Raw genomic sequence first — 288,358 nt, forward strand, 5'->3', positions numbered from 1 at the left:
TGTTCTTTGTCTGTCTTGACTCAAGCCCATGGTGGCATAAACAGACCAGTAGCGTATTTTTCAGCTACTTTGGATCCGGTCGCAGCAGCACTTCCAGGGTGTTTGCGCGCCGTAGCAGCAGTTGGTATCAGCCTCACTCAGAGTGAAGGAATAGTGATGGGACACCCAGTAACAGTCATGGTCCCTCACTCAGTTGAGATACTTTTGACCCGCTCCCGAACGCAACACATGACTGGAGCAAGACTCACAAGGTATGAAACGATAATTCTGGGCTCACCGAATGTGCAGCTGAAAAGGTGCACTACGTTGAATCCAGCAACCTTGCTTCCTGGAGAAAATGCTGAAATTGAGAATGCTGAAGACGTCGAGCATGACTGCCTTCAGGTGACTGAATTTTGCACAAAACCTCGACCTGACATTAAGGATACTAAGCTTGATGAAAATGACCAAATTGTTTTTGTTGATGGTTCATGTCTAAGAGATGGGATGGGAATTTTGAAAGCAGGATATGCTGTATGTACTGTAACAGGTGTCTTGGAAGCATCCTGGCTCCAAGGAGTCTATTCTGCACAAGTAGCAGAACTTGTAGCCCTTACAAGAGCATGTCAACTGTCTGCATTGATGAAAGTCACCATTTACACTGATAGTCAGTACGGGTTTGGAATTGTGCATGACTTTGGCCAACTATGGTCACAGAGAGGTTTCCTGACTTCTTCAGGATCCCCAGTGAAAAACGGGGAGAGAATAAGGGAATTGTTACACGCCATTCAAATGCCAGCCGAAGTTGCAGTGGTAAAGTGTAGTGCTCATACAAAAGGACAGGACTATGTCTCTCTGGGAAATGCATATGCGGATCAAGTCGCAAGATTTTGTGCCTTGAACTGTATATTACTCAGGGATGAATGGAATTCGATAAGTGAGCGAGAACTCGAACCAGCTGAAGCATTTGCCTTGAAGGTCGTAGATACAATAGATGAATTAAAAGCATTACAGAATAACGTCAGGGAGGATGAAAGAGATTCCTGGATTAAATCACAATGTATAAAGAGACCAGATGAGTTATGGGTTTCAAATGAGGGAAAATTTGTTTTGCCAAATAGTCTCTTATCACAGCTTGCGCGGTTCTATCATGGGCAGGCTCACCTAGGGAGAGATGCCATGATAAGATTGTTCAAAACTGATTGGTTTAACCCCAGATTTCGTCAAGCTGCAGAAGCAGTTTGCCATCGATGTGTCACTTGCCAGCAGATGAACCCAGGAAAGGGAACAGTTGTGAACGCGAGCCACATTGGCAGGGCCAGTGGCCCGTTTAGTCGAATGCAGATAGACTTCATTGAGATGCCTGTGCATGGAGGTCTAAAGTATGTGTTGGTGATTGTGTGCATTTTTAGTCACTGGATAGAGGCATACCCCACACGTAGAAATGACAGCCTTACAGTTGCAAAGCTATTGTTGAGAGAGTTGATACCACGTTTCGGATTCCCGATCTCTTTAGAATCAGATAGAGGAAGTCACTTCAATAATGAGGTGATAAAGTTACTTTGCGAAGCGCTGAATATTGAGCAAAAGCTGCATTGTAGCTATCGCCCTGAAGCATCAGGACTGGTGGAGCAGATGAATGGTACACTGAAATCAAGAATGGCGAAAATATGTGCATCGACAAATTTGAAATGGCCTGACGCATTGCCCTTGGTGCTAATGTCAATGAGAAACACCCCTGATAGAAAGACTGGATTGTCTCCGCACGAAATTCTCATGGGCAGGGCTATGAGACTTCCTGCAGTTCCCGCCAAATGCGCTTTTGAATATTACAGATGATATGGTGTTAGACTACTGCAAGGGTCTGGCTGACGTGGTTCGCTCTTTCTCTCACCAGGTGGAAGCAACCACCTTGCCTCCGATCCAAGGTCCAGGACACGCACTGAAAGCAGGTGACTGGGTCGTGGTAAAGAAGCACGTGAGGAAGTCGTGTCTGGAACCCCGTTGGAAAGGCCCTTTCCAAGTGATCCTAACGACAACTACCGCTGTGAAGTGTGCGGGAGTTCCCAACTGGATTCACGCCAGTCACACAAAGAAAGTGTTGTGTCCCACAGATGAGGAAGTTGAAGCGCTAAAACAGCCAGTGCCTGATAAAACAGTGCTGAGTGCTGAGACAGAGCAAAACCGAACTGAAAGTGAACAGGCAGGAACGGAAGAGAGAGAGATATTCTCTGAGGACGAAGAGACCAACTCACTTGGGGAAGACCAAGGAGAAAGTTCAGACAGCGACGAAGCAGCTGAAGGTGACAAAGAACCTGAAGCAGCTGAGGGTAGCAAAGAGCCTGAAGCAGCTGAAGGTGACAAAGAACCTGAAGAAGCTGAGGGTAGCAAAGAGCCTGAAGCAGCTGAAGGTGACAAAGAACCTGAAGCAGCTGAAAGTGATAAAGAGCCTGAAGAAAGTAACGGTGACGAAGGGCTCGAAAAAGGTGAAAAAGCAGGAGAGCCTGATCAGAGGAGGGCTTTCCCAGAAGCAGACGATACAGAAAAAGAAAAGGAGAACGTGATTGATTCCCCAGAAGGAGGGGACAAGGCAGAACAGAACGAAAGGGTTCAAGCTTCCTCAGAAAAGATCGCAGGTCCATCAAATGGACATGGTGCAAAGAGGAGACTAAGTATATCACCAATAAAACAAAGGACTGAAGAAAGTTTGAACGACGGAGAAAGGCCAAAAGTGAAAGAGAAAAGAAAAGAAGTAACTGTCGTGGTACCATCCCCGAGTGAAGAAAAAGACTTGACAAAAGTGGAAAGTACCAGCGAAGCAGAATCGAAAAGAGAAGCAAAATTGAAAAGGAAAAGGATACCGAACAGAAGATATTCCGGTCCTGAATGGGCATATGTAGTTCATGACGATTGGACTGACGAGTTTGTATCTCTTAGCCTCGAGAACGAAGAAGAAGAGATACCAATAGAAAAGAAAAGTTTTATGGACTCTGTCGATTGAAAGGGTAATAAATGATATTGCTTGCTACAATCCAACGTGATACAAACAACCAGCTGAGACATTGCTAAACCGGATGAGACTTTTGCTGAACTGATAAAAGACTGAGTTATTGCCGAATTGAGACAAATGCTGCTAACCGATAAGTGACTTGGCCTCTTGAAGAAAACTGTGTGAACATTGCGCTCGTTCAGCTTTGTAACTGAATTGCTAAATAGTTTCTTTACAGGTGCTTCTAGCTCTCTGATTCTATACAGATCATGGCTACGCAAAACAGTAGAGTGAAATGTTGTAAATATGCGTGTATAGGCTTGATAATTGCATGTGTACTAATAATAATGGCAATAGTGCTTGCAATGCGTGGAAAGGGTGAGAATGAGAAAATAGATGCTTCTACTTTTGCTCCTGTTACTGTCACTGAACTAACCGCATTGAAAAGACTAGAATTAGATGAGAGACACTTGCATGATAAGAAGGAGCTTTCGTATAACGTTTTCTATCGCTTGCTAACAGAATATGTTGAGACTATGGTTGCGAAAGATTGTTATGTGTGTACACAGATACCGACATCAGTAAAGGAAGGGGTGAATTATCACCACATGCCTCTTACATACGGGATTACATGTAGTATAGTAATGTCTAGATTTTATGGTCAAACTAACATACAGTATTTTTACTCAAATTATGATGTTACCTTTGCATATGTTCCTATAATAGCGCAGCTAAGCCAGATTGCTAAAGATTGGGATGCTAAAATAATGAGGGAATTTTTCGAGCCAATGCAACCTTTTGAAACGGCTCACGCTCATAGGGAAAACCTTACCTGCTCGCTCTCTGCAGTAGAAATAAGCTTTTTAGATCGCACAGATGATAGAAGGGCACAAATGAAGGCGAAATTAGAAAAAGAGCTACATAAGAGGACTTCAGTAGACAATTATGATTTTGCCGCAATAAAGACACAAGGGAGAATAGCTTTAGATGCTTGGCATGTAGGGAAATTTTGTATATATCGAGGTGAATCTTATTATGACAACATTTTTGTAGGAGCGAGTGAGTGTAAACATACGTTTATCTTTAAGGCCAAATGGACATTCATGATGAACGGACTTGACCCTGTCATACCAGGTGTATATTACATTTGTGGGTATAATGCCTATTATCGTCTTCCAAAGGGATGGTGGGGGAGATGTTATTTGGGTATAGTGTTCCCAAATGTTTATCAACTGGATGACCTATCGATGATTCAAAAGACATCTGGATCCCATCGTATCCAGAAAAGAGAGACCGCAGCTGCTGTGGTAGGAGATATATTTGGAGCCATGATTCCTTCATTGGGAGTTGTGCTGAATTCCATCAAAATAAGAAAGTTGTCTACTATAGTGGATAACATGTTGACAAAGTTTTCAGGTGCTATAATCCTGATAGATGCTGAACTTGCAGCGGAAAGAGCTATGACTCTTCAAAATAGGCTTGCTTTAGACATTCTTTTAGCAAAGGATGGCGGCGTTTGCAAAATGCTTGGTGCACGACACTGTTGCACGTATATTCCAGACAATAGTGTGAAGATTAAAACTATGCTTGCTAATCTAACAAAAGAGAGTGCAGATTTGAAGGCACTGAAAGAACCAGGAGTGTGGGAGAAGGTTGGAAAAGGACTTGCTTCAGTGGGAAATTGGATTGGGGGAATTTGGAATTGAATATTGCTAAAAATAATACAGGGAATTCTAATAGTTCTAATTTGCATTTTTGGAATTTGGGGAATAAAAAGGGGAATATTAATGATAATGGAAAGAATTAAGAGGAGGAAGGAAGAGAAAATGATGAAAAGAATGGCAGAAGAATACAAAGCGAAAACTAGGGGAATTAAAAGGAAAAGAGAACTGACAGAATTTTAATGGAATAAAATTTGTGGGCATGATTTGGTGTGATGACAAGTAGTCATCAGAGGAGGGATTGATGAAGCTGAAATGAAGGTTTTACATTTATTGACGCATAAACGTAGAGTGAAATAATCATGTGTGGCTTTAACCGAACTAATAAAGATTGTACGGGGACAAAATGTGCCCTTAGAGTAGTTCGCCAACATTTATAAGCGTGCTTTATATAACGTGATGTATTAGAATTGCACTAATCCGACATAATCATAAACGTGTGCTACGATTTGCTTGCTTGAAATGTTTTAGCTTAGCATAACTTTAGTGGAGGCTTTGGCCTAGTTGCCTGGTCTCACGGTTTAGATGCTCGTGTTTTTCCAATGTGCTATTAAACGTGTATTTTTGCTTGAAGCTGTACTTTTCCACTGAGATCGTTCACATGCTTATCTTAAGGTTTCGTGCCAGCCTGGCATATTTCTCTCTTTACTCCAAGGTCAATCTGCAGGTGCGGACAATGGAAGCTCTGAAAGTGAGTTAATTTATATAAAATGTTGCAACTTGCGTACTCGTCTCCAAGGATAATGTATGCTTAAGTAAAAGCCTGAGAACTGTTGTTTTTGATTGGACAATTTGAAGCTAACCTATGAACCCTCCAATGGAAGACCCTACTGGATTTGAACTGTTGTCTATTTAAACCAGGTGCACGAGAGGAAAGGAGCCATTATTGGACATCCCGCCATTTTGTAGACTTTGCAGCTATTATGGCCCACCTTGCTGCGACGCCATTTTGAAAGAGACTTTGATGCTTTCTCTAATCGAGAGAAAGAGACTTTAATGATTCTTGCCCTAGAGACTTTAACTTTGATCCCTTTACATGAAGTAGTAGTTTTATTTTGCCGCCGTGAGGCAATCGCCCCGTCCACCCCTGCCCCTTTGCCCCGTCCCATGCTGATCGAAACGGTACCTGTGAGACGAAGACTTCCTTGAATGCTGATCGTAATTGGTAAATATGAAAGGAAACTGTAAAATTGCATTGTGTTTCTTTTAGGTAACCAACTGCTGATTTTGATAAGATCCCTAGCTAGGAGTTTTTTCTAAATTAATGTTGCTAAATTGTTTTTGCATGAAGTCCCACATGCCGATGCTAATTTGAGGTTAGATGAGGATTCCTTTTGTTGCACGATGCAATTTGAGACCTTGTTATGCTGACTAAATGTATGCAATTAGTTCATTACAGATTATCATATTAGTGATTTGCATTGCTATTATCGAATGCCTTGTTATTCAAATGCTACATAGATTGCACCTGTTTCGCCGCTATGGACAGCTATTAATGTTCATTTATGTTTATCATTTGGTGTTGAGACACATCTATATTGTGCTAGCTTTGTTAATATAGAGAAATAAATTCACTAACTTTGAATAAACTGGTGTGGTTATTCCTGACTGAAAGGTCAGGGTTCGCCGAAATGTATTCTGGATTAATTGTTAAGTGTTACGTTGATCAGGGTATTGCTTATGTTCGTTATTGATTATTGATTTGATTAAATTGACCGATATAGAGTAAGGAGAGTCCCACTTAGCCAAAAGATTCATCGGCCTAAAGAGCGTCCAAATACAGGTAAATTATTAGTACGGAACACTTTGGATTTGTAATATTTGCCATGTACGACAAACGACTGATCCTGGCATTGCTTTATGTGTGAATAAGCATCCTTCAAATCTATCATCATCATTGAACCACCTTGCTGTAGTGGTGGAATGCATAGGTGCTGGACACTGGGGTGCTGCAGGTGCTGCATCATCCCCAGAAATGATCATGTAGGACTTCAGAAGGTAAATGAGCAATATAGATGCCTTTAAATGCTGTGACTTGTGATGTGAGTTCAACGTCAAAGGTCAAATGTGTGGCTAGTTATCTGGCAAATACCTGCTTATTTAGAAACTGTGGTGTACTTTTATTTCTCTTCAAAGTGAGAGGGTTTTGTAAAAGTGATCTAGCTGACAATCCTGCTGGGTACAGGAAACGAATAGAAAAACTGTTAGATGGCAGTTTTTTTCAAACACACAATTAAATGTCAGTAAATATACTATATGCATATTTTAAATTATATCAGTAATTAGGAAAGCACAAATTAAGCACTTTTTCCAAATTCGGAAGTTTGATGGAAACAAAGATTTTAGTAGGATCATAAATCTAGACACTAAGGCCCGTATTTATACTTTTTTTAGCGCCGCATTTGCGTCGCTTTTTGACGCAAAAACGGCGCAAACTTGCAAAATACAAGTTTGCGCCGTTTTTGCGTCAAAAAGCGACGCAAATGCGGCGCAAATCAAGTATAAATACGGGCCTAAATTTTGTGATGCCCAAAAGAGAAATATTTGCTAAAACCAGATTTCCAAACATTATCATTTTTGCGCTACATAGTTTTACCAGTAAAACTGCATGTCTATGAAAATGTAGTGACCATTTGGTCAGTAGTTTTCTGTCTGTTTTTGTGCTGATGGTTTTGATCCTGACGTGATCACCGAGTTCCTGGAGAGAGCGAGGACATAAGAGCCGGGAAGATCTGGGGACAGCAGCAGCATCACAAAGCGGCTCTCTATGACTAGTTAGCACGCTGTGCCCGAGGTGAATGGTCCTACAGCAGCGGGGAGCAACAGGGGAGCAGTGCAGTGCAGGGTTTAGGGCCGAGGGCAGGAGGCAGGGGTGGGCTGACCAGGAGAGCCGTGAGGGGAGAGTTGAAGGCTGTGGCAGGGCCAGGTGGACAGGCTGTATAGGGCTGAGGCTATGGCCTGCTTTCCTGCCCTCTGCTCCCTCTCGCCCTCATCCTCCTCTCTCCGTTCCCCCTTTGTTTTCCTCCTTGTCCCCTTTGCCTCTACCCTCACACCGCCCTCTGTCCACCGCCACTTCCACCAGTTCCTGCCCTTCCTTGCTCTGCCCTTGCTCCTGCCTTGCCTTTGGCCTGCCTCTGCCCCACTGCCGGCTGTTTAAACTGTCTTGGCCGTGGTCTGGTCTTGGTCTGGATGGGTAGGTGGGCAGGCGGGCAAGCAGGCAGGTGGTTAAGAGCCTACAGCAGTCTCAGCATCCTCCTGCACCTCCTAGCAGCAGTGTGCAGCTTGAGGAACCTGCTCACACTCCATGTTTGCGAAGGGTGATTCACAAGCATGACAGTCATAGTGGGCTGAAGCTGAGAGCGCACCCCAGGATTCTCATGGAAGCTGCCCAGCTAGGTCTAGGTGTGGCTTGTGGGGCACTGGAAAGACCCGCTTGTGACCCACCTTTGCCAAATGCCTGTCTGCACTACTCCAGGTCCTCCAAGTCTTCTCCAGGATACCCTTCTAAAGATTGCAGAAAACAGAGTCTTAGCCTGTTACATAACCCTACGAAATCACTAAGCTAGCAGCTGCTCGGCAACAGTGCAACAAGGTAGTAAGGAACATAAAGACCAAAATAGCAGAAAGGAAGGCATCCAGCCAAATTGGCTAAAATGTATTCTGGAAAAACTAGGCCCCTCGCCTCTCATCAGAGAAAGAAGCCAAATCAGGGAAGGGGGGCTGAAACATCCGAAGCCCTAGCAAATATCATTGATCCAGCAAGGCCTTCGCAGGGCAGCAGCACAATCCCGGCTGCTCAGGCGGAGCCATACATCAAGATCAACTAAACAGGCTCCAGGTCTGTGTAAGACATTCTCACAGCCACTGTCTAAAACTGATGCCAAATTTATTTTTCTCAAGGATCTGTATCTATTAAGCAAACTCAGGCATTGCAGGCCTGCTATCTCTTATGGAGCCAACTATTATTAGTCAAGTAGCTGCTTTTGGTTTAGCTGCATATACATCATGTAGCCTTGAGCCTATTGGATGTCTACCAAGCCCACTAGCTCTCTCACTACCAGATTCATCGGCTTCTCAAATGGCAACTAAATCTTCTACAGTGGCTCAGGTGCACCCGCGTGGCCCTGGAATAGAGTTCTTGTGTACAGGAGAAGCTGACAGTTGTGCAGACTAGCTCATCGTAGCAGAGTCCATTCATTTTTCTCCCTCCTCCCTGGTATTGTCAAAATCAAAGCAGCCGGCTCAGCTGGCTAGTTCAAACCACTCTTTATCACTAGGCTTGAATCAAAACTACTCATTGAGATTCTGCCTCAGTGATATAACTCCTGGCACAGGTAAAGTAGATTTAGTGCCTGATCAACATTTGCTGAAGGACTTAACAGACAGATGTTGTCTCAGAAACCCCCCTCTTGACCGCTCTGCACTCCACGACAAACTAGTGAGTCGCACAAAGCAGAACCCATCTTCACTTACCTCCCTGGAATTGGAGGCAATGGTGGCAATTTATGGGGACAGAGATGGAGCCTTAGGACAGAACTGGACTTGTTCCACCCCACTCTCGCCTGCAGTATCTTGCTCTGACACCAGGCACCGACCTGACATCAGCATACACCATGGCACCACACCGCAGATCCAGATATACCAACGGTTCTGAACATTATACAGAGTACACTTCAGCTCACTGCTGAAGCCCTTGACTTCCAGTTTACAAAAAGGGACACAAATTAAATTGTTAAACACACTGGCAGTTTTTACTTCAGGAACTGACTCAAAAATTGCAGACCTTTATAACCGGATAGTCCGAGCCCAGAATTTTGCCACCACCTGTACTTGTTCTTCAATCTTGGATAAGCTGGGATCCTTACCAGAAATCTTAAGTAGTGGCATTGAGGATATGAAAAGTGTTCTGACCTAAAATGGGGCAGCCAATTCCAAGTTTGCCAACAATATCAGGAGTGGGGAGCGTGTCAGGGGTCTCCAATGTCACACAAACAGGAACCTACACATGGGCACCGAACCTCAGCAATCAATCAGTCCCCTAAAACACAATCACAAGTCTCTAACCCATTGAGTAGCCCATGTGGCAAACAGAATTCAGGTCCAGTTATCAGCCCTGTGCCTCTCCGCCTATCACAAGTGGCACTCGAGCCATAAATTGCTTGCCGTTTACACCCTGGAAGAAGTGCTGAAGGAAAGGACAAAAGCACAGGCTAAAAGCACTCAAGAAGAAGATGGTTATCTCCTTCTTTAACAACCAAACAGGGGGGGGGACTAAAATTCCATCCAGCTCCCCCCAGGGTCACAGATAGGTCATCTGGATGGCCAAAGCAGGACTAGATTGTTAAAAACACCTCCACCTCAAGCACGCACCCCTCATGCAGGAATCAAGGACAGCATCATAGCCAATCCTCAAGGGTTGATGGCAAAGTCCTCCCACGGAACACCGCCCATTCCTACCAAATAGGCGATCCAGTCTAGCTCCACTTGTCTACCAAATCCACCTCAAGTAGGCATCTCTGATGGGGAATCCAGGAGCAATACAATAGCCACTTCTCACAAGCTGATGAACAGGTCAGATATTTCCTGGTTTGCTCCTCTTGATGCCAAAGTTGTTTTTCATCCAATGCACCGTGCATTGTTACATTTAAAAAAAAAAAGGTCCTGCCTGGTCAAATTGTCCTCGAATCCATCTTACCAGGAAACTCCCAGGTGTAGTCAGCAGGGGAGCAACCATACACTGGCAGCGCCAGCAACTCAGGAGGCTACCAGACTTCAAACAAGGACTTGTAGCAAGATGTCCTCCATTCAGGCTGCCCCCCCATGGTTCCAGCACAAACTTTCTGTAACTGTGATATACGTTCTACAGCAACTTTGATGTACCAGGGATATAAATCGAGAGTAACATTCAGCCTGCTGAACCAGGGTAACAGCTTATGGCTGCTGAGATAGCTCCCTGAGATGGTGAGTCTCACTTCAGCAGATATGGTATCGGTGGAATTCATTCCACCTTCAGCATCCCAGACGAATGAAGCAACCAAAGTGACCTGGATCTCGGCTGGGGTAGCAGAGCAAGTACTTAGAGTTGGAGGGTCTTGTAGGAACTGGGGGATTCATGTCTCTCCCGTAATTGACCCTGTCTATCCATATCTTCTACTATTGTGACAGGATCACAGAGGGACTCAGCCACTGCCCTGTGTCCCCAGAAGCATCACAAGAAACTCTCAAAGGAAGCTGTTCTCCTCTCAAACAGCATAGGTGATCAAAGCACCCTTGCCATACTCCAAGCCCCCTCTCTCTCTGATGATTGGAGCTGGCTACCCGATACTTTGAGCAAAGTACCACAACAACTTTGGAAGAGCAGGCCAACTCCCAACAGCTCAGAAGATACAACCAACCTCGCAATGTGCTCTTGGAATATCTATGGGCTGCTGGACAAACTGGAGGAAAGGAACCTATTGAACTACCTAACATCATTCCAAATAATAATGCTGCAGAAAACCTGGATGGAAACTAAGCCTCCAGTTCTGGTATTTGTTAATTTCACATCCCTGCAACAAGGAGAGCCCACTTCGGGCACTTGAGCGTTGGGATCATCATACATCTCATCTCAGCAATTTAGGGGCACCACTATATATCCCCAGCCATGTACAAAAACCTGATGACAGTTTTTCTCTCCCTGTCTCAAGGCTCCTCCATCCTCCATCTAGCTCTAATGAATATCTATATCCACCCAGAGAAGGCTTGTAAACCAGAGGCTGTACGGCAACTGAAAGAGAAGATTGAAGAGCTGCTAAATAATGCTCCTTGCCCTAAGCTGATCTTATCCAGTGACTTCAACGTGTATCTGTTGGGCACGGAGCTTTCTGAAGAGCCATAATGGTACCGAACACTTTTTGGCAGATCCCTGATCAAATCTCATCTGGAATTTACAAAAAGGACAGGTTAGAGAAACTGCTAATAAAAGACCTTGAAGCAATGGGTCTTCGATCCACTAATGGCCGCTACAGCACATATCAACCAATCTCATTCACGTTTTTTATTCAAAAAGCGAGAACGCTAATAGACTGTATGATTCTGTCATCTTGTTTGTTCTGTCGAATTTCGAAATTCCAGGTAGTAAACAGAGGCGAAAGCAGTCCTTTACCACAAAAGCTGCACTTTGTTCATCCAATTGATCATCTTGAACCTTCAGATGTGCTGCAGCATGCAGTGTATACAAACTATGGGAGGAAAATCAAATGGTCATCAGATACCACACCAGACCTGGCAGGAAAAGCCAAGTGGATGTGGTCCTTTGAACTGAACCACACTGACCTTGAGCACACAGCACAAGCGGCACAAGTAGGCTGGGACGAGTTTGTATGCGAATTTCTGGCATCTTGTCAACAACAATCGGAAGGCATAAACTTTGCAGTCCTCAAAGACCTCCATTCAGACAGCAAACAAAGATATTTAAACGCAACTTAAACAGCGCCCTTTGCCTCCTTCAGAAAGACTCTAACAATGAGGCCTTAAAAGCGCTGGTGTCTACTTTCGGATCTGCTTATAGGGCCCACTTGTAGGCACATCAAAGAAACAGGGCAGCCGGGTTAGTAGCAAAGCTCCTGCACGCACTAAAGTCAAATAGGCATGCACAGTTTTGGAAACAATTAAACAGCCTAAGTTCTGTTACGCATCCTCTCTCCACAATTAACATCTGAGTCCACCTGGTATCAATATCTCTCCTGCCACTTCGGCTCCCTGACTCAGGGGCCCCTAGATGAGGGACTTGTACCAGCATAAAACTCAAGTTCAAGCCGAAAGTATTGCTTGCTTTTCTTCACAACCACACAGCTGCCATTAAATTCTCTCAGAAACAGTGAGAAAGAGAATCAATAAGTGTCTGAGGGAGCCCCAGGACCCAATGGTATCCCTGCAACTTTGTACAAAGAGGACTCGGGCTTTTAGGCAAAACATCTTTCGGCACTCTACAACAGCATAATTGCCACCAACATCATTCCGCAATCATGGAGAGGCTCAATAATCTCCCCGATTTTTAACAAGTTGGGTACCTTGGAAGTAACGGTTACCTCCTGGGCAGCACCGCTCAAGTGCCCAGGAGGTAATCGTTACATCCTACACCAGGCCCTCAGGGGGAAGCGCTTCCCCCTGAGGGTCTCCCCCCGCATTCCACCAGGGCAGGGCTGGAAGGGGAATCGATTCCCCCTCCACCCCGACCCCCCTCAACCACAGTGACGTCTGATGACCTCATCAGAGGTCACCTCTTCCAGTGCGACCCGAGGAGAAACAGATTTATTTCTCCTCGGTACGGGGGCAGGGGAGGTCAGAGAGGCATGAAAAGGAAAGGAAAGGCTTTTCCTTTCCTTTTCATGCCTCTTGGAGCATTCCTGCAGCACAATGGGATAGCGATTGTGCTGCAGGAATGCCACTGGACACCAGGGAGTTTTTTTGTTTTTTCTTAATTGGCATAAGGGGAGCGACCCCTTTGGCAAGGGTCACTCCCCATGGGTGGCATTTTTTCTAGGGCCATTTCTGCCCCCGCTGGGGGCATATCTGCCTATATTATTAGGCCAATCTGCCCCAAGGGGGGTCAGAAGCCACTAGACACCAGGGATTTTTTTTTTTATATTGATAAGGGGCGCAACCCCTTAGGCAAGGACGCTCACCAATTTGTTTATTAGGCCCTTTCTGCCCCCCCGTGGGGGCAGATCAGCCTATATTAATTAGGCCGATCTGCCCCCATTGGGGGCAGAAGTCACTAGACACCAGGGATTTTTTGTGTGTTTATATTGATAAGGGGAGTGACCCCTTAGGCAAGGGTCGCTCTCCAGACCTAGACACATCTGAAAACTAAACATCTGGGTGAGTCCAGGGTGGTGTGCTTTACATGCACCCCGCACTATTTTCTTACCCACAATGCCCTGCAAACCTCCAACTTTGCTTGAAATCACACACTTTTCAAACCTTTTTGTGATTGAACCTTCCAAAATCTGCTGGAATCCATAAAATTCCTACCACCCAGCATTATAGCATCTAGACCGATAAAAAGTCTGCCCCACTTGTCAGCCTAAAAACTTTTTTTTTTAAACTGCCCTTTTGGACCCGCTTTGGTTCCCCCTCATTTTTTACATGCTTTTGGCTCTTTCCTGTCACAGGCACTTGGCCCACCAACACAAATGAGGTATCATTTTTACCAGGAGACTGAGGGGAACATTTGGTGGTAGGAAATTAGTGCCAGTGCAGTGATTTTTTTAGCTAAATTTGAGGTTTGCTGAGGGTTCTGGGTAAGAAAACAATGGGGGATCCACGCAGGTCACACCTCCCTGGACTCCCTTGGGTATCTAGTTTTCAGAAATGTTTGAGTTTGGTAGGTTTCCCTAGATGGCTGCTGAGCCCAGGACTAAACATGCAGGTGCCACCCCATCCCCAAAAAACGGTTGTTTTGTATTTGATATGTCCACATAGTGTTTTGGGGCATTTCTTGTCTCGGGCACTAGACCTACCCACACAAGTGAGGTACCATTTTTATCAGTAGACCTGGGGGAATGCTGGGTAGAAAGAAGTTTGTGGCTCCCCTCAGATTCCAGAACTTTGCAGCACCAACATGTGGGGAAAAAGGTTTATTTTGCTAAATTTTGAGGTTTGCAAAGGATTCTGGGTAACAAAACCTGGTGAGAGCGCCACAAGCCACCCCATCCTGGGTTCCCCTATGTGTCTAGTTTTCAAAAATGCACAGGTTTGGTAGGTTTTCCTATGTGCCGGCTGAGCTACAGACCAAAATCCACAGTTAGGCACGTTCCAAAAAACAGGTCAGTTGTCAATGTAAAAATGTGATGTGTCCATGTTGCGTTTTGGGGCATTTCCTGTAGCGGGCACTAGGTCTACCCACACAACTGAGGTACCATTTGTATTGGGAGACTTGGGGGAATGTTGGGTGGAAGGAAATTTGTGGTTCCTCTCAGATTCTAGAGCTTTCTATCACTGACATTTGAGGAAAAAGTGTTTTTTTGACACATTTTGAGGGTGGCAAAAGATTCTGGGTATCAGAACCTGGTGAGAGCCCCACAAGTCACCCCATTCTGAATTCCCCTAGGTGTCTTGTTTTCTGAAATGTATAGGTCAGCTAGGTTTCCCTAGCTGCCGGCTGAGCTAGAGGCCAAAGTCCACAGCTAGTGAAGTGTCCATGTTGCGTTTCCTGTCATGGGCATTAGGCCTACTCACGCAAATGAGATGCCATTTTTATTGGGAGACTTGTGGGGAACACAGAATAGAAGAACAAGTGTTATTGCCCCTTGTCTTTCTTTACATTTTTTCCTTCCAAATATAAGACAGTATATAAAAAAGACGTCTATTTGAGAAATGCCCTGTAATTCACATGCTAATATGGGGACCCCGGAATTCAGAGATGTGCAAATAACCACTGCTTCTCAACACCTTAGCTTTTGCCCATTTTGGAAATACAAAGGTTTCCTTGATACCTATTTTCACTCTTTATATTTCAGCAAATGAATTTGCTGCACACCCGGTATTCGATTAAAACCTATTGCAAGGTGCAGCTCCTTTATTGGCTCTGGGTACCTAGGGGTCTTGATGAACCTACAAGCCCTATGTATCCCCGCAACCACAAGAGTCCAGAAGACATAACAGTACATTACTTTTGAAAATCTGACATCGCAGTAAAAAGTTAGTGTAAAATGTGGAGAGAAATGGCTGGTTTTTTTCACCTCAATTTCAACATTTTTTTAATTCAGCTGTTATTTTCTGTAGGAAAACCTTGTAGGATCTACACAAATGACACCTTGATGAATTTAGAATTTAGTCTACTTGTCAGAAATGTTTAGCTGTCCAGGATCCAGCATTGGTTTCACACACATTTCTGTCACTAACTAGAAGGAGGCTAAAAGCACAAAAAATAGTAAACATGGGGTATGTCCCACTAAAATGCCAAAACTGTGTTGAAAAATGTGTTTTTGTGATTCAAGTCTTCCTGTTCCTGAAAGCTGAGAAGATGGCGATTTTAGTGCTGCAAACCCTTTGTTGATGCCATTTTCAGGTAAAAACCCACAAACCTTCTGCAGCCCTTTCTTCCCATTTTGTTTTTTAAAAAACTACTTTTTCTCTGCATTTTGGCTAATTTCTTGGTCTCCTCCAGGGGAATCCACAAACTCTGGGTACCTCTAGAATTCCTAGGATGCTGGAAAAAAAGGGCACAATTTTTGCATGGGTAGCCTATGTGGACAAAACGTTATGAGGGCCTAAGAGCAAACTGCCCCTAATAGCCAAAAAAAGGCCTGGCACCTGAGGGGGAAAAGGCCTGGCAGCGAAGGGGTTAAAGGAGGTTTGACTAACAATCCAGCAAACTACTGACAGATTGCACTCTAACGTTGAGACCAAAATCTTTGCCGGGATCCTACTGGAGGAACTTGAAAACTAGTCTGCTGACAACAACCTGATCCCATTAAATCAAAATGGCTTCTCCAAAGGGGTAGGCACAACTGCTAATCTAATGGCTGCATCATTATTATTCGGCCAATGTCAGCACGCTAAGAAGCCCCTCTTCCTCGCTTTCATAGACTATAAAGTAGAATTTGATTGTGTAGACAGAAGGAAATTATGGTCTAAGGGAATCCCGGCCCACCTGTTAAAAGCAATAACCCCTCTCCATACAAATACTTGGGTGAGAGTCGAATTAGGTGATGGCAAGCACCTCTCCAGAGAAATTCCAACCTGTCAGGGTCTGCGGCAGAGACCTCTTTAAACCTCTTTCTGGCTGATTTACCGACAAGACTGGACAAGGTGAACTCTCATCCACCAAGATTGGGGAAAACTGCTATGGCATGCTTGATGAATGCTGACAATCTTATTCTCTTCATTCATACCAGAAAAGGACTCCAGCGGCTACAACGACTGAAGTTTCAGAACAAAATTGAATCAGTGCGCGAATACAAATACCTAGGCATTCTCTTTGATTGCAACAGCTCTTTTAAGCCCCACCTGGAAAGTCTCAGCTGGAAATCCATCTCTCTTACTTCTGCATTTAAGCACATTAAAAACGCCACTGGTTGTTCAATATACCTCCCGCTATTGAAGGTATTCAAGCCAAACTAATCCTTACAATTACATATGGCAGTAAAGCATTGAGGGGTAGAGAAGGGGAGCATTTTGACATTAAGCTGTACGAGGGGCTGTTTAGTCTACCAAATCCTGCCTCGCCAGCCAAGGTCTGTCTTGAATTTGACTTGGTCAGACAGTCTCTTGCGAGGAAGGGAGCATTTATTAACTTATGCTACAAACTCAAGACAGCAAGACAAGACACTTGAAGCTCCCTCATCTGGGCGGAAGCCTCTGTGCAATCCAATTCTCCTTTCCATCTTTATTTTGAGTCCTCTCTGACGGCACTGGGCCTGCCAGACCAACTATTCCAACTCACTTCAAATCAGCTCAAGTGTGTGACAAAAGAAAGTGCAAAATCTTTTTCACAGTTAATGGACAGAGAAGCCCTATTAAAAGGAAGCCACGCCTGGCTTGTCTTGTCATCATATGACAGCCTTCTCCCACAGTCTTACCTAGGAGGAGCAGCCAACTCACGGATCAAAGCTGCCTTCATAAATTACCAAATGAGCTGTCTTCAAGCCTATGCCCATCTCCCCTGGTGGACGCAAAGCAACATGATGGGCATCTTTCAGCTCTGTGGGTTGGCCCTTGAAACACTGATATATCAGATATGTTTCACTAAAAGAACTATTGTGGACTGTAAAAGACATCTATGACCAGCATAACTTCAAAGGGGACAGCGCAGGTGCAGGCCAGTGATTTTGCCTGGATTTAAAGGGGACGATGTGCAGCTCAGCTGCAGACTGGTGACATTTTTGGACAAACTAAGGTGCCAGCTCTTGGAGATTGAGAGCTGAGGACATGCGTGCATAATTAGTTAGCAAGCAAACCTGTAATAATCCTCAATTAAGCTTTCACACTTAATTGGAATTTTATTATTTTATGATTTTATTACTTGTGTTTATTGTTTGTGTAATGGTTTTAATTAACCAAACAGTGTTAAATAAAACTGAACTGAACTAGTGACAATTTCAACTGGAAATGTACTGTCTGTTAATAACAGTGCATTATCTCACCAGTGTTCCAAAATACACCACCAGCTACATACCACACCCTTGCTACTCTCTGAATGGACATGGCACATATGCTACACTTTGGTTTGGATTTTTCACCTTCCTGGTGACTTCAGGGATATAGCATTAATGGCAGCACCCCCACTCTGAAACTTGTTCCAGCACCACTGGTGGAATGGCTTCCTGCAATGTATTCATTGTAAGTCACTAGGAGTGACGCAAGGGTGTAATTCTTGGAATCAAGAAATAAACAGATTGGAAAATAGAACCTCCTATATGTCGCATATGCAAGTAATTCCCCCACTTCCTCTAGAAATAAAGTAAGATGGTCCTTGTTGGTTCTGTCTCTGATGGATGGAAGGTGTAGTGGGAACTATCCAAACTATATATAGTAAACCCATCTTATTCTCAAGAGTACCAACCAATGTGAAATTATACCCAACCACCTGTGTGGAAATATTTTTAATAATTCACCACAGTTGTCTGGGGGAACAAGCATTGAAGTACCTCTTTGGACGCATGGCTCTGGCTTTAGATCTCGTATTGTCTCAAAAGTGCCCTGGGTGTCCCTGTCAGACTGATGAAAATCACTCCTGGGCCTATTGCTGATAGATCTGCTGTACTCAATATATTGTTTTTGTGTCACATTAGGGCATCACTGTTCTTGATAGTGAGCATGATGCTGCTGTAATGCACTTATACTTTTAGTGCTCTTTACATTCTTATCTAACATATCACATAAATTGGAGATGAAAGAGATTATCAAATGTATACTTTGTTGTGCGCTCTGGTGCTATAGAAGGTTTCTTGCTTCTCAGTGAATTATTGCCTCTTATGTAGGGGTGGACGGAACTCACGGATTTTGGCTCTGTGTAATTCGCAGAGTTACTTGAAAACTCTGCATGATTCCACAGAGCTCTGTGAACGGGTGTAAATCACCACGTTGTACTGCTTGCACCGATTTTTAGCGCCAGGATCTTGTTCCAACGGCACCATGCGGTGAGCACATTTTCTACCCAAGAGACAACATTCTCACCGCAAAGTGACACGGCTGCCTGTGACCGCCCACATTGTGAAAATCCCAGTGTGTGTCTCCTAGTGCCTGAAAATTGTTCTAGGGGATACCAGTTATCGATTACGCTTGTGATAACGCGTCTGAACCTTGATAATTTAACTTACAAGGGGACTCGTTTTAGGCCAATGAATCTTTTGACCATGTTTGGGGACTTCCCAGAATGAGATATCCATTTAGCATTGCAATCAATAGATCAATAACCTCTTCAATATTCACAATAACTAATCAATCAAATTAATCAATATAATTTAATAAGAATAACCACACCACGACCTTTCAGCCATGAATAACCACACAAATCTATTAAGGTTTAGGATGTTTATTCCCTATTAGTTACACTCTAGTATCATATTTATTAGTCGCAATATCAATAAGCACATCAATACCACTATAACTTGGCAACTCGAGTAAGACTTTATCAAAGCATAGGTCATGAACATTAGAACAAAGCACGACGTTAACATGAATCAACTTTAGCAGAGTATCATTATTACATTATTCAACAAAGCAAGAATTCAGTCATTTGTCTATTTGCATCCGATATTAGTGAACTCCTTAACTAACCTCTAATTACCATCAGCATGCTGGGCTTCATGCAAAACAATTTAGCAACATGAATTTGGAAAACATATAACTATGGCCTCTATCAAAGAGCAGTTGGTACCTAGAAAGGAAAGGCAAACAGACAGTTACCTACCCATTCGAATGAGTCAGCATGCAGGATCAGTCTTCGTCCTCGGGACATGAGTCGATTCGCCATCAGCCAGGGCAGACAGGTAAGTCTCAGTAGGGCAGAGCAAGAAAACTCTTCCCTCATAAGGAGGAGAAGTGCATATCAGGCAAGGGGTGGGATGAGGATGGTTTAAAGTATAAGACAGCTAAAGACAAAGTATCTCAGAATGGCAAAGGGTGATGAAGAATGGCGAAGAATAGCTCCGTAATGGCTGATTTCTCTTCAGGTCATGCCATTACATCAAAGTTGTCGAACAAGCCTCTAATTTCCCATTGGGCAATATTTGGTGCATCGTTATCTCTGTCCAATAATCCGTCACACACCTTACTAGAATTTTCACCTAAGACAGTTCTCATGCAGTTTATTGGCTCCTGTGATTGACGTCTTCAACAGGTGGAATGTCAGGTAATAAAAGTTACACTTGCCGCTCTAGTCAGTAGTTCCATTGTATTCCCCTAGTCCAGGTGACCTTGCACCTGTTGCCACTTACACTGTTGCATTCGGCAAGAATGTCTCCTTGAGCAAGTCGGGTCCCATGAGAAAGAATTTACTACGGCTACACACATATCTCTAGCTTCTGGATAAGTGCAGCTTTGTGTCCTTCAGGAAAGCAGCACATTGCACAATAGAAAAACACCGTTAATATGAGACCAGACAGCTAGGCCCAGACCCTTCCTAACTAAGGCCTAGTGAGTAATTTAACATAACCCTAATACATAACTCTTAATGCTAATACAAAATCATACATTAGTACACTGTTAATTCATTATTAGCCAGTTTCATTAATCATAGTATACATTAGTGGCCTCTCCCCGTGGGCACATTTCAAACGCGTACATTATTTTTCTTCTAACACATTTTCTATGCGGCTTCATTACACATTATATTGCAAGCTTTTCATGTTAATATTGATTATAAAAGTTACACTCCAACACTTGCCAACTTAGCGTTGGCGAGAAGCGCGTGAGAAAAACCCCTGCAATGCTGCGCCTGTTGCAATTTGGCCAAAGCTCCGTGTTACGAGCTTAATGCAGAGTGTCCAAAATTCTGTCAACTCTGCCGGTGGAGCCGAATTTGTCACCTACTCCCATGTTCACCACATCGTTGACAGCAACATATCAATATTTGTCATTTCACTGAACTAATAAAGTCATGCATTTCTCTATGAGGAAATTAAATCTGTTTATGCTTGAAAAAAAATTCAAATGCTTTTTCTCTGTGTTTGTAGTTCAATGATCACAGCTCATTTGAGACATATTTTGGGACGCTATCATCAGGGCAGTGTATAATAATCTAAAACATAACTAAAACATGCACTCCCTGTACCTTATTTCAAATAAACTTAAAACACAATACATGCAAAGATAAAGTCAACAGATTGTTTGCTTCATTTAGGGCCTGATTTACATTTCGGTGGACAAGTTACTCCATCACAACGCTGATATATATCCTGTCTGCTGAAATATAAATTCCATAGTAAGTAATGGGATTTATATTTTGGCGGACCGGACCTTCGTCTCGTCTGCCGAAATATCTTCAGTTTGGTAAATACCTTGTCTGTTTCTTAAAACATTATCATATTTTCTTCAATCCTAGTTTACGATAGGTTCCCATGGTGCCGATTTTGTTCTTATCATGAATGTGAATGAAAGCTTCAGATGAGAATAATGCTCCTCTAAGTGAAGCCAAAGTCTTTACTTATATTTTAAAGAATTAAATCAACACGTCATGCAGCCAGACCAAACGTAAACAGGGTAATATCTGTATAACCTCGGTCTTCATCGTTGTTTTCTGTGGCAGGTCATGAGGTATAGCCCAAGTATGACACATTTTGTCATCCTAGCATCTTCAACCTACAGCCCAAACTCAACCGAAAAACCCCAGCATTTCACATCATCATTAACAAATGTTAAATCACCCGTATACAACCAGCTCAGATAGTCACATTGAGAACTGCAATTTTGATCAAAAATGCAAACTGTATACATAGGGCTAGTTGTGCAAAGCCCTTTTGCATTTCTTAACAGCCCAAATCGGTATTTCCGGCCATTAAGAAATGCGCGGCCTTTTCTTATGTACAAAGACCCTTAAAGAATTGCAAATTGCAATTTCTGCCCTGTAGAAATCGAATTTTGTGATTCCCAGAATAGGAAATGGCAAATAGGGATTCTCTATTTGTGATGCCTCTTCTGATGTACAAAGCATTTCCTAAATGCAATTACCACGGACTTGAAGTCCCTGGTAACCAGGTGCAATTTTAAAAATAGCACCCCAAGGTGCTTTTTTAAAATTGTAATGGAGCACACACATGCCTCTTAGCTTAGGCATATATGTGCTCTACAAGTGCCCTATTAAATGGGGTGCACCAAGGGGTGTCCTTTGCCCTTTGCCATCCCTGGTTTTGCATTTCCCAAGTCTCGATTCCTTAATAAGAAATAGCTAGTTTAGGAAATGCAAGACTGGCCCACTGACTAGGATGCAATGGGATTTCTTAATACCGATTTCCTATTAGCCATTCCTACCTTGTAGGAATGACTATTAGGAAATCGATATCTCTGTACATAGAGTTTTGCATTTATTAAATAGCGATTTCTATGAAGTCGCTATTTAAGAGAAATGAAAAATTGCATTTTTGTACTTCTGGCCCATAGCGTCTTGCCTTACTTAAACTGTTTATAAATAATTAAATATGAAACAAAATTTAAGATGGAAGTGCCTAGGTCTGAGATTTAATACTTGTAGATATTAAAAAACGAACTATTTCATCTGTGCACAAGCGGCATCTCAGAACAGTTTCAACATCTTTACTCTCAGCAGTCTCACTTTCACAATGCAAAGCGCTGTAATTGCAACCTGCTTTTTTGCTAAATTGCATACGAAACTAACAGCGTAGAAAATACATTTTAGAGTATTCTTTAATATTAGTCCGTGATGAGATTTCTACACCTTGAAAAATGAGAACACTGGGTGGCTTCGAGAACAAAATAGTGCACGACTGCATCCGTTCTTCTTTCACCAAACACGTAGGGGTAGTGAATGTGACATGACTTGCCTTTTTGACCACCCCAACGTACATCACAGGAAATTACATCATACGAACTTTCATCTAATATCCTAGGAAGTGAGTGTCACATGACATTTTCCTCTGATGACACCTTGAAAAGGGACTTCGCTGCAGTTACAAATCAAGCAATAAGGGGGGCAAGGCTGATAAAGCGATTAGGTACTGCCTTTATCATCTCACTGTCACCTTCTTGCCTCTCCTCCAGCTGTTCCTTTCTCATCCATCATCAAAGCACTCACGTCTTCCCCGGAGCTCCCCCTCAAATGGTTCTTTTTCTGCTCTCCCCGCCCACCGTATCTCCCCTTTCACACCCTTTCTGAATTGTCTTTTTCACCTGTCTCTCACCTCACTCCTTGTTACCTCTCCCACCTTTTCTCACACCTCTCACTCCCTCACCCACCTCTTTCCTCCTTCTCACCTCTCACTCTATATCATGTATGTTGCACCAGTTCCTTTACCCACCCCTCTGTCGCCTGCCTGTTACCTCTTGATCATCTGTCTACAGTGCTTGAAATGGAAAAATAGAAGTGCAGGTACTCTGTACCAAAGTACCTGCTTCTTTCTGAGAAGTGTCGGCACTCGTCAATTAAAAGTATTACGTTTTTCTTGAGAATTGCAGGTACTCTCTCTTTCAAAATAAAAAAGTGCCGGTACTCCGTACCGGACAACACCGGCCTATTTAAAGCTCTGCCTGTCTAGATTAATTCCCCCCACTCTCGGCGGTCTCTTTATGAATTATTTCTCACCTGGTGAGTCCCTCTCCATTAAATTCTTTCTATCACTCTTCTATCCCCTGCACCCCCTCTTTCTCGCTCGGAACTCTCACACACCGCTATTTCTATATCACCTTTCTTACACCTGCCTCCCTCTCTCCGTCACATTAAACAGCTTTCAACTCATCTGTCGCTCACCTATCTCTTAGATGCCTCTTTTACACATGGTCCCCACTCTCTGCAGTGTTTTTCGGGCCTCTCACTGTCTTAGCCCTTTTCTGACGTGTCTGCCCTTTATAGCTCTATTTTGCCTTTCCCATCTATATGTTTGCCACATCTGTCTTTCCCTTTGCCTTTCAATTGTCTCCTTTTCGCCACTCTGTCTCAAATTGTCTTGTCTCTCTTTCTCTCGCACCTGTCTGTCTCTCCCTCTCCAACATATATCTCTTTGTCTGTATTGTATCCTTCTTTTCTGCCTTTCACATCCGTCTTTCTCTCTGTCAGCTGTCTCTTTTTCACCGCTCTGTCTTAAACTTCTCTCTTGTCTCTTTCTCACATCTGTGTGTCTCTATCTTTCCAACATATATCTCTTAATCTTTCAATTTCTCTCAGTTGTTTCTTAATTTTTTTTCTTACTGTAGCTCTCTCTCTCACACACACGCACACTCTCTTTTGCTTCTGCATCCCACCCATACATGCCAATACAGCCAATCCAGACGGGAGACTCCAAAATGACCTAATTTTGTCCGTCTCCCACCTGAAATCACCTGTTTCAATAGAAGTCAACAGGGGAAATACATTTTCCCGATATTTTTTTCAAATCTTCCTCTTTCCTCTTTTAAAATGTTGGCTGGCGTTCATGCGCCACCGATCAGTTGTGTCTTGTTCCTCTCTTCTGGTCCCTCTCCTGCTGCCTTGTTCCTCTCGTAACACTTCTATTTTTTGTCTAATCTGTGCTGTACATCCCATCTCCCCTGACAAATCCACAGACAGCAAGAGACATAGAGGCGCCGTTTTTCTTGCCTAGTCATTCAGCAACAGTAAAATATGTTTCAAGTTTAGTTATTTTCAGTTTACCGCTGTTCTCGGTTCTTCCGGGTGATGCGCGCTGCAAAAGCAGCTCTGCTCAACCCATGTCCCACTGGTCACAAATTATAACATTTAGATTCAGTGTAGTTCAACTGCGGAATGTTTTTTTTTTTTTTTTTTTCAGTGGCAGGCAACATGTTAATTTTGTCAGTAAGGTAAACACAATTAAAGGGAAAACGCTCAGGAAAACTCAGATTAGCATTCCTGACAACACTTTAGAGATCCCCTAGGTCAAAGGGTCGCACGGGTAGTGTCAGGGTACGCAAGGGGCAAGCTAGGGGTCGCAAATATGACCTCTGACGGCCACTAAATGACGTCCATGCCCCCCCCCCCCCCCTTCTCAAGTGACACCCATCTACATGTGGAAACAACCATTGCACGTAGACAACGGGAGTCACCATAAAATTGTGAGCCAAGCTTAACGCAACTATACCCTGGGGATACCTGGCCACCACAAGGTGCAGACTTTTACTGCATTTAACCACAAAGTGCAGTCTTTTACTGCATCCAACCACAAAGTGCAGACTTTTACTACATTCAACCACAAGAGACTTAACTGCATTCAGCCACAAGGTGCAGACTTTTACTGCATTCAACCACAAGGTGCAGACTTTTACTACATTCAACCACACAACCACAAAAATACAACACACAGGTTTAAAATAATAGCTAATATTTATCTGAATAAAATAAGGTAAAAATGATGAAAATCCAATGTGCACAAGCAGATATGAATTTTTCAAACATTAATTCCAACTGAAGCGCCTATAAACACAATAGCTGCAACTGGGACTATCACAGCGTCATTGATGGAGTCGTTTCCAACACTCTGACAACACTGGTGGGGGTCACAGAGTCACATGGACCCCGAGGTACATTACCTTTGGAAAATGAAGAACAAGGATGTTGCACATAGACAGAAAGAGGCGTTGTTGGAGTTGGTGCGGTCAGACCCTTGTGGCAAGGAACTGAGGTGTCGGTTCCGTGCTGCAAAGGCAGGTGGAGGTGAGGCGTTGGTTCTGTCCAGATGCCAGGGAGGTGATGCTTTGTCGTCCGCAATGCGTCAATTCTTTGTGACCCGGTGGGGATCGCTGGTTCCGGTCTGTCAGGACGTGATGTGTCGACTTCAGTGTCGCAAAGACCCTGAGTGACGACAGTGGAGTCGTAGCAACGTTGGAGTTGTGTAGCAGGTCACGGTCGTTGTGTGCAGCGAGGCCCATGGAGTGGGAGCAGGCTGCAGCATCGCTGGTGTCATTCCGGCGTCCCTAAAGTTCAAAATCAGCAAAAAGCTAGCTGCTGAAGTCTTTCTTGGCCCTGAGACTTCAAAACAGGAGGCAAGCGCAATCCAAGCCCTCTGAGAGCACTTTTGGGGAAGGCAGAGCCCTTCCAACAAAGTCAGAGGCCAGCAGGGCAGCAGGGCAAAAGCAGGGCAGCAGTCCTTCTCAGCAAAGCAGTCCAGAGGAGTCCTTTTGGCAGCCAGGCAGTTCCTCTGAGAGAGTGCAGGTTGAGATCCAGAAGTGTCTGAGTTGGTGGGGTCCGAGACCACGTCTATATACCCCAAAATGCCTTTGAGGTGGTGGAGACTTCAAAGAGTGGTTTTGAAGTGCACAAGTTCCCCTTTCAGTACAGTCCTGTCTGCCGGGGTCCCGGAAGAGGGTTTGGCGGCATTGGGTGAGGGCAGACCATTGGCCTTTGAAATGTAAGTGTCAGGACCTCCATGCCCAGGAAGACCCATTCAATATGCAGATGAGTGCAGGTGTGACTGAGTGACCTGTGTTTGTGGTTGTCTGGGTGAAATGCACAAGGGAGCTGTCAACCAGCCCAGCCCAGACATTGATTGGAGACACGCTGTAAGGCACAGATGGTTTTTAATTGCAGAGAAATACTCACTTTCTAAAAGTGGCATTTCCAAAATAGTAATATAAAATCCAACCTCACCAATAAGCAGGATTACCTCCCGTCCCGTCCCTCCCTCGCCTTCCTTTCCACCAATAAGAGGCTCCCTGCCTCCCCTAGACCCCTTCCTTCCCCTTAAACCCCCCCCACCACCTCCTGTTCTTTTTGTCTAGCCCCGCTAGACTTTCCTTTTTCCTTTTCCTCCACGGTGGGGGCCTGGGGGGACATCGGCTTGACTCTCGGCGAGCGCGGAGCTCCTCGTTGAGAGTTTCCCGGCGGTCGCTTCTTCCGGGGGCAGTCGGTGCTGCCTTGGAGACGAGTCCTTGGAGTCGGCTGACGGAGTCAGTCGGCACTTTGGTGGCTGGGGCTGTACTTCCGGATCTTTGGCTCGCGTTTGCTGGGCTGATGTGCCGGTTGTGTTTTTGCGTTTTGGACAGTAGGACGGGCATTTCTGTCTGCGTTTTTTGTAGTTTTGTGTTAATTGTTTGCCCTCTTCATTTGCTAATGTTGTTTTAGGGGGGGGACTTTCTCCATTATTATAATGGGTGCTGGGGCCTCTTGGGTGCATTTCTTTTAATGTCGAGGCAGGTTCCTACAAAGCGGCGCAGGATTGTTTCCTTTTCTTCTTCGTCGGGGAGGATGTTGCGGTTCCCCTCTCCACTCCTGGGGGTCATCAGGTTGCAGTAGGGGTTCCTGCGCCTCTCATGTCCAGAGAGGAGGTTCAGGACATGATTGAGGTGGCTGTGTCTCATGCTCTGCAGGCTGGAGCATCCAGGCCTGGACGTTCTACGACAGCCCGTCCTTCAGGGGCTGCGGAGGGGTCCTCTTCATCAGATGACACTCCTTCTACTGGTGGGAAATATGTATCCAGGGAAGAGATGTGGGAGGTTCTGACGCATGTTCGGGACAATTTAGGTTTTCCTGTTTTTCAACCTACGGGGACTGATTCACACTTGTTCCCTCAATATCAAACGCCTTCAAGGTTTGCCATGCCTTTTCAGGGCCCTGTTAAGGATATGGGGCTCCGGGAATGGAAGTATATGGACAAGTCTCCGGTTCCATGTTCCCTTCAGAAGGTGTACTTACTGGAAGATCTGTTGCCACCTTCCGTTAAGCTGGATTCCATTTTGGCAACTCTAATTGGCAAGACGGCGGTCAATCCAGAGGATTGTGTTCCTGCTGATGCCACTGACAAAGGTGGATTCATGTCTGAAGAGGGCATTTGCGGCTGAGAATTTGTCCCTCAAAGCGGGTATTTTTTCTGCTTATTCTGCCCAATTCTTGGTGCAGGATTTTGACAAACTGGCGGTGGCTGTTCAGGAGGGTTCGGAGTGTTCGGAACTGCTGCCACTTATGGAACAACAGGCCAGGTTGCTGGCGGACATGTCACCTAGTGTTGTCCGCACTTCGGCTCTGGCTTCGGGAGCTTTGGTTGGGGCTCGTAGGTCCCTCTGGTTAAGTATGTGGAAGGCGTATCCTGGGGAAAAGTCTGCTCTCCTGAGACTGCCTTTTGAAGGGCGCAATTTATTTGGGGATCAGTTGCCTTCCATGCTTTTGAAGGCCTTTATAGAGAGGAAACACACCTTGCCTTACAAAGGTGGTTCTTCTTCTGGCAAGGGGGTGCGGAAGCATTCTCGATCTTCTCCCAAAGTTGATTCCAAGTTTTTTTCTTTCAGGAAGCTTGGTTTTCAGCCCCATTTTTCTCGTAAGAAGTCTGCTCCTTCGGGGCGGGGAGGAATCAAGAAGGGTTCCTGACAATCATTGTGGGCCTGGCAGAGGGTCGGTTGGGGGACGGTTGAGGCACTTTCTTCCCGTTTGGCAGGAGGATGTAAACGATCGCTGGGTGCTGGACATTGTAAACAATGGCTACGCCATAGACTTCGACATAGTACCTCCAGATACCGGGGTTCATCCTACTCCACTGCCTGCGGACGGGGCCCAGAGGCAGGCGTTGTTAGAGGGGTTCCGGGACTTACTTCTCATGAGGGCCATTTCCCATGTTCCTGTGGGGGAGAGAGGTCTGGGCACTTATTCCATCTTGTTCCTGGTTCCCAAGGTGTCAGGGGGCTTTCGTCCTGTCCTCAATCTAAAAGGGGTGAAATCCTGGATCAAGACTGTACATTTCCGTATGCTTTCCATTCAGTCGATTTTTTCTCTGGTTGGTCCAGGGGATTTCCTGGGGTCTCTGGATCTGCAGGATGCTTATCTGCATGTTCCAGTGGCTCTGTCTTTTCAGAGGTTCCTACGCTTTGCGGTGGGACAAGACCATTTTCAGTTTTGTGTCCTGCCATTTGGCCTCAAGTCCTCTCCACAGATTTTCACCAAGGTGCTGGCCCCTCTGGTGGCTCTTCTACATTCCAAAAGGTGTTTGTCCATCATTATTTGGACGATATTCTGATTCAAGCGCCCATGCATGTGGCCCGGGTTCTGTTGGTCCTGCAAAACCACGTTTTTTTGGTCAACTGGGGGAAGTCAGATTTGGTCACTTCCCAGGATCTGGTTTTTCTCGGGGCCCGATTTCGGACTCTTCAGGGCTTGGTGACTGTGTCAGAGAAGCGGTTGGTGGGCTCCAGTCGCAGGCGTTGACGATCTTGTTGCATCCGGCTCCCAGAGCCCTTCAGTGGTTACATCTGCAGGGTCATTTGGCGTCGGTGGTGTTTCTAGTACCGTGGGCACGGTTTCATCTTCTTTGCCTGATGAACTGGTTTCTCGTTCGTTGGTCTAGTTCTCTTCGGACAAGGATTCCGGTGTCGGGGTTTGTTCGCAGGGAGTTGGGTTGGTGGCTGGTGCTGGCTCATCTTCGTGTGGTGGTGTCTTTATCTCCTCCTCGCCCGGTGGTAGTAACGACCGATGCCAGCCTCTCCGGTTGGGGGGCTTGGATGGGGTCGGCTCAGGTCCAGGGGTTTTGGTCACCTCTGGAGACCAGACGCTCCTCGAATTGGTGGGAGTTGAAGACAGTGCTTCTTGCTCTGATTCATTTTCAGGATTCCCTGAAGGGTTTGGACTTTCTTATTCGGACAGACAACTTGGTGTTCAAAGCTTATGTGGACAGGCAGGGAGGGACCAGGTCATGGTCACTGTTCCGCATTGCAAGGGACATTTTTGTTTGGGTGCAAAGGTGGGTTCTATCCCTGCGAGCCACCTACATTCAGGGGGTGGTCAATGTTCGGGCAGATCTTCTGAGCCGGGTCATTCCTTTGTCTCAGCTTTTCTCCCTCCGGTTGTCTCTGTTTCGTCACCTGGTTCACCTGTGGGGTCTTCCTGTGTTGATGTGTTTGCCTCCCCAGAGAATGCAAAAATAAGGCGCTTTTGCTCCCGGTTTCTTTGTCCTCAGGCTTGGGCGGTGGACGGGATGTCATGTCCTTGGCCTCAGGATCTTTTGTACGCATTTCTGCCCTTCCAGTTGCTCCGTGCGTTTCTGGTGAGGGTACGTCTTCTGGAGGCCAGGGTTCTCTTGATCAGGCCCCATTGGCCACGAGCGAATTGGTTTCCGTTGCTTCGGCTGATGGCGTCCGGTCACATGTGGACTCTCCCTCTCAGTCCCTCGCCTCTGGGATCGTTGAGGCGGTTGCACTTGACGGCTTGGAAGTTGAACAGAGGGGATAGACCTGCTTAGGGGTTCCGGCCGCTTTGAGTTCGACTTTACTGGCTGTGCGGCGTCATTCCACTTTACTGTCGTATGGTTGGCAGTGGAAGGCTTTGTTTTCCTGGTGCTTGCGGCATAGGTTGGATCCTACAGCTGCTTCTCTGTTTGAGGTGCTGCAGTTTTTACAGGATGGGGCCCAGTTGAGTTTGTCTGTGGCTTCCCTTCGGGTGCAGTGGGCTGCGATTCAGGATTTTAGGGGTCCGTGGCGTAATCTGTCTGATGAGGGTCATTTGATGCCTTGGTTTTTTTCCAGGGCCTTCTTAACCTGTTTCCTTGGCCGGTGCGGGCCTTTCCTTCCTGGGATCTTTCTTTGGTGTTGGGTGCTTTGACTGTTCCTCCCTTTGAACCTCTGGATTCATGCGACTTACGTCATCTTTCTTTAAAGACTTTTTTTCTGGTGGCCATTACTCAGCCCGTCGTTTGGGGGAGTTGGGGGCCTTGGCCTGCTCTTTTCCTTTTTGTAAGGTTTTTCCAGATCGGGTGGTGCTTATTCCAGTCCCTTCGTTTGTTCCCAAAGTGAATTTGTCTTTCCATGCTCGCCAGGAGGTTATCCTTCCTGCTTTTTGTTCCGATCCTTCCTCAGATGAGGAGTTTCGGTTGCATTAGTTGGATGTATGTCGGGCTTTGTTGGGGTATATAAAGGTGGTTGCTGCTTTCCGGGGATTCTCTGTTTGTTAATTTCGGTCCAGCTCGGAAAGGGGAGAAGCCGTCCACTGCTTCCTTGAGTCGCTGGGTTCACTCTCTGATTTTGATGGCTTATATGAAAGGGGTTGTTCCGCCCCAAGGGATACAGGGCCGTTCTACCAGGGGTATGGCTGCTAAGGTGGCGGAGCTGCAGGGCGCTTCTGTGGTGGAAATTTGCAGGGCTGCTACTTGGGCCTTACCTTCTACCTTTGTTCGTCATTACAGACTGGCAGACTTGGGCAGTTTGGAGTCAGTATTGGGTCACCGTGTCTTGTCGTCTATGATGTAATATGAGGGTGGTTGTCCGGTGTCCTTTTTTTGGTTGTGATTAAAATTGTTGCAACTCAGTGTCCATCTCCTGTTTTTCTCTTGCTATGTCTCATTGGTGAAAAAGGAAGGCGAGGGAGGGACGGGAGGTAATGCGTCCATTACTTACGATAATGGCATTACTCCTAGTCCTACTCCCTCGTCTTCCTTTCCGTTCCCTCCCCCCCTCCCGGTACGGACCACTTGAGTTGCTGCTTGGGCTTGCTTCTGTACAGGAGGTGGTGGGGGGAGAGGGGGGTGTTTAAGCGGAAGGGAGGGGTCTAGGGGGAGGCAGGGAGCCTCTTATTGGTGGAAAGGAAGGTGAGGGAGTAGGACTAGGAGTAATGCCATTATCATAAGTAATGGACGCATTTTCTATTACCATTCTGGCCATACTAAATATGATCTGGTTATCCCTTTTGAGAATCTACAGCTCAAAAAGTATATGATGGCAGACCTAATGCTAGTCAATGAATGGAGGAAGCCTCACAGTAGTGGAAAACGAATTTAGGAGTTTTTCACTACCAGGACATATAAACACGTGCACATGTCCTGCCTTTTACCCACATAGCACCCTGCCCTATGGGTTACCTAGGGCCTACCTTAGAGGTGACTTATCTGTAGGAAAAGGGGAGTTTAAGGCTTGGCAAGTACTTATTAAATGCCAAGTCCAAGTGGCAGTGAAACTGAACACACAGGCCTTGCAATGGCAGGCCTGAGAGACGGTTAAGGGGCTACTTACGTGGGTGGTACAATCAGTGCTACAGACTCATTAGTAGCATTTAAGTTACAGCACCTGGGCATATGTAGTGCACTTTACTAGGGACTTACAAGTAAATTAAATATGCCAATTGAGTATGAGCCAATGTTACCCGATTTTTAGGGAGAGCACATTCACTTTAGCACTGGTTAGCAGTGGTAACGTGTCCAGAGTCCTAAAGTCAGCAAAAATGAGGTCAGAAAAAGAAGAGGAGTAAGGCAAAAAGTTTTTGGGTAACCCTTCGGTGGGTCTATTTCCAACAAGGTGTCACTTCAGGTGTTGGGTTTCTGTGGTTCCAGCAGTTGCAGTCTTTTCATTGGAGTTTCTTCTTGCAGGGCAGGCCCGCTGCCCATGGGAGATTTGAGTCTTTATTGAAGGCTGGACAAATTGGCTTCTTGTGCTGGATCCTTCGAGGTCAGCAGGCAGGCCAGAGTGGCTGGTTCCAGGTTAGCTGATTTTTCTTTTCCTCTTCTGCGGGTGCAACTCTTCTTTGTCCGGGTCTTCTTAGGTTGTTGAAATCTGAGTTCTAGGGTTCAGTGGTGCCACCTAAATACTCAATTTAGGGGTGTTTTTGGGAGTGCCAGACGGTAGCCAATGAGCTGACCACCTTTAGGATGACTACACCCTTCTTATGACCACTTTGGCTGGAAAGTGGGCATAACCCCAAACCTAGTGGCCTAATTCCTTCCAAGCAAATGGAGCACTTTGAAAAGTAGTGTCCACTTCAGCTCGTTCACCTTAGGGGAGGGACTGGCATGAAGTGGACACTCCTAATTTACTAATTTGTCCATCTGTGCTGCCTCCACAAGTGGGGTTAGGACAGGAGGGTTGGTCATCTCCACTATCTGGAGAGACCTGGGTTGCATTACAAAGGAGGCAAGGTCTTTAAAGCTCCCCACCCTGGAATGACCATCCTGCCTGGGAGATGAGGTCACACTTCTGAACAATGCATGCTTTTGTCTCAGGCACTCAATAGCGCTGGCTCTCACCGTGGGCCAGACATGCATCCATGGTGGTTGAACTGGACAGTACCAGTCAGTCAGCACACTAGTAGCTGGTAGGTTTTCAGGTGGTATATATAAGGTGCCCTTTGTGTGCATTTTTTAATAAATCCATTACTAGGGTCAGTGAGGGTTTATTAGCCTAAGATGTTTGATACCAAATATCTCATGATTCAGAGAAGCCATCATGTAGCTGGGAAACTCGTAATGACCAATATCCATCACTTTAGTGAAAATATACACTGGATGGCAACTGAATGAAATCCGGATGTTGAAAATTATTTGTGGGAATTAGTTTATTTCTTACTTCATTGAATTACACCGACTACACTTTATTTGAAAATCTATTACAAAAATAGAAACTTAACATTACTTATAGGCACATAATTACTATTTGCATCAGGGTCCAATTGTTTAGAATTCCATAGGTCATGATATAGCAAAATAAAAATTCAGGGCTCTGGACATCAGCAAATTTTATTGGTCATCAAGTTAATGGTAATACATTGCAGCATGTCTCTTGTTTTCCTGTAACCGATGTGATTTCGGCTCACCAATTGCAAAAAAGTCAATACAATACTTTAAAGTTGGTTTTCCATACCACTGAAAAATATTCTTTATTGGAATTCAATAAAAATAGCATAAATGCCTTCTCAGAAAAAAAAGATAAAACACAGTGCCCCCAGCTCAATGATAAGCCGGTCCCCAGTAAAAAAAAACGAGCCCTCCCAGGAACAAACCCAGCCCCCACCCTTTCATCCTCTCGAGGAAACACCTGATATGGCCAATCTGGCTTTGCCCATTGGTCCTTAAGGAACCAGCAACACCCCTTCCTGCACTATGCATGCAGATGAAGTCGTGATATTCAACACAGTAGGTGAGAGGATGCGGCATTACAGCCAGAGCTGCTGATTTTTGATCTGGGGAACCAGGTATGAGTGTCTGCATCGCTTCAAGATCCTGCAATTCCGCAGAAATCACTTAAGGCCTTGTTACGAGTCTGGCAGTCTTTAGACTGTCAGACTCACGGTAGCAGTCAGACCGCCCTGGCTTTAACGGTCCAACCCCTAAATTACGACTTTGGGGGTCGGACCACCAAAAGACCACCATCCCTTCTGGGAACATGGTGCCTTACGGCATGGCAGCAGTCCGGCTTTTAATCGGCCATGGTGGCTCTGAACTCAGCACCGCCATGCTGATTGCACTACCTTTCCACCAGCCTTTGTAGAGGGCCACAGGGAAGCCCCTGCACTGCCCACAACCATGTCTTGGGCAGTGCAGGGGTCCCCCTGACCAGCACTGTCAGAATGCGCACTGTCTGCTATACACGGGTGGGGGTGGACTCTACCGCCATTGCGGTGACATCCTCCCCACGAGTTTGGCAGTCCTGCTTTGGGACCGCCAAACTTGTAATGACCCTGTTATTATCCCCATGCTTAAAATATGAATGTGACCTTTTGTAATGTAGCTGGTAAAGTAAAGGTATGAGGCTAAGGAGGCGGAATCAGCAAGCCTTTATGGCTAGTGAGACCATAATGGAAACAGAAAAGAAGGACAATCATGACAGTTTAGGAGATCATTACCCCTGGGGAACTCAACGAGGAATACAGAAACAACAATTGTCATTGTGTTACCACGAGCCCTTGGGGGAATGCAACAGAAAACATTTCCATAGCAAGCATTCTTTCGGAGGAAGTGCACGTCTACCTAATCAAATCATGTAAACGTAGCTGCCATTATGGGGGCGAGCCAAAGCTCCTCTCTCCTGATGGTTCTTGCATGAATGCCTGGCAACAGGTGTGCTGTCCAGCAAGGCCAGGGTTACTAGAACCTTACTCCTTCATCTCATTAACAAACTGACTAAAATATACAATAACCTCAACTAGAGCAATGGATTAAGTGAACAACATAATTTCCTACCTCCAGGTGAGATAAACAAGTGGCATATTGATGCTTGAATAAGCCCTGGGCTACAACTCCTTATAGTGAAACATGTCCATGTAGGGAAAGGGAGAACCTTTGCTCTTTTTAGGGACTTGAAGACATAGCTGAGATGGAATATCCAATTACAGACTAACTGCAGTGATAGCCCTACATACAAATAACTATAAAGGGTTTTTGCCGTTCATGCAAGTGGAGACCATGAACAAATTCTGTATAAGCCTCAGAAGCAGACATAACATTGAGCTAACAAATAAGATATTTGATCTGTTTATTAATGTTGTGGTCATAAAACTCCAGTTGATGCAGCAGTATGTCCCCACTTAATAGGAGACTCTGGTCTCCAAATTATTGTTTGCTTATGATGCAATCCTAGTATCTGAAACAAATGTGATTAAAGAACATACTAGACATGTTCAATATTTACTATGAACTTGACGAGGACCTGAGAGAGTACCTATGGTCATTTAATGGAGTCCCACTGCAAATAGGTTCTTCCATTTGTAGTTGGGATCCGGCTTAATAATCAGAATGGCTGTGCTGAATTACTGTAAAAAAATCAGAAATTATGTATTTGCATAGAGGGCTGCACTATTGAAATTTAGCTGGACTATGGTTAGTAGAGCATTTGTGCCTAAGCCTGAATGTTTATTAGAATTTGGAGTCAATAGTCTTACTTGGAGCATACAGATGAGGCCATTTAAATGCAGATGTAATGGCAATTCGTACAAGAAAATGTGAAACAAATGCAGGCCTGCCACAAGGCATCTTTTCTATCGTTCTCTCTCTAGCACTAGAGATTAAAGGTACTGAGCAGAAGACTGCATTTAAACCAGTATCGTTTGGGATAAAAATCGAGTCTCCCCGTAGATGCATACTAAAGGAGATTGCAGGGGTGCCTGGTGAATATCCAATCCCCTGATTCAAGTTTGTAAGGTTGTATGTTAAATTCTTTAGATTTTTTAATCCGAATGAAAGTATTTTGACTGACTTGCTGCCTACTGCTTTCTATGTTTCTAAGTTTAACTCTTGGATAATGGCTCCACTTATCTTAATACAGCACATATCTGATTTAGAGTTGGATGGTAGTGGAAAATACTCTACACACTGCATGATAAACGAAGGCGGATCTGATGGGAGAATCTCCTTCACCGTTCCAGCTCTTTGCAGGAACCTCCACTGCTTGGTTCCCCTCTATATTAAGCACTTCCTTCACAAACTGGAAAATCCATTAGCAGAGATTAGCAGAGAGCCCTACATAAGGCTACATGATGTCATTATCATTCAAAAGAGTGATTACTTTGGGTGACGAGTTTCACTTGGCAAACACAACCTCCTAAGTGAGCTGGCAACACGTGAGCCATGTCTTGCAATGCATCTGAAGGGACTTTGAAGTTGTTTAGACTTTTCAGTCTTAGGGTAGTCTTCCCTTAAACTTTCTGCCTCGCCTCCTTCATTTTGCTGAATTTTTGTTGGTCTTAGGACTGTGCATTTTACTCAGTCCCCTAAGTCACGGCTAAATTGGCCTATACCCAATTGGACTTCTTAATTTGAGCTGGTGGTTGCCAGTGGGGCCACCAGCATATATTTTTGAGCACCAGCACTTATTATTCATGATGGGACATTTCCTGAGAGCAAAGGAGGGAAAACACACACAAATGGGAAAGAATCATGAAGCAAAAGACGGTAAAGCAGCGCGAAGGGAGAAAGCACAGACCTACTGGAGTGAGATAAAGGAGGAGGGAGTGCTTGGCAGTAGGTGAAAGAGACCTGGGGTGGATTCAGGGCTACGCTGCCATGCTGTTCAGTGTGGCAATGTTTCCTTGCACCAGGCTTCTGAGCAAGGCTTTGGACACAAATTAAGCACCGCCCAATTGTGTTTTTTAATTTACTTATAGCTGCCTTGCAGAGCGGTATGCCATTTACCAATTGCCTGTAAATTAAATGCTATCAGTGGGCACTTATTGTACCACACACTTAAGTAGCACGTTAAAACATGTCCAAGGTGCCCCTTCCTGCACAAAAACGATATTGCTTACAACACAGGCACCCTTGTGCTATGGTGCCACGTTGTCTCTAGGCAGCACATTGCGTGCCAGAGCAGGGAAAAGTCAGAAATGTGCCAAAAAATGTTAGGTATGGCACATTCCTTCCCTTTCTCTATCACGCAGTGCAGCAAGTTGACTTGCTGCGCTGTGCGATTTTTTGATAAATATTTCCTTAGGTTTTTTTCAAAACGGGTAGGATTTGCATGTCTTTCGACTGTTGGGGACAGAAAGCAGAGGCATGGACTTCACCTGGATTGGCCACAGAGGGATGAAATGACATCAACTACTGCATTTGGGGAAAAACATTTCACATTGGGAGCACCCTGATGTCATGGTTGTGCAGTGCGGAAGAAATTATTTAAGCACAATCACAGGGGTATCTCTGTCAACTCGAAAAAAGGAAACTTCGGAAGAGTTGATGACTTGTAATAATCTTTATTGTATATTCATAATTAAAACAGTTACAATATAAAATGCAAGACGCACATTATGTAAAGTCACAAACATGGATCTAAAAATCAGACAGGAATAAAATAGTACGGCCAACAATTCGGGTACCAATAATCCCACTTAAGAATCTAATTAATTATAACTTTAAAAAAGGGACCATACATTTTACAGTATTACAGCTTAGCTTAATGTGATGACTGTTTAAAATCTGCATCAGGGCCTGCCTGCACGACCTTATATTAATTTGAAAGAGTTTCTTCCCCCGCGCTTGGCCCTATATTTAGACTTTTTTAGCACCGCATTTGCATCATTTTTTAACACAAAAGCAGCGCAAACTTGCAAAATACAATTGTATTTTGTAAGTTTGCGCCGTTTTTGTGTCAAAAAGCAGCGCAAATGCGATGCTAAAAAAGTATAAATATGGGGCCTGGTCTGTTCCAACATAATTTAAAAGGAGTGCATCTGGCTACACCTGTACGTGTGCACAACACAGTATTAACACAACAGCTCTTGTCAGAGCCATCCGTACTCAGGTATTTACCTGGTATCACAATACTACCAAAGACCCAAAATATTTTGTAAAAAAAAAGGTTAAATGGAAATGACATGTATAATACTATTTTCCCATTTTTCTCGGTTAGCTCCCTTTCCGGTACTGCAGGAGTAGAATCCTACACAAAAGAAAAAAAAATATTAATACCCCCTTCCCCAGAGGGCAGGAGGAGGGGCACAAAGGCAGGAGCAGCAACATGACCTGGAAGGAAGAGGACAGGGGCACACACAAGGAGAAAGGAGGGCATGGGGGAGGAGGGCAAAGGCAGGGGCAGCAAACAGACCTGGTAGAGCAGTAGAGAGTGGCAGGACAACGCACCATGGAGAGCAAGACAAGATGCAGGGCCATGCATATGGAGAACAATAGCAGGGAGAAGGGGGCAGGGGCAGCAAATGTATCAAGAAGGACTGAAAGAATGGGTACTGGCACCACAATGGACCACGGAGGGGAGGAGATGGGTGAAGGAGGCAGGCGGACAGGGATTGGAGGGCAGGAGGAAGGTAGGCGCCAAAAACACCTAGGAACTTTTCAACGTTAAGGAATTTTCCAACCCGGCTGCCATCACCCTCACAGGAGCTGTGCAACTTCTTCCACAATAAAATTGTAACTATATACAGAAACGTCGAACCCCAACTCACACCTATGGACTTCCTTGACAGATGGGCTACCACCATAACTGTCACGAACCACACATTGACCACCAGGAACATCCTCTCCATCCAGGACATCACCTCCACCATTAAATCCATCCACTTGAGAACTCCCACAGACTCATGCCCACACCACAACTTCAACCTTGGAAACCAAAGGATCAGCCAGGAACTCCCCACCCTGCTCAACACCTCTATCACCACTGCAACATTTACGGATATCTGGAAGCATGCCAAAGTCAGACCACTACTCAAAAAACCCTCCGCCAACCCCAGCAAATCCAAAAACTACAGTCCAATCTCCATGCTCCATTCCCAGTGAAGGCACTGGAAAAGGTCATCAACAAGCAACTCATGAAATACCTGGAGCAGAACCAGCTACTTGACACCTCCCAATCCGGCTTCCACAGCAATAACAGCACCGAAACTGTCCAGATCACAGCCACCAACAACATCCAAACCCTCCTCGATTGCATAGAAACACCTTGACCTCTCTGCAGACCTTATCCCACCACATGCCAATCAAAAGACTCCACCACATCCACATCCAAAGGGATGCACCCAGATGGATCACCTCCTTCCTCACCGGAAAAATCCATAGGATCCACCTTCCACCGTTTACCTCCAAACCCAAGGAGATTACCTGCAGTGTCCCCCAGGGCTCATCCCTCAGCCCCACCCTCTTCAGTGCATATATGAACCCGATGACCAACATCAGATCCCACTGTCTCAACATTATTTCCTACCCAGATGACACCCAACTCATCTTCTCACTCAATGACGACCCCTTCACCACCAGAACATCCACAGATATATGACAAGCGTTGCTGACTGGATGAAGAACAACTGTCTGCAGCTGCACACAGGCATCATGGAAGTACTGATCTTTAGCAACAGTAGCAACACTCTTGGTGGCCATCAGACCTAGGACCCACACCCACTACCTCTGACCACACCACAAACCTTGGACTCATCATTGACAACAAGCTCACCATGAAATCACAGATCAACACCCTCTCCTCTGCCTGCTATCTCACTTTGTTGCATGCTACATAAGATCTTCAGGTGGCTACACCTACACACAAGACGCACCGAGACACAGGCCCTCATTAGCAGCCAACTGGACTGTGGCAACGCCCTCTACGTAGGCATCACCGCACACCTCCTACAGAGACTTCAGACCATACAGAATGCTGCAGCCAGACTCTTCCTTGGCCTTCCCTGATGAACCCACATCATACCCTACCTCAGGCTCCCCATATAAAAGAGAGGCCAATTCAAGCTGCTGAACAATGCACACAAAGCTCTACACAACCAAGGACCTGCAAATATTAACCACCGCCTGAACATCCACCAACCGTTAAGGCTACGCTCTGCCTCACTTTCACTTGCCCATACTCCCCGCATCTACCGAAGCAGAAGTGGAGGGCACTCTTTCTATCACATCACAGCAAAAACCTGGAACAGCCTCCAAATGCAACTCCAGACCATCATCTCACTTCCTTAATTCCGAATGGCCCTCAAAAACTGGCTGTTCAAATAAGGCTCTGGGACCTGCAATCATCTAGATACCCTATCGGATGATTAGCTGCGCTTTAATAATCCTGATTGATTGAGTGATAAATTGAGGTTGACAGGGGCAGGGTTAGCAAGCTGACAATGAGGCGCAGGCCGGAAGAGTCAGAGGGAGGAACCTGGCAACAGAGGACAGGAGAGAAGGGGCAGGAGCACTTGCATGGAAAACAGAGGGCATGAGGGAGATGGCATGGATGGCAAGCTGAACAGGGAGGGCCAATGACAGGTTCAGTGCCAGCAAAATGGACCACCGAGGGCAGGAAGAAGGAGGCAGGGATATTGATATAAAGAATGAAGAGCAATTGAGAGGGAGGCAGGGGCAACAGGCTGCCTGGTGATAGCAGGCACAAGGAGGTGGGTGTGGGTAGGAGCAGCAAGACAACCATGGGGAACATGTGAAAACAGGCAGGGGCACCAAGCTGATGGCAGGTGGGAGGGGATGGATACACCAAGCTGAACTAGGACAGTCAGGCAGCAGGTACAGTGGGAGGACAACAGACCACAGAGGGAAGGCAGGAAAGGGCAGGGGCAGCAAGCTGACCAAGGAGGGCACACGGCAAGGACAGTAGCAGGACCACAGACCACAGAGAGCTGGAGGTAGGGGGCAGGGGCATGCACAGGGAGATTGGAGGGCAGCGAGTAGGGGGCTAAGGAAGATGCAGGAAGCTGACCAGGGAGATCAGGTGGCATGGGCAGTGGCAGGTTAACATAACACAGTTGGCTGGCGGGTGGAGACAGGTGCATACACCTGGAGAAAGGAGGTCTGAGGTAGGGGAGGCAAGCTGACCATGGAGAGCAGGTGGCAGTAGCAGGACAATGTACCATGAAGAGCAGGGGGAGGGATGCTGGCATGTATAAGGAGAACAGAGGGTAGCGAGGAGGGCAGCGGGGTCAGCAAGCTGACCAAGGATGGCTGACATAAGAGGCAATGGCATTACAAAGGTCCGCAAAGGGCAGAAGAGAGGGGGGGAATAGGCAGACACACACAGAAAAGATGGTACGGGGTGGAGGCATGGGCATACACTTAGCGAATGTTGGACATGGGAGGGTGAAGGGGCAGGGACAGCAAGCTGATGAGTGAGGGCAGGCGAAAGAAACATTGGCAGTGTATTGGACCTCACAGGGAAGGAGGAACGGGGCAGGTGGAGTGGGTCCACGGCATTGCAATCTCCACGGAGTACAGGACATCATGGGCAGTGGCAGCACAACAGACCACTGAGGGTAAGAGGGAGGAGGCTGGGGGAATTTGCTCAGAGAATAGAGGATAGGCCGGCATGGGTAGGGGGCAACAACCTGAGCATGGATAGCAGGAGGGCAAACCCCCTGCTGTACACACCTATAGGCCGTGTTCAGCTTCTGGCCAGGCTCTGTGCCCAAATCCTATTCCATGTTGCCAACTGATCTGTGTGCTCCAACCTCCCACTGTGCATGGCCTTTAGCCAGCAGATGGTTGGCCACAAGGCCAGGCCTCCAGACAGGTGCTTTCTCCAATTACCCATAGGCACCCAACCCCTTGCTGCACATACGGCACTTTGTGCAGTGGGGGTGTTGGCTGCATGGCCCCTACTGCATTTGTCCAAATCCTCCCTTGTGGTGGCCAAGCCCCTGCTGCATATGGTCTTTGGCGCAGCAGAGGTTGGCTGCAGGGTTGCACCTGCATCCGAACCCAAAGGCTGTCACTCTGATAGGGACCCCTCACCCCACATTTTATTTAGGTTTTGCCCTGTGCCGCAGTACTCCCATGGTACCCAAAGAAGCTTAAATAGCTCAGCAGTACCCTAGGGTGATGCTTGAGTGGCTTGAGTCGTGACACTGATGACACAAAACACTTCTATATTTTTGTGCCACGGGGAGGTCCCTTTGAACCCCCCACCTCAACCACCACACAAGTGCTAGGGGTCAGGTGTATCCCTACTCTGCCTATGAAAACCTTTATTTATTTTAGATACTTTATCAGGTTTTTCAATTTGTTTTTTTTTTTCAATTACTGGACAAGGCGACCCAGTCACCAAGTCCCGTAATGACCGCCGCAACATGTCTCTTCAAATTGCGGCAAGCCAATCAGATCTCTTGGCAATGCAGAACCAGTACTGGCCTCAGATCCAAAAAGCTGATGGGAGGAAAAGCTCACTCGACCAATCATAGGCTCCCATTTTCTTTAAATTATGGTATAGTGGACTCCAGCTGGACTCCCACAGGACCAGATATATTTAACTTTTTAACACTTTCGTATCCACCCTGGGCTCCTTTTAAAACATGATGTTCTCACAAACACCTGAACAGAAATAAATCAAATAACCAAAAGCATGCTTTCTGAGTAAAGGTCTACCTTTCCGCAAAATTTGGTGTAATTCAGTTTAGTCGTTTCAGGGGGTCATGGTTCAACAGCACTGATGTCTGTGTAGGGCTGAGTATGGTGTGAGTCATCAGAATAGGGGATGTAGGGAGGGTAGGAGTGACCTAGGGATGGGCGAAGCTATGCATGTGAAAGTGGAGAAACAAGCAAGGGCAGTACAGGTTCGAGTTGAGTGGTAAAAGGTTTGAAGAGCAGGTCCTTGTGCCAGCTCCCTTTTTTGCTACCCACTCACCCCAATTGATTTTCTGCCTTCCTTGCCTCTCAGTTCTTTGATCTTACCTTCTTTACCTTTCAGTTCCTTGTTCTTGCCCTATTTGCCTTTCAGTTCTTTGTTCTTGCCTTCTTTACCCTTTCATTCCTCTTGCCTTTTCTACAACTCCCTCGCTTCCGCTCTTCTTTCCCACCATTTCTCGATCCTCCAGCCCACATCCCAGCACCCCTCCCTCTTTCCAGGACCTCCAGAATCGAGACAGCGACAAAGGCAAGCCTGTCTGTGCCTGGACTGCACCCAGCGCAAGGAACTCTGGATGATCTCCTTCCACCGACATCTACACCTACACCACCGCAGACCTCCAAGCTTTGGATCCCGGGTGCATTGACAACAATAACTGTTGCCTCACATCACCATTTACCACCAAAGGACTGTTCTCCTGCCAGCACTGCTGCTTCACCTGCAACACCAAAGCAACTGACAACGACTTCGTCCATCACGCCGACAGAGACAACTGCAACACCACTTTAGTGTTATTCAGCCCATGTTCACTCAGCAAACACTCCATCTGGGACATGACTGCCTCACTCAACCAGATGCCATCTTCCTCACAGAGACCTGGCTGAACCCTGCATCTGCGCCGGACATCACCATTGCCACCCCCCAGACTACAAGATAACACACCAAGACCGAGCCAGCAAACATGGAGGTGGAATTACCATTATCTACAAAGACACTATCTGATGCACAACCTCCTCAAACCCAACCACGATAATTTAGCATCCAACTCTGCACAGACACAAAAAGCACCATCAGAAGCACCCTCGCCTACAGACCACTGACCCCGCCTCAGTTCTTCACCGCCATTCCTGACCTCATCACACCTATCGTATTCAACTCCAAACACTATGGGGGTGATTCTTACTCTGGCGGGCGGCGGAGGCCGCCCGCCAAAGTTCCCCCGCCAGAACACCGCTCCGCGGTCAGAAGACCGCCGCGGTGATTCTGTGTTTCCCGCTGGGCTGGCAGGCGACCGCCAGAAGGCCGCCCGCCAGCCCAGCGGGAAACCCCTTCCCACGAGGAAGCCGGCTCCGAATGGAGCCGGCGGAGTGGGAAGGGTGCGACGGGTGCAGCTGCACCAGTCGCGAATTTCAGTGTCTGCTAAGCAGACACTGAAATTCTTTGAGGGGCCCTCTTACGGGGGCCCCTGCAGTGCCCATGCCATTGGCATGGGCACTGCAGGGGCCCGCAGGGGCCCCACGACACCCCATACCGCCATCCTGTTCCTGGCGGCCGAACCGCCAGGAACAGGATGGCGGTATGGGGTGTCGGAATCCCAATGGCGGCGCAGCAAGCTGCGCCGCCATGGAGGATTCCCCAGGGCAGCGGGAAACTGGCGGGAGACCGCCAGTTTCCCATTTCTGACCGCGGCAGTACCGCCGCGGTCAGAATTGCCCAGGATGCACCGCCAGCCTGTTGGCGGTGCATCCGCGGTACCCTACCCTGGCGGTCTCGGACCGCCAGGGTAGGAATCATGCCCTATATCTTTCTAGGAGATCTTAACTTCTACCTTGACGACCCCAGTGACACCAACACAACCGACCTCCTGGAAAGCATGAGCAACATCGGCCTCAAGCAACTCATCACAGACCTTACCCACATCGCAGGACACATGCTCAACCCATCTTTACGTCTAGTGACAGAATAAAGTACAACCACGTCTCACAGCTCACCTGGACCAGCCAAACAGTGTCCACTTCACAATCTCAGGACCCACCAACACGTCACCACATCACCTAGCTCCACACACACACAAACTGGAAGACCAGTGGAACAACGCTTTCAGCTCCCAACTCCCAGACCAAACATCCAACCCAGAACAAGCTGAGAAGAACTTCTCCCAATGGATCACAAATTGCGATGACTCTTTCACCCTCGCCAAGCCAGTCAAATCCAAAGAACATGCCAGAAAAGCCAGCATGAATGAGTTTTCCACCATCGTGAATGAGTTTTCCAACCCTACAGCCGCCGAGACCTGCAACACCCCCTCCCACGATCTGTGTGACACTCTGGCAGACTACTTCCATGACAAGTTCTCAGCAATATATGAGAATTTCACACCTTAACCCTCCGCCGTAGACAGCATCAGCCTACTCACACCAGTTAACACAAGCCCTGAACACCTGCTCACCCAGTGGGACCCTTACATGACTGAAGAAAATCTCCGTCATGAACTCTGTGCATTTAGAAGCAACCACAAACCCCCCTTAAGACACCATGCACCAACCCAGCAGAGCCAAAGAACTCCCGGCCCACCTCCCTGCTCCCTTTCCCAGTGAAGGTTCTAGAAAAAGCAATCTACCCACCAATTACCTAGAATGCAACAACCTCCTGGCCCCCTCCCAATCCAGATTCCAAGCCAATCAGAGCACTAAAACAGCCCTGATCGAAGCCACCAACGACATCAGAGCCCTCCTGGACAGCAACAAAGTGGCAGCTCTCATCCTCCTGGACGTGCCAGCCGCCTTTGATACCACCTTCCACCACTTCTTGAGCAACAGACTTCACCACATCGTAATCCACGGAGACACCCTCAAATAGATTGCCACATACTTCACCGGAAGAGCCCATAGAATCCACCTCCCACAGTTCACCTGCAAACCCAAGATGATCTGTGTTGTCCCCCAAGGATTATCCCTCAGCCACACTCCCTCCAACACCTACATGAGCCCCCCGACCAACACTATCAGATCACACAGACTCAACATCATTACCTGTGCCGACAACACCCAGCTGATCCTTCCACTGTCAGGAGACCCCTCCACCACCAGAGCCATCTTCCACAGATGTATGATGAACGTTGCCAAATGAATGAAGAACAACTGTCTGAAGTTCAATATAGACAAGACAGAAGTCAGCATCTTTGGGAACAACAGCTTGCCATGGAATCACGAATGGTGGCCAGAGAGATTCGGCCCATCCACCACACCGACAGACCACATCTGCAACCTCTGCACCCTCCTTGACACCGATCTATCTATAAAGAAACAGGTAAACACAGTCTCTTATGCCACATCCACACACTAGGCATGCTTTGCAAGATCTTCAGGTGGCTTCCCGTCAACACTGGAAGGACCGTCACACAGGCCCTCGTCACCAGCAGGCTGGACTAAGGGAACACACTATGTAGGGATCACTGCAGGCCTTCTGAAGAGACTACAGACAATACAGAACACTGCGCATTGACTCATCCTTGACTTCCCAGGGCGAACCCACATCACACCCCACCTCAAAAATCTACAATGACTCCCGATCCAGAAGCAGTGCCAGTTCAAGAGGTTGACCTACACGTATAAAGCCCTGCTCAACAAAGTAGCAGCATACATCAACAAATGCATAACCTTCCAGCAACCAACCAGATACCTATGATTCGTCACCTTCTACTTTGTATACACACCCTGATCTGCCACTTTTTCTCACACCTAGCTGTTAAAGATTGGAATGCCCTACCATTGCACCTCAGGTCCACCTCAACTCTCTAGTAGTTCAGGAAAGGACCCAAAACCTGGCTGTTTGAATGAGCGGGTCACCACAAAGCAGTTAGCTTACGCCAGCACCTTGAGACCCTCACAGGTGATTCCGCTTACTTTATAAATCCTTGACTGATTGACTGAAGACAGGGGGATCAGGTACCTCTTTTGATGGTTATGACAGCTGCAAGATTAACTAGCTAAACAGGTGTGCATTGCAGGAAAAGACCAGAGGTTTGGTAGTTTACATTATTGTACCTTCGGATTTGTAATTCAGTGATGCTGTAGATCATGCATAGCCCTCCAGATGTCTTGCTCTTGTATGCAATGGCCAAAACTGTGCTATTGTAGATGTTAAGATTCACAAAAAAGGGAGTACCCTGTAACCCCAACCTGCTTAGGGTGCTATCCTAAACATCATCACAAAAATTAGCAGGCAGGGACAAATCTACTCGTTATTTTAATAACCAGATAATCACTATTGGTTACAAGGGTGAATTACTTTCCCATATTTATTAAATGTATTCACATGCTGCAGTATATACCTCATCATGACAACACAAATTATGGCACAAATCAATATACATCGAATTTACAACTCATACATTGATTACATTTACTCATAAAAAACATATACTCATAAAAAAATCACAAACATAACATAAGTGAGGGTTATGCCCAACAATATAACTTCTTGAGGTCACTGTAGCACAATTAGCAGTGTGATCCTATATCTTATCTTACCCTTGATCCCACTAAGTTGGTGTCTTACCAACTTAGTGGGATCAAGGGTTTTTGTAACCAATTAATTGATAGACAAAATTGTTAGAGCACTACATAATACCTTCGAAAAAATAGTTAGGTATTGTTCAGCTGGGTGCTAATCCCTTGATCACCTATAAGATATAGGATCACATTGCTAATTGTGCTACAGTGACCTTAAAAAGTTATATTGTTGGGCATAACCCTCACTTATGTTATGTTTGTGATTTTTTTATGAGTATATGTTTTTTATGAGTAAATGTAATCAATGTATGAGTTGTAAATTCAATGTATATTGATTTGTGCCATAATTTGTGTTGTCATGATGAGGTATATACTGCAGCATGTGAATAAATTTAATAAATATGGGAAAGTAATTCACCCTTGTAACCAATAGTGATTATCTGGTTATTAAAATAACGAGTAGATTTGTCCCTGCCTGCTAATTTTTGTGATGATATTGTAGATGTTAAGAATGCATTTGCATAACTGTTGACAATCCTTATTCAATGTTCTTTTATTCAAGTAAGGTACATTCTTTGCCATGGCTCAAAACTGACATCTTCTACCTATGTAAACAATAACTGTGCAACTTCTCCAACTTTCCTTCACTCATATTATGGTTTTATTTATGTTTTTCTCTATGTGTATGTGTGCAGTAGTGTTGTATGTGCGTTAATGTATGCTCCTGTGGTTTCCTACATACCAGTAGGTGTTGCATACTGGCAGGCGTACACCAGAATATTCTAGGAGTATGTGAGCCTTTACAGTTATGTGCCTTTGCATGTGTGTAGGCAGTATATTGTGCCCTATAGCAGTGGTTCCCAACCTGTAGTCCGGGGACCCCTGGGGGTCCGCGAAGCCCCCACAGGGGGTCTGCGACTGCTTGGAAAGCTAAATAATATTAACAGATTAGGTCCCAACAGTCAGTGGAGGGGGTCCTTGGATTCTAATAATGATTCAATGGGGGTCCCCAGGTTCCAGTAATGATAAAGTGGGGGTCCACAGAAGTCAAAAGGTTAGGAACCACTGCCCTATAGCATTGCTGGCGCTTGTTTTCTTGTTGGTTCAGTTTGTTTTTCTAGAAAAATATAATTAAATACATATGAAATTTCACTCTTAAAAGATGCACATGCATTATTTCCTTTTCTTTAGAAACAGGTGTATTCCATTTAAAGACTTGAGCACGAGCTGGGGTACTTTTTTCGGAGGCTTTGCTTCATCTGGAAGGAGTTTGAAGCGCAACAGAGTCAGGGCCAGAGCTACTTTCATCTCATTCATGGCAAAGGTCTGGCCAATGCAATTCCTGATGAATAAAACACAAAACATAAATAAGAAAAAAACAGAATATGCCTGTGGATTAAATGATTCATAGTGCTAATTGTGACCTACAAATTCCTCACCCTCCAATTACAAAGTTACAACAAGGACAGGTCTTGTATTCTTTGACCAATAAATCTTTACACATGAATCGAGCTTTCATGAAATTTAAACTTGTGTTGTTCAAACCAAATTGTCTAATAACATGATGTTTAAAATGTAATTTCACATGTGCTCTTCACTACTTCAGGTCTGAGGCTCCTCTGGCCTTTTTAGGGGCAAGCGCAAAGCGCTCCGTCCCTTTTCTAATCTCTCTTTAGGGGGCTTTTAAGCATGCCCATGCTACGTCAGCCACTTTCATTGGTTCGTGGGCTTGCCTTTTAAAATCGGCTTGTTTTCATTCTTGAAAGGCATGCATACGTCATGCCTTTTCCAGTGTTTAGCCCTCCTCGAGAGCACCGATAAACTACTGGAAACATACGAAGCTCCATGTTTTCCGTATGGTTTCTGGACTACTTTTTCCTCTTTATTTCGCAGCGCGATCGCGCTAGTTTTTTCTTCTTTTTTTTAATTTAATGTGGCAAGAATAGTCCGGTTAGGAGTTTACAACGCTAATAGCTCTAACTCGATGTAATGCGAAACCCATTGCATTACAAATGCGTATTTTGGTCTTTGCTTTCTATGACTGGCATGTGCACACACGTACAAACAGAAAAGATACTGCATCAATGGAGCCGAACAAGCCCCTGCTCACTAAAGGTGAAGATGGGGTCGAGACTGGTGCCTTTAAGGACTTAACGATTTCAGCAATCTATATTCCCCATTGGCCTTTCTAGATGATGTGCTATGGGCGAAAACGCTTAAACTTCTGCTTAACAGCGGACAGCCATGCCGAGGGGTTCAGGTGTTAGTTAACTGGACCTCTTTTAGAGAACTGTACAAAAGAGGATTTGGTATTAGTAGCCTCCTCTTGACGCCCTAGTCTGGAAGTGGTGCCGCTTGATAAGAATGAAGGATAAAAACCCCCTCGGTAGATCTCCATTATGATGGTGCTGTGGGTCGGTGTGCTCAAATAATCAGCCCTGCCAGATGCTGAGCCCTGAAGCAGTACATAATTCCTTCCGTAATGAGGGACTGTAGTAGCTTCATTGAATGACTCCACATGTTTCCCTAGGGTGGGAAGGTTGTGTTGACATGGAGCGGCACGTGAATCCTCAGAAATATTCTATTTATTGATAATGTTTTTATTATTATTGAGAAAAATTGTAAGACTTCAATGACAAACATAGATGTCTAGTACAAAAAAGAGAGAGGGAAGAGATAAACATTGCAGTGTGTGTCATACAAGATTCATTCAGAAAAAACCAGGAATTTAATACATGCAAATCAGTAAATTGAAGCAAAATACATTTCCAATTCATTCTTACAAAGAATTCATTAGCATAGTCAGGAACAAGTGAAGTAATCCAGTCTTTAATATGATCACTTACTATGCATTAAAAAGTTAAGTAGACTAAGGGTAAGATTTATGAAAAGTGACGCTGCACCGAGTGCAGCACCACTTTCCCTGTAACCCTTAGCCCCCCTAACCGCAACCATGTGTGTGCCGTATTTAAAATACGGTACACCATGGTGCAGGGTAGGGGACAATAGAGTCATTTTTAATTACTCTATTGATGTACATTGCAAGAGTAGCGCCAAACGGTTGGCGCTACTCCTGCAGAGTACATAGAGCACATTCTAAAGACTGGAAGCCCGCTTTTAATGCCTGCTCTTGAGCAGGCGTTAAAAGTGCCATAATAAATGGCGCAAGGAAATCCCATAGATTTCCTTGCACCATTTTACTGGCTCCCCTAACAGGGGAATACCCCCTTTGTATACATTATGCCTGGCGCAGGAATAATGTAATGCAAAGGGTTACAGGGTGGCGCAACGCATGCATCGCACCACACTGTAAATACAGCGCTGGGATTTTGGCCTCGGTGGGCCACATTAATGTCAAAATTAATGATGTTAATGTGGCGCAAGGTGGCACTGGGGGCCTATAAATAGGCCGCTTGATTTTATGTACCGTTCTATGCCACTGATGTGCCAAGATTAAGGCCCTGATTTATACTTTTTGGTGTAAAACTGCACTAACGCAGTTTTGCACCAAAAAGTTTAGCACTTGCTTGCACCATTTCTGTGCACCAGCCGTGCACCATATTTATGGAATGGTACAAGACGGTGCAAAGGGTAGGCTAGCGTTAAAAAAAAATGAGGTTAGTTGGATGGGGCTAGCGGTATGGAAGAAGGGGGTTTTGCACCAAAAAATGACGTTGGGCAGGTTAGAGTTAAAAAAAATAAAATAACAAAAAAGACACTAACCGGCAAATAGTCATTTTGTGACGCAAAACCATCCATACCACATGACTCCTGTGTTAGAAAAGACAGGAGTCATGCCCATCACCTCAGTGGCCAGCCCAGGGGACCAGGGTCCCCCGGGCCTGACCATTGCACCCAGTGCCATGGAGGGGGGCCATTTCAGGGCCCTCAATGGACCTTAAAAAAAAGACTTACCTGTAATTACCTATACTTATTTGGGATGGGGTTCCCCATCCTCCCCGTCCCTCTGGTGTGAGTGGGGGTGTTCCTGGGGCGGGCACCTGTGGACTTATTCCATGGTATTCCATAATGGAAATAGACCCAGAGGTCCACTAACTCCTGCCCTGAACCAGGTGTTAAAAAATGGTGCTAAGCAAGCTTTGCACCATTTTTTACCCCTCCTCCCTCCCGTGTGTGATTTTAGCACGGGGGATAAATATGGCGCTAAGGCCACAGAGTCATTTTTTGCAAGGGAACGCCTATTTTGCATCTCATTGACGTAAAGTAGGTTTCCACGTCCAAATAATGACTTTAGCTACATAAATTTGGCGCTAGACGGGTCTAGCGCCAAAGTATAAATATGGAGTTAGTTTTGCACTGAATTTCGTTAAAAAAAATACGCAAATTCGGTGCAAAACAAGTATAAATATGCCCCTAAAAATTCTAAATGATGGTGCCAATATTACAGAGCCTACCGAGAAGAGTACCTGAGATTCGGATTAATTAGAGATAGTTGCTCTGATGATGCAGGCACTAGCACACATCAATCGGCTTCTAATGATTTATTAGTCATTATATTCAGATTTATATGTTCTAAATATACTTCTGGTCCTTTAAAATTAGAATCTTCTTAGTGATGAGTACCAACTTTCAGCCCTCCATTACAATTTTTATTTTAGAGGACAGATGCATTTTGCAGGTCCAAAGAGTCCATTCCGTTTAATTCTGGGAAGGCTTTTATTAGTTTTAAAAAACTTTTTCAAGTTAAGATGCCGAATAATTCTTCCAATAAATAAAATTAATTTGAAATTCATTTAGTTTGGTAAAAAACGTGGAATTCTTCATTCTTGATTTGACCTTTGATCTAGGAGGACTTATGTCCCTGACATGTTTATTTTGAGATTGTGATGGCAGGCCATTTTTGTTTTTTAATTCTTTTAACCCAGCTGGACTATCGTTAATAATTTGATTTACAGTGTGTCTTTTGCCTGAATCAGGTGATGAAAAAAGGAGCAGAAAATAAAGTTTTGGCTACTAGTACAAAACCATCACTATATTTTTTGAATACCTCCAGATTTACCGTCGACTGAGCAGATAGTAAATTCCTTTGTTTTTGAAACAGAGTTTAAACTTGTATGAATATCATTGGACACGCTGCTGGTGGTATTCCACTACCCTACCCTGGTTGGAAGTAGCAGATACCAATATGACATTGCCATTTGTGGAATACATCATACCGGGGTGCCTGTATTACCATAAAGAGTAGGAATAAGAATATGATGAGTGAGTTGCTTGGACAACTTACCCATGTAGGAGAAAACACAGCGCTTGTTCATTGCCGTGCTTTGTGTGTTCTGATTGGATATACTCATCAAGTGGAAGCAGCTGGTTCTAGATGCAGCCATTTAAAAGACCAACTCATTCCAGGTAGTGCTAACCACCTATCTTTAAATGAAGGTGGTAATGAAATTACTGCAGGTAGGCGTTTATTGCGTGTGTTGCTAACATGGAGGAGTGGAATTTACTACAGTCTGGCATTTATACGATCTGTGAATATAGCATCATCAGTGGTGCTTACCAAATACTGCAGGTGGAATTTACCCTTGGGAGAGGAGTCATCACATATCAACATCACTTACAGTTTGGAAAGAAAATCTTGTTGGCACACTCTGTAAAGGGGCCAAAATTGAATGATTAGGAAGGTAAGTTACTCCATTTCTGATAGGATGGTTGATACACATATTTGAGAGAAGAGCTCAGTTCATGGTTTGAAACAGAATTTGTCATGAGGTGTAAGCCACCATTCCTCTATGAACAGTCCCTCTCATTCAAATCCATATAGTTAACATCAGTGCAATCACTGGAACAAATTCACTGTACCTTGGACCAGCGGCAAATGGCAAAAATGCATGAGGTGATCGAGAAGATATGTTTTCAGGTGAAAATCGCTCAGGGTCGAAGATCTACAAAAACAAGGGAAAATCCATTAATAATGATGATATGATCTAACCAATAGTACCCAAAACCATAACTAATTAAATAAATGAAAATCTTAGTGACTCCAGTAAATCGGTCATTGAGGATTAGGCAGGGCTCACACCTGCACTTTCTGTTGGGTAATAGTCACTTTGAGAGATAGGGTAGTGGGAACGGCATACGCTGTCAGCCCATTGCCTTACAAGTTGATTATGCCCTGTAGTTCTCACTAACTCTTCTAATAATCAATGACTTATCAACCCTCAGTCTGTTTGGCAAACACGCCTATTCCCTTTCCTAGATTTTCAAATATTTATGAATTTATTCCTTTTAAACACCCCAGCATTTTCTCAGGCTCCTTTTCCCCATGATCCTATACTGGCCATTGATGAGTCTGTCAGATCCTGGGCCAGAGCTGCCTTACCTCTTTACTTAACCATATTCTAACTTCATAAACTTTACACGATCTTGCAAATCTTAGACCTTTGTCTAGGCCCATTCAAAAAATTATTTACCATATCCTAACTTTATAAACATTACCACTATTTTGTAACTCCCAAACCCTCATAAGCCATTCAAATCCCAAATGGAAGTAAATAGGCGTATTCGCCAAATGTAAGATTTCAATGTTCAGAGCAATAACTGCAACTCAAGATTTTGCCCACAAAACATTTTTCCATGTAATAATAGGCTGAATGTTTGTGGGTACAATAAACACTTATTTGGGTTGTTCACCTTGTTACTTCGCAAAATATACAGTTGTATTTGTATGTTACCCCTCACTCTGAGGTTTGAAACTCAGGATAGTCTGGTAATATGATGTCCTCTAAATACTGTATCCTAGGATATAAATAATTACATCAGTATTTGCTCTGGACTCATAATGACCACCTTAGTTTTCATTTCTTCATATTTTCCACCAATAGGAAACTCGTAGCTCAGGGTTGTTCTTTCTGTCCCCACCTGGAACACTTCTCTTTGTTTTGAAACCTTGGTTTTCATTTCTTCATATTTTCCACCAATAGGAAACTCGTAGCTCAGGGTTGTTCTTTCTGTCCCCACCCTAGACACTTCTTTGTTTTGAAACCTTAGTTTTTAATGCATCTTCTTACATAGGAGCAAAAGATACAACTGTTTCAACTGGACACGTAGGAAAAAGTAAAAAAGTTTATCAGATTTTCAAAAAAGTTAGTAAAAATACTTGTAAGTTTAATTTCAATTAAATGTTATTTTGTATAAGTATTTTAAATGCAGAACATAATAAAAAGTTATAGCACTATTAACTTAATTGAGATTTACATTTTTGATCAATTTAAATATATTAATTTAAATTAAAATTGTTTCTTAGAAATATTTTCACTTGAATTAAAATGGATATATTTATTTATTATGTATTGAGAATGGCTAAAAGTTATGTATAAAAATAATTTGAACTAATTTAACTATTTTTAATAACTATTAAACTTGCACAAACATCAGCATTTGTCTTCTCACACTGGGTAGCAGGTTTATTCATTTCAATATGTTTAATGCTACAGCTCAGGGTGAGGACAGGTGTACAATTTTCTTGGCCTAGATTTGGACAAATCAGTTTAATGAAACAGTGTTAGACGTTTAATTCTTGGTGTGGTCTCCCTTAACTTTTTGCCTCTGTTCCCCAGGTTGTTGATGTGTGCTGGACTCTAATTATACTGTTTGTTACTCTGGGCACTTTACCACTGCTAACCAGTGCTAAAGTGCAAGTGCTCCTTTACAAAATGTATATGTAATTGGTTTACCCATGATTGGCATATCTGATTTAATAGTAAGTCCCTAGTAAAGAGGATTAGAGGTGCCAGGGCCTGTAAATCAAATGCTTCAAGTAGGCCTGCAGCACTGGTTGTGCCACCCACATAAGTAGCTCTGTAATCACGTCTCAGACCTGCCATTGCAGTGTCTGTGTGTGCAGTTTAACCGTAAATTCGACTTTGCAAGTGTACCCACTTGCCAGGCCGAAACATTCCCTTTTCTTACATGTCAGACACCCCTAAGGTAGGCCCTAGGTAGCCCCAAGGACAGGGTGCAGTGTATGGTTAAGGTAGGACATATAATAATGTGTTTTATTGCTACATTCATTTTTCACTATTGCAAGGCCTGTCCCTCTCATAGGTTAACATGGGGGCTACCTTTAAATCTGATTAAAGTGTGATTCCCTTTGTGAGCGGATGGACATGTGGAGTTTGGGGTCAATGAGCTCACAATTTAAAAATACATCTTTTAATAAAGGTGATTTTAAGATTGTGTGTTTGAAAATGCCACTTTTAGAAAGTGAGCATTTTCCTGCTTATACCATTTCTGTGACTCTGCCTGTTTGTGGATTCCCTGACTGGGTCAGTTCGACAGTTGGGCTGGTTGCACCTCACACTAGACAGTGACACAGGGAGCTGTGGTGTAGCCTGCATATCCTGATGAGCCACCTGTGCTAGGAGGGAGGGGAGGATTGGTCACTGACACCTGAAAGGGCTGTGCCTGCCCTCACACAATGCAGGCTCCAACCCCCCTGGTGAGTGTCTGAGGCCTGGCCTGGGCAAGGCAGGATTTCACATTCAAAAGAGACTTTACTTTGAAGTAGGCCTACTTCAAAGGAGACATTGGGTATAAGAAGGGCACCCAAAACCACAGACTTGAGAAACACTTCTGGAAACAAGAGGAACCTCTGCCTGGAGAAGAGCTGAAGAGCTGAGGAAGAAGAGCTGCCCTGCCTGTGACTGTGCTTTGTGGAGCTATCCTGAAGTTGCTGCTTCTGCCAGAGTAAGAGGGCAAAGACTGGACTTTGTGTGCCTTCCATCTTGAGAAGAACTCTCCAAGGGCTTGATTTAGAGCTTGCCTCCTGTTGTTTGAAGTCTCCGGGACAACAAAGACTTCTCTCTGACAGCACCTGGAGTCTCTGGAGAGACTCCTACTCTGCCCTGTGGTGCCCATCCAGTTCCTGGAACCCTGAAAGGAGAAGCTGGCAGCCTATGAAGAGGAAAGTCATGCACAGAGCGCCGTACGGGGAAAAGATCAACTCGACTCCGATCTGCGGCTAGAGAAACAACGTGCCGCCAGCTTCTCGGCCGAAGAATCGACGCACAGAGCCGGAGAAATGATGCTCAGCATTGCTGACGGAGGCTGAGAGATCGCGACCCGCGCTGCGTGGTTTTCGGATCATCGTGCGGCTGGATTTCCGACGCAAGTACAGCTGGGCATATAAAAACAAGGCAAGGCCTGCCCGGACCCGAGAGTGCTGACCGGATCGACGCATCGCTCTCCTGCGGAGAGAAGTAACAGTGCACCCCGACCTGACGAAAGGAGAAATGACGCAAGGTCCCGATCGTGAGTCGAATTGACGCATCGCAAGCCCTTTTTGACACTCTCATCCGTGCAGGGTTATTTTTGACGCACCCAAGGTACTTTTTCATGCCAACAGTGTTAGTGTGTGTTTGAAATTACTTAAAGACTCTTTTTGATTTTTAATTGATAACTTGACTTGTGTACTGTGGATTTTTGTCGTTTTGGTCTTGTTTTGTTTAGATAAATATTTCCTAGTTTTCTAAACCTGTGTTGTGTCATTTTGTCGTGATTTCATTAAGTTACTGTGTGTGTTGGTACAAATACTGTACACCTAGCATTTGGAGGTTAAGCCTACTGCTCTGCCAAGCTACCAAGGGGGTAAGCAGGGGTTAGCTGAGGGTGATTCTCTTTTACCCTGATTAGAGTGAGGGTCATTGCTTGAACAGGGGGTAACCTGACTGTCAACCAAAGACCCCATTTCTAACAAACGGATACAAGGGTTTCAGATGCAAGGTGAGTGTAGAAGGGATGTTATGCAGACATGAGGATACGAAGCCCCAGTCAAAACTTGTCTCTTATTCCTAATGAAAGACACTGGCTAAGTGTGCAAAGAGTCAATAATTAAACTAGGATAATGGAAATTCAGCAGGTTCAGGAGGTACGTCAGACCATAATGGAAAGCTAGGACAGGTGATGTTTAAGTTGTGGCTATCAATGAGGGGCAACAAAACATTGCAAATGTCGTTTTTGTGGTCAATCTATCATGGAACAGTCAGAAGTGTTTGCAAGGAAGGAGTATGAGATGTTACTTTCAGGAAGTGGAAGATTAGTGGGCTTGTGGTGAGCTAAACTCTGGCGACTAGGAGTGGACAGAGAGGAAATAGACCAATGTTAGACTGTGGGAGAATGATATAGTGGAGATCGCAGAATTAGAATTGATCAAGAGCATTTAGGAAGATGTAAAGGACAAACGGACTGGTACAGAGGAGATATGGACACAACTGTTATCGTGCGGGTTGTGGAAGGGTGCAGAAAGCTGGAAGCAATATTTGATCTAAACTGGATTTGCGGTACCAAACAATTGTACATCTGCTACCAAATCTCAGTTTGGAAGGGATGCCCTAAACATGTCCCTCCAAATTGTGATTGGGTATCCATTTCTAAACCCGGTTTGTGATTCCGTGGCCCTTTAACAAATTGCAACATGGTTTTAGAGAATGCTTAAAAGCTATATGTATCCTGTGCAATTCAGTAAAACATTACATATTTTCCACCACTGTGAGGTCTCTCTTATACTTGAAGGTGAAATAGACGACTCAGATCCCATGCACAGCATAACATTTTAATAAGATTATAATCATGTGGAATACAATGGATTAACTACGGGTTACCATTAGTTTCAGTGGTCATTGCTAGAATAACTAAGTGTGTACAAAGTAGAGAAACAAAACAAATGCAGATCACATGTCATGTGATATGAAAGGCAAAAATGCTTGGTGTTTGCAAGAGGAGTAAGGTAAGCTGTAAATTTTATCGAAATCTTAAGTAGTTGCGAAGAATGACTATTAATGCAGATATCTGGTTGTCAAATGGCCAGCAAGGCACAACATAAGTTACCTTCTTTCTCTCACAATCCTTTCGCCCTTCTACGCCTTCCAGAGGCCTTAAGACTTTGCAATTCTACCAACTCTGGCACATTGGTTTTCCTCATCTGCCCCAGCAATTGCCCCTGTATTATCGGAAGTCTGTGATGCATCACTAACTCCATCAAAGGTCGCTCCTGCTTGGGTGTAACATTGTGGTACCCTTGTTAAGAAAAACTGACACTATACTTAAGGTTTGCTCTAGTATGTTCATTAGCAGCTCTTCTGCTTCCTTGAGGCCAACAATGTTTTGAATGCTGCCTAATCGAGATTCTGTCCATTCCACAATTGCCTCAAATAAGCTTTGGATTACCTTATATAGGAGCAGTATTGCTACTATGATCCTTTTAGAACGCCCTGCAGCCCCAAGCACAGCGTCTCATTTTGGTCTCATCTCTTGACTCTTTTGTTAGGATTCAAGCACCACACTCAAATGACACTCATCATTCCCTACCCAGCACTCTCAGCCTGTCTTTCTTTTTAACCTGTGCAAACACCAGAAAAACCCTTTAGTTGCTGAGTTCCTCAAGAACTTTCCCTCAAACCTACACTTCTAAATATGTTTTGCCACTCTCCTGATGCGCCTCATTTATTCATAGGGGCATTCTTCCATTCCATGATACCAGACAACATATCAGCATGGACAACATGATGGGAAACATCAGGCTAGATTTTGTGTCCGTCTTTCTGATACGGCCTGTTGGATGAGGAAGAACTCACTCAAACTGAACTCAGATACAACAGAGGTTATTTTAGGAGGATTATTCGCATCTAAAGATCCTTATGGTGGACAGAGGATCCTGGAAATCCTCTCAGCCCTGTTCCCTAGTAAACACACTATGTTAGAGTTTTAATGTTGATGTGCTAGGCGTTCCATCACAACTAGCTTGGACTTCAACTACCTATTTCTAATTTATTCGACACATGCATAAAGTTCTACTTCTCCTTTCAGTGAGCTCAAGGAAAATTGTAATTCAATACATTATTATCCATTTCGATTAGGGTATTTAATTACTTAGCTCTGCAAAGGATTTCAATAAATCACTCTAATTCAGGTTGTTCAGAATGCCATTACTCGTCTCACCCTTAACATTCCTAGGCATTCTGCCGTATCACATCTCCTTCCCAGTTTTGCTCCACTTCTGGATTAAAGGACCTATCCTGTTCAAATTTCTGTGTATCTGTCAATGAGCAATTTACAAAGTTGGACTTTATTTTTTTCCATGCAAGTTTCTCCCCTATATGTCTGTTCAGCAAAATTGGTCAGCACACTTGCACCTCCTTCGCCTACCAAAAGTAAAGACGGCCTGACTGGAGGGCCATGCTTTCTTCTGTCTAGCTGCAATACATTGAAACTTGCTGTTTGTCACGATTAGGAGTCTTTACCATATTCTACTCTTCTGAAAATGTTTGGTAGCTAGGTTGTTCTCGTTAGGCAACTAATTCGGCCATTCCATGTGCTCAAATGTAGGTTAGTCTGTGTTAAGCAACAGGGCACCCCTGTGGTAACAGCCAGGCTATACAAACCCCTTCTTAGACACAGTCACCGACTTTTTATGTTTCAAGTTCAGGTGTAGAATCCATTGAATCCATTATTGTTTCAATACTGAACCATAGTTCAAATATATGATGCAATTGTACATACATATTAGTGTCCCTACATCCACTCTATAGCTTCAAGTATTTAATACAGTAAAAAAACACCTACACTGTTTCTAGGCTGTTTCTAACTAACAAGCAGGCACTACAAAGAGGAAATTCTGTACCTCTGGATTGCTCCATACGCTGGGATTTCTGTGAAGAGCAAAAATACTCAGTCCCAACAAAGAACCTATGGAAAAGGAGATGAACACATTGTGGAAAGAAATATCTCAAATAAAGGATTATACATAACTGAATCAAAGTGCATTAAGTCAATGACAAAACATAACATAGATATTCAGAGAAGTCTTATTCTTAACTGTACAAATCATATACAGTGCAATTCTACCGGTCATTGGCTAAGAACGTCCACTAAATTGAGTCTATCCCAAGTTTTGAAATCTCTACCAAAGATGAGAGAATGAATCTCAAAATGCAATACAAAGTAAATTGCACATCTCGTTTTTAGGGTCGACCGCACAAGCGATCTAGCCTGTTGTTATCTCTTTATGGGCTTTTAACCATGCCCACTCTTGCTATTCCTTCTCTGATGTGCTTGTCCTAAATGCTTCATTTTTATTGGTGCATTTCGTAAAATGTCCCTCCTTCGTGTGCTGAGTTTCCTACCTAGTCGTTTTAACTAAGTGAACATTTCTGTTGGCCATCACACTACATCACGCTTCCTCCTGTTACAGCGTGTGGGGGCCCCTCCTCTGGCGTTGGTTTGCCTTTCTTCCCAGCCACGATCCTTTCTAGACATTCACGCAATAGCCAATAACTCTCGGGCTCACGCTCATGGTGGCCGTGGAGCTGGCGCTTTGGATCGGCTTGTTCTATGTGCTGTCTTTGTGGCTAGCGAATTACTAGCAGCAGCTTAAAGGCCTCCTGCAGTTTGTCATGTTGTGGCTCGTTTCACCGTTGTCAATTCTCTTGTATAGTGTCATTTAAAACAAAACAAAAACAATATTGATGACAAACATGTTATTTTAAAAAGCTTTTCTTCATTTGGAACCGGAGAAGAAGTTTACGCGAACATGTTGAGTCTTTTAGCTGCAACAACTGTTTTGTTGATAAAACCTCGGGCTTACACTTGCTCTGGCACTTAATTCTTTTAATGTTAATGCTGGTTTTAAAGCATGTTTGTTCTGCATTAGCAAATGTATTAATTTACAGAGTTATATAAGTATTAGCGTATTTGTTCTGTTTTCGAAGGCACCGTTTTATCCCGTCGCTCCCAGGGGTTTGACATCCCTGCCCCATGCACGGGAGCGCTCATGGTTTTCTTGCTTGGAATTTGGGGAGTCAAGGCGCCGAGTGAACCAGACAGCAGGCCTGTGAAGTATGCGAGGAACGCTGGTGAGTAAACACAAGTTTATAAATCATTCGATTGATGCCATATTCCATCTCTGCGCACACCGCCTGTGGTGTGGTTTTTAATGTAGCCCCAGTTTCCTTGGATGTCTGAGCTGGTGCAGAACCCAGTTGGTATGATCAGTGGGACTGCACATGCCAACCATTCGTGTCCTTCTCATGACCAAGCAAGGCTTGTTGTGTTTATGAAGACGAGTGTGTGCACAGGTGCATGTGTGTTAGTGCGGCCTGTGACAGTCTTCAATCAACGCAAAAGGTGTTATATGGTGCCGCTGCCAGATGTATGTTAGAGGGCACTAAGAAAGGTACATGTGGAAGAGCCAGCGCGATGCCAATGCGACACCCAAAATATTGAACAGTGCAGAGACCAGTGCACAAGATGGGAAGTTTCGTATTAAAAAAAACTACGCAAATCAAATAATTTACTCCAAGTTAACTTTTTATTTTCACATGCGTGATTGTGCGTTTTATTTTAACACCAGTCTGCCTCTACCCTGGCTCGTTCAAGGCACGTGTATGGTGAAGTCACTACCCTGAACAATCATTTCATCGCCTACTAATAATTTTAAACGTCCACTTCTTATAAGCGATGACACTGCACCCTTGACGCAGGCTGTTACAAAAGCCAGCTTTCCTAGCACTAAAGCATTACATCCACGTTGGATACAATGGGCCATGTCTTTGACAGCCACTGATGTAGACTATATTTTTGACCCAAAGTTACAAACTCAAGAATTTTTACAATACAAACTAGAATACCCAGGTCCAGCAACACACTGCCTATTGAACAATATTAATAATAACCAAGGAGCAATGGTGTTCCATAGCCTGAGCCTCAGTCAAGGCGGCATTCCGTGGTGTGCCCAATGATGGGTTAAGAGCCCCATCCTCCAATCCTCCAGGAAGGGCAACTCGTAAGTAGCTTCCCGTAGCAAACGCACCCTCAATGCGCATGTCTGGTAATGACCCCTCAGCAAGAACATCAACAGACCAGCGTCCAATGAAAGCAAGTGCTGCGTAGAAAGACAAACTTCCAGTGCATGTTCAAAAGAGCACCAGAGGCACCGAAACACAGGCTGCACAGAAAACAAAACTGGTCTGAATGACAAGGACCAGTCACACTCCAATTGCTCCAGGAGTGTTGCTCCAAAATACTGCATCATGCGCTCACGACACATCTGTGCTGATGAGAGCGCTTTCATACCTCCTTGTTGCGGCAGGACAGCCATTGCGCATAAAAAATAGCAACCGCAAAATGCCGCCTATTATAGCCAAAGTTATTGGAAATCCCCCGAAAATACTGGAGAATATTGAGTGGATGGCTGATGGCATTAAACCGAATATGTGAACGAAACCATAACCAACAGCCTTAAAGAAATTTGCTTAAAAGGGACCGTATCTCAGCTGACGACCTTGCCACCTGAAGTGCGTAGGTCTCGCGTGCAGATGCGAGAGCCACATGTTTTTGAAACAAAGCCTTAAGTCTGCTCAACTCGTCAAAATTCACATTAGAAGTAGCAATATGAGGCCAAATGTCCACTACCTCTTTTCTTTTAGTGGGAGGAAAGAGTACATTCCCGCAGCATGTAACAATCTTAGAGACCGAAACAACATAAACCAATTCGGCTCGCATCCCACAACAGTCTTCACCATTGAGGAGAACATAGCTGCTGTATGAAGGCACCTGGAACGTAGGTCTAATAAAGGGGACTGGAACTCCCTTCAGATAACAAGCCAAGTTTGCTGCAGATGCGTTACACGTCCCATGCAAGGACAGCTGTTTACAAACCATTGAATAGCTGACAGAAGTCGTGCATTCAATACCGCTAAGAAAGACTTCTTTCATGCCACTGAGACATTTGTACGAGAAGGGTAGCTCTCACACCTCATGGATGTAACTATCTCCGAGCCTTTCATATCTGCCTACCGGAATGTGTTTTAAACAGGAGGTGAATTGTAGTGTGGCAATAGGCAGATTAATGACCCCGTGTATTAAGCACTCAGGAGATGGTATTTCAGCCACAGTAAAAGGCAACCTTTCAAATTTTTTGATGTTTAGCATGACATAAGTCGCTTCTTTCTAAGCCATTAGTTGGTGTTGTCGCTGTCCATGATATAAGGAAGACATATCTATTTGCATAATTTCTATAGCAGAAGATACAATGTTATTTAAGGTGTATATCCAGTTGGACAGGGTGTTAATCCCATTATCTACAATAGCTAATGCCTTCTTTAAATTTTCCTGGTCTATTTGCCTTAACCGGGCAGCAGCTTCTTCTTGTGAAAGCTTCCAAATTTCATTATATACTTCATATAGGAAGCGTTTTCTGCGTTGTTTTCTTTGGCCTAACAGGAAGTCCTATAAGTTGGTGTTATTAGACAGGAGACTGAGGTGTTCTCTAACCACATCTAGTGAGGAAGTCTTTAACCATTGTTGGCACAGTTTCCCTACACTGTATGTTGTTACTTTACCCGCCTGTTCGGACGATATATAGCGAGGGTCCGGCCTACTAGTTCTAAAACCCAGAGGAGTTGATAAAACATTTGTGACACCCATTGGCATCTACTGGCCAGAATAACCACCCGCCAGGACGTGTCAGTGAAACATTAAATGTGCCATTCTGGACCCATTCATCAAGCTGATCTTCAGTTGCATTGATATATTTTTGCCATTTATAACATTTAGCTGGGGAAGGTGTTCAATCAGTTGGGCAATGTTCCCATTGTGTATAATTAAAAACAGTCTTTCGGCTGCTTGCTCTGTGGATGAAATGGTGCCCATAATAATTATAGCAAAACATATCACCATAATTCTCTTTAGATGGATAAACATCTTCATTTTCAAATACAGTATAATACTGTAATTCAGTCATCATAGAATCAAATGTTCTCACATCCCAATCATCAGAAACAACTACGGGTATTATTATGTTGTTCATTGAAAGTTTAAACACATATGGTATTTGAATGACCACCGTAGGGCCGTATACATCGAATGTTACTTTATCCCAAACAATCCCATCAGGAATTGGTATAGCGGAAATGTGTGAAGAAAAGTGTGGTTTTAGGACCTCATCCAAGCTCTGAGAGATGCCAGTGTTGCTGCTTACAACTTGTAGAGGAACGTCTTGACCAGTAGTGAGGGGGATTCAGGAACTACTGGCTGTTCCTTTTGGTCGGCTGTGTAGGATCGGACACATGGTGTAGTTTGACATTGTCAATAGAGACAAAACGATTTTCTTTGGTACCTGCCAACAGCAGTAGAATGACAGTTCTGGTACCGTGTATTCCCAAGCCTGGGACTGGTGCACGATAAGAAGGACCAAATTCCTTTTTCACAGCAACCTTTTCACATACTAGATCCCCCACTCTAGGAATCCAGCTGGTAGGTGTTACAGGTACATCCTTAATTCCTGTTTAGTCAGCACTGGCAGAAGAGTTGTCGTCACTGAACTGTTGTAATTCCTTTAAGACAGTGAAACGTTCATTTATGTCAAAAGGTGTTTCTGCTGCCTCCACGCCAGGACCATCAAGATCTGGAACATACATTTGAGTTCCGAACAGGGTCTCATATGAAGTACAACCTCCCAGGGACCTTGTAGGCAGATTGTTAAGTGCTCTCTGGACTCCATACAGGTGATTAAGCCAACTACGACCCGTACCTAACAATCTGGCTGTTAAGGATTGCTTTAAATCACGGTTTGATCACTCCACTACACTATTTCCCTTGGGATGAAATGGAGATGAGTACTGGAGTTGGACCCCCAACGAAGCCATGGCATCCCCGAATGTCCTTGAGGCGAAAGCACGGCCCTGGTCTGAGTGGAAAGCGGTGTATGTACTGATAAAGACTCGCAAATCTTTAATAACAGTCCAAGCATCAGCTGAGCATTGTGGCCACACCCATAGAAATCTGGAGCAGGAGTCAGCAGCAACTCAGATGTATTTGTAGGCACTATCCGGTGTTAGGGGACCGCAATGGTCCAAGTACACACATTGTAAAGGTTTATTAGAAATTAAGAGGGGTGTTGGCGGTGGGCGCTTAGCAGTGGAAACTTTGATTTGTTGGCAGATGTCACAAAAGAGGACATACTGCTTGGCCTCTTTGTATAGGCCTGGCCACCAAAAACGGGCCTGATATCGTAGCCGCCACACCAGCATGGCAGATGTTGCCCCCTCAAGCCCTGCTTTAATCAAATCTGGTCTTACATCTTTATTGGGAATTTCTCAAACCCCTATGCCTGGTATCTTAACTTCAGCGTTTAGACAGCCTCCCATTCGGTAGGAATATTTAGCAAGAAATGCTTTTGTATAGGGCGTACCATCAGCCACAGCTTTCATGGCAGCCCATATCTATCTATCTATCTATCTAGACACACCCCCACACACACATTGTCATTTTCTATGTTTAAGGTGCGCTGCAGTGCTGCACTCAAGGTGTGCGGCTGCTTACTTGCTGTAATGTAAGATTTTCTCAAACTGTCCCATTAACCGGCTATCTTAAGGTACAAGAAATAACGTCTATGGTTCAGTTACAACGGTGAAGTGTCCACCGTTCGACAGGGGGTTATAACATCAGGCAGAGCAGTTGAACCACAAACATATGTCCACTCCGTTGGCCCTAAGGATGTTCTGCAACGCCATGAGCCATTGTTTAGTCGATCAGAGCTGACATTTGCGGTGGGTGGGGGATGGGCTATAGGATGCATCTATGTCAAGGAGACTGCTTTATAAGCTGCCTTTGGCACTTTCTGTGCACGCTTCAGAACTTTTAGCACAGGTATACAGAGCAAAAGGAACAGCGCCTCCTGTGTGAACTAATGCGTGCATTTGGCAAACCTAGGCAGGTGTGTCTTTTAGTGGTTGGCACTTGTGAGACAATGGGTCCTGTGGTGTGGTGGGGGCCGTACTCCTTTATGCTTTCTCACAACATTCACTTATTTATCTTCGAGGCACTTGTCGACGTGAGGGGTGTGATGTTGCATTACTTAAGTCTAAAAAACGGAACTCATGATGTTTTATTACTCTATATTGGACTGAGTGAATAAAATGTGAAAGATGGAACAATCCCAGTGCTTAATTTGTGCTTGTTGTGGCACTTATTTTAGAGGGTCGGCGCTTATTCTTCTGCCCCAAGCATTTGCTGTGAGCAAAAAACACATATGGGAAAGACGGAGGAAGAGAAAACGAAAAAGCGCCACAGTGGGAGAAAGCAGAAAGCTGCAAAAGTGAGCTGAAGGGGCAGGGAGTGGATTTAAATGGATTGAAGAGGCCTGAGATGGCTTCAGAATTAAGCTGCCTCAGTATTCCATGTTCCCACATTTAATTGCAGCAACCACATGTTTAAGAGGAGGGCTTTCAGCACCGGCACATTTTTATTTACAAATTAAGCACTGAACAATCCACAGGTTTTCGAAGCCACAATGGCTCCACAATGTCACTGCCATCTAAATGTATACATTGCAGGATCTTAGTTTGTGATTTTCCGATTAAACATATTAGAAGAAGTTTAGTGCGCTTTGATGTTTGTTGATTTATATTTATGATCAAAAGTATGGGTTTAAAAACATGAATTACCATGCAGATGTTTTGATTTTGCATGAGGCTTCTTAATGCCCTTTAGTGACAGGCCCCTGGATTGTGAGATTGTTTGCATCAGTAGAGTTTTCTCAACTTCTTGTGAGCACGAGCTTTGAAATCCCCAAAATGCCTTTATCGTCCTCTACGTAGTGCACGTGCATACATAAGAGCTGGTACTCCTTGGAGTCATACAAGCGTTTAGAATGCCCAATAGTTCTTCAGAAGTTGTGGGTTATTTTGGCAAAATGATTGCTCTTTTGTGTTTTAGGTCAAGTGCTCTGACGTGTTGTAATCTATCTGTGGGCTTTTAACCATCCTCATCCCCCATCACTATCACTCGTTCCTGGGCTTGCATTTAAAAAATCCTTTGTTATCATAGGCAAATGCTTTATGGTTGGCCCTCCTTGGGGCGGTTCTGTTACCACCTTGCAGACTGCTCCTGTTACATGGATTATTGCACAATTGCCAATACGTTTTACTGCGAGCAAACTTCTTTTTCTGTTTGTCTCTACTTTGCGCTCATGCTCATGGCGGGCGTGGCGCTTTTGAATCAGCTCCATTATGATAAACGGTTTTACTTTTCATTTTCAATGTATGTGGCAAGAAAAGTCCACTTAGGAATTTACAACGTTAATAGCTCTAACTCGAGCAAACGCAAGGCCCATTGCATTGCAAATGCTTGTGATTAGTCTGCAAACTGGGAAGCACTTGCCATTGGTTTAATGTGGTCACAACTGTAGAGCAGCACGCACAATTTCTTCACTTCTGGGCTATACGTTTAATTGCACAAGGCTGTTTATAAAGGTTTGAGTACATTTTTGGATTGTTCTTGGATTTTTTTGAGCACCAAGTCACTGAGTGAGGTTCTTAAGGATGCACTTCAGATTTAAAAATGTAATTGATATAAGAGAGACGGTCTTTGGTGCTGATTAATTTATTTACATTTTCACTTCTCAGAGACCCCTGAAGAAGTGCATTGGGTAATGGACATTTATAAAATTGGACTTATCATATCTGTTTGATGGATAAACAAACATCAATATTGTAATCTGTATAGGGGTTTGAACTGCAAAAACATACAAAAGAATGCTGCGAATAAACAACAAAAAGACTTAAATATATCAGTCTGAGGAGAGTTATTGATTTTTCCAAAAGTTTGAAGCAGAACCTGCAAGTCTGGATGTTAAGTGTGACAAGGGATGGCAAGAGGAGATCTACAGTGCCCATGAGACACCATGACTGATGCAAGGGTACTGTAATCCAATAATACAGTTAGGCCCTTAGCTATATTTTGGACCATGGTATACAATGATAACTTTGCAATATACTGTGGTACATGGTATGCTGTGGTACATGGTATGCTGTGGTACATGGTGTTGACAAGTCAGAAAACTGAAAGTCCTGCAACATTTGGTCAAGTGGGTGCAAAGAATAAAGGGGGTCCTATAACGGGCTTCAAACCATATGCATTTTCCATAGATCTTTGTATTTCTCATAATGCAATAACTGTCAGTTGGAGTTTTACAAACTTTGGCAGAATTACGTATTAGGGGTCACAGATGATTCTATGGTGGTACTGCAGGTAAGTAGAGTAAGTAAATGTTAAGTTATTAGGTTTTTCAACTTAGTGATATCTAGTAGCACAATACTACTAAAAGTAGCAGGGAAGCCCAAAAAATAAACTAAACTGCATATATAAAGTTTCATAGTTACTACATGAACAACTCAAAGACCAATTTATAGTCACGGGCTGATGGAAACCTATAAACAAATACATAGCACATAGAATACATCTTACTCTACATGTTTTATTTGCATGCTCTCTGGCTCACAAAATAAAACTGGCCCAACATTCCAAACAAAAAAACATCTTTCTTATGCACCCCTCTGCAACACAATGAAAAATGTACCTTGCAGTGACACATACAAACTGCTATTTGGAGGGAATACTAATTGTGCACTAGAAAACAAAAAATAATATAATTTTTTTTAACAGGAACAATGATTGCCTTTCATTCACTTTTGGCCTATGTAGAACAATCCTACTGAAAGCAGCAATGAATCCCAAAACAAACTAGGCATAAGTAAAGTTTCACAATTTACTACACAAACAACTGAAAGAAGCATTTATGGGCACAGGCTAATGGAAACCTATAAACAAATGCAAATATTAGATAGAATACATCTCAATCTTTGTATGTTTTCTTTGCATACTCTCTGGCTGTGTGTAAAATCAGAATCTAACAATAACGTCCCTGTAACCTCTGATTTTCTAGTATATATATATATATATATATATTATATATATATATAACCCAGTGGCGGTATGCCCTAAGGTAACTATAACTCGCGCCTTCACCTTGTACTGCTAATTACCACAGATATTACGTCATTCATGACATCTTCTATGACATCATTTATAATATCACTAACATTTGCAGTAAAATTATTGATGAGAAAACTGTATGGCAGTGGCGAGAGTTAGTTACCTCTGGGAACGAGCTAAATTACTTGAAATAGCTCTAACTATAACAGCTGAATTTCTCTATGGTTTTGTGCGTGTAAAATCTGACCCCTGATCCTAGCTATAACATCCCTGTAACCTTCCATTTTTAGTGAATTTAGATAGATAGTCATAGAAATGTATATTACCCAGTGGCAGTCACCACTAGGTAGTTATAGTTAGGTCTGAGTTTCCAAAGGAAATGCCTTTATTGGTTTGCTAATAAACACCATTTGATGAATCTTCACAAAATTTGGAAAAAGTGTTCTTTTTTTGTCTAGTTTCTTAATGGAAAGCTTTAGGGTGATCTGTTAAGCCAGGGCTTAGAACATGTGGGGTTCCTTAATGCAAAATGCTCATGCATTTTCCATAGACTTTTTTGGAAAGCGACATTGCTAAAATTGCTCAATGCAATCACACTAAATTTGGCAGAAAGCTAGATCTTGGCCTAGAAAGCATGCCTTTTGGGATTAGGAGTAAATTCATTCATCAGTTTTTGAGAAAACGTTCAGAGAGTAACTCTGTTGCACTGACTGCAAGGGTGGACATCTCTGAAATGTCAGCTCCACACACTATCCCATGGGTTTTTGGTACTGCTGCTGCAACTGGGGAACGGCAGCCCCAAATACCAAGCTGTAGTTCGACATTGCTTGAAGTAATTCACTGTCAAGTTTGCCTTCCCTCCAAAGGTGAGCAATTCATCAAAAGGCATGTTTATATTATTTATCTGGACATCAAGAAAAACCCTGAGAACAGATCTGGGCCTGGCTGTGGTTGTCAATCAAAGGGGCCCATGAACACGACCATCGAATCTACTGTGTCAAGGCCAGAGCGAATGATATGCTTGGCCATGTCTAGCCCATTGAGTATAATTTCTGCATATTGGTCACAAAGGTGGTACATGAGATTTAGTACAACCATCTGACCCATTTGTCACGGTAATAACGTGTCTGTAGGCAAGTTACATTTGAGTAACAATCAGTCTCGGCTGGCGACTGGGCAAAGTGGTGGGCCGGGGCAATAACACAAAAATAAATAGATATATATAAAAAAAGACTTACCTGATGCTCACTGCCACTCTCAGCCACTCTCCACTTGACTGCAGGCTCCCAGCCTGCCCTGCGGCCAATCATGACGCTGCTCAGAGAAGTGTTATGATTTGCTGGAAACACAGAATTGGAGCCTGGGCTTGCTGTCTCAAAACACATTACAGGGTTGCAGAGAGCCCTTGTGCACATGTGTGCAATAAACATCGTTTATTATCTTTTTATTTTTAAAGGTTTGCAGCTCCTGCTGCTGAGGGGGGGCGACCTCTGGTAACCATGGGCAAGGCTCCCAGAAGAGAAGGCTTTCATCTCCAGTGTCTACATCCTGTTCGATTACCTATCTGGACGATTTGAAAGAAAAGAGTCAGGGCTTTTTGTGGATAGAAATGAAGCAGGAGCACACGACTGACGAGAAATGAGCCATCAAAACTTTGGGTCATCAGGGGCTGGATGTTGGCTGCAGGCAAGGGCCTGAAATGATGTTAACCCTCCAGCAATTGTAGTGCTTTATGTTGAGATCAGACTAGGATGACCTTCAAATGCTGAAAATTCACCACTGTTCCTAACAAATCCGAAGGTACAGCAACGGGTAAGTCCTTTAGTGAAGGCACATTTTCAGACAGTGCTGAAATGTTGCCAGGACATGGCTGAATGGGTTCGACTAGCACTAGGAACTGAGCTGCCAGCAGGAGCTCTGGTGGCTTTATGTGGTCTGCATATGCACCAGAGGGAGCCTGAGTGGAGGACAACATCACCTCTGGACAAAATTTCACTTTTTGGGTGGTCTGCACTAGTGGAAGGAACCTCCAGGAAAAGAGCACAAGGCTTTGGTTCCAGAGCCTGGTCAATCGCCACCAAGACATACGAAGAAAACATTGTAGCCACGTTCGGGGAGCAATGCTACCAGCTTAAACCAGAGCCCTAGAATAGGGAATGCAATCAGGATTGAGAAGCTAAACAATCACCCCTGTGGTGCTTCTTGTGATTTTTCTAGAGAATCTACTTTTGTCCTTGAAATCTGTACTCTTTGAGGACTTGCTGATTGAAGGCAAGTCAGGGAGTGCCTTTGAGCTGGACTTGAGTCTGGAGCAGAAGTGAAGCTAACAGCCCTTCTGACCTACACCATGAAGAGCCTGCACTCATTCCGTTGGCTTTAGCATGCATAAGACCACACCATGCACAATATGGGATCATGACTGGGCCCCAGGCATCAAAGTCAGAGGTCACGTGGGTCCAGGAGCAACATCTTTGTCTAACAGGAGTGACATAATTTAAACCTGGAACCTTTGCAGGAGACATACCTGAAAACAATGCAAAATACATTGTCGGAGAGTAAATTTTCCAAGCAGAGCATCAAAAGAAGAAGAAAAGAAAGTGACAATGAGCTGGGTGTCCGTAACATCATACCAGGGGCTGAGTTTAAGAACAAAGTCAGAACCAAGGTGCCATCTATCAGCACAGGAGAGCTATTTCAAGTTTCTGAGTGTTAGCTGGCACCTGGAGGAGGTTCAAGAGGAGAGGAATCTGCAGGTAGAAGTATGCATCAAGACTGTGGAATTTGTAAACCACTTACATTTCAAATGAAAAAATGAAATCTGGCTGGCCAAGGAGCTTTTCACCAGTTTGCCACTTCGCAGATTGGTGCTGTTATCAATGGTGTCAATGGTGATGTGGCACATAAGGTAATTATTTATATCATTGATTACGTAATTTGTCCTAACAACTGCGCCAACATGTGTGACTCTTATAGCATAGAGTATGGTCAGATTTGTGTTTCCAAACGCACACAATACAGACTGTGGAATAGCCAGAGTTACTTCCACATTCTTCTCTACGTTGAAAGACATGGTTGTGTAGCTAATCATTTACTGGTAAACTGCATTTTTACGCCTTAGATCATAACCATATACTCTGTTAAGGAATGGTTTCTGTTTTTATTTACATTAGCTGTTCACTGACAAGTAGAGAATCATCTTGATAGTGAACTTCGGGATATGTGAATGTTACCTGCAGGTAAAGTCCGTCCATCAAAGAACGTAATTGGAGTGGCGAGCTTTCGGGCCACACCAGGCACTGGTGGATAGAGGCGGATACTTTCTTTGATGCACATGGTGGTGTAGGTCATCTTAGTAAGGTCATCCCTGGAAGAAAGCAAATGCATTACTATTACAATGAACACGGATTTGCATATACATACAAGATAATATGATGGCTACTTTTTAAGGGGACCATCTAGTGTAGTGTGTAGAGGGTTCTCCGAGTTCAGAATCATAAAAAAATCACTAGCAATATCCAATCTTTAATATTTCTTTGATTGATGATATCTTTTTTGGGATTTGAGATCTCTTGTGACACAATTAATCTAATGGCCTCTTTAAATAAAAATAAGGTATCAATATCAAGAGCCGATCCTATTGTCGCTCCTTTCACCATATAAAACCCTTATCTCAGTCCATCAGAGGTACACAAATAGACATGCAGTGTTCACCAATCCATTCTTTGCATTAAATCCAGTGAATTATTTATTTGTAATAACAGTTGTGAAACTAAAATAATACACATGTCCTATTTTAGATATAGGAGGAGTGGAGGGCCATTGCAAGACAGCAGTAGTTTAGAACTCTTGAGTAAGAAAAACATGAACAAAGTACCCGCACCACTCAGAAACTTACTGCTGTGAAATACTAACTACCTGTCTAGACAGTAAAACTCAGCTATACTATATGTAACCTACAAATGTTAACTGCCTAAACACATTTTATGCTACCACAAAACTACAGACTGTATCTTTAAATTTCGATCTGCACTGCTGCCTACCTGTATATATTGTATTATAGTGAAACTAAGAGACCTACATAGTTACAACCAAGTTGCTTATGTTGCAGGTTGCTTGTAAATATACTGGGCCCAATTCACAAATGTAAATTTAGACGTTTGGTCTAAACTTAGACCAAAAGTCCAAGTTTACGTATTTGGGAATTCACAAAGGGTATGTATGAGTACTCTCTTTATGTCTGCACTCAGGGAGGAGATAAATGATCTTTGTGAATTCTAAAAGTTGTAAACTAAGGGACATATTTATACTCTGTTTCCACCGAATTAGCGTCATTTTTTAAAACTCTAATTCAGTGCAAAACTAAATCCATATTTATACTTTGGAGTTAGACACGTTTAGCACCAAATTTATGGGGTTAAAGTCATCTTTTAAAAGTGGAAACCTACTTTGCCTTAATGAGATGCAAGGTAGGTGTTCCCGTGCAAAACATAACTCTATGGCCCCAACACCATATTTATACTCCTGTGCAAAAATGGTGCGCGGGAGGGAGGCAGGGTCAAAAAATGGTGCTAAGCTTGCTTAGCCCCATTTTTAACGCCTGGGTCAGGGCAGGCATTAGGGGACCTGTGGGCCTATTTCCATGATGGAACACCATGAATTAAGCCCACAGGTGCCCTCTCCAGGTCCAAGGGACACCTCCCCCAACACCAGAGGAACTGCGGAGGATGGGGACCCCATCCCAGGTAAGTACAGGCAAGTATTGCATTTTATTTTTTAAAGTGCCATGGGGGGCCCTGAAATGCCCCCCCTACATGGCACTGGGTGCAATGGCCACGCCCAGGGGACCATGGTCACCTGTGCTGGCCATTGGGGTGGTGGGCATGATTCCTGTCTTTTCTAAAGCAGAAGTCATGTGGTATGGATGGTTTTGCATCAGAAAATGACACTAGGGAGGTTAGAGTATTTTTTTTTACTCTAACCTGCCCAACGTCATTTTTTGGTGCAAAAACCACTTCCTCCATAGCGCCAGCCCCCCGACTAATGTCTTTTTTTACACTATCCCACCCTCTGCACCGGCTTGCACCATTCCTTAAATATGGTGCCTGACTGGTGCACAGAAATGGTGGAAGCCAGTGCTAAATGTTTTGGTGCAAAACTGCACGTCTAAGTTTAACTTTGTGAATCGGCCCACTGTTGCTTTGTTTTTTGGTATGCTATCTTACTCTGTACAGTGCTCAGATACTATCGGGTCATGTTCGCACTTTATGAAACTCAATAAATAAATAATTAAAATAAATGGAGTGGCATGAATTTTGTGGCACCCAGATCACACTGCCATACCACTCACAGAGGCCATTTTTTATGGCAAAGATTCATGTCCCTTCCTTCAGATTACACATGATTACCGTTTCATTTTCATCCATCCTCATACATCAACTTGAGTACCTATAGCTATACTTACTTTTCTCCAACTCTATGTAGGTATATGGTAGTATGGAAACCAAAACTACCTAAAAGGCAAAGTCAAGGGTGCCTTGAAGGTACATGTACCACTAATAAAGGTGGCGTTGGGCAGTAGCAGCTTGCCATCCAGGCAAACAACAGGGTTGCTTTAGGCACCCTTGGGGTGCCAATGTAGAGATAAAAATAATCTAATGTAACAACAAATAATATAAAATATATGATATAGCACCAAATACATGGTTCTGTGGTGCCATTTCCCGGCAACTAGACTAGAGCCACCACTGGTCACAGAAACCATAATTTCATCAACTTCTATAAATGATCTGATTTTGATACATAGTTTGTGGAAAGGCTAAGGGATTAGCAGCTCATTCCTCCGGTTAATACCCGGACACCTATAATGAACCCCTTCTTGGAAGCCTGACTTAAGTTCAGAATGGCTCATGATGCATCTTAATGTTTGGAGAGTTTATTTTATTAATATATTAGTGGATACTTGATTGATTAGCGTGCATGCCTTAATGTAGTTACTGCTCACAAACATGATGAATATCCCATCCACCATAACACAAGCACCTTAGCATATAATGGACTCGTAATTGAATACACAGAACATCTGTCACATTTTTTAGTGTTTTTGACTGAGTACTCAGCTGTCAAACTCTAGATCAGTCCATTAGTCTTTCTACTGCTTGCTTTCAGATGCAGGATTGAACACTCCTGCATCTACACCAATCTCTCCAATCCCGCCATAATCCCTTTTCAAGCAGTGGCTGAACTCTTATTGCTGCTTGTCACGGATTTCCACTCCCTGTAGCTAGGAGATTAGACACTAGTTTTGCCTGCCTAGCTCGTTTTCTTACTGATGCACTCTACAGTACGTTTGAGGAAAGACTGGGATCTGCAGTACTTCTGGGTAGAGATGTCTATGTAGGACTTTAAAGGCCTCAAGAGAAAAATCATGCTTGGCCCTTCATGCCTCCGTCATCTGACTGGAGCACACACCAACCACCCAGCTATCCAGCATCTTCTGGTTAAACCAAGACAGAGAAGGGAAGTTGCACTCTGTCTTTACTTTTCTCTCCATGCTGCAGGCCTTAATGCACTTATTTATTTATTTTATCTATAAAGAGGTCAATGCCTCTACTTAACTTCTTACAAGTGCCAAAAAGCAGAGTCTTGAGGACAGTTTGGAATTTACTTGAAGGCAGACGTTTACTGGGAGTGGCTTCCAGAAATCAGACTCTTTGTAATTCATAGTGGAACTGCAGTCTTTGTAAAATCCTGTGAGAGCGCCATGTTTGCTGTGCCAGAAGGTGGGCCCTGGCTCAGAAATAAAGTGGACTAAATTTCCAATACGGTGTGTAAAATCCAGAATGGGATTCTTTTTCATTCAGTAGTGTTGTGAAATGCTCCCTAAAGTTGGAAGGAAGGATGACTCAATCTGTTCGATTCTGAACTTACTGTAGAACATTATTATACTTTTAGAGGAACGAAAGAAGAGTGCTGCAACAATCCCATGTCGAGCAACGATCTCCACCAAATAAAAAGTTTTTTAAAACTTTTTTTTGCTCATCTGAATTGATTGTTCTTGATGTGCTGTGCACGAGAGGAAATAGTTCTTGTTCGAAATGTGTGAGTATATATATTTTTTTAATTTGGTCTTTCTGTATGTGTGTTTATTTAAGTATATGGATTGATATATAAAACTGTGGAAACGTGATCCTCTGCTAGGATTGCGTCTTTAATATTATTTATGCCAAAAGGCTCTCCGTTATAATTTGGGAATAATTTATTACTGTTAATGGCTTTAGTTGGTAGGATGGTTAGGCGCAAGCAGCAAGACCACTGGGGAAAGGTAGCTGAAGGCTAGCCTAACCCTTCCATATTCTCAAATCAACCCATGATTTCCAATTTCAATTTGTAAGCATTATATTAGTATAAAAGGTATTAAGGGAAAGCCTGAGAAGAAGCAAGACCAGAGTAGGTTTGGGCATGTTTTAGGACACTGTAACATACATTTCATGCGTCAAAGGTTGATGCAATAGTATTACAAACCAACAATATTGAAGAACATCTCACCATTCAACTGTATCCCGGTCTCCAAGAATTTCCTTTATCTCCTTCCAGCACATCTCTTGATGTTCTGGATGCCTGGCCATGGAGTATAATATCCACGAGATCCCACTCGCTGTTGTGTCATGGCCTTCAAACATAAACGTATCGACTTCAGCCCGCAGGTCCTCATCAGACAGCACATTTCCATCTTCATCCTAATTAAGCAAGCACACACACTTTCTTGAGATCAGCTCAGTCACCCTGAGGCTTCCTCTAAAAAGATGCAGAGCAAGTAATACAGCAGCACAGGGAGACCAACATGGTAACCCTGCCTTCCAATGAACACTGGCACATGTAATTGCATGAATCGGAATTAAATCTAGTGGAGCAATGTTTGAGTAATAATTACTAAGAGAAGGGCCTTTATTTTCTATATGTTCTGCTTTGTCTGAAAATGTATGTGTCAAGCAGTAAAACACAGTCTCAATCTTAGTTTATTAGCGTGCCTATTGAGGACAGACCATGCATGACTGGGGTGAGCGTGCGTCATGTTATTAGTACCAAAGAACTCTTCTATGTGATTGTCATCGTTTAATTGTTCTATGTATTATTTGGGTGGACACAAGGCTAAACATGGTCTGAAGGCATGGGGCGGTAGGTTAGGGGAACAGAATGGTTGAGGGCACTCGTGGCTCACAGGAGGGAAAAGGGGCGGGCGGCGCATGGCGGGGGGACAAAAAGAAAAATAGAATAATTTTAAAAACATCTTTCCCGCTGCGCCACTCTGATCTGGTCCTCCACTGCAGGCACGGGCTCCCAGCTTGCCCTGCGTCCAATCTAACGCTGCTTTCATGCTGCAGCTAGCAGCATGAAAGCAGCGTTAGGATTGTACGGAGACCCCAGCTAGGACACTCCGAGGCAGAGTGAGAGTCTCTGCCTGCTGTCTCCAACCTGGCAACACAGTGCCGGGTTGGAAAGGGACTAGTGCACATGTATGTTCGGCCGGCCCAAGGCACCTGGCCAAACATACATGCACTGTCCCTGTCACGCCTCATGGCTGTCACGCACCATGGCCCAAACAAAGTTTATTATGGTTTTACTGTAAAGGTTTTTCAGCTGCTGCTGCTGGCGATGGGAGGAGGGGCGATGCTCATCCGCCATAGCGGAGGAGCCGCCCCGGTTGAGGGTCTTTTACATTTTTGTTTAAATTGGAAGGTTGTTTGCTTAACAACTGGATTGATTTCGATTAGCAATTACCTAGTTGTTTACAGTGTCAATAAGTGGTAGAGACTTCGTAGAAAACCGGGCCCTGGGAAAAGCAGGGCTATTGCTATTTTTGGATTTTTAAGCGAGTAGTTCATTCGCTTGAAGCCAGGTGTGAATATGAGTGCTTTTCCATAAGGAATAAAAAGAATGTTTATTTCATAGAGAGACAGATATGTAGCATCTTTATCCATTATGTTTATTTCATGTTATATTTCTTATACACCAAAGAAAAAGGAAAGGAATGTGATTATGGCAAGACCTAACAGCAACATTGCACAGGTCCGAGTTTTTGTTTTTAAGACAGCAGCTATATTAGGATTGAGCTAGAAAGTGAAGAAACCAAATTTAAAAGCCATTAAAAGGTGCCTTTAATCTGCTTGAGCATCAAACAACAAGGTGTTGGAAAAAAGTTTTGAACAACAATCTCAGCCACTGGTGATCCCTCAGGCAGCATTCAAGGCTATCACGTTTCGCACACTATGCCAATCAAGACTGATTACCGCATATTCTAATAAGACTGGTCCGACTCAAATCGAAACGGTCCAAACCAAACTGCCAGACCAGGGCCACCCCAAAAAGGAACACGAGCAACCAAATCCCAACTTCGGCATATTTAGTCCTCATCAGTGAGTTATAGCTTGAGTCCTCAGACACATTGAGCACGGCATCATACCTGGGCAAGTGTGTCACACTTAAAGGGGTCTAATGCAACCATCCACATGGTGATGGAAGGAATGCTTAAATTATTCTCAGCCAATGGAGATTGGTCTGGTCACATCCCAGTCCATTGTTTTGCCTAGTATGCCACTCTAGATAGTGAGCTGTCATGCAAAAATTAGACTTGGCCCTGCTCCAATAAAAACAGCTCAGATCAAGTGCCGGGCCCAGTCATATCTAGAAGGGAGCACACGCCTCCCAGACCAGTTCTTACCTACTTAGGCCTCATCAATGAGGTATTTTTTTACTTCTGTGAACACACGCATCTAGGCATACTTGTTGCATTTGGAGCATCTAAGGCATTAAATAACAAGTCGATGAAGGAATGTTTGAATTATTCTCCTCCAATGGCAATTGGCCGGGCAGTATTCCAGTCCATTTTGTTCACCCGCTATGTCACTCTAGATAGGGATTTGCTACATGCAAACTTGGGACTGCTCCAAAGCAACGTTCCAGACCTAACTGCTTGAGGATGCAGCCCAAGCTACTACAATGGTACCAAATGAAAGTACCAGCGACTGAACATCAAAAATAGAAAACGAGCTAAAAATAACATCTACCCTGAGCTTAAGGAAACAAAACAAATAAATAAAACCACATTCTTGGTAAATAATAAATTACAACGCTCATCACGGTAAAACATTTAAAAAAAATCTGTTGGCACTTTAAAGAAAGAGGAAATTATCTGGCTCCTAAAGGGCTAATGAGTTCCTTTTGGGGAAGCAATATCTTTGTGAACTATTTGTTAAACTGGGACAATTAGTCTTTGGTTTATGGCTCTGAAATGGATCAACACCCAAGGTATTGATGATAACAAGGTCAAATTCATCCAGCTTGTTGTCTGCACAAGTTCTTTTTCATTTGCACACAGTGACAGAAGTCCTAGAGGAATATGTCATGTGTAAGCAACTTAAGGATCTAAAAGTTAACACATAGTTGGAACTGCTGTGTCTGGTGAGTGGGATAGTGGGGTAGAAGGGGACTGGGGAGTGGTTGCAACCCAAGTCATCAGAACAGATTACTTGGAGTATGTAAACACTGAAGATTTGTATATAAAGTGTAATTACTTAGATCTGAGGTTTGGTCCTGAACGTGTGTAGGGCCTGGAGTTCATTGTTGGAAATCATGCTTGCCCATCTTTGTTGTGTTAAAAAGATTAAAATTGATACCTTTCTGAATTGCCCCCCTAATTCCAAAGCCTTTGATAATATGAATTGGTAGGTTATAACTGGTAGATGATCAATGAAGAGGTAAAAATCACAGATGGATTGTTTGGAGCAACTAAGTGGCCTTAAAGCGAAGAGAGCTCTCAAAGACATAACTTATGTATACCCCATACACTAGAGGGAGAGGTAATATACAGGGAGTGCAGAATTATTAGGCAAGTGTTATTTTTGAGGATTAATTTTATTATTGAACAACAACCATGTTCTCAATGAACCCAAAAAACTCATTAATATCAAAGCTGAATATTTTTGGAAGTAGTTTTTAGTTTGTTTTTAGTTTTAGCTATGTTAGGGGGATATCTGTGTGTGCAGGTGACTATTACTGTGCATAATTATTAGGCAACTTAACAAAAAAAATATATATACCCATTTCAATTATTTATTATTACCAGTGAAACCAATATAACATCTCAACATTCACAAATATACATTTCTGACATTCAAAAACAAAACAAAAACAAATCAGTGACCAATATAGCCACCTTTCTTTGCAAGGACACTCAAAAGCCTGCCATCCATGGATTCTGTCAGTGTTTTGATCTGTTCACCATCAACATTGCGTGCAGCAGCAACCACAGCCTCCCAGACACTGTTCAGAGAGGTGTACTGTTTTCCCTCCTTGTAAATCTCACATTTGATGATGGACCACAGGTTCTCAATGGGGTTCAGATCAGGTGAACAAGGAGGCCATGTCATTAGATTTCCTTCTTTTATACCCTTTCTTGCCAGCCACGCTGTGGAGTACTTGGACGCGTGTGATGGAGCATTGTCCTGCATGAAAATCATGTTTTTCTTGAAGGATGCAGACTTCTTCCTGTACCACTGCTTGAAGAAGGTGTCTTCCAGGAACTGGCAGTAGGACTGGGAGTTGAGCTTGACTCCATCCTCAACCCGAAAAGGCCCCACAAGCTCATCTTTGATGATACCAGCCCAAACCAGTACTCCACCTCCACCTTGCTGGCGTCTGAGTCGGACTGGAGCTCTCTGCCCTTTACCAATCCAGCCACGGGCCCATCCATCTGGCCCATCAAGACTCACTCTCATTTCATCAGTCCATAAAACCTTAGAAAAATCAGTCTTGAGATATTTCTTGGCCCAGTCTTGACGTTTCAGCTTGTGTGTCTTGTTCAGTGGTGGTCGTCTTTCAGCCTTTCTTACCTTGGCCATGTCTCTGAGTATTGCACACCTTGTGCTTTTGGGCACTCCAGTGATGTTGCAGCTCTGAAATATGGCCAAACTGGTGGCAAGTGGCATCGTGGCAGCTGCACGCTTGACTTTTCTCAGTTCATGGGCAGTTATTTTGCGCCTTGGTTTTTCCACTCACTTCTTGCGACCCTGTTGACTATTTTGAATGAAACGCTTGATTGTTCGATGATCACGCTTCAGAAGCTTTGCAATTTTAAGAGTGCTGCATCCCTCTGCAAGATATCTCACTATTTTTGACTTTTCTGAGCCTGTCAAGTCCTTCTTTTGACCCATTTTGCCAAAGGAAAGGAAGTTGCCTAATAATTATGCACACCTGATATAGGGTGTTGATGTCATTAGACCACACCCCTTCTCATTACAGAGATGCACATCACCTAATATGCTTAATTGGTAGTAGGCTTTCGAGCCTATACAGCTTGGAGTAAGACAACATGCATAAAGAGGATGATGTGGTCAAAATACTCATTTGCCTAATAATTCTGCACTCCCTGTAGAGCAACGCACATTTTAGAGTGAATGATTCCAAAGCCATCATTATTTTAAGCATATCAACGTGTAAAAGCAAATTAGTGAGAGCTGCATAATGATTCATCCATTTATTTGAGTGATATAGTTTGTGTACTAGCCTCCAATAATCCTGAACACCTTTAGCAAATTTTCCTTTTTGAAACTCTTGAGCAGTTTTAGCAGATTCTTCAGTCTTCAAACCACTTTGTACCACTTTGTATTTTTGTAAAGTTATAATTCTTCAAGCTGATGATGGACTTAAAGTTTACAGTTGTAATTTGTCTATAATAATATTGACAAGTGTGACTTCCCAGGATGAGTGGTTGATAATTACAGCAAGGTTTTGGGTAAACAAAAACCTAACCATCTCCATTTTTGGCTGCAGCAGGAATAGATGTGCAGAGCATGCTTATTGACAGAGGAACTCCTGAGAGTGGACCTGTGGGTCCTGCTTTTTGCCAATACATTTCTAGGATGCCATATATTACCCACCTGTTACTAGTAGTAGTCACTCCCTTTGCCACAAAAGGTCATATGTTCACACAAAAGAGGCAAGAGTTTCAACCATATGCAATGAAATTTTCTGTTTAAATATTCCTTGCTTGAAAAACACTATAAACCGGATTCACACAGGTAGCTAACATGGTTGAGTAATTTACACTCTGGAGTAAGTTTACTACTTTTTGCTTAAACACAAAATCAGAATGTAAGTTACTGCTAAAAACACATCCAGTGCCACACGCTAGTACTGCAACACCATCCCACAAAATCACGACAGGGAATTAAACAAAAACCCCCACAGAAAATACTAAATTACAATTTTTAAAATAAAATGTAAACATATAAATAAATACAATTTAATATTAAAAATACATAAACATAGTACTTATTATTTTCAATTGTGAGGCAACGCAAGTGAAAATTAGCCTTGGTCCTATCTTTACTGTAACAACCTAGCCCAGACACCTCGCCATGTACCCTTCAAATGGGAACACAACCTACCCCAGACAAGTTTCCCCTTACTGGGATACATGAGTGAAGTGCAGCGTGGGTTCTATTGCACAGTAATCCATAAGGCCCACACATGGGCACACCACTCAAACTTAGGGCATCTCACATAAAAAAAAACTAAAAAGGTGAGAGATGGAATGCTTGATTTGATCACAGCAACTGGTAATAGCTCTGGACCATCTCTGATTTGCACAGTGATTGGCTTCCGTCTGGTGTGTCGTAATAGGCATCTAAATGATGGACCACAAGTTGGGACAAATAGCGTTGTGATAAAGAGTGCAATCTTACAGTTAAATTGTTCTACATATTAAGATATTTCATTTGGTATTCATCAAATCCTAACAGTAGATAAATCTCATGTTATGTGACAAATAACACACGCACTTGAGTTGGTCATTATTTCATAAATGCCAACAATTTAGAAGAGAAAAGTAGGACATTTCTAAAAAAAATAAAAAATCGTGAGAATGTATTTCCCCCACTGACTTCTATTGGGACCTAAACTGGGTTACTGTTATGTATGGGCTGCGCAAGTCTGCTGCTGAAAATTGGATATTAGATAGGCAAATGCACGTTTTTTTCCCTTACCTGTCAGGAGTATGGTGAAAGCGCTATGGCACACAGAGAGAGCGTGATGCAAGTGTTACACAAGACCAGGCCCTGTCAGCTGAAGACTGCAGAGGAACCGGGTTTTTACATGCAGGTATCGGGAGGCAAGAGGCTAGCCTTGAAATCGGTAGTCTCCCACCTGAATCGGGAGGTTTGACATGTATGTTATTTATTGAACAGAAAAAATCAGCCAATATGGAATAGCCTTGATTTAGTAACATATCGTATTCTCTTAAGGAGAAATAACTTGAAGTAAAAATTACCAGTATTTGCATATGAGGAATTCTGCCCATTCTTTCTCACAGAACTGGTTAAGCTTGGTGATGTAATGATGCACAACTCTCTTTATAACCCACCATAACACCGAAATGTAGTAGAACTGGAACACAAATTACATCAGACCAGTCGCAGCCTCTTTGAGCCTCCTCAGTAGGAGGCAACTTAGTTCCAGTGGCACAGTGAGCACAGGACCCATGTTTGGACATACCTCTCACATTCAGGGTGTGGCACTGAGGAATGCAAAAAATGCACATATGCACAGTTGAAAATTCCAAAGCTGTTGCCTCCGTAGGTAAATGAAAAAAAAATGTGGTGGTCATTACGAGTCTGGCGGTCACATGACCACCAGACTCGCTGTGGCAGCCCCACCGCCAACAGGCTGGCGGTGTGACCGCCATATTATGACCGTGGCAGAGCCGCCACGGTCAGACTAACGACACTGCAAGCCGGCAACCTGGCTGCCCCAGTGGTTTCATATTCTCCAGGGCCCATTAGGAGTCCCCATCCACCAGCTTTTCCATGGTAGTTCACACCACCATGGAATTTTCGCGGAATGGGGAACTCCGGGGGGCCCTCTGCACTGCCCATGCATTTCGCATGGGCAGTGAAGGGGCCCCCATGCACAGCCCCATTGAGCATTCCACTGCCTGAATTACGGGTAGTGGAATGAGCGATGGGTGCTGCTGCCCCCGCTGCCCTGTTCACCTCAGGGCCGGCAGGCGGACACAGTGTTCCACCCGCTGACACTGTGGTGAAGTCCTATTAGGGCCAACGGGGTTCAGGCCACAAAGGCGGTCTGAGGGGGGGAAGTGGTTGGCGGGTGGAATGACCACCTTAATGTGTGGGACTATGATCATGTGTAAGCATCTGATTATGTGTGTAGATTGTAATTGTATTTGTATGAATATGGCGTTTACTACCCCTGATGAGGCATTAAAGTGCTTTTTGGTGTCAATTATGTGTACTTCTTTAATGGTTTGTGCAATTTTCATAGTGTGCATGGGCATCTAATCATGTGATTATGTTTTCAAGTGTCAGTGATGCATATATGAATATCAGATAGTTTGTATGTGTCTAGGCACTTGAGTTATGTTATATTTTCATTACTTGGTATAGCACAAACAAATCATAACGAAAGGTATATTCCAGGAGCTCTACTAAATTTAGATCGGCAGGTGGGCTAGAACTGCCATTTCTTGAGCAGTTTTTTTTCATTTATTCAGCTCCGTACATGAACGTATGTGAAGGGGCAGTTTGTTCCAATAGAAAGAAGCGAGGTACAAGAAGGACCTCCCGCCAGATCTCAAGGTATGGATCTGAGGAGTCTGAAGTTAGATCTGGGCAGTCTGACAGGACAGTGATTGATGAGCCTTCTCTGCAAATAGATTGGGCCTTCACCAGTCAGTGCTTTGTGGGTGAGACAATATATCTTGAATAGCACTCGTTTTCTGATTGGCAACAAGTGCAAGTCCCTTAAGATAGGGGCAGAGGGACAGCCAGAAGGAAGATTACATAATAGTCTGGCAGCCGTGTTCTGTACAACCTGTAGTTTTGACAGTAGTGTTTTGCAAAGTGTTATCACAGTCCAAACGACTAATGACTAAGGCTTGTAGTAAAGTTTTACTAGTGGCTTGAGAAAGCAGCGGAAATGCTTTTTTCAGTAAAGCAATGCAGGTTCTGCACACAGTCAAGATGAGTTGAGACGGAGTCCTTCATGGACAAAGTCAAGACGGGGTCCTTCGTAGACATAGGGCCTCTTTTAACTAGACCACCAAAGCTGCTGCAGTCAACAGACCGCCAGTGCTGGCAGTCTATTGACCGCCAGCATAACTGCTTTTCCATAACTGCCAGCAGTTGGGCCACTTTGGCATCAGAAACATCTTCCCCATGAAAAGTAAAGTCATCCAGGAGCAAGAAATAGTTCAATGCCAATAAATATGGCGCAATATACTCCGCTAACAGATGGCAGAAATCTTTCTTGGCACTAGGAGGAGGGTTTATAAGTGCAGCTTCCAATATCTTTGGGCGAGAGCACAATTCTAAAAACAAACAGTTCCACCTAATGGGCTAGAAGGTATTGATAAGTTCTATTTTAACTGTATCTCTAAAATCAACTGCAATGGCCCCACCAAGTCTGGACTCTGTCCAGTTTGACAAGGTGATAGTTCTCAGGGAGAGCTAGAGGAATGAAGGGCAAGGCTGCGGAATTCAGCCAAGTCTTAGCGAAAAAGCAAAAATCTGGAGAAAGTGAAGTTAGAAGGTCCCATACCTCGATAGAGTGTTTTGACATGGACATGATGTTGCATATGGTGAGTGATGTTGAGTGACCATTGGATGCCTGGTTATGTATGTACGTGTTTGCTAGACCGGTCAGCTTTAGGGTGGTCTTTCCCTCAAAGTTTTGCAGTCACCACTCAATTCATATTTGTTGGCCTTAGAATGCTGCACTTTACCATTGCTACCAGTGATAATGTGCTTGTGCTAACTCCCTAAAACATGGTCAAATTGGCTTACACCTGATTGACAGATTGACTTTACTTATAAGTCCCCAGTAATGGGGTATACTATATACCAGGACCTGTAAATTAACACAACTAATGAGCCTGCAGCACTTATTGTGGCAACCACTTTTGTAGCCCTTAAAATATGTTTTGGGAGTGCCATTGCAGCCTGTTAGCAGCTTTAAAGTGCCTAATCAACTCTGTAACCCAAACACTCCTTGCCAATCCTTAAATTCCCTTTTTTATTATGCGTACCCTAAGGTAGGCTCTTGACAGCTATAGGGCATGGTGGATTGTAATAAAAGGTTGGGCATGTACTTTTATGTTTTACATGTCTTGCTAGTGAAAACCCCTAAATGAATTTTTCACTACTGTGAGGTATACCTCTCCCATAGGATAACACTTGGTTGCTTTATTACATCTAATAAGTGTTAACATTTGATTGGAGCAGGTAGGAAAGTCATGTTTAGTGTCGGAGACATTTATTAATTATGCATAGTTGACAAAGATCAGCACAAAACATAACTTTGGCCAGAAGGCAGCCCTTTTGAATATTAGGCAGTGAGCATAATAACAAACTAAAAACAGTAAACATGATGCATTCCCCCTTCTTCAATCCCTCATATAATTGCAGGAGGCACAGACAAAGGGCCTGATTTAGATACTGGCGAAGGGGTTACTCCATCACAGCGGTGACTGATATCCCGCCGGGCAAAATCTAAATCCCATTATATCCAATGGGATTTAGATTTTGCCATATGGGATAACCCCTATACCAATATCTAAATCAGGCCCAGAGTCTCCTGTGCACATTATGGGTCCAAATTAGTCTAAGGAGTGTCTGTACTGAGTCGAAGGCACCCATTTGTGCTCATATTTCTGTGGGACCCCCTGTGCTTTAAAAAAGCAATTTCTCCATTGCTGCACAGTGGTCGATACCTCTGACCTATTCTTGCAATGTCGGCGCCCTCTCATCCCTCCAATACCTTGCCAGATCCCTCTTGGGCACTGTATCTGCAGTGGCAAAAAGTGCGCATGAGGCTCCTACAAGGGTTCCATAATCCCCAACAGCACAACTGTCGTAGCTGGACTCTCGCTCCTAGGCGAGTCTATTGGTTTAGGGGAGACAGCACTTTTGCTTGTAGGTGACTGAGTTACTTCTACAACAAGTCGCAACTGTTGGCCCAACCTTCCCAGCTCACAAGCAGTACCTCACCAAAACTCAGACAGCAAAGGTGATTTCTGGCACCCTTATACAAGGACTTTAGATAAGACCTCTCAGGGAAGTCGTGGTGAACAGAAGTTACCCTTTTCTCATGTTAGCGGCAAGTCTCAGTCACACACAGGCAATGAAGGAGATGCAGTAGAGTTTTCAATATATTTACTGCAATAACCGCAATCTACAATAAAATGCATGTGCTGCAATGATTAGGATAATAAAGAGTATAAGAAACAGAGCTGTGAAGATGAGAGTTGTGACTATTAAAACCTACACCACCTTACAATAAACATGACATGAAAAAAAAAAATCCTAGCAAGAGAACCAAGGGCCAGATGTACAAAGCATTTTTCTAGTCTAGTTTGTGACTAGAAAAATGCTTTTTGGGAGGAACAAAGCCCAAACTGTGATTCGGCCGAATTGCAGTTTGGGCTTTGCGATTCGGTATTTGGAAGGGGTGTGTCAAGGGCATCCCTTCCTAATACTGATTCTAAATGGAATGTATGATTGTTTTGCGACTGCGAATCGCAGTTAGCACCAGTTTCAAATTGGTGCTAATCCATTCACAAAAGGGAAGGGGTCCACATGGGACCCCTTCCCTTTTGTGAATGCATGGGAAAACATTTTTTTAGAGCAGGCAATGGTCCCACAGACCACTACCTGCTCTGAAAAAAGTGAAGAAAACTTTTAATTTTTGTTTTCGAAATGCATTCCATTTTCCTTTAAGGAAAACGGGCTGCATTTTAAAACAAATACTGCTTTATTTAAAAGCAGTCACAAAATTGGTGGTCTGTTGACACCAGCAAGCCACCATCCCTGTGAGTGCAACCATTCCCAATGGGGTCGCAAATTGCGACCTACCTCATGAATATATATATATTTTTTTGACTCGCAAATTGTGAGTTGCAAAACCGGATCTTTGTACATATAGCCCCTAATCTCTAACCTAAAGAGAGCTGGTATGATAAACCTAATCTGCCAGTACCATGAGAAGCGCCCCCAACCCTGGTTACCTTGGAATGAGGTCTTTAGGTCAGACTCCGTGGTGACAAAAAAAAAAAAAGGCTGAGTTCTGCAGCAAGGTCCATGTGAGATGTATTTATACAGATCTTGAAGGACCCCTGACGCAGGTATGTTCCCTAACAACGGATAAGGAGGCAGACTTGAGGCGGTAATTATATAAACAATCCCCAACAAGTGTACGTTATGTTCCTATCAAACATAATTGAGATGGCCTGGAAACCAAAGGCTAAGCTAAACTCCTGAGTCCCAATAAGAACTCAGATGGATTCATCACAGAACCTTGGGGTCCATAGCCAATGGTCGTCCAACTAACCGTCCAGTTCAGTTGGTAACTTCTCACTTGTAGCTACTGGGCAAACTCATAGAACATGATAAAGAGAGCCCAGGGAGTGGCCGCACCTAAAACAGTCGGACTCCGGGACACAGTCAATCTGCCAGAGCCACTCCAGGGGGCAATAGAATCAGTGAATGTACCTGAACTGGCTTAAGTGAAAACGCATGGTAATAGCCAACATTCTGGGAGACATTTTCGCTTCCACCTATTCATTATCAAGAGGCCCATGTCATCCTCCCATCATGTTGAGGGCCTGTAAGGTGTCTGGCATATTAACAACCAATTACTTATTAAGGCATGAGACAACTCCCCTCCCCAAGTCCTCCATCACCAACTTGCATTTTAAAGCATTAAAGAGAGTTCCAAGCTGGTCCCTATAGTCCTCCAAAGAATGGTGCAGCTGAAGATACCTAAGGAACTGTGGGGACTGCAACTGAAGTTGGCCTCTCACTCTTGGAATGATCACGTATCCCTCCCTCCAGACATCCTGAGAGTGGATGTCCCGCATGGGCAGCCACTTCCAACAACTACCTTCCATGCTAGAGGGGAGTCACCTCTGAAAGAGTACCATACCATTTAATGTGCCAAAGGGCCACATACATGCACTGAATAGGGATCTGGGTGACCAGTTTGGTGGGGTGGTGGGAGGGGGAATCTACTGTGCATCAGGGAAAGCACACCTTAAGGATACAACAGCTCTAACTCCAATCTGTGAGCCGGGTTTTCCCTGTTCACCCTCAGCCAGTCATTAATCTTCACTAGTTGTGTTCCTATACTAATAATACAATTTAACATCTACCCATCCTAGTCCCCCCATTGAAGAGAAAAAACACTCTGAAAAGGATACCCTTGGTGTTTTGCCCTCCCATAGAAAAACTGGTGATGTAGGCATCCCAATAAATCACCAGGAGGTCCATAAGCAGTGGGAGGGAATCCTGTGGCCTCTTGAGAAAGAGGAGTATGCCGTTGGCGTACAGGAACAGACGGTCCTCTGCCCCCCTCACTGACTCAAACCCACACAATCTGTTGTCTGTTCAGATAAGCTCTGCCAATGGCTCCATCATTAGAGGGAACAATAGTGGGGATAGCGGGCACTCCTGCTGAGAGCCCTTTTCTGTAGTGAATGTCTGAAACAGCGCACCATTCACTCAGACCTTAGTCCACAAATCTATGTACAAGATGAGACCTGGAACCAAAGCACATCTTACATAGGACCACTAAGAGAAAAGGCCAGTGAACTGTGTCAAAGGCCCTCTCTATGTACACTAACAGGAGGACTGCACCACCCAGTAGTTCTCCAGAGTGGGTAAGTGCCATTAGCAGCCGGCAGTGGCAATGCTTAGTACTCCTAACTGGAATAAAACCATTCTGGTTGGCGTGGATCACTGAACCTATAAACCTTGGGCAGATGTGTAGCTAGAACTTTAGCCAGAATTTTTATCTCAATATAGATAAGCGAGAACGGTGATACGACTCAGTCAGTCTGGGGTTTATTGGGTTTCAGTATCACAGTGTGCATGGAGCCCCTAAGGTCTAGAGGGAGCCTTCCCAGGGCAAACCCATCACTGTACAGCCCCATCACATGTGGGACCAACAAAGAGGATTATCACTTATGCAGTTCAAGTGGAAACCCATTAGGGCCCAGGGCCTCTCAGGTGGCCATCGCAGAAATGGCCTGTTGCACCTCCTCGGGTGGGGGGGGAGATCCAAACCTCTACTCTCTAAGACCGAAAGCATTCGCATAGGCAAATCATGGATAATAGAGTGGGCTTGCTTCAGAGCAGGGGGGTCTCAGCCAGTGGTTGGAGTGCAGAAATGTGAAGCAAATTCCCCCACCAAGAGTTCCGCACCCGCAGCGTCACACCCCTGGGAGTGCACAGCCTGGACACCAGAGTGCATGGGCAATCCACCACCACCAGCATGTATATCAGATTGCCCACCTTTTCACCCCCATTTCATACACCCACCCCTTAGAGTGGAGCCAACAGAGTTTTGCCGAATCGAACAACTTACGTCAAAGCTCCAAGTAAGCCTAGTCAACACTCCGTTGCACCGACTTCGAGGGAGAGACTTGAACCGGCTGCTTGAGAACAGTAATCTTGTCTATCCAACAGCAGCAACTCCCTTTCCCTATTGTGACCACCTATAAAGCCCAGACCCTAAAGACAATCTTATACTCTTCCCGAAGGTCCATGGGGGAGCAGTTGTACCGTTGTTAAGTTGGAGGTGATCTATAATGGCTCCCCTAATCTCTTCTGCGAAGTCACCATCCTGGAAGCACCAGGCATTCAACCTCCCAATCCGCATTTGCCCCGTCGCCTGCCCCTAACCGTCAATAATACTAGAGAATGATCTGAAAGCCCCCTCGGAAGATTGAGACTGTTATACAGTTCACATCTGAGAAAGACAGCAGGAAATAGTCTAAGTGGGAAGAAGTGCCATGGGGAAGGAATAGTATGTGTATTGGTGCTCTGAGTGGTGGTGCAGCCACCAGGCATCCACCAGGCCCAGCACCTCTGCCCAGGATCGAAAGAGTGTAGTACGTGCAACTCCATGGCAGAAGTTGTGTTCACTACAGGATCCGTGACTGCACTTGAAGTCCACCCTAGTAGTGTAAACCCAGGTGTGGACTCTGCCATATGCTGGGCCACCGCCTCCAACGTCCCTTCCAAAGAAGATTCAGAGGAGAATAGATACTCCCCTGCATCCATGCTATTCCATCAAGTGTCCCACACAGGATCACAAGGGGTGTGTGGTCAAATCAAGAACCACCAGCGGGAAAAACTTCCTAGGCAGAATGGCCACCCCCCAGATGTCCTTATATAGCCTGAGTGGTAGACCCAGGAGTACCTAGGACGCCTCAAGAGGGAAAAATTACTCCCCACTGGGTGCTGCCGCCTGGTGTAAGCCAGGACCACCCACATTCTATCTTATCATTGAGACAGTCACATTCCAGGTGACTGTAATGTGTTCCCCATTGGCGGAGCCCATGACTGTGCCTGAGCCCACTGCATTTTATAATACCATTAATATTCTTCTGGGAGACCAGGATGGGGTCCTGAGCCTCAGCACACTGAAACAGATAACAATAAAATGAACCCACTAAACAACCCGACTGGGGCTCCAAAACTGACAGAAGCTATTCATCTCTCCCCTACCACCATCGTACACTTTCCCCTGTATAGCATCTGTCGCCCAACTGTTAAAGCAATTAAAATTTCCCTGGCATGAAAACAAGTAAACAAAAGCAGGGGGTAGGCTTCTCAAACCCCCGCAAAATACTGAAAGTCAACACGTTGTGTCCACCAGTGGAGCCACCCAGGGTGCCCAGCAGTCCTTGGGGGAGCCCACCGTACATCTCAATCTCAAGTGATTTCGGCAGAATGTCATCACCTCCTTCGATCTGTGCGGCCCGATCCTCCTGGTGCAACAAGGCAACTGCTGCCATGCAGGAGCAGTGGAATCAGAACATGGAGTAGTGGGAAGTCCCAAACCCCCAGGCTGGTGGACCGGGTGATCTTCCACTTAGCCCAGACATTCTCCAAATATCAAATAAAATGGTCCAGTCTACGTGGATGACTTTCAGGCACACAGAGAATTGTAGGATATAACCTATTTGCATGGCCAAAATTTTTCCTTAATGGCTTGGAAGGTGAACATTGCTGCTGGACCTTCAAAGTATAGTCTGGGAAGAGCATGACCTGGGCTCCTCTACACTGTAGCTTTCCCTGAGTCTGGGCCTCCCTTAGAATGGAGTCTATGTCAAACAAACTGACAAGCCTGGCTATTACCGGCTTTGGGGGGTTTCCCACTAGGCGACATGGCTGAAAGGGACATGTGCACCCACTCCACTGCAAAGCAAGTGAACAACACCCCTTTGGTCACCCAGGAACGGATCCAGTCAGCAAAGAAGTTGTTGGGCCTTGGATATTCAGTACCCTCTGGGTCTCCTACCACCCAGATATTGTTACATTGTGACATGCGCTCGGTGTCTTCTGCTCTGGTCTCCAGAAGGCCCACTCTATACTGAAGGGCAGCCAATGTGGTGTGGAAGGTCTCAACCACGACAGCCTCCCCTCTGCCTCTGAGACCCTCTTCACCGATTTGCAAAAATCCTGGTGGAGGAGGAACAGGTCAGTGCTAACCTCCTGAATCTTGCCCTCCAGCAAGGATCGGGAGTTGTGAATGGCCTGCAAGACACATTCTGTGGAGTGTGGCTGGGCACCAACAGGCTGTGGCCCATCACTACTGCACTCTCTCCAGTCCACCGTGAGTCAGGTAAATGTGTCAATTATTCCCTGAGAGGGGGAGGCCTCCTTGTCTTTGCACATATTGCTACTCCCAGTCTTGCTTTCCAGCTATGAGCAACCAGTGGGGGCCTCAGCAGCCCCATCTGCAGTCTGTAGACCAAGTTGGGTGTGGGAAGGGAAAGAATGGAGGGAACACTGGACACTCTGCTCTCAAAATACCACGGTGCCCAGTTTCGCCACTTAAGTTGCCAGCAGTCACTCATGCTCCAACCCCACCACTCACCTCTGTGCTTCTTGCCAGGAGCCAAAACCACCACTCCAGCATGGGATTCCGACCAGTCTCTGGCTCCACTATGGGCACTGCAGCACCCAGGGGCCTACAAGGTCCAAGCCATGGCCAAGGCCCCAGGTCAATCCCATGCCCCACCAAACTGTCCAAGCACTCGCTCTCAATCTCAGCAGGCACCACGTAGTGCTCGCCCCTCTTGTTCATGGGCCCCTGCTAGTCAGCCCTTCTAGGGGGTTTGCAAGATGTGTGTGGGCGCACCCCTCCTCCTCAATCCTCCCTGCGCCTCCAGGCACCTCACAGCTGCCGTCACTCTCCAGATCTCCGCACTGCCACTCTGTCACCAGTGGTGTGCCCTGACCTCTCTGCCACACAACTTACCCAAGTCGGCAGGGGGGCTGAGCACCAGTCCAGTCCAGCCACTCCAGGCCTCCACACTGCCTCAAGGCTGCGAATGGGCCCCAGCTCGCCAGGCTTCATTGCAATGGGCACCTCCAGCTGCTCTAACTCAGTGAGGGGACCCCCATGCCTCCTGCCCCCGCTAGCCCTCAGCACCCCGCTCGGGGCTCAGGTTCTCTGTCAGTCTTGCGGAACCTCACTTCCCACCCAGCCCATGTTGCCTCGGCCATGTTACCTCGAGTCGGCACCTCGAATGCTGGTTCACCACCGACGCAGCTAAGGGACAGAAATGAAGCACAGTCATCCTAGGAGAAACGGGGGCTCCTCACAGTCCCTGATTAAAGGCACAATGTGCTGGATTGTGCAAGGCCGTCAGCGGAGCACAAAACCTTGTGGTTGCTATCTTGGTAGCCAGTCATGCCCCCTCATAGTTGGAATTTAAGTCACAATTATGAAAATGCCACTTTTACAAAATTTACATTTTCCTGCCCTATTTGGTGCCTGTGGCACGTTCCTGGGTCATATGACTAGGTGAGAGAAGCAGTTGGCCTTTGTATATTCCTACCAGACAGCCACACAGAAGAAGGATTAGGTGTGCCTGGATGGGTTATCTCAGGCAGGTTGAGGCGGAGAGCTGGGCACAGCTTCACTTGCAAACCAATAGCCTATGACCTGGCTTCAAACAAAGAACTTCACACTAGTGCCTAGTTTTTGTAAGAAACATTGTCATGTAACCATAAAGTCAGCCCCTAAAGAGCATAACCACATGAAAACAAAATGGCAGAATGTAATGCAGTGTAACCATATATTTAGCTCCGAGAGGATGTAGTGCATTACACATTTTCAGCCTACTGGAATAGTATTACAAATAAGACCCTTAAAAACTCAAACTACTCCCAGCTGTAAAACAAAAGTTTCAGCCCTGAGAGAGCTTAACAAGACACTGAATGGCCACACAGATGTCCTTCTGAACATTTTGGTGGCGGTCCCATTGTCGTAGAACCACCACAGACTGAGTTATTGGCAAAAAATGTTGTAAAAGAAATGCCCTGCAAAGCATTATGGGACGAGTTTCACCGACAGCAGTGAATATTGTAATATTGGCTCTCCCACTGTGCCGGGAGAGTTGCGTTGAGGATTTCTGTGCTTTTTCTGTTTAAAATGTGCCAGTTTGTATATTTTTCAACTGCTAAAAATCTACGTAAGTGGTACTCATGTAAAGTGCTCCTGCGATCAAGTTTGCGTTGTATGAAACTTCAAAAAAATAGATAAATAAAAAAGAACCGCCCTCCAGCTTCCAGCCTTTGGGCGCAGACACCACAGCGGCATGCCCAAAAACAAGGAAGAAGAAGAAACAAGATACATCCATGGAGCGACAAAAGAAATAAGTGGTGCACCACAGTTAGGTATATGGCCAATTGTGCAATAATAGATATAACAGGGTCAGTCTCCAAGGCGGTAACAAAACATCCTCAAGGCGGGACAAAAAGCATTTACCTACGAAATCAAGGGAATTTTGAAAGGCAAGCCAAGGAATGAATGAAAGTTGTTAGAAATGGGGTCTTTGGTTGGCAGTCAGGTTACCCCCGGTCCAAGCAAGGACCCTCACTCTAGTCAGGTTAAAGGAGAATCACCCTCAGTTAACCCCCGCTAACCCCCTTAGTAGCTTGGAGCTAGCAGGCAGGCTTAACTTCAGAAGCAAAGTGTAAAGTATTTGTACCAACACACAAAGTAACTCAGTGGAAACAGGTTTAGAAAAATAGATAACATTTATCTAAACAAAACAAGACCAAAACGACAATAATCCAACTTACACAAGTCAAGATAAGAATTTTTAAAAGAATAAGCATCCTAATCCTTAGATAACACTGAGAACGCTGTTAGCGCACAAAAGTTCCTGGGTAGTGTAAAAAATAAAGCTGTACGTGCGAGTGTGTGCCGAAAAAGGCCACCGATGCATCGATTTCTCAGTCGCAAGTGAGACCATGCGTTGTTTCTTCTCTCCCACAAGAGAGCAATGCGTCAATCCAGACTGGCACCTCGGGTCTGGGCAGGCTTAAAGTTCATTTTCCGCGCCCAGTGATGTTGTGTCGAAATCCGGTCACACGGTGTCAGGAAACAGAACTGCGTGGGGGCTTGCGTCATTAACAACAGCTGCTGTGGGTGTTGTGTATTGTTTTTCCAGCCGCGTTGGGTCGATCTCCTAGCCGCAATGCAGAATCAATTTTAGCCACGAGGCCGGCGGTGCTAGTTTTTCAGCCGCAAGGCAGGTGGTGCATCAAAAGTTTCCCCGCACTGTGGTCTTTGCGTGGCTTTCTGTTCTTTTCCATCAGCTGCACCTTTCAAGGGCCCAGAGACAAGTTAGCGCACCACTTGGCAGACAGGACTCTCAGCGGTAAGCCCAAGGGCTGGCAGAGTGAAGTCTTTGTTGTCCCTGAGACTTCAACAACAGGAGGCAAGCTCAGTTTCAAGCCCTTGGAGATTCTTCACCAGTGGGAAGTCACACAAACGTCAGTCTTTCTCCTCTCTCAGGTAGACGCAGCTACTGCAGGCCAACCCAGCAAAGCACAGTCACAGGCAAAGGGGTAGTACTCCTCAGCTTCTCCAGCTCTTCTCCTTGGCAGAGGTTCCCCTTGGTTCCAGAAGTACTCTGAATTTCAGGGGTTTTAGGTACTACTCTTTTACCCCATTCTGCCTTTGAAGAAGGTCTACTTCAAAGAGAAGTCTCAGATGATTTCAAGATCCTGCCTTGCCCAGGCCAGGCCCCAGACACACACAAGGGGGTTGGGGACTGCATTGTGTGAGGACAGGCACATCCCTTTCAGGTGTAAGTGACCACTCCTCCCCTTCCCTCAGCCTAGATGGCCCATCAGGATACGCAGGCTACACCCCAGCTCCCTTTGTGTCACTGTCTAGAGGAGAGGTGCAAACAGTCCAACAGTCAAACTGACCCAGACAGGGAATCCACAAACAGGCAGAGTCACAGAATGGTTAAAGAACATGTCTACTTTCTAAAAGTGGCATTTTCAAACACACAATATAAAAAACAACTTAATTAAAAGATGTATTTGTAAACGGTGAGTTCAGAGACCCCAAACTCCACATGTCTATCTGCTCCTAAAGGAAATTTGCGCGTTAATATTATTTAAAGGCAGCCCCCATGTTAACCTATGAGAGAGATACGCCTTGCAACAGTGAAACCCGAATGTAGCAGTATTTCACTGTCAGGACATGTAAAACACATAAGTACATGTCCCACCTTTAACATACACTGCACCCTGCCCATGGGGCTACCTAGGGTCTACCTTAGATGTGCCTTACATATATAAATAGGGAAGATTTAGGACTGGCAAGTGGGTGCACTTGTCAAGTCGAATTGGCAGTTTAAAACTGCACTCACAGACACTGCAGTGGCAGGTCGAGCCATGTTTACAGGGCTACTGATGTGGGTGCACAACCAGTGCCACAGGCCCACTAGTAGCATTTGATTTACAGGCCCTGGGCACCTCTAGTGCACTTTACTAGGGGCTTACTAGTAAATCAAATATGGCAAGCATGGATAAGCCAATGTACACATATAATTTATACAGGGAACACTTACACTTTAGCACTAGTCAGCAGTGGCGAAGTGTCCAGAGCAACCAAAACAGCAAAAACAGAGTCCAGCACACAGAAACAACCTGGGAAGTAGAGGCACAAAGTTAAGGGAGACCATGCCAATGATGCCAAGTCTAACATGTGTCCCACCAGCTGAAAGTGGGGAGCAACTACCCAACCTCATGGGAGTTCTCATCACTAAGGTTGAAGAATCTGGACAGACCATCAGCATTGGCGTGGTCGGTGCCAGGGTGGTGTTCCACCTTTAAGTCGATTCCCTGTAGGGAAATGGACCACCTCAACATTTTGGGATTCTCACCCCTCATCTGCATTAACTATCTGAGGGGCCTGTGGTCTGTCTGAACCCAGAAGTGAGTCCCAAACAGGTAGGGTCTTAGCTTCTTCAGTGCCCAGACCACAGCAACAGCTTCATGCTCAATTGCACTCCACCTACGTTCCCTGAGAAGTAACCTCCTGCTAATGAAGACTACAGGTTGATCTAGGCCCTCTTCATTAAGCTGTGAGAGTATTGCTCCAATACCATGCTCTGAGGCGTCTGTTTGCACAACAAATTCCTTGGAATAGTCAGGTGCCTTCAGCACAGGTGCTGTGCACATGGCAGCCTTCAGGACATCAAAAGCAATCTGGCAAGACTCAGTCCAGATCACATTTTTGGGCTGCTTTTTGGAAGTCAACTCAGTCAAGGGATCAACAATTGTGCCATACCCCTTGACAAACGTCCTATAGTATCCAGTGAGACCTAAAAAGGCTCTCACCTCAGTCTGGGTCTTGGGGGGCTCCCAAGCCAGAATGATTTTAATTTTTGGCTGTAGGGGTGCCACCTGGCCACTCCCCACCAGGTGTCCCAAGTACACCACAGAACCCTGCCTATTTGGCACTTGCTTGCCTTAATAGTGAGGCCTGCCTTCTGCAGGGCCTCCAACACTTTACAGAGGTGTTGCAAGTGTTCCTTCCATGTGGAACTAAAGACAGCAATGTCACCCAGGTAGGAGGCACTGAAATCATCCAGTCCAGCCAACACCTGGTTGACCAACCTCTGAAAGGCGGCAGGGGCATTCTTCATCCCACAGGGCACCACCCTAAAGTGATAGTACCCATCTGGTGTGGAGAATACGGACCTCTCCTTAGCCCCCTCAGTCAGGGCGATCTGCCAGTACCCAGAGGTAATATAAAGTTACTTGGCAGCTCCCATCCTTTCAATGAGCTCATCAGCTCGGGGTGGGGTGCGCGTCAGTCTTGGTGACTGCATTAAGTCCCCAGTAATCCACACAGAACCTGAGTTCTGGAGTGGCACCAGGAGCAGCAGGCTTTGGGACCAAAACCACAGGCCTGGCCCAAGGGATGTGGAAAAATCAACACACAACGCTAACATTTCAGAGACTTCCTCTTTAATATTAACCCTTACCCTGTCAGTCACTCTGTAAACTTTGTGTTCAACAGGAGGACTGTCCCCAGTCTCCACATTATGTGTACACAAGTGTGTGACCCCTGGGATCAGGGAGAATAGTGAGGCGAACTGCCCCAACACCTGGAAACAGTCAGTCTGCTTCTCGGGGTCAGGGAGGGGGAGAGGATCACTCCCTCCACAGACGCATCTTTTTCTTCAGTAAGCAGGAGGTAAGGAAGAGGCCCTCTCTCCTTCTCCACCCCATCATCTGTTCCTGGAAGAATGGACCATTCAGTCCGCTAAAAGTGTGGCTTGAGCTGGTTCACATGCAGGACCCTTAAAGGGTTCTTGTGAGTCTGCAAGTCCACCAGGTAGGTAACTTCATTCTTGTGCTCCACCACCTCAAATGGCCCAGTCCACTTGTCTGGAGTGCCCTAGGCTCCACTGGTGGCATCACCCACACTTTTTGAGGAGGTTAAAACTCGACTAGAGTGGCGAGAGCTCTGAAGCGGGCAGTCTGGTTTCTCAGAACCAGCATGTAACTGAATACATCCTGGGGGGATTTATTAGGGGCTTTCCCCAAAGCTTCCTTTACCAGTCTCAATGGTCCCCTCAAATGGTGGCCATACAACAGCTCAAAAAGACTAAAGCCGACCCCTTTTTGAGGCACCACCCACACTGTAAGCGAACAGAAGGCATGGCAAGAGGACGTCCCACTTCTGCCTCAAGGGCTCTGACAGGCCCATTATCATGCCCTTCAAGGTGCGGTTGAATGCCTCAACCAGACCATTCATTGCTTTCGGGGTGGTAATTTGTGGTGAACATGTACGTTACCCCACACACCTTCCACAGAGACTTCATATAAGTTGATATGAAGTTGGTACCCCTATCGGACACCACCTCCTTGGGGAACCCCATGCGGGTAAAAATCCCCATCAATCCATGGCCCACCACAAGGGCAGTGATCGAGTGCAAAGGAATGGCTTCTGGGTACTGGGTGGGATGGTCCACCAAGACAAGGATAAACCTGTTGCCCATGGCTATCTTGGGATACAGAGGCTCCACAATGTCAATACTAATCCTTTCAAAGAGGGTGCTAACCGCAGGAAAAGGTTGTAGGGGACCTTGCATTTTCCCCTACTCATGCCATTTGCTTGACAAGTTGGGAAAGACATACAATGAGCATCCGAGTGCCTGAGCCTTAGGGGCCAGTCAAAGTGGGTAAGAAGCCGTTCAAAGGTCTTGTCCTGCCCTAAATGTCCAGCTAAAGGCACATCATGAGCCAAACCCAGTAGGAAGGCTCTGAAGCACTGGGGTACCACCAGCACATGGGCTGACCCAGGCTCAGGAACATTAGGCTCGCTATGTAGGAGGCTATCCTCCCAGTAAATCAAATGTGATCCAGGTTTCTTGCCAGACGCCTGGTCTGCAGCCTGCCGCCGCAAACCCTTCAGAGTAGTAAATGTTTTCTGCACCTCACAGAATGCTTCCCTGGTGAGCCCCCTTCCTGCAGCCACTGTGACAGCTCAGGGACCTCACCCAGTTCAGCCACCTGGATGGTGGGAACTTCTGGGGCCGGTGTCCCGCACCCCTTGCCCTTCCTCCTTCTGGCAGACATCTGGGCTACCTCTTTCAGGCTCCAAGGTCTCCTGAACACCCGGACGGGCTGCTATAGACCGGATAGACACACACACCCACCCAGGAAGACCCAATATCTCCATGTGTGACCTGCTTTCCACCTCCTGCCAAGGGGAATCCTCCAGGTCATTGCCAAGAAAACAATCTACAGGCATGGTTGGACTCACAGCTACCTTCAAGGAACCTGAGACCCCTCCTTTATTCAAAGGGAACCTGGGCCTCTCTGCATACGCACTCTGTTGTCCACTGCAACTACCTGGTGAAGTACACAGGGATCTATCTGCTCGTCAGACAACAGGTGGTTCCTCACTGTAGTCACACTGGCTCATGTGTCTCTCAGAGCCTCCAACCTCTGTCCATTGATGGTCACCCACCGCCTGTACTTCTTAGTGTTATCAGACACGAGGGTCCTCTGGACCATCTCACTGTCCCCTAGTGAGACAAGGGTCATCTCAACTGGCTCCCATCCACCTGGAACTAACTCCTCCCCAAGCACTACACTGGCCAAACCCTGTGACAGAGCACCAGTGGATGTCGGTGTCCACTTAGGACATTTGGGGTACCCCCTAATGTGACCGTCCTGATCACATGCAAAGCACTTGCAGGACCCCTTCTCTGCAGGGTTCCCTGTTGGGATCCATGGTTTTTCTACTGGGGGCTTGGATTCTTTACCTTGGGAACTAGGTTGGAGCCCTTTAGAGAACTCCCCCTGTTTACCCTTACCCCCCCCCCCCCACTTCTTCTGATGGGGACCCTGCCCACCCTTGGCATGGTCTCCCCCATACCTCTTCTGGACCCTGGTGCTCTCCCAATGGTCCCCTTCCTGCGCAAGCTTCCTGGGGTCAGTCAGCTTGCTGTCAATTAGGTGGTGGCGCAGCTCTGGAAAACAAACTGTAAAAGTGCTCCGAAGCAATAAAATTGTAAAGCCCCTGATACGTTGTTACCTTACTGCCCTTCACTCAACCATCCAGTGACTTGCAAAAAGAATCAACACACTCCAACCATGGTTGGGATTCCTTCTTCTTTAGGAACTAAACTTGTACTTATACTGATCAGGGGTGAGACCACACCTTGTGATCAGGGCGTCCCTCATGACAGGGTAGGTGAGCCCCAGTGGCGGCCGGCAGCTTTAGGAGGGGGGGGTGGGCAGGACACACACACACACACTCACATTCTTTCACACACAGACAACCATGCACATCCATTAACACTCATACAATTCAAACATGCACGCACGCACCAAACGTTCATTTTAAAAGATCGCACACACTCCTTTTTCACACGCACGCACATCCATTAACAACACTCATAACACTCAAACATGCATGCGCGCACTAAGCATTCAATTTAAAACATCACACACATACACACACACCTTCAGCCTCCAGGTCCCAGGAGGGTTGGGACTGCTGCCTTCCCTCACTGACTGACCTTAGGTCAGCCAATGAGGGAAGGCAGCAGTCCCAGCCTCGTCACAGAGTTGGATGGGGTCAGTGAGACTGCTGACCCCACCCCACTCTGTGATGAAGTGTCACTGATTGACACTCGCCCTGGGAACTTCAGGTCTTAAACTGAAGCGCCCAGGGAGAGTGTCAATTAGTGATGCTTTCCTCGTCACCCAGGGGAGGGCCTCGAGGCACCTTTGCTGAGCCGAGGTGGTCACGCCCATAGTAGCTGTGACCTCCTCAGACCAGCAAAGTTCAGCTCAGGCAGCCAGGAGTGTGCGCAAATCGCGCATGTCTGCTCCTGGCTGCCTGAGCTGAACATGGAGTGTCTGTCAGGCTGACCTTTGTTCAGCCTTACAGACACTCTTCATGAGGGGCAAATGGTGGGGGTGTGTGGCCCCTCCACCCTAAAGGACGGGCCGCCACTGGTGAGCCCCTAGGGATCCCCTAAGGATGTCAGAGTATTCCTCCCCTTTATCTTGAAGCACTTCCACAGACCCGCCCCCCAAGGAGCTTCAGGTACCAGATTCATGGAGAGCAGACTCATATCCCTTGAACCACATAAGTAGTCACCCTCCCTTTTGTAATCATTCACAAGGTCCTTAGGAATGTGCACCCTCCTCTCAGGCTGCACTGTGTTATTGCTGCCACCTTCCCTACAAAACTGGCTCCTCTGTTCCAGCTCTCTCAAGCTGAGCTCATGAGCCAACAATAACTTTTTCTCTTCTAAGGCCATCCTCATTTACTCCAACTACAACTGGTGAGCCCTCTCTGCCTGTCTGTCCTGCAACTCTTCAGGAGTCAGACCCTTGGCTGACGCTGCTACCTGCCCTGGAGACCCTTTCCATGGACATAACAGGCCCACGCACTACACCATTATGGATGGATTGTTCCTCCTCCTCATTCTCCTCAGCTTCCTTGGCTGTTACCCGGCCCTCAGTGCCTTCTGCAGCTCCTCCTTCCTGGTGGAGCCCTTAATGGGACAAGCAAGTTTTTTGCAGAACTGCCTCAACTGGCAACTGTTCAGCTTTCCAGTTTCCCTAAATCAAAAACAGCTCCACCTGATGCATCTCCATATTGAGACATGATGAGGAGTCAAAAGTGCAAAGTTCCAGAGACAGAAAAACAAGTTCCCAAATGAAGTTCCAAAGTCAATGTAGGATTACCTGAAAATAGAAGTATGGAAAAATCCAAAAGAGAAAAAAATCACAAAGACAAGTAGTATGTGGTCACGTAATGGTCTGCACTGAAAACAGCAGTGTTCCCTTAATCACTATGTCAAGTACAAATGAAAGCCCAGTCCCAACCGCTGATCACCAATGTTAGAAATTGGGTCTTTGGTTGGTAGTCAGGTTACCCCCTGTCCATGCAAGGACCCTCACTCTAGTCAGGGTAAAGGAGAATCACCCTCTGTTAACCCCACTCACCCCTTTGGTAGCTTGGCACGAGCAGGCAGGCTTAACTTCAGAAGCAAGGTGTAAAGTATTTGTACCAACACACACAGTAACTTAGTGGAAACACTACAAAATGACACAACACAGGTTTAGAAAAAAGAGATCATATTTATCTAAACGAAACAAGACCGAAGCAACAAAATATGAATTTTAAAAACAATAAGAGTCTTAAATCCTTAGAAAACAGAGAGAACGCAGTTATCGTACAAAAGTACCTGCACGGGCAAGTGTGCATCAAAAAAGGCCAGCGATGCGTCGATTTCACTCGCAAGCGAGATCGTGCATCATTCCTCCTCCCACTGGGTCAGCATGCGTTGTTTCTTCTCTCCCACAAGAGAGCGATGCGTCGATCCAAATGGGCACCTAGGGTCTGGGCAGTCTTTGCACTGATTTTCCCCCCAGTGATGTTCTGTCGAAAAAAATCCAGTTACACAGTGTCAGGAAACCGCACTGCGTGGGGGCTTGCATCGTTAACAGCAGCCACTGCGGATGGTGTGTGTCATTTCTCCAGCTGCGTTGCATTGATCTTCCAGCCGTGACACTTCAACAACAGGAGGCAAGCTCAGTTTCAAGCCCTTGGAGATTCTTCACCAGTGGAAAATCAACAAAAGTCAGTCTTTGTCCTCTCTGAGTTAGAAGCAGCTACTGCAGGCCAACACAGCAAATCACAGTCACATGCAAAGGAGCAGTACTCCTCCTCCAGCTTCTTTAGCTCTTCTCCTTGGTTCCAGAAGTAATTTGATTTTCAGTGGTTTTGGGTGTTCTTCTTATACCCCCTTCTGTCTTTGAAGTAGTCCTACTTCAAAGAGAAGTTTCTGTTGTTTTCAAGATCCTGCCTTGCCCAGGCCCAGCCCCAGACACACACTAGGTGGTTGGAGACTGCATTGCGTGAGGGCAGGCACAGCCCTTTCAGGTGTAAGTGACCACTCCTCCCCTCAGCCCAGATGGCCCATCAGGATATGCAGGCTACACCCTAGCTCCAATTGGGTCACTGTCTAGAGGAGAGGTGCAAACACCCCAACTGTCAAACTGACCCAGACAGGGAATTCACAAACAAGCAGAGTCACAGAATGGTTTAAGCAAGAAAATGCCTACTGTCTAGAAGTGGCATTTTCAAACACACAGCCTAAAAACCAACTTCATTAAGACATGCATTTTTTAATGGTGAGTTCAGAGACTCCAAACTCCACATGACTATCTGCTCTCAAAGGGAATCTCAGCTTTAATAATATTTAAAGGCAACTCCAATGTTAACCTATGAGAGTGATGGGTCCTGCAACAGTGAAAACTGAATTTAGCAGTATTTCACTGTCAGAACATGTAAAACACATAAGCACATGCCCCACCTTTAACATACACATACACTGCACCCTGCCTATGGGGCTACCTAGGGCCTACCTATAAAAAGGGAGGTTTAGGCCTGGCAAGTGGGTACACTTACTAAGTCGAATTGACAGTTTAAAACTGCACTCAAAGCACCCCAGTAGCAGGTCTGAGACATGTTTTCAGGGCTACTAATGTGGGTGGCACAACCAGTGCTGCAGGCCCACTAGTAGCATTTGATTTACAGGCCCTGGGCACCTCTAGTGCACTTTACCAGGGGCTTACTAGTAAATCAAATATGCCAATCATGGATACGCCAGTGTACACATATAACTTATACAGGGAACACTTACACTTTAGCACTGGTCAGCAGTGGTAAAGTGTCCAAAGCAAACAAAACAGCAAAATCAGAGTCCAGCACACAGACACAACCTTGGAAGTAGAGGCAAAAATGTAGGGAAGACCATGCCAATGATGCCAAGTTTAACAAAAGTGATTGGCATGCTTAAAGCCCACAGAATAGATTACAGCATCCCGAGAGAGCAGCGCATGTGCGCTGCTGGCTCGACCTAAATGGGACCCTCTTTTCAGTTCACTTTCTGGACCTGAGGAAGGACTCTGAGGACTACCTACTGGTGTGGCCTGCTGTGTACTTCAAGACTGCTTTGCTGCACCAAGAACAACTGATCTGCTGCTTTGCACCCCAGTGGTCCCCCCCTGCTGCGTAAGCCCTGTACTTCACTTTGAACCAAAGACTTCCAGACTGACTCCAATTGCAAGTTTGATGGTCTCCTGATCAGAGCCTTGTGGAAAGGGCAAAGGCTCCAACCATCTTGAACGTACACCTGGATCATGCCTGAGTGAGTAATGATCGTCCAAGTGGTGCCTCTCCAGTCCTCGGTCCTTGGAAGTGGTACTAAAAGTGCCCTGATAGCCCAAATTCAAATCTTGGGACTAAAAACTGCCCTGAGAAACATCTGCCCAAGAGGCATCGCCGGTCTGCCGGACTTCATGGCAGCTCCTGCCATGTTCTTGTCAGCAGCAGCAAATCCTGTTCAGCAGCTCCTCGCAGAAGGAGTATTTGGCCTTGTAGAGCCCAGTTTTGTCCCACTGGAGAGTTTTAACCTCCAAAAAAAGAGACTAAGGGCCTGATTCTTACCTTGGCGGACGGCGGAGGCCGTCCGCCAAGGTACCGCCGACAAATGACCGCACCGCGGTCAAAAGACCGCAGCAGCCATTTAAACATTTCCGCTGGGCCGGCGGGCGCTCTCCAAAAGAGCGCCCGCCGGCCCAGCGGAAATGCCCCTGCAACGAGGACGCCGGCTCAGAATTGAGCCGGCGGAGTTGCAGGGGTGCGACGGGTGCAGTTGCACCCGTCGCGTATTTCAGTGTCTGCTTTGCAGACACTGAAATACTTTGTGGGGCCCTCTTACGGGGGCCCCTGCAGTGCCCATGCCATTGGCATGGGCACTGCAGGGGCCCCCAGGGGCCCTGCGGCACCCCCTACCGCCATCCTGTTCCTGGCGGGAGACCCGCCAGGAACAGGATGGCGGTAGGGGGTGTCAGAATCCCCATGGCGGCGGAGCGCGCTCCGCCGCCATGGAGGATTCCCCCGAGCAGCGGAAAGTCGGCGGGAGACCGCCGACTTTCTGTTTCTGACCGCGGCGGAACCGCCGCGGTCAGAATGCTCGAGGGAGCACCGCCAGCCTGTTGGCGGTGCTCCCGTGGTCGGTGACCCTGGCGGTCACCGGCCGCCAGGGTCAGAATGACCCCCTAAGTCCAACAGAAAGATTCTACAGCCAGCAGCTCCCTGACGAAAACACCTTCTCCTCAGACACCGCCAGCTGCCTTGCCCTGCTTAACTTTACCTTCTCAGACATTTTTCAAAGTCCGCAGTTAAATGGAGACTGGGCCCCATCCACCTATTGTATCTGGCCGCAGTTCATTCTAGGCAGCCATAACTTTCGACTTTGCCCAAGTCTTGCGCGGCTAGATGTCTGCAGTCAGCCATTTCATTTCTTTAAATGCTAGACTCTACCTTAAACTTTAAAAATTCTTAACTCTGGTGGTACTGATTAGATTTGTCATTTTGTGTCAAATGATTTATTAAAATGTACTCAATTTTTCTAAATTGGTAGGGGTTTTTCTTATGTTGTGTTTTTAATTTATTACTGTTTGTGTGCTGTATAAGTACTTTACACATTGTTTCTAAGATAAGCCTGACTGCTTTTGCGCTAAGCTAACAGAGGGTTAAGCATAGGTAGATTTAATGGCGTTAGTGGTTTACCATGACAGGGACTGTGGCTGTTTCTTGAGCGGGGTTCCCCCCCTCTACCAACAACCCAGTTTCTCACAGTGTCTAATGGATGGATGTGTGCTGAATTATGTGTTGCATGATGGCAGTCTGACGGAACACTTAGATATATGATAGTTTGCATGCCTATCTATACTACAATAAGAAGAAAAAAATCACCAATTACTGCACTTTTATTAATCAAGGAAACAGACCTGTGCACATTGCCAATGATTGCTTCAAGGACGATGTTCTTCTTGGTATGCACGATGCTAGAAATAGTGCCGAAGGGATTAGCTTTAAGGATAAACTGAATCTGCTATTATCAGAATGCAATAATTCTTTACATTTTAAATAGTGTATGGAAGGGGTACATGAGAGAATAGGACAGCATTCCGCGGTGTATCATCACAAAGGTCTGCTTCATGTGTGTCGCTTGAAATAAGGGGATTATTGCACATTGGGTCTTTAAAAACTCACCTTGGCACATAAAAGAATATCCAAGAAATCCAGATGCCTCTTTTGGTAGTTCTTCTCGGACTCTTTCTCATGCTTAAGGGATTCTTTTCTCTGCTTTATCACAGTATCTGAATTACAGGAAAATAACAGTCAACATCATGGTTTAGCAATCTCACCAGTATACTGGCTTTTTATACACAATGTAAAAGGTTTTAGCTGTCCTGTTTAAACGTTAGAAACTGCAGCAACTATACTGATACATGATTCTACTTGGTGTAGTCAAGACATCGGATGTATGCCAGTTACAAAAACAGTACCTATGGGTTATTGCAATTATGCAATGTATAGCTTTATTAAGCCTAGTACAACAGTCATGGATGCCAGATTACTAACATAAAAGGTAGAAAGCTTTAGTAATCACCAGACGTGACTTTACATGACCCTTGACAATAACAAAGAAAGTGTTATCACATGACCTTTGACCCGGATTAGATATCAATCTGGTTTTCCATCCTGTGCTCTAAACACTGGTAACACAGGAAGTGAAATCACTTATTCCCTACTTCAATATCAGCCAATGGTCAAATATAATTTCTCCTCTCTTTTTTTGCCCCAATTGCACGTTTTTTGGGTCTGGTCTTAGCCAAGAGCTTTTCTGGTTCAGAAAAAAGTCTCACACATACAAATACATACAGAGGCTTTCAGCCAGCCCTCTTCATCCGTTGGTCTGTTGTACTGTCATTCACATCCAACATACAGCATACAGCATGGGCAATGTGTCTACCCACTTCAGTCAGTGGTTCTCCTCAGTGTAAGGAATGTGATTTTGCCTGTACACATCAGCTTCAAAAGGAGCCCCTCACACTGCGAGCGCTTGTGGACCAGTGTATCCCTGTTTGGTTGAACATAATTTAGCCCTTTAACTCTTTGTCAAGCCCCTTTCTGGACACCCCTCCTTGTTTTTGAGGGAGGTTTAGTTATCCTAAACACTCCTGTTATGGATCGCAAATGAGGTCTGGCTCTTCTACGCCTCCAGTTGTGGTAGAATAAACAGAGCCTACTGTTTTTTTAATTAATTATTCTTATGTGTAAGTATTATTTAACAACACTGAGTCCTGATGATGGTCTAACAGACCTCTGACTGCCACTACAGGCTGAAACGTCAATATTACCTTCTCATTTGACAAGCTGAATTGAAAGTCCATGATATTGCTTGAATTGGGATTGAAAACCAGGCAATTATTGTGCAGAGCTGTGTCATGAGGAGGGTTATAACCCCTTCCTGGATCTGCAGTTGGGATTCAATCTTATGATCTAGAGGGGTTATATACAGTGTTGTTGTCTATGAAATAGACATTCATTGGAATTGTTGTACATTTTTATGAACTTCCTGAATCCTATTGAGTAACATATTGGATTTTAACAGTACGGAGTTGCCTTATTCATTAATTGAAGACTGGATCATATGTACGCATACTATATCTAAATAATTTCTCTAGGAGCATTTTTAAGTGAGACATTGTCTATACTCAGTTCCTAGGGGAATACTGGGTTGCCCCTCAGTGTGTTCACTTTTAGAAAGTGGGCATTTTCTTGCTTAACCATGCTGTGCCTCTGCCTAACTGTGGAATACACCTCCAATGGGTCAGGATGACAGTTGGGCTGTTTGTGAATTCACTCTAGACAGTCACACAAAGGGAGCTGAAGTTTGTCCTGCATATCCTGATGGGTCTTCCTGGGCTAGAGTGGAGGGAGGAGCTGACACCAGCACACAATAGGGCTGTGCCTGCCCATACACAGAGTAGTCTCCAACCCGCTGGAGTGTGTCAGGGGCCAGGGCAGGAAAGGGGGGGGGGTTGTGTGCACTACAAAGATTTTCCTTTGAAGTTTGCCTAATTCAAAGGCACAAATGAGTATAAGTATTGGGCCTCTGAGACCACAACTGCAGAACACTTCTGGACTGAGGACATTCTGCCAGGACAAAAAACTGGATGCTGTAGGAGGGACTGCCACTCTACCTGTTGCTTTGCTATGCTGGGCTGCTGCTTGCTGCTTCCATCCAGGAAGTGAAAGGACTGCACTTTGCTTTCTACATACTGCTTTCCAAGGTTCTACAAGGGCTTGAACTGAGCTTGCCTCCTGTTAAGAAGTCTCAGGGACATCAAAGACTTCATCTGCCAGGACCCGGGCTCTCTTGCTGAGAGTCAAGACTCTCCCAGGCATTCCAAATCCAGTCCCTGGGCCCTTGGGAGTGAGTTCTGGGGTAACCAAGAAGAAACCAAATGCATCGACTCCAGATCGACTTCGAAACTGGCGTCACTGTCTGACTCCACACGCTGCCTCCACCAGAAGCCATGGTCCCCGCTGAGTGCAATGACTGCAACCAACGCTGCAGGCCTGACACTGCTGAAGTGCCCTTGAAGTCTCCCCACAGAGTGAGTCCTGAGCGCAGTGTCGCTGACGTCTGGGGCACCCGACTCCGATGCAGTACCTTTGGCCCCGTGGGGTGATTCCGATCCTGTGAAGTTGATGCCTTGCATCTTGACCTGCCCGATCGTAAGGAACCAATGTCTTACCACCAATCACACATCAGCTCCCTTGCAGCTGTAAAGAACCGACACCTCACCTCCCCTGCCGGGCAGTAAGTATCCAACACCTCACCTCCCCGGTAGCAGTAAGGAACCAATGTCGTATCAGCTCCAGCGATGCCTCACCTCCCCGACTCCATGCATTGTCTTTGTTTCTTTGTTTACCAAAGGTTCTGTGTCTGGGGTCCATGTGACTCCGTAACCACCCTGCACTCTTGCGAGTGGCGCCAGACTGTTGGGAACAACTCCGTCAGCGACGTCATGATAGCCCCATTTGGAGTTAATTTGTTTCGAAGCACTTCCTTTGAGATTGGCCCCATCACTAACACTCTCTCTCTCTCTCCATTCATTTGCTTCCCTCCCTTTTCCCTTGTTGCTTGTCCCTCCTGTGCTGCTTCCTTTCCACCCTCTTGGTCGCTTCCCAGAAATCCTGTTGCTTCCCTCCATCCCCATTCACTGTGATTCCGCATCCCTCCCCTCTGTATTGCTTTAACAACCCCTTATCGCCGTCCACATTACTCTCTCACCTTTGTTTTTTCCTCTGCACTTAACTCCCAGAGAAGATGAAGATATTTGGATCTGCTTTGTCAGGGAGCAAACGTAAGTTTTTGATCTACTTTGCCAGGCAACAAATACTGCAACTTCACTTCTAAAGGGGTGCAGTGATACCAAGAGCCCTACAATCAAAGCAAATACAATTTCCTTAGGGCATATCTCCATTTTCCCCCATTCCAAATAAAGTCCCTCAATGTGGACTCCAGGAAACTAGGAGGAATATAGTGCGGGATGTTAGTGAAAATATATAATAGACGTGGCAGGACTATCATTTTTAATAGTGCTATCCTACCTGCCACCGACAGCAGCAATGTCTGCCAGAAAGTCATCTGGGATTTGATTGAGGACACTGCTCTCTTAAGATTTCCATTTATTAGGTCGTCCTCATGGTGATAGATGTGGATGCCCAGATAACGAAATGCGCGGGGCTGCCAGGGAACCTCACTCCCAGAGAAACAAAGCTCTGGATCGGAGAGCTCAGGGTCAAAGGGGAAAAGGCAGGACTTGGCCCAATTAACCCTGAGGCCAGACAACGATGCAAACTGCTGCAATAAGGCCCCAACCCCTGGAGGGATTAGCGAAATATCCCTGAAGTACAATAAGAGGTAGTCAGCGTATAGCGATATCGCATGCAGATCATCCCCCAGAGGAATACCCCAACCAGAACCACGCAGGACTGCTGCCAGCGGCTCCATAGCAAGGGGGAAGAGTAGTGGGGAAAGGGGGCAACCTTGCCTCGTACCCTTACATACATTGACTGGATGATACAATGCGCCCCATCTTAACCCGGACTCGAGGTTTGGTGTATAGCAGCTTAACCATACGAATAAAAAGGGGCCCCATGCCGAACCGCTGCAAAACCCTGAAAAGATACGGCCATTCCAGGGAATCAAAGGCCTTCTCCAGGTCAAGGACAAGGCATCCCGCCCGTGGCCAGACTCGCCTCGCGTAATGCATAACACAGAACAGCCGCCTGATGTTATACGACGTGTCTCTCGCCGGAACAAACCCATTTTGGTCAGGGTGCACCAGGTCCGGCATGATGGGCGCTAAACGCATCGCTAAGATTTTGCCCAGTATTTTATCGTCCATGTTGAGCATAGCTAGAGGGCGGTATGAGCTTGGGAAGAGACACTAACCGACGGTCAGGCCCGCAGCACTTTGATTGCTTGCCGCTACGAGGCCGTGGACGCCAGTCACCAAAACCCCGCAGGCCGCCGATCCACGTAGGCCCAGCTCGTTGCCGTCTCCCGCCACCTCCAGGATGCTGTGATCCGGGGTGCCACAGTAGTGTAGCGCCCCCTCCAACTGGGCGCCGCAGGCCCTCAAGCCCCCGTTTAACTCAGGATAAGCCGGGTGGCGTGCAGAGCTCTCCTAGCTCGCGTCCGCCATGTTCACCGGCTTGGCCACGCTCCCCAGGTGCCCCCTTGATTAGATTAGAGATGTCAGGAAAGGGGTGTGTTAAGGAATTTTAGCCACACCAGTGGGTGGACTCAGCCAGATCTAACCTCCAATATTCAGATTCTGCCATTTTGGATTTTTAAAGAATGTTGCTCCCTGGGATTGATTTTTGTCACACTTCCCAGGAAGTGGTCATCCAAGAGGGTATTTGCCTGCCAGTGATTGGACAGTTGGACCCTCCTGCTTTCCACCCCAGGAGCAAAGATAAATATTGGCAGAGCTGCACCCACACCTTAGAACCACTTCAAGGAACAAGACAAAGAAGAAGGACTGCCCTGCTGGACAACTGACCTGCACCTGGACACTGCACTGTGAAGAACTGCACGAGCTGCACACTAGGGTTTCACCACTGAAAAAGACTTTGCCCGTCTTCAACTTCAAGAAAGGACTCCCTGTACGCTACATGTACAAAGGAGCTGCCCAGAATACCCTGCATCAAGTCCTGCAAGAAGAGCCCAGCTGACCAGCGTCCAGTGGCCATTTGAGGATCCTGACCAGGAGCATTCTGAGAACTGTAGTCCCAACTCCCAAGGAGCAACTCATAGCTTCTGGAGCCTTGGATCAAGTTGTGGACACTTCAAGGACCCAAAAAGGACTTCTGGAAGAAGATCCAGAAGTTTGGAGTTATTTAGAGTAACTGTTGTAAACAGCTCCATAAGTTGAAGAGATGCATTGTGGCAGTTGTAGCCCCAGACCCCAAGAGGCAAACCAGAGCCTCTGAAACCACAGCTGGTGCTATGGACCGCTTTCCTGTATCAAGAAACACTTCTGAAAGTAAGTGTAACAGTGTTACATCGTGCGTGGCCTGAACTCTGGACTTTGTCCCTGTCCAGTGTGAGCATTTTTAACCCTTTGAGCACTATCTGCTTCTAAGCACTAAAATTACTTTTAATCTTTAAAAATTCTTACCTCTGGTTAACTATGTTGGATTGCTGTTGTTTTAGGGTCCTTTTAAACATACAAATATAATATATTTTAATAAATTGGTGTTGGATTTTTAGTGTGTTTTGGTGGTTCTTATTTACTGTTTTGTGATTTTTAAGTGCTATACACACACACCTGTCTCCTAAGTAAAGCCTAACTACTCATTGCCAAGCTACCAGGGGTTGAGCTGGGATTAATTTATTGAGACCTAACTGGACCTAGTGGGGGTTAGTGGCCTATTCCACTTTCCAACAATCTTCATATAATCAATATTTTCAAAAGGCCTTAAAAAATGTAAGCGCAACAGGGACATGCAACTGCCTTCAGCTTTGTTTGAAAAGTTATTAAACAAGGCAACACTCTTAGTGGATACCCAAAAATACCTTCCCCACTCATTTGCATGCATGGATGGCCCTCAAACATTATAAACTCTTGAAACCTGCAGAATATCTGTCAGACTTTCCCGGCCTACGTGAAAAGGAAACTGATGTCCATTTGGTTCGGCTGCCTTCCAAAACTGGCAGATCAACCGTCCTGGAGATACAGTGGTGATGTCGCCTGTAGACTCTGCAGTTATAAACAAGAGGAACTTACTCATGTGATTTGCATATGTCTCCATCTATATAACCCTCGGGTCATACTACTAAAGAACAGCTTCAAGGTATGTGGTAACAGAACTTTTCACTGGGGCAGTTATAGGAAGTTGTGAACCAGCAAATGCCCCACTAAATACAAAATTAGTGAAGCTCTTGTCCTTATATGAGCAAAACCTTTCAAATTTAAGATATGCACTATATAGCAGGGAAACTATTTTATGTTGTACAAATCTTAGTCATAAGTTGAGAAACAAATTCCTGTCTAACTACGGTAATTGGACCACTGTAGGGACTACCAAGAAATTTTAGCATGTTTATATATCTGCACTTTTAGTGGGATAAATTCAGTAACTAGTATGAACATTAGCCGTCATGTCGAGACTAATGTGGTGTAAGGATTATTGCAGGTATTTATATAGGATAGTTACTCTTCGTCCATACTAGGACTGACTAGCAGTTGTATATCAGAATTATAGTGGGACAAACAAATCTACTAAATTGGTGCAAAATTGCTTAGAGTGGTTTCCAGTCGTTTATTTAACCTAGTGATGGGATCGTATCGGTATTTATGTTAAGACAGTTTACCTTATGTTTATTAAGGATCGACTAGGTTATATGTATAATTAGTGTGTTTACACATCTGTATTTTAGTGTGACAATCTTATTAATTGGGTGTAAAATTAACTCAGAGTGAACTGCTAAACTCTGATGTTTTGCAATCATGTTAAATTTATCTGCAAACCTATTTCTGTGTCAAATTGTTCCAGTATTTTTGTGACCTAATAAAGAAATCTGGTTTTAGTCCTTTAGACTGGGAGTAGTACAAATATCCACATTTTACACTTTAGTCTGTAGACATTTTGGTCTGCTTGGTTTTAATAACTGAAATATTTTATTTAATTTTATTGAATATTATGTGCTCATTGTTATGGTTTTTATGAGCTAAACAATAAAGATTGACTGACTGAAAATATATTTGAAAAACCAATATGCTGCTCAGCACTCCGAGGTACTTATCATAGAAAAAGCACACATCACCCAAACTTTGAACAGTACCATGTGTCAACATATGGACAATCATATGGGGCCTGATGTCCAAAGCCATTTTGGGGACAATGCCTGTGATTCACAAAATCCCATGGCTTGCAACCATAGGATGGCTTTAATTTATGTATTAAACCCATTTTTTATTCAGCAACAAGTTACCAAATAATAAAATAGGTTCAGAAACCCATAATGAATCACAATTTGGAAAGGGCATGTTTAGGGTCTCCCAATTAGCATTTTGTTAACGTATGTGTCAATGTTTTGCGGCCCGCATCTGGGTGCAAACCACTGACATTTTACCAATACCGTTTGCAAATGAGAAGGGCCCCCTTTGATCCCCTCCTCTTTGTGAATGCTAAAAAAATGTTTGTTGGGGAGTAGGCAATGGTCTCTGGGGCCACTGCAAACCCTCAAACAAACAAAAAAAACATTTCTTTTTAAATGCCGAACCATTTCCTTTAGCAAAAAAACTGCAGAATTGTTTTTTAAAGTTTGTTTTTATGTAATATGCAATCACAGACATGGTAGTCCGTTGATCCCAGCAGGCTACCATCCCTGTGACAGTATGTAATATTGAGTCACAATGTATGACCTACCTCATGAATTACGATGTGGTAGGTCAGATAGCAACCCACTATGATTCAGAACTATGAACTGTCCTTTTAGTATATGGTTAGGTTCGCAAAATTCTTTTTCACTTGAAAAATGTCAGAGCGCAATTCACTACCTATTTTTGAGAAAAAGGAAATTCTGTACATCAGGTCCCAGGTTCCTTTGTTACAGGCGTTAGCACAAGTAACTAAAGTTGATTGTTTTTCACTCGACTACACAAGTGCAGTCGAGAATGCAAGAAAACGTAATAAATCTGAATAGAGGCACCGAGAAAACTACAGAACCATCCCGCCATGCGACACAACATGAGTAACTGTCGGAAGGACAGCCCGTGATCAGGAGACTGGTGTGAACCACCAGAAGCACGAAAGCCAATCTCCTTCACTACCCAAACCAAGAAAGGGCTGTGAGAGAAGTCCAACATCAATCACCCTACATGGGGAAATCCGCTCGTTGACTATTTTCAGGAACTCCAGTGGGCAATGCCCTGTGGAGTAAGGAAATAGCAGTATCTGCTGTACAGCCTCATAGAAAGTCAGACATCTGGCTGAACAGGTAAGGAGGAATGGGTTACTATACCTGGTATCCCTGTTCCCAAGTCCCACACTGGCAAGGCTTCAAAGGAGAAACACGGGAAGCAGGCATCTGACTATACCCAAACAAATCCAGTGTTCCCTACGTAAGCAGCAAGGAACAGTTCCTCACCGGAAAAAGACAACCAACCTTTCATATTACCTCAGTGAAACAAGAAAGTAGTCGACCATCAACATGCAGGCAAGCCTTACCTTCCATAGAGCAGAAGAATGCCACGGGCACTTGCCCAGGTAGGAGATGCATCGCAATGTTGAGAATATCTATAGGTCCATGAATAGCACAACCCCTCAGACAAGGAAAAACAACAAAGGGGCGGGGGGTGTGATGAGGGCACAGTAGGGAATTAGTAAGAGGAAAGGCACAAAAATAGTAGCGGTTTGCTGCCTTCTTCATTAATAGTACCTAGAGTAATGAGGCTGGAGACTCCCCATTGTGGGGACCCAGGACATTTTGTTTAAGGTTCCCTATGGGGTTCCTGTCTTGGAGATGTACATAACTCATTTTTATTAAAGACTTGGATGGCAAAGTGGATGAGCGGGCAAGATGAGATCTGCGAAAGTAGTTCACAGGAACTGCAACGCTGTCTCCAAAGTGGGCCTGTTCTGATCAGGACAAAGTAGTTGAAAATGGATATTTACAGGACAGGGTGATTGCCATTTAGAAGAGTAAATAATCAGGAGGCAATCTACACACACACACATTTTCGCCCATTTGTTGGCATGCCAACAAGGAGCTCCATGTTTTAATTTGTTACCCGGATAAACCACTATTCACCCTTCTTTAACAGGGCATTCCCTTTCCTGAGTAAAGAGTTAGACTAACATGTGCATGTAAACCTGCAGAGTTCTCATAGAAGAATGGATGTAAAAGGATTGCTAAAGGAATCTATACTAGGAATTTCACAACAAGTAGAGCCAACCATATTGGGCCTTTTCATTAGATGAGCAATCACTTGTTAAACACTTTTCTTTCAATTCTACAATAGTCAATATTTAAATGAACCCACCTTGCAATACATTACATTCCCAACTGGCCAACACATGGTGCCTACCTTACCTGTATGGTAGTGTGCTATTTTGCAGGCCTCCCGGAAACGGAATCCATGAGGGCTGAGGTCATAAATTAGATCATTGTGATATGGGAAACACCGGAGCCGTAAATTTGTCAGGTAGGAGAGGTCATAAACTGCACTGATGTAGGAGTTGTCACTAAAGGAAACGGACAAGAGGAGATTACAGATGAAACTCTTCATGACTGAAAATTATGATATACCACAGTGGATTTTAGGATCTTTACTAGAATTCCTAGGCATTCTAAAACAGAGTTTTGTGGCCCAATCTTACTTTGGCTGTGCTACTTGACTTTGGAGCTCATTCCCTCCTGCTCTTCACAATACTTTTTCTCATATTTACATTGAAGTGTCTTAAACCTCTTATTTTAAAGAGGTTTTCTAGACTGGACTATTCTAATTGCGTTTTGAACATTACCACCACCGTTGACTATTTAGCATGGTGCACAGATTGTGACCTACCTCTTACTTCTTCCTCTTTCTTTACTACTTGACTCTTGCATTTAGCACTCTTGTCCTCTCTTACTTTGTTGATCCTCTCTACAGTCTTCACATACATCCTCTCCTTCGCACCCTCCTATTTGCCCACAACCATATTGTCTCTCACTTCCCCCTTATATTTGTCCCCTTTTTCATGTCTTTTTAATGGCTCTAGGGCTTGTCTTGCATGATGCTTTAGTGCACTTGGCAACACAGTTGTAATTAATGCTTTTATCACTGGCTTGTAACTTGAGTCTCTTCTCACACTTCCATATTACCCATTGTGTATCATCTTTCTGCTGATCTTACCATACATTTTTTTTGTCTCTTCAATTCTCTTGTTTATATGTATTTACTCCTTTCATTGATCACTTCTAACTTAGAGCCTGATTGCAACTTTGGCGGAGGGGGTTAATCTGTCCCAAATGTGACGGATATCCCGCCCGCGGTATTACAAGTCCATTATATCCTATGGAACTTGTAACACGGTGGGCGGGATATCGTCACATTTGGGACGGATTAACCCCCTCCACCAAAGTTGTAATCAGGCCCTTAGTATTTTAACTGTGAAGCACCAATGCCCTTGGGACATGCTGGTGTTACAAAAACCCTTAAAAGCAAATATTCACAAAATATATAGAAGCATGGTCTGAATATCCATTGCTTTTGCATCAAGTTTAAGGTTAACTGGTGTACTAAACTATTGTCATAGGGTAAGTCTGCTGGAACTAGGTAGTGCCACTTTGCATGCCTTGTGTCAACATTTACTTGAGTGTTCCCTTATTTTCAATCAGTTGCTGGTAATCATTACTCAGTTTCTTTTTATAAGTGTTCAATGAAAACATTATTAATTTTTGTTTGTATAGTGTCCTTATAGGTGAAATTTAGTGAAGAGGATGTGAAGTGTAAATGTGCATGACCTGTTGTACCTTCCAACAGGGCGAATTGGGTGGAAACGTTTAGTGAATAATTTCCCATTGCAGTGGCGGTTGGTTACATCAAAATACGGTGGTGTGGGGCTCTACATACATTAAAATACACATACATTAAACAATTACAATAAAACACATTAAACTAAACATCTATGAAAGAGAAAAATGAAAGTTACTTACCTTATCCTACAGCACGTCCTCAATGCTCGCTAGTTCCTGGCTCCAGACTCCGAGCGCAAGGTAACATCATACAGCCAACTACCTTATCCAATCCAGACATTGCTCTCATGCTGTCTAGGTTGGATAGAGCCGGCTGTCTCAGAGAGGTTTGAATTGTGCATATCAGGCTGGCCGTAGGAAGATAGCCGGCCAAACCTACATGCGCACTTCAAATGAAGGGGCAACTCCTTATTGCTCTCAATCAGCAGCAATGACACACTGGCCCTGCCCCCTCACTCCATTCGGCAGAGTTAAAAACAAAATGGTAATAAAAAAAAATGTATTACCATTTTGTTTTTCACGCTTTCTGCTCCAGTGTGCGGGGGGGGTGAGGCTCCTATTGAGGAACCACCACAGTCCCATTGACTACTCTGATCACTGCTTACTTAATTGTTGGCACATTTCTTTGCACTGAAAAAGAGTGACAGTTACCTCTAGCTGAATGGTGAACAAAAGCAATGTGCGTAAATTCAAGGAAGTAGTCAATTGGCATCATGATGTCACTTTGTTGGCATTCCAACCGCCTATAATACTTCATATAGAAATCACATGGATAGCATAAATGCAAACAAAGCAGAGTATATTAAAATGCATCATAGGTGCAAAGATGAAAATAATAAAATCTACCATGCATACAAATGTTATAGAATATGTTAAAGCATAAGATATATCCAAACACATAACAGAATATCTTCGAACATAACCTACATCAATATATAGCATAAAAGAACATCTAAAACCTATATACATATATCTATATATAATTATATGTGAACATGTGTAACATACACAATATACAGAACACAGCACAGAATAAACTGCGTAAAGACAATATACAGCACACATACTGCAGCATATCATTTTGGATTTGGTGGCTCTGGATTATTCATCTACTGCAGAGGTTGATAAAATGAGTTCTATTGTGTTGGGTAGCAAATATATGTTATTCAATATGCAGTGTGAACAAGTGCTTTAAAAATACACGTTTGATTATTCAACATACAGCATACACTTTGCACAATAGATATCATAGAACAGATCTCTGATAACATACAATATAGATTCCATACAACATGCCTAATATGTAATTACATATCACTTTATGGTGCGTGTAGGAAAGTCCTCCATTTTGCCCTGGTCACCCCCACACTTTTTGGACAAGTACTGGTGGTTACTGACTCTTGGCTGTGCCCTGGGTACTGCTTACCAGTCCCAGTGCTCTGTGTGAAGTGGATATGCAAATTAGGCTAATTATAATTGGCTAAGTCAAGCTACCTATAAGTCCCTAGTATATGGTAGGGCATGTAGGTTTAGGGACCCCAGCATAGGTAGTGCACCCATAGGTGCACTGCGGAGGTGCCCAGTGTCATTTTAAAGGCAGGCCTGCCTTGCTGGCTGCTTTTAAATTACAGTCATATGCAAATTCGACTTTGGAATTAAAAGTAGTTCCAAAGTCTTAAACTACCTTATTTGTACATATAAGTCACCCCTAAGGTGTGCCCTATGTGCCCCTAGGGCTGGGCCCCATGTAATTATAAGCAGGGACCTTATAAAAATAGTTTTATAAGCCCTGGTGAGGTAAAAACAGCCAAATTAGTTTTTCCCTCATTGTAGTGAATGGCCTTCAAAGGCTAGAATGGGGAGACTTTATTTTAATTTTAAAAGTCCCCTCAAGTGACAGATACCAAGAGTTTGGTATCAAATTAATTGTTATAATAAATACCACAACTTCCAGTTGTTGGATTTAATATAACTTGTTCAGGTAAAGAGTTTAAACTTTACCTGAAAAGTTGCCAACTTTAGCCCTGCATTGTTTTTGCTGCTGTGCTCTGATTGGCCAGCCTTGATGAGGTGTGAAGTGGCCTGGCTTCACACAAAGAGATGTGCCTTTGGGAGGGGATCTCCCCTCAGCAGATGGTGAGGCAGGAAAGGGGAAGGGCTGCCAAACTGGTCTTCAAAGGCAGAGAAGGACATTTGGAGCAACCCAGCAACACCCCTACATCCTGCAACCCCAGACAACTAGGTGCCCCCTTGATTAGATTAGGAGAGGGGTGTGTTTATGATTTTTAGCCACACCAGTGGGTGGGCTCAGCCAGATGTAACCTCAAAAAATCACTTTCAGCCATGATGGATTTTTTTAGGAATGTTGCCTCCTGGGATTGATTTTTGCCACACTTCCTGTAAAGTGGTCATCACAGGGGGAAGGACCCTGCCCCCGATTGGAGAACCAGGACGCCCCTGTTTTTCACCCAGGAGCAAGGATAAAACTGGAAGACCTGCACCCACACATCAGATCCCCATCAGATTCCAACAAGGAAGAACCAAAGGAGAAGAAGGACTGCCCTGCTGGACCCCTACCTGCACCTGGACCCTGCACTCTGAAGGACTACATCAGCTGCACACTTGGGCTTCACCACAAGAAGGACTTTGCCTGGCTACAACTGGTTCAAGGAGGGACTCCCTGTCTGCTACAGGTGAAAAATTGCTAACCAGAGTCCCCTGCACCAACTCCTAAAGAAATCAACCAGCTGACCACTGTCCAGTGGCCAAATAGGAGTTTGCGCCAGGTGCATTCTGGGAGTTGTACTCCACACCCCCAAGGATCATCTCAGAGCTTCTAGAACCTTGGGGTGAGCTGTGGACCCCAAAAGAACCTTAAAGGAACATCTGGAAGAAGATCCATAAGCTTGGAGAACTTTTGAAAAAAAGCTCCATAGAGGGACCAACCCACCATAGCAACTCTAGCCGGCTTACCTCAACCGCGACCCGGCCTGATTTGCGGGTTCGTCCCGGTGAAGAAAATCTCCAAAAAAGAGACTAAGTCCAAACGTAGAAAGTTGACTGGGACCTCCCAGCCAGCGTATCCAAGGAGGGCTCCAAGGACGTTGGATCAAGATTCAGGTTTGCCCCGGTCGAAGGATTTTCACCCCGAAAAAACGACTACGTCTGAAGGTAAAAATCTCCACCGAGGTCTCCTGCGACGCGTATTCGGAGAAGAGTTCCAGGAGGTTGGATTGGACTGGCAGGTTCGTCCCACTGAAGAAAATCTTCAGAAAAACGACTAAGTGCGAGGGTAAACTTTTGACCAAGACCTCCCGCGGACTGTAGCCGAGCCGGGCTCCATCGCGTTCGGCCTTAAACCTTGACTTTGCCCCGGTCGAGGTGCGACCAGATGACCAGATTGGCACTTTTTGTTTCTAGGCGCTAGAAAACATTGATTCTTTAAAAATTCATATCTCCGGTTCCCCTTATCCGATTTTATCCGTTTTTGTGTCATTTTAAAGATAAAAATATAATCAATTTTTATAATTTCGTTTTGGATTTTTTAACTGTTTCCTGTGTTTTATTTAATTACTGTTTTGTGATATTTGAATGCTTTACACTCGGTCTCCTAAGTTAAGCCTTGTCGCTCGTTGCCAAGCAACCAAGGGTTCAGCTGGGTTTAATTTACTGAGACCTAACTGGACCTAAGCTATGGCTTGGAACTTACCTGCCCTTACCAATAACCCATTTTCCAACATTTTTGGTGCGCAGTGGTGGGATCCTGTACCTGTGTTCAGTATCACATTACAGTTTTAAGTAAAACAAATTAAAAATCCTTTAAATTGTCCTAGTGCAAAATTTTTTTTAATTTGGATTAATTTCAATTATTGAATTTTTGTGATTTTTCTAAATTGTTTCCAATTTTTGCAAAAAGTTTTTGTTGAAACAAAACGAGGGAACCATGGAGCTTGTTCTGGCTAGCCTACCCACACTGACAGTAGTCCAGCTTAGGGGGTTGTGTACTGAAAGAGGGTTGCCTGCAACCACTGACCTCAGGCGGCCTTTTTGGCCAGCCGCCACCGCAGCAATCTTGCCAAAAGACCACCAAAGTCTTAATAACTCCCTAAATGTTTATTGATGCTTCAGAACACAATTTTAGCAATTCTGTTATACTGAATTGTTTAATAGTTCTCTAAGATTGCTCTTCTGGCCTCTCTGGCATGAGCATAGTCTAGATTTCATTGTTGCAATAGGACAACATGTGTTTTCATATTGTAGACATTATTAATCGATCTCACACATTACAAAATTCCAAACTCCCAAGACAACCCACATCCCTTCCCTCCTTTTAGTGACATTTGAATGTAGATTTCTTGGCACTCGTGGTGGAGCAATCTGCACTTCTAAAACCATATAGCCTCCCAAGAATCACTTTGGAAACTCCAGGAAGGTGCAAAAAAAAAAAAAAAAGGCAAAAGGCAATTTCATAGATCCGGTGATCCGGTGTGGCGGCCTGCAGCAGTATTTTTGGAGGCAGAGAAAGCGTTTGACTCTGTTGAATGGGACTTCATGTTCACAGTGCTGCGTCCTGGTAGAGTGGGAGAGACGTATCTCCAAATGTTGAGGACTCTGTACACCAAGCCCTGGTACAAGTGAGAGTCAATGGGAAAAATCAGACCATGGAGATTGCCAGAGGCACTAGACAGGGGAGTCCCCCGTTTCCTCTTCTGTGTTCCCTGGTAGCGGAGTCACTGGTGTGTGCCATACGAGTATATCACAGTCACAGACGTATCTGAATTTCCGGGTATAAAGTGACGATTTCCATTTATGTAGACGATACTCTGCTGTACGTCTGTGACCCAGAGAGCAACCTTTCTCCTTTACTTCGTGAAGTGTTTCAGTTGGGAGGCAACTCCAGTCTAAAGGTAAACTGGAATAAATCTATTATATTCCCCCTTACACCCATCACTGCCCTTTTTTTTTTTTTTTTTTTTTTTAAAAGGCAATTTTACGGGTAAACATATGTTAACGAATTAGTTTATTCCTTGAATGAGATCCAAACATTTTCTTAATCCATGATAACTTTGAGTGGAACCTATGCCTTCATTTAATTAATAAAATAACACATTTTGTGAGAACAAATCCCTTTGAGGATCAAAATCATATGGGTCTTTGAGTTCAAGCCGAGGAGTTAACACTGAACAGTCCTTCTGTGCTACAAGGTAGCTGTCAAAGAAATATCACAATTATGGCCAAGATGCAGCTAGGCGGCACCTTACAAAGAGACATGAGATAATTATAGCCCATATCAGGTGCCTTACATGAAGACATGAGGCAAATAAATGGATAAATACATTTATTTAAAGTAACCTGAAATGTGGTCTTCTCAAAACCGATGAAAAGTCCTTAGCTAGGTCATCCAGCATTCAACATAAGATACATCACAAAAATAAATCATGATGAAACCATCTCTATAAACAGCATACTACGGATACAAGAAATACCACCCCTAACATAAAATGTACACAACATGCATAATATGCAAATATTCTGCAACATACATACCATAAGTAAAATGAACATGAGATAAATTAGTTTCGGTACTTTTTAACCCTGATAGACCAGGTCTAGTTTCATTTGACTATGAATGTCTGGTGCACTCACCTGTCTGTCTGACAATTGCTCTCGTAGCTGAAGGCACACTTCAAGATGCTGTCGAGAGTCATCAGGCTGACATGCTGGAAGAGTTCAATAGACTTGTCTTCACTGTTGAGATTCTCCCACTTATCCTGCAGCAAAAGATTCATGGTTAAATAGGTTACAATTGCTCATTTAGTACCATATCACGGACACAAACCAGGCTTTGAAATCAGAACATCTATAGCAGAATGAGGATCTGCACACAAATCATACTGTACATCTTCCTGCATAGAGTACTCCCTCTATTAGCAATGACTAAATACAAAACATTCTGTTGAGGTGGGTGGTTAACATGTGATATAAACTCATAAATCACTGCAAGAGGGATGGTACCTTGCAGACAAATTCCAGTATAGACGTACACAAGGTAAGCTCCACTCAGTGACCGCATAAGTCACCAGATGCTTCAGTCCTATGGACAAAGCTATACAGCGACTTAATCAGAACTGATAACTAAGAGTTGAGACCAGTCTATCCAAGACCATGAGATAGCTACAGGCTACAACTGTGAGATGCCTCTCATGCCTGGAATAATCAAGGTCTTGGGAGTCCCCTCCTTTCCGGTTTATTGATGGTTCCGCTTTACCACCTCCTGCTAGCCAAATGAGAGAGCACTGGTGGGTGATGGAGGGCAGGACTGTAAACTAGATAATGAGGTGTCAGATATAACAATCACTGCTTTGCTATGCATGAAGTAAAATATTGCAAGTCTAATTTCTCATCCACATGGTACAGGACAGTCAAAACCCGTCCTTCACCCATATCAATGAAAGTCCTCAGCTGGTGCCATCAATCCATACCCAGCCATCTGTTTTCCATTTCCAGCCCAGACCCACCATCTCATTAATAATCCACTATGTAGGTGGTAATGGGATTAAAAGACAGTCCTGCCCGCTTTCACCAAGTTAATGAATGGCACTTAATGAAGGACAGGTGAGTGTAGTGGAACACAGAGAGCAAACATGAGAAAACTTTGAGTGAACTGAATAGGCAGGAAATGGTGATGGGATGCAGAGATCCCAGAATGTAGGAAGGGGACAAATACATGAACTGCAGATAAAGAAGCTGTACTGGAAGGGGAAGAGTGTGAGGCACAGAGCACTGATGTGCTGGTAAAGGCACAGGGATGAGCAGTAGGCGTCAAAAAGGGGGCAACCAAAGGTGGGGAAGGGAACCAGATTGAGGTCCTTTGTGTCCCTATATGTTTCACACCTGGCCAGTTGGAGACCTTAATTTGCTGGTGTTAGAAATGGGGTCTCTGGTTGGCAGTCAGTTTGCACTCTTGAGACCCTCTCTAGTCAGGCTAAGGAAGTTACACTCCTAAGACAACCCTTGCTCACACCCTTGGCAGCTTGGCTTATCTCAAAGGCAATGTGTAAAGTATTTGTACCAACACACACAGTAATACAGTGGAAACACTGCAAAATGGACACCACACCAGTTTAGAAAAAAAGCCAATATTTATCTAAATCAAACAAGCCCAAAATGACAAACAACCAACATTCACAAGTCAAGATATGAATTTTCAATATGATAGGATCCTGGGCCATAGAAAACAATGGAAACGTTATTGTTACACAAAGTACCTGGTTTGTGTAAAAAATAAACCCGCACGGATGAGCGTGCGTCGAACACATCAGTGATGTGTTGGTTCCTTACTTGCAAGTGAGGCCGTGCGTCATTTCTTCTCCGGTCGGGTAGGCGATGCATCGTTTTTCTCTCCCGCGAGAGAGCAATTCATTGATTTCTGTGCAGGCACCTTGGATCTGCGCAGGTTCAATGACTTTGACGCCCGTTGATGATGCATGTGAAATCCGGCCACACGGTGATGGAAAACCGTGTTACATGGGGTTTGTGTCGTTTTCAGCAGTCACAAGCGGGTGTTGCGTTGTTTCTTCAGCCACGATGCAGGTGATGCAACAATTTCCCAGCCGCGATGCAGATGGTGTGTCGATTTTAGTTGAGAGGTGGGTGGCGAGTTGTTTTTCCAGCCGCTTTGCAGGTGGTGCGTCAGAACTTTCCCTGCACGGCGTCCTGTGCATGGATTTCAATCCTTGTTCTACCAGCTTCACCTTTCAAGGGCCCAGGGACTGGATACGGTACCACTTTGCAGGGCAGGAGTCTCAGTAGAGAGTGCTGGTGCTGGCAAAGGAAGTCTTTAGTGGCCCTGAGACTTCAAAACAGGAGGCAAGCTCAGTCCCAGCCCTTGAAGACACTTTACAGGTAGTAATATACCACAAAGTTCAGTCTTTGTCCTCTATCAGGCAGAAGAACCAACTGTCGGCCAATCCAGCAAAGCAGAATCACAGGCAAAGGAGGAATAATCCTCCTCCAGCTCTCAAGCTCTTCTTTTTGGCAGAGGTTCCTCTAGGTTCCAGAAGTAATCTAAAAATCTGGGGTTTTGGGTCTGTTTTGCTTTACTACTGACCGAGCTGAAATACACACACACACACACACACTGAAAAGAATCTCTGGAATGAACCTCTTAGACTAGGAAATATATTTAATAAATCACTCTGTGATGCTAGTAAACGAAGATCAGTACAACCGAAAGCGCACATTTAAAATGTGCGCTACAATATAATGAACATGTACAAAGAATCTTCAATCTATAAACAGCAAATATATACATGCAAAGATAGATACCAATATTTATGTATATATTCATACACAATGCAAAGCAAATGAACACAGTTGCTCCTTCATCTTTCTCTCAGTAGCTACAAGCTGTAGACCCCTAAGATAGTCTGCAAGAAGAAAGAGAGATCTACCCTCACGGGAGGTCAGGCATTGATGTCCCAATCCTGATTGAAGTCTCTGAATCTCCCCACCGTCAATCCTGTGTCTCTTTTATACCTTAAACAAGCCAGAGAGGAGATTTCTAGGAAAAAAACTCTCTCTCCTTGTTATTCAGAAATGCTGGCTGCTTCAGGTCAGTTCTGAAAGGAACACGTCGGAATTAGCCAAGATCCTAAGGGGCTCTCTCTCAAAACAAAACCTTTCCCTTCCGTACCATAACATCATCCTAGTACATTTTTATCAGCCTAAGTCCTTGGTGAGAAAGAACAGGCAGACACAGAATAAAAACATGAGCAAAAAGCACATTGTATAACATGGGCAGTGAAAAATAATTACAGCCTCTGCATTTCTAACATCTGCACCTCTAACATGGCAGTGGCTAATGCTAAAATAAAGTCAATAGGCAAAAATGAAGTTGATGGTCACTAATGTGACGGTGTGATGCTAGGCTGAGTGCAACGTGGAGTCAGTGGTCAAAACACAAATATCATTACAAGGTCCACTAATTATACCCCTTTCTGCCTTTGAAGTAGTCAAACTTCAAAGGAAAGTCTCTGTTGTTCAGACTCATACCAGGGGGTTGGAGACTGCATTGTGTGAGGGCATGCGCAGTCCATTCAGGTGTAAGTGACCACTTCTCCCTCCACTCCAGCTCAGATGACCCATCAGGATATGCAGGCTACAACCCTGCTCCATTTGTGTCACTGTCTAGAGGGGATTCACAACAGCCCTACAGCCAGTCTGACCCAGACAGGGAATACACAAACAGGTAGAGTCACAGAATGGTTTAAGAAAGAAAATGCCCACTTTCTAAAAGTGGCATTTTCAAACTGACAATCTAAAAAACAACTTTAACAAAAAATGTATTTTTTAATTGGGATTTCAGAGACCCCAAAGTCCATACCTCTATCTGCTCCCAAAGGGAATCTAAACTTAAGATATTTAAAGGCAGCCCCCATGTTAACCTATGAAATAGATAGACCTTGCAATAGTGAAAAACGAATTTGGCAGTATTTCACTGTTAGGACATGTAAAACACATCAGTACATGTCCCACCGTTAACATACGCTGCACCCTGCCCATGGGGCTACCTAGGGCCTACCTTAGGGGTGCCCTACAGGTATAAAAAAAGGTTTGTGCCTGGCACGTAGGTACACTTGCCAGGTCGAATTGGCAGTTTAAAACTGCGCACAGACTTTGCAGTGGCTGATCTGAACCCTGTTTACAGGGCTACTGATGAGTGGCACAATCAGTGCTGCATGCCCACTAATACATTTGATTTACAGGCCCAGGGCACCTCTAGTGCACTTTATTAGGGATTTACTAGTAAATCAAATATGCCAATCCTGAAAAAGCCAATTACACATACAAATTATACAGGGAGCACTTGAGTTTCACACTGGTCAGCAGTGTTGAAGTGTCCAGAGTTCCAAAACCGGCAAAAACAAAGTCCAGTACACAGTTAATACACAGGCAGCAGAGGCACAAAAGTCAGGGGAGGCCATGTCAAGGATGCCAGGTCTAACAGCTCAGAATGTCAAATGTCAATGTTTTAAAGCTGACTTTATTATAGCCGCAAAATGAAGAAACAACTCCAATAACAGGAAGCTGTGGATTAAAGTGTTTCAAATCTTGAAACAGTGGAGAAAGACAACAATCCAAAAAAGATCAAAGATTACTGAAACTAACAAAGTTAAGAGGTGGGAAAACGTTTTCAAAAGGAATGGACTAGGTGCCTGATTTAGAACTTTGGGGAGGGGACAGACAGATATCCCGTCAGCTGTGTTATGATCCCCATAGTATTTAATTGGATCATAATACAGTGCACAGGATAACCGTCACGTTTGTGACTGAGTATTCCCCTCCACCAAATTCTAAATCAGGCTCTAGGAAAAACAAACTAAAATCCTACACAATACCAATAAAGTTTTGAGTCAAATGAACACCTGAGGAAAAAAAAAAGAATCTCACTGAGACCAGGAATGTTATGGCTCACAAACAGGAACTCTGGGTGTGACGAACAGAAGCCAAAAGATAAGGAGAGGTTACCCCTGATATCCAGAATTGCCAACGTAAGGCCATTATGAAAACATCCTATTCTTCCTCTCACTTTACTATCAAATTCATCAAATCTAACAAGGTTGAGCAAAGCAAACATGTATAGGCAACAGAGCACAACAAAACTTCAAACTTTAAGTACACATATCTCCTCTCTAATCATACACGGTTATGCCAAATAACAGTCTTCTTGATGCCAAATCCCAACTGGAAATTGAAATCACTTCGTAATTCCCAGGGCAATCCATCAACACAATTCCGAAATAATATGGATGTCTGATTTTGACACAATCACAAGTTAAAACATCCAAAATCTTCCTATGATGAATCAGGTGAACACACCATCATCAACATTTGTTGAGGGAACAAACGCATATGCCATGGTGCAAGACTGGTCTCAACACAGAATGACAAACTCTGTCCAACCATGAAAAACCTCAGAGACAGGCTAAGTATCTTGTGACTCAAGTGGAAACATTACAAAAGTCCATTCACGCTGGCTAGGTAGTATTCTATATTTAATAGAATTAAATTGAGGACTAATTGAAATAAAGTTAAACCTTGATATCCCTAAACTGCATAACTAGAAAATCCATTGCTTTTGCTTACAGGCTTTATAGTCTTAGACTCATTGACAGATTTATTATGCACCATCTCCTTAAGGGCTTTGGAAAGTATAGCACCTTAAAAACGTGGACTATTAATGTCATCCAAACAAAGTTCGGGGTGCTCAATGCTACAACCCCTCTTAAGAATATTTTCTAGTAATAACCAGCTATTGAAACAGGTTACTGATTTTGATTACTTCAGTATTTGTTTTGATACAACATTAACCGCAGAGGGCATAGAGATAGACGTTCATCTAAATTGAGACAAACCAATGGAGCTGTATCGAGATGTAAGCAAAAGACTGTCAGCTACCAAGTAAAAGTTTCCAAGATTCTCAAATGAAGGCAGCAACAGTCTTTGGTGCAGAACTGTGCAGACATAAATAATGTGGATGCTGAAATTGAAAATGGCTTCCAAGGTCGCTTTCACAGCTGAGGCCTGCTACTCTTTTGGTGTCCCTGCATTCAAAACGTGGTATCAATCTTACTGCAGACTTAATTGCACTTTGCCCACTTTTATTTTGCATTCAAGTGCATAGGAAGAAGCCAAGTGTATACATATCTTAGAAGAATCACTGAAGTTACATCTCTTGGGGATTTGACCAATAGTCAACCATACCTACGTTAGGAGTACCCCTAAGGAACATGGGTTTGAGTTGTGTGTTAACTTCACTCAAACACTCTTGGGAAGATACTAAGTATATGCAACATTTTTGCCTTCCTCCTCTTCTTTTTCTGACCTCATTTTTGCTGGCTTTAGGACTGTGCACTTTACCGCTACTAACCAGTGAAGCAGCAGAGAAGGTTCCACTGAAACAACCACTGGAATGTGTGTGTATTAATGACACACAGAAGGTGTGCGCACACGCATTTATCAAAGAAAGTCTTAGCTAAGCTTATATTAATGCAATATATTCATCCCCTGCTAATGTCAACTATGCAGCCAGCCAGTCACAGTTCAGTTCACTTCTGTGTGTGGCTGGAGGTAGATTTGCCTAAATGAAGGTTTGACTACAAAATACAAATGTGGGTTGGAAGGGGGGCTTTCTCAGAGATAAAGGGAATTAAAGGGCACCATGGTAAGTGAAATTAAAAGCACAAGCAATATTTTTGCACAGATTTTATCAGCTAATTGTCATACCTGGTGATGAGGCATAAGGAGGAGGAAGAAAAGTGAGGCAGAGAAGGAGGAGGTATGGCAGTTCAAAGGAAGGAATAAGAAGGAAGAAAAGGGATGGATCAAGAACAGATGCAGAAAGAATAAAGTGCAATACAAATGGAGGAAAGAACGACAAAGGAGGTAGAAGAATGAGGTGAAGTGTGAAAATACTTCATACCAACATCACTTTGGTGGAATCTGAAACCAATTTAACATACGGTTTCAGAACATCGTAGTGAAAACCTGGAGTGAGCAGCCTTCGATGCTGGAACCACTTTTGTCCAGACAGGACCAATAGCCCTTTACCTAGGAGACAAAAAAACAATGGTCATGCCTTGCAAACCAATGCACAAATATGTTTTCATTATAATTTAGAGGGCCTCCCAAGTAAGACATTTTTCAGTCTGTGCCCTGCAATAATTTATATTCAGTATTTTAAAGTTGTAGTAAGGTCCCCGTGTAGAGTTAAACGGGTGACGGAGGTCACTACCTCTGCCACCCTGATGGATCACGACTTGCCATTTTTTAAGTTCTCCACTGGCCTGGCAGAGGCCTTTGTGCCTTCAACGACGACATCACCAGGGCAGGTGGCTGCCAAGTTTCACGTGGCAGCTCAGTAAACTCCCAAAGTGGAAGTTAGTGATTGTTAATCAAAATACTATTGACCCCGTAACCTGTGGTGTTTTCTCCAAGGATGTGTGAATCATTTACCTTTTTTTTTGTTCGTAGCCAACAGGCTTTAAATGTCGGCTCCAAGCAGCAAAATAAAAATAAAAAAGCTTGTCGGCTTCAAATAGAGCGGGCAAACTTTTGGACTGATGCCCCCAGTTCATTGTTCCATTGGTGTGAGGTCTCTAAAGGCAGAGTCAAAACTGACCATCCACCAGAGTCCAAACTGAGTGGTCAAACCGTCAGTTTGGCGGTCGGCTGCTCCGCCACATCTGTGGCAGATACCCTATCTGCCAAACTCTAATTTAGGCCCAAAGCCTATTTAACAGAATTGCTTGAGCAACAGTAAATGTCCATTGTTGACTATGGGTAATGCATAAATTCATAACCATGCATAGGATTACATCAGTCGGTTGTTAAGCAACCAAAGCCTGATGCTATGGAGACACCACCATTAGCAGTGTCTGGTTTATCTGTCCATTTAGTCCCAGGATGGAGTGGATACTGCACTGCATCAAGGGGTAGGGACATTAATTGGACATTTTACCTCCATCTATAAAGGTTATTACAGTGATTCCCAACCTGTAGTCCAGGGGTCCCTAGGGGTCCACAAAAACTCCTTAGGGGGTCCGCCACTGCTTAGAAAATTAAATAATATTAACAGATTAGGTCACAGAATTATTACATTGAAACCAAATGTGACAACATATACATTCCACAGCATTCCTGGTGGCTTTCAATGTGGAAAAACGAACAGTGAAAGGAAGGTGAAGTCACTTAAAATATGGACCTCCATGTTCAAGACATTTGCTTTATAAAATGCGGACTGCAGTATGTTTCAATGGAATGAGTTAATGTTATTAAAATATAAATGCCATACGTCAATGAACTCTCATTGGTTGATAATAAAGTGCAGTCAACACCAAAATGTAGGATTATAAGTAGAGCACTGCTGCCAAAAGAAATCAGCAGGAGGGCTGTCCTAAGGAAATGTATATTAAGTGCTGCACTAAACAGAATGGTGTGTCTGCTTGTCAGCTTTCTATAAATCTACCCTGCCAAAAATACTGGGTCACTCAGTAATTCTATTTGAATCTGCTCTAGACAATTAGGTTCCTTAATAAGAGTTACAAAACCCATAAGTACATTTCATAAAATACTCACTTAGTGAGACATGTAAAAGAGAATATACTTTATAGGTAATAGGTACAAGGATATCTATAGTAAGTATTTTCATAATTGCAACATTTTTATTGTGACTAAGTGTGCAGTAGTTACTTATGAACGAACTGTTCCTCCTAGTGGAATGAAACTACTGAGAAAATACCAAATAAACAACTTACCAAGAAAACGGTTCAGGAATATTTTCTGTGGTATGCTATGCTCTCTCTGTTATTCTAACAACTAACTTTCTCTGATGGAGTTTAATTCCTTAGCAAACCAAAGAGACAAACATTAGTTTTAAAATAAAACATTTTTACCCAATTTTACTCCCGCCAGTACCTTGGGAGAATTACTGCTAGTCCAGACTATCAGTAACTATGTACATTTTATCACATCTTCCAAACCTCTGACAGTTTTACTCACTTTTGGTGGTGAATTGAACCCCTAACACACAATGTCAAAGAAGCTGCAACCTTACTACCCATCTCCCAATTATAATCTTAGGTTATGTCTTGTTTCAAAACGAATACAGAAGAAAGAGATCTTCATCATTTGTGGCACTGTCCTTCTAGTATGAACTGCCTACTTGCCTACACAGCAAACCAATCATCTGGTGGTTAGGAAAGCACTAAAAGTTTCTACTGTCCATTATAATCAATCTAGAGCTGGATGGGAGAACTGTTCAACTAGTGCCATGAATCCTAAGGGTGTATGCAAATTCTAACAAATACTTAGAGAGATAGAAGGAACATAAAATACACATTAAACATTGGTCTACATTTGAAATGCAAATATAACATGCCAAAATCAAGATCAAACAGTGCCTAAACTAAAGTAAAAAGTAAAATTAGACCAAAATATGTGTTTCAGAGCTAAACTATGTCAATACGTACCAATCCAAGGAACTAAAAAATTGTAGGACAAGTCCGATTTGGGATCTGTACAATGTAAAAAATAAAATAATGATGTCAATTATATTCCTCTGGAAGTGTGAAATCAGTAAGTTAAGTCACAGTGAAACATATGATCAAAGACAGGTTAAGGGCAGCAGAAGGAATTTATAACTGGGTACCTAGTTAAGGGGAGTTTTCCCCCTAACTTTTTGCCTTGAGACCTCTTGTTTTTGGTGACGTCATTTTTGCTTGCCCTAGCACTCTGTGCCCTTTACTAATGTTAAGGTACTTGTGTTCTCTCCTTAAAACATGATAGATTGGCTTATACCCAATTGGCATAGTTGATTTACTATTGAGACTGCAGCACTGATTGTGCCACCCACTTAGCCTTTTAAACATGTCTCATACCTGTTAGTTATTGTTTATTCGGTCTGAAATTAGACCATTAAAGTACAATAAAACAGCCATACATAAAAAAAGTAACTAATAACCATCTCTAAAACAAATACAATTGATACATTCCTTAAAAGATTAAAACAAGTGACAAGAAGCCCTCCTGACATATTATTTCCTCACCATATTAAATACCAATTGCCAGTACAGTTTAACAGAGTCAGTTTGTGAGCTAATACATTTCTGATCTTATCAATATAAAATATAAAGTGCTGTATACTTTAAACTAAGCATACATATATGCAAACTTTTAAAACCACAACGTCTCAAATAAAATCGTTCATAAGTAGTAATTTGAGTGCCAGTATTATAAGGTGCTATGTGCTATCAGTTAGTTGTTAAGAAGTACTTTGTTTCAACCTTGAAACTAGAAAATTGCACATACAGTTGTATGAAATAATCTACTGTTTTAAACTTCATTCAGTATCAATATGGCTGCACTATGAATTAAGAGAATAAAATAGTAAATTCACCAGAACCCAAGATTGACGACAATTAAAAATAAGATAAACATTTCAGGGATTGTAACCTGATAAACACCAATATTCCTAGACCATAATTCTACATAAAAAAGCAACAAAATGTTTTTGGAATACACACATTAGTTAGATAGAGTTCCACATCAAAGTTAGAATGTGAATCACATAATAAACCAAACATAAATAAAATGACTAAAATCTTTGGGCCTAATCCACAAATAAGGCAGCATGAGCATTCTTATTTATATTTTGATAACTATAAAAAAGATGGGTCTAATAAAAATCCCCCTCCATCAGTTACTGAGCCCCTATCCAACTCAGAGACCAGAGGCTAGGGTAATCCTATGGCGAATAGACCAGGCTGCTGACAGATATTTGGTGACTGAGCTAACTACCAACGTAGATGGATCATATTTACATATTCTATAGGTGCTAGCTCGGTCATGCAATAGCAGAACTTTGCACAAAGGGATCATCCACTTTCCTCTAGGGCTCTTATATAAGGAACAAAAGAACAACACATGCTCAGGTGTTTCCTGGCATGAGTGGCAGTTTATACATTTGTCAGTCGTGGGGCTGTTTATCGACCAGCAGGCCGTGAAACTGTTGACAGGTAGAGTACTGTATCTAAACTGGAGGAATAAAGCACGGGCACGTGCAGGTATAGGTAGGTCCAAAAAATTCTCAGGCCAGGGTTCGTGTTTGACCAGCAAAAACTGTGCTGTCAACCGGCCTATCCCGTTACAATGAAAGGACTCGTCTTTAACTTTCCCCCAGTATCTCCCTTTAACCAGTAACCTGGTATTAGTGGGGATCAGCTCAGGGCTCTTCCAATCGTGAGGGAAACCCAGCTTATCCCAAGCTGATTTCATCGCCATCAACTAACTTTTTCCCATCCCTGTTGGGGTGTTATGAGATCTTCGATTGCCACCCTAAAAGGTTCCAATTCATCCGTTTTCCATAGTCGGATCCAATATGAAAGCGGTCTCAGACCTGCTATATCTTTAATGCTATTTATTCCTAAGTCAAGTCTGAGAGGGATCATCGGTGTGCCCTTCCCTAACCTAGATATTTGTCTGAGAAAATGATTTTCTTTGGTTTGTAAGACATCCAATTGTCTTTAGGAACCCCAAAGTTCCGCTCCATACAGGGCAGCTGCACAGATTTGGACTTTATATATTTTGGAGATGGGGTTCAGAGGGGGCTCACTGCAGCTCTTGCCTTACGGTCTAGTGACCCACCTCTTTGACTTAATGAGTGCCCCTTTTCTAATAGCTGCATCCCAACTGCCCAAGTCCGTTAGCCTAATGCCCTGATAATCATACTCTGAGACACTCTCCAAAAGAATTGAATTAATTACTAGGTTTGCTTTTATTCTCTTTTTCGGGGCACTGTATATCATAAGTTTTGTTTTCTTAACATTAACGTCCAGCCCATAATCTCTACAGAATGCGCAGAATTGGTTGACCAAATTTTGGATTCCCATAGATGTTTTGGCTAGCAGGATAGTATCGTCCGCATAAAGCAGACACGGAACTTTCTTCCCTGCCAGCTTAGGCGAATCATTGATACAGTTTGCTAAGTATTTGATACAATTATTTATGTATAGGAGAAAGACGGTAGGGGCTGGAACGCAACCTTGCCTAACTCCTCTTTTGATGGCAACTGGGTCTGTTAGTTTGGCGTCCCTACCGCTCCTAATTTGTGCATGGGTATTCTCGTGCAGACGAACATTAAGTTTCAGGAGACCTTTGGGAACGCCCACGTTAGATAATGTCAGCCATAGCAAGTTCCTGGGAACCAGATCAAATGCGGCTCTGAGGTCAATAAAAACCACATACAAATTTCCCCCTCCTACTTCCACAGTCTTCCATTTGATTGCTAGGAACCTCAGGACGTGATCTATGGTACTGACGGCGGGTCTAAACCCAGCCTGTAGATCAGAGATGGCTTCGGACTCTAAAATCCATTCTTCAAGATGGAACAAGATTTGCTTCGCAAAGATTTTTTGGCAATTATCAAGTAGACATCTTGGACGGTAATTAGCGGGATCACAGGGACCTTTTTTAAAAGAGGAACTATCTCCGCTCCCTTCCAAGTGCGCGGTACTGGTGCTCCTGCAGCAACTGCATTACAGACCAGATTAAAATAAAGGGCCCATATATCAGGTCTTGTCTTATAAAGGTCACCAGGAATTTTATCGGGACCCAGAGCCTTTCCCCAATTCAATGTGACTATTGCAGCCTTAGTTTCTGCTAAGGTAAATTTAATTTGTGTGGCCCCTAAAGTCATGATATCATCTGGTTCCCTAGAAATAACTTCGACTGGCCCTGAATATAATCGGCCAAAATGCTCGGCCCACACTACGGGAAGGATAGAGGTACCAGGCAGGGGACAGGTATCCCCGCTATCGTCTGTAATCAGTTTCCAAAACCTAGAAGTGTTGTTAACTTTTACACACTCCATAAGGGCGGCCCATCTAGACTCCTCCCAGCTCCTGCGTGCCCTACTAAGTTCCTGTTTATAGCCCTTCCTTGATTGTCTTATATGCTCTGTATGTCCCCCTCTCAGGGCTCTCAGTAACTTGTGCTGTGCTTCCCTGCAAGTATTGCTAAACCACCTTGCGCTGCCCTTCTTTCTTGGTTTGGTAACAGTCTCTTTAGTGAAGAATTGCTTTACGGAGTTAAATAGTTCTGTGTGAACTGCTAAAAGCCCATCACCGTCCTCTGAACACAAAAGCATGTGCTCCATTTGATCTGCTAATAAGCTATATATTGATGTGAGAGAACCTAAGGAGGTATTAATAGACTCCCATTTAACATTACATCTATTGTTTGTCAAAGAAAGCTGGTGTTCATATGCCTTAGGGAAGGGAACTTCAAGTGAAGGTAGCAAACCCCTGATCGATAAGATCAGTGGCTCATGGTCACTTTCTTCGTGTTCTAGAACCCTCGTATCCACCATATGACCCCACAGTCGAGTATCAAAAAAATATAATCAATCTGACTCTTATGGGCTCCACACCTAGAGGTGAAATGGGGATTAGCGTCTGAGCGGGAACGTCCATTACAGGCCAGAAGACCGTGTGTGAGTATAATGTCAGCAACTTGGTGAGCTGTTCTGTTCATTCTGGGTCTTTTGTTCGACACCAATTGTGGGATGCCCCAATAGGCATCCTCTTCTTTATATAATTCTTGGGCCACAGAGTAGCGCTCGAAAGTAACATTGAAATCCCCTGCAATTAAGATATAGTGAGTAGGAGTTTCACTGTAAAGTAGGCTATCCAAAATGGTCAGAACATCGGACTCATAGTTACTACCCACACTCCTACTATTGATGTTAATTATTAGGAGAGGTTTCTCCTTAAGGGTCGATACTATTAAGCCCTGTAAAATCGGGACAACCCATATCTACCACTTCGACCTGACACTTAAGGGAACAGCTGAGCTATATGACCAACCCACCTGAGGGTCTCCCAGAGGTCGTTTTGCGCGCTGAGGCTTTTGAAACCAATTCTGTGTTTGGGCTCCATTGCCCATGTTTTTTTTAAAAGTCATATCTTATGTTTGTCTATAAATTGGCCCCATTCTGGGATACGCATTTTGTTCTCCAGCCCAGCTATGTTCCAGCTAAGAACTGTATCTAGCACATCTGCTGTACCTTGCAATGCTTCAGCCGGGGATTGCACTCTAATAGGTGGGGTGCCACAAAAAAGCTCAGTACCCCTTGCGATCATAGCTAGGCTGCTCCCGTTGGCACTTCCCGCTACTTTATCTCCCAAGGGATCTCTCACCCTAATAGGCTCGGAGCCAGTCATGTTCAAATCAAGTGTCCTGATGGATAAAATAGTCCCAAAATTATTGGGACCTATTGGTTCCGAAACTGGATTTTTTGCATGGGCTCCTCCCACCTCACTGGCTCTCGGGTGGTATTCATCCCATTCATTACACAACGGGATGAAATCTGGCAAATTTTTAGGGTGCAGGGTTCTATCAGGGTGGGTCGAGTAATTGGTGTGAGGCCTCTAAAAACTGCATTAAGTCCTCTGGGCTACTCATTCCTAATCCCCATGGTCCACTAGCTCTACGTATAAAATTCCCAAGGACATGGGAGAGCCCTGTGTGGAACTGTCTTTGAGTCAATCTACCTCAGAAAGGGGGGATGAAGAAAATCTACGTCCTAACTGGGGGGCATACTACGGCTGAGAACAGGAGGGGCCTCTGGGTGCTGATAACGACCCACTGATGGCTGATATAGCTGCTTGGGGGTAAAAAACTTGAAGTTTGCACAGCGATACTTCCCCCCCCTGAGGGAGTAGATCTACAGGCGTTTAGAGAAAGCTGCTGAACAAGGGCAGGTGAATCAAAATTGATGACAATACAATCTCCCATACCGAACATCTCCAATGGACCCACCCAACCCACCCTCCTCACTATTAATATTGAAGGTACCATGTGAAATGCAAATCTGGCATTTGTATGTAGCCACTGTATGACCTTATTTCTCAATTCAGTGAAGGATTCCGGGATGTTAGTTTTAAGTTTAGGAACATTTGTGATAACAAGAACGTATGGACTTGATTCCGGTGGAAGATGTAAAGCTCTTGATCTACTCCCACAGCTAGTCTGCGCCTTCTTCGGGGGGCCTAGTTGTTGTGGATCATGAGCAAAGTTAACTTTAGAAATTTTCGTTGAGGTGTCATTATAGAAAACTGTTCCTCCAGTTCCCCTCAAGGAGGAAGCGGAAACCTTGGAACGCTCGTCGTTTGGAATAGTGGCCAACCTGTCAGTTGGATCCCTCTCTGGTTGATAAAGGGGATCGGGGCAATTCTTTAGGGGCGTGAGACCCTTACCCATTAGTGAGGGGGGTCTACTGACACTAACACAGGTTGACACGGAGAAAAAGAATGACAGTGAGATTGAAGATCAGCTTGGGGGGGGGGCGTGACCGGCAACTGAGGCTTGGTAAGTCCTTCCAGTTTCTCCTCAGTGGCTTGTAAACGGGTTACTATAGGGTGAAGCCTCTTCGAGAACTCTTCTTTTAAATCTTCTATTATACAGTCAGATACCGATCATTCAATAGCGCTTTCTTGGCATAATATGAAATCTTTGTTCCCACATGCAGGTCTAGGATTGGAGGAGCTCAAAGTGCAAGCTCGTTTATTCTTTAAATTTGCCTCACCTCGTTTCCTTTTCCCATTTGTGTTAGGCTCTGGATTGGGTGTAGACACACCCTTTGAGGGGCCCGGAATCGACAATGCCAGTTCAGATGATACAGTGGCGTCGTCCAAAGTCACAACGGTTGGCTCCTGGATGTTTTTAGAGAGGATGGTGGGTGAGGTAACCAAAGCAGTCTGAGTCTTGTGACTATAGAAGCTGTATTGGGGTTTGCGGTGAGGATAATCATTGACAACTGGTGGCCAAAAGTATGGGGGCAGTTAAACGATGCTCTACCATCTCTATCTCCTTTTCTAGAGCTCCAACAGCTTTTTGGAGAAATCCATCTAGAGTTTTGTTGTTACCAAGTTTTTCCTGGGATATTACCCCCTTTCGTCTGCCCATCTTTTCCCTTTTTTCAGCCAGCGGTCACGTTTCACGCTTTTCTGCAAACTACTTAATCAGACACTCACTTATGCACACTTGGCCCTTCTATTCCCACCAACTGAAACCCTACTAAAGCAATGCAGCAATACACCTCACCTACAATAAGCTTAAATACCACAGGCAAACTACTATGGATTCATGTACTGAACACTGGCCCCCGGGACGTAGAATAAAGAGATGTGGCTCAGCCCGGCCTCTTCCAGACGCTGACGGGTGCAGGACGGGCCCGCCCTTGGCCAGGGCTTTGCAATGAAACATTTAAAGGGGCTCAGGTCCCATTCCTGCCGCCACACACGTATATAAATACATTGCTCATAAAAATATCATAGTAGTGGGTCTAAAATTGATTGAGATATCCTAGTTATTCAAATTAGCCTCTAGAGTATAAGCATTAAATATTCTGAGGAGAAAATCCACAGAGTACCTCAGTCAGTACGACATGTAACCATATGGAGACTTCTTGTAGAGAACCCTCACATACCATAATATTTTCTACAATAAAACAGTTGTGAAACATATACTTCCAAGACGGAAAAATAGAAAAGTTCAAGACGAATGACCTTTAACAGTAAATGCGAATCCTGGCAGAGTAAACCATTTGCCAGGCCCAAACCTTCCTTATCTATATAGATAAGTGACCCCTAGATTCCAATTCAGAAATTACACTTATAAAATGTAGTAAGGTAACTCAAGTGTTATCATATGGGGGCGGTAGGCCTTGCAGTAGTGAAAAACTATTTTAAGAGTTTAACAACCACAGTAGGTAAGACATAAAAGTGCATGCCAACGTTTTAAACACACTGCACCCTGCCTTCTGGACTATCTAGTGCCTACTCTAGGGGCTTGGTTGTTTTGATGAAGTATCTCATCCTCCAAAGTATAAAGTCCCAGTGGAAAAATCTTGACCAGGTAGCAGTACAGAAAGTATCCGGCACATGAGGATTTCAGTGGGCATCACATTTGAATTTTCCACACTCTGCTTTTCTCACCCAAACTGACAGCTTTGCAGGACCTCGTCCAACGTGTATGCAACTTCACAATTACTTTGTCAGATGCGGCCTTCAACCTAGCCTCACTGAACGACTATGATTTCAAATATAAAAACTAAGTCAGAAGGTAACTTCTTTGCCTAGGCCATGTACTAGGCTCAGCCGGCCTTGGGTGTACTGCGATCAACGTCAACAGCTACCTAAGTCCCAGTCTACCGCAATCATAGATGTTATATTGCTTCTTAATGTTTGTAACCAAACAAAACTTTAAAAATTCATACCTCATGTTCCCCTGATTAGATATTAATCATTTTGTGTCACTTTTCAAATTACACTTTCCTTTTTTTTCAAAAAATTGGTTGTGAGATCAATGGTGTTATTTTTTTCACTTTTTACCTAGATTATTTCTGCTAAATATTTTACATATTTTTCTTAAGCTAAACCTGCCTTCTTTGTGCCACACCAGGGACAACGCACTGTTTATTTATTGAACTTGTATGTTGGACAAAACATAATTGTGGACTTCTTACTTGGGTAGGGATCATATCCTCCCACGTAATAACCCATTTTCCTATAGTCACCATCAAACGATGAGTGTTTTAGAAAACATTCTGGAAGTCATTGTGGTTTGTGACCAAGATTGGGACCTACAGTTCGGGAGGTTGGAGGTATTTTTTTGGTTGATTACCACACCCACAGTGTGCCACGACCATTGTACAATCTGAGCATGTTCCCAGTGCCTGAGTGAACCCCAAGCCAGCCTGCTCCAGCTAATCCTTGTGCTTCTCTCGTACTGCCTGAGCAGCATGAGAGCAGCGTCTGGAATGGTACAGGGGAGTTGGCTGAGTCTCTGGGACCCTGTGCACGTACTGAAGGACAAGATGGAGAGGAGCACAGAGGCAGAAAGTAAACGTTTTGGGTATTTTTTAAATTGAATTTAACTCACTGACAGGTACTGTGGAAAACGTGCAATGCCTTCAGCCTCAACACCAGAGCTCTCAATCGTGGCCTGTTATACACATTATTTAAAGCGGACCACCAATGAGAGCTTTGGTGTTGAGCCTAAGGACACTGCTGGTTTTTAACAGTGCCCGTCAGTGCCTCAAATTGTTGCCCCTCCAGTTGTATTGGTCGGCAGCCACCACTGTATGACAGAAGAAAGACAATGGAGTCATTACAAGTTTGACGAAATAGGCGAACCACTATAAATATGTAGTGTTCCCACCCTGCAAAACGTGCAGTTCCTCCATCCTTTTAAAGTGAGGGAACCACTGACTGATCTCCAGTGAAGCTGGCGATCAGAGATGGCTACTCATCCCAGTTTAGGGTTGCACTTTTCATGAGTCATGAGATCTGCACAACAACGTTTCTCTGACCTGGTCCAACATGTGAGGCTTTTTTAATGTATTTATCAATGTTTTTTTTTTTTTGCTTAGCAGCTATAACATTTTGATCAGAAAGTTATGCAGGGTTGAAAAAACAGGCAGCAAATGTATGAGAAAGGACAGCCAATTTAGCGTACACCCAAGTCAAGGCATGCACCCGATTAGCAGAGGCAAACACATACACCAAAATAATTTATAACGCGTTTTTCACAAAGTAGACATGTAAACGCATTTTTATGTAATCTCATTTAAAATACCTTTACAAATCACATAGTTACAACATGTACGTGATGTAAATGCAGTTTGAATTAAATAGCAATAAACACTCTGCTGGATGTTCCATGTGTCTTTCCTACCCGAACTGTAACCCCGCCGACTTCAGGTGTCACGACCACTCTGTGACATTGCCAAGGTTGGACTAGTTTTGTGCAGGGTCTGCAAGTGTACGGATACAGAGCTCGCAGGACGCAGAATTCCTAACCATAACATTATTTGTATCTTATTTTACGGCTCATAATGTCAACACATTATACGCGTTTTCATTTACGTCACATGCAACAACATCGTACTGTGAAGCATTGAAAAGGATCCGTAGCAAATGTAACACGACAGTAGATGGCGGTGTTGACTATTCTGAAATGAAAAGGTTCAACCGAACTTCTTTTAAATAGGTGAGTGTTTTATTGTTTGCAAGACTACGGTTTTTAACTAATGTTTATCATTTAAAAAAAGAATCCTTCGTTACAATATTTATTTTATATAATTTCGTTCATTTAAAGTGCGGGTTATAAAATGTATACGAGAACAGGGTGTGTGAAATATTTAAGTTGCCATCGATTACTTTGATTTGGTTAACATTATTTAACCTAAAAAAACGTAGATGATTTTTTTTTTATTATAAATAATGTAATTGCATGGTTATTTAACGCACGTAATCAGTAACGAAACCCTGGTTATCATCCTTTATCGGGTGTGATAAATAACATTATTTACCCTGAATATGTGGTATGACTCCTAGTGCACATATATCACAACTGGGAGTTTAAAGTCCAAGACAACACTCCTGCGATTTTCTTTATTATATAAAAAAAAAAATGCATGATAATTATCGAGACATGCGGATTTTGGTGCATTAAGCTGCAGCATCTGCATGTTATTCCTCTTTTTGATGGGCAAACTGCTAATTGGATGTTATTTTTCTGACTCAACAAATTCCGATGTCTCTGATTTTGTGAAGTCTGACAAATATAATTCCAAACACATAGCCACTCTCAATGATAACCTATAATTCAAGAGGGATACCTGATCCACTTTGATGTTAAAATGCACGCCTCTGACGTAAATACGTACAGTTCATCCTGTGATATTTCTCCGTCTCATGACGTCCGAATGACAGATAACATTTACAACACATTGTTTATGTCCCATGTTCATTTACAGTGCATGCAGTCACACTTCAAATATATTTTAAATAATTTAATTAATTTTAGGTGTCGTTATAAAAGTTATATAGGATAAGTGTAAAGGAAGATTATAAAATATAATACATTACTCTGACTTAGTTAATGTAAATTATGTTTTTTCGAATTTGATTCTGTATAAGAACAGGTTATTACACTCATATGGGTGCAAATGGTGGGAAGTAATACATTTAGAATACATTACTTGAATTTTATTTTAGAAAAATAATCATTTTTCTAACATATGTTACAGCATGCCACTCAATTTAGGAGCCGGCTATAAATGCTATTTAGGGGCAAAGGGTGGTAGTCATTCATTTAGAATACATTATCTGATTTTTTTTTTTTTTAAATAATTCATTTTCTAATACCTTTCTCAAACAATGTCACGTCGTTCCTGTATGCGTTATAAATGTTGCCCATATTATAGTGCATTGAAAGGCGATGTAACTTTGCGATGTAAAAAAAAAAAAACACGTTGGAATTGAAGGCTTTGACTTTGTTTTTAATGTAATGACTGATATTCTAATTCTAGAAGACGGGGCAGGCCGAATGGTTCTCGCAGGGATGTCCTCTCTTCTCAGGACCGTGGTCCAGGGGATGGGACTTGAAGGGACTCCTAAGCCTAGCGGCATGAGGTGGGGGAGATGGAATGCAGCTGGCCACGTCGTACGAAGGACGACAATAGGGGGGACAGCTCCTTAGTGTTGCTCCCCTGGTAGGGAGGCAGATGGACAGAAGGGGACACCATACTTTGAGAGGGTTTTCCACCACCTTGGTTTATGGGCCCCGAGGTGTAAGGAGGGAGGAGTGAGGCCAGGAGGTCTCAAAAGGGGTGACCTCTCAGGGCTGGAGCCTCTTTAGAGGAACACAGATACGTGGGCGGCAGCGGATACCTGGCTGAGGGCAACCGGAGAGAGCAAAGTTCGAGGCTAGTCAAAGGAATTGGGCCAGGGCGCTGCAAGGGTAGGGGACGTAAAAAGGGGGTGCTCCTATGCCTGCAATCAGCGTTGTATGATGTTTTTTAATATGTGGCGCTCTAAGTTCTGTGGGGGGATATGGGGTTACACGAGTGGGGGAGGGGTCAGGTCAGGATGGGCGACTGCCGCAAATGGGGGGGCAGGCGAACAACAGCGTGGCCGGGCCTGACAGAGGCGCACAATAGCGAGGTTTCCCATGGGTGGGAACAGGTCTCAGGGCAGATTGATGAAGAGGTTTATTTGCCAGGTACCCCGCGGCGTTGGAGTCAAGCGGGTAAGAGGGGAGCGGTTGGTAAGTCCCACCAGCAGGCGATTACCTTATATCGTCAGAAGGTTACCTGGCTGGGGTGCCGCCTTAACAGTTGAGGAGCGGCCAAGAGGGTCAGCAGGTAGTGGCGGCGGAGCAGAATGGGGCTTGAGAAGCTGAATTGTATTAAAGAAAAAAAAAAACTAAAAAAAAAAAAAACGTGAGCTGCAAAGCAACACCAGGCGAGTAAATAAAAGAAAGGGGTGATGCATCTCCAGGGATGCGTTAATAAGGCTGTCTTCTCTCAATTGCAGACCCAAGTTACTCACCAGCACACACTAAGGGGAAGATGGAGGACCACGGTTCGCCAACACTCTTTTCCCCCGAGGAGAACCAAGAGGAGGCCGACATCTGGGCGAGATTCATGGCCATGGGCCAGGCGAAAGGTCTGGAATGGGCGAAGAAGATGGTGGCGACACAAGGGGTGCAGCAGCCGTTAGAAACTCCCGCCCGACAAACACGGACGAGGTGCAGCCTTCAGACTCAGGCCTCTGTCTCCTAAGCAAGGAAAGTGTAGCAGCGCCTGCCAAAAGGAAGAGGCAGGCAAGGGCTGCAGCTGGGAGCAAACTCAAGAGCCAAGAAGGGCATGGCGGACAGCAATTTACCAGAGGGCCCCCCAACTTCCCAGACAGACAGCGGGCCCAGGAGGGCAAGGAAAGACAATAAGGAACAAGAGGCGGCCGGGGCAAGTGGGGTGCCCCTCACTGCTGGGGGGGTTGGCTCCAGGGACAAGCGCGCCTATTGCTCAGGAGCAGATCAGCCAACCCGCAAGGAGTGTGGCCTGCAGCCCCACCCTAGGAGTATCAGGGCAGGGGCTGCAGGTGGGGCTGGGTAAGATGGAGGCAATGCACAGCTTCATGGCCTCAGCGAAAGCGCTAGCTGGTTTGGGCATGGACGAGCAGGTCGCTAGCAGCAGGCGAAGGGCAGGTGTGGTGGCGGGACACCATCTCGCCACCGAAGGTGCAGGATGAGGCTTCCGCAACTGGAGCTGAGGTTTCAGACAGGGTCGCACCAGATAATCTAGCAGGCGGGAGCGACAAAAAGACTGTTAGGCCTGACACCCCCCTTGCTGTCAGGAAAGTCATCCCTTGCGTGGAGGGTCCCTTTAGAAGCTAGGCGGAGAATATGGAAGAGGGAATTCATTCAATTCATTCATTCAATTCTCGCTGCTCACATTTGCCAAGGAGGGCGCAGATATAACGGTAACCAGCAAGGAGGTAGAGAAGCATAAATGGAAGAGGAAGGGAATCCAGAGGAGTCAATAAACAACTGGTTAGAGGCATTCGCTATGCTGTCCACAGTGATCATGGAGAAATTCCCGGAACAGGGACCGGCTCTCTGCAAGTACAACCGGGTAATATATGAGCAATATACCCGCAATGGGGGCACGGGGTGGCTGAACTACGACCGAGAGTTCAGGCAAAAGATGGAACAGGCACCAGAGATGGCATGGGACTGTCGCGAAATTGAACTCTGGGTGCAGTACATGGGCAACGGCAGCCGGCCAGAAAACAGTGACACCCGTTTCGCTAGGCACAAACAGGCAAGGCCATATTATTTTAAGCAGCAGCTTAGGCCCCCCTTTTGAAGGAAGCACCCGCAGAGGGGGAGAGGGGCTTTGCAGTATAGGTTCAGCAATAATTCATGCAGGCTGTACAACAATGGGGCATGCTCATGGGGCACCTTCTGCAAATTCGCCCACAACTGCTCCAAGTGCACCGGCTGGCACCCAGCAGCCAACTGCAACAAAGGGACTAGGACAGACAAGCCAACGGGTACCAATGCCGGTTCCAAACAGCCCTAATTGTCCGGAGTTGCAACACAATACAATAGCATCTTCTCCCATAACATTTAGCACCTTGGCCCGCATTCTCAAAGACTACCCTAGACCAGTTGAACGGGAGCTATTGTTCAGAGGTTTTAGTGAAGGTTTTAGGAGCCCATACTCCGGCCCGGCAGTCACTAGGGGAGCCAACAACTTACGATCAGCCAGGGAAGCCCCTGGAGTGGTGCAAGAGAAGCTGGAGAAGGAGCTTCAATTGGGGAGGGTGGCTGGCCTCTTTTCCCAGCCACCCCTTCCAAACTTCATTGTGTCACCTCTGGGGATCGTACCGAAGAAAGAACAGGGCAAATATAGGATGATCCACCATCTCTTACCCCAAAGGGTCGTCGGTGAACGACTACCTGGAGGAGGGAACGTGCTCTGTTTGTTATGCTTCATTTGATGAAGCGATTGACCTGGTTCGCGCAGCAGGCACAGGGGAGCTCATGGCAAAGGCAGACATTGAGTCCGCGTTCCGCCTTCTCCTAGTCCACCCGAGTAGTTTCCACCTCCTGGGGATGCAATGGGCTGGTCAATACTTTTACAACAAATGCATGCCTATGGGTTGTGCGGTGTCATGTTCCTTATTCGAAACTTTTGCATTCTGCCTGGAATGGGCGCTGAAAGTAAACAACCCCCCGGGGAGTTCACTCCACTACCTAGATGACTTCCTCTTCATAGGAAAGGCAGGATCTGGCGAATGTAGGGCTACCCTCAATGCATTTGAACACCTGAGTCAGTCGCTGGGGGTGCCTTTGGCTCCGGGAAAGACGCAGGGACCTACGGAGTGTTTGACATTCCTGGGCATTGAGATTGACTCAACGAACGGGATGTGCCGATTGCCGGAAGACAAGGTCATGGCTCGGCAGGCCGACATTCGGCAGGTGCTGAGCAAGGAAAAAGCGACCCTAGCCACAATTCAGAGCCTACTGGGCAGGCTAAACTTTGCAGCGAGAATTATACCAGCGGGCAGAATCTTTGCCAGGCGGCTAGCAAGGGCAACGGCGAAGGTTAACAAATCCCACCACTTGGTGCGCCTTAGTGCGGGCCTGAAGGAGGACCTGCACATGTGGCGGGCTTTTCTGGAGGATTTCAATGGTACACTGTTGTGGCGCCCTCCATGGTGCACCAGTCAGCAGCTCTTCACTGATTCTTCAGGGAAAGAGGGCTTTGGGGCCATACTGGACCGTCAGTGGTGTGCGAGGAAATGGCCCAATGCATGGAGGAGGCGTGGGCTTACAAAGAACATCACAGTACTAGAGATGTTCCCAATTGTCCTATCTCTCCATCTATGGCCAACAAGTTTTAGCCAACAAGAGGATTACATTCTGGTTGGACAACATGGCCGTGGTACAGGCCATCGACTGCCAGTCAGGGAACTGCCCGGTGTTGGTAGGGCTGCTGAGGGAGCTGGTGAGAGTTTGTCTGTTAAGAAACGTGGAATTTCGTGCGCGGCATGTGCAAGGGGAGAAGAATGTAGCCGCTGATGCTCTCTCGTTTTCAGTGGACGAAATTCCGGACTGCTTGCTCCCAGGCGATGGAGGAGATGACGCCGTTTGAGGCTGAATGGTGGCGAATGGTTCAGTGGAGCAAAGGATAGTGGCACTGGAAGAGTTATCACTGGCCCCAGATACCCGAGCCAGATACAGGGTGTGTTTCAACAGGTTTACGTCACTAACAAATGCCTGGGGGGCTGGGGAGGACCATCCACCGGCCAGAAGAGTGCACCACTTTGTACTGTGGGTAAAAGACAATGGAAAATCACATGCGTGGTTTCAAGGCACCCTGCGGCAATCGCCCATTTTGCTAAATTAAAAGGGGAGGGAGATCCAACTGCGGGCTTCCCATTGATGGTAACACTAAAAGGTTGGGCTAGGGAAGAAGAAAAATCACCCGACCAGAGGGCACCCATCGATCTAGACATGCTAAAGGGGCTGGTGGGGGCACTCAGTTATTTGTAACACACAGTATGATGAGCTTTTTTGGGGCATTCAGGTCTTCAGTGCTAGTAGCCAAAGCGAAGGGCGACACGTCCGATAGGGCACTTAGGTCGGGCGACCTCAAAATGGGGCAGGAAATGGCTGAACTGAGAGTGCGGCGCTCCAAGACCAACCAGAAAGGGAAAGGTGTGGTGGTGCGTTTGAGAGGTTTAGGGGACCCCAAGTGTTGCCCTGTAGAACTGCTCAGGAGGTACACAGCATGCCGTCCCGCACAACTGGGATACTTGTTGCTTCACCAAGACGGCCAACCACTCAGTTTCAATACAGAAGGGTCTTGAAGTGGGTAATTGCAAAGGCAGGGTACCAAGGGTGCAAATTGTAAACCCATTCCTTTAGAATCGGTGCGGCTTCAAGGGCCTTTGAGGAGGGGCTGCATGCGGGGGCTATTAAGCGGATTGGGAGGTGGCAGTCGGACAGATACAAACTGTGCATTCGGTCCAGAGACGGGGAAGGGTTGTCATCGGGACTCCCAAGAGGGCAGAGCGTTTAGTGCAATGGGGGCAGAAGGCTGGCAAGTGTCCGAGATGGGAAGAATGCATTGCTTTGGGGCTAAATGGGATGACTGTATTGTAATGATGTTTTGCCATAAGTGTATATATGGCGATCACAAATGACAATAAGTGTGTGGTAATAGTTACCTTCTCGTTCATCTAGGGGCTAAGACGGTATGGGTGATGGGCCACTCCCTAGTGGCCAGAGCAGAACGGGTCAGGGAAAGAGGCTGGAACCACTGGTTCAGTAACGTCGAACTCTCCTGGATGGGAAGCCCTGGAATGAGATGGGCCATGCTGGAACCTAGAGTTGGCCAGCTGGTGGGGAAGAGAGGGTTTAAGCCAGACATTCTTTTGATCCACTTGGGTGGAAACAATCTAACTACTTGTGGGAGGGGCCCACTGTTACAGGCCATGAGGCAGGGTATCGCCAGGCTCGCCACCCTGATGGAAGACGAGATAATTTGGTCTGAGATTATCCCGCGGGGTGTGGCAGGGAGCCAGGTCAGCAGCTGTCACTGAAATGTCCAGGCGCAGAATCAACAGGTCCCTGCAAACAATTGCGAAGCAACAGGGTTGTGGCTTCATCAGACATACCCAGCTGAGTAGAAACCTGAGCGGTAATTTTGTGCCAGACGGGGTACACTTGTCTGACGCAGGCACAGATATTTTCCTACTAAATATTAGGGACGCTCTAGAAAGAGCGGGATGTACGTAGGGTAAGGGATGAGCACAGGTGGGGGGGAGCCTCGGTTATCGCGAGATGCCATCCCCAAGGCTTGGCGGAGTTACAGGGCGATCCTAAAGCGTTAAAATGATTAAAAAGACCTCTAGATGGTGATTCCTGGAACCAAAAGCAATTCCTCTGGCCACTGGGAGCCTTTTACGGCGGGGCCTGGGATGACGCGACGGTGCTCCTTAATCCCGCAAGTTGAAATCCTGAGCAACTGTGGAGACTGGCCTAAGTCTCGCTCTGACTTGTCAGGAGCACCACGATAAAGAAAAGAGCTGTAAGAATCTAAGTACGCTGGTGCAAAGAACACCAGACGGAACAACTCTAGCTTTCTCAGGATGGGTGTCGGCCAGCGTTAACGAACTCATCTCCGACCCCGGGATCGCCCGTAAGCTAACCAAACCTGTGTATTCAATAAACTTGTGACATATTATACCCACAAATGGTGTCCCGGGTGTTTTATTATGTCGCATGCATTGCATTGTTGTGAACTCCAGTGCGCACACCCTAGGGGGTAGGGGTAACAGCGCTAAGAGGTGCAATGGCTCTCCTCAACTCCTTTCTTTTTACCAGGAACCCGGCAGTGATGAAAACCCATTCCAAAGAACTCATCTGTCAAGAAATACACAATATAGAGACATTACAAAATTCCTTTGTGTAGGAATAAATGTTCTTGCGATGCAAAGACTGTGGTGGTACAGCATGTCCTGAACTTATACCAGAGCCAAATTCACTCCATGCACAAGATTTCTGCTGCTCTATGAACCAGAAAGAAGTAAAATGCCCCTTAATTGCTTAGCAACTGTGTCTGTGGATTACTGGCACCAGGTGCTTCAAAGCTTTGAGACTCGGACTGTTTCTTGAAATATTGCCAGTGTGCAGAGCATCTGGAATGAAGAGTCTGCAGTTGCACAGAGTGGTAGATACGGATGTAAACACTAAATGCTTTTTGCTAAGGTTTAAAACCACCAGGCTCTGATTGTTGGTAATGTGTGCAACTCGTCCCCGCAAATAAATGCGCAGTGCACACTGTCCATATTGTCCTGTTCAGGGCTGAATTCGTGAAATGTTTGTATATCTCGTGCTCAACACTCAAAGGACCTACAGCTCAGTGTTTGTTGAGCCTATTTTGTACATAAATAAAGCAAGTATGTTCTTTTACAGTTCTGATGTAGTCAATATATTCTATAGACTATTTTTTTACAAATTAAAATATTAACACATCTACGTTTTTATATACTGCATTACCCCTGAACCTTCGTCCCTCACCCAGCCACTCCCTTCCTTGTCGACTTTCTGTGCCTTTGTTAGACCATGGGGTGTCTGGGCAAAGTTCCAGGTGTATGCATCTAGCCTCCACCCATCCCCTTCCAATCTTATGTTTTTTTTGGGCAACCTATTGCTTTGTATTTGGGGCCTTCCATGCCCATGCAAAAATCCATGCCTTTGGCCCAGGCCTCAACTGATAGGAGGCCACCTCCTTCCAAGTCCTTGCAATATCTCTCTTGACTACAATTAGGCCCAACCATAAGAGTGCCCTCTGGAAGCATGTGCCCTCCAACTCATCCGTCAGTTGAAGTAGCACCAGTCTGGGGTCCCTCGGTATTCCTAAGCCTCACACACTCTCTCCAGAGTCACTAAGACCCCTTCCCAGAAAGGAGAGAGAACAGAGCAGTGCCAGAGGGTATGAGATAGGTTCCCTGGGGTACTCCCACACCTCAAGCACTCTCCATCCGATATCAATCCCGTGCGGCAGAGTCTGGCCCTGGTATAGTATACCTGTGGAACATTACTTAATTTTAATAATAACTGCCAATGCTTTCCTATTCTATAGCTAATATTGCTACAATGAAAATAGAAGTGACAGCAGTGTACCACTATGCAGAGTCCAAAAACCAGCAGGAAATGGGGGTGACCACACAAAAATTGACAATTTCCTACAATACGTCTTTTCAATATCAGAACATTCCCAGGGGAGTAGCTTCTGGGGGGCTGAGGGGGTACACCCCTCTAATAAATTAATTTTGTAATAAATAGTTGGGTGCAGGTGCTTTCAGTCAGGTATTGTGAGGTGTCTGTTGGATTTCACCAGGAATTTTTACACACAGACAAAAAGTACACACCCTTCTCCCTCTCTCTGTTTGGAAAGACTTCAAAATGTTAGTTATTTCACAAAATAATGTGCTTTCTCTCACTTAATACACCTACCAATCAGTATTCATCTCCCTTTCCACTGCCTCTTAAGCCTCTCTTGTGCTCCTTGCTTGTCATATAACATATTTTATCATCATGTGTCACCGTGATTGTCGGGAAATCTGAAGCTAACACCCTCCAATCATACTGACCAAGCTACGCCCCTTAACATTCCTAACAATATACTTTTACACATCATGCAGTCTGACCTATGGGCACTTACGGCTACCTCAGGTTTGACTTATTAAAATATTTAGAAGAAGTGTTTAGGCTGGTCAGCAGGGTTTTTTTTGACAGGTCGAAATTGCAATTTAAACCTGCACAGTCATATTACTGATAGCAGGCCTGCAGTCATGTTTTGCTTTGACATTTTAATGGTGGCACAATATGTGCTGCAGATGACTAGTGACATTTAATTTACAGGCCCTTGATACATTTTGTTCCAAATACCAGGTTCTTATAGGCATGTTAAATATGCAAATTAGGGGTATACCGAAGCTACATGTTTTAGGGGTCAGAGTACATACACTGGGCACTGGACAGCAGTGTACCACTATGCAGAGTCCAAAAACCAGCAGGAAATGGGGGTGACCACACTAAAATGGACAATTTCCTACAATAAGCATTCATTTAGCTGTAACCTTATTTGTATATTGCTGCCTTTGTTTTAATGGTAAAATACTCCCTTGCGCCTTTGGGTGTTTTTGTGCTTTATGAAAAATGTAAAGAAAAAAAGAAATAATAACTCACGCTGTAATCTTATCCTTTCCTTTTCAGAAGGGTAACCTTCTAAGTCATCACACGGAGAGTTACACATATGACCTGTAGGTGACACACTTTTACATCATGAGGCCATCAGCTCACTAAGCTGATGAATCAACTGCAGACTCCAAGGGATTGCATAATTCTTTCTACCTAGTTGGAAACTATGTAAAGCTAGGTTGATGGTCCCAGATAGTCTCCAAATGAGGTGCTGATTACTTGGGTGATGACCTTTCTCATGTGACCACTACACAGACATTAGAGTTAACTGGGTCCTGAGTGTCAGGGACACGTCCTTGCATAACTAAGTTATTCTTTGACTTCAGTGTAGGGCTCTATAGATCAGGGACTTGATTTACAATGGCAGAACAGTGCATGGTATCTCACATTGCCACAGCCCAGCTTGTGAATACTGCAAGGAAATAAATGGTATAGGATGGTACAAGGTCTCTGAAATCTCCACTGGTACTTCTGTATTCACAAACTCATTTCCCAAGATTTTAAAATAACTTTTCTGGGATAGATTCTGATTATCTAAAAGCAAGTTGTAAATAATAACAATGTATACACAAGAAATACAATATATGGGTCTTACCTCCTCTGCTAAGCATTGCCTTTGCATACTCAGGATGAACAATGAACAGAAATGCTGAGAATCCTCCAAACCATACTGGATAGGCATATTGGAATTTTTCTGCCCATGCAGATAGGATGTCCAAATCTGTTCCATCACGACGAAACTAGGAATGATAAATAATCCAGCTATAAGAAACCATGTGTAGCTTGAATGTAATACTGGTGTGGTTATTGCTAGTGGGAGAGTAAGCATAAGTCTTGTGAACTTGACAAAAGGAACATGATCCTTCCATCCAATAAAGTGTTACTTATCTAAAGGTTTATCCAAGTAAGTCGCAATATTTAGTCATCTTAACCTGGAGCAATCATACAAGACCAAGGTTTATGCACTGTCCACATTAAGTATAGGGTGTAATATGCATGCTATAGAAAAATTCACCTGCTCAATTCCTATCCAGTTTAAAATGTATTTTCTATTTTTCCGGGATGCCTGGAAACATTTACCTGTATTAGCAAAATAGCAGAAAGAATCTTAGCAACCAAACAATGTTTCCAGAAAGCTTGATGAAGAATGTTGAAATAAAAGTAATCCTTTGTATTGTCCATTAATGACATTTTCTTTAAGTGATGAGGAAACAAATCTACCTAATTGAGACTCCCCTATCTGAAGTTATAGTTGTGTATTCAATAAATCCTAGATAGTGACCCAAGAATTTTGGGCAATTGGTGGTTTTCACACAAACCACTCAACAGATTTTAAAATGATCTTAAGGTTATGGGGCCTATGACATCCTGTCAAATTTCTTAAAATGTGCCTCACACTGAAAAAAAAATGCATAAAACGTATATAAACATAGCCCTTTAGATACATAGTCTTAAATGTAGCAGCCACCAAAGTTCACCATTATTTAATTTAGCCCCATTCGATGAATTTTCACATAACATTTCAGAACATACATACGAAATTGAATTAAAAGGTTAGTGTCCAGCTGTGTTCCCAGTTCAAATTTCGACACTATATCTGTGCCAAATACTAGCCCAAACCTAGACATGAAGACAAGGTCCTCTGGATTCTATCTGCCTTTAGTGACTTAGTGTGAATCCATACAGTGTTTTTGAAATATCTACAAAGAAAGCCTTATATACGACTCACAAGTTTGATTTCAAATATAAACTGGAGAATTCAATTTGGTCTAGAAGACCAAAACTAAAATAGGTTTCATACGAGATTCAGCACCAAATAGATATCATCATTTTGTGTATCTCATTATTAGCATTCCCTTATCTTGAAGTAAGTTTCCACTTCCATGCATTTCAGTAATCCACACATATTCCAGTGTTGGGTTAATCCTTTTAATGTTTTTATTTCTTTTTCTAAATCACCCATTCCATATAAAACAGCCACTCGCCGACGCGTTTCGTCCTTACGGACTTCAGCAGGGCTGAAACCATATAAAATAATATGTGAATTATAAAACAAAAACACCCATCATTCTCCTATTTTACACACAATAATTACAGGCCAATTAAATCATCTACTTCCTATTCCAAAATAATGAACTACTTTTTCTACTTGACAGACTGATAAATTCGATCTGAAGGCATTAATCCATATCAAAATATTTTATAATTCTTTTTAAACAAGCAGCAATTAATCTGATAATTCGATTCGATTGTTCTTTACAAACATAAATTTCTCCTCTAAAATGTGGTCACAGTAGTTTGCATGCAGATTAGGGGCCTGGGAAAGGAGAGGCATACAGCTACACAATGCCAACATTTATGAGACCTAGTCCCATAGGAGATTCTTGGAATGTGGGCATGCTAAAGATGTTGTCTGAAGAACATGCCCATTGGTCACTGAGGGTCAATGGTCTGGGGACATGGCTTTGCAACTGTACCCAAAGGGTACCTGACACAGAGCAACTGGGCTACTGTTAATACAGTGTGCCTAAAGTTCAAGACCTGTGCAGGTTGGCTACTGGGCAGTGGTGCATTCCATGCTCCTAACCTCACACATGATGACATTACACATTTACACTTGCATACATATACAGGGCTCCATGTGAGGTTCTGAAGAAGAGATGCAATCTTTCAACTAAGAAAAAGTTACTATAACTTTACTAGTCCTCAGCATGATCATGTTATCATTTCAGATCCTTAAAACGTCCTGTGGGGTGTGATAATGTATCGTTTTATCTCCATACCCTTATTGGCAGTGTACAAAAATGCTTACTGCCTAAGATAGTTTCTTGTACATTTTAGACTGGAGTGTAATTAGGTAGACGGAGGATTTTGCTAAATGTTAGTTTTGTTGGGTGCATGATGGCTAGTAGTATTTAGACCGCTATTACAGGAAAAACAAAGTCAATATCCAGCTTGTTTTTTTTGTCTATAACTGAAAGCTCTTTAAAATAGGGTATATTTGAATATGGCTTGTTTAAATGTGAAAGCTGAAACATCTAAGGAGGAGGGTGTTTAAGTGTGTAGTGGCAAATTAAAAGCCTTTAACGAGAGTAACAAAAAGGCGAGACACTGAAGTAGAGCCTTGCTGCAAGAGTTAGAGCTTGATTCTGCCTCTTGGAAATGCCAGGCCACTAGGCTGTTCCCAATCTGTAGCACCATTGTGTGTCCATAGGAAGCACTGATATGTATCAATGGGTCATTGTATATTTTTGTGTCTACAAAATTCCAATTTTACAGTGAACTGGGTTGTCGAACGCAGATGGTACTTGTAAGAAATTGGTTTACTGGTAGAGTTGGGTGGATGCCCCAATTTGACAACAACTGCCAATCCTCAAAAGTCAGTACAAGACCCAGGTCTGGGCACACCCCTTTTACACAGAAAAAAAATGCATGTAGCCTTTGTGCTGGGCAGGTATGAGAAATTACCTTAGCTCCTTAACCCCCTTGCTACCAAGAATGCAAAACAATCCCTCTGAATTGGTTATTTTATCCTAAGAACGTCAGAAGGAACTGAAAATCAAATTGTGGTACCTTCTCAGGGATCTGGGGCAATTTGATCCAAGTTATGAAATAATTTAAATGTTTAAATGGATGTACAGGGATCTGACTGCACTGGTGACCTATGATGGTTTCATGTCAAGATCTATTCCAATCCACAATGGTACCAGGGTTATCCTCACTCTTAATTTCTGTTCCTTGCAGCACTAGAGAGCTCGTCTATGGCCATACACCACTCCGAGACCCATACCTGGAATACAGACACCCCAAGAAAATGTTAAATCATTCCTCTATGCTGGTGACATGCTACCACTAGGGCTGATTGAGCACACCCTACAATGATGTTGGTCATCCAACACTTTTCTTATTTTTTCCAGATATAAAGTCAACTGGGGAAAATGTGAGACCTTATCCATGTTGCACCATATTACAAAGGCCTGCCTAAGTAGGCGGGTTATGAAATGGGTCTTGAGGAATCTCAGTTACCTATGGGTTTTCATTAACACATGGACAAATAATAACATATCACTGTTAATTTCTAAGACCCGACTTGACTTCGGCTGCTGGTCCCAGCCAAACGTGTCTCTGCTGGGTAGAGTAAATTATAAAGATGGTTGTTGCACCCTACTACAATAATTTGCAATGCTCCTACTCCTGGTTTCACATATTCTCCTCTCATACATCGATGCACACATCAAAAAGTTTAGATGGAGTGATTCCACCTGAAACAAAAACTCCTTAAGCACCTTGCACATACTTCAGGAGGGTATTGTCCTACTCACATGTACTCCTATTTTATGCATCACTCGTCTCTTCCCAGGAAAGAATCCCCCCTGTTATGAGTCTTTCTGGAGCTAGAGATGATGCAATCCCCAGAGGGGCTTATTGCCATTGTTGGACCTGGCACTTTTAGCATGATCACTCCCAGTTTTTTAGTATCTGTTTCTGGCATTGTTTCATGTTGGAATTAGGACTCTGCACTTCTCCTCTGTTGGCATTAGGACTCTGCTAAATCATGGAAAAGCCCTTGTACTCTCCCTTTTAAACAAGGTAAAATTGGCTTACGCCTGATTGGTACATGTAATTAACCTGTAAGTCCCTCGCACGTGGTACTACAAGTACCCACTGCCTCTCAACTAAGTGCTACTATTGGGCTGCAGCACGTATTATGCCTTTTTAAAAAACACTTTGGCCTGGTAAAATAAATCTTTTGCAGGGCCTTACCCTTCCTTTTTAATAACTGTATATTTACCCTAAAGTAAACCATAACGGCTCATGGACCAAGGTGTATTGTATTTAAAAAGTAGGATATGTGTCCTTAAGTTTTACATGTCCTTGCAGTAAAATACTCCTGAATTCTTTTTTCAGTGTTGTAAGGTCTATCTCTCCCATTGATTCAACACTGAGTTACCTTATTACATTTAATATGTGCCAACTTTGGATTAGAAAGAGATAAAGATATGCTTTTTGCACTCAAATGAATTGCGATTTTAGGCCCTGTACAATGGAAAAGTTGGATTTTAAGTTAGAATTCTGAAAATGGCACCTTTAGAAATTTGGCTTTTTCTTGTCCCAACCATATGTACGTATTGCGAGTGCCCTGGGTCACACGACTGAATGGCACCGTTGTTGAGAATTGTGTATTGCTTCCACACAGGGTGATAAAGGGAGCTTAGGTGTGGACAGGATGGGCTATCCTGTTAAGACTGGCTAACCTGACATGATGGCTTGGGCAAGGCTATGCCCAGCTCTTACACTTCAAAGGACTCTGCCTACAGCACACACAAAGGAACCTTATACCAGGTCTGCCCTGCCTTTTGCCAACCCAGACAGTTTGGAACCTTGACCAGGGGAACAGGAACCTGACCCAGTTGAATAGGGAGTCCTCCCCAAACTAAGGCTGACACCAGCTAGAAATATTGGACCGCCAGAGCCACTCATCAAAACAGTTCTGGACCTGCAGAAGTTACAGAAGAAGGACTGTCCTGCTGCCAGAGTACTGGCCTGTCTGAGAAGGGAGACTGGACCTGCTTGACCAAGCTACCCAGAGTGACTTCAAGCATCAGTTGGCTGACCTTCTGTGTGAACTTCAGGGACACAACAAACTTCAGAGGCCTTCTTGCAACTGCCCAGTTGACCTGCTGCAACTGGACCTGTCTAGCCCAGCACCTTGGCCTTCCTGAACTCTGTTCACTTCTGCTGGAGTACATCCTGACCCCCAAGAGGTGCCTCTCTGGGTCCTAGACAATTGGCTGGTACCAGAGCATACTTCTTCTAAAGAAAAGGTGAAAATACTGAGGTCTGTGAATAGGCCTGTTTGAGCTAACCCTCTGCTGCCTAAGACAACTGTCAATGTGAAATTCCGGTGAGACCTCCTTTCGTGGCAACAGTGTCTGCAGCAAGAGACGTACACTTTGGGCTTTAGCAACAACCTCCAATCCAAAGCTACAGCAATGGCCATTTGCACCACTTAACTGGCTCTTCACACTACAGCAACGCCTGAATGCGACGCCCGACAGGTTGTTCATGCTACAGCGATGACTATCTGCAATAATCAGCCTCCTCCTTGAAGCCTTCACCACTGCATATGGAACTCTTCACAACAGACTTGTAAGGTCATATTTCAGTGAGGCTAACATGGTTCCTCTATCCAACCCGCACTCCATCAGGTCATGCAAGACTTTCCCCCAATCTAGCATGACCAGATGACCGCAAGCGGCATTTTGTGCCTTTAGGGGTTATTTTCACTAAAACCTTTAAGCTGAATATCTCTGGTGTAAGGAAATGCCTCCTTGGCATGGTTACCCCCTGACTTTTTGCCTTTGCTGATGCTATGTTTTGAATTGAAAGTGTGCTGAGGCCTGCTAACCAGGCCCCAGCACCAGTGTTCTTTCCCTAAACCTGTACTTTTGTTTTCACAATTGGCACACCCTGGCATCCAGGTAAGTCCCTTGTAACTGGTACCCCTGGTACCAAGGGCCCTGATGCCAGGGAAGGTCTCTAAGGGCTGCATCATATCTTATACCACCCTGGGGAACCCCTCACTCAGCAGACCCACTGCTTGCCAGCTTGTGTGTGCTGGTGAGGACAAAACGAGTAAGTCGACATGGCACTCCCCTCAGGGTGCCATGCCAACCTCACACTGCCTATGCAGTATAGATAAGTCACCCCTCTAGCAGGCCTTACAGCCCTAAGGCAGGGTGCACTATACCATAGGTGAGGGCACCAGTGCATGAGCACTGTGCCCCTACAGTGTCTAAGCAAAACCTTAGATATTGTAAGTGCAGGGTAGCCATAAGAGTATATGGTCTGGGAGTCTGTCAAACACGAACTCCACAGCACCATAATGGCTACACTGAAAATTGGGAAGTTTGGTATCAAACTTCTCAGCACAATAAATGCACACTGATGCCAGTGTACATTTTATTGTAAAATACACCCCAGAGGGCACCTTAGAGGTGCCCCCTGAAACCTTAACCAACTACCTGTGTAGGCTGACTGGTTTTAGCATCCTGACACACTTGAGACATGTTGCTGGCCACATGGGGAGAGTGCCTTTGTCACTCTGTGGCTAGTAACAAAGCCTGCACTGGGAGGAGATGCTTATCACCTCCCCCTTGCAGGAGCTGTAACACCTGGCGGTGAGCCTCAAAGGCTCACCCCCTTTGTTCCAGCACCACAGGGCATTCCAGCTAGTGCAGTTGCCCGCCCCCTCCGGCCACGGCCCCACTTTTGGCGGCAAGGCCGGAGGAGATAATGCGAAAAACAAGGAGGAGTCACTGGCCAGTCAGGACAGCCCCTAAAGCAACCTGAGCTGAAGTGACTCTGACTTTTAGGAATCCTCCATCTTGCAGATGGAGGATCCCCCCAATAGGGATAGGAATGTGACCCCCTCCCCTTGGGAGGAGGCACAAAGAGGGTGTACCCACCCTCAGGGCCAGTAGCCATTGGCTACTGCCCTCCCTGACCTAAACACACCCCTAAATTCTGTATTTAGGGGCTCCCCAGAACCTAGGAAATCAGATTCCTGCAACCTAAGAAGAGGACTGCTGAGCTGAAAAACCCTGCAGAGAAGATGGAGACACCAACTGCTTTGGCCCCAGCCCTACCGGCCTGTCTCCCCCCTTCGGAAGAAAACTGCTCCAGCGACGCTTTCCCCAGGACCAGCGACCTCTGAATCCTCAGAGGACTGCCCTGCTCTAAAAGGACCAAGAAACTCCTGAGAACAGCGGCCCTGTTCACCCAAGACTGCAACTTTGTTTCCAAAGAAGCAATTTAAAGACCCCTGCAATTCCCACCAGAAGCGTGAAACTTGCAACTCTGCACCCGACGCCCCCGACTCGACTTGTGGAGAAACAACACTTCAGAGAGGACTCCCCGGTGACTCCGAGACTGAGCCCCCACAGCGACGCCTGCAGAGGGAATCCCGAGGCTCCCCTGACCGCAACTGTCTGACTCCCAGATCCCGACGCCTGGAAAAGACCCTGCACCCGCAGCCCCCCGGACCTGAAGGATCGGAACTCCAGTGCAGGAGTGACCCCCAGGAGGCCCTCTCCCTTGCCCAGGTGGTGGCTACCCCGAGGAGCCCCCCACTTGCCTGCATTGCTGAAGAGACCCCTTGGTATCCCATTGAAACCTATTGAAACCCCGACGCATGTTTGCACACTGCACATGGCCGCCCCCGTGCTGCTGAGGTTGTACTTTCTGTGCTGACTTGTGTCCCCCCCGGTGCCCTACAAAACCCCCCTGGTCTGCCCTCCGAAGACGCGGGTACTTACCTGCTGGCAGACTGGAACCGGGGCACCCCCTTCTCCATTGAAGCCAATGTGTTTCAGGCACCACTTTGAACTCTGCACCTGACCGGCCCTGAGCTGCTGGTGTGGTAACTTTGGGGTTGCTCTGAACCCCCAATGGTGGGCTACCTTGGACCCCAACTTGAACCCCGTATGTGGTTTACTTACCTGCAAGAACTAACAATAACTTACCTCCCCCAGGAACTGTTGAAAATTGCACTGTGTCTAGTTTTGAAATAGCTATATGTGTTTTATTTCAAAAGTATATATGCTATTGTGATTATTCAAAGTTCCTAAAGTACATACCTGCAATACCTTTCAAATGAGATATTACATGTAGAATTTGAACCTGTGGTTCTTAAAATAAACTAGGAAAATATATTTTTCTATACAAAAACCTATTGGCCTGGAATTGTCTGAGTGTGTGTTCCTCATTTATTGCCTGTTTGTATGTACAACAAATGCTTAACACTACTCCTTTGATAAGCCTACTGCTCGACCACACTACCACAAAATAGAGCATTAGTATTATCTCTTTTTGCCACTATCTTACCTCTAAGGGGAACCCTTGGACTCTGTGCATACTATTCCTTACTTTGAAATAGTGCATACAGAGCCAACTTCCTACATCTGGTTATACTGTTTGGGTTTTTGTCATTCTGGTACCATTTTTTTTTTGTTATAATTTTTCTAAATTGTTTTGGGATTTTTCATGTGCTGTGTTTACACTTTATTACTGTTTGTGTGCTGCATAAATACATTATAGATTGCCTCCAACTTAAACATGACTGCTTTTCTGCTAATCTACCAGAGGACTAACCACAGGTTAATTAAGTGACTTTTGATGTTTTGTAGTTGTTTCTGGATTGGGGTTTCCACCCAACTCAACTAATAACCCCCTTTCTTACAACTACCATCTGCATTAGGCAATCCAGTTTGAGCCAAGCTGTAACACTGGAATGTTGTAGCCATTACAATATACAATGACCCATTGATACATATCAATGTTCTGATTTGGCACACAATGGTGCTACAGTTTGGGAATAGCCTAGTGGCCTGGTATTTCTGGGGTGACAAAGGAATGTCCACAGCTGATCAACTGGTACATGATGGCAACCTTAAACCTTTGAATCATGGCCTGACAAATTTGGCCTGGATCGTACCCTTGCCTGCCAATAATGCAAAATGCACCCATGTCCAAGAAAATTGATAGGGAGGCCTCCATCATTTTCTTTGATGCGCCCCCCGGCTGTACAGTACCTTTTAGTGTGGGGTGACCATATAATGGTGGTCTCTGATCTGTACAACATGCATGTATGTCACCTATACTCAACTGCAGTTGAGTTTGACCACACTGTTTTGGCAGTCTGTGCAGAAACATGACTACACTAAGGAGGATTTCTCTGGACTACTGGAATCACAAGAGATACATTAGGGGAGCCAGTACTTTTAAGTGCTGAATTATTGGTAGTCATCACAATTTAAGACTACAAGAGGTTTCCACTCCCTCTGCTGGCTGTGTTCGCTCTTATACTGTGATATGTTACACATTCTCTGGGGCAGCACTGGGGTGGCCAAATACTGGTCTGGAGTTTGAGATACTCCGACTTCTACATGAGACTTTTACATTCCATCTTTTAGCTCACTTAGCAGCATTACGTGACATCTCAGATTTTGTTCAGCTGGCTACTCGAAAAACAGATGGTTGGTGATATCCTTGGCGGAGGCCATGATTTGCATACTTGGACTCTCGAGGTCTGCCTACTCACGTCAAATGGTGGTCAGAGTTGCTACGCTTAGCAGGGCATAAACGTGTCATCTATGGACTGAACAATCAGATGGAGATCTTTGAAAGCATTTGGCTCTTCCTGACTACCCTGTATTATGACTATCTCCTATGTCCATACCTCACTTGTTGTATAGCTATTTGAGCCATGTTCCAGACAAAATGTTTTACGCTAACTAGGCCCGCAATTGTGCACTTTAACCCTGTTCCATTTTATTCAGCATTGATTCATTTTTCAAGCAATAGAAACATTTGCGATGCTGTTTTATTTTCTTTCTCATTATACTTTCGCCTAGGAAAGCATTACATTCTTAGCAGGACATTTATTTCACTTTGTGCTTTCTCCAAGGCTACAGTCAGATAGGGTTGCCGACAAACATGGTATGCTGTGTCTTCAACATTCACAGAAATCCCACATTCATACGTGGGGACTATTTCTTAGAATGTCAGCTGTTTTGTTATAAAAACACCCCTTTGTCCCAGACACGTTAGAGGGAGATTCCAGCCAGATGACCATGACTGTATGCTGATTGCTTCGCTTGCTTAGACGGCCAGACCACTGATCCACATGGGTACATCGTCTCTAGACTACAGACTTCATCCTCCAGGTATGAGGGATGGTGTACCCCCAGGGGTAAAACCCGAAGGGCAGATTAGGCTTATTACGCTGTGCTCAGACATAGTCTTGGTAGGAGAAATACATACCTCACTCCTAGTGACAGTATGGTAGGACTATTTCTGTTTTTTATTCTGTTAGTCACCTGTTTGCTTTTATTGTGTTTTATCATCACAGATATTGCAATACATGCCTTTTTATCTAAAATGCAGTTACTTCAATAAATCCTTATTGAACTATATTCTGCCTCTGTTGTCTTTGCCTGTATGAGACTTTTTGGTAAGAAAGGGATGGGATATGATTGACCACGATTCCCCTGAGGAGTCTTCTTGTCATGCGCCCGGTTGCCACAATCATCTCGGCCAGAGATAAGGTGCTGCTAGTTAGCCAGAGAACCCGGATTAGGCCGATAGGCGTCATGTGGTGTGGAATTCTACTCAGTAGCCACAATCCATGTGATCCTGACTCCCAAATCCAGTAGCCTCATTAGCATAATGAGAACCTACGCAACACACTTGTCCCTAGCCAATGTCTATAGTATTTAGGAGATGGTGATCTTATGTTCCATTTTACTCAGGCTCACCCAGGTTTCTCTGCTCTGTGTTACTTGGGGTTACAGTGTTTAATGTCTATACCTGGCACATGCTCTTAAGTAAGTCCGTGCAGGGCTTTACTGTGGCTTGCTGTGTAGTTCTCTAACTCTAGACACCTGTCCAGGCTTTAGTTGTGTATGATTTGTTCATTCTCTTCTTAACATATTAGGTGGAACATGTCCGTGCTAAATTAACCATGCCCATGTGCAGTCAGCATTAGCTGCGAGTTATGCAAGCCTGGGCCATACCCAGCCTGGTTCAGGTATGCAGCTTCCTTACACTTCTCTTCATGGCAGACAATTAGTTACAAATTAGTTGAAACATTAAGGAGCCGTTTATCAAATATTAACACATATGCGATGTGTATTTAATTTTACTTTTTTTACTTTGTTCACTGTCTATATGTTTGCGACTGCCAAAGTATTACTGATATTCATTACCATTATGTTACGTACAATCTATATTAGGGAGGTGTACAATAAAAGCCTTTTGCACAAAAAGCTATGACCTGCGTGCTGACTTGGGTGAGTAGACTGATAGGACTCATTAGAAACCAGCTGAGTCCTGGGCAGGTCTTGTTTGTTCCTAGGTGGTCTCTTTCTCTAGTAGTCTGATGGAAAGGTTCATGGGACATTGGTCTGTTACCTGCACATAGAATCACTGTTTGGTTACCAAGAGTGGGGCTCCAGGTGTGACCAAAAAGGCCTTGGCAGGCATTAAAGGGAAGTCAAAGAATAGCTGAAGCAACTCAGAGGATGATTGACTGGTGAGTGACGTGATGTAACGTGTGCATTTTAGGGTCATCTTGAAGGGTTAAGGAGGCGTAGAGACACGTGCTTCAAGAAAATAGTAACAAATGTGAATGCAAGCAAAATAGCTGCCAGTTTCAACGAGGGTGCTCTTTTTATTAGCAGTAGTCAAGGAGGATGTTTGTTGCAAAGACGCAATTAAAACGATTAAAAAGATAATTTCTCTAAGAGGCATAAATGATCTAAACAAGGTATCAGTTTCCTGAATTTGCCAAACTTGTTCTTCAAACATTTCTCATTCATATTTTCCTTCCAATACATGTAACCTTGTTCTAGAAATGCATCAGGAATGTGTGAAAAATAATTAGATCTAGGTTGGGTAATCAAAATCATTTTAAGTTTTTCAAACACTTCTAAGACTAGACTGTTAACTAAATTAGAGGGGTCTCACAATGCTCCGACTATGTAAGGTAGTATACTTCCCTGGACCAGCTCAACACAGCGGCCCCTCCAAAGTTCATAAACCTCGTCAGGGCTTGCAACTTTCTCAGTGCGTTTGTAGGTTGCAAAGTTACATACAGCTGTTGACAGTTCAGTGCCAATCTTTTACCATCACTGTATAATTAATAGCCAAGAAAAATTACATTAAGACAAGCAATCCTGGATTCCAACAATGTATTTTATACCTATATAGGGCCAAAAGTATAACTCTTCTTCTCACCATTTTGGTGGTCTGTTATCTGGTCGTCTATGATGTGTAAGCGATAAAGCCTACAGATTTACTTGCAAGGTCGCCATAATTCTTGCCACAATAAGTCTGGGTCTATTCTTAAAGGCTAATGCATGCTAGGGTTTGGGCTGGTGAGGCAAATGTGGCATTAGATAAACTCTCCCGGGCATCACTGGGGTTGCTAAAGAGCAGGGTCCTGTATCTGGTGGCATAACGTGTTTAAGAGGGTAAAGAGCAATTGTTCATATTTACCTCAATGTAGCTAGTGTTTATATTATTTATTCTTCTAATCTGTCGTGGAGACAACACCCTGTTTCTTTTCAAAAGGCAGTTCTGTGTCAAGGGTCCACGTATGTTATGTCCTCACTTAGCATCAAGAGGCAGGGGTACATGAATGTCTCAGGGGGGTTGTAAAAGCATACCTATCAGTTAGTAGGTGGTGAGACAGTGGGTTGCATTAGGGCTGTCACACGTACCTTGGGTGCACACCATCACCATATATGTTTCTCTTCTGTCTGACCCTTACAATAACAAAATAACATTATGTGCAAATTTGGTTGCCACAAGTCTCTCATGATGTGCTTGTTTTCAAGTAAAATAGGATTAGCCTCAGTAGGGTCAACTCTATCACTTTTTCCCACACCCCTTGCCGTATAACATGGAAAGGGACAACATGGTGGAAAGTGGCAAGCAACAATGGAGAGTGATATAGGAGAGAGGAGATGGCCTGCAAACACATGCACTTCTATGGAGTGCTGACACTAAATAACAACAAAGTACCTCCGAAAGTGTGCGAGCAATGGAAGGACACTAGGAGCCGCGAGGAAGTATTACTTTGGCCATACTACAAGGGAGGGACAAGCATGTGATGAGGAACTGAAGCTGGAATGGGCTGACCAACGAGAAGCAAGGAAATTAGTGTGACGATCACGCCAACCAATTATAAGCAGGGGGGAGCTCTAAGCGGTAAGTGCCCACTTCACCGAACGCATCAACAACAACGCCCACGACTGCAAAGAACTCTTCGGTATCGTGAAGGAACTCTCCAATCCAAAAGCCAACTCCAACGACATCCCACCCTCCCAGAAACTCTGCGACGACCTCTCCACCTTCTTCCACCAGAAAATCGCTACCATCCACGACAGCTTCAACATCGGTCCACCGCCAGACCCCACCCCCGACGTCTCCTCCCGCGACTGCCGCCTCACCGCCTGGACCCACGTGGACGAGGCAGAAACCATAACAACCATGAACACCATCCACTCAGGCTCCCCCACGGACCCCTGCCCCCATCATGTTTTCAACTCAGCCAACGCCACCATCGCCCCCGAACTCCGCAAGATCATCAACCTCTCCTTCACTTCTGCCACCTTCCCGGACAGCTGGAAACACGCAGAAATCCAACCCCTCCTCAAAAAACCCAAGGCCGACCCCAACGATCTCAAAAACTTCCGTCTGATCTCTCTCCTCCCTTTTCCAGCGAAAGTCATCGAGAAGATCGTCAACACTCAGCTCACCCACTTCCTCGAAGACAATTCCATCCTGGACCCCTCACAATCCGGATTCAGACGAAACCACAGCACTGAGACTGCTCTCCTCGCCGCCACAGATGACATCAGACATCAAATGGACAACGGCGAAACCTCAGCCCTCATCCTCCTCGACCTATCAGCCGCCTTTGACACCGTCTGCCACTGCACCCTACTGACCCGCCTCCAGGAAGCCGGCATCCAAGACAAAGCCCTCCACTGGATCTCATCCTTCCTCTCCGACAGAACGCAGAGAGTCCGTCTCTCCCCATTCCGCTCCAAAGCCACCAACCTCATCTGCGGCGTCCCCCAAGGATCCTCCCTCAGCCCTACGTTGTTCAACGTCTACATGGCCCCCCTCGCTCAACTGGCCCGCCAACATCATCTCAGCATCATCTCCTACGCCGACGACACCCAGCTCGTCCTCTCCCTGACCAAAGACCTGCTCACCGCCAAAACAAACCTCCACGAGGGACTAAAATCCATCGCCGATTGGATGAACAACAGTCGCCTGAAACTCAACTCCGACAAGACGGAAGTCCTCATCCTCGGGCGCACTCCCTCAGCCTGGAACGACTCATGGTGGCCCTCCGTCCTCGGACCCCCGCCCACCCCTGCCAGCCACGCAAGAAACCTCGGCTTCATCCTGGACTCCGCCCTCACCATGTCCAAACAGGTCAGCGCCGTCTCCTCCTCCTGTTTCAACACCCTTCGAATGCTCCGCAGAATCTTCAAGTGGATTCCAACAGAAACCAGAAAGACGGTGACCCAGGCCCTCATCAGCAGCAGACTTGACTACGGCAACGCACTCTACACAGGCATCCCAACCAAAGACATCAAACGACTCCAACGTATCCAAAATGCCTCCGCCCGACTGATCCTCGACATACCCCGCCGAAGTCACATCTCCCCTCACCTAAAGGAACTCCACTGGCTCCCGGTAGACAAGAGGATCACCTTTAAACTCCTGACCCACGCTCACAAGGCACTTCACAACACCGGACCCTCCTACCTCAACACCAGACTTAACTTCTACACTCCAACACGTCAACTCCGATCCGCCAACCTCGCCCTCGCCATCGTACCCCGAATCCAGCGCAAGACATCCGGCGGCAGATCCTTCTCCTTCCTCGCCGCCAAGACCTGAACTCTCTCCCCACATCTCTTCGCCAGACCCAGGACCTCCTCGCATTCAGAAGGCTCCTCAAGAACTGGCTCTTCGACCGCTAAATCAGCAGCGCTCCCCCTCCCCCCCCCCCAGCGCCTCGAAACCCTGACGGGTACATAGCGCGCTTTATAAATACTATGATTGATTGATTGATTGAAGCCCCTTGGAAGTAAACAAAATGTCTCAACAGCGCATGAGCTAACTTAGGTGAGACCTAAAACTTTAGGTCACTGGCAATATGGAAAACACCATTTTTCAGTAGCTATAACATGCTTTTATGTAGTACATATTTCCACACATCAACCATGTCGAAGCTATGTAAATAACAGACATTACTATTATCAGTACAGGAAATGAGGAGGATCCCTTCGGATCCCAGTTTGAGCAGCTATTTCTGAGCCTCACCTGGGATCCGGCTGACCCAGTGAAATATGTTGAATTTGTCCTGGTGTAACTTTCCAGCAATTGGACGGAATTATGCAGTACCTGATCAAGGTCTGCTTTCTGTTTGAAGCAACAACCTGTAGGCCGTGATGGGGCTTTCTTATTTCACTTCCAGCTGGGCCAAAAACAAAGGCCTGATTTAAAAGGCCATCCTGACTAGGAGCCACATGAAGCTTAACACAGACACCAATGCAATGGAAGGAAACAAAGGCACAAAGCTTATCGAGTCACAAGTACTTACGAAAAACTCTCATTTGGAGGCACGTTTTGACTCCCCATCCCTACAGCAGGACAAGTGCAGGCACTCGAAGGATGCCAGTTGTATCTTTGTGTATGAGTAATTCGACAAGTTATGATTTAAATAGTACTTACTAATTTATTTTTATTTTGTTTCTAGCACTACTCATCCCGATTTAGGGTGTCAGAGCACTTTATATCAATCAGGGAGACAATAAATCATACAAGTGTGTAAATTAATTTACTGGAAATGTTAAAAAAGGCAAAGAGGGTTATGGTTGTGGGAATCACGTTATCCATACTTGTATATATTATCCACTAAGAGTGCACAGTTGAGAGAAACACAGTGTCAGGATTTAAAATGTAATTCAGTTATTGGGTTTGTCAGCACAAATAAAAAACGTTATTACTACCAAAAGAAAGCCTTCTTTGCAAACTCAGAACAACAACAGATTAATTAAAAAAACAATAATTATCTATTCTAAACCCATGTCTTGTTGTTTGCAGCTCCTTAATGCCATTTTTTTAGTTCATTGTGCTATATTAGGATTCCAGTTTATGAACTGGAAGTCACAAAAAGATTTGTGTCACACAATTTATCCCATGTACGGATGTACATAAAATACAAATCTGCAGTACACAGTGTGCTCTGTAGCAAGCACATTAACACTACATTAATTTAGTCAAAATTGTGACCAAACAAACCAGAGAACTCTCCTGGAACTGCCTAAACCCCCATAGTTAACTTACGCGGCTATAATCCCCTGACAATTGCTAGGCACACTAAGGTTGCTGCAACATCAGTACTTTAAATGGGCAGGTACTACCAGGTGATCAGGGTCTGCACTTCTTTAATTTGCGAGGGATAGCACCGCCATTTCTCAGCACTGCTCTACTGCTTATAAGAGATCTAACACTCACCAGCAAGAAACATTCTCTCTGGAACAAAGAGTACCTGCGCTCATTGGCATAACAAAGGTCCCCGCAGTGCGGGTCTCTCCCTCCCTTCTCCTACCCCCCCCACCCAGCTCCCCGAGGCCCCCTCAGCACAGTACCCTTGTCTCCAAGCTCCTGAGTGAGTTCGGAAGGGGGGGGGGCTCCATGTACTTGGCAGGTGGGCCCCCAGAGTTGTTGCGCCACTGCCTGCACTCTATATTTCCAGTCAAGCACTGTGCAGCAGGTCTCTTAACGCTGTAAGATATCTTAAATGCTGCCTCTTTGTGGCCCATTAAACAAACTGGAACCGATTTACTGCCATATTTGTCTTCGTTGCCAAATTCTTTGTAGCAGATTTTTTGAGCAACACATGTGAAAGTCGACGTTCAAACTCCGCTTTTACTGACTCCGCCTATCACAGAGGTTTTCAAACTTTTTAATGCAGCGCCGCTCAAGGTAGAAAAAAGGATCATCGCCCCCCTCCCCCAAGACTTTGTCACATTTATTCTGATAAATTGGAAATGTTTAAATATGTCTAGGCTTATTTGAACATTGCAGTTAAGTTATGTTACCATTTTGAAAATACAATACATTTTTTTAATAGAGTACTGTTGCTATCTCTTAATCAAGTAACAACTCGTCATATTTCTGGTTGAAATTCCAGTTACAAATAATCTCTACATGATGCTATTATTGGAGCATACCGTTTTAAAAACAAGTTATATAACGATCTGTTACTAAATATAAGTTTAAGATAGCCACAGTTTTGAATATTTTGTGTGTAACAAAACGAGACCCCTCTTGGGGACATCTTACTCGGAAACTAAACTCTTTTAATGTCCCCTTCGAGCCCTAATAGATCACGAAGAGTGCCGCAGTCTTCAAAGGGACGTCATCAAGTGTAATATGCAAGGAGGCTTTGTTGGGCGCTGCACTGCATTGAATCTGCAGACGAATGTCACGCGCAACACTTCTTCTAAGCACGCCTTACCTCACGCACATTCCCTAAGAGCCAGTGGCTCGGAGGACCCGGAAACTGTGCGAATGCTTTGATAAGTTTCTTCCGTCTGAAGTACAGCTGTAGCGCCTTGACAGAAACAATGACCAGGCAGGCCAGCGCTGCCACCTGCAGTAGCTCCCCACCCTCCATGGTAGCCCAGGAGCAGGCCAGCACCTTCCGCAGCGCAGCTGCCATGCTGCTGCAGGTCACTTCTGAAAACTGCACCGAGCGGCCCTCCGCCTGGTTTTATGCTCCTGCCTCACGTGCACACGCGAGCCAATCCTCCTTCCGGGAGGAGCTACTCCTCCCACAGCTGCTGCGCGTGGAGAGACTTTCCCACGGGCTTGCATTTTTATGATTTACAAACTGTCTGCAATGTACACAGGAGACTGGCAAGTTTTTCCACGGTCAGGCTACATGGACGCCATTCATCTATTTCCCTATTGGTTGTGCTGCTCCACGAGAAACGATTTACTATCACAATTGCCCTTGTTATCAATTTCTTTGGAAGAATTGTAAAAAAACAAAAAAACAAGCATGCAACAGGTCTCGCATTTGCTTGAGTTACAGCTATTCGGGTTTTAAGTGCAGATTGGACTTTTTTTGCCACATAAATTGGTCAACCCTGCCTCATAATTTGGTCCTCTCTCCAATTAATTCCAGTGGCCCTGCATATAAGGAAACCACTTCCATTTATCTTCCTCCTCTATCTGCAGCCAAAAATGAAAATATTGCCATTATTCATTATATTTGTTTATATTATTATTTTGGGGTCCCCCCACCCCCAGCCCAGTGTGAATGTGAATTCCTAAATCTGCAAGCCTGTATTTGTATGAATAGGACACTGCTAAAATGCACATCACCGCATATTAATTCAATGAAGATTAGAAATGGTTGTCGGAATGACTCTGTAAGTAACCTGTATATGGTTATTACGCAATGTGATTGACATTAAATTTGGCTTGTTTGTACAAATCTTTGGACTGATATGGCAGAACTAATTTGAAACCATTTGTCTGCATTGTTTTTTAATTATAACTATGTGTGAAATATTACCATAATTTATTTTTGATTTGTATATGGTATTCAAGTACGTCCAGCCTAAGGTAGCAATCACGTAATGAGGACTTCATCTCCCAGAATGCAGCATGTTGGATAGACCATCAATACATTCCATTCATATTATTAAATTGATGTCACCTGCTACTGATTACGCCATGCTGGTTTAGGATAGGCCAGTGAGTGATGCTGATGTGCTTTGCGTTTGAGAAAGCTCAGGGAGGTGGAGGCAATGGCACGACTCTTCACATAGGTGCAACTATGAAGGACCATGCCCCCTGGATGGACAGCAGACACCGCCTGCAGGACATTGTGGGGAGCCTGTCTCTCTTTTTGAACTGTCACTGAAAACTAAGAGGGTAGGTAGGGGCAACGGGCAGACCTATGGACACACACACAGGGAAGGGGGAGAACAGTGAGGGAAGATGCACAGGGCTGGGGAGGTAGACAGACAGCTCCAGTGAGAGGGGCATCAGTCTGCTGACTTCAGGGTAACCAGATCATTTGAGTTGTGAGAGGCAGCCATGTGCTGCTGGTTACAAATTACTGCCCGGTGATGGGGTAATTGAAAAACCACCTTTATAACGCAGCCTAAACTACTTAAAGCTCAATCTCTTATTTGACCTACAAAAATAAACAAACATAACTGTCTGTAGTAGAGGGAGAAACAGAACACGCATTGGCAAAGCCAATAGGTCTCGCCTTTCAGACCTATTCGCTTTGCCAGTTGCTTGTGGTGGTGCTGTCCAGCGCTGGCACGTGTGCAGCAATGTTAACAAAATAATATCAAAAGCATAATGACAATCATGTCATTCAACTGACACATGCGTGCATTCGTACACCTGCATGTGTCTGTGGGGTAACACTGTCACCACTTGCTTTAATAATTGTATTTATTTTCCGATCTAAGACAACCAACACGACTTTTTTCGGTAAATTAAATATACAATAACGCCAATAAAAAAATAGCACTAAGAAAAAAAAAGTCAATAAAAACCAGGAATTTTACACACACAAAAAAAAATGCATACACTCCGTTTGGGAAGACTTTAAAAATGTTGGTTATTTCCCAAAATAATGGTCGCTCTCTCAATTAGTGCCCCAACCAATAGGCATTTCTCTCCCTTTCCGCTGCCCCTAAGCCCCTCTGGTGCGCCATGCTTGTTGTATAATGTATTTCAACAATATGTGCTAGCATGATTGTTGGGAAATCTGAAGCTCACGGCACCCCAATCTTACTGACCAAGCTAGGACCCTGAATGCCTTTGTGCCTTTGGGTAATTTGTCGTGCGAAACAAAAATGAAATAAAAAATACAAATACCACGGTAAAGTGATACAGAAAGAGAGAGTGTGTGTGTGTATGTATGTGCCTTGATGTGAAAACATGCCATTTTTCCAGAAGCAGATGGCCTGCCAGGATCGGGGGGGGGGAGAGAATTACATGTAGAGAAATAATGAATGGCTGAGGCTTGAATCCCCCATTTGTTCCTCCCAGCTGGTGGTTGGTGGGCAAGAGTTAAACTACTGCAGCCTGTCTAGGCTCGACCTAAAAATAAATGTGTAAATTGACTATCATACTCCCCTCCTCATGCCCACACCCCCTTTCTACTGTCATCCCTTGAACCCTTCTTTATGAGTTCCCGGAGTAGTTGTTTAGGTATTCCCTAAGACAGCGCACGCAAAAATCTATTGTTAAGAAAAAAAAATCTTAAAGAGGGCTTACAGCCTGCCCATCACTTACCATGTGTTGGCTTTTTTGTTACTCTCATTTCCTAGCTTTACCTTGGTCAGCACACACAGTTTCCTGTGTTCGTGTTTTCTCTGAAACATGGAACAAATACCTGCACCTTTTGGGGTGTCCTTCCACTGCTTTGGTTGGTGGAACTCATTTTTTTATTTATAAAGAAGCACCAGAGGCGTAGCTTAGTCAGTAAGATTTAAAGGGGGGGGGGGGGGCACAGGCTTCAGATTTTCCAACCAGCACACTGTCATATAATGTTAAAATACATTATACGACAAGCAGGCAGGGCACATGAGAGTGGCTAAGGGGGCAGTGGAAAGGGAGCCGAAACATAGCTGCCAAGTTTCCAAGGTCCATGTGTGACATGCTGGTCCAGGAGCAATAAACAAGATCGCAAGAACCGGAATTCAAAGAAATAACCCGGACTGGAGCAACATATCACACAGGGACCTGGGAATCTTGGCAGGGCTGATGAATGCGGATTTATTGACGTAGTAAGGCCCATATTTATACTTTTTGATGCTAAACTGCGCTAACGCAGTTTAGCGTCAAAAAGTTTTGCGCCGTCTAACGCCATTCTGAAGCGCCATGCGGGCGCCGTATTTATGGAATGGCGTTAGACGGCGCAATCAGACCGGCGCTGCCTGGTTTGCGTGGGAAGAAACCACGTAGACCAGACAGCGCCGGCGTAGGGGGAAAATGGCGCATGGGCGTCTTAAAATGGGGCAAGTCAGGTTACGTCGAAAAAATCGTCTTAACCCGACTTGCGCCATTTTTTAACGACGCCCATCCCCCATCAACATGACTCCTATCATTGGAAAGATAGGAGTCATGCCCCCTTGCCCAATGGCCATGCCCAGGGGACTTCTGTCCCCTGGGCATGGTCATTGGGCATAGTGGCATGTAGGGGGGCACAAATAAGGCCCCCCTATGCCACCAAAATAAAATATAAAAAATAAAAAATAAAACTTACCTGAACTTACCTGAATGTCCCTGGGGTGGGTCCCTCCATCCTTGGGGGTCCTCCTGGGGTGGGCAAGGGTGGCAGGGGGGGTCCCTGGGGGCATGGGAGGGCACCTGTGGGCTCATTTTGAGCCCACAGGCCCCTTAACGCCTGCCCTGAGCAGGCGTTAAAAAGTGGCGCAAATGCGCCGTTTTTAGCCACGCCAACTCCCGGGCGTCTCTTTTGCCCGGGAGTATAAATACCACGTAAAGTCCTGGGAGTCATTTTTTAGACGGGAACGCCTCCCTTGCATATCATTAACGCAAGGAAGGGGTTCACGCTAAAAAATGACGCACATTCCGGGAACTTTGGCGCTATTCGCCTCTAACGCCATAGTATAAATATGGCGTTAGTTGGCGTTAGTTTTGCGTCGAAATTGCGTCAAAAAAAACGACGCAATTTCGGCGCAAACGGAGTATAAATATGGCCCTAAGTGAGAGAAAACAATGTTTTGTAAAATAACGAATATTTTTAACACTTTCAAAGGAGAGAGAGTGGGTGTGTGTGCTTTTTGGTATGTGTTTATATTGGAGTTCCTGGTGAAATCTGACAGAAACCTCACCATACCCAACTAAAAGCACCCGTTCCCAACATTTTACCAGAAAATACATGATTGGGGGTGTACCATTCCATATGGAACCTCGGAATGTCTAGGATTTTAGGATCCCTTTATCTGGTTGATATGTTTTGTGCCTTAACTGTCCAAAGAGGACGGCCTAGGGGTGCCGGATTTTCATCTTTACTACTTAATGGCACAGAATCATTTTGCATACTATTGGTACCATCCTGATCCCTGCATCCCCTACCTAAAACATGAACTTGACAGGGCTGTGTGCCCTTATCCTCTATGCTGCCATTAGGCATACCTAGAAAACCTGTTGAGGTCAATAAACTGGCCACCATCAGCTGGCCTGGGACACTCTTACAGAGATACCTGGGTGCAGACAGATTATATTCCCCTTTCATACCTCTGAGGAATAACACCTGGCTGCCCTTGATGGGCAGGGTTGGCGAGTGCAGCGCACATTCGAGGCACTCGGGCGAAAGATACGATACTGGGACACCTCTTTCCCGAGCGACATGTTCTCATTCATGATACACTATTACATTCAGGAACCCCCACATGCATGGACCATTTTGTCTATGGACGACCCTGGGGCACAGTACGTGACCGTCTCCCCTCATCTCCAAAAGCACCAGACAAGCCCTCCCCTCACCCTGTTGATCGAATCGACTGACGGCTCACGACTTATGTCCTGACTTCAACACTCTTGCATAGCCTTAATACCACTGACTGGGGAAGGAGCACGATCAACCTGGGAACATGACCTTGGTCAGCCTATCTCCAACAAGGTCCGGATTTTTTGCTGTACTCAGACGAAGGTTGTGCCTCTCCATCACCGACGCAAGCTACTGCATTATAAATTCTTACACCGCACATACATGACACTACAACACCTCGCAAGAATAGATCCTTCACAAGCTCAACAGTGCCCGAAGTGCAGAGCAGGCAAACTTCACTCATCTCACATGGAATTGCCCCATTATCCAGACATATTGGTCACATATTTTAGACACCCTTTCTATGATGGTGGAGCACACTGTTGACCCGGATCCTAAGGTGGAGCTGGTGGGATATGTTAACCCCTTACCAATGAACATACAAAGTTTCATGGCAATGGCCCTATTGCAAAATGCTGGGGCAGCAACAGGGTCCCCACTAAAACTGCAATTTCTATGACCACACCAGCAAAATATTTGCATTGTTGCAACCTTCTACATCCAGGCCAAACGACATCTTGCAACCATTGAAAAACTATATGCTCACATTTGAAGCCGAAGGCTCAGACAGTGACTATTCACAGGTTATGCCCATCTGCCAAATACACGGCTAAATACTGGCCCACCCTCCCCTTCTTTCAGGGTTTCTACATTGTTCTCCTGAAGAGACTGCATTCCAATAATTGTTTGTGACCCCTTCTTCTCCTGTTATAATGTACCTCTTATGACTTCAATTTATGCGATTTCATTATTTCCCTGATGTTGCTGTGCAACATGCTCATAACATATTTTACTTTGCAATAGACGAAAATGCCTATGTTTGTTCAAAATAGAAATAATGTTTAAAAAAAAAAAAAAGTCCAAAGATGATCAACGGCACTTCTTCAGGACCTTTCAATACCTCATCTACTCTGGTAGGCACCGCAATATTACTGTTAGAATGTACTGTGCACATGGTAGGCCACCCTAATGTTGACATAGCTCTGCCTACCAGAGTAGATTAGGTATTTAAGGTCCTGAAGAAGTGCTGTTGATCCTCTTTGGACAACTAAGGCACAAAGGCCCTCATTCTGACCCTGGCGGTATCATACCGCCAGGGCCACGGGCAACGGAAGCACCGCCAGCAGGCTGGCGGTGCTTCCTGGGCTATTTTGACCGCGGCGGTAAAGCCACTGTCAGAAAAGGGGATCCGGCGGTTTCCCGCCGGATTTCCCCTGGCCCAGGGAATCCTCCATGGCGGCGCTGCTTGCAGCGCCGCCATGGGGATTCCGACCCCCTTCCCGCCATCCTGTTCCTGGCGGTAAAACCCGCCAGGAACAGGATGGCGGGAACGGGTGTCGTGGGGCCCCTGGGGGCCCCTGCACTGCCCATGCCACTGGCATGGGCAGTGCAGGGGCCCCCTAACAGGGCCCCACAAAGATTTTCACTGTCTGCTTTGCAGACAGTGAAAATCGCGACGGGTGCCACTGCACCCGTCGCACCCCTGCAAATCCGCCGGCTCCATTTGGAGCCGGCTTCCTCTTTGCAGAGGCTTTCCCGCTGGGCCGGCGGGCGATCCTTTGGGGGTCGCCCGCCGGCCCAGCGGGAAAGCCAGAATAGCCGCCGCGGTCTTTTGACCGCGGTGCGGTCATTCGGCGCTAACCGCATGAATGACCGCCAAAGCGTGTCAACCAAATAAAGGAATCCTGTAATCATAGACAAGGAAAGTGAAGTTTCGAATGAATGAGCACAAAAGCATGATTAGAACCAGGAACAGGAATTCCAGTTTGGTGGTCCACTGATTGTACCACCATCACAACATTCCTCAATTGCGTTTCATCGTCATTGAAAAGATCATTGTGAATCCAAATACTAACACACAGAAAGTACATCCCAGATAAAATCTTTCTGGATAAATGCTTCGTTAGCCTTCTTCTGAATGGCCCTAAGGACAAGCTGGAAATGTTTTGTTTCCTATAAATATAGAGCTCTCCAAATACCATGCCCACTTTCATATGGTTCTGTGCACAGTACATTTAATCACAACACATATGTAGTCCCACTCATCGGTTATCTCATACCACACTGTACATTTTCAGGTGGAATGCTTTGCAGGGCATAGTTATGCTCATCTGCAGACCACTTACAGTTTTCACACACATGACATTTTATTTATCAGTCACTAAAAAGACAGTTTCGTAGCTGCAGTTTTATATTCATACAGTCAGTTAAATGTCCACATATGGATCTCATGCTGTCAGTTTCTGTTCCAGCAATTTACATTGTGTCTAAAGAGGTCAATATTCTTTTACATCTATGTAAACCTCGAATGGTCTGCATTATGTTTATTCTGTAATATTAGACTGGTAATGTTTCCCTGGTTTGTATGGTTCATTGTGTTACATCTTTAAGTCTTGAATCGCAAAAGAGTTCAAATGTGGCATTCATAGAATGTTTAAGCACGCTATTAAGCTCATTGTAACTTTACCAGGTTCTCAGCAAACTGTATGATCAGACACGGTGTTTTAACAGGGACAATTTGGATTTATGTTGTATATCACGAGTAGTGTTGATTGTTTTGCTGCACTCACTGGTTGCTCGTTTGGAATAAGGGTCTTTCTACTATGTTTAGAATGGACTAAGTCATGCATTAAAATGCGTAAAAAGCATGACCACTGCGTATTTCGGATTATCTCACAAGGACTAGAACGGAACCTAACGGAAAGCAACAGTGTGAATAACCTTGATAGGTAACGCCCCCCTTTTATTTTTGATCCTACTTATTGAATCTAAACCCCTACTTTGTTGTACACATTGACAATCTGTATGCTTTATTTTACAAGTTTGACGTCGAGTCTCTTCTCAGATTGAATCACAATAACAAGCGATTTTAGTCCTGGAATCATGCGGAGACGTGGCTTCAGTGTGTGCATAGCAGCACATATACCGTACTCTAGACACATTAATGTTGTCCTTGGCACGGCTCACACACACGTTTTATTTTGCTAGTTTTTTTTACCTGCCTTTAGATTGATTGTTGTTTTGGACCGAGAATTATAACATCGGCAATTAGTAAGGAAATCCAATGGAATAGGTCGGATGTTTTGGCGCTTCCGGACAAACTCCACCATCTGGGGCCTTTCCTGCTTATTTAGTCTAATTTCGACCTGATAGCACACTCTTATGGGGGGACATTGCATAACTGACCCAGGACCGCTATCCCAGCAGACGAGCCTGGTGAGATGTTACAGAGCGAGGGGAGGGGCCCCGGAGCAGAGGCAAAACTGCAGTATATGGGACTTGTATATGGGGCTCCCAACTTGTCTATGGGGCTCCCGGTCAGGGCTGAGGAGGTCACCCCGTCTGACACTGCCTGCTGCCCGGAACATGAACCAGAGTGGGAGGAGAGCTCGGCTCATGAGAACATGAGCCTACAGCGCATTTAAAGGCCCTGTGGGAGATGCACCATGGGATGAAGAACCCACGACCTGAGCAGCATCTGCGCACCGACCGAGGCTCAACTTTACATATTTGAGGTACCTAAGCAGAGGAGAAGGGGGCCCCAAGACTATGACCAGTGTGGGTGGGCGCACCTGTACATAGACCGCTGTGATGGGTGCTGGGCCTGGAGACAGTTGGGCTAGGCTGTCGAGGAGGCCTGGTGGGACCTCAAGATCTGGTCTGCGGCTGACTCAACTGGGCCTACTCGGGCTGTGTTGCTCGAATGGGGCCCGTGGGAGGCAGGCCCGAGAGGAGGACTCGGATGCCTACTGATCCTGGACCGCTTCTCCAGCAGGCAAGTCCGGGGCAACACTGCAGAAAGAGGAGGGGAAGCACGCCCAGCTACAAAATGGCAGCAGGGCCCGGGAACTGCAGTGGAGCTAACGCATCTCCAAAGCGGAGCTAACTTGGATGTGGTGCTCCTGCTCGGGGCTGAAGAGGCCGTCCCATCTGATACTGCCCACTGTCAGGAGCTGGAGTCAGAGAGGGCGTAGAGCTCAGCTGAGGGAAATATGTGGTGAGACCGAGAATCCACGGCTCGAGAAGCATAGGGCCAACAATTGAGGCCCCAAATATCAACCTCAGAGGTATTTAAACAAAGGGAAAGGGGAGCACCAAGACTGTAACCTGTGCAGGAGGGCACTCAATTTACCTCAACCGCCGTGATAGATGAGCGGGGCGTGGGCAGGAGACAACATGACTGGGCTTGTGAGGAGGCCTAGCGGGACCGCATGATCAGATCTAAAGGGGGAGGTAGGCCCTAGGGGAGTACTCAGATACCCTGCCCTGGATTCTGAGTCACGGGGGGAGTGCTCACCTGAGCATTTGCTGGTGACTGGGTTAGTGAATACCCTCAAGGCACTAAACCATTTCTCCTCTCTTGCATCTGACTGGGGGTGAATAACGACTGGGATAGTCAAAGGAACAGCACACTGGAGGCGACAGTGGAGAGCCTGTGGACTGTAACCTACAGTTCTCCTGTCTGGGCCCAAGACACTCCCAAGTTGACTGGGGCATCACCCTAAAACTGACTCGAGAACAATAGTGGATTTGAGAAACCTGCACTCCAAGCAAGAGCAAAAGGAGATCTTCTGTTAGACAACCACAAAGTGATGCTTATTCCCGGACTTCACCAGAGAGGTCCAGAGGCAAAGGGCATCATTCCAAGATGCCAAGAAGTGACTTTGAGAGCTGGGTATAACATATGCAATGTTATTGCCAGCCCGACTGCAGGAAACACATGTGGTGCATTTTTTCACCACCCCCAGACACTCAGGGACTGGATTGATCATCTTGATATTGGCAAAGGGGAGATGTCATCTGACAAATGTGGAATGACCACAGACCTGCAAAGAAAAAGGAATCAGAGTTGGGGTTCCTCCATCCAGATCTGAATCCGTGCACGAACAACGTATAGCAGTGGAAGCAGCCACAGACATGAATGGAGCCAGCCTGGCTCTCCCATCACTGCCTGCAGCTCCACTCTCTCACTGTCACTGATCACACCTGGTACCTCTGATGAAATTACATACCATTGTCCTTGTGGCTTGGGTGTCAGAAATTGACCACAGGCTGTGTGACTCTTGCTCCCTCTCCATGTGCTTTGTAACTGAGAATCTAATAGGCGGTGTTAGAAATGGGGTCTTTGGTTGACAGTCGGGTTACCCCCTGTTCAAGCAAGGACCCTCACTCTAGTCAGGGTAAAAGAGAATCACCCTCAGCTAACCCCTGCTTACCCCCTTGGTAGCTTGGCAGAGCAGTATGCTTAACTTCAGAGTGCTAGGTGTAAAGTATTTGTACCAACACACACTGTAACTTAATGAAAACACTACAAAATGATACAACACAGGTTTAGAGAAATAGGAAATATTTATCTAAACAAAACAAGACCATAACGACAAAAAACCACCATACACAAGTCAAGTTATCAATAAAAATGCAAAAAGAGTCTTTAAGTATTTTTAAACACACACTAGCGCTGCTAGCATAAAATTGTACCTGGTGTGCGTCAAAAATAACCCCTCACGGGCGGGTATGCATCAAAAATAACCCCACACGAGCGGGTGTGAGTTGGAAATCCAGCCACACGATGACCCGAAAACCCCGCAGCGCAGGTTGTGATCTCCCAGCCTCCGTCAGCGATGCTGCGTGTCGTTTCTCCTGCCCTGTGCGTCAATTCTTCGGTCGCGTTTCCTGCGAGCGTCGTTTCTCAAGCCCTTGGAGATTTCTTCTCAAGATGGAAGGCACACAAAGTCCAGTCTTTGCCCTCTTACTCTGGCAGAAGCAGCAACTGCAGGATAGCTCCACAAAGCACAGTCACAGGCAGGGCAGCACTTCTCCTCAGCTCTTCTCCAGGCAGAGGTTCCTCTTGTTTCCAGAAGTGTTTCTCAAGTCTGTGGTTTTGGGTGCCCTTCTTATACCCAATTTCTCCTTTGAAGTAGGCCTACTTCAAAGTAAAGTTTTTTTTAAATGTGAAATCCTGCCTTGCCCAGGCCAGGCCCCAGACACTCACCAGGGGGTCGGAGACTGCATTGTGTGAGGACAGGCACAGCCCTTTCAGGTGTAAGTTACCACTGCTCCCCTCCCTCCTAGCACGGATGGCTCATCAGGAAATGCAGACTACACCCCAGCTCCTTTTGTGTCACTGTCTAGTGTGAGGTGCAACCAGCCCACCTGACCCAGATAGGGAATCCACAAACAGACAGAGTCACAGAAATGGCATAAGAAAAAAAACGCTCACTTTTTGAAGTGGCATTTTCAAACACACAATCTTAAAATCAACTTTACTAAAAGATATATTTTTAAATTGTGAGCTCAGAGACCCCAAATTCCACATGTCCACCCGCTCCCAAAGGGAATCTACACTTTAATCAGATTTAAAGGTAGCTCCCATGCTAACCTATGAGAGGGACAGGCCTTGCAACAGTGAAAAACGAATTTAGCAATATTTCACTGTCAGGACATATAAACCACATTACTATATGTCCTACCTTAACCATACAGTGCACCCTGTCCTTGGGGCTACCTAGGGCCTACCTTATGGGTGCCTTACATATAAGAAAAGGGAAGGTTTAGGCCTGGCAAGTGGGTACACTTGCCTAGTCGTATTTACAGTTAAAACTGCACACAAAGACACTGCAGTTGCAGGTCTGAGACATGATTACAGAACTACATATGTGGGTGGCACAACCAGTGCTGCAGGCCCTCTAGTAGCATTTGATTCATAGGCCCTGGCACCCCTAGTGCACTTTATATTTGACTTACTGGTAAATCAAATATGTCAATCATGGATAAACCAATCACATATAATTTACACAGAGAGCATATGCACTTTGGCACTTAGCAGTGGTAAAGTGCTCAGAGTTCAAAAGCCAACAGCAACGGGTCAGAAAAAATTAGGAGGCAGGAGGCAAAAAGACTGGGGATGACCCTGCATAAGCAAAAAAGCCCAACAGGCGGAATGTGGCTTTAACTGCCCTGTTTGCTAATCCAGATCGTGTGATGTGGGGCAGGTGGTGATGTGGCTAGTGTATCCCCCCCACCAGTTTAAAAGTGTGCAGGTGATGTTTGTACATGCGTTGAATGCTTTTTTGCTGTTTGGATGAGGGGGTGTTTTCTTCTGGTCCTCGGGGTGGGGAGGTGGGTTTTTTGTTGGTACTGTTGCATTTGCTAAGTTGTTAAGTCTTAGACTCTCCACTCCGTAGCTTTAAGGCCTGGCCTGAAGCCCAGGTTGCCTGTGGTGGGTCCTTCCTTGCCCCTGATCGGGTGTTGTATGCAAAAATTGATTCCTCATGGGTTCCGCCCTCACATGCAACTTCCTCAGCTGGAATGTCAGCAGCATTAGTAGTATGACTAAGAGACATAAAGTGCACACATACCTAAAGAGAAGAGGGATACACATCACCCTCTTGCAAGAGACTCACCTCACTGCCACTGAGAGGGTCACATTGTATAGGAGGTGGCGAGGCCAGTTGTACGCACTTCCTATTCTGTGTTTGCTAGGGGAGTTTTAGTATGGATTAGGCCTGGGGTCCCGTGTCAATTATCAACTGAGATAATCAATCCTGAAGGGTGGTATTTGATAGTAACTGGCCGCTTAGTGGATTGGGACTTAACAATAGTGTAAATCTATGCACCCAACACTGAACTGGTGAGTTTTCTGGCTACATTTTAGGGTATATTAACTCCATATCCTACCCATGACACACTGGTGGAGGAGACTTCAATTGTATGAAGGACCACGGACTGGACAGATCACATCCACCACTAAGGGATTCTCCTGTCCACCGGCTGGCTTGGACATTCTTCACATGGCAGCAAAGCTGGAGATTGATTAACTCCTGGAGGGGCCTTAATCCCGACATAGATCGGCCCAAAACATGGATTACTTGTGCAGCATGATTTCAGATCACAACTCAATACTGTTGGCTCTGAATTTGCATAAGGAGCGACCCCAGATACCAGATTGGCGGTTGCGGGTGGAGACCCTGGAAGACCCGGTGTTTCCGCATTCCATAGGGGAGGCAATACGCTTCTATTTTGCTGATAATAAGGCCATAGCTATGCCTCCTCTAGTGGAATGAGAAGTGTTCAACACAGCCATTAGGGGATGCTTTATAGCGGAAAAGGTGGGGGTCCGGCGTACATTACTGTACAAACTAGAAACTCAAGAAAATACACTACGAACCTAGAACTAGCACGACCTGGGAACCCAACCATAAAGCCCCAGTTTTTGGAAGCTAAAGAACAACTACCTGTTTTCATGGAAAAGTTGAAATGCTTCGAACACAGAGAATACATGCCCTGGGCGCAGGCGCATGCTGAATAGGACACAGCTGGTACCAAGCTGGCTTGGCTGGTAAATCCTAGGCCTATTGGGTTCCTTACTCTCAAAACTGAGAAGGAATTAGGTGAGCGGGTCTATACTCGGGAAGGGATCAATCATAGGTTTGCTTTTTACTATACTACATTATATGCCACCCCCTTCTCAGAGAGATTACTTTCTGAGCTCGGTGTTGGTCTTGCGATTAACACGAGAGGAGGCGGAGGCATTGGGGGACTGATTACAATCCAAGAGGTGCGAGGAGCCATTAAGGCCATGGTTTACGGAAAAGTCCCAGGTACGGATGGCCTACCAGTGTAATTCTACACCACTTACGAGGAGGAACTAGCACCCCCATTTAGTTACTCAGTATGCAAGCGGCATGGGAATTAGTCTATCTCCGTTCATCCACCCAAGGCACTAATCATTCCCCTACTGAAGTCGGGACGCCTCACCAATGATGTGCGTGGGTTCCACCACCTATCCATGTTAAACTTGGATTATAAAATTCTTAGTATCATATTACCATCTCGTCTGGTCCCTCATATGATTGGTCTGATACATGAAGACCAGACGGGGCAGGATTGATCCCTGGACATAATACTGCCCTGAACATCTGCAGATTGATATTGATTGTGAGTTCCCAGAAAAACACAGAGGTATGATTGTAGCGATTGACATGGAAAAGGCATTCAACAGCCTTCTGTGGCATTTCCTTTACCAAACACTGCTCCACATGGACCCTGGGCACAAATTTTACGATGGACCAGGGTACTTTACTCAGCACCAACTGCCCGAGTTTGGACCGGTCAGTCCATCTCCGACGCCTATGAGGTGGGAAGGGGAACCAGACACCGGAGTCCACTCTCCCCTTTATTATTTGCCATAGCAGTGGGACCACTGGCAAATAGGGCAAGAAATGGCCTCACATTTTGAGGGCTGCAGATCAATGGGAAATCACACTCTGCCCTCTATGATGATAATGATAATATACCTGGAAGTTAAAATTTCCTATGACCCACTCGATCTTTTGGAGGGCAATATTAGGGCGGCTTTGAGAGGATTTGGGCCCGTATTTATACTTTTTGACGCTAAACTGCGCTAACGCAGTTTAGCGTCAAAAAAGTTAGCGCCGGCTAACGCCATTCTGAACCGCCATGCGGGCGAGTATTTATAGAATGACGTTAGCCGGCGTTAGCTGACCGGCGCAGCCTGGTGTACGTTAAAAAAAACGACATACACCAGGCAGCGCCGGCGTAGGGGAAAATGGCGTTAGGGCGTCCTAAAATGGGGCAAGTCAGGTTGAGGCAAAAAAATCGCCTCAACCCGATTTGCGCCATTTTTTTACGACGCCCAGGCGCCATTAACATTACTCCTGTCTTAGTAAAGACAGGAGTCATGCCCCCTTGCCCAATGGCCATGCCCAGGGGACTTCTGTCCCCTGGGCATGGTCATTGGGCATAGTGGCATGAATGGGGTACAAATCAGGCCCCCCTATGCCAAAAAAAAATAAAAAAAAATAACTTACCTGAACTTACCTGAATGTCCCTGGGGTGGGTCCCTCCATCCTTGGGTGTCCTCCTGGGGTGGGCAAGGGTGGTAGGGGGTGTCCCTGGGGGCAGGGGAGGGCACCTCTGGGCTCATTCTGAGCCCACAGGTCCCTTAACGCCTGCCCTGACCCAGGCGTTAAAAAGAGGCGCAAGTGCGGGTTTTTTTGACCCGCCCACTCCCGGGCGTGTATTTTGCCCGGGAGTATAAATACGACGCATATGCGTCGGAGTCATTTTTTAAGACGGGAACGCCTACCTTGCATCTCATTAACGCAAGGAAGGCGTTCACGCAAAAAAATGACGCTGACTCCATGAACTTTGGCGCTAGACGCGTCTAACGCCAAAGTATAAATATGGAGTTAGTTTTGCGTCAAATTAGCGTCGAAAAAAACGACTCAAATTCGGCGCAAACGGAGTATAAATACAGGCCTTAGTGCCTCAGGAAACTTCTGGGAAACTTTACCACTGTCGATCGCTGGGAAAATAGCAGTGGCAAAGATGGTGAGGCTGCTGTATTTCTTTGTTGCCCTGTCCCTCATTATATCGTGATGGATCTTTCAGAAACTTAACTTTTTATTGATCAAACTTATGTGGGATACGGGTAGGCGCAGGGTGGCACTGACTAAACTGCAGCCCCTGACAATGGACAGTGGCCTAGCAGCTCAAAAGCTTGCAATCTATTACCTGGCGGCATAACTCCAATGGAATTACCAATGGCTCACCACCAGGCTCCATCCAGAAGTACGGGTTGAGGGGACCATCCCAAGTTTGGCCACATTACTACAGATCTTGATAACTCCATGGAGGGAGCACATCACACACTGGAGAAATGCTCCATCCAGAAGTACGGGTTGAGGGGACCATCCCAAGTTTGGCCACATTACTACAGATCTTGATAACTCCATGGAGGGAGCACATCACACACTGGAGAAATGCTCCATCCAGGAGTACGGGTTGAGAGGACCATCCCAAGTTTGGCCACATTACTACGGATCTTGATAACTCCATGGAGGGAGCACATCACACACTGGAGAAATGCTCTCTTCAATGTACTTGGACTACGAAGCCCCTAATCTCCAGACATCCACTTGCCAGGGCTGGCAATGCTGGCCCCAAGCATAGGACTGCAGGGACTGTCAGAGTGGTTCCAATATGGGATCACTTGTTTGAGCAAGCTTTTTGGGGATGGGGAGCTCATGACTTTTGCAGATCTCTCCTCTATGTTTGAGATACCGGCAGCCCAATTCCTTCCTCACCGTGCTATGCCGATGACCATCTGCGCCCACTGCAGTGTTTAATTTGTGCTTGTTGTTTCTGGTGCTGAGCACCGGCACTTATTTTTCAGAGTCGGCGCTTATTTTTCTGCCTCGAGCATTTACTGCGAGCAAAAGACACATTTGGGAAAGACGGAGGAAGAGAAAAACATAAAAAGCGTTACAATGGGAGAAAGCAGAAAGCTGCAAGAGTGAGCTGAATGGGCACGCAGTGGCTTTTAATGAATTAAAGGGCACCGAGATGGCTTCAGGATTACGCTCCCTCCCTAGTCCCTGCTTGCACATTTAAATGCAGCAGCCGCCTGCTTAGGAGGAGAGCTCTGGGCACCGGCACGTTTTTATTTTCAAATTAAGCACCTGCGCTCTGGAATGACAGAACCCCCACCACACCGAGGATGCCAAATTCTGTGTAGCGCTGGGGGCTGGATCAAAGCAGTGACCAGTTTATATGAAGCATTGAGGCACAATATTTTATCCCTATTAAATGACCTTCAGACCTCGTGGGAAGGGGGCTTGGGGATGCTGATTTCAGATGAGGACTGAATCAAAATGCTTTCTAATACCTACATGAGTTCAAGCTTGTTTCAGGCGGATTAATTTCTACTTCTTACATAGGGCATATCTCACTTCCGCTAAGATTTTTAACCTCTTCCGGGGCCGCTGCTGCAGCCTGCCCCAGATGTGGAACACAAACCGCTGAAATGATCCATATGCGGTGGTCTTGCCCCGAACTAACAGACAATTGGGAAGAAGTGAATGGCTGCGTTAATGACATCACCCAGAGATCTATAGCATGTACCCATGGCATGTTTACTAAGGGGGTTCCCTTGCCCACATAAACGGAAAACTACCACTAGACCCGTAGACCTTGGTGAAACGTGAGATCACTATGCTTTCGAAGGCCCCGCGAGCCTGGGTAGAGGCTGGTGGGAACAGGCCCTACTTAAGGGGGCTGAGTATGACAGGATAGTACTCTTCAGGGAGATTAAAAAAGGGAGGGAGACATTAGATGGTGCCGAAACGTAGGACCGCCTAGTAGATTGTCTCACAAATCCAGACCTCAACACCCCTGCACAATCTCCAGATCAGCCATTGAAACGACAGAAGATGGTATTTACGTAGCCATAGTTACAAGGCATTGAAGGGGCACTTTTATGTGTCCTACCAAGCATCCCAGCTCACCAAGGAAGGGACGTCACACTAATAGAATCCACTACATGGGCGGGACGCGGGTCTGGCGTGGAGGCGACCAGAACACAGAAGAAGAATATCTGAATTGGTCTTCAGTGGAATAGGAAGTCACTGTACTTTATTGTTATGCTGTATTGTGCTGTACACCATTGATGACCATTTGAAATGTTACAATTATGAAAGTCTTTACCACTGTTCAGCTCCCCTGAGCGAGAGGTGGACGGCTTGTTTGAATGAGAAACAATAAAATTGTATTAATAAACACATAGTAAGGAAGCAGGTTTGTACAGTTCACAAGATGCATGAAAGGCATTGTAGTCACTTTTTTATGACACATTCTCCCCGTTATCGTTTTTATTTTTAACAACCACGCAGAGACATGCATGATGCAAGGGGACATTTCACTGGGATTAGGTAGGTGTTTGAGATTTGCACTGAGGACACTATTGTCATGCCCATGATGGATTTCGTGGCACAATTTTCATGAGTACTGACTGTTGGGCATGACTTACAGCCATATGAAAAACAAGAGTTTTATTGCACGAGCACGTGTTGGACGTTTTTTGGGGAGTAGTGACAATTCTTATAATCATTTTTCAGCACATGGTTCTTTTACATCAATATACTGGGTGTCTCAGGATTGGTTATCTAATGTTGTTTCGTTTGGATAACTAAGGTGAGCACATTATCCTGCTGTGTTTCTTGTTTGGAAGCTGTGTCCTCTTGTTTATGCTTAAATCAATTTTTACATAACATTTCATTTACATTCTTGTGTTTATCCACTTTAGTTACCCTTGATGAAGGGTGCCATCACCCGAAATGCATTGCGTTTCAAAATCAGAACTGCTATGTTAACATTGATCTGTATTTTGACAGCGCATTGAATGTGAGGCAGCATTTGTATGATACTACAAGCAATACCTATTGAGAATAATTGCTTATTGTGTCACAAATAAATTATGTATGATAGCATGTTGATTTTGGTTTAATCCATTGAACTTTGTAACAGTTAGAGTTAAATTGACCAATGGGCCTTTTCTGTAGTGCACTTTGGTTCTGGTTAACAGCATGGTTTTCTGTTTTTATTGTAAAATAAACCTTTTGCCGGGCCCAAACCTCCAGTTCTAATACATTTGTCACTCAGAGGGTAGGCCCTGGAGAGCCCAGAGAGCAGGGTGCAATGTATTTAAATATAAGATATGGACCCTTACATTGTACATGTCCTGGTAGTAAAAACTCTTAAAATTGTTTTCCACTACTGAAAATCCTACCCCTCCCATAGGACTCCCATTGGAGTTACCTGATTACTTTTAATAACCTGCATTTACAAATGGGATCAGGTCAACCATTCATGTTTGGTATCTTTGGAATTGTAATTAAAAATCCGAAATGATGGTGAAAGCCAGATTTTAACTTAAAATGTTGAAAATACCACTTTCAGAAAACTGACATTTTCATTCCTTATCCATGTAGTGCCTACAGCATGTCGCTTGGGCTTTGTGTATTCCTCCTAGACTGACACAAACAACTGAGAAATTCGGTGTGCCCGGATGGGTCATCACTGGCAGGATGGGAGGGAGAAGCTGGACACAACCCCACCTACACTTGAATAGGCTGTGTCCTGCCTTCACACAAAGGGATTCAAATCCCCCTGCAGTTAGTCTGGAGCCAGGGTAGGGAAGGCAACAAGTCTGTGCAAATAGAATTTCCTTGAAGCTTCTCCTGCTTCCCAGAGGAAGGGCACCTGATATAATTAATGGACCTCAGACACCACTTCTGTGTATACTCTGCCAGGATAAAAGACTGTTGTGCTGCTAAAAGTACTACCAATCTCCTGGACTGCTGCTTGGAAGGTCTGCTGCTGCCCTGCTGTGCTGGTCTTTTTCCTGAGTGAGAAGGACTGGACCTGCTTCTGTTGAACACAGGACCTCAAAGTGACTCCAAAGACTAGCTGTAGGAAAGTACCATCTTGCCTGGCATGTTACCCCCATTTTTCACTGTATATATGTTGTTTTAGTTGTATGTGTCACTAGGACCCTGCCAGCCAGGGCCCCAGTGCTCATAAGTGTGCCTGACTGTGTTACCTGTGTATATGACTAACTGTCTCACTGAGGCTCTGCTAACCAGAACCTCAGTGGTTATGCTCTCTCATTGCTTTCCAAATTGTCACTAACAGGCTAGTGACCAATTTTACCAATTCACATTGGCATACTGGAACACCCTTATAATTCCCTAGTATATGGTACTGAGGTACCCAGGGTATTGGTGTTCCAGGAGATCCCTATGGGCTGCAGCATTTCTTTTGCCACCCATAGGGAGCTCTGACAATTCTTACACAGGCCTGCCACTGCAGCCTGAGTGAAATAACGTCCACGTTATTTCACAGCCATTTACCACTGCACTTAAGTAACTTATAAGTCACCTATATGTCTAACCTTTACCTGGTAAAGGTTGGGTGCTAAGTTACCTAGTGTGTGGGCACCCTGGCACTAGCCAAGGTGCCCCCACATCGTTCAGGGCAAATTCCCCGGACTTTGTGAGTGCGGGGACACCATTACACGCGTGCACTACACATAGGTCACTACCTATGTGTAGCTTCACAATGGTAACTCCGAAAATGGCCATGTAACATGTCTAAGATCATGGAATTGCCCCCTCTATGCCATCCTGGCATTTTTGGTACAATCCCATGATCCCACGGGTCTGTAGCTCAGATCCGGGTACTGCCAAACTGCCTTTTCAGGGGTTTCACTGCAGCTGCTGCTGCTGCCAACCCCTCAGACAGGTTTCTGCCCTCCTGGGGTCCAGCCAGGCTTGGCCCAGGAAGGCAGAACAAAGGACTTCCTCAGAGAGAGGGTGTTACACCCTCTCCCTTTGGAATAAGGTGTGAAGGCAGGGGAGGAGTAGCCTCCCCCAGCCTCTGGAAATGCTTTCATGGGCACAGATGGTGCCCATTTCTGCATAAGCCAGTCTACACCGGTTCAGGGACCCCTTAGCCCTGCTCTGGTGCGAAACTGGACAAAGGAAAGGGGAGTGACCACTCCCCTGACCTGCACTTCCCCTGGGAGGTGTCCAGAGCTCCTCCAGTGTGCTCCAGACCTCTGCCATCTTGGAAACAGAGGTGCTGCTGGCACACTGGACTGCTCTGAGTGGCCAGTGCCAGCAGGTGACATCAGAGACTCCTTCTGATAGGCTCCTTCAGGTGTTGCTAGCCTATCCTCTCTCCTAAGTAGCCAAACCCTCTTTTCTGGCTATTTAGGGTCTCTGCTTTGGGGAATTCCTTAGATAACGAATGCAAGAGCTCATCAGAGTTCCTCTGCATCTCTCTCTTCACCTTCTGCCAAGGAATCGACTGCTGACCGCGCTGGAAGCCTGCAAAACTGCAACAAAGTAGCGAAGACGACTACTGCAACTCTGTAACGCTGATCCTGCCGCCTTCTCGACTGTTTTCCTGGTGGTGCATGCTGTGGGGGTAGTCTGCCTCCTCTCTGCACTAGAAGCTCCGAAGAAATCTCCCGTGGGTCGACGGAATCTTCCCCCTGCAACCGCAGGCACCAAAGAACTGCATTACCGGTACTCTGGGTCTCCTCTCAGCACAACGAGTGAGGTCCCTTGATTCCAGCAACTCTGTCCAAGTGACTCCCACAGTCCAGTGACTCTTCAGTCCAAGTTTGGTGGAGGTAAGTCCTTGCCTCCCCACGCCAGACTGCATTGCTGGGAACCGCGTCTTTTGCAGCTACTCCGGCCTCTGTGCACTTCCGGCGGAAATCCTTTGTGCACAGCCAAGCCTGGTTCCACGGCACTCTATCCTGTATTGCACGACTTTCTAAGTTGTCCTCTGGCGGCGTGGGACTCCTTTGTGCAACTTTGGGTGAGCACCATTTCACTCTTCTTCGAAGTGCCTGTTCTGGCACTTCTGCGTGTGCTGCCTGCTTCTGAGAGGGCTCCTTCTCTTGCTTGATGCCCATTCTGTCCCCAGATGCAATTGGCGATATCCTGGTCCCTCCTGGGCCACAGCAGCACGCACAAACCCTTACTGCACGATTTGCAGCTAGCAAGGCTTGCTGGCTGTATTTCCACAGGAAAACACTTCTGCACGACTCTCCACAGCGTGGGGGATCCATCCTCCAAAGAGGAAGTTTCTAGCCTTTGTCGTTCCTGCAGAATCCTCAGCTTCTACTGTCCAGTAGCAGCTTCTTTGCACCCACCGTTGGCATTTCCTGGGCATCTGCCCATCTCCGACTTGCTTGTGACTTTTGGACTTGGTCCCCTTGTTCCACAGGTACCCTCGTTTGGAAATCCATCGTTGTTGCATTGCTGGTTTGTGTCTTTCCTGCAGAATTCCCCTATCACAACTTCTTTGTCCTTTGGGGAACTTTCGTGCACTTTGCACTCACTTTTCAGGGTCTTGTGGTGGGCTATTTTTCTAACCCTCACTGTTTTCTTACAGTCCCAGCGACCCTCTACAAGGTCACATAGGTTTGGGGTCCATTCGTGGTTCGCATTCCACTTTTGGAGTATATGGTTTGTGTTGCCCCTATCCCTATGTGTCCCCATTGCATCCTATTGTAACTATACATTGTTTGCACTGTTTTCTAAGACTATACTGCATATTTTTGGTATTGTGTACATATATCTTGTGTATATTTGCTATCCTCATACTGAGGGTACTCACTGAGATACTTTGGCATATTGTCATAAAAATAAAGTACCTTTATTTTTAGTATATCTGTGTATTGTGTTTTCTTATGATATTGTGCAAGTGACACTAGTGGTACTGTAAGAGCTTCACTCGTCTCCTAGTTCAGCCTAAGCTGCTCTGCTAAGCTACCATTATCTATCAGCCTAAGCTGCTAGACACCCTATACACTAATAAGGGATACCTGGGCCTGGTGCAAGGTGTAAGTACCCCTTGGTACTCACTACAAGCCAGTCCAGCCTCCTACACTAGCTGGCTGGCCTTTTGACTTGAGCCTCAGAGACAGAAGGCTCCAACACCCTTGAACCCAGCACTTGGACCCTGCCATGTGTGAGTCCACCATGCCACTCCAGTTCTGGACCCTTGAAAGTGGGCTAAGATGCTCTGCCAGCCCCTCTGGATCCAGTAAAGCCAAAGCATCTCCTCTGCTGTGTGGCGCAACGGCAAGCAGAATCAATGCACTGCCACTGCTAAGTAGACTGAGCCCTCCGCAAAGACCAACATCAGAACCGCCGCTGTGTGATGGCTTCTTGATGCAGTCCCTTGCATTTCTTGTTGAAGGCAGCCTAGTCAACAATGCCGGACTTCGTATCACAGCCTTACAGCTCCCCAAAATTGACATATTGCCCTGACTGCACGATGCATCCTCGAGGCCTGACTTTGCATTGTTAACCCTCATTGACAGGCTCCTCAACTATGATGCAGGATGTCGCACAAAAGCTTCACCACATCTCTGACTAGATGCATTGCTTCGGTTGTGCAATGAATCTTCCATTTGGATCCTCGCAACCCTCTGTGAACCCTGATTTAAGGTACTGTTTTCAGCAGGCCTAACTTTGTTCCTGTAGCCGACCTGTGCAGCAATTTTGTGTTACACTACCATTCCTTAAATAATTTGAGATCAATTTGAGCCTTGTTAAATTTTCCCTAGTTTTCTAATTGTCTGTTTTTCCTTTTTGCTAAATTTAAGTTCCATACCTCTTTCTCTTATATCAGTGAAGTGGAGAAGCTTAATGTGGATAACATCAGCAGGGCTGAGCTGAAGAAACTTTGCAGGGAGAGGGGCTACATGCCAGAAAGAAGGCCACAAAGCTGGACCTTCAGATTGCTCTCCGGACCCATGAAGAGCAATCACAGCTTGAGGACTATAAGGACGAGGATCGTGATGTAGAGGACCTAGATGAAGGGGAACTTGATTTGTGAATTGAGGATAAAATGGCTGTGTGCCATGAGCAAGAGCGCCCAGAGTAGGGAGCCCCTTTACCCTCTGAGAGGGAACCCAGTGTGATGACAGGCAGCAATGCCTCTTCTTTTTTTTTTACACAACCTTTCTTCCATTTTCAAACAGTAGACATTACAGGAGAGTGATCGCAAGTGGCAAAACAGTACAATCAGTTAGAGGCAATCGTACATATAAAGTGCTAAGACTGTGGTATTCAAATCCTTGCTTGCTTGAGCCAGATTAAAAGGCACACTAAAATTCCATAGCATGATCAGCCCCCCACCAGATCCCAAACCATAACAAGAACCCTCGATGTGTCACCAAGGGGCCACCACTCCTAATCAAAATGAGGTAGAAATGCAAGTGTAGTGTAGTCCAGGTATGGATCTAGTTGTATAGGTGGCCATAGAGCCTCTGTAGAACACATATCCCCCAGGGTAGAATTGGTGCCAGACCAATCTCGATAACCTCGCTGTGAGTCAGTGTTAATTCAGGAGTCGGGCTCTTGTGCTTTAAAGCCCTCTAACAGGATATCCCATTCCATGAAGATGGGCGAATTATGGAGCCCTTTGCATTCCTCCTGTCGGAGGGCCAGACATTCCGCAAGACCCCAACGTTGGACCTCCTCCCGCCAGTCCCCTAATTTTGGGCCAATGATAACTTCCAGTATTTAGTGAGAAGGCGATTCGCAAATAGTTCAGACAATTTTGTGAATTGCACCCCCACTTTGGATCCCCCTGGTGGCATGGGCAGCCCAAGTATACAATGTTCCATATTATCCCATTGGGCCTGTCCCCTGATTTCACCCAGTGCTCTCACTATACCTGCCCAATAGGCTGCAAGTTGTGGACAGGCCCATAGCATATGGAGTAGGTCTGCTTCCTCCACTCCGCAACGGGGACAAACTGAGGATTCAGTGGGGTACATCCTATTGATTGGGTGAGGTGTTAAGTATGCCCTGTGTAAAACGACAATTAAATACATTTTAATCTCGAGTTGTGGACACTTTGTTGTGGTATTCTAAAATACACGCCCATTCCTTGTTGGAAAGTGCTCTGGATAATTATGTCTCTTACTTTTCTCTTAAGGACATAAGGTGGACTCAGAGGCCCCTATAAAGCCACCACATGAGGTGCCGACCATGCCCCATTGTGTGCAGTGCCTGGAGTAGCTCATGAGCCGGTGGCTCACGACCAACCGCTGCCCAATACATATGCACATATCTAAGAATACTGGCATGAGTGAGGAATAGAGAGTCTGAGAGGTTATGTGTGTTTATAAAATCCTCATGTGTCATGAGAGAGCTAGATCCCCTACTGTAGTGATCCCTTCTTGTTGCCTTGGTCAAGTCTACTCCTAGTTAAGGTGCCCAAGCCCGTAGGAATATCTTGTAAGGGAATATTGGGTGTGTAAGGTGCACAGACAGCTTAGTAGTTTGTCGCTAGCTTCCAATTCATCAGTGTGGTGAGTAATAACAACACCTGAGTGGTGGTGTCGGGCACCGGGGTGCAGTAGGCGGTGCAGCTGGTCACACTCTTTTTGAGCCTCAGTATGGTCTATTTCAGACAGATTATGACCAGCAAGCCAGTATGCCAACCATTGCAGTTGCCCCGCTATACAATATGCCTTAAAGTCGGGACCCCCATGCCTTCTCGATCTGTTGGAAGTTGCACTTTCACCAAGCTGACTCTGCAGCAACAATGCCCCCACACCAGATCATTTAGTATGGTGTTCAGGTGTCAGAAGATCCCTGCAGGTATGATTATTGGTAAATTCACAAAGTGGTATAAAAGGCGCAATAACATTACCATTTTGGCAAGGGCTATCCGCCCTAACCACAGACAGAGGCAACTTAACTAAAAAGGCAACCTGTGATTTGAGATCTGTAATTCTACATGAAGGGTTGCCCTCCAGTAAGTCAGGGCCAGTTCAATATATTTGGACCCCAAGGTACCTTAAGGTGCAAAGGGTCACCTGTATCACGTAGTCACTGAAGTGCTGCGTGGGCTCCACATATGTGCCAGCGAAGGAGTATGCACAGGACTTGTCTGCATTATTGTGGACGCCCGAAAAAGTCCTGAAGGTGGATATCAATTATGACATCTCTGTTTGTGCCTCCCGAAGGCTGTTAAAATTCTAAATAATTTCATCCGTGTAGAGTGGCATGGCATTGCCCACATGGACCACCTTATGACCTGCCTCCTGTTGAATTCTTTGGGCTATGGGACTGTCTGTCAGTACGAAGAGAAGCGGTGAGAGGGGCAACCTTTTCCTGGTGCCTCGCCATACCAGGTAGGACTGGAATATAAGTGGACTTGTTCGAGCCGTGGGTCAGTATACAGCAGTTTGACCCATTTAATGAAGGCCTGAGATATCCTGAAATGATGCGGGCAGCTAGCATGAAGTCACAATTCAGTGAATCAAAAGCCTCTCGGATGTCCAGGGATGTCCAGGAGGACAGCATAGGTGTAAAGGTCCAGCTGGCATCCATTAGTATGGACAACCGCTGGATATTCAACAAGGTGTTTCAGTGAGGCACAAAGCCGTTTAGGTCTATGTGTATCAGCTGTGGGAGCAACTGCAGCAGCCTGTGAGCCAAAATCTTGCTAAGGACTTTTTATTCGGTGTTTAGCATCAACAGGGGGTGAGACAAGGAGAACTCTTGTGGGTACCTCCCTGGTTTCACTAAAGACATCACTTCTCTAGTAGAAGGGAAAAGAAGGCCTGTATTGAGGCATGTGTTCAATATTTTTTCTAATTGTGGTATCAACTGAGTGGAATATGTGGAATGAAACTCCACCGGGAGTCTGTCGAACCCAAGTGTTTTACTTCGTTCCAGCTTTTTCAGAGCCCCCCTGATTTCATTTGCCATGATAGGAGCAGAGAGGGCTTCCCTGTTGGAAGCCCACACCCTAAGAAGTTGTGTCCCCTGTAGAATCCTCTGGCTCAGGAGGCAGATGGGCTGAATATAATTCTGTGTAATAGTATTAAATGCTGTATTAATCCCTATTTCAGTTTCTACATCGCCCAGGGTCAGGGTGTCAACCACTAGGATTGGTGTGGGGGAGAGTTCTGGTCGTATTAAGCATGCCAGGAGTGGGCCCGATATGTCAGTTCCTGCATGCACCCTCTGTGTGTACAGGCGAACATCCACTACCCGGAGGCATTCCACTAATTCTGCATACTGCACCCTAGCTTCTTGTAACTGGGGCACCATCTCTGCATTTTCTGACGTTGCCCATTCAAGGGGACCTAGGGAGTCCTCTACTTTCTTCAGGTCTCAAAGGATCACCTTGCTATTTCCCACTACTATGTTAATGGCTGTGCCCGCGTCACTACCTTGAACGCCTCCCACTCTAAGATGGGTGAGGAAGCAGTGCTAGTGTTGTGTGTAAAGTATGCGTCAATGAGCACTCCAGAATACAGTGTCTTTTAATAGGGTAGATCGGAGCCACCATGTGAGGATAGGAGCTGGTACTCGGCCCCATGCTAAGAAGATCTCTAGGGGATTATGATGCGATATAGGTGGCGTGAGTGACACTTGGTTGGAGATGTACTAAGCATAGGAATTGATCTAATCGTGAATGCAGTGCATTTGGGTATGAGTAGAGGGAGTACTCTCTCATGCCATCATTACAACCATGCCACACATCCCGCAGTTCCCAACCATCTAACCACTTTTTAAATATTTGGGCTTGTCGGGCCGTTGTGGTCCATGGAAGTGGGAGACGCGATTTATCAAGAATGACATCTAGTACAGTATTGAAATCTCCTCCAAGCACACACAGGTGATGGGCCCAGTTAAATAATACTGCTGATAGGTGGGTATAAAAAGTTTCTTGCTCTGTATTAGACATGTAGATGCACCCCAGTACTATTAATTACCCATCTGGGGCACCCAGCACCAACATGTATTGTCCCTGCGTACCCACCCTGGAGTCCTGGATCCCAAAGGGCACACCGACCTGAGTGCAGATTGCTGCGAATAGGCTGAGTAAGATGGGTGGAACATTTGGCCCCACCAACACTTGGGCAACCTGGTAGCCTCAGAGGCAACCAGGTGTGTTTCCTGTAAAAAGGTGATACGTGTCTGCAGCCCATGTAGTTGGGCTAGTATGCTGTGTCTGACATCATATGTGTACCCAAGTAACTGAGTAAACCACAGGGCTCAGCACACCAATTATGGCTACCTCCTCCCCATTACCTAGGTGACACAATCAAACAGGTTGAAACAGTCCCCCAGTACTCTGTTCAGTGACTTTCTGTCATTTGATCAGTCCTGCAAAAATGTAAATTAGCACTTGTATAGCGCACTACTCACCCGTTAGGGTCTCAAGGCGCTGTACTCATACCGCTATGGAACCCCTCCTGGCTTTTCCCTGTGAGGTGCCCACTCATGAGCACCCCCAGGGTGAAGCCAGGCATCCAAGCACTGTTGGGGCCGTTGTGGAGATTAAGCAAGCTATTGCCCAGAGTTGCAGAGTGGGACCCATGAATTAGATTAGGCACCAAGGCGAGAATTATCTGGTCAAGGGGAATTGAGCTCAAGGCCTGCCGAAGCAGGACTTGAACCCTGGTCTTGAGCCAGATCTCTGCTTCAGGGTCTGCCGCTCTAACCATTGAGCCACACTTCTCCACCTAATAACAAGATAATAACAATACAAACATCATAAACCAAGTGCACCTGCTATAGGGGTGCATGCAGCTAAACCTGTCATAGGTATTGCTGTAACATAGCATGTACTAGACAATGTTCAAGAAACCACCTATTGCCGGGCCCGAACCAATAAAAAGTAAGAGTGAAAGGATGTATCAGTGTTATGTCAAGTCACTTTGTGCAGGTGGTGGATGGAAATCAGAGTGACACAACCGGAAAGACAGCAGCAAACAACAGCATCTGAGGGCGATTGTTCTTATGGGGAGCAAGGAAGATTGTGTGATGGGGCAGTATATGGTGTTGGCACAGCTCATTTTTGGACTCACATAACCTTGGGCCATAGATGCGCCATGGTACCCCCCTACAGATCATCTGCTGTTTGCGGAGTAACCATCGGAAACAGGTTCACACTCCCAGTCATTTCAGAGTCCAAGGCACTGTCCTGGAATGATCTAGAACATATGGGTGGCCGTGGGGTCCTGATGGTGGTCGCCGATCGAAGAGGGCGCCAGTTGGCACACTAGCATCTGTTGTGGGGAAAAAGTCCCCTGGCCAGCATTGCCAATCTGGGCAGTCGTGCCTCACCTTCACCTCCTTGGCACACGCTTTGCCTTTGGTAACGCCGGGCCTGGCCGTTCCTACCTCTGGGAATCAAGGAAGAGTTGTTCCAACCACAGCACGGCTTGCTCTGGGGCCTCAAAGAAATGGGCTTGTTGGTCATGGAGTACTTTAACTTTGGCCCAGGAAGAGGAGCGCATATGTGAGGCCCGCCGATCTAAGTTACCTTTTGATTTCCTAGAAAAAGGCCTGTTTATGCTGCACAGTGACGTTATATGGTTGTACGATGGAACACCGATTTCCTAAACAACTAGTGCCTTAACAACGAGGTCGGAAAACCGACCTCGTTGCTACTACTAATGATTTTCGTTGTAAAGGCATTCCTGATAAAAGCATTACTAATAGGCACCATTGACCCTACATCCCTCAAACCACCCCACCACCCCCTCCCCAAAACCAAAAACGCCCCACCCCCCAACCCCGCCCCAAAACCTAAAACCCCCCACCCCCTCCCCAAAAACGCCCCACCCCCCCAACCCCACCCCAAAACCTAAAACCTACTGACCCCCCACCCCCTCCCCAAAACCAAAAACGCCCCACCCCCCAAACCCGCCCCAAAACCTAAAACCCACTGACCCCCCACCCCCTCCCCAAAACCAAAAACGTCCCACCCCCCCAACCCCGCCCCAAAACCTAAAACCCACTGACCCCCCACCCCCTCCCCAAAACCAAAAACGCCCCACCCCCCAACCCCACCCCAAAACCTAAAACCCCCTGACCCCCCTCCCCAAAACCAAAAACGCCCCACCCCAAAACCTAAAACCCCCTGACCCCCCTCCCCAAAACCAAAAATGCCCCACCCCCCCAACCCCACCCCAAAGCCTAAAACCCCCACCCCAAAACCAAAAACGCCCCACCCCCCAACCCCGCCCCAAAACCGAAAACCCCCTGACCCCCCACCCCCTCCCCAAAACCAAAAACGCCCCACCCCCCAACCCCACCCCAAAACCTAAAACACCCTGACCCCCACCCCCTCCCCAAAACCAAAAACGCCCCACCCTCCCAACCCCACCCCAAAACCTAAAACCCCCTGACCCCCCACCCCAAAACCAAAAACGCCCCACCCCCCCAACCCCGCCCCAAAACCGAAAACCCCCTGTCCCCCCACCCCCTCCCCAAAACCAAAAACGCCCCACCCCCCAACCCCACCCCAAAACCTAAAACACCCTGGCCCCCACCCCCTCCCCAAAACCAAAAACGCCCCACCCTCCCAACCCCACCCCAAAACCTAAAACCCCCTGACCCCCCACCCCCTCCCCAAAACCTAAAACCCCCCACTTACCTTAGTCGACCCCTTGTCACCTGCGTCCTCCTCCTTCGCCAACTCCCTTCTTTGTACCTTAACCACGCATGTTCGTTGTTCAGAACATACGTAGTTAAGGCACAAAATAACGGAGTCGTGGTTAAAAAAAAGCATTGTTGCGCTTTCGTTAACTACGACTTTCGTAAAAAAAATCGTCGTGATAAAGGATGTTTCCCACGTTATATACAGGGAAGAGGGAGACCCTCGGTTTGTCTACCAGGATGTGTGCTTGTTCCCTGGTGGCTTGCAATAGAGTATCACGGTCCCTGAAATTAGGAGTTTTGAACACAATGGGTCGGGAGTGCTCCAGGAATTGGTTTTCTAGTAGGGACCCTGTAGACTCACTCAACCACAAACATGTCTGAAGAGACCAGTGGGGGTCACCACTGTTCGGAGTCAGTCCTCCAGAAATTGAGTGACACACACGCCCTCTGCACCTTTGGGAAATCCAATGATGCGCACATTGTTGTGACGAGCTCTCCTCTCTGCATAAGTCTACTAAAAGATGACCATTGCAAACTGTCCAATAGGATTAAAGCTACTGAACTATTGCTCTTGACACAATCCCCTGACAAGAGGAACTTACCACACATGTGGCCCACCTGCAGCGCTGGGTGGATCTTCTTCAGTCCTGAGTGGTAAGTTCATCTTGTCAGGGGATTGTATCTGTAGGTTATATATACGTACATATGGTACTATAGTTATAGTTATGGTTATCTCAAATAAGTATAACTCCCACCCTAAGGTAACTATAACTCGCGCCTTTGCCATGCACTGCTAATTACCCCAGCTATTACAACACTCATTACATCTTTTATAACATCAATGATAATATCACTGTAACATTTGCAGTAACCTTATTGATAAGAAAACTGTGCAAGGCGGAGGAGCATATTATAGTTACCTTAGGGAGTGAGTTATAGTTTCTTGAGATAATCATAACTATAAATGCTGAATTTCTATGGTTTTATGTGAGATAGATAGATAGATAGATAGATAGATAGATAGATAGATAGATAGATAGATAGATAGATAGATAGATAGATAGATAGATAGGTACATACAATAGATGTTGAGTTAAGAATAGTACATTTATATTTCCCTTTGTGCACTTACCTTTTGGTATTTTGTCTCTCGATATTTTGTCCACGATATCAGTGTGCCACAATAGTCTTGTACTCGATATTCAATAGTACAGTCATCCACAAAAGAGTGGAGACAAAGGCCGCCATTATGAACTTGGCAGGATGCCCCGCCACCAACTGTGCCGGCGGTCAATGAAAGACTGCCAGTGGCGGCGGCTGGCATCTCGCCAAATAATGACGCATTGGAGCCTCACCGCCATTGATGGAGGTGAGGGCCACCATGCGACACGCTGGTGGTCAGTGATGGGGGTGGATGCTGCTCCACCCTCACCGTCACGTCAGACCATACACTGCTACGCCTACAATGAAGTAGTTATAGGCGTTGTATGGAGTGGCAGTGATGGTGGCGGAGCAGCATCCAGGGAGCCCGTTCCCTCCCAGAACAGCGCAATGGAAGAGGTAAGTGCTGTCTGAGAGGGAAGGGTGGGGGAAGGTGTGAGTGTATGAGTGCATGGAGTTGTGTTTGAGTGTATGTGTGGGGGAGATGTGTTTCTGAGTGCATGTATGCATGTGTGCATGTAGGTGAATGGGTGGATGTGGATGTGGGGGGTTGGGGTTTGGGGAGACCTGCTTGTAGGGGTTGGGTGGGGGATGATGAGGGTCGAGTTGGGGGGCCTACATGGGGTTTTGGGGGTGGAGGGATGGGGGATCGGTTTTCAGGGTTCGGGGTGGGGGCAGATCTAGGGGCTTGGGGGGTGGGTAGGTGTGGGGTAGCAATGGGGGGGCCTGGCGTGTCACATACAGGTGACAGGAATGGTTATTCCTGTCACCCATATGCTTTCCGCCAGGGATTACCTGGTGGGGTAACTCGCCAGGAAATCCCTGGTGGAAATGGGATCAAAATCCCACCGTCTGTCCGGCCTCCACCGCCGGTCCGGCCTCCACCGCCGGGTCGAATGTGCCCACAGTCGGTCCGGCAGTCGAATCTGACCTCGCGATTGGTGGTAATGGACTGGCTGCTTTGCAGCCAGTTCACTATTGTGTTCAGAATATGCAGTTGGCGGTAATGACCGCTACTGCCAGCGTGGTGGTCCAGACCGTCATGTTCATAATGTCCACCAAAGTCTTCATTGCAGTCCCTGTAGCGAAACCAGCTAGGATTTAGCAACTAGCAAGGGTAAAAAAAATGATTGCTAGGGAAACCCATTGAGGTAAAGGGAAGAGGTTTATGTTTATCAGGTTATTCCTACAATTTAGCTTGTATATTTTTCCCTGATTGTAAAGATAAAAACTCCTACAAGGGCCATTGTATGAGACAATTTAATAGCACTGCATGGGCTATACACATTAATACCTAGTCCACACCCCATATTTGTCTAAAGAGACAGAGGTGGTAGTAAACAGAGGGAGGATCTGCTCTCTTTCAGTGAGACGCCATCTCAGTTGAAGCCCGCAGCTGCTTGTAACTGCCTTGCTAATAAAATAGATTTGCTCATTTGCAATGTTTTGGTTTGTCTTCTGTGCTATTAGACATCTTTTGGTTGTCCCTATGTTAACTTTGAATTGCTAGGGCTATTCACTCTGGTTGTTCACAATGTTGGGAACATTAAAGCGTACTGCATATTCAGCTGTCTGAGGTGCTTTTTGACTAAATACTCTTTCTTCCTCTGGATCTCTAAAGTATAGCCCAGGAAGATGTTGACTTTACTGTTCTCCACCAGCCATGGGCCCCTGGCCCTGGAAACCTGGAGGATATGATCTCTGTCCTGATAATTGAACAGTCTCACCACAATCAGCCTGGGTGGAGCCCCCAGAGTAGGCAGCCTGCTTGGAACTCTGAGCACACTCCAGAAAGCCCCAAGACAATGTTTACCAGCCAGTCCTCTAAGAAGAGTTCCATGCTCAGACCTTCCATCCGCTCTGGTATGCCCACCATTTCTATGTTATTTCAACGTGAATGTCCCTTTGTGCTATCCACTTTCATCTTCAGGAAGCAGACCTCATCTTGAAGCAACTTTATTTGTGAGTGGACCTCCTTTTAGGCTGGAAGCAGGGTTGCTAGGACGAATTTACTGTTGTCCCCTCTCTCTTTCAACCTCTAGTGGTAGGTAAGCAAAAGTCCCATGTCTATAGTCAGGGCACCAGCGATCTTTTAATATCCAGGATGGCGCTGCCTTGAGAATCTCATCAAATTTCTAAGAATACTCCTGCATTGTTTTCTCCATGGCATTAATAGGAGCATGAATTGATCCATCATCGTTATCGTGATCTTGGTCACCAAGTTTCCCACCATCAGGGCTGTCTAGGTGTTCTCATTATTGTCTGTTTTCACAATGGTGTGTCTCATAATTGGGTCAAGGGATCACTATGCTCATAATTGCACGGGTGGAGGAGGAGATTGGGCAACCCTACCCATAATCACATTTTCATAATGCTACTCTGCAAACAGAGTGTGTGCAATCACACCACCAACCTTACATCGGAAGGAGGAGGAAGTAGTACCAGAGTCCTTGTTTAGTCCACAGATCCCGACCAAGGCACCAGTTTTGCGATGACAACAGCCTTCTAGCTGGAAGCTAATGAGTGACCCGTCCAGAGCACAGATGGATATGCCTTAGTATGGAGGGTCAATTGAGCCAATAAAGATTACCAATTCGAGTGGATAGGTTCAGTAGCAAAGGGTGTCTCCCCCCATGTAATGCAGGCTTTAAACAAGTGTGCTAAAAGTTTTGAGGATGACCTCCTGTGTCCGCTGTTCTAACAGAGAAGTTCTAATGTAGTATTGGTAGATAATTGGGCAAAAGTAGGTCCCAATTGCTCCTCCCTTTTAGGTTGTGATTCTTACATTGATTCAAGAGTAGAGTTCGAGCCCTGTCACAGACAGGCAAACAGTCTGTCTCGCTCCTTGGAGATGTCCAGTGGAGGGCAGGGCATGCATGCCTCACATTTCCCCTAGCAGGTCTCACAGAGCACAAGGCCAGGATGTTGACGTCCAGGTCACCCCACCGGCCCATGTAGGGAACACCACTCCCAATTAAGCCTTACCCACGGCTGCAGGAAGTTCAGTGGTGGGAGGGAAAAGGGAAGCTGCAGCTACGACATGCACGCTACACCTCCTGTGCAAGTGCAGCCACCCTCTGCTTTAGCCTGAGGTCACAAGATCAACTACTGGACAGCGCCACTGCTCCACCAAAAAGCAGCAAACTTCATCCCCGATTCTATGTTCTGGGCCTGCAGCGACCACCAGCAAAAGTCCAGCAGAGAATATGTCCCTCTGACTCTGCTTGGGTTGGAGGAGGGGCAGAATACCCTCTCAAATTATTAAAACCAGGGCTACACAACGAACCTGTAGCAGTGTGATTCACACAGCCGACATCTTGGCTACAACCCCATATTCATCACTGATTTCTAGTGGATTTAACTGTGGAATGTTCACATGGATATTACGCCATTCTGATGGAATTTTTGTGTGATAAAATCCCTTTGATCAGAAAAAAATCCCACCACTGCTGATTCTACTACTTCTGAAAATTATTACTTCTGAAAATTATGTCATTTGTTCACTTAAGTTATACTTAGGTATGCCCATTTCTTTGTGATCCAGACAGTTATAACAAAATGCTTGATCAACACTTTTGATGGTCTCTTCCTCTCAATGTATTTAGTTTTTTTGGACGAAAACAAGGGATTGTGCCTGGTAAGAAAGTTTTGCTCTTTTCTTTACACATTTACCACTAGAGCTTTACCGGTAAGTTGGCAGAGTTCTCAATTATTAGGATGTGATTTTACTTTGTCACTTAAGTCGTAAAATTTCACCAGAAGTTAAGCTGGTGTTGACACAAAGAAATCCTAGCTATATTTTAGATTGAATAGTGGATTTCACACACTAGGTCGAGGAACTGAACCAAATTTGTTCTGAGGGGATGTCATACGAAATATGTCATAAAACATAACAAATAACATGTGTAACACAGTTCAACCTCAATAACCACACCAGTCTCACTACACTTCTCAATATACTCCGGAGTCTTAGACCTCTGTCATTAGGTCTGTCTTATCAACAACCAGGTGGACAATTTTTACCAAGAGCCACACACACATGAAGTTCACCGACTTCCCTACTCACATACTACAGAGTATGCCAACTCTCTTTTAACACTACTTCTTCTTTTGGAGTACGCCAACTCCCTAAAAACTCACAAACAACTCAATCAACTGCAAATTAGCTAAAGCTGTGCAAGCGCACCTTCTACCCACACTCCATCCAACAACAGAACGCTACAAACACTCCCTGCCAACCCAGGGTACCTCCAAGTACCGGGGATAGTCACTTTAGGTATCTAGCAATTCATTTTGATCAAATTTGAATAACATCTTCAAAAATTAACAATCAAGACACACTCATTAATTTTCACAATTTATGATGCAAGCAATGACATCATAAGAAAAATACATAACCAAACTCTGTTACCAAAACTGTTAATGCAGAGAAATCCTAGCTATATTTTAGATTGATTAGTGGATTTCGCACACTAGGTCGAGGAACCGAACCAAATTTGTTTTGAGGGGATGTCAATCGAAATACATCATAAAACATCACAAATACCATGTGTAAACAGTTCAACCTCAATAACCACACCAGTTTATTAAGAAGTTAACAATTTTATTTCCCTATATTAACAACGTTAAGGTCACGAAAATAATTCTCAAGCACAAATGATACATATAGAGAAACAACAAAGGCTGATTCCTATGCCGTATATATGAGTTTAATCAATGCAAATAGACACATTATCTCTACAAAACCATAGCAATAGAATCCGAGCAAGAGAAGTTGAATACATCTGAATAATGATAAACCAAAGAAACATTAAAACAATTCATGAGCATATGAGAAACGCCTCCCTCACTAATCACTAATTAGCATTGACATGTTGGGCTTCATGTAAAAAGTTTTAGTAATACAAATTTGGAAAACATCTAGCTTTAGTTCTACCAAAATACATAATAAGCAGCAGTAAATAAACCCATGCAGCTGGTACCTGAAACACAAAAGACAAATAACAATTCACAGTGCTACAGAAATCAGCAACAACGTCTACTTCATCAGTGGGACAGCATCAGGATAGAATAGATTAAGGACAAGGGTAATGGTTAAGAATTTGGACAATAAGATACACTAAACCATTTAAGCATTAGGCTTCTTCATAAGGAATAGAAAAAATCACTTCAAGAAATGAACTGAGCTCAGAGAAATAAATGAGTAAATAGACACCCTGACACCCTGAACAATGGTGACTGAACAGTAAATTAAACTTGTTAAATGAAAATGATTGGTTAGAGCATAAGGTGAGAAAGTTCTGACCAATCAGAACAGTAACATATATCAAAATTATACACTTAGGCCCATATTTATACTTTTTGACGCTAAACTGCGCTAACGCAGTTTAGCGTCAAAAAATTTAGCGCCGTCTAACACGTGCGTGGAAAAAAACCACGTAGACCAGGCAGCGCCGGCGTTGGGAAAAAATGACGTTAGGGCGTCTTAAAATGGGGCAAGTCAGGTTGAGGCAAAAAAATCGCCACAACCCGATTTGCGCCATTTTTTTACGACGCCCAGACGCCATTTCATGACTCCTGTCTTAGTAAAGACAGGAGTCATGCCCCCTTGCCCAATGGCCATGCCCAGGGGACTTGTGTCCCCTGGGCATGGTCATTGGGCATAGTGGCATGTAGGGGGGCACAAATAAGGCCCCCCTATGCCACCCAAAAAAAATTAAAAAATATAAAAAATTATACTTACCTGAACTTACCTGAATGTCCCTGGGGTGGGTCCCTCCATCCTTGGGTGTCCTCCTGGGGTGGGCAGGGGTGGCAGGGGGGGTCCCTGGGGGCAGGGGAGGGCACCTGTGGGCTCATTTTGAGCCCACAGGCCCCTTAACGCCTACCCAAACCCAGGCGTTAAATAGTGGCGCAAATGCGGGGTTTTTTGACCTGCCAACTCCTGGGCGTGATTTTTGCCCGGGAGTATAAATACGACGCATTTGCGTCGCCGTAATTTTTTTAGACGGGAACGCCTTCCTTGCATCTCATTAACGCAAGGAAGGCGTTCACGCAAAAAAATGACGCTATTTGCCAATACTTTGGCGCTAGACGCGTCTAACGCCAAAGTATAAATATGGCGTTAGTTTTGCGCCGAATTTGCGTCGAAAAAAACGACGCTAATTCGGCGCAAACGGAGTATAAATACGGGCCTTAGTTTACTCCAAGCTTTCTATTTGCTGTTGCTTCCTTGACAAAATCTAAACTAATACATTTTTATATTCTGGACTTCCTTTTCTTTCGCCTCATCTGTGGATCCTTTGTTTTCACTCACCAAAAATACAAAGTCACAGGAAGAACGATTACAAATTATTTTTCCCTTTGCCTCTTTACCCTTGAGGAAAAACATACAAATTAGTAACATATCCCTAAACAATGAAGTCAGTCATGCTACAGAACACACTAGAAACATTTTATACATCTTGCATTACACAATGACCTTGCATCTGCTTCTACTTCAGTCCAGCAGAGGTCTCTAAATACACATTTATTTCTATCATTTGTTTTAGTCAAGAAACACACTCTCTTGTACAGGCAAAATAATTTAATTAGCTTAAGTAAGCATGAGCAAAATATAGGCTTTACATAAGATGGTGACCATTCAATTAGTAACATTTTCATCAGCATAATATTATCAAATTAATCCACACATTAGTCTCTAACTATAATTACGTAAAAACTCAACATTTTATAAATACAATCTCTGCTTCCACAATCCCTCCCATTATGACTATAAATGTCATCACACAAACATTAAAATAAAATTATTTATTTAATTTCAAAATTTTTAATTTTGATTCTTTCACCCTTTCATAAATTTTCTTTCTCCTTGAATTTCTCCCTGTTAGACCTGACAGAGGTTGGTCACCCCTAACCCTTTGCCTGCCTCCCTCTTCTATTTGGACACTGTTTTTGCTCGTTTTAGGACTCTGCGCACTGTACCACTGCTAACCAGTGCTAAAGTGCACATGCTCCCTTCCTTTAAACATGCTAACATTGGATCATACCCAATTGGACTATTTAATTTACTTATAAGTCACTAGTAGAGTGCACTATGTGTGCCCAGGGCCTGTAGATTAAGGCCCATATTTATACTTTTTGACGCTAAACTGCGCTAACGCAGTTTAGCGTCAAAAGTTTTTGCGCCGTCTAACGCCATTCTGAAGCGCCATGCGGGCGCCGTATTTATGGAATGGCGTTAGCCGGCGCAAGCAGACCGGCGCTGTCTGGTTTGCGTGGAAAAAAAACACGTACACCAGACAGCGCCGGCGTAGGGGGAAAATGGCGTATGGGCGTCTTAAAATGGGGCAAGTCAGGTTACGTCGAAAAAATCGTCGTAACTCGACTTGCGCCATTTTTTTTCGACGCCCATCCCCCATCAACATGACTCCTATCATTGTAAAGATAGGAGTCATGCCCCCTTGCCCAATGGCCATGCCCAGGGGACTTCTGTCCCCTGGGCATGGTCATTGTGCATAGTGGCATGTAGGGGGGCACAAATAAGGCCCCCCTATGCCACAAAAAAAAATTGAAAAATAACAAAAATTATACTTACCTGAACTTACCTGTACTTCACTGGGATGGGTCCCTCCATCCTTGGGTGTCCTCCTGGGGTGGGCAGGGGTGGCAGGGGGGGTCCCTGGGGGCAGGGGAGGGCACCTGTGGGCTCATTTTGAGCCCACAGGCCCCTTAACGCCTACCCAAACCCAGGCGTTAAATAGTGGCGCAAATGCGGGGTTTTTTGACCTGCCAACTCCTGGGCGTGATTTTTGCCCGGGAGTATAAATACCACGTAAAGGCCTGGGAGTCATTTTTTTAGACGGGAACGCCTCCCTTGCATCTCATTAACGCAAGGAAGGGGTTCACGCTAAAAAATGACGCTCACTCCGGGCACTTTGGCGCCCGAAGCGTCTAACGCCATAGTATAAATATGGCGTTAGTTGGCGTTAGTTTAGCGTCGAATTTGCGTCGAAAAAAACGACGCAAATTCGGCGCAACCAGAGTATGAATACGGCCCTAAATGCTACTAGTGGGCCTGCAGCACTGATTGTGCCACCCACCTAAGTAGCCCTTTAACCTTGTCTCAGGCCTGCCATTGCAAGGCCTGTGTGTGCAGTTTCACTGCCAATTCGACTTGGTATTTATAAGTACTTGCCAAGCCTAAAACTCCACTTTTTCTACATATAAGACACCCCTAAGGTATGCCCTAAGTAACCCATAGGGCAGGGTGCTGGGTAGGAAAAAGGCAGGATATGTGCCTATGTGGTTTACATGTCCTGGTAGGGTAAAGCTCCTAAATTCATATTTACACTGCTGTGAGGCCTGCTCCCTTCATAGGCTAACACTGAGGCTGCCCTCATACATTCTTTGAGTGGTAGCTGCTGATCTGAAAGGAGTAGGAAGGTCACATTTAGTATGGTCAGAATGGTGATATAAAATCCTGCTGACTGGTGAAGTTGGATTTAATATTACTATATTAAAAATGCCACTTTTAGAAAGTGAGCATTTCTCTGCACTTAAATCTTTCTGTGCCTTACAATCCAAGTCTGGCTGGGTTTAGTTGACAGCTCCTTGTGCATGCACTCAGACACACCCCATACACAGGATACTCAGTCTCACTTGCATACATCTGCATTTTGAATGGGTCTTCCTGGGCTAGGAGGGTGGAGGGCCTGCTCTCACACAAAGGACTGCCACACCCCCTACTGGGACCCTGGCAGGCAGGAGTGAACTAAAAGAGGACCTGGTGCACTTCTAAGCCACTCTTTGAAGTCTCCCCCACTTGAAAGGCACATTTGGGTATATAAACAGGGCCTCTTCCCCTACCAACTCAGACACTTCCTGGAGAAGAAACTTGTAACCAGAAGAACTGCCTGGCTGCCCAAAAAACTCACCTGACTGTTTTCTGGACTGCTGCCCTGCTGCCCTGCTGTTGCCCTGCTGCCTTACTGCTCTCTGGCTGAGGTGAAGAAGTGCTCTCGAAGGGTTTGGATAGAGCTTGCCTCCTGTTCCCTGAAGTCTCAGGACCAAAAAGACTTAGGTGGTCATTACAACCCTGGCGGTCAGTGTTAAAGCGGCGGTAAGACCGCCAACAGGCCGGCGGTAAAAAATGTGCAATTACGACCGTAGCTGAAACCACCAACAAAGACAGCCACTTTAACACTCCGACGGCCATGGCGGTACAAACAAACAGCACAGCTGTCACCGCCAACAGACAGGCGGGAGACAATGTACCGCCACACTATTATGACAAGCCAATCCGCCACCTTTTCCGGGGCGGATTCACCGCGGATAAAAACATGCTGGAAACAGGAATTTCAAAGGGAAAACGCTCACCTCTACACACTCCACGAGGACACCATGGAACCGGAACTCCAAATCCTACCTGCGATAGTCTTCCTGCTCCTCTACCAGGAGCACGAACGCCGGTGGCGAAGACCACGGTGAGTACTGCACCTACGACACAGGGGAGGGGGGGAGGCAAAAAACAGGGACACACACGCAACACCCCCACCCCCCCTCACCCACTACAACACACACACAAATGCATATCAATACATCACAGTTACACCACCCCCTAACCCCCCTGGAAGAATGCAAAGACCAAAGAAAATGAGTGTAACCATCGGAATATATTAAAAACAAGTAGGCAGAAACATATATATATATACACACCATGTACAAAAGAAATACCAGGCATAGTAGTCCAGGTACTGCACAAAGAAATTCTGTGGAACACTGGGACAACACGGTATGGGCGAGGCCCACACAAGATCCCTGACCATGACGGAGAGAACACTGCAGGGGTATCAGATACCAAGAAAACAGGCACCTCAGGGGGAGGGAAAGGGGGGGCACCTCAGCCGCTTGAGTGCACGACGCCAAATCCATGTGTTGGCCACATGCCCACTGTTCAGTCCTGGGGAGTGCAAAGCCACAGTCTCTCAAGTCTCTACAGTGGGTGGGTTGCCCACTGCTTCATCCTGGGGAGTGCAAAGCCACAGTCTCTCAAGTCTCTACAGTGGGTGGGTTGCCCACTCTTCAATCCTAGGGAGTGCAAAGCCACAGTCTCTCAAGTCTCTACAGTGGGTGGTTTGCCCACTGTTCAATCCTGGGGAGTGCAAAGCCACAGTCTCTCAAGTCTCTACAGTGGGTGGTTTGCCCACTGGTCAATCCAGGGGAGTGCAAAGCCACAGTCTCTCAAGTCTCTACAGTCGGTGGCTTGCCCACTCTCAAGTGGATAACAGTCTCCACTGGTTCTGGAGGGGGCATGGTGCCCAGAGTGCTTCATCCTGTGAAGGACAGAGGTAGTGGATGGATCTCTCCACTGGTTCTGGAGGGGGACTGATGCCCAGAGTGCTTCATCCTGTTAAGGACAGAGGTAGTGGATGGCTCTCTCCACTGTTTCTGGAGGGGGACTGGTGCCCAGAGTGCTTCATCCTGTTAAGGACAGAGGTAGTGGATGGATCTCTCCACTGGTTCTGGAGGGGGAATGGTGCCCAGAGTGCAACACTCACCCCGTGACAGACCCAGTTGCGTCAGTGCCCCTGCCGCTCATGGGCTAGCGATGCTTGAGTTGGCGGTGCCCTGTTCAGCGGTGCTTGAGTTGGCGGTGCCCTGTTAAGCGGGGATTGAGTTGGCGGTGCCCTGTTCAGTGGGGATTGAGTTGGCGGTGCCCTGTTCAGCGAGGATTGAGTTGGCGGTGCCCTGTTCAGCTGGGCTTTTGCTGGCGGTCCTTCATGGCCCAGCTGGGCTTTTGCTGGTGGTCCTTCATGGCCCAGCGGGGCTTTTGCTGGCGATCATTCATGGCCCAGTGGGGCTTTTGCTGGCGGTCCTTCATGGCCCAGCGGGGCTGGTGCTGGCGGTGGCCTCCTGGGCAGCTGGGCTGGTGCTGGTGCTGGTGCTGGCGGTGACCTCCTGGGCTGCTGGGCTGGGGCTGGCGGTGGCCTCCTGGGCAGCTGGGCTGGGGCTGGCGGTGGCCTCCTGGGCAGCTGGGCTGGGGCTGGCGGTGGCCTCCTGGGCAGCGGGGATGATGGCGGTCTTCTCCACCGTGCAGCTCTTTCCAGACTTGCAGGGTTTCTTGTGGCCCTTCCCCACCTTGGAAGGTGTCACATCTAACTCCACACTCCCACCGGGACCCCTGGGAGCGGCTTTGGTGGCAGGAGTCTTCCCCCTTTCCCGCCAGACACTGGCCAACTTCTGATGCTTCACAGGTGGGGGACTGTCTGTGCTGTGGCTCCGTGCCACACTGGCTGTCCTGGTGGCCGGAGCACTCCACATACCGGTGACTACAGGCACCACTGGTGCCGGAGATGTTTTGGCTGAGGTGCTACTTTGGGACCTATGAGATGGATGGGGTGGGGGAGGTGTGGGAAACAGGTCAAGGCTGGACATGAAAAGTTTTATGGACACACTGGGACGGGTAGCTGGAGGGGGTTTGAGAGTGGAGGAAGAGGTGGTGGTAGTAGGAGGTGTTCATTTGGTGACTTTGGGTGAAGGTGCATGCGCTGGAGGCTGTCGTGAGGTGGATGGCTGTTGAGTGGGTGTGTGCCTGCGTTTGTGTATCTTGGGAGGGGGCGTCACAGACACACTGGGAGAGGACACAGGGGACGTGTGAATGGTAGTGGGGGTGGTGACTGCACGGTAGCGGAGTGTGCTGGTGGGTGTGCTGGTGAGGGACATAGTGGCGGTAGAGGTAGTGCATACAGGTGTGAGTGTAGACGAGACTGGGAGGGAGGAGGGAGACGACGAGGAGGGGGACACAGTGGAGGCAGTGGATGTTAGTGTGTCTGCATGTGTGTGTTGCTTACGTGAGTGCCTGTGGGATGTGTGGTGCTTATGTTTGCCAGAGCTTCCCTTGTGAGTTGAGGTGTGTGCAGGCTGGTCTGATGGTGTGCTTGGGATAGGCAGAGGTACAGGGGATTGGGTCTGGGTGGAGGAAGTTGGAGGGGGGAGGCTAGAGATGGGGACAATGGCTGCCATCAGTGCTGAGGCCAGAGTTTGAAAAGCTCGGTGAAGGGCCGCCTGACCAGAATGAATGCCCTCGAGGAATGCATTAGTTTGTTGCAACTGCCTTTCTACACCCTGGATGGCATTCACAATGGTAGACTGCCCAACAGTGAGGGACCTGAGGAGGTCAATGGCCTCCTCACTGAGGGCAGCAGGGGTGAATGGGGCAGGGCCTGAGGTGCCTGGGGCAAAGGTGATGCCCACCCTCCTGGGTGAGCGGGCACGGGGCGAGGGCTGAGGGGCTGCTAGGAGGGCGGTGCTGGTGGGGGGGTGGCGGCTGTACCTGTAGATGCGGGGGGCACAGATGTTTCCGCCACCACAAGGGAGCTCCCATCAGAGGACGAGTCCGTGTCGCTGGTGTCAGCTCCTGTCCCCGCCGTGGAGCTCCCCTCGCCCTCCGTCCCACTGGTGAATTCTGAGTCCGTAGTCTCGCCCTCAAGGGCCATGTGGGATGCAACTCCCTCGTGCTCCGGTGCCACTGCTCCTCCGCCTGATGATGCTAATGCACACAAGAACAGAGAGACCACAAAAAGGGGACGACGACAGAAGAAAGACATGTTGAGTGCATGGATTACTGCTACCGTTGGCGGACACGACAGACACAGAAGCCCCCTGCACTACGCCGCGCTCTTGGGCTCCACCGTTCCTGGTAAATGGCCTACAAGGCTATGGACGACATCTGTACACATAGATGACACAGGGGCATGACTAGGTGTAGTTTTCACTCTACAGAGGTGGGGTGGGGTGCCACATAGCCTGCCTTACGGAGGGGCCTTGCCTACGGAACTCGCCCTGGCCTAGGGAAACCCACAGCCCTCCTCCCCCACCCAGACACCTCCACTGCACGCAAAGTCAGCAGAATGAGAGTGTACTCACCCCCTTGTGTCTGCTGTGATGCCCTCAAGCGCCCATCCAACTCCAGGTAGGCCACCGCCAGGATCCTGAACATCAGGGGGGTCATGGTGCGACGGGCTCCCCTCCCACGTTGGGAGGCCCTCCCCAGCTGAGCCTCCACCATCTTCTTGCTCCAGCGGCGAATGCCCTCCCATCTTTTCCGGCAGTGGGTGCTCCGACTGTATTAGACCCCCAGGGTCCGGACGTCCTTGGCGATGGCATGCCAAATATCTTTCTTCTGGTGGGCGCTGACCTACATGAAATGTACAGGGGAAGAAGAGAAGTCATTACCAACTGCACCGTCAAAGTGATTGGCCCCCATCCCTACCCTTGCCATGTGGCACATGCATTCACCGTCTTTCATGCACGCAGCACTCTGCCCCCTTCCTTCTTACATCGAACCCTCTCCACACAGGCATAGCCCATACAACATGCTCCCTGTGCACTTACCTGTTTGTCTGGAGGACCGTAGAGTAGTGTATACTGGGGGAGGATCCCATCCACGAGCTTCTCCAACTCCTCCGATGTGAAAGCAGGGGCCCTTTCCCCAGACGCACAAGCCATTGTCTCTTCCAGACCGAGGTCACAGCAGCACTTGCAGTGTAGGTCCTCTCCTGTCGAAGATCAGGTATCGAGTGATTGAACAGATAGAAAATGGCGGTCACGTCCGCGGCGGTGCGTACCGTCACCGGCGGCGTACATCGTCATTGGCTCCTGGGACCCATAGGGTCCAATGTTAACCAATGCAGCATTGCGCCGCGGTCTTGGACCGCCTACCGCGACGGTGTACAACGCCAGCGCAGTTACCTCACATCCCATTGTCCCACTTTACAGGTCCGGCAGCCGCCATTTCATGGGCCCACATGGCTTCATTTTCAACTGCGTCACACATACCTAGGCCTAGACTCAACACACATACAGGCCACCTTTTGTGTATGATTGGTGTTCTGGGTAAACTGTGGGTACGTACCTCTGAGTTGTTTGACACTGTGCTCGCTGTGGTCCTTCAAAGGCACCGTTCGCTGGGACATGTGAGGAGATGGCGGCATCCTCCGGTGTACCGACCGTTAGTGGACCTGTCGACAGTGGAGGAGCGACATTTGATAATCACCCACCGGCTTGACCGTGCCACATCCAGGAACTGTGTGCCCAGTTGGAGCCACACCTGATGTCAGCAATCCGCCATCCCACAGGAATCCCCCCTCAAGTGCAGGTGCTGTCAGTGCTCCATTTCCTTGCAAGTGGCTCTTTTCAAACATCTGTGGCCATGGCACCAGGGGTGTCCCAGCCTATGTTTTCCAACGTATTGTCCAGAGTGTTGTCTGCCCTTCTGAAACACATGAGGAGCTTCATCGTTTTCCCTCAGGTGGAGGATTTGCCTACAGTGAAAGGTGATTTCTATGCCCTGGGACATATCCCCAACATCATAGGTGCCATTGATGGGACCCATGTGGCTTTGGTCCCCCCCCCCACAGGAGTGAACAGATGTACAGAAACCGGAAGAGTTAACATTCTATGAATGTACAGATGGTATGTTTGGCAGACCAGTACATCACCCATGTGAATGTCATGTTCCCTGGCTCAGTGCATGACGCCTACATCCTGCGAAATAGCAGCATCCCTTATGTGATGGGGTAACTCCAGAGGCACCGTGTGTGGCTATTAGGTGAGCACCTGGAAGCTAGTCAGTGGGACTGGTTGTCTGGGGTTATCCCTCCAGGTTAGTGTGTGTCTAACAGTTGCCCCTCGCCATTTGCAGGTGACTCTGGTTACCCCAACCTGTCATGTGTACTGACCCCAGTGAGGAATCCCAGGACAAGGGCAGAGGAACACTACAATGAGGCCCATGGGCGAACTAGGAGGGTGATCGAGGGGACCTTCGGCCTCCTGAAGGCCAGGTTCAGGTGCCCCCATATGACAGGTGGATCCCTATTCTACTCACCAAAGAAGGTGTGCCAGATCATCGTGGCCTGCTGTATGCTTCACAACTTGGCTTTGCGACGCCAGGTGCCTTTTCTGCAGGAGGATGGTCCATATGGAGGTGTTGTTGCAGCTGTGGAGCCTGTGGACAGTGATGAGGAGGAAGCCGAGGAAGAAGACATGCAGAACAGGGACTCAGTGATCCTGCAATATTTCCAGTGAGACACAGGTAGGAATACAAACCTGCCTACTACATGTACCTTGACACTACTACCTCTCTACTGTATGTCATTTTCACCCAGTGTATGGTCACTGAGTTGTCACTTTCCCTTACGATTTCACAGATGTGGGTCCCACTGTGTGACATCTGCTTAGATTCCTCATGGACTAGAGCTGTGTGACATAGGTATGTTGACATTACTATTTAAAAAACATTTTGTCACTGTAATTGCTTATACACTATTTCGAAATCACAGACAGACTCCAGATCATTTTGTGCTTTAGGTGTGTTTATTTAAATGCTCAATATTGGAGGGGGTAGTGAAATGGTGAGGGGTGATGGTGGAGGAATGTCCATGGCAGAGTCCAGTCTATTAGTCTCACAGGTGCATTGCCCATATGGGCATAGGAAGTGGAGCTGGGGCAGTTTAATTATGGACAGGGTGACAAAGTGGGACAGTAGGATGACAATCAAGGTGGTCTCATTTCTTGGCGGGGGTCTTGGCATCGTGCTCTGTCTTTGTCCTGGATCTCAGGGACCGTTTGCGGGTTGGTTCTCCATCTGCAGGGGGTGGGGTGCTGGTGTGGTGGTCCTGTGGCGGGGCATCCTGTCCACTAGCGCCGGCGGAGGTGGTGGGAAGTTCATCGTCCATGCTAGTGTCAGGGGCCCCTTGTAGTGCCACAGTGTCCCTCCTGGTGTTGAGTAGTTCCTTCAGCACCCCTAGGATGGTGCCCAGGGTGGAGCTGATGGTTCTGAGTTCCTCCCTGAAGCCCATATACTGTTCCTCCTGCATGCGCTGGGTCTCCTGAAACTGTACCGTTGCCATTGTCTCCTGGGAGTAGTGGTAGGCTCCCATGATGGAGGAGAGGGCCTTGTGGAGAGTGGGTTCCCTTGGCCTGTCCGCCCCCTGTCGCACAGCAGCCCTCCCAGTTCCCCTGTGTTCCTGGGCCTCCGTCCCCTGGACCGTGTGCCCACTACCACTGCCCCCAGGTCCCTGTTGTTGTTGGGGTGGTGGGTTATCCTGGGTTCCCTGTAGTGGTGGACACACAGCTGATTGACGTGTCCTTGGGACAGAGGTATGGGCCCGCTGGGTGGGTACTGTGCTGGTGTTTCCAGAGGGGGGAAGGTCTGTGGTGACCTGTGCCTGTGTGAAGGTCCCTGATGGTCTGGGCTGGTCATCTAGATCCAGTTGGACAGAGGTGCTGTCATCACTGTGGGCCTCTTCTGTTGGTGGTGTGGACATGTGTGGACCCTCCTGTCCGGTGACGTTGGGTAGGGGTCCTGCAGGGGTATAAGAGGATGTTTATTAAAACTGTGTGTGTAATGGTGTGCAATGGGTGGGTGACCGTGTACCCCAGTGCTAGCATTCCTGTGTTGGAGCTTGTGTGATGATGGTTTAGGGGGGTGTATGGGTATGTGCAGTGGGCATGCTTTGGTGATGGGTGTCCATGCTTTGATGTTGCATGCAGGGCTTGGTGTTGGGATGTGTGGTTTGTGATGTTGGGACATTTGTGAGGAGTTGGGGTGCCGGGTGGGAGGGTGGGGGTATATGATAGCATGCAGGTAGGGTGGAGGATGCAATAGTAAAGCTTTGTCTTACCAGAGTCCATTCCTCCACCTACTCCTGCAAGGCCCTCAGGATGCAGAATCGCCAAGACCTGCTTCTCCCATGTTGTTAGTTTTGGGGGAAGAGGTGCGGGTCCGCCGCCAGTCTGCTGAACCGCCAGGTGGTGTCTTGAGACCACAGAATGCACCTTCCCCCGTAGGTCGTTCCACCTCTTCCTGATGTCCTCCCGATTTCTTGGGTGTTGTCCCACTGCGTTGACCCTGTCCACTATTCTTCGCCATAGCTCTATCTTCCTAGCTATGGAGGTGTGCTGCACCTGTGATCCAAATAGCTGTGGCTCTACCCGGACGATTTCCTCCACCATGACCCTGAGCTCCTCCTCCGAGAACCTGGGGTGTCCTTGCCGTGCCATGGGGTGGTGTAGGTGATGTGTGGGGTAGAGTTTGTGGTGATAAGTGTGGTGATATGTAGTGGTGTGTTGTGTGAGGTGCGTGGAAGTTGTGCGGGTGATGGTGTTGTGTGCCTGTGGATTCTGTTGTTCTTGCTGGTGGTGTCTCTCTCTGGCCTTCTTTCTGAATTTTTTGTCAGGGGGTTTGTGGGTGATGTGGGTGTGTGTTTTATATTGTATTGGGTGTGTGGGAGTGGTGTGTGTGTGTGTATCAGGTGTGTGTATTTTGAATTGTCCAATGTGGCTGTGTTTTGTGAGAGTGTGTGTATTTTGAGTGCAGCGGTGTGTACCGCCAATGGAATACCGCGGTTGAAAGACTGTCACCTGGATTCGTGTGTCGTGATAGTGTGGGCGTATTTCTGTTGGCGTGACGGTGGAGGTTTTGTTTTCGCCAGTTTATCACTGACCTTTGATGTGGCGGACTTGTGTGGGTGTCTGACTTTTGGCGGATTCCGAGATGTGGGTCATAATAGCTGTGGCGGAATTCCGCGGCGGTGTGTTGGCGGTCTTCTGCACAGCGGTAAGCGCCTTTTACCACCAATGTTGTAATGACTGCCTTAATCTCTTCAAGAAGACCTCCTTGTGCGGCGAAATTCGACGCCTGCACCAAGGTGAAAATTTAACCGCACGCCGAACCGGAACGACGCAGCCAGACTTCGCAACGAGAAGATCGACACAGCACCAGCGTAGTGACCGGAAAATCGATGCACGGCCCTTTGGATTGACACAGAGCCAAGCCGAAACGACATAGCCCAACTTCCAGAGAGGAATTGACGCAGCCCCTGCTGTGCGGTAGAAAATTCAACACAATACCCACCAGATCGGCACAGCTCTTGTGACTTCGTCCTGCCAGCAGAGGAAATCCATGCACCATCCCCAGGACGTCTGAAAACCCCACAACCCGAAGAGGATCCACGACCGAGTGCCGGAAATTGACGCATAGCCATCACTGCATGGAAACTAAACAACATATCGCCGTGTGCTGCCCGAGAAATTGACGCACAGCCCTTCCACGCTTCCCCTCCTCTGCGGCCCTTTGTGGAGATTTTTCATGCAAATCAGGTACTTTGTGCTTGAAAGAGACTTTGGCCCTCATTACAACCCTGGCGGATGGTGCAATGATGGCGGTAGGACCGCAAACAGGCCGGCGGTAATTACCACCGTATTATGACATTGGCGGTTTGGCACATGTCAAACCGCCAATGTCCCACACCGTCCATCATGTCGGTAACGACCACCAGGCTGGAGACTACAGTCTTCAGCCCGGCGGCCATCACTAGGGCACCTGCAGGATCATGACCCCGCATACCACCATGGATTTTGTGGATTTTGAACCACCACAAAATCCATGGCAGTAGGCACTATCAGCGCCAGGGAATTAATTCCCTGGCACTGATTGGGGTCTCCCACTCCTCCTCCCCTCAGTCCACCCCCCAAAGGGGGTAGGGCCCCCGCCCCACCCACCCCGAACCTCCATAGGCCACCCTAAACGTACTCATGCATGCACACACCACTCACATACATACAGGCGCACATACAAGCACACATGCACTCACACATGCACGATACATCCCCACTACACACATCACACCATCCGCAAACATACACGCACCCACACATCCCCTCTAAACACTCACACCACCATTCATGCACACACCACACAACACCCCCCTCCCCTCTCAGACAATCCCCTTACCTGCTTTGGTGGTCCTCCAGGAGGGAACGGGATCCATGGGGGCCGCTCCGCCGCCAGCACCTCGTCACCAGAACACCGCCAGGCCGAATACTGGTACGTAATTCGGTGGGTGGTGTTCTGATGATGTGGCGGTGACGGAGGAGCAGGCTCCACTACACCGCCGACAGCCAGTATGGCTGCTGGCGGCTCTCCGTCCAAATAATGGCGGAGGGTCGCCACCAGTCACAATCTGGTTGGCGGAAGACCGCCAACATTGGTAGTCTTCTGTCTCACGGGACCTCGATGGTCTTTAAAAAAGACCGCTGAGGTTGAAATGAGGGCCTTTGTTTGCTTTTAAAAGACTTAAGACACTTTGGGGGTCATTCCAACCCTGGCGGTCAGTGTTAAAGCTGCGGCCAAACCGCAAACAGGCTGGCGGGAAAAAAAATTGAATTCTGACCCTGGCGGAAACCGCCAACAGAGACCGCCACATGTCCACACCGCCCGCCACGGCGGTACAAACAAACAGTGCGGCGGTCACCGCCAACAGACAGGCGGGAGACAATGTACCGCCCACTGTATCACAACCTACCAATCTGCCACCTTTTCCGGGGCGGTAGCCCCGCCGATAAAAACACGGCGGAAACAGCCATTTCGAAGGGAAAATGCTCACCTCCATACAGCCCACGAGGAATCAGGACAGCATGGAATCCGAACTCCACATAATCCCAGCGATAGTGTTCCTACTCCTCTACCAGGAGCACGAACGCCGGCGCAGAAGACAACGGTGAGTACTGCACCTACGACACAGGGGAGGGGGGAGGTAAAATATTACGGGTACACACATACGCGACACACCCACCCTCACCCTCAACCACTACAACACACACAACAATGCATAGCAACACATCAGAGTGACATCCCCCAAACCCCCCGGAAGAAAGCAAATACAAAAGGAAATGATTCTAAACATTGGAATATATTGTATTACTGGCTTAAATATATATATATATACACATCAAAAACTCTTATATACATAAATGTACAAGTCCGAGCATTGTAGCAGGCATTGTCCGTGGACCACTGGGCCCAAATCACATGGGCAAAGCCCACACAGGATACCTGACTCCAACGGAGAGAACACTGCAGGGGCATCAGATAGGAAAACTACAGGCACCTCAGGGGGAAGGGAAGGGGGGGCACCTCAGCCAGATGAGTGCACGACGCCAGATCCACGAGGGGCCTCCATGGCCACTGTTCAATCCTGGGGAGTGCAAAGCCACAGTCTCACAAGTCCAGACAGTGGGTGGGCTGCCCACTGCTCAATCCTGGGGAGTGCAAAGCCACAGTCTCACAAGTCTCTACAGTGGGTGGGCTGCCCACTGCTCAATCCTGGGGAGTGCAAAGCCACAGTCTCACAAGTCTCTACAGTGGGTGGGCTGCCCACTGCTCAATCCTGGGGAGTGCAAAGCCACAGTCTCACAAGTCTCTACAGTGGGTGGTTTGCCCACTGTCACATCCTGGGAGTGCAAAGCCACAGTCTCACAAGTCTCTACAGTGGGTGGTTTGCCCACTGTACCATCCTGGGGAGTGACAGTCTCCACTGGTTCTGGAGGGGGCCTGGTGCCCAGAGTGCTGCGTGCAGCCGTGCCCGAGACAAATGCGGACCAGCCCATGCCACTCATGGGCCAGCGGTGCTTGAGACGGCGGTGCCCAGTGCAGCGGTACTTGAGATGAAGGGCCCAGTTCAGCGGTGCTTGAGACGGCGGTGCCCAGTGCAGCGGTACTTGACATGAAGGGCCCAGTTCAGCGGTGCTTGAGACGGCGGGGCCCAGTTCAGCAGGGCTTGAGATGACGGGCCCAGTTCAGCGGATCTGGCCATGGCGTGGAGGTCATTTGCCACCTGTCCTGTGGCTGGCGGGCCCTCCTGCCCATCTGTCCTGTGGCTGGCGGGGCCCTCCTGGGCTGCAGTGCCGGGCCTGTTGGTGGCCTCCTGCCCACCTGGGATGGGGCTGGCGGGGCCCTCCTGGCCAGCTGGGCTGATGGCGGTCTTGTCGGGCGTGCTGCCCTTCCCAGCCTTCCCTGATCGCCTCTGGCCCTTCCCCACCTTAGGCGGTGTGCCAGCTGGCTCCACACTTCCTGCCGGAGCCATGGTAGGGGTTTTAGTCTGTGGTGTTTTCACCCTCTCGCGCCGGCCACTTCCTATCTTAGGATGTTTCTCCGGGGGGGGGCTGCACGTGCCTTGGCTCCGTACCGAACTGGCTGCCCTGGAGGGTGGGGGACTCCACAGTCCATGGCAGACTGTCATGACAGGGCCCGGTTTTGTCGTGGCTGAGGTGCTGACTGTAGTCCTATGACATGGACGAGGTGGGGGAGTTGGTGGAAAGAGGTTAAGTTTGGACAGGAAAAGCTTTTTAGGAGCAGTGGGACGGGTTGATGTAGTGGGTATGGGAGTGGAGGAAGAGGTTGTGGTTGTAGGAGTTTTCAGTCTGATGTCTTTGGGTGCAGGTGCTTAGGCTGGAGGCTGTCATGAGGTGGATGGCTGTTGGGTGGGTGGCTGCCTGCGTTTGTGTATCTTGGAAGAGGGGGTCACAGACACACTGGGAGAGGACACATGGGACGTGTAAATGGTAGTGGGGGTGGTGACTGCACGTGTGCGGGGGTTCTGGTGTGTGTGCTGGTGATGGACATAGTGGCTGAAGATGTTGTGCATGCAGGTGTGAGTGGAGACATGACAGGGAGGGAGGAGGGAGACGAGGAGGAGGGGGACACAGTGGAGGCAGTGGGTGTTGGTATGTCTGTATGTGGATGTTGCTTGTGTGAATGCCTGTGTGATGTGTGGTGCTTATGTCTGGCTGAGCTTCCTTTGGGTGTTGAGGTGTGTGCAGGCTGGTCTGATGGTGTGTCTGGGATAGGCAGAGGTACAGGTGATAGGGTATGGGTGGAGGAAGTTGGAGGGGGGAGGCTAGACACAGGGACAATGGCTGCCATCAGTGCTGAGGCCAGAGTGTTGAACGATTGCTGAAGGGCAGCCTGACCAGAATGAATGCCCTCCAGGTATGCATTACTCTGGTGCACCTCTCTTTCGACACCCTGGATGGCATTCAAAATGGTAGACTGCCCAACAGTGAGCGTCCTCAGGAGGTCAATGACCTCCTCACTTAGGGCAGCAGGGGTGACTGGGGCAGGGCCTGAGGTGCATGAGGCGAAGGAGATGCCCATCTTCCTGGGTGAGCGGGCACGGGGCAAACGCTGAGGGGCTGCTGGGAGGGCGGTGCTGGTGCGGTGGGTGGCGGCTATACCTGTTGTTGCGGGGGGCACAGATGTTGCCGCCACCACAAGGGAGCTCCCTTCAGAGGACGAGTCCGTGTCACTGATGTCTGCCCGAGTCCCCGCTGTGGAGCTCCCCTCGCCCTCTGTCCCACTGGTGAATTCGGAGTCCGTTGCATGGCCCTCCATGGCCATGTGGGATGCAGCTCCTTCGTGCTCCGATGCCACTTCTCCTCCGCCTGATGATGCTAATGCACACATGAACAGGAAGACCACAAAAAAGGGGGGGGGGAATAAAGACATGTTGAGTGCATGCATTGGCGACATCGTTGGCGGACAGGACAGACACAGAAGCCCCCTGCACTACGCCGCGCACTTGGGGTCGACTACTCAATCCGAGGGACATGGCCTACAAGCCTATGGACGACATCTGCACACATAGATGACACAGGGCCATGAATAGCTGTACTTGCCACCCTACTGTGGTGGGGGGCGGCGGCACAGGGCCATGCCTTACGGAGGGGCCTAGCCTACAGAAATCGCCCTGGCCTAGGGATACCCACAGCCCTCCTCCCCCACCCAGACACCTCCACTGCGCGCAAAGTCACCAGGATGAGAGTGTACTCACCCCCTTGTGTCTGCTGTGATGTCCTCACGCGCCCATCCAAATCGGGGTAGGCCACTGCCAGGATCCGGGACATCAGGGGGGTCAAAGTCCGACTGGCACCCCTCCCACGTTGGGAGGCCATCCCCAGCTGAGCCTCCGCCGTCTTCCTGTTCCAGCGTCGGATGTCCTCCCATCTCTTCCGGCAGTGGGTGCCCCTTCTGTGGTGGACCCCCAGGGTCCGGACGTCCTTGGCGATGGCATGCCAAATATCGATCTTCTGGTGGGCGCTGACCTATGTGAAATGTATAGGGGGAGAAAAATAGTTATCACCTTCTGCATGCTCAATGTGAGTGGCCCCCCATCTCTACCCTTGCCATGTGGCACATGCTCTCACCGTTGTTTGATGCATGCCTCAATCGCTCCCCTCCCCACCATCTTTCATCCTCCCCACTCAACACAGGCATTGCCCACAAAGCATGGTCCCAGCGTACTTACCTGTTGGTCTGGAGGACCGTAGAGTAGCGCGTACTGGGGGAGGACCCCATCCACAAGTTTCTCCAATTCCTGAGCAGTGAAGGCAGGGGCCCTTTCCCCAGTTGCATGAGCCATTGTCTCTTCCAGACCGAGGTCACAGCAGCACTTGCAGTGTAGGTCCTCTCCTGTCGAAGATCAGGTATCGAGTGATTAAGCAGATAGAAAATGGCGGTCACGCCCGCGGCGGTGCGTACCGCGGTGGTGCGTACCGCGACCGCCGGCGCACATCGTCATTGGCTCCTGAGACCCATAGGGTTCAATGTTAACCAATGCTGCTTAGCGCCGCGGTCTTCGACCGCCTACCGCCACGGTGTGCCACGCCAGTGCATTTACCTCACATACCATTGTTGCACTTCACAGGTCAGGCAGCCGCCATTTCAGGGGCCCACATGGCTTACTTTCTACTGCGTCACACATACCTAGGCCTTGCATCAACACTCATACAAGCCATTCAATGCATTGGGAATCGTGTTATGTGCAAGCTGCGGTTACGTACCTGTGGGTTGATTGACTCTGTGCTCGCTGTTGTCCTTCATAGGCACCGTCCGCTGGGACATGCGAGGAGATGGAGGAATCTTCCTGTGTACAGACCACTGGTGGACCAGTCGACAATGGAGGAAATGTGAGACGCCGGTTTCGGAGGGTAGGTCCCAAGTGTTGGACCTGGATAACCTGTACTGTGTTTTTTCCAAGTCCCCGAAGCGTGCGTCTCAAGGAGCCCTTCCTGACTAAGGGGATGGGCGACCTGATAGTGACGTAGCCAGCTCTCTTGAATTGTAAGTGACCGGCACATATATTTAACTTTTTCATTATTAATTGGAGAAGAACTGACATAATAATTCTTGTTTGGTCCTGATGAAGCGTCATTGGATCCTGTTGGACCGCGCGACGAGAAACATGTCGACCCTTTCCTGAGGGTACTGTCAAACCACAGACCCTGGTAGTGTGTTTGCTCTTTGAAAGTAATTGAGCATTAACACTCAGTCTATTACTTTCACTTTTTGATTTTAATCTTGGTCTTCAGCCCAGTATATTGATTAAAGGTATGAAATAACTTTGGGATGAATAACTAATTTTAGTTTCACTCTCTCTGAGCGTTTGCTGGTGCCTAAATATCGGTATTCTTGTCTGATGAGATATCATCAGAACAGGACCGCTGAGTGCCCCCCTTTTTAGGGGAGCCCGTCAGGCGTTGCAGCGCCAGCCTGGCGAGGAGCAATTCCCAATGATGATGCTAGTCATCCATTGTGATGCTTGAGGGTTTTGCTTCTGACACCTCAGGTGCCCTAGGCTAGTTAAACACTTTTGGAACAGTGTACTTTTTGTTTATCATATCAGTGGGAGACTGTACACTGGACCACATAATCTCCTGATCCCTCCCCCCCCTTCCTTGGCTCTAGACAATGGAGGAAAGACATGTCATACTGACATACAGGCTTGAACGAGCCACTATTCATGAACTTTGTGCCCAGCTGGAGCCAGACCTGATGTCACCAATCCGCCAACCCACAGGGATCCCCCCTCTAGTGCAGGTGCTGTCAGTGCTCCATTTCTTAGCAAGTGGGTCATTTCAAACAACAGTGGCCATATCATCAGGGATGTCCCAGCCTATGTTTTCCAAGGTGTTGTCCAGAGTGTTGTCTGCCCTTCTGAAACACATGCAGAGCTACATCGTTTTCCCTGAGGTGGGGGATTTGCCTACAGTGAAGGGTGATTTCTATGCCCTTGGACATATCCCCAACATCATAGGTGCCATTGATGGGACACATGTGGCTTTGGTACCCCCCAGCAGGAGTGAACAGGTGTACAGAAACAGGAAGAGTTATCATTCGATGAATGTACAGATGGTGTGTTTGGCAGACCAGTACATCTCCCATGTTAATGCCAAGTTCCCTGGCTCAGTGCATGACGCGTACATCATGCGGAATAGCAGCATCCCTTACATGATGGGTCAACTCCAGAGGCACAGTGTGAGGCTAATTGGTGACTCTGGTTACCCCAACCTGTCATGGCTACTGACCCCAGTGAGGAATCCCAGGACAAGGGCAGAGGAACGGTACAATGAGGCCCATGGGCGAACTAGGAGGGTGATCGAGCGGACCTTCGGGCTCCTGAAGGCCAGGTTTAGGTGCCTCCATATGACAGGTGGATCCCTATACTACTCACCAAAGAAGGTGTGCCAGATCATCGTGGCCTGCTGTATGCTTCACAACCTGGCTTTGCGACGCCAGGTGCCTTTTCTGCAGGACGATGGTCCAGATGGTGGTGTTGTAGCAGCTGTGGAGCCTGTGGAGAGTGAAGACGAGGAAGCCGAAGAGGACGACATAGATAACAGGAACACAGTAATACAGCAGTATTTTCAATGAAACACAGTTAAGAATCCACACCGGCATATTACATATACTTAAACACTACTACCTCTCTACTGTCTGTCCTTTTCCCCCAGTGTATGGTAACTGAGTTGTGACTTTCCCTTCCAATTTCAGAGATGTGGGCCCCACTGCGTGACATCTGCTTTGTTTCCCCATGGACAACAGCTGTGTGACAGTGGTATGTTGGCATAACAATGTAAATAAGCATTTTGGCACGGTAATGTCTAATACATTTGTACAAACTCACAGCCAGACTCCTGATTGTTTTGTGCAATAACTGTGTTTATTACAGTGCTCTATATTGGTGGGTGGTTGCAAATCGGTGAAGGGTGATGGTGGAGGATTGTCCATGGCAGAGTCCAGACTATTTGTATCACAGGTGCATTGTCCATATGCCTGTGGAAAGTGGAGCAGGGGCAGTTTGAGGATGGACAGGGTGACAATGTGGGACAGTGGGATGACAATCAGGGAGGTATCCTTTCCTGGCGGGGGTCTTGGCATCTTACTCTGTCTTCTTCCTGGATCTCAGGGTCCGTTTGCGGGGTGGTTCTCCTTCTGCAGGGGGTGGGGTGCTGGTGGCCTGTTGGTCCTGTGGCGGGGCCTCCTGTCCACTAGCGCCGGCAGAGGTGGTAGGCAGTTCTTGTGTCAGGGGCCCTTTGTTGTGCCAAAGTGTCCCGCAATGTGGTGACTACCTGATTCAGAGCCCCTACAACGGTGCCCAGGGCGGAACTGATGTTTCGTAGTTCCTCCCTGAACCCCAAATACTGTTCCTCCTGCAGGAGCTGGATCTCCTGAAACCTGGCCAGGACCATCGCCATCGTCTCCTGGGAATGATGGTAGGCTCCCATGATGGAGGAGAGGGCCTCGTGGAGAGTGGGTTCCCTGGGCCTGTCCCCCCCCTGTCGCACAGCAGCCTTCCCAGTTCCCCTGTTTCCCTGGGCCTCTGTCCCCTGGACCGTGTGCCCACTACCACTGCCCCCAGGTCCCTGTTGTTGTTGGGGTGGTGGGTTAACCTGGGTGCCCTGTAGTGGTGGACACACCGCTGATTGACGTGTCCTGGGGACGGAGGGATGGGCCCGCTGGGTGGGTGCTGTGCTGGTGTTCCCAGAGGGGGGAAGGTCTGCTGTGGCCTGTGGCTGTCTGAGGGGAACCGACTGTCCCGAGGTCCCCGATGGGCCGGGCTGGTCATCTAGATCCAGGTCGACAGAGCTGCTGTCATCACTGTGGGCCTCTTCTGGGGGTTGAGGGGATATTTGTGGACCCTCCTGCGCGGTGACGTGGCGTTCGGGTCCTGCAGGGGTATAAAGGTATGGTTATTGCATCTGTGTGTGCCATAGCGTGCAATGGGTGGGTGCCCGTGTACCCCAGTGCTGGCATTCCCGTTTGGGGGCTTTTGTGACGGTGGTTTGGGGGGGGATGAGTATGTGCACTGAGCATGCTTTGGTGATGGGTGTCCATGGTTTGTGGTCGCATGCAGGGCTTGGGGTTGGGATGTGTGGGTTGTGATGGTGAGACATTTGCAAGGAGTAGGTGTGATGGGGGTGAGGGTGAGGGTGGGGGTATGAGTTGGCATGCTGGTGGGGTGGGGGGGATGAAGTAGTGAAGATGAGACTTACCAGAGTCCATTCCTCTAGATACTCCTGCGAGGCCCTCAGGATGCAGGATCGCCAAGACCTGCTCCTCCCATGTTGTAAATTCTGGGGGAGGAGGTGGGGATCCACCGCCAGTCCGCTGCACCGCGATATTGTGCCTGGATACCATTGAACGCACCTTCCCCCGTAGGTCGTTCCACCGCTTCCTGATGTCGTCCCTATTTCTTGGGTGCTGTCCCACAGCGTTGACCCTATCGACTATTCTGCTCCATAGCTCCATCTTCCTGGCAATGGTGGTGTGCTGCACCTGTGTCCCGAAAAGCTGTGGCTCTACCCGTACAATTTCCTCCACCATGACCCTGAGTTCATCCTCAGAAAACCTGGGGTGTCTTTGCGGTGTTATGGGGTGGTGTGGGTGATGTGTGAGGTGGATTGTGTGGTGCTAAGTGTGGTGATGTGTATTGGTGTGTTGTGTGAAGTGCGTGGTAATATTGCTGGGTGAAAGTAAAATGCGCATCTGGGTGCTCGGATCTCTATTTCTCTGTGCGTGGTCCCGATTCTGTAGGAGTGGAGGTTTGTGGGTGATGTGGGTGTGTGTTTTATATAGTATTGGATGAGTGGGAGTGGTGTGTGTATGTGTATCAGGTGTGTGTGTTTCGAATTGTCCAATGTGGCGGTGTTTTGGTGCTGTGTGTGTATTTTGAGCGCGGCGGTGTGTACCGCCAATGGAATACCGCGGTTGAAAGACCGCCGCGTGGATTCGTGTGTCGTGATAGTGTGGACGTATTTCTGTTGGCGTGACGGTGGAGGTTTGGTCATCGCCAGTTTCTCTCTGGCCTTTGGTGTGACGGACTTTTGTGGATGTCTGTATTTTGGCGGTTTGCCTGTTGTGGTTCAGAATGACCGTGGCGGTTTACGCGGCCGCGGCGGTATGTTGGCGGTCTTCTGACAGCGGTAAGCGGCTTTTACCGCCAAGGTTGGAATGACCACCTTTATATTACTTTCCAGTGATATCTCTACATTTACTTATTGCACCTTTGATCGTTTTGACCTGCATTTATCTAGATACATGTTACGTGTTATATATTTTTCTAAACACTGTGTGGTGTATTTTTGTGGTGTTATATGGTGCTATTGTATGATTTATTGCATGAACACTTTACACATTGCCTTCTAAGTTAAGCCTGACTGCTCAGTGCCAAGCTACCAGAGGGTGGGCACAGGATAATTTGTATTGTGTGTGACTTACCCTGCCTAGAGTGAGGGTCCTTGCTTGGACAGGGGGTAACCTGACTGCCAACCAAAGACCCCATTTCTAACACTCCCATAAAATCTCTCAATTTGAACATCTACCTTCTTTTTCAAATCTTTTTCTTCTGATTATTCGAAACATTTTATTTATTCCCCAAATTCCAATTAAACAAAATACAATAATTGAACTCTATTTGACAAATTTATATATAATATCCTTCTCCCACATTGCCAAGCTAGTTTCCCACTGAAGCAATTCCTTTGCCAACCTTGTTACAGTTAATTATTTTAGTTCTGGTTTATCTTTTGTAAAATTGTTAATCAAACCTCAAACTAATTTAGAATTGTCCGGTATGTACGAGCAACAGTGACGCGGACAAAGTAATTTGCAAACTCCACCTCCTCTTTCGCTAAGAGAATGTCTAACACAAGACGGTTCTGAAGAGCCATAGCTCTTGTAGCAGCCATTTCAGTATCTAAGAGGAGAATAGCTCCTGAATAATCCAATAACACGTTATTCACAACTGTAAACAACTAATGTATTATCATTGAATTCAGAACAACTTCCGCTGGAGGTATTATTGCTCCAAATGTCTCTCCCACAATGCCAGAAACTGATTCTCGCTTGTGTCTCGTTTGAATTTCAGTAAATTTAGGAAACTTGCTGGGAAACATCCTTTATCACAACGTTTTTTTTACGAGAGTCGTGGTTAACGAAAGCGCAACAACGCGGGGTTGGGGGGTGGGGGGTGGGGCGTTTTTGGTTTTGGGGAGTGGGTGGGGGGTCAGGGGGTTTTAGGTTTTGGGGAGTGGGTGGGGGTCAGGGGGTTTTAGGTTTTGGGGTGGGGTTGGGGGGTGGGGCGTTTTTGGTTCTGGGGAGGGGGTGGGGTGACAGGGGGTTTTAGGTTTTGGGGCAGGGTTGGGGGTGGGGCGTTTTTGGTTTTGGGGAGGGGTGGGGAGGTGGGGTGAGGGATGTAGGGTCAATGGTGCCTATTAGTAATGCTTTTATCAGGAATGCCTTTACAACGAAAATCGTTGTTAAGGCATTCGTGGTAAAATCATTAGTAGTAGCAACGAGGTCGGTGTTCCGACCTCGTTGTTAAGGCACTAGTTGTTTAGGAAATCGGTGTTCCGTCGTACAACTAAACTTGCTTAGGTCTTCCAGCTAGTACATTTTCAGAATGACTTCCTAAATAAAATGTCCCATACCATCCTCTAGGAAGATGATAATAAGCATTCTTTCCACAAATATAGTACACACCAGGCACTGGAGGGTCCTGTCCATTCAACATACAATTCCATTTACTCTGAAACAAAAAACACATTTCTACATTCATTCGTACCCACATATATTCTATGCAAGTAACTTTGCAGCCTATATATACAAAGCTTTCCTACATGTTGTGCATCCAATGCTAACTTCCCTTGTTTAGTGATATCAGTGTAAGCATGATCAATCTCAGGTCTACAGTGAATTATTCCCTTATCTACTTTAGCTTTGATTACTCTTCTCCTGTCTTCTGTGTTATCTAGAAACTTCTTCTCTACACTTGAGGTTGTTCCTGTGAGCAAAGGGTGTACCAAATGTTAATATAGGTTCAAAGAAACCCTTCACTATCTCTATGTTGTGATCCCTAGCTACCTTACTAAGATCCTTAATAATAGGTACGAAGGAAAACACAAGATCCATATTAGAATAAACATTGAATATATTCTTGGTTATAGAATCTTGTTAGTGAAAGACTACAACTTATAGCATAAGTAAGCAGTAAACTATGAGAAGCACTTCCCTCCTTACAGAGGCTTGAATCTGCATACAAACACAACAGTCTTTCGCATCCATTACATCAATATACTCACGCAATAAGCAATAGAAGACATTAGAAGAAAGTTCCTTCTCTTCATATAAGTATTTATCATCTAATTTAAACCTGGCTATTGCTTAAAGAATAGTAGTCGACTCTAAAGAACTAACATTTGTGAGTGTCTCTACAGTATGGTTGGCTTGATTCGTCTCAAAAACAATCACACTCACAATCAATAACAAACATACTGCTACACAAACAATTGCCAAACCAATACCTATACATTTACAACAACTATTTTTAGTATGTTGGTTACTAAAGTTTCCCATGATCTGTAAAGAACCAAAACGTAGATGTAAACAAAATATGGCTACGCAGCAAAAATCTGAACAAAACAAATACAAAAGACAAAAATGTTAAAAATCTTCAACTTTCAACTTCAATCTTCAATCCCTCCTAATTTTTGCTCTCTTTGTTTTCTAAATGTTCATTCATACTACCAGGATCCTCCTTGTCAAAATTTGTCAAAAAATCTGTCAAAACCGGTTAAGCAGCTTGCCTAGTCAGGTTATCAAAGTCTCTTTAGGTACAAGTTCATCAAAATCTTTTCATTTACTTCCTCAAAAACTCAGCACCAGTTTTTCTTTTCTTTTCACGTACCAAAATATAAACTCAGAATGTCTCTATCAAAACAAAAATTCAAAAACTCTTCTTGCCACTCTTCGTGCCATTCATTTGTAGTTACTTATGCCCATTCTGGACCAGAATATTTCTGATTTGCAACTCTCTTTCTTTTCACTCTTTGACTGCTACCAGTTTCTTCTTCTCTGAGATTTTCTCCTTCGTTTAACTTGTTTTCCTCTTGAATTGGTAGAACCAAGTTTATATTCTCTGCTTCTGAGCTCTTTTCTGGCCAGTTATAACCTTTCAAAGGCTTTCTTGTTAACACTCTTTTCGTTTGACGTTCCCGCAACTGGCTCAGGAGGAGTCAAACCCTCTTGGCTTGGATCTGTCTCACCTCCCTCTCCATTGGGGTCAGTCACTTGTTCAGTCTGGTGTATCAGAACATCTGCTTCTGAGGACACCATCCTCTGAGCAGTGTTTCCTCCAACCGGTACTCTCTCTTGTTTTCCTTGGACCGGTTCTTTCACCACTTCATTCAAAGATGATTCACCCTCTTCCTCCAGGATTTTCTCCACTTTGTCTGACACAGGAGCAGGTAAATCAATTGGAACACTTCCAGGTAAAACCTCCATTTCCTCTCTTCCTCTCTCCTGTCCTGGAATACGCTTAGCTGCAGGTAATGCCAGCAGCTCTTCTTCTTGCTCTGTCTGATTGTTTACCTTCCAAGTATGGCTTGCATGCACCCAGTTCGGTAGACCTGCATACTTCACAGCCGTTGTCGTTATTAATATCACCTGGGAGAGTCTTTTCCACCTTGGCTCCAAGCATGACTTCCTTATGTGCTTACGCATGACAACCGACGCGCTAACAGGACCAGAGGGACTACATATCCCAGACTGCTTTGTGGCCCAGGAGGCGGTCGTCTTGTGCATCACCTGCTCCCACTTGCCAGATCCAACAAGTGCTATAAAGCGCGAGGGGGCACACCACAGCACGGGACAAGCTAACAGGACCAGAAGGACTACATATCCCAGACTGCTTTGTGGCCCCAGGAGGTGGCTATCTTGTGCATCTCCTGCTCCCACTTGCCAGATCCAACGAGCGCTATAAAGCGCGAAGGGGCATACCGCAGCCACCCCCCTGAGTGTGGCTTTTGCCTTAGCCACCTCAAATTGTTCTGTCCCCCCTTAGTCCTCCCTCATCTATCATCTTAGGCCCCTGTCTCGTCCCATTACACTGCCACAGATGTGGGTAAAAGAAAAGCAATCAAGGGTGGGGTTGGGGCTGGGGGGAAAAAACACAAGAAAAACTTCAAAAATGCAGGCTGTAACGAAGTACTAGACCCCATTGATAACCTCCTAGCTGATTGTGGGGAAATATTAACTCCATCACCTGGCACCGATCAGCCATTGAGTACCAAACCGTGCCCTGCAACCCAATCATTGACTAGCAAGCAGGGAAGCATACCCAATATGTTTAACAAAGACAGGGTACAGGTGAGGACTGAGACTAGCGCAGTGCACCCAACCCGCAGATTCAGTCCCCAGCCCCTGTTCCCTTTACGACCCAGCTATAGAGTCCCCTCCGTCACCTTTTACTTGTACCAATCGTTTTTATCTCTTATCATGTCCCTCCGATCCACCTACAATTCAGGATTTTGCAGTTTCACCTGCCCAGGCCAGTGCAGAAAGATTTGCAAATATCCAGTCATCCCTCCCTCCCCCAAACAACGACCTGGTAGGTTACATACAAGCACTCAGGGCAGAAACAGCAGCCCTTAAGTGCATAATAGGCGACCTCACAGTCACAGTGGGGCGTCTCATGGAAGAGAGAGGGAGAACAGCAAGGGAAAGTGCCGCCACCCAAGCCCAGACAAACACTACCACTCTGACTCTACCTGTTCCCACCATGCTCCATCACATCAAACACCTTCGAGGCCCCCCAGGTTCTCTACTTGAGGACCCCGTCCCTAGGCATTTGGTCGGAGCCCGCATATTGGGTTCCCGCACACCAGCAGGCGTGCAAACTGACTATCTTCCCACCAACCCAGAGAGCACAAGTTCCAACTCTACACCCCTCACTTCAGGGGAGGGCCGCTGCTCTGGTAGTACATATTCTGCCAAGACTACCACTCTCCCTCCCCGGAAAATCTTTATGACCAACATACCTAGATCTAACTCTCGGGGGGAGGGAAGGGGAGGATTCTCTGATTAACAAAATCACCCATTGGATTCGTCATAGCAACGGATGTCTTTCAGTAATTAGGAAAGATATTCTTAGGGCCAGACAACACCGGTCCCAGAGCTCACTGTCCGATTATATTGAGCTCCTCCTAGTAAACGGGCAGCTAGCCTACGACTTAGCAGCCTTAGACGAAAGAACCAACCCCCGGGTGGGTCCACCATTCAGTTTAAACTCGACCCACTCACTTCACTTTGTGTGCCACTCTCCCTAGTGGCTCTAGACCAAGACACTGTCTGTTCCATGATTGATTTACCATCTGCGATTGAGGTGCTGGCCCCCCACATCAGACCTGATTGTGGCATAAGCTCTAACAATTGTGCCCGCACCGACAGTCCCTCAGTAGTCATCGCTGATCAGACACACAGGAAGGTCTCTACTGCTTCCCCCAACGTCACCTCAGATTTCCAGGTAAACCTGCTCCCACTACCCAACTCCCTGACCACCTGCCCGAATCTAAAGATTGTCTCATGGAATATGGCAGGCATAAAATCCAAGCTTCTGTTGCAGCACTGAAACCTTTTCATCGACCAATACGGCATATGTATCTTCCAGGAGGCCTGGCTAATTGAACCTGCCCATAAACCTTGCTATGCAACATACCACATACCCGCCACTCCCAGCAAGGCGGGCCGCCCATCGGGGGGTCTCCTAATTTGGGTAAAAATCGCACTACAGTGTTTAGTGAAACTGATACCCACCTACATCCCTGACACCCTTGGTATTAGCCTCAAGGGAACAGGGCCCACTGCCACTGACATTTTTAACATCTATGCCAGGGGGACAAGGGGGACAACCGCTCTGTGACCCTGCAGTCCCTAGAGACCCAACTGGGCGAAAGACCCTCCAAACATGCCCTTATTGTAGCAGGGAACTTTAATACCACCTTTGAACCCCTTGGTCTGGAGTATATGGGTGATTTCAGGTAAGAAGATAACATTTGGCACATACCCAGGTTGAAGCTCCCCCCCATTAAGAAGTGGCACTCGGTTGCCCTTCAATTTAAAGCCCTGACCCTCGGCCAAGGTCTGAGGGCTGTAAATGGAAGACCCAAATCAGATAAGCATGCCACCTACACGTTCACTGGTTCACAGGGGAAGAGCTGCATCAACTATATATTGATGGACCTTAGATATTGGCACTTGGTTGATGACATGGTAGTCTGGACCTGAACTGACAGTGACCACAATCCACTCTGTCTCAGTTTAGAGTCACTGTGGGGCAGGGCGCCCCCAGCAACAACCACTACCAAAGTTGCCAAAGTGGTACAGGCCGAGAACAACAGACGGCAACTTAGATGGAACAAGGTGATCCTGTGAGGTGACATTCTCTCTTCCATCGATTTGGACCTGACACTTTGTATATCATTGATATCTACGATGGGAGAGGATGTAGGAAGCTGTTCCTCCCTAATCGATGTTCACACTGAGGCCCATGGTTATAATTTTTTAGCGCCGCATTTGGGTAATTTTTTGACGCAAAAACGGCGCAAACTTGCAAAATACAATTAGATTTTGTAAGTTTGCGCCGTTTTTGCATCAAAAAGCGGTGCAAACTTGGCGCAAAAAAAAGTATAAATATGGGCCTGAGTTTTTCCAAAGATTGGAACAGCTCCTATCCCTGCCAGCTGCTCACAATTCCGACAGTGCTTCTCCCCGCTAGGGGGTTAATTGGTACAATCGGGACTGCCGGCTGGCACGAACAAGGCTAATTAGCGCAATCAAACATAAGGATGACGTCCGAGTTAGGTCTCTGCGGAACCAGTACAGACAGACGCAGAACAAGGCCAGGAAGGACTGGGAGGAGGAAAGATGGAGCCTCCAGAGGGCTGCATGTGAATGCAGGGGCTCCACATCTTTTTGGGCCATAATAAGCTAAAGAAACCTAAATAGAGCCCCTGCAATTGGCAATAACATCCTGCCCTCAGATTGGTTCCGCCATTTCAACTCTCTCTATAATGTCGAAAGTCAACTCATAACCATCTCAGCCCAACCCCAGCCGAGTACCATCTATGGGGATTGTCTGTTCAACTTGGGAGATATCCGAGAAGCAAATAACAACATTGTTCGACTGAAAGCTGCTGGCCCCAATGGCATCCCTGGAGACCTCTTCCTTTACAACATCGACAAATGGGCTGAGTACATTCTCCTTCTATCTAATGCAATTGTCAGGGGAGCTCCCATTCCCGAGTCCTGGAGGGGTGCCGAGGTAATACCCATTTACAAGAAAGGCGACAGGTCCCTACCCGCCAACTATAGGCCCATTAGTCTTATAGATACAGTACAAAAGGTATTCTGTCATGCACTACTATAAAAAATCCAAGATTGGATCAATGAGAACGGCATTTTATCACCACTCCTGGCTGGTTTTAGGTCCAAAACAAGCACCATAGATCAGGTGTTCATGTTTCTGCTCTTGTATTGGAAGGTCGTAGAAATAGGGAAGGGGAGTCTCTATGTAGCCTTCATAGACCTTAAATCAGCATTCGATCTGGTCCCCAGAGGTGAACTTTGGAAGGTCCTCAAGGAGATGGGTATGCCCCCAGGGCTTCTGACCACAACAATTCGAGTACACGAGACCAACTATGCAAAAATACGCTGGGGGAACCAGGGCGACCTCACACTGATCCGATCCAAGTAGTCAGGGGCGTTCGGCAGGGCTGCATACTAGCTCCCACTCTTTTTTCCCTTTATTTGAATCAGGTCATCGATCATCTCACCTCACAGCCCTCTGATGCATCAGCCCCAGACAATGAAAAGATCACAACACTTTTGTTCACAGATGATACCCTGATAGTATCCAAAACCCTGATGGGCCTCCAATTCTCGTTGAATCGATTCAATGACTTCTGCTCCATGAGAGGCCTAGAAATAAACACCTCTAAAACCAAGTTCATGGTCATGAACCCCCACAGGTCACATGGAGGAACCTTTTCCTAGGTGGGTCCAAACTAGAACTAGTCAACACCTTTGATTACCTGGGGATCAACTATCAGACTCAATGTCCTGGAAAGCCCATATCAACTGCGCATCATTAAAATTCGGCCAGTCAGTGGGTGTCCTTTTAAGGGAGCACCATACCTCATCATCACGACCAATAGCTGCTGCTCTCCACATTTATAAGCTGTTAGCGCAGCTCTATATGGGGCTGAACTCTGGGGCTTCGAGGATGTAAGGGAACTCACCCATATAGAGAATATGTTTATGAGAAAACTCACCTTTCTGCCCCCAAGCACCCCGCTCCTTCCTCTGCACATGGATATGGTCCGCAAACCTCTAGGCACTATAGCTGGTCTTAGGCCGTTGCTGTTCTGAAGGAGAATCATGGCAACTCCCAAACTTTCCCCCTATGCCACCGCGTTTAGGAAGCTTTGCTCCATGGATACCTCCAACAAGATCAGGTGGATCCACTCAGTTAAGTCAGCATTGATTGCCATTGGGATGGGAAACTCGTAGAATTTTCCACACACAGGGCAGCCACTGACCAAAGAAAGAGTGAAGTCCTGTTATTGGGAGTGGGTATCCCAGTCCATATCTCGCTCGCTCTCACTAGGGCGTTTATCTAGCGAGTTTCTGGACTTCAAATCTACCTGCTCGCTAGAACCTTACCTGGACTGCATTTTAGATCCGACCGATAGAAAGCTCTATATGCAGTTCAGATTTGGTTCCCTTCCTCTTAATACCTTTACCAGCAGATGGCAAAACAAGGCCCCAAGCAACAACTTATGCCCCTGCTTTACCCTGTATCAGGAGTCAACTGCCCATGTCTTCTTTGTCCATCCTACGCTCATCAATGAAGAAAATGGCTCATGCCAACTTGCAAACGGCTCAGGACCTGAGATTATGCTGTGGCCATGAGAATCTTCAAATCAGGCTCCAGTCCACCCATTGCCATTGCAGTCGCCACCAGAAGGAAATCGACTAAGACAGTCTAGCCCCAAGTCTTTGTAGTTATACATGTCTATCTTTGTCCCAATACTGTATCTTGGAACTGTGTTATGCCATATTATTTTTATTGTACTGCATTTCGTGCATTATTATTTTTCTTATTTATTTCAACCCAACCTATTTTATTAATTTAAACCCATTATTTATTGTGGCGCTATGCGACTTTTATGGCACTGGATGCAGAAATAAAGTTTTGTGATGATGATGACCACCGAATCACAACCGAATCACCAGCTTTCAGGTTGTGTCCTTGGCCTTGAGATTGTGTGAAGTGTGGTTGCTTCCACCTGATGAGAAAGAGATTAAACCAAATCAGCTAGGCCTTTGCACTAATCGAACACCATGTCATTTGTTATATTTTCAAGAGCATTTGCAGGTACTGCTGGTAGTCTCATGGCTGTACCCATGAGGATCTCATGGGGCGACAATCCTGTCTTCTTTTCAGGTGTACTTTTCATTGACATTAGAACCAACAGTAAAGCATATGGCCATTTCAAGTTTGTGGATGCACACATCTTTGCAAGTCTGGACTTTAGAGTTCCATTCATCTGCTCTACGAGTCCTGAAGCTTCTGGGCAGTAACTACAATGGAGTTTCTGCTCACTGTTTAAAGCTAAACATAGCAACTTTTTCACTTCATTTTTTAAGTGGCTTCCTCTATCTAATTCTAAAGAGACTGGGAAACCAAAACGTGGAATCAACTCTCTAAGCAGTAACTTAGCTACTGTGCAACTTTAATTTCTCCTTGTAGGGTAAGCCTCAATCCAGTGACTGAAAATGCACACAATAACCAACACATATTTCAAACCAGTACATGCAGGCATCTCAATGAAATCCATTTGCTTTCTGCTGAATGGTCCTCCCGCTATGCCAATGTGTCCCATATTGACCACTGTCCCTTTACTAACATTCATCTATTGGCAGACAATGCAACTATGGCAAGCAAACTGTTTCGGCAACCTGTCTAAATTTCGGATTAAACCAATGTTGCTTAAAACTCCGAACCATTGCATCTCTCCCTATGTGTGCTTGACCATGGTAGTATCTAGCCATTTGAGTGAGTAGACTATTTGGACTTCTGCTGTCACCCAGACATCATCCTCCCTCTGGACACATTTGAGTTTAATCCAATCCCTGCGCTCTTCTTTTGAAACATTGTCTTGTAGATCCTTCAGCTCTTCTAAAGTCTCAACGATTTGCATAGCAAAATTTGTATATACCTCATCATTTTTAGGTAATACTTCCCAATTTCCTTTGAAAGACATGCCATTCAGGGCGTGACATTTTGCAACTTGATTCTTCATATGCATTTCCTAGTGACACGTAATCTTGTGACCTCTGATGTGCACTGCATTTCACCACAGCAATGTTCTCAGGCTTTTGAACAGCTTGTAACAACTCATGCATTTTCTCACCATTCCTCACAGGTGAACCAGAAGAAGTTATGAAACCTCTCTGTGACCATATCTGGCCGAAGTCATGCACAATACTGAAGCCATATTGATTATCTGTATAGGTTGTCATTTTCATCTGACTTGAAAACTGGCATGCTCTAGTAAGAGCCACCAATTCTGCTACTTGTGCAGAAAACACTCCCGAGGCCATGAAGTTTCCAGTATGCCAGTAATGGTACATACTAGATATCCTATTCTTAAAGTGCCCATGTTATCTCTTAAGCAGGAACCATCAACAAAGATAATTTGATCATTGTCTTCCAAGCAGCTGTCTCTAATATCTGCTCTAGGTTTTGTCATAACTATGTAATTTCCAAACAATCATGTTCAGTATCATCCAATTTATCTGAACCAGCATTTTCAACCAGAAGTAAGGTTGCTGGATTAAGCATTGTACATATTTTGCAGTCTCATATCTAGTCAATCTCGCACTAGTCAAATACTGCATCTTTGAACATGTCAAAAGAATTTCTATTGGATAGGGCACCATCACAGTAAGAGGGCATCCCATTACAATAGCCTCACTTTGAGCAATTCTCTGCTCCACTGCTGCAACAGATCACAAACATCCTGGTAAGGCTGCTGCGACTGGATCCAAAGTAGCTGAAAAATATGCTACTGGACGATTGACACCACCATGTGTCTGAGTCAAAACAGACAAAGAACATGCATCATGTTCATGACAAAACAACAGAAAACTCTTAGTGTAATCAGGCATACCTAAAGCTGGTGCTTGACACAAACTCTCTTTCAATCAGTGAATGCTTTTATACACTCTGCACCCATCATTATAGGATCGGAAACATCCCTATGAGTCAATCTCTGTAAGGGCCTTTAAATAACTGAGAAATTTGGAATCCACTGACGACAATACCCGACCATTCCCAGAAACATTCTCACATCTTTTTGTGTACTTTGTACTTTCATCTGCAAAATTGTCGCAACTCTCTCTCTCAAGATTCTCTTAGTTCCTTTCTCAATCAGATGACCCAAATATTTCACCTTTTTCTGGCAATACTGCAGCTTAGTTGGAGACACTTTATGACCATTGTCTCCCAGGAAATTAAACAATGCAATCGTATCATATTTACATCCTTCTTTTGTCTTTGATGAAATTATTAAATCATCTATGTATTGCACCAATGTTGATTGGTAAGGCATCACCAATGACTCTAGATTATTTTTCAAAATCTGACTACAAATTGATGGTGACCCAGAAAACCCCTGTGGAATTCTACACCAACAGTAGACTTTGCCCAAGAATTTAAAACAAAAGAGATATCTACTGCCCTCATGGAGAGGCACAGAAAAAATGCTTGACACAGATCTAACACAGTAAACCACTCAGCATCACATGGAATCCGAAACATACTCACAGCTGGATTTGGCACAATTGGACAACACTATGGGGGTTATTACAACTTTGGAGGAGGTGGTAATCCGTCCTAAAAGTGACGGTAAAGTGACGGATATACCACCAGCCGTATTACGAGTCCATTATATCCTATGGAACTCGTAATACGGATGGTGGTATATCCGTCACTTTACCGTCACTTTGGGACGGATTACCACCTCCTCCAAAGTTGTAATAACACCCTTAATCACAATGGGGGTCATTCTGACCCCGGCGGGCGGCGGGAGCTGCCCGCCTGGAGGGAACCGCCGAATGACCGCACCGCGGTCAAAAGTCCGCGGCGGTCATTCTGGCTTTCCCGCTGGGCCGGCGGGCGACCGCCAGAAGACCGCCCGCCGGCCCAGCGGGAAACCCCCTTCAACGATGAAGCCGGCTCCGAATGGAGCCGGCGGAGTTGTAGGGGTGCGACGGGTGCAGACACTGAAAATCTTTATGGGGCCCTGTTAGGGGGCCCCTGCACTGCCCATGCCAGTGGGATGGGCAGTGCAGGGGCCCCCAGGGGCCCCACGACACCCGTTCCCACCATCCTGTTCCTGGCGGTAAAAAACGCCAGGAACAGGGTGGTGGGAAGGGGGTCGGAATCCCCATGGAGGATATCTTGGGCCAGGTGTAAACCGGCGGGAAACCGCCGGTTGCCCTTTTCTGACCACGGCTTTACCGCTGCGGTCAGAATGGCCCAAGAAGCACCGCCAGCCTGTTGGCAGTGCTTCCACGGTCGTTGGCCCTGGGGGTCGATGACCGCCAGGGTCAGAATGACCCCCAATGTCATTTATTTTCCTTAAATCCTGCACAAGTCAAATTTCCCCGCATGGTTTTCTCAAACCCATTATTGGTGAATTGCACAGGCTCCTTAACACCTCTTTCAAAATTCCTTTCTCCACAAACTGTTCTATCAAATGCGCGACAGGTGCTGCTGCACCCGCTGCACCGCCAAATTGCCGCTGGCTCCATCATCACTATTTGCCTGAATCTCAATTCCCTCATCTGTACAAGTAATTGAGCATCTTGTTCTGCACAACAGATCTCTACCCAGGAGTGACATAGGACTTGAACACAAATTTATGCAAACCCTTAAATTACCAATTTTAACAATAACTGTTTCTGTAATAGGATTTGTTCGCAACTCCCACAATTTGAACTGTTCTCCCTGACAGTGGTAACTCTGGAACCTCTACAGATCTCACTGTTGAGTGCATAGCTCCAGAATGAACCAGAAAAAAAAACTTTGTGACCATGTACTTTCCCCTTGATATAAGGACCTTTCTGATCCACTTCTAATGATCTAGCCATCACATACTCCTCCTCATCTGAACTATCCATCAGCCACACATAATTTATTTCATTCTCACTATGTAAAGGAAATTGATTCACTGTGTTGTCACTCTGGTTTGATTTCTGATTTTTAACCACCTGAGAAAGCATTACCTGTTGCTGATCCAAAGGACTCTGTGGCATCGGTAACTGTCTAGGTATTTGAATTTGTTGTGCAGGCACCATCTGCACTTGTGGCTGTAACTGCTGTACCTGGGGCATTTGTACTTGTTGTACCTGCAGTTGTACATTTTGCATTTGCTGCAATGGCTGTAAGGGTTGGAAACCCTGCATCGGATTTACATCATTCTGGAAATTCTGAATTTGGCTTCTCATCCGTGGTCCTCTCATGCACTGAAAAGTATTGATACCATTTGTCTGTTGAACAACACCACCTTGATTCAACATTGGGCACTGCCATTTCCAATATCCAATTGCTCTGCAAACATGACGAGGTAACATTCTTTTTCCCTGCTGCTCTCCTTGCATCATCACAGAATTCAAATCTACACTTCGATTAACAACCAGAAGAGTCATTCCACCTCGTCCTCTACCTCTGCCTTGATTCTGAAACGTATCATTTCCCTGCAGCTGCTGCTGAACATTTCCTTGAATCCCTGTCTGTGCAGCTTTAATTTGCATCACCATTGCTTTCTCTTTGAACTTTCTCTGCTTCAATTCAATCTCATCACTACAGTATTTTTCATACTGTAACACTTCATCAATCGGCTTAGCTTGCCAACAGATCAAATGACTCTTAATCATCTGGCCAATGTCTGGTCTCAACCCTTCAACAAACCTGAACACAAAATGAATCATGTATTTTGGCTCAATTGTTCCTGTACCACTGTAATGTTTAAACGCTTTTAACAACCTTTCATATTATGCATGCATGAATTGACTCTTTCCCTTCCTGTGCTGTTCTACCTATGTGTTGCCAATCAATATTGTTCGGCGAAATTCTCGTCTTCAGGAATTCAATAACCTTATACTAATACTTCATTATTTCAGGAGATGGTGCACCTGTTTTCAGCTATCTTTGCGGTTCACTTGTAGGCCAATCTACACTCCTTTTACACTCAGTCCACAAATCTGCTGGAACAACAATATCAAAGAGAGTATTCAAGTCCTCCCACAGGCATTTAGCAAGTTTCACAAACCTGTCTGTCTGTTGATACCATTCCACTGGGTTCTCTCTCACCCTGGGTAATCATTTGTAAAACTCAAAATATCATTCCTACTCCAAGGTACATGTACAAAATTCCCTCCTGGAGTTTCTCTCATCAGCAACATCTTCATGGCTTCTCTTGTATGTGTTATATCTACAAGAGGAGTATATAGATCTTTCTTTGGCCTTTCTCTTTTCTTGACCCATCTGCCTTCCCATTTCTCCAATGCTCTCCAAATTTGTACTCTCTCAAGTAATTCCCTAAGGTGTGGTTTCATCCCTGCAGGACTCATGTGTTCAAAATCTTCTGCATCAAAATTTAATCTATAACTTCTCTTCAGGTTCTTCATTTCATAAGATGTATTTTGTATTTATCTGCTAATTCCTGTAATTGCAGATGTACTTCAACTTCTCCCTTTGTAATTAGCTTACACAAATATCTTAGCTGGGTTTCAGTCTATGACTCAGGTCTAATTACTCTCATTGTCCCTTCAAGAAGTTCACCTGCTTCCAGTGACAATCTTGTTTTGTTTATAACTTCATCTCCCTTATTTTGATTCTCTGTTGGTCTTGAAACATTCAAATCTTCTAACCATTTTGTTATTTCCTGTGCAGTCAGACCCTACAATGAAACCTTATCAGACTGAACACTCGGTAACTGTTGCTGCATCAGACTCACACATTCTGGAGTTAATCATCTCCTCTCCGGGCCACTGCATGATCCAATTATTTCAGAATTTCTAACAGGAGACAGATCTATTAAAGACCTCAAGTCGTTTATTGTTTGTCCCATAGATGACATAAACCCAATGTTTCCTTTCTGACTTTGAACTCCTTGATTCACTACACCTCCATTGCCCTCAACATATAAAGGAATAGGTGGACCAAATGCAAATGAAATTTGTACTGAAATCGCATCTGGGCTTCTGGCTTCTACATTCTGAGGCTGCATTATTCCCAAATTTTTCATCTCTGGTAACAATATCGGAGTAGGCTCTTTCTGAATCAATCTCAACTCTTGTGGATTCAGACTCGAAAGCAACAAAAAGAAGGGCCTCACTACAACCCTGGCGGTACAAACTCACAGATTATGACCGCAGCAGAAACGCTGCGGTCGCACCGCCAGGACCAGTGGTTTACCGCCATGCTTGTCCCAGCGTTTTTAATCTGCCAGGGCAGCGCTGCCCAGGGGATTACGAGTCCCCTTCTCGACAGGCTGGCGGGAAGGGGAGTGGCATGGGCAGTGCAGGGGCCCCCTGGCACAGCCCCACACTGCTTTTCACTGTCTGCATAGCAGACAGTGAAAAGCGCGATGGGTGCAGCTGCACCTGTCGCATGGCTGCAACACTGCCGGCTCCATTAGGAGCCGGCTCCCACGTTGCGGCGACATCCCCGCCGGCCCTGCGGGGATGTCAAAATGGACATGCCGGTTACACCTTGGCAGGTGCCGGTTGCCGCCGGCCAAAGTTGTAATGAGGCCCTAAATTAGTAGTTGTCTTCACAATCGGAACATCTGAATAAATCTCAGGAATATTAATCTCTGGTAGCTGTCCATTGTCTATTGACAGATCAAAACTACTCTGCATCAGTACTTTCCCAAAAGAACTATTCTGACCTGAGCTCTGTGAACTTTGTCCTAGTGAACTCTGATTCACATTAGAATTAACCTGTACAGAACTCCCTGTTGTGATATGATCACTCTGAACTCTGTAACACAGCTGATATTGGTGCAGTGGGACTTATATCACTAGTACCAGAACCCTCCACATATGGTGGTGGACAATTTCTCAAAATCTGTGTAATAAACTAATCGTCATCCGATTTATTATCATTGAACAAAACCCTTTTAGGCTCTTTTGATGTCTGCTCTTTGACTGCTGAAGAACTCTTTTTAACCTTCTTTGAAACCTTGTTCGACTCATTTTCATTGTCTTTTGTCAATGCTGCAAACAATTGAACACCTTGTAAGGTACCGAGTCTCCACTGTCTCTGCTCACTGCTCACTGTTCACTGTCCCATCTAGTCTCTGCTAGTGACTTTTCTGCTCTTCTCATTCTCCTCTCGAATTTCAAAAACTGTTGCTGTCTAGCTACTAGCTCCCAGATCGCTAAGGCTTCATACTGAGCTGGTCTCGGAGGAGGTTTCAGACAATACACCTTCTGTCTCAAATTCTCTAAAATCCTCAAATTAAAAGTACTATTTTCAGGAAAGGCTAAATAGGCTTCTTTCTTTGTAATCTTAATCCAATGTTTCAACCAAATACATGCTCCGGTACCCTTCTTCTCAATTACGATATATGCCAGAGTACACTCTGGTTCACATATGCTATCCACGCCAAATTTGCGTCCTTTTTTTCCAACATCCTAGCCAAAATACAGTGAAAATTTATTTTTTTCCAAAAAAATGGGAAAAAGGGCTGCCGAAGAAGGCTTGTGGTTCTTTCCCTGAAAATGGCATCAACAAAGGGTTTCTGGTGCTAAAATCACCATCTTTCCACCTTTCAGGAACGGCAAGGCTTGAATCAGAAAATCACATTTTTCAACACAAATTTGGCATTTTACTGGGACATACCCCATTTTTACTATTTTTGGTGCTTTCAGCCTCCTTCCAGTTAGTGACAGGAATGGGTGTGAAACCAGTGCTGGATCCCGTAAAGCTAAACATTTCTGAAAACTAGACAAAATTCTGAATTCAGCAAGGGGTCATTTGTGTAGATCCTACAAGGTTTTCCTACAGAAAATAACAGCTGAAATAAAAAACATATTGAAATTGAGCTGAATACAACAGCCATTTTTCTTTATGTTCTACTCTGTAACTTTTTCCTGCGATGTCAGATTTTTGAAAGCAATATACTGTTATGTCTGCTGGACTCTTCTGGTTGTGAGGATATAAAGGGCTTGTAGGTTCATCAAGAACCCCAGGTACCCAGAGCCAATAAATGAGCTGCACCCTGCAGTTGGTTTTCAGTCTATACTGGGTATACAGCAATTCATTTGCTGAAATATGAAGAGTGAAAAATAGGTATCAAGAAAACCTTTGCATTTCCAAAATGGGCTCAAGATAAGGTTTTGAGGAGCAGTGGTTATTTGCACATCTCTGAATTCCGGGGTGCCCATACTAGCATGTGAATTGCAGGGCATTTCTCAAATAGACGCCTTTTTTACACACTCTCTTATATTTGGAAGGAAAAAATGTAGAGAAAGATAAGGGGCAATAACACTTGTTTTGCTATTCTAATATTCCCCAAGTCTACTGATAAGAAAGATACATCACATGTATGGGTAGGCCTAGCGCCCGCGACAGAAAATGCCCCAAAACACAACGTGGACACATCCCATTTTTTGACAGAAAACAGCTGTTTTTTGCAAAGTGCCTACCTGTAGATTTTGGCCTCTAGCTCAGCCGGCACCTAGGGAAACCTACCAACCCTGTGCATTTTTGAAAACTAGAGACCTAGGGGAATCCAAGATGGGATGACTTGTGGGGCTCTGACCAGGTTATGTTACCCACAATCCTTTGCAAACCTCAAAATGTGGCTAAAAAACACGTTTGTCTCACATTTCGGTAACAGAAAGTTCTGGAATCTGAGAGGAGCCACAAATTTCCTTCCACCCAGCGTTCCCCCAAGTCTCCTGATAAAAATGATACCTCACTTGTGTTGGAAGGCCTAGCACCCGTGACAGGAAATGCCCCAAAACACAACGTGGACACATCACATTTTTTCAGAGAAAACATTGCCTACCTGTGGATTCAGCCGGCACCTGGGGAAACCTAGCAAACCAGCGCATTTTTGAAAACCAGAAACCCAGGGGAATCCAAGATGGGGTGACTTGTGGGGCTCTGACCAGGTTCTGTCACCCAGAATCCTTTGCAAACATCAAAATTTGGCCAACAAAAACACTTTTTCCTCTTATTTCGGTGACAGAAAGTTCTGGAATCTGAGAGGAGCCACAAATTTACTTCCACCCAGCATTCCTCCAAGTCTCCCAATAAAAATGGTACCTCACTTGTGTGGGTAGGCCTGGTGCCCGCGACAGGAATAGATCACACAACGGTCAATGTTGGTCCTTACATGAGGCAGCTGTTGACCTTGGGGTGATCCATTCCTGACGCAGGCACTAGGTGTAGGCACTCAAGTGGGGTAGTGTTTTTATCAGGACAGGTGGGGAATCACTGGGTGGTAAGAATTTTGTGGATCCCAGCATATTCCTGTAGTTTGTGTGACATAAATGCGAGAAAAATAGAGTTTTTATTCAACATTTCAGCTTTGCAGTGTATTCTGGGTAAGAAAACTTTGGGGAATCCAGACAAGTCACACCTCTGTGGACTACCCCGAATGTCTAGTTTCCAGAAATGTTTGGGTTTAGTATGTTTCTCTATATGGCCGCCAAACCCAGGACCAAAAACACAGGTGCCTGCCTTACAAAACCAGTTTGTTTTGCGATAGATAATTTTGATGTCTCCACAATACGATTTGAGCAGTGGAATTTGGGGCTGAACTTAATTGTGGAGATCCCAAGAGAGCACTCTCTCTCTCTCTCTCTCTGCTTGCCGCCGCATTCACCTGCTCTCTGGGTTGGGCTAACCCACTATTACCCAGTTGCACAGACTGCTTGCGAAGGGACAGCAGGACTGTCCTCATCACCTCCCACATAATGTACTGGAAAAAGAGTTATCGAATGGGACTCCTCCGACTGAAAAATCACTCCAAGAGTCTGCGCCATTCTCCTATCTCTGAGATGCTGTCTCAGTATCTGATGTCTCAGTCTCTGATCCTATGTCAGAGCTGTCCTCTATAACCCGAGTGACGGCAGCAGTCACACATCAAGATGCCATCTCTGCTATTGGCTAAACCAGTGGTTCCCAAACTGTGCGCCGCAGCACCCTGGTGCGCCGTTAAAAGTTGCCAGGGGCGCCACGCACATTTTGGAAACATGATATGAACATTTTTAAAAAGATTTATGCCGAGTTACATAAGCCCCACCTGTCAAGGTCTTGCCCTCTGCAGCATGGTTTCACCAAACGTGATTAGTTCTTTATTCCTCATTGCCAGCCGGTCGGAAATTCAACTAATGTTCTGTTTTTAAAACAGATGGATATTTCCCAGGGGCGAGCACAAGGCCCCTGTGTAGTTTCTGGACAGGAGAAAACTGCTAACAGCTTGATTCAAAACACACACAGAAGTTGAGTTTGTTTATTTAGGTTAGAAGACATTATTAGAATTATTAATTCCTTGTTGATGACAAGTCCAGGGGAAAATTGCAGCATTTCTGCTTTGTGAAAGATTAACCTTCCACCCTTTTCTTATTATTAAGCACACCTTTCCTTTTTTCCCCATTTGTGTTTACTAAATGCTAGTAAATTGTTAAAAATAAATTATAGGACAACAGTCCTCCCTCACTTGCATGCCCAAATCAGATTACTTACTGAGTCTTACTGCCAGGGGAAGGCAATTTTCGTTGGGATGCCAGAAAAACGGCTATGGGAGGTACAGACCAAGTGGAACTTGGAAAGCACAGCTATCAAAAGCTGAAGCCTTTGAAATAATTTAAGGCAGCAGTGCCTCCTAAATTCTCAAGAAACTGCAGAGTGGGAGTGTGAACGGCAGTGCTTAATTTGTAAATAAAAACGTGCCGGTGCCCAAAGTCCTCCTTTTAAACATGTGGCTGCTGCAATTAAATGTGCGAAAATGGAATACTGAGGCAGTGTAATACTGAAGCCATCTCAGGCCTCTTCAATGATTTTAAAGCCACTCTCTGCCCCTTCAGCTCACTCTTGCAGCTTTCTGTTTTCTCCCATTGTGACACTATTTCGTTTTTCTCTTCCTTGCTTAGCACCGGAAACAACAAGCACAAATTAAGCACTGGTGAATGATCAAGTACTGTTAAGTAGTTTTAGAGGAGAAAGTGTCCAGATTGAAGGCAGAATGTGTGCACCAAAGGTGAGGTGTGAGATGTGTGTGTGGTCGAGGCAATGTAATGACGTTGTAAACAGAGAAGAAAATACGTGCATGGAGGACAGCAAGTGTGACACAGGGGGGAGATGTGGCTACATTTTTTAGACGTTTAAGAATGAGAGGTTGAATTGAAGGAGATGTGGTCTAGCAGGGAGGAGGAAACATACAAAACATCCATGTTATGCTCGTTGATATAAATAAAGTACTCCCGAGAAACACGTGTCCAGGGATGATTATATAACTTAGGGCCTGGAATAATGAAACTGCTTAAACAATTCACTGTGAGTTGCTGGCTTTGCTTTTTCTCCCCGTTTATATAACCTGTTTGGAGTGCGCTTTCACATGAGGACAACTTCGTTTTTGATAATTAACCGGCCTGTCCAGTCGGGAAAGCAGCACCATTGCACATCGAAGCAGGTCTGTGTGACTAAAAATGGATTGTCACATAAGAGCAGTCAGGTTGGGATATTCACAGCAAATCTGACAATTTTACTTTGGATTCGCCTACAAAGGTTTTGCACTTTGGTTCATTATTTTGTTTGGCTCCAGCAACCCACTTGGGGCAAAATGATAAAATTGCAGGACCACCACAACCAGCATGCACTGTTACTCACTTGAGAGGCCCACTGGGGCGGACTGGTATTCAAAGAGACTAATCAGGTGCCTGTAATTAGACAAGCTGAAGCCATGCCGGTCTTTTCAGTAAGAAAGAGATGCCTGGAACACCTCCAGCACTGGCTGCACCTACGAGGGTGAAACACTTTTATATTTTTCTCTGCTGAAGAAAGGATTGACCTAGAAACACGTGTCCAGAGATGGTTTTATAACTTAAGGCCTGGAATAATGAAACTGCTTAAAGAATTCACTGTGAGTTGCTGGCTTTGCTTTTTCTTCCCGTTTATATAACCTGTTGGGAGTGCGCTTTCACATGAGGACAACTTCGTTTTTGATAATTAACCGGCCTGTCCAGTCGGGAAAGCAGTACCACTGCACATCGAAGCAGATCTGTGTGACTAAAAATGGATTGTCACATAAGAGCAGTCAGGTTGGGATATTCACAGCAAATCTGACAATTTTACTTTGGATTCACCTACAAAGGTTTTGCACTTTGGTTCATTATTTCGTTTGGCTCCAGCAACCCGCTTGGGGCAAAATGATAAAATTGCAGGACCACCATAACCAGCATGCACTGTTACTCACTTGAGAGGTCCACTGGGGCGGACTGGTATTCAAAGAGACTAATCAGGCGCCTGTAATTAGACAAGCTGAAGCCATGCCGGTCTTTTCAGTAAGAAAGAAATGCCTGGAACGCTTCCAGCACTGGCTGCACCTACGAAGGTGAAACACTTTTATATTTTTCTCTGCTGAAGGAAGGATTGACCTAGAAACACGTGTCCAGAGATGGTTTTATAACTTAAGGCCTGGAATAATGAAACTGCTCAAAGAATTCACTGTGAGTTGCTGGCTTTGCTTTTTCTTCCCGTTTATATAACCTGTTGGGAGTGCGCTTTCACATGAGGACAACTTCGTTTTTGATAATTAACCGGCCTGTCCAGTCGGGAAAGCAGCACCACTGCACATCGAAGCAGGTCTGTGTGACTAAAAATGGATTGTCACATAAGAGCAGTCAGGTTGGGATATTCACAGCAAATCTGACAATTTTACTTTGGATTTGCCTACAAAGGTTTTGCACTTTGGTTCATTATTTCGTTTGGATCCAGCAACCCACTTGGGGCAAAATGATAAAATTGCAGGACCACCACAACCAGCATGCACTGCTCACTTGAGAGGCCCACTGGGGCGGACTGGTATTCAAAGAGACTAATCAGGTGCCTGTAATTAGACGAGCTGAAGCCATGCCGGCCTTTTCAGTAAGAAAGAAATGCCTGGAACACTTCCTGCACTGGCTGCACCTACAAGGGTGAAACACTTTTATATTTTTCTCTGCTGAAGAAAGGATTGACCTTGAAACACGTGTCCAGAGATGATTTTATAACTTAAGGCCTGGAATAATGAAACTGCTTAAAGAATTCACTGTGAGTTGCTGGCTTTGCTTTTTCTTCCCGTTTATATAACCTGTTGGGAGTGCGCTTTCACATTAGGACAACTTCGTTTTTGATAATTAACCGGCCTGTCCAGCCGGGAAGGCAGCATCACTGCACATCGATGCAGGTCTGTGTGACTAAAAATGGATTGTCACATAAGAGCAGTCAGGTTGGGATATTCACAGCAAATCTGACAATTTTACTTTGGATTCGCCTACAAAGGTTTTGCACTTTGGTTCATTATTTCGTTTGGCTCCAGCAACCCACTTGGGGCAAAATGATAAAATTGCAGGACCACCATAACCAGCATGCACTGTTACTCACTTGAGAGGCCCACTGGGGCGGACTGGTATTCAAAGAGACTAATCAGGTGCCTGTAATTAGACAAGCTGAAGCCATGCCGGTCTTTTCAGTAAGAAAGAAATGCCTGGAACGCTTCCAGCACTGGCTGCACCTACAAGGGTGGAACACTTTTATATTTTTCTCTGCTGAAGAAAGGATTGACCTAGAAGCACGTGTCCAGAGATGGTTTTATAACTTAAGGCCTGGAATAATGAAACTGCTTAAAGAATTCACTGTGAGTTGCTGGCTTTGCTTTTTCTTCCCGTTTATATAACCTGTTGGGAGTGCGCTTTCACATGAGGACAACTTTGTTTTTGATAATTAACCGGCCTGTCCAGTCGGGAAAGCAGCACCACTGCACATTGAAGCAGGTCTGTGTGACTAAAAATGGATTGTCACATAAGAGCAGTCAGGTTGGGATATTCACAGAAAATCTGACAATTTTACTTTGGATTCGCCTACAAAGGTTTTGCACTTTGGGTCATTATTTCGTTTAGCTCCAGCAACCCACTTGGGGCAAAATGAAAAAATTGCAGGACCACCACAACCAGCATGCACTACTCACTTGAGAGGCCCACTGGGGCGGACTAGTATTTAAAGAGACTAATCAGGTGCCTGTAATTAGACAAGCTGAAGCCATGCCGGTCTTTTCAGTAAGAAAGAGATGCCTGGAACACCTCCAGCACTGGCTGCACCTACGAGGGTGAAACACTTTTATATTTTTCTCTGCTGAAGAAAGGATTGACCTAGAAACACGTGTCCAGAGATGATTTTATAACTTAAGCCCTGGAATAATGAAACTGCTCAAAGAATTCACTGTGAGTTGCTGGCTTTGCTTTTTCTTCCTGTTTATATAACCTGTTGGGAGTGCGCTTTCACATGAGGACAACTTCACTTTTGATAATTAACCGGCCTGTCCAGCCGGGAAGGCAGCACCACTGCACATCGAAGCAGGTCTGTGTGACTAAAAATTAATTGTCACATAAGAGCAGTCAGGTTGGGATATTCACAGCAAATCTGACAATTTTACTTTGGATTCGCCTACAAAGGTTTTGCACTTTGGTTCATTATTTCGTTTGGCTCCAGCAACCCACTTGTTGCAAAATGATAAAATTGCAGGACCACCACAACCAGCATGCACGGTTACTCACTTGAGAGGCCCACTGGGGCGGACTGGTTTTCAAAGAGACTAATCAGGTGCCTGTAATTAGACAAGCTGAAGCCATGCCGGTCTTTTCAGTAAGAAAGAAATGCCTGGAACACTTCCTGCACTGGCTGCACCTACGAGGGTAAAACACTTATATATTTTTCTCTGCTGAAGAAAGGATTGACCTAGAAACACGTGTCCAGAGATGATTTTATAACTTAAGGTCTGGAATAATGAAACTGCTTAAAGAATTCACTGTGAGTTGCTGGCTTTGCTTTTTCTTCCCGTTTATATAACCTGTTGGGAGTGCGTTTTCACATGAGGACAACTTCGTTTTTGATAATTAACCGGCCTGTCCAGTCGGGAAAGCAGCACCACTGCACATCGAAGCAGGTCTGTGTGACTAAAAATGGATTGTCGCATAATAGCAGTCAGGTTGGGATATTCACAGCAAATCTGACAATTTTACTTTGGATTCGCCTACAAAGGTTTTGCACTTTGGTTCATTATTTCGTTTGGCTCCAGCAACCCACTTGGGGAAAAATTATAAAATTGCAGGACCACCACAACCAGCATGCACGGTTACTCACTTGAGAGGCCCACTGGGGCGGACTGGTATTCAAAGAGACTAATCAGGGGCCTGTAATTAGACAAGCTGAAGCCATGCCGGTCTTTTCAGTAAGAAAGAAATGCCTGGAACACTTCCAGCACTGGCTGCACCTACGAGGGTGAAACACTTTTATATATTTCTCTGCTAAAGAAAGGATTGACCTAGAAACACGTGTCCAGAGATGATTTTATAACTTAAGGCCTGGAATAATGAAACTGCTTAAACAATTCACTGTGAGTTGCTGGCTTTGCTTTTTCTTCACATTTATATAACCTGTTGGGAGTGCGCTTTCACATGAGGACAACTTCGTTTTTGATATATATATATATATATATATATATATCACTTTTATATGTGGGTCTGGTTTTCCTGGGGGCCGATCGCAGCCCCCAGAGAAACCACACATATATTGACAAAAGTGATATATATATATATATATATATATATATATATATATATATATATATAGAGAGAGAGAGAGAGATATCTATCTCTATATATATATATATATCTACATAGATATATCTATAAATAGATCTATAGATAAATATAGATATACATATATCTATATATATCTATAGATCTATCTATAGATATATCCATGTACATTGATATATCTACATAGATATATCTATATAGATCTATTTTTTTTAGTTGTTGTATGGTTTCCTTGGGAACCCTCCAACAACTAAAAAAAATATTGCCCCCACAGGGGGTTGCCCTGCCCACGGGCGACCCCCTGTCCAGGGCACCTACCTTTTTAAAAAAAAATATGCCCCCGGGGGGGGGGGGAGCGGCCCGTTTTCCGAGGGGGCCGACCCCCCCCAAGTGAAATCCCTGGTGTCTAGTGGTGTTTCCTGGCCCCCGATCGCAGCTGTGCTGCGATCGGGGGCCAGGAAACACTTTCAGAAGACCTCGTAAGAAAGGGGAGACTCTCCCCTTTCTTACGAGGCCTTCCTGAAAGTGTTTCTTGGCCCCCGACCGCTGCGATCGGGGGCCAGGAAACACTTTCAGGAAGGCCTCGTAATAAAGGGGAGACTCTCCCATTTCTTACGAGGCCTTCCCGAACGTGGGGAAGGACGTTTGTGGCCGTTTTCCCCATCGGAGCAGGAAGCGTCCGCAAGGCTGCTCCCTGCTCTGATGGGGAAATCAACATTGTAACGTCAGCGCGCCTCTCAGCACGCTGACGTCACAAAGGGGCGGTTGGTGGGTGGGGGGAGACACAGAAGAGCTACAGGGAACTGCAGAGAGTGGAGTAGAGTGTTGTAGAGTGGAGTGCCGTGGATTGAAGTAGAATGTTGTAGAGTGGCATAGAGTGGAGTGGAGTGTCCTAGAGTGGAGTGGGACAGAGTGTGGTAGAGTGGCATAGAGTGGAGTGGCATAGAATGGAGTGGACTAGAGTGTCAAGGAGTGGCACAGAGTAGCATAAAGTGTTGTGGAGTGGAGTGTCAGACAGTGGAATGTCATAGAGGAGAGTGTTGTAGAGTGGCGTGTGGTAGAGTGGAGTGTTGTAGAGTGGAGTGGGGAACCGTAGAGTAGTGTGCCATAGATTGGAGTTTTATGGAGTAGAGTGTTGTGGAGAGGAGTGGGGTAAAGTAGAGTGGAATAGAATGGAGTGGAGTAGAGTGGGTTAGAGTAGTGTCAAGTGAAGTAGAATAGCAGCGAGTGGGGGCATAGTGTGGCAAAGAGAGCAGTAGAATAGAATGGAGTACAGTGTCATAGGGAGGAGTAATAGAGGGTCGTAGAGTGGAGTGGCATTGAGTGGTGCCCAGTAAAACATGTGTCTTCAAATATAGTGAAGTGGAGTAGCGTAGAGGGGAGGAAAGTGAAGGAAAGTGTCATAGAGGGAGTTTGGTAGAGTGGAGTAGAGTATCTTAGACTGGAGTGGAATAGATTGGAGTAGAGTGTCTTAGAGTGAACTGTCGAACAGTGGAGTCATAAAGTGGCATGGCATGGTGTGGAGTTGAGTCGAGTGACACAGAGGGGAGTAAAGTGTTATAAAATAGAGGGGCATAGAGTGGATGGACTCAAGGTGGAGGGGCATACAATGGAGTAGAGTGTCATTGAGTGCAGTGGCTTAGAGTGTTATCCAGTGGAGTGGTATAGAGTGGCATACAGTAGAGTGATATAGAGTGGAGTAGTGGAGAAGAGTCGAGTGGAGTACAGTGTCATAGAGTGGAGTGGCATAGAGTTGGGGACAGTGTTGTAAAGTAAATTGGATTGTCATAGAGTAGAATGTCATGGAACAGAGTAGAGTGTCGTAGAGTGTTATAAAGTGGAGTAGAGTGTCATAGAGTGGAGGTGTCCTAGAGTGGAGGGTCACTGCGTGGTGGGGCATAGAGGGGCATAGAAAGGAATAAAGGCCCTCATTACAACATTGGCGGTAAAAGCCGCTTACTGCCGTGCAGAAGACCGCCAACACACCGCCGTGGCCGCGGAAATCCACCACAGCTATTATGACCCACATCCCAAAATCCAACAAAATTCAGACACACACACAAGTCCGCCACACCAAAGGTCAGTGATAAACTGGCAAAAACAAAACCTCCACCTTCACGCCAACAGAAATACGCCCATGCTATCACGACCCACGAATCCACGCGGTGGTCTTTCAACCGCGGTATTCCATTGGCGGTACACACCGCCACGCTCAAAATACACACACATCTCCAAAACACCACCACATTGGACAATTCGAAAGACACACACCTGAGACACATACACACACCACACCCACACACTCAATACTAGATAAAACACACACCCACATCACCCACAAACCCCTACAACCACAATTGAGAACGAAGCACAGAGAGAGACACCACCATCCACAAATTATCAGCCACAGACACTCAACACCATCACCCACACAACTTCCACGTACAAAACACCACACACCACTACATATCACCACACTTATCACCACATACACCACCCCACACATCACCTACACCACCCCATGGCACGGCAAAGACACCCCACGTTCTCGGAGGAGGAGCTCAGGGTCATGGTGGAGGCAAATCGTACGGATAGAGCCACAGCTATCCATAGCTAGGAAGATGGAGCTATGGTGAAGAATAGTCGACAGGGTCAACGCAGTGGAACAGCACACAAGAAATCGGGACGACATCAGGAAGAGGTGGAACGACCTACGGGGAAAGGTGCGTTCCGTGGTCTCAAGACACAACATTGCAGTACAGTGGACTGGCGGCGGACCCCCACCTTCTCCCCCACAACTAACAACATGGGAGGAGTAGGTCTTGGCGATTCTGCATCCTGAGGGCCTCGCAGGAGTCGTTGGAGGAATGGACTCTGGTAAGTCAAATCTTAACTATCATATCCCCTGCCCAACCCGCATGCTATCACAGACCCCCACCCACGCCCCCACCCCTATCACTCCAACTCCTCACAAATGTACCAATATCACAAACCACACATCCCAACACCAAGCCCCGCATGCAAACCCAAAGCATGGACACCCATCACCAAAGCATGCCCACTGCACATACTCATAACACCCCCCTCAACAATCATCACACAAGCCCACACACAGGAATGCTAGCACTGGGGTACACGGTCACCCACCCATTGCACACCATGAAACACACAGATGCAATAATCATGCCTTTCCACCCCTGCAGGCCCACTACCCAACGTCACCAGACAGGAGGGTCCAGACATCTCCACCCCACCCACAGAAGAGGCCCACAGTGATGACAGCAGCTCTGTCCACCTGGATCTAGATGACCAGCCCGGACCATCGTGGGCCTCGGGACAGTCGGTTCCCCTCACACAGGCACAGCCCACCACAGACCTTCCACCCTCTGGTAACACCAGCACAGCACCCACCCAGCGGGCCCATACCTCCGTCCCCAGGACACGTCAATCAGCTGTGTGTCCACCACTACAGGGAACCCAGGATAACCCACCACCCCAACAACAACAGGGACCTGGGGGCAGTGGCAGTGGGCACACGGTCCAGGGGACGGAAGCACAGGAACACAGGGGAACTGGGAGGGCTGCCGTGGGACAGGGGGCGGACAGGCCTAGGGAACCCACTCTCCACGAGGCCCTCTCCAACATCATGGGAGCCTACCACCATTCCCAGGAGACAATGGCAATGGTACTGGCCAAGTTTCAGGAGACCCAGCGCCTGCAGGAGGAACAGTATTTGTGTTTCAGGGAGGAACTCGGAACCATCAGCACCATCCTGGGCACCATTGTAGGGGTGCTGAAGGAGATACTGAACACCAGGAGGGACACTGTGGCACTCCAAAGGGCCCCTGACACTAGCCTGGACGATGAACTGCCCACCACCTCCACCGGCGCTAGTGGACAGGAGGAACCACCACAGGACCACCACACCAGCACCCCCCCCTGCAGACGGAGATCCACCCCGCAAGCGGTCCATGAAAACCAGGAACAAGACAGAGCACGATGCCAAGACTCCCGCCAAGAAATAAGACCACCCTGATTGTCATCCTACTGTCCCACTTTGTAACCCTGTCCATATTGGAACTGCCCCAGCTCCACTTCCTATGCCCATATGGGCAATGCACCTGTGAGACTAATAGACTGGACTCTGCCATGGTCATTCCTCCACCATCACCCCTCACCATTTTACAACCCCCTCCAATATTTAGCACTGCAATAAACACCCTTGAAGCACAAAACAACCTAGAGTCAGTCTGTGATTTTGAAAATGTGTATTAGCAATGACAGTGACAAAATGTGTTCTCAAATGTAATGTCAACATACCTATGTCACACATCTCAAGTCCATGAGGAATCTAAGCAGATGACACACGTTGGAAACCACACCTGTGAAACCGTAAGGGAAATGTACAACTCAGTTACCATATACTGGTTGAAATCGACAGACAGGATAGAGGTAGAAGTGTCAAAGTACTTGTAGTAGGCAGGAATGTATTCTCACCTGTGTGTCACTGGAAATATTGCTGGATAACTGAGTCCCTGTTGTCAATGTCTTCTTCCTCTGCTTCCTCCTCATCACTGTCCACAGGCTCTACAGCTGCCACAACACCGCCATCTGGACCATCCTCCTGCAGAAAAGGCACCTGTCGTCGCAAAGCCAAATTGTGAAGCATCCAGCAGGCCACGATGATCTGGCACACCTTCCTTGGGGAGTAGAATAGGGAACCACCTGTCATATGGAGGCACCTGAACCTGGCCTTCAGGAGGCCGAAGGTGCGTTCGATCACCCTCCTAGTCCGCCCATGGGCCTCATTGTAGCGTTCCTCTGCTGTGGTCCTGGGATTCCTCACTGGGGTCAGTAGCCATGACAGGTTGGGGTAACCAGAGTCTCCTAATAGCCACACCCGGTGCCTCTGGAGTTGACCCATCACATAAGGGATACTGCTATTCCGCAGTATGTAGGCGTCATGCACTGAGCCAGGGAACATAGCTTTTACCTGGGAGATGTACTGGTCTGCCAAATATACCATCTGTACATTCATGGAATGATAACTCTTCCGGTTCCTGTACACCTGTTCACTCCTGTGGGGGGGGGGGGGAACAGAGCTACATGGGTGCCATCAATGGCACCTATGATGTTGGGGATATGTCCAAGGGCATTGAAGTCACCTTTAACTGTAGGCAAATCCTTCACCTGAGGGAAAACGATGTAGCTCTGCATGTGTTTCAGAAGGGCAGACAACACTCTGGACAATACGTTGGAAAACATAGGCTGGGACATCCCTGATGCCATGGCCACTGTTGTTTGAAATGACCCACTTGCTAGGAAATGGAGCACTGATAGCACCTGCACTTGAGGGGGGATTCCTGTGGGATGGCGGATTGCTGACATCAGGTCAGGCTCCAACAGGGCACACAGTTCCTAGATTGTGGCACGGTCAAACCTGTAGGTGATGATTAAATGTCGCTCCTCCATTGTCAACAGTTCCACCAGTGGTCGGTACACCGGAGGATTCCGCCATCTCCTCACATGTCCCAGCGGACGGTGCCTAGGAAGGACAACAGCGACCACAGAGTCAAACAACTCAGAGGTATGTACCCACAGTCTACACAGAACACGAATCATAATCCAAAAAGTTGCCTGTATGTGTGTTGAGTCTAGGCCTAGGTATGTGTGACGCACTTAAAAATGAACCCATGTGGGCCCCTGAAATGGCGGCTGCCTGACCTGTAAAGTGGGACAATGGGATGTGAGGTAACTGCGCTGGTGTTGTACACCGTCGCAGTAGGCGGTCGAAGACCGAGGCGCAATGCTGCATTGGTTAACATTGGACCCTATAGGTCCCAGGAGCCAATGACGAAGTGCGCCGGTGGTGATGTTACGCACTGCCTCGGACGTGACTGCCATTTTCTATCTGTTCAATCACTTGATACCTGATCTTTGACAGGAGAGGACCTACACTGCAAGTGCTGCTGTGACCTCGGTCTGGAAGAGACAATGGCTTGTGCGTCTGGGGAAAGGGCCCCTGCCTTCACTGCTGAGGATTTGGAGAAGCTCGTGGACGGGGTCCTCCCCCAGTACACGCTACTCTACGGTCCTCCAGACCAACAGGTAAGTACACAGGGAGCACGTTGTATGGGGTATGCCTGAGTGGAGAGGGCTGGTTGTAAGAATGAAGGGGGCACAGTTCTGTGTGCATGAAGGACTGTGAATGCATGTGCCACATGGCAAGGGTAGGGATGTGGGCCACTCACTTCGACGGTGCAGTTGCTAATAGACTTTTCTTCCCCTGTACATTTCATTTAGGTAAGCGCACACCAGAAGAAGGATATTTGGCGTGCCATCGCCAAGGATGTCCGGACCCTGGGGGTCCACCACAGACGGAGCACCAACTGCCATAAAAGATGGGAGGAGATTCGCCGCTGGAGCAAGAAGACGGCGGAGGCTCAGCTGGGGGTGGCCTCCCAATGTGGGAGGGGTGCCCGTCGCACCATGACCCCCCTGATGTTCCGGATTCTGGCGCTGGCCTACCCTGAGTTGGATGGGCGCTTGAGGGCATCACAGCAGAGACAAGGGGTTGAGTACAACATCATTCTTCGGACTTTGCGCGCAGTGAAGGTGTCTGGGTGGTGGAGGAGGGCTGTGGGTTCCCCTAGGCCAGGGCGAGTTCCGTAGGCTAGGCCCCTCCGTAATGCAGGCCATGTGGCACTCCACCCCACCTCTGTAGAGTGCCAAGTACAGGTATACATGCCCCTGTGTCATCTATGTGTTCAGATGTCGACCATAGCCATGTAGGCCATATCCCAGGAACTGCATCTGTAGAGCCCAACAGCGCGGTGTAGTGCGGGGGGCTGTCTGTATTGTCCGCCAACGGTAGCGGTAAGCCATGCACTCAACCTGTCTTTCTTCTGTCGCCCCCCCCCCTTTTTGTGGTCTCCCTGTTCTTGTGTGCATCAGCATCATCAGGCGGAGGTACAGTGGCACCGGAGCATGAGGGAGCTGCATCCCACATGGCCATGGAGGGCCACACCACGGACTCCGAATACACCAGTGGGACGGAGGGCGAGGGGAGCTTCACGGCGGTCACAGGATCTGCTACGATCGACACAGACTCGTCCTCCAATGGGAGCTCCCTTGTGGTGGCGGCAAAATCTGTGCCCCCCCACTTCTACAGGTACAGCCGCCACCCCCCCTACCAGCACTGCCCTCCCAGCAGCCCCTCAGCCTTCGCCCCATGCCTGCTCACCCAGGAGGGTGGGCATCCCCTTTGCCCCAGGCACCTCAGCCCCTGCCCCTGTCACCTATGCTGCCCTCAGTGAGGAGGCCATTGACCTCCTCAGGTCCCTCACTGTTGGGCAGTCTACCATTTTGAATGCCATCCAGGGTGTAGAAAGGGAATTGCAACACACAAATGCATTCCTGGAGGGCATTCATTCTGGTCAGGCTGCCCTTCATCAAACCCTGCAAACTCTGGCTTCAGCAGTGATGGCAGCCATTGTCCCTGTCTCTAGTTCCCCCCTCCAACTTCCTCCACCCAGACCCAATCCCCTGTACCCCAGCCTATCCCAAGCACACCATCAGACCAGCATGCACACACCTCACCACACAAGGGATGCTCAGGCAAACATAAGCACCACACATCCCACAGGCACTCACGCAAGCATCACACACATACAGACACACCAACATCCACTGCCTCCACTATGTCCCCCTCCTCCTCGTCTCCCTCCTCCCTCCCAGTCTCGTCTACACTCACACCTGCATGCACTACCTCTACAGCCACTAGGTCCCGCACCAGCACACCCACCACCATACCCTGCTCACGTGCAGTCACCACCCCACTACCATTTACACGTCTGCTGTGTCCTCTCCCAGTGTGTCTGTGACGCCCCCTCCCAAAGTACACAAATGCAGGCACACACCCACCCAACATACATCCACCTCACGACAGCCTCCAGCGCATGCACCTGCACCCAAAGCCACAAAAGTTTCACCTCCTACAACCACCTCCTCTTCCTCCACTCCCAGAGCCCCTCCAGCTACCCGTCCCAGTGTTCCTAAGAAACTGTTCCTGACCAAGCTTGACCTCTTTCCCACCCCCCCTCCAATTCATAGGTCCCGTACTAGCACCTCAGCAAAAAAATCTCCGGGACCAGTGGTGCCTGTTGTTAGAGGTATGTGGAGTGCACCGGGCACCAGGGCAGCCAGTGTGACATGGAGCCACAGCACAGCCAGTCCCCCCACTGTGAAGCACCAGAAGTTGGACAGTGCCCGGCGGGAGAGGGGGAAGACTCCAGCCAGCAAAGCCGCTCACAAGGGTCCCGGGGGAGTGTCCACTCAGCTGTGACTCCTACCAAGGTGGGGAAGGGGCAGAAGAAATTGCCAAAGTCCGGGAGGAGCAGCACAGCGGAGAAGACCGCCATCATCCCCGCTGCCCAGGAGGCCACCGCCAGCCCATTCGTCAGTGGCCAGGAGGCCACCGCCAGAGTCAGTGCCCAGGAGGGAATCCCAATCGTCAGTGGCCAGGAGGCCACCGGCAGCCACAGCCCAGCTGCCCAGGAGGGCCCCAGCAGCCACAGCCCAGCTGCCCAATGAAGGACCGCCAGCCCCAGCCCAGCTGGGCAATGAAGGACCGCCATGGCAAGCACCACTGAACAGGGCAAGGACCGCTGAACAGGTCAGAAACTGCAAACTCAAGCACCGCTGAACAGGGGAAGACCGCCATGGTAAGCACCGCTGAACAGGGCAAGCACCGCTGAACAGGTCATAAACTGCAAACTCAAGCACCGTTGAACAGGGCAAAGACCGCCATGGCAAGCACCGCTGAACAGGTCAGAAACTGCAAACTCAAGCACCGCTGAACAGGGCAAAGACCGCCAACTCAAGCACCGCTAGCCCATGAGCGGCAGGGGCAGTGACGCTACTGGGACCGTCACGGGTGAGTGATGCACTCTGGGCACCAGTCCCCCTCCAGAACCAGTGGAGACATGCATCCACTCCGTCTGTCCTGCACAGAATGAAGCCCCTTGGGCACCACCAGTCCCCCTCCAGAACCAGTGGAGACAAGCATCCACTCCGTCTGTCCTGCACAGGATGAAGCACTCTGGGCACCAGTCCCCCTCCAGAACCAGTGGAGAGGTCCATCCACTACCTCTGTCCTTAACAGGATGAAGCACGCTGGGCACCAGTCCCCCTCCAGAACCAGTGGAGACATGCATCCATTCCGTCTGTCCTGCACAGGATGAAGCACTCTGGGCAACAGTCCCCCTCCAGAACCAGTGGAGACATGCATCCACTCCGTCTGTCCTGCCCAGGATAAAGCACTCTGGGCACCAGTCCCCCTCCAGAACCAGTGGAGACTTGCATCCACTCCGTCTGTCCTGCACAGGATGAAGCACTCTGGGCAACAGTCCCCCTCCAGAACCAGTGGAGACATGCATCCACTTGAGAGACTGTGGCTTTCCACTTCCCTGGATGGTACAGTGGGCAAACCACCCACTGTAGAGACTTGAGAGACTGTGGCTTTGCACTCCCCAGGATTGAACAGTGGGCAACCCACCCACTGTAGAGAGTTGAGAGACTGTGGCTTTGCACTCCCCAGGATGGTACAGTGGGCAAACCACCCACTGTAGAGACTTGAGAGACTGTGGCTTTGCACTCCCCAGGATGGTACAGTGGGCAAACCACCCACTGTAGAGACTTGAGAGACTGTGGCTTTGCACTCCCCAGGATTGAACAGTGGGCAAACCACCCACTGTAGAGAGTTGAGAGACTGTGGCTTTGCACTCCCCAGGATGGTACAGTGGGCAAACCACCCACTGTAGAGACTTGAGAGACTGTGGCTTTGCACTCCCCAGGATTGAACAGTGCGTAACCCACCCACTGTAGAGACTTGAGAGACTGTGGCTTTGCACTCCCCAGGATACATCAATAGGCATGGAGCCCCCTCGTGGATCTGGCGTGGTGCACTCATCCGGCTGAGGTGCCCCCCCTTCTCTTCCCCCTGAGGTGCCTGTTGTATTTCTATCTGATGCCCCAGCAGTGTTCTCTCCGTTTTGATCAGGTATTTGTTGTGGGCCTCGCCCATGCATTTTGGGCCCAGTGTTCCACGGACTATGACTTGTGCATTACCTGCACTACTAATCGTGGTGTATATTTTGTTGAATGTGTATATATATATGTCGATATTTGGTTACTGTATTTTGATATATTCCACTTATGTCCTTTGGTCTTTGCATTCTTCCGGGGGGGTTGGGGGTTGTTACTGTAATGTTTGGATATGCATTGGTGTGTGTGTTGTAGTGGGTGAGGGTCGGGGTGGGGGTGTTGCGTGTGTGTGTCCCTGTCTTTTGCCTCCCCCTCCCCTATGTCGTAGGTGCAGTACTCACCGTTGTCTTCGCCGCCGGCGTTGATGATCGTCGTATAGGAGCAGGAAGACTATCGCAGGTAGAATATGGAGTTCCGGCTCCATGGTGCCCTCCTTCCTCGTGAAGTTTGTAGATGTGAGCGTTTTCCCTTTGAAATGGCTGTTTCCGCCGTGTTTTTATCCACGGTGAATCCGCCCCGGAAAAGGTGGCGGATTGGTAGGTTGTGATACTGTGGGCGGTACTTTGTCTCCCGCCTGTCTGTTGGCGGGTACCGGCGCTGATTGTTCGTACCGCCGTGGCGGTCGGCGTGTTAAAGTGGCTGTCTTTGTTGCGGTTTCCGCCACGGTCATAATTCCCATTTTTTTACCGCTGGCCTGTTGGCGGTCTTACCGCCGCTTTAACACCGTCCGCCAGGGTTGTAATGACCCCCAAAGTGTTGCAGGGTTAAGTGGTGTAGGGACAAGTGGCATGGTGTAGAGTAGAGTGCCATGGAGGGGAGTAAAGTGGCATAGAATAGAGCAGTATTAGAGTGTCATAAAGTGTTGTGTCGTGGAGTTGGGTAGAGTGGAGCAGAGTAGCAGAGGGGAGTGGAGTGGTATAAAGTGTAGTGGCATAGAATGGAGTGGCACAGAGTTAAGTAGAGTGGACTAGAGTGAAGTAGCATAGAGTTTAGTAGGGTGTTGGAAAGTGGGGTAGAGTGGAGAAGAGTATAGTATAATGTCATATAGGTGAGTGGCGTAGCATAGCGTACAGGGGCATAGAGTGGAGGGGCGTAGAATAGTATAGCTTACAGTGTAGTAAAGTGTAGTGCACAGAGTGCAGTTGAGTGGAGTAGCATAGCTTTGAGCGGAGTAAAGTGTCATAGAGTAGAGTTGTGTGGCATGGAGTGGCTTAGAATGGAGTAAAGTGGAGTAACATAGAGTGGAGTACTGCATAGTAGCATAGACTGTCGAGTGGAGTGTCATAGAGTGGACTGTCATAAGGTGAATGCCGTAGCGTGTCATGGAGCGTTGTTGAGGGGAATGTCATAGAGTGGAGTGTAACAGAGTGGGGTAGAATGGCCTAGAGTGAAGTGGCATAGAATGGCGTAGAGTAGCACAGAGTGGAGTGGCATAGCATGGAGTGGTGCGAAGTGGCTTGGACACTCGCAGAGTGGCTTAGTGTGCCTTAGAGTAGCATAGAATGGAATGGCATTGAGTGAAGAGGCACGGGGTGTCACAGAGTTTATTGTTGTGCCATAGAGTGGAGTGTTGTGTCATAGAGTGGAGCAGAGTAGAGTATCATAGAGTGGAGTGGGGTAGAGTGGTGTGGCTTAGAGTGGAGGGGAATAGTGTGAAGTAGAGTGTTGTACAGTAGAATGGTGTAGAGTGGAGTAGCGTAGTGTGGAGAATGCGTGATGTGGTAGTGCACTGCCATTACCGACAACACATTTTCAAATGAAATGACCATTATATTTGCACATACACTTTTACTGCTTAAACTATACCCAAACCTTAATGTTCGGAAATAGCACCACCTAGTGTATTGATTTTTTTAATTGTATCAAGTATTTTTTTCTACCACACATCAGAATTACAAAAAGTGTGCTTCATTTGTGCTTTCCTAATTCTAACATATTCTGAAAAATGTGCACAGTTCATTTACAAACATTTAAATTCTGTTGTGTTCTAGAAAAAGACCTTTCCTTTCCCACCCCCGGTATTCAGCAAGATTGTCACATACATCCTCTCACTTTGAAGTTAGCAAACGAAAAGTAAACACCAAGCTCCCTCAGATTACAGAGTCTGATTTAACCCCTGTCTTAGAAAGCACAGCAAATGTATTATACCTGTCAGCCATACGGTGGTCTTTCCCCAAATGTTTTGCCTTCCCCCCTCTTACTTTTATTGATCTAATTTTGCTGACCTTAGGACTCTGCACACTTTGCCACTGATGTGCTTGTGCTCATTCCCTAAAACTTTGTAGGATTGGTTTACATCCAATTGGCATATTTATTTTGCTTGTAAGTCCCTGGTATTATGGTACTACGTGTGCCCAGGGCCTGTAAATTAAGTGCTAATAGTGGGCCTGCAACATTGATTGTCCCACCCACTTAAGTAAACATATCTCTGGTCTGCCATTCCACCCTTAGGCTCATATTTATACTTTTTTAGCGCCGCATTTGCGTCATTTTTTGACGCAAAAGTGGTGCCAATGTATAAAATACAATTATATTTAGTAAGTTTGTGCCTCTTTTGCATAAAAAAATGATGCAAATGCAATGAATATTGGCCTTAGTGTGCAGTTTTAAACTGCTGTTTTGACCTGGCAAAATAAATCTTCTGCCAGGCCCAATCTTTTCTTTTTAATACATACATACATAAGTCAACCACAGGTAGGCCCTGGACATCCACGATGACAGGGTGCAATGTACTTAAAAAGTTGGAAAAGTACTTTTACATTTTACATGCCCTGGTAGAGAAAACCTCTTAAAGATGCTTTTCAATACTGCAAGCCTTGCCTCTCCCATAGCATAGCAGACAGTGAAAAGCGCGACGGGTGCAACTGCACCCGTCGCACGGCCGCAACACCGCCGGCTCCATTTGGAGCCAGCTCCTGTGTTGCACCCGAGATCCCCGCTGGACCGGCGGGCGGAAACCAGGTTTCCGCCCGCCGGCCCAGCGGGGATCTCATAATGACCGCTGCGGGAGTGCGGCCGCATTGGCAGACGTGCGGCGGTCAGATCTTGGCGGGTAGCTGAAGCCGCCCGCCAAGGTCATAATGAGGGCCTATATCTCTACACTGAGTGCCCGTTATTTGAAATGATTTTGAACCATCTTCTTGCTGCCCTGACAACGATTTTATTAATTAGTAAAAATGCAAGTCTGTAGTCTTGCTCCTCGCATATTAGCCTTCACTGTTATTATAGTAGGAGAAATAGTGTGGTCTACTAAATCAAGTACAAGAGAGGTCTTTGTACAGTACACATCTTGAACTGAATATTTTCAAGATGCTGCCAAATGTGATGATCATGGAAAAAGAGAAATTGTGAAGAAAAGTAATTGCCCGGGGTCACACAATTAGGTCAAACTGATTGAAAGCAGGGCCCGATGTACTAAGGTTTAGTGAGTTGCAAACTAGAGCAAACCAGTTTGCGACCACTAAATGGTATTTTGGAAAATGTCCACATCTTGCACACCAAACAGAACATTGCAAATAGTTATTTCCTAATTGTGATTTCCAAATAGGCAAACTCGCAAGTTATGAAGTTAATTACTAAACATTCACATATTCAGCATAATTAACTCCAAGTGAGAGCAGATGGAAACCATTCTATAAAAGGAGGAGCAGAACTTTTCATTAAAAATAGCTTAACTATAAGTGATGGCTATAAGAATGAGGATGTTGACAATGCAGCAGAGAAGGCTTCGAAAGAAAAGATTTTCATGGTAAGGAAGATAAAATTTGACCAGCTATATGAGGAATTCTGTGATAAGTAGACGCAAAGTCAAACTGTTCTTCCTTGATGAGTTAGATCCACTAATAGGTTCAAAATCAAAGAAGTGTGGTGATACCAACACATGTACATAGATCCTGTTCGGTGCACCTCCCAGCCTCTGGCAGCTATCAGGGGACTGTAGCAACAGCAGGAAAAGTGTTGCAAAGTGCGCTCTCAAAGCGGTTTTGTAATTAAGCAGATGCAGTGGTGTCAACAATCTCCAGTCACATCTCCTTCACACAAATAGTAGGATACCAAGGTGTGATTCTCTAGAATTGCACATTTTCCTCACATAAGTGGATGCATATATGGGACTTCTGTCCTGATATTCCCTCTCTCTGTAACCGAACACATCTAGAAAAATCAGGAATCTGTCAACATTCAGGTTGGCAGTGAGCCTGAAACTTTGATTGCAGACCTTTTGCCTCGTACCATAGGAGTATAAATGACTTGCATGTTCCACCATTGAGGACTGTACCACCGTCTGGCCAGAGGTGTTTTTTGGAGACAGATACCAGTTGGGTAGGTTTCTGCGCTTTTAATAAATCACACATATAGGATTTGACCATTAAAACAAGTACTATATTACCATTGCAGGTGGCAGTACTTATGGTTTAATGCCCTGTATTTTCACCCCACACCTTTCACGCGCACACTTCTAAAAGAAAGAACAACTTAGAGCACAGATGCAAAAGTTCAGTCACGTAACGTACTTTTGACCCGCTTAAAAGCCAATTCCGTTGTCTACAGGATGCATGCAAGATAGCTCTGAGTTGTACAATAACACAGAGCAAGGCTACCAGGAGAAGGTTTCCCATAGTGCTTGTTGAGAACAGCTCTGATGAAGCACGTTGAAGAAAAGTAACTCCAAACTCTACAATTTACGTAAAGTGCAAATGCATGCAGGAATTTTGTGATTACAAAATGAGAATCCCACTTACGAGGTATTCATTGGCAGGTGCCAACATGTGGAGCTCCCTTCGACCTGCATTGTCCTAAAGGTATGCACGGTATAATGGGCACAACGAGTAAAGGAAAGGTTGCAGTTAAAGAAACATAATAGAATTATTGATCTAGTGGATGTAGTGTAGTTATCTCTTCCTTTCTTACAGCCTTCTAGTCCCCATCTCAGCTGATTCCCAGTGTGCCCGCATACCTGGGCTAAGTTCAGCCCTTCTTTCTTTCGCCCACATGCACCTCTGGCAGCAGCCACGCTGGGCCTAGTTACTTTCTATGACAACTCCCTCATTGTGAGCTTCCTTAGCACAACACTACACTGTGGTATTCATCAGTTCCCTCACTTCATCTACTTCACATTTATTTTGTCCTTCTGCAACATTTCTATTGTATGGTTCTTGCTCAAGGTGCATAAGACACTCCTTTGCTATGCAGTCGAATAAGGACAAAACCAAACAAAATAATAGCACATATGAGGGGGAAAACATGGAATTTTCATACTTCAATTTTCAAAGCAACCATTCATAACCATTATCATTGACAGCAAAATGCAGATCTTTAATCTTTTCATGTAAAATCACTTGTTGGAAGATGTGTTTGCTATCACCCAGGCACCTAACTGTAATACTCACAGCCCACGAGGGCACAGACTTCTCGTTTGCATATCACTATAAGCCCAAGGCAAAGTAAGACTTGTTTAGGTTTTCAGCTGCACAGTTATTTCTTCCATGGCAAGGGTATTTACTTTAGCATCCCCTGCACTTCTCAAATTGAGAGGCTCACCCGACAGTTTAGAAAAACAATACTAAAGTATCTGTCATGTCCTCTGATATCCCAATGTACTGTATAACACCAAATTATTCACTTCACATGGATGGCCAATAGAGGTTATAGCCAGGTGCACATCAGGGTAGTGTTAGCGCGTCAGACCTTATTAAGTGAACTTACAAGTGGAAGGGATAGGCTGATGGACCTTTAGACAAACACTTCAAATAGTTCCCACCATGTAATCCTGTACCAACACAAATCAATAGCAATAACAATAAATTACATCAATAATCAACAGGAATCAGTAATTTCTACATGCCATGACCTCGCGGACATGAATAACCATACCTTTATGTAAAAGTTAGAATGTTTATTTCCCTATATTAACAATGCTAATGTTGCATAACTTAGTCTCAAAATCAAATGATAAGCATACAGAAACAACACTGGCTGACCAAAGCGGCTAAAGAATCGCAATCTAATCAATGCTTGAGCCACTACACACTCTGACGTTACAGTACAACTCAATAACAAGAATAACTGCGCAAACTAAATGACATACATTTAAATTCAACAAAGAAAAGACATCAGCTGATATGACATGTAGCAAGCATCATCAGTGAGTTCCTTAACTAAACCTCTGATTAGAATAGCATGTTTAGACTCCATGCAAAACAATTTAGTCACACAAATTTGAAAAGGTATCTAACTATGGCTCTATTAAAATCAGCAGTTGGTACCTAGGGACAAAAGTAAATAGACATAACAATCAGTAACTCCGCCTTAAACCTTGCCTCAGTACGGTTCAGCAAGTCTTCGTCAATTGGACATCAGTTCGGTCAGCAAGGCATCAGGATTCAGCATTAAAGTTCAGGAAAAGCAAAGTTTCTTTATGCAGTTCGGAAAAGAATAATAACTAAACACTCAAGAAGAATGGGGAGAATGGCGTATCTCCTCTTGGTGCGAAAGAATGGGGCTAATGGCGTATCCTCTCTCTGTGCAGTCTGGCTAAGTTAGATTTCCTAAAACTACTTCCCATGTCCCTATTGGTCAAATAATCACATGTTTGCATTTAGTCCAATGAAAGTAAAACCCTAAAACTAGAAGTTTACTAGTATACGGTTCACATGTCGATGATTGGCTCCACTTCTCCCATTCTTGTCAATATTGTTGCAGCTTATACTCCAGTCAATGCATCCATTGTCTTCTCCAGGGAAGGTCATTCTTACAGATACTACACTATACAATGTATATCTAGTTAGTAAACATCTTCTAGCAGCAGTTCTCATGGGAAAGATCTTCAGCAACGAGCACTTGGTCAGTACAGTGGAAAATCACAATTTAATTCTCTAAACAGCCATTTTCTAAGTCTCCTCAGAAATGCAGCTTGACATGAGGCCGTGCAAATAGGCCCAAGACCTCGCTAAGTTAAGGCCTATGATTAATAAAGCTAATACATAATACAAAACCCTTTATATGATATACTACTACATTAATCAAACATAAGCTCAACATTTTACATTAATAAGCTATTAATAAGTACACTTCGTGAACACTGGCGGCCACTCAGGTGGGCGTTACTTCAAATGTTTGCATTATTTTTCTCTAAGTTAATTCATTTTCTATGCAAATTCAACACTCAGAATACACAAATATTTATTAGTAACATTCAGCGTTAACAGTAGCATTTTGATTTCGATATGTATTGTTGCTGAAAGTGAATTCTTTAACTCAGGGTTGGGCAGCAGGCACAGTATCATTACACTCCATCTGGCCAACCACCAGCCTCGTCTACTCCCACACAGGTGCATGATCATCAAGCTAATCTGCAGCAAAGGGGAACAGCCAATATCCAGAAGCTATAAAGGGGTTGTGATGGATGTCATTTAGGAGTCATCAGGGGTCGCAGCCGGTAGCCCTAGCGTGCCCCCTGCGACCTATGACACTGCCTTTGCGACCCACGGCCTCAGAGGTGTCAGGAACCGTTTTTCTATTACATTAATAGTGAATAATAAATTAATATTTTATTCACCATTCATGTAATTAAAAAATGGAGTACAGTTAGCTGAAATATGACTTTCCTTGGTAGCTGAGGTAAGAAAAACACATTTAAATGTATGTTGTGTGCATGCTTGCGGGTGAGAGTGTGTTTATGTAAAAGAGAGTGTGTATATGAGTAAATGTGTGTATATGTGTAAGCATGTGTTTGTGACTGAAAGTAAAGATGAAATTCTGCTACCCCTAGCATTTTGCTTAATTGACATCCTGGAGGTGACCAGGTGGTACTTTTCTTCTTCTTATCAGACCGCCCAGGATATTGTGATTGGCAAAAAAAATCACAAAATTGGCACTTTTGTAAAAATCCTGCAAATTTTACAAAAGTGGCTACAAAATATTGCCATTTAAAAAAAAACTCTTGAGGCTGATGCTTTTTTTGTTGACTCTGCACTGAGTTGAGCTGATAAAAGGTGGGTGAATGACAAGTGGCAGGAGTGTTAAATTCCTCTATCACTTGCCTGTGTTAATTACTTGAAAAAGCACAGGACCCGCCTCTTTCTCACCAGGCCCCTCCCTCCCCACTGCCCTTACTTTAGTGGCACCCAGCACCCACTGACTCTTTTTTAGGGTCGAGCCTGCAAATGTATGTGCTAATCCATGCATCTCGCTTGCGAGACTCTGTTGTGTAAAGGTAAGGGCTTACAGCCTGCCTGTCGCTCACAATGTGATGGTTTGCGTTTTCATGGCATTGTTCTTTGCAGTCTCCTAATACATCAAGACAGACGACCTTGCATCATTTCCGTTCATTGGTGTAGAGAAGGGACTAAGCAGTGATTGATTTAACTTAATTAGTGCCCATCCACTGCTCCGGATGTGATCGAGGTACTATTTTGTTCTTTTTAACTTCAAGTGCCCTACAAAGAGAAGGCTTGTGACTGGCAAAAACATGCCCAGCAGGACAAACAAAATTACAAAGTTTTATTTTTTAAAGCTAACTTTCTTTTATTTTGCCAAGTCGTCTTTTCTCACTTTACACTTAGGTTTTCTTCTGTTTTTGCTCGTGGGCGCTCTTCTCAAAACTTGTTCAAGAGATATTGGCCCTCATTTTGACATTGGCTGTAAAAACCGCCTACCATAACAGCGATGGCCACCAAAAGACCATTGCCGCGGCTACCAGCCGTCCGCCATATTATGACCACAGCCGATTTTCCGGCACAAGAAGGGCGAAAATCTGGCTGGGGCCAACTGGCGGATGACGGTAAGGTGGTGCTGCTACCACCAGGATCCAGGTAAGTCGGGTCTCCAACAGGGGAAGGGCTGGGGTGTTGTGTGTGTGGGGGGGAGTGTGTGCATGTATGTGTGAGTGTGTGCAAGTATGTGTGAGTGTGTGCATGAATGCGGGTGTGTGTTTAGTGTTGATTGCGTGCATGACTGCATTGAAGTGTGAGTGCCTGACTGTTTTGAAGTGTGAGTGCGTGAATGTATGGAATTCGGAATGCATGTATGTTTTGAAGTGTGTGCGGATGTGTGTGTGAATGGATGAATGCATGTGTGTATGTAAGTGTGAATGAGTGTGTTTGCGTGTGTGTGTGAAGGGAGGCGTGGATGTAGGGGGGGGTGGGGTTTGTTTGGAGAGGTAGGGGGTGGGGGACACCTATCAGTGACAGGGAAGGAGTTCCCTGTCACTGATAGGGCCTACAGCCATGGTAACCATGGCGTTAGGTGGGGTAATAATCCCGCAGGTGGCACAATGGCGGCCGCCGGACTGCTACCACCATGGTGGTCGGAGTGGTACGAAGAGAAACCGCCAAGGTCATAATATGGTGGTAAGTATTGCTAGCCTGTTGGCAGGACTACCACCACATTAACGCCTACTGCCGGGGTCATAATGACCCCCATTGTTTCTTTATTATGTATAATTTCTGAAATGATGCTTTAACACATAATCGTGCAGTACACCCAAATCCACCCACTCCATTCCGCCCCACTACAATCTACCCCAATTCACCCACTTTACCCCACACAAATCTACCCCACATTAATCCACCCCCCTGCAATCTAAACCACTCATCCCAACCCAAACCACTTCAATCCTCCCAGACCACTCACTTCTAATCTGCTTCACTCCAATAAACCCCATTCTAATAAAAAACAATCTGTGCCACTGCAAAGCAATCTGCCTCACTCCAATCTGCCCCACTCTAATCCAAAACAATATGCCCCACTCGCATTTACCCTACTCCAAACTGCTCCACTGCAATCCAAAACAATCTGCCCAACTCCAGTCCGCCCCAATCCAAAGCAATTTCCCCCTTTGCAATCTGCTGCCCTGCAATTGAAACTATATATGCCCCACTGTAATCCAAAACAATCTGCCTCAACTCATCCCAATCCAATCCAACCCACTCTATCCCAATTCACCCCTCCCAGTCCTTCACAATCCCTCACTACAATTCAGCCCACCCATACTAACCCATCTCACCCCAATCCAATCCACCCGAATCCAACCCAGTCCAATCTACCCCACCCAATCCAGTACATCTCTCTTCAGTCCATCTCACACTACCCAAATCCAACCCATCCCACTCCAATCAAGTCCACTGCTACCCAATCTACCTCAATCCAATCCAATCCACTCCACTCCAATATAATCCACTTTAATCCACCCCACTGTGGTTAAATCCAGTCCACATTAATCCATTCTACTCCTTCAGTTCACCCCAACCCAATCCATCCCACTCCACCCTATTTTGATCCACTCCACCTAACCCTAATCCATGCCACTCCGATCCACCCCACATCAATCCAATCCACTCCTCTCTACCCCAATCCACCCTACCCCAGTTCAATCCACCACACACCAATCCATCCAGCCTATCCCAAGCCAGTCCACCCCACTGCAATCCAATCCATTCCACTCCAATCCACCATGCTTCTATCCACCCACTCAATCCCAGTGCAGTCCACCCCACTCCAATCCAATCCACCACCCACCACACTCCAATCCACCCCACCTCAATGCATTCCATCCCCACTCCAATCCAATCCACCCAAATCCAATCCATCACACTGCAGCCCCCCATACCCCGGTCTAATCCACCACATTTCAATGCACCCCAATCCAGTCCACCCCATCCCACTCCAATCGACACTCACCCCAATCCACCCACTCTATCCCAATTCAATCCACAACACCACATCCCAGTTTGGTCCACCCCACCCCAATCTAATCCACCCCACCCCTATCCTCCTCCCCTATCCAATCCACACCACTCAAATCCAATCAACGCCACCCTACCCCACACCAATCAAATCCACCCCACCCCAATCCAGTCTACCCCACCCCAGCCCTATCACTCAAATTCCAACCACCCAATACAATCTATTCCACCCCACTGGAATCCAGCCCAATCCTATCCACCTCACCCCATTTCAGTCCCCTTCACTCCAAGCCACCCCACTCCACTCAATCCAACCCACTCTACTCCAATCCAATCAACTTCACTATCTCAATCCACTCCAACCCACTACCTCAATCCACTCCAACCCACTCCAAAATATTCCACCCCACTCCACTCTGCCACTCTCTGCCACTGAACCCTACTCCCCTTTACTCAACTCTAAAACACTCTAGTCCCTGACTCCACTGTGACACTCCACACCACTAACTTTTAGCCGTGCCGAACAGCAGCCACACTGGTGTACAACATGGCAAAATGCACTGCCAAATCCAATACCTCTTATATAGGCAAGACCTATTAGCTTTGCCAATGCTTGTTTTGTAATGTAAAGCACTGCAATACTGGTTGTGTTTGCGCTATATATGAGCCCAAGTTACACAAGGTCACATTTGTGTTTTGTTAGGCAAAGTGAGCAAATGCCGGGACTTGGGCCTGGTTTCCCAGTCCACAGCTCTGGTCATAACAACACATCCTGTCTTCTACACCCCCACCTTCTCCTCTCCTCTATCCAGTGGCCACCGAAACACAAAACACTCCTCCCTCAACATCTTCAGGAGACTCCTCCCACACCTCTCCTCACCCCCATTTGGGGTTGCCATAAGTTAGGGATGTATGATGAAATGTTATCGGGCTTAATAACTACTGAGTCATGTATAATAATTACCACCATTCTGATACATGTGGTATGTGTGTTCACTCATTTTGGGGACCATAAGGGATTCTGTAACACTCATTGTGTAACAGAGCATAACTCACAAGACACCTGCCAATTCTCCTTTATTCCAAAAATGGTATATTTATTTTTGGGGATAGAAGATCATACTTGGTGTGGCCCCAATAATATGAGCGTGAATGTGAAATTATAGATATGCTAGAAATCCTAGTGCCAAATGAACGCAGCCTCAAACAATGGTCAATATCCACAAAATTTGATATATAATGCAAGTTAACCCTGGACTGTTGTCTGCACTTTGAAATTCGCACTGCATTGTAGCCCTTTTCTTCTGCAAGCGTCTCTACGACATCATTAGTGCACCATGCTTGTAACTAGGGTTCTGAGTAACGATTTAAGTTTCACACAGTGCAAATGTGCAGATTGGCACACAGCACTGCAATGCTCACATTTTAATAAATCTGAGTCAAAGTGTATAAATATGATGAAGAAGTATACTATACCAAAATCCTTGTGTCCTGAGTTTAGAGAGAATGTTTCACCAGACCCGCCAAACAAGAAACTCTGCTTTTCTACAGGCACCACTAGTATTTCAATGTCCCGGCCGGTACAAAAATAAGCAAAATCACCTAAAGCCAGTGTTTTTTCCCCTCATCTGTGCATACTTCAAAAAGCAAACATAAATAGTGTTGTATAGCCATTTTATTAATATCTCTGGGCACGTTATTTTGGCAACAAGGCCTGCAGCTTGTGCCCTTTAGCCTAGTAACATTTTATTTTGTTTCATTTTTATTATTTTAGAATCTGCTACATTTGTAGTGATGTATTATTTTCTTTATACAGTTGTCCTTTCGCTTAGGAAAGCATTATGGCCCATATTTATACTTTTTGAGCGCCGCATTTGTGCCGCTTTTTGATGCATAAATGGCGCAAACTTATCAAATACAACAGGCGCTAAAAAAGAATAAATATGGGCCTATGTTTCTTAGCACAGCACTCTTTCACTCTGTGCTTTCCTCAAGGCTGCAGCAACGGCGTCTCTAATGTTCACAGAAACACATGTAGTTTTACGTAGGGACATTTTCTCAGAACATCAGCTGATTTATTATAAAAACATTTCCCTGTCCCATGCATGTTACATGGAGGTTCCAGCCAGATGCCCACTACCACATGCTGATTGACTTTGTTACGGTTGCTTGCTGAGACTACCGGTTCCCTGGCATACACGGGGATGGTGTCCCTATAGACAACAGGCTTCCTTGCTTCTGTCATACTTAGGTATGTGGGATAATATTTTCCAAGGGGGGGATTCTGAAGGGCAGATTAGGGCTTATCATGCTGTGCTCGAACATAGCTTGGGTAGGAACCACATATATTGCACATAGTGACAGTATGGTGGGACTTTTCCTGTGTTTCACTTTCCTTGTCACCATTTTACTTCTACTATGTTTCCTCATTCTAATTATTGCATTTGCATTTCATGCCATTTTATCTAAGACCAGCAGATTCAATAAATCATATTGAACCATTTCTGTCTCTGTTTGTCTTTGCATGTGTGAGACTAATGTAACTGAGAGAAAAGGATAAGATCATCTACCACCAAGTCCCTGAGAAGTCATCTTGTCATGCGCCAGGGTACCACAAATCATCCCCGCCCGTGGGCAGACATGAGGCGCTGCTAGTTGGCCGGAAATGGATTAGGCCGACAGTGGTGACATGGTGTGGGGCTGGACTCAGTTCCCCACAATTCAGGTGATGCTGCCGCCTAAATCCAGCAGCCTCATTAGGATAATGGGAGCCCACGCGAAACTAGAAATCTCTTTTAAATGTGTTCTGCATTAACAATTCCTGACTAATAATTACCGTGAACAAAAGCTTGAAAAGTCATAAATACATACAATTTTAATTAAACTCCTATTTATCAAACTCTTAAAACAACAGCAACAGACCAGTATTTTTATCATGGAAAAGTGTAAACCCTGCCCCTATTGCCCCCCAGACTCCCGAGTCTCCTGTGTCTCTTCCACTCCATTAACCCCCCCCCCGCCCTGTATAGGTTTGGAATAGTGGTGTAGATGCCAGAGAAAGAAGTTTTATCAAACATAGAAATGCACTCTCTGGCATCAAACACCCTTCCTGTTCCAAGGCGCTGTGCTGCTGGACACTGCCAAGTCACAGACTGTGACTTGTCAGAGTCTCTAATAGTGCAGACCAAGGACCGAGCTGTGTTTTTGTGACAGTATAAAGTTCAAGAGTGACCCCACGACTTCACAGAAGCAGGGGAAGTCCAATCTCTGGAAAATAAATGGTTCTCATGGGCTAATATCCCAAAAGAAGGAGGAGAATGAACTCCAAAGGTAATAATTCGTTGACAATTAGTTAAAAGGGTTTAAAATGTAACCAGGTAAGTCTAACACCATACAAAGAAAACAATTACTTTGCAATTCATTTATTCATTGCATACTCCTGTAATGTACTTTTTATACTTCGTACAAAAATATTATTTTGTTATTTTTTAAACAATTTGTTAGTAAAGGTCCAGTGCTTACATTTATAGTGAAAAGAGGTGCAGTGAGAAGTGGTGGAAAATTATATGTGAAAAACATGCATCATATATACAAATAAGACATATGACTTCATGGAAATTCTTTATATAATATAAATGGAGTGTCTATGAGTCTCTTGCCGACGTCTTTTCAACCTTTGGTATTATCAGGTCATCTTCAGGAGAGGGTATGAGCACTCAGTATCTTGACAGAAGATGTAAGGGACTCAGTTCCGAACACTTAGTAGGCTAAGGGACGTCTCACTGGCCCTATACTGTGTTGTTGATTGGCAGGAATTCCAAAATCTAGACTACCTCAAGGGGAATAGTCAACAATTATTCAAGGGTGGTTGAATAGCCTGGAGAAAAGCTAATGGAAAATGTCAGTACTGTTTGATGGGCAACTCTTTTGCAGCCCAATGGCCAGTGAATCGTGAGGAGCAACATCTCAGGATAGTCAGCTGACATCTTGCAGCGTGCAGACCTTTTGTACTAAGTGTAAAATGTACATTACAGTAGTGTGCAATAAATAAATGAATATTAATTATTAATTGCAAAGGAATTGTTTCCTTGTATGGTTTTGGACTTACCTAGTCAATTTTAAACTCTGTTAACTAATTGTCAAAACATTATTATTACCTTTGGAGCTCAGTTTAGTCCATGAGAACCATTGATTATTTTTTGGTATTTTTGTGACAGGCACATGTTCTGCCTGTTGCAAACATACTGCATATTTGGTGATTGAGATCCCTAATTTAGCTTTTTTTTTGCCACAAAATTTGCCATTTTAGGGCGCAATATCCGGGGGATCTGCCGTTTGTCACAAACTGTACATGGGCAAGGTTTAGGCTGTGATTACCACTGTTCCCTGTGTGGGTAACTTTCCCCAGCACTCATACACTTTCTAAGCACTAATGTTACTGCCACGCCACTGTCTGCATCACACAACAGTGTGAAACCATTCATCAGCGCTGAGTTTTAAAAAAAAGCAATGCAAATAAAAGTCCCTCTCTTTTCACCAGACCAGGGCAAGCAGTGGCAGCTAGTACAGAGGAGAAATCAGTGTGAAAAAGGATACCACCAGAATACAACAGGTTTGTGTTCTTCTTCTACGGCCTCCGGGTTTCAGCAGGTTCACAGAGTTAAGAGCAGGCAGCTCCTACCTTTGCCGCTTGCTCTAATATCATCAAGGTTAGCGGCCAGCATTCAGGGGAGAGTCTGTTTTAAAGACAGTCAGTCACGCCTACCAGATACACACTGGCCTATGTGTTTCACACAAGACAGGGAAATTTAGGCCCAGATTAAGAGGGCCTAGCGCCTCCTTTTGCCACACTAGCCTAATTTCTTTACGCTGATGTGGCCCAACAACTGGGTGCAGCACCACTTTTCTTAAATCTGTCCCTTAATGTAGAAACAGAGGGTTTTATATATAAAGCCCCATTTCAGTTTTGCATCTGGGCCTTATAATTAGGGTTCCCGCCTTTCATAAACAAAAACAAAAATACTGGGCATTTGTTGCTGTTTTAAGACTGCAAAGGTCTGGACAATATAATGTGCAGTACTTTTAATACAGTTGTATGTACTAATTTGGGGAAGAGGGGGAGCAGCACAGACCACTGACAACAGGTTTGCGTGAAACAGACTGCTGGGTAGAAACAGGTGCACATCACATACTCAACTCAGGGCTTTATGTCTTACAAAACTACAAATCTCACTATACAAAAGTGTTCACCTATGTTAAATACTCCTACCTCTAAGTGTCCCTCCCCTCCACAACAACTTAATTCTGTAAGTCTCTTTCAGCCTGGATTGCCACTGTCAACAACAATAAACTTTGGTAAACCTTGGCAACGTTTCATACAACCGCCACCCAGAAAAAGGCCTTGACCTGAATTTTCCTGCCTGCCCCCCCCCACCGCTTACCAATGAATGTTCACAACCTTAGCCAGTATCTCTCTCAGTTGCAACAAATACAACTCCATTCCCAAATATGACAAGGGACACCGTCCCCGCAGAAAAACTCATCTTCATCTTAGCCTAAATCTGAATTCTCAGTTCTACAAATGCCCCAGTCTCTGCAAAGGGATTGCATCTCCTTAATAAGCTTGCTTCTGGTCCTGTCCATAGCTACCAGTCTGAGAGACCCATACACACATCCTCCTCGGAACAAACCCCAAACAAATGACATGGCAATCTGACTACTGTCGCAGAGATGCATTTATATCCTTCTTCATTGGTTTCTTCAAAGCCTGACCTTTCTCCAAAACCAAGTCATTCTCACCTAGACACAACAAAAAGATATCAGACATTATGGTCCTACCAATATCCTCTGCAAGCACGGTAAAAACTCCCCCAAAAGGATGCCCCCCTACCAGGCCAGCGCACTTGAGACATGTTGGAGTCGAGGCTCAGATTTGCACCGTGGCTGCTGTGTTTTGCTTATCTTTTCACCCCCTTAATAAAAAAGTGCCCCACAATCCATAATGCCTGACTGGTGACCTCTGGGCCGGGAACTGAACCTGAAAAAACATGCACAAACAGTTGATAGCTAGCATAGATTCAACAATCCCCTTATCCCCCTCTAACATAGTGCTAATGACCAACTACCCAGGCCCATGATACTGTCTCTACTCCAATCTCTCCTACCCGCTTTTGTTGCCATACCTATGTGGAATGAATGTGTCCTGTGCCCTCTTGCATCCCGTCCTAATTGTACTAGCACCTTGCACAAAAAGATCAACAGCTGGAATGCGTTTACTGTCCAGCCATCCCGATGCTAAAAGACTCTACCCCACACATTCCACATCCAAAGTGTTGTCCCCCAGGGTGCTGGGAAAACCCTGTCTATAGCATAGGACCGGAGCAAAATGGCCTTACCATGACCCCTCGGATCTTTCTTTGACCTGTGTAACCAAACCTGGAGGCCTTCTGCACATCTGTGTATGTCCTCCCAGAGTACCTCCTACCCTGTAATCCCTAATAGCTCAGAAACCAGGAACGCACTAAAGAACATCCATGCCATCAGTATGGTGAACAACACAGTTTCATATGCTCCCTGGCAAATCCTGGGCAAAGCAAAAAGCCCTTCACCCAACAGACCGTAAATCAATGGCCTCCTTTTCGATCCTACTGCACCTACCTCCCTGGCGTAGCCTTCCAACATTCATTTCCCCAGCCAACAGCACATCACCCAACAGAAGCTTTCCCATATGCGCTATGCCCGCCAGATCCCCAAAATCATTGCCTGTGACTGTCCTTTGTCTATTAATGTCAGAATAAATTGAAACACATCTTCTGTCCTAGCCCATTCCTTCTGCCTCCTCCATGCCCCACTAGTTAAAAACTCTGACCAGGCCTGAGCATAAGCTGTCCTCTTAAAAACTGCCAACTAATCTACCACGCACTGGAGCATCCACTGTCTCTTATAGTCCAAAGCTCCTGAGGCATCTGGGTCATGATTGTCTGCTTCCGTGACCAGACCATAGAATCTCTCCCACTGCAAATAAGACAAAACATCCCCAATGTAATTTCCCACACCACGCACATGTTGAGCTCTAAAAACAATGTCATATTTCAAACACCCCAGTATGAAAAGCCACAGCAACTTCGGCACATGTGTACCTCAGGTCGACTGTCAGTTCACCACCTTCACCACTGACATATTGTCAATCCAGAACAAGAATCTCCTGTGGAAGGGGGGCTTAGGAGGCTGATCTGGGACACTTAGAAGATGACGAGTGGGTAGAGGCCCTTGGAAGCCTGAGGGATATAGCCACCAGGGTCAGGTTCCAACTAGTCCAGTTCAAAATCCAGCATAGATCATACTATTCTTATCCACTGCTACACAAAATTGTTAGGGCTGCGAAACCACTTTGTTTGAGGGGCTGCAATGAATAAGGCACATTCATACACATACTCTGGGGATGCCCCCTGATAGAGGACTACTGGGCCAGCTTAGTCCGAGAGATCTTCCAGACTACCACACTAGAAATTCTGTTGGACCCGAAATGGCTCCTACTGGGAGTCTTGTGGAAAAACATATGGTCCAGATGCAAGGAAATTTGGTTGAGACTAGCATCGGGAGTAGCCAAACGTAATATAGCAAGAGCCTGGGTGGGACACTCCCCCTGACTAATAGATTGGCAGCTCAACCTAGATTGGTGCACGAGAGCCGAGAAAGCTATATCCAAAGGCAGGGGCTGACCCAGGAAATGGGAGAAGGTATGCGGAGATTGGGCGATGGCCCGAGGTGGGGGAGTTGAGGTGGTCCTTCAGGAGAGCTTGAAGAATGGGAACTAAGGGTAGGTAAGAGGTTTGCCTCAGAGGTGTAGTGGCCATGAAAGCGCCATATCGGTTTGATGACACACTCTTTGGTATTATGCAAAAGTGTTAGATTCTTACTATGTACCTTCTAAGCTTCAGTGTACACAACAGTGTGAACCCTGTTTTTGAATTACAATAAAAAGTTTCTTTTTAAAAAAAAAGAATCTCCTGTGGGCAAATTGCTCCCCCAATAAGGTCACTGTCACTACCAAGGGAAAGAATTCCAAAAATGTAATATGCCCCCACTTTATTTCCATTCCAGTGGATATTCTCCTGTGTACCATTTACACTGCAGATACAACTCAAATTCCATCCCTCCTGCAGCAACTGAAAATATCTTTGCATCCCATTTCACCTCCTTCAATGCTACCAATTGTACTTCATTTTATTGACTCCAGAAAAAATTGCCACATGCGTAAATCTTCTTTGATAGCTGCTGATAGTCTCATCTGTTGATGCGGAAATGGCAAGCCAGACAGGGACAATCCCAGTCTCCTACAAAACGTCCTCCCCGCTCTCACAAGCCTGCTAGCAAAGTTCAATATCCCAAAAGCACCTGGACCTCTTTAACCATTACTTTAACCTTAGTCAGCATAGCATCCAACAGGAGATGCATTGTTGGTTTTTTATCCTCTGGCAAGTGGGTTTCCATAGCCCCTGAATCAATTTCATTGTCTAAGAAAGACGGCACAGTACTGGGTTTATCTGTCTTTTCTGGTGCCAGTGGCACCCTGAGGTCCCCCAGAAGCTCCTTAAAACTTACCAGCATTTGCTGGTAGTCTGTGAAACTGGGGTTGCCCACAAAAAAGAAGTCATCCAAATAGTGCATGACACGCTCATGTCCTGTCTTTCAAGAAAACAACCATTGTAGGAATGTACAGAAACACTCAAAGAGGGCTAAAGATATGAAACATCCCATTGGGAGTGCCTTGTCAACGTACTACTGGCCTTCAAACTGGATACCCAAATGCTGCAAATTGTCAGTGTGTACCAGCAGCAAACGGAAAGTGGACTTAATGTTTCTTTTGGCCATTAGTGCCCCCTGTCCCACTTGTTACACCAAGGATAGAGCCACATCTACAGATGAATAGGACACAGATATCTGCTCCTCCTACTCCAGCATGATGTCATTAACAGAGTTTCCTTCCAGCCATGATAAGTGTTGAATCAACCTTAATTGCCCTTTCTCTTTTTTTGGGGCCACTCCAATAGGAGACACAATGAGGTGCTAAACAGGCCAATCCTCGAAGGGGTCTGCCATCCTGTCTTCCAGTATCGCCTTCTTCAGCTTGTCCCTGAGCACCTGCCTGTGTGCATTAACTGATTTCAAATTGTTCACCCTCGTGCCTTTGTATTCCCATTTGAATCCCCATTTGAATCCTTCCATCATTAGCCTGAAGGCCTCCTTTTTATTATGGGGTCATAGCCAAAATTCCAACCTATCCAATTTACTCATGCACCTGTTCCTGCCCTGGAACCAACTGTCTAACTTTGCTGCTGTGCCCCTGCAGTCCTTTTCTGTTGCTGCCACTGTCCTGCAGAGTAGCATGTGTGACTGCCCACCCCGTAACAGGTGACGAGGGGGGTGTCTACTGGCGCATTTCGAGCATTTGTATCAAAATTTGCAATACTCTCTGCTGCAACGACCCTTATTAATGTCCCAGCACGCCTGACTACTCTGTCCTCCTGCCTCACAACCCTGCCCCTTACCTGACCCCCCTACCCCACTCTGGGTGGGGTGGCCCTGAAAGGGCCATTATACTATTGGTAATCCACTGGCTGTAAAATTTGCTTTGTCAAACTTGGCCGGTCCCATCATGTGCTGCCACAAGTCATTGTCAGTCAGGCCTAATTGCACCTCAGGATCTGGAGCCATGAGTGCTCGAAGCTCCTCATCATACTGTACCGAGGCTTAGACCCCATAATGTATCTGTTCTTTCTTGATAATGTCCATATATTTAAAAAATGTAACTGAACTCTCTGGGTGCTTTTTGCAGTACACACTGCCATTAATGAGAAAGGCTGCCGTCCAGTTCTCTGTAGTCACCTGCACTTTTGGCCACTGGAAATCTCATATTCTTCTTCCTTTGAACCCTTTTTGGCCCTCAATTCCCTAGCCCAAAAGAACAGATGATGGAAAGAATGCTGAACAGTGCAAATATTCATCCCCAGTCACAAAGATCTGGGTTTAATCCATAGTTTTTTGCCTCCCACTCCACCCCTGATTGGACCCAGCCATATGCAAATCAGTCTCGTGCCTGCTCCCCATGGGAACAGTTTAGCACAAACTGCCAAGCCAGGTCCTCCCTGGACAGCAAATAAGCATCCTGGGACATTTTCGGGATTTCAGCCCTTAGCTGCCAGGCTAGCTTGAATCCAGTGGTGTAGTGAGCAAGGGAACCATGTCTGGGCATACCCCTCCTCTTGGAGTGACAAAAGCAATAAGAACAGATGCTGAATGGAATGTTGAACAATGCAAACGTTCACCTTCCCGTCACAAAGATCAGGGTTCAATCCATCATTTTTTCCCCACCACGCCACCCCAGTTTAGACCCAGCCATATGCAAATCAGTCTTGACCCTGCTCCCCATGGAAACAGTCCATCCCAAACTTCCAAGCCATGTCCTCTCTAGACTGGAAACCAGCATCCTGGGACCGGTTTCAGGGTTTCACCTCTCATCAGCCAGGCTAGCTTGAGTCCAGTGGCACAATGAGCACGGGACCCACGTCTGGGCATACCCTTCCCAACTAGGGCGACAAAAGCAAAGAGAACAGATGATGGACAGAATGCTGAGCATTGCAAACATTCACCCCCAATCACAAATAGCTGGGTTTAATCCATTTCCTTTTTGCCCACTACGCTACCCCAGTTTGGACCCAGCCATATATAAGTCAGTCTTGACCCTGCTCCCCACCCGTCCCTTTTTGGCATCACCTCAACTCCTCCGTCTGAGGGTTATCCTCTTCTCATAATTCACCTTCCTCTACACTTTCCTCCTCATAGTCCAGCATTGACACATCAATCACCTCAGCCACTCCAGTCCGTTGTGTGCCTTTTGGCACCCACCATTGTGCTATTTTCTCAGATGGAACTGCTGCTTTCTGCTCCAAACTGTGTTCAGGGGCCAAACCTTGTCCTCCCAATCTTTCGCTGATGCTCGATGACATATCCCATGTGTCTTGCTACTGAGGGTCGAACTGATCCCTCCTTCTAGTTGCATCGCGGAGGCCACTCCTCAGTCATCTAGCTGTCCAACGCTGCCATCTAGCTGGCCGCACAGGGCCTTGCCTTCTCTTCACTTTGGGGCCATAGAGCTGCACTGTGCCGTCCTGAGTCTGCCATGGCATCTAAATGTTCTCCCTGCAAAAGAGAAGAGGACAGGCCCAGTGTGCCGATACCTACCCCATGACTGGTCTGCACAGCCCCTAAATCCGACCAACAAAACGAGCTGCCTGGCCCATCAAACTGCGTAGATCGTGCTCTGCCTAACAGACCCTGCAATACTGAATTCTATGGTGCTGCTCCCTTGGCAAAAAAAAACCATCTTCCGCCATGCCCAGGGGCACCTGCATCCCCCAACCTGCTCTGGCATAAACCTTCAGAGGGGGGGTCTCCCGTCTTCATCCTCCACTCTATGCCTGTTCGAGTCCCAATGTTTGTTCCCTGGTTAACGCTCCTGCCTCTCCTCTTCCCCTTTTCTTCAGTCAAGCATAAATGCTACTAATGATTTTATTCCCACTTGTCTTCCTGCCTGGGTTTTGGGCTTCCCTCTTGAGCTTGGGCTTGAAGCCTTCCCTTAAAGTCTGGCCCTTTCCTACTCATTATGCCCCCCTTCATCTGTCACCTAGAACATGGCAGCTGTCATATGCGACCCCTCCACTCGACGGACTTCACTCGCTTGGTGCAGTTAAACAAGATGGCCTCCCCAGTCTGTTTGGGACATTCCTCCCTGTCTTCTCCCCTTCCCTGCCATGAGTGAATATTGGTGGCCCTGCCCACCGCTCATGTGTGCATCGCCTCTACTTTCAGTGGGGATGGCTCATGCTGCCAAACGGCAGCTCCACTGGCTATGATATCCCCTTTGGCCTTTCAGCGGCACATGTTTGTCACCCACTCTGTGCCAGTGGACCTTACAGACTCCAGGAAAGCCCTGGGGCCTGCACCACTCCCATTAGGGGCCTCTCTCCTCATGCTGGAGTGGCCCATAATGCTCACCTGTTTAGGCACAGCACTGGGGGTCTGGTGTGACAGTAAACAGGTAAACACAGCAGCCGCGACCCCCTCAGATGCCTTATGCCTTAGGTGGCCGTCAATCAGATAGATACCCATCATCAGGAGTGCAAGGAGCCATGCCTCCTCCAGCAGCTTCAACACCTGGGCAACTTTGCCCGCAGCCAGCATGCTGGATGATGCTGGATACATGCTGAAGTAGGTACAAATGGCTAATTAAAGTACCCTTAGCACACAACATGCAACCAAAGCACTACTGCAACACTATAAAAAGGCTACAGCTCCTAATACCCGCCACCATGTCACCAAAACAAAATGGTGCCTGGTGACCTAAAATGTCTGATTATACACCATGGGCTATGAATATAGCCCAATCCAGCCCAAACCACAGACAGTCTTCAGGCTGCTCTATTGCCCCAATATCCTTGAGAGGCAGACCTACCTGTGGTCGGCTGCCACCCCAAGACCCAATTGTAACATTAGGTTCCTGCATTTATTTAATTTCATTATTAATCAGGAATCTTTATTGCAGCACTAGGGCACTACAAAAAGTGCTTTCACCTAATAATTCACCCAATATATTGCTCTAGGGCTGCCCCTAACTAACATTTATGAAATAAACACAGACAGACAGTGCAGGTTGCAAAGGCCTACAGGTGGGCTTTTGCATACATTTCTGTGACCTGTATTTTTCTCTTGATAAGCTGACAAACATAATAAGAAATTTTTACATGATTTTTCTATATTTGTGTACTCTAAATATTAACCAGAGATCATCAACTTAAATTTGATTTCCCCTTATATTTGTTCTCAAATATTGTTTATTGCTCTACGGCTGCAGTAGGGATCCCTTAATAATAATTAAAGTAAACACAGGCAGGAAGCTAATGTTACTTACACATAATTTAGAACAATTTTATATACACTCCTATCTAGGTATTGTCCAGGCCTTTGCAAACAAAAGGGCTGTATTTTTTCTCTGGAAAGATGACAACCCTACCTGTTAACTATCTCCTTCCCTTGAAACAGTTTTTTAGGTGGAAGCCCACCTGACTGCACAGCTGTCTAGTTGTAAAAAGACTTCTTGTGGGTACTCTGAAAGCTTCAGTGGGAATGAATTCCACCCATTGCTTAGCACTGACATTGTGGTTTGTAACTCACACTTTCTGGCTATTTGCTGGCATTATTTGTTTTAGGCTTTCCAGCATGTCTTAGTCCCTCCCGTGGAGCAAAGCATGCTTACCATTGCTCCTTGTATTCTTCCTCTCATCCTTGCTTTCTATAGGCTTTTAAATTTTGTTCTTATCTTGTCACGTTTGCTATGTGTTCAAAGACTAAAGTCATATGTCAGGCTCTGTCT

General features: G+C 45.9%; 1 protein-coding gene across 1 annotated transcript; it reads right to left on the minus strand.

Moving 5' to 3' along the window:
• Positions 1 to 47,270: 47,270 nt before the first annotated feature.
• LOC138293485 (cytochrome P450 4B1-like) lies at positions 47,271 to 170,490 on the minus strand. Its single transcript, XM_069232724.1, has 12 exons — positions 170,243 to 170,490; positions 152,726 to 152,870; positions 132,474 to 132,518; positions 129,926 to 130,053; positions 123,088 to 123,212; positions 116,017 to 116,168; positions 106,605 to 106,711; positions 76,158 to 76,348; positions 71,843 to 71,976; positions 59,461 to 59,525; positions 52,644 to 52,726; positions 47,271 to 48,165 (listed from the first exon to the last, which is right to left on the minus strand). Exons 1-12 carry the CDS (start codon positions 170,444 to 170,446, stop codon positions 47,997 to 47,999), a joined length of 1,548 nt encoding a protein of 515 aa, XP_069088825.1. The 5' UTR covers positions 170,447 to 170,490; the 3' UTR covers positions 47,271 to 47,996.
• Positions 170,491 to 288,358: the final 117,868 nt, after the last annotated feature.

Source organism: Pleurodeles waltl, chromosome 4_2 (genome assembly GCF_031143425.1).
Source record: "Pleurodeles waltl isolate 20211129_DDA chromosome 4_2, aPleWal1.hap1.20221129, whole genome shotgun sequence".
Lineage (NCBI taxonomy): Eukaryota > Metazoa > Chordata > Amphibia > Caudata > Salamandridae > Pleurodeles > Pleurodeles waltl.

What these genes read in the sequence shown, in the direction of transcription:
- LOC138293485 (XM_069232724.1), bottom strand. Translation starts at nt 170,446, where the DNA reads ATGGCAGCTGCGCTGCGGAAGGTGCTGGCCTGCTCCTGGGCTACCATG. An exon ending in GGCAATGCTTAGCAGAGGAG is followed by an intron (nt 132,519 to 152,725) that starts GTAAGACCCATA and finishes TACATTGTACAG; the next exon opens with ATCCCAAATCGGACTTGTCC. An exon ending in TGGACGGACTTTACCTGCAG is followed by an intron (nt 59,526 to 71,842) that starts GTAACATTCACA and finishes CCTTTTCCATAG; the next exon opens with GTTCTTTGTTGGGACTGAGT.